Source organism: Lepus europaeus, chromosome 9 (genome assembly GCF_033115175.1).
Source record: "Lepus europaeus isolate LE1 chromosome 9, mLepTim1.pri, whole genome shotgun sequence".
In the NCBI taxonomy this organism is placed as follows: domain Eukaryota; kingdom Metazoa; phylum Chordata; class Mammalia; order Lagomorpha; family Leporidae; genus Lepus; species Lepus europaeus.
Window position 1 is genome coordinate 65,432,157 of NC_084835.1, and position 216,721 is coordinate 65,648,877.

Genomic DNA, 216,721 nt, shown 5'->3' on the forward strand with positions numbered 1-216,721 from the left:
AGAGCTCTTCCAAGCATGATCTTACCACCCCAGAAACCTTCACGTTGGTTCCCCCTTCAGAGAATAGCTGGAGTCACTCTTGACTATTCAAGGATACTTCATAAATTCGGAGAAAAACAGAATTAAAAGATGTTTATTTTGGAGCAAAAATAATTTTGAAATCCCTGTTTTTTCATAATAGACTTCACAACTTTTTAAAGACCCTCATATGCATGGATTTCAATTTTCTGCACCAAAATAAATTTAACTCAATTCCATTTTCTGTTAACTTCTTGAAGTACCCCTGCCCTTTAACTGTGATCTCTGTATCTAAGTTTCTAGAAGTGTGCTATCCAACACAATAGGCACTAACTGCATGTGGCTTAATTGTAAAACTTCAGTTCCTCGGTTGGGTTAGATAGTCTCATATGCTCAGAGCCACATGTGGCTAATGTCATTACTTTACAGCACAGAGCACTTCCATCATCACGGAAAGCTCTACTGGAGAGCACAATTCTAAAGAATTTTTTTTTTTTTTTAATTTTTTTGACAGGCAGAGTGGACAGTGAGAGAGAGAGAGAGACAGAGAGAAAGGTCTTCCTTTGCCGTTGGTTCACCCTCTAATAAGGTATATTGTTTTCTCTGTACTCAAAAGCTGTAAAACGCTGGATATCTAAATATCCAATGTTTGGAAGTGAAATTATGGTACATCTATGTCAAAGATAATTGTGGTCATTAAAAAGAATGGCTGAAAAAGTAATATACTCAAAAGTAGCTATGCTAAAACATGAAAAAATGGTTTAAGAAATATTAAACGAAAAATACTATTAATTCATTTTAACTAAAATGCATATAGTTAAATATTAGAAAAAAGGCATGACTTACTATTTGAGCAGGCATAGAGATATTAAGAATAAAAGGGTACGGGTACTTGGAAGTTGGAAGAGCAAATAGAAATGGGATAAACAGCATGGGGAAAATCAAACTTTCTTCAACATGAGATAAGCTCCAACAATCCCTTAAGAGCAGGAAAGATAACCAGGTTGCAGAATTGTACACTTAAGGGAGAACTAATCAGACACACATTGGAGCTGCTCAGAAAATTGGAAGTCAACTATTTGAGCATCTGCTAGGTACCAGGTAAACTGACAGGCATTTCTATGGACCTTTCTCCCAACCCGAGCCTTTTATTTAACCACTTACTGCAAAACTATTTCCATGTATCCTTCCGGTAGTATGCGTCTTTATTTATTTATTTTTTTTTGACAGGCAGAGTGGATAGTGAGAGAGAAAGACAGAGAGAAAGGTTTTCCTTTTGCCGTTGGTTCACCCTCCAATGGCTGCTGCGGCCGGCGCATCGCGCCGATCCAAAGCCAGGAGCCAGGCGCTTCTCCTGGTCTCCCATGCGGGTGCAGGGCCCAAGGACTTGGGCCATCCTCCACTGCCTTCCCGGGCCATAGCAGAGAGCTGGCCTGGAAGAGGAGCAACCGGGACAGAATCCGGCGCCCCAACCGGGACTAGAACCCGGTGTGCCGGCGCCGCAAGGCGGAGGATTAGCCTGTTAAGCCACGGCGCCGGCAGCGTCTTTATTTTTTTAATAACCCTAAATGGGCTCTAAATTCTATCCAACCTTCCTATCTCCTAGATATCCATTTTGTTTCATTTTCCTTCTAGTTTGTCTTGTCCCCCTTTTAAAGACTGGCCTTTGACCTTGCCTTCCCTTCAGGATTCTTTTCATTAGCCTCCTGGTAAGCAGAATAACTACAATTTGTACACCTAACATGTGCTGTATCATTTTGTTATTGTCCCTGCCTGCCCAAAGACACAAAGGTACTCAAGGTGGAATTCTCTCAACCAAATCTTACTGCAAACCCATGCTTCTCTTAATCATGAAAATGCTGCTTAATACATTAGTATGTTTCTGGGGTACGCATTTGGCATACAGTTAAGATGCTGCTTGGGACGTCCACATCCCATATTACAGTGCCTGGTTTTGTGTCTTTGCTCCCAATTCCAGGTTCCTGCTTATATACACCCTGGGAGGCAGCAGGTGATGGCTCAAGTATTTAGATCAGAGCCACCCATGTGGGAGGCCTGGACTGAATTCCTGGCTCCTGGCTCTGGCTCTGGCCCTGGCCCAGCCTGGGCCACTGTGGACATTTGGGAGAGTGAACTCTGCATCTCTAAAAATTAAAAAATTGTTTTGGGGCCGGCGCCGTGGTGCACTGGGTTAATCCTCTGCCTGCGGTGCCAGCATCTCATATGGGCGCCGGTTCTAGTCCCCGTTGCTCCTCTTTCAGTCCAGCTCTCTGCTGTGGACTGGGAAAGCAGTGGAGGATGGCCAGGATGCTTGGCCCACTGCACCTGCGTGGGAGACCAGGAAGAGGCACCTGGCTCCTGGCTTCGGATTGGCGCAGCTCCGTCCATTGCAGCCATTTGGGGAGTGAACCAGCGAAGGGAAGACCTTTCTCTCTCTCTTTCTCTGTCTATAACTCTACCTCTCAAATAAATAAAAATCTTAAAGTTTTGTTTCTATTATGAACCAGCATTACATTCGTTTTATAAATAGGTCAAGGGACATTAAGCAAACCTAAACATTATACACTATGCTGTTTTACACTGTGGCTTCTGCAATCAAAATTCTACCTAATAGCTCAACCAAAAGTGCCCAAGGATTTGCCAAATATAGTGGCCTCATAAACATTACCCGATTTGACTTTTCTGTGGCTGACAAAACTGATAACCTCTTCACTCTCAAAATTAACTTGATTTCATTAATACTGTTTTCGAGGTTCTATTTAACTTCCCAAACCTTTATCTTCTGATTGTTAATGTAGGTTTTAGGCCTTGTGCTGTCCTTCCTCTCTCCGTATAACCTTTCCCTTCTCAGATTTTGCTTTACTTGTCTCTAACAGCCCATCATTCCTTCTTTTGTTCCCTGGTAGCACTGAATTCCTGCTCTCTATATTAGGTCCTTTGATAAAATAAAAAGTGGGCCCTGGAATCCAAATAAATACAACCATAAGCAAGTGGATCTGGTGCTGCCTCACTGGGCTGGTTTCATCAGAACTTTAGAAACACTTTGTTTCAAGTATGACTTTCACCATGGAGACTTTTAGAGACTGGCTTTTCAATCAAACTCACTGAGCAAAGGGACTTCAGCTATTTATTGGTAGTCAACCTTGCTGAAACAAAGCCCAGTTACTAAGCCGAGAATTCTATTACTAAATTAAGGGGACTTATATTTCATTTATGGTAGACCACCCACTGTTCTTAATGCAGGGTGGTTCTTTAAGCAGTTACTTAAAATGGAAATAGGTGTACGGCAGAATTAATTTCAGTAGTACATTTTTTTTTTTCTGTAGTGGAAACAATGCTGTTATTCGTTCCTCATGGGGTTTCTTAATAAAACAGAAGTGATAAGCTTTTCAACTGAAATGAAAATTCATCAAAGTATTTTAGCAAAATAGCCACAGCTTGAAAAAAATATTTTGCTTAAACCACTGAGTGAAATTAAGGACAGGAAAAAGGCAAAGAATTAAGCAGATTCTACTCTTGAAGGGGGTAAGGACTAGTTACTTCATTCCTGTTCGACACAGCTAGACTTTCCAGGTTAAAGGATGTAGCTCACTCATCCTACTGAGCATAAAGGCCAGCTTCCAGAAGGCATTCAGTAATTGCTTACTGAATGAGGTCATGGTTTTGTCAAAGGATAGGCTTGTTAGTAGAAGCATAAAACTTGAAGTTATTAAAGTAATTGTCAGTTACTCATCTTGGTAGGTTAATTGGCATTCTTTTTGACCAACTTTTTGTTTCAAATAGTTTACAGCTCATGAAGCTTTAACAGTTAAATTTTTGAAGCTCAAAGAGAATATAACTATCTACCACTCCCTGATTAACTGCATTTCTGCAAACAGCAGAAGTTATTTTTAGGACTGAAATAATGACCTCACTTTCCCTGGCATGCAGCTGCAGCTGTTTTGACTATGGGCAGGTCAGGAATGTCCAAAATTCTTACATGGACTTAGGATGACTCTCTTCATAACAAGTATGGTCTTTTAATAGTAAGTATTGTATTTAAAAAAAAAACACTATTTACAATAAAAAAAGCTGCATTATATCTCCAACAGTTTGAAATCAAACACCAAAATCTATCTTTTTGGTAAAAGCAGAACCTTTGGGACTAAAACAGTTTTAAAAGGCTTCAAACAGATACATCAGGAATGTTGGCAAACTCAAGGACTTAAAGCTATTAAAACTACCATGTATATTCAAATTCCAGAGGAAATTTTTTTTTAATTTTTTAAAATTTAACACACTTAAAAATAGATTTCTTTGGAACAGGCAGTAGAGGAGACAGTATTGTTAGGAAAACTGGACTGAATTTGGGAGAGGTCTAACAGCCATATCATTTTCTAGGATTTACCTCATCTACCTTTCTTTGAAAGATGCAACTATAACAAAAGCCAATTCTGACAAATAAAAAGTTTAAACAAATAGGTATTTTATCATAAAGTTTAATGATGGTTCAGAAAAAATTCAATGGATAACTTTCTCTGAAAAAATATATCAACTCTGTATAGACTACAGTTATGGGAGGGGTGGTAAGTTAAATTACCCTATTTTCTAATCTGAAAATGACAAAAAGTCCCATTTCCAGTCTGATTATAAAGATACATGTGCCCCAAATGGCTGAGAATAAATACAACAAGAAAGGCAAAAGCTGTAAAGCTAACGGCATGCAACAGGCTCTAAGAGAAAAATCTCAGAAATACCCAAAGTGGCAACAAGGAACATTTGGCTGGAATATGAAGTTCTCTCAGTCATCCTTGTCTTTCGCTCCATGTTTAAGGATGCGTGTGAACTCAATGTAATTGAAGTTCCCCTTTTTGTCAATGGGAGCTTCTCTGTACAGCTCGTCCACCTCCTCGTCTGTAAACCGGTCTCCCATGGTTGTCAGCAGCTCTCTCAGGTAGTCCTCCTGAATGGTGCCTGGTGAATGAAAAATGAGATCAGAATACATACCACCCTGAGGATTAATTACGGCCACCATCTACACTTCACGAAGCATGTACTATGCGTTTAACACGAATTTATGAAGTGTAGGGTTTCTACCTGCTTACGACAGCTTCAGCAAAGAATGCAAAATGCCCAGCTGCTCAGTGGTATTACTTTGCTCCACCAACTAATCTGCGCCACCCCTAGCTTCTGATGACAGGGACTAAACCTAGGCCCAAACAAAAGTAATGTAGTGTGACCGAGGAACCCAAGCCTCAGGGTTCCTTAAAGTAGCATGAATGGTTACACCTATTTTCAGAGCAAGTATTACATCCTGCCACACTACAGCCGATACCATATCACAAACATCAATAAAATGCTACAGGGGAGAATACTAGTCCTCAGGCTCACTTCCTTTTTTTTTTTTTGACAGGCAGAGTAGACAGAGAGAGAGAGAGACAGAGACAAAGGTCTTCCTTTTGCTGTTGGTTCACCCTCCAATGGTCGCCATGGCCAGCGCATCGCGCTGATCCGAAGCCAGGAGCTAGGTGCTTCCCCTGGTCTCCCATGCGGGTGCAGGGCCCAAGGACTTGGGCCATCTTCTACTGCACTCCCGGGCCATAGCAGAGAGCTGGCCTGGAAGAGGGGCAACCGGGACAGAATCTGGCACCCCTACCGGGACTAGAACCCGGTGTGCCGGCGCCTTAGGCGGAGGATTAGCCCAGTGAGCCGCAGCGCCAGCCCTCAGGCTCACTTCTAAAAAGCTGTTATTTCATCTATTTCACTTCACCTCCAACTTTGGTTTTTTCACACATAATGGGAGATTTTTAATGTTTACAAATCTAACATATATATGCCAAGCAGAACCAGGCTCAACATCAGCTATTGCACAGACACTATGCTAGGCAGCAGGAACTTTTGGTGGTGAGCCAAAAGGCTTGTTTTTCTTCTGACTTTTCATTCCAGCGTTCTCATTAAACCTGCCTAAGAATCAACTTAGAGCACAAAAACAAAAAAACCTCGGGGAAGACGTCTGGCCTAGCTCTAAAAACACTAGTGTCTCACACAGAAGTGCCTAGCTTCAAAACCTGCCTCTCGCTCCCAACTCCAGCTTCCTGCTAATGCGTTCCCTGGGTGGCAGTAGGTAAAAGCTCAAGCAGTTGGATCACTTCCACCTACATGGGAAACCTGGATTGAGTTCCCAGATCTCAGCTTTGGCTCTAGCCTTGGCTCAGCCTAGTCCACTGTGGGTATCTGAGAAGTGAGCCAGCCCAGGGGAGCACTCTATCTCTCAAACAAAACAAAACTAGGGAGCTGGCACTGTGGCACAGCGGGGTAAAGACCCAGCCTGCAGCACCTGCATCACATATGGGCGCCGGTTGGAGTTCCAGCTGCTCCATGTAAAGCTGCTACCTGCAAGAGGTATTCCACATAGGCACCAGCTTGTCTTAGCTGCTCCCTGCTAATGTACCTGAGAGGGCAGTGGATGATGGCCCAAGTGCTAGAGCTCTTGCATCCATGTGGGAGGCCCAGAAGCAGCTTCTGGCTCCTGGCTTCGACCTGGCCCAGCCACAGCCATTGTGGCCATTTAGGGAGTGAACCAGTGGATGGAAGATCTTTCTCTCTCTCTCTCGTTCCCTCTCTCTGTAATCCTGCCTTTTAAATATATATATATTATTTATTATTATATTTATTTATATTTAAATATATATTTTAAAATATATATATATTTAAGAAAAACCTATTATACTGGGGCCAGCACTGTGGTTTAGCGGTAGACTGCTGCCTGCACTGCCAGCATCCCATATGGGCGCCAATTCGAGTCCTGGCTGCTCCACTTCCGATCCAGCTGTCTGCTATGGCCTAGGAAAGCAGTAGAAGGTGGCCCAAGTGCTTGGGCCCCTGCACCTGATAGGCCCAGCTCCAGCCATTGCGGTCATCTGGGGAGTGAACCAGTGGATGGAAGATTCTCCCTCTCTCTCTGCCTCTGCCTCTCTGTAACTCTGCCTTTCAAATAAATAAATAAATCTTTAAAAAATAAATTAAAAAATTTTTAAAAACCTAATATACTGATAATGAGGTGACTGGCAAAGCAGAAGATAGCCCAAGAAGATGGCTTGGGCTCCTGCCACACAATTGGATGCAGTTCCAGGCTCCTGGCTTCTGTTGGCCTAGCCCTAGCCATTGCAGTTGTTTGAGGAATGACCCAGAGGATGGAAGATCATTCTCTGTCTCTCCCTCTGTCTTTCTCTAATTCTGCCTTTCAAGTAAATAACTTTTTAAAAAAAACCACAAACAAGGTTTACTAATGGGTATGACTACTGAGATGAGTTTGTGGCTATAACAGTTTGTTTTTTTCAGTTTTACTCTTTTCTATCAAAAAATGCTCATGGTAAAACAGTCAAGCAATACAGAAGTGTCTTCAGGGGAGAAAAAAGCCAGTCTCCTCTGCCTTTTCCTCCATCCTACCCCTTATGGAAATAACCGTTAAGACTTTTGATTATAAAAGGCTCAGTGGAGAAATGGTGTGATGAGAAAGGCAGAGAAGAAGAAATGGTGGAGGTTAAGTTAGCACAATAATGCATTGTGCAGTCTGTAACGAAGGTATGAAATGACACAAGAGTAGAGGGCGGTCTACTTGAAAGTCAGGCCATATTATGGAGAGCACTGAAACCCAGAGTGAGGAGACTATGGTTACCTCAGCAATCTGGTTACCCCAGGCCCTGACAACCACCCAGTCTTTAATAAAAATAGTCCAAGAGGGGCTGGCGCTGTGGCATAGTGGGTAAAGCCACTGCCTGCAGTGCCAGCATCCCATATGGGCATCAGTTCAAGTCCTGGCAGCTCCACTTCTGATCCAGCTCTCTGCTATGGTCTGGAAAATCAATAGAAGATGGCCTAAGTCCTTGGGTCCCTGCACCTGTGTGGGAGATTGGGAAGAAGCTCCTGGCTCCTGGCGTAGGATCGGCGCGGTTCCGGCCATTGTGGCCATGTGGGGAGTGAACCAGCGGATGGAAGACCTCTCTGTCTCTCTCTCTCTGCCTATCAAATAAATAGTCTTTAAAAAAAAAAAAAACTCCAAGAAATGCATATAACCAAAAGGTATGCCTTCCTTGTCCACAAACACATGGCCACACTATGTGTGTTAGGAATCCTAGAAAATATTCCCTTATATGTTGTCCATTGAAAACATTGAGCATTTAAGTAGTTAACATTTTGTTTTTGAGAGTTAACTCTGTCAGACAGTATCTTAAGCACTTTATATACTTTACCTCATTTCTTCATTTAATTTCCACAACCCTAAGAGGTAGGTAATACTATTGCGTATTTTACAAATCCCAAAGGTCCAGAGAAGTAGCTTGTCCAAAATTATACAGCTATTAAGTAGCCGAAGAGGAATTTGAAACAGGCAGTCTGATTACAGAGCCCAAGGTCTGCTGGGTTTATTTTAAAACAGAGATTAGATATCAGATTTAAGTAATTTTACAGCTGAGAGATTCCTTGTTGACACATGATTGTGCTGGTGCCACAATCTAGAGCATTGTACACTTCACCCAATGATATAGGTTTTTCATTCATCACAAATTTACTGAGCCTAAACGCTCGTGAAATTAGCATTCTAATAAAATATAGTCCCCAAAATGTTCAAATGCAATTTATTAAATTGGAAACTATTAATATTTAAGAGAGGAGGCACCAAAGTAAATTATAAATAAGCTAAAATAGGGGTGATATGATGTGAGGGTGTTATCATATTTTAAAAGTTATTGTATATTTTAGTTATGAAAACTAAAAATTAAATCACTTTGTAACTAAAGGTTATCTCTGACTTACCAGTTGCCTCTTCATCAAAGCAAGCAAAAGCATTTCTGATGACATCTTCTGGATCTGTGCCATTCAACTTCTCACCAAACATGGTGAGAAACATGGTGAAATTGATGGGGCCTGGAGCCTCATTCATCATGGCATCCAGATACTCATCAGTTGGATTTTTCCCTATAAGAAGGCAGGAAACATAAGTACATTATAAAAATATCAACTATTAAGTGTTGTAAACATTTTAGAGAAATTATTCATACAGTTTGCTGTTTGCATTTATGACAGCAAAAAGATTTTGGAAAAAAGTCTTATCAATGAATATAGCCTTATATTAAAAGTCTGAAGATTGTATATTTCATTGCAATGTTACAGAAATAATATTTCTTTTACAACCAAAATCAGCATTGTTACACACACACACGGCCCCTGAAGGTAGTCCAAACGGAAAACATTGCTCTAGACTGATTCTTAGTAGACTCATCAGACTAGAGTCAGAGAGCTTTAAGACTCACGACATAAACATGGAAAGTATTATAGAAATTCTATCCAATATGTTCAGATAAGCATTACCCAGTGAAGCAAGCATATCATGCAAATCCTCCTTGTCGATGAAACCGTCTCGGTTCTGATCAATCATGTTGAAGGCCTCTTTGAACTCCTGAATCTGTGACTGGTCAAACATAGCAAACACATTGGACGTGGCGCGCTGAGGGCGCTTCTTGGTGGTCTTGGTCTTTGCCCTTTTGCTCGACATGGTGGTGGTTAAGTCCTAATTAGGAAAGGAAATGCAAGGGGAAAAAAGTCAACATCTAAAATTACTTAAGGTTGAGTCAAAGCAATGACTGACAATCAGTCCTCCTGATAGGTTTGAACTGGAAAGTGATGTCTCTTTAGCAGAATAATATCACTTGCTAACAACCTCTCAACTAAGCAAAACCATCTAGACTGATGCTTTCAGTTTACACACCATGTAAGTTGTGAAGTTTTATAAATGACCCATCACTAATTTCATATTCCAAACTACAACCATGATTAACTCAAAGCTCACAGCATATCAATAGGATTACAATCCCCAGTACTACCGTCTAACCTAACATAGGATAACCAAATCTACTCTTTTAGTAAAAAAAAAAATACAAGAGTTCAGAAGTTAGGCACCTGCGAAACAGTACCAGTTTTATACCAATGTTACAGGGGTGTCGAGAAATACTAACTCATTTTCATTAGGACCATCCTTCTGTAGCCTTCTCAATGAGCTGACTATTCTATGGGAAGGAAAAAGGCAAGGATGCAGGAAAGAGGACTAAATAATGGAACAGGGCTTTATCTCCTAACCTCTAATGCCAAACATCATTCTTCCCCTTTCAACTTTCTCATTGTACCCTGTCTTCTAGACTCCAAGTAGCTCAGGAAACTTATCTGTTGAAAGACTAATGGCAAGGTATAGAAAAATGAAGTTAACTCATCTATAATTAAGTTTTATAGACACTGCACTCTATCCAAACACAAACCAGTTTCTCACATTAGAGCCACACTAAATCATTTGAAATAACTAAGACCTCTAAACAGAAATCAAAGAACAAGTTTTAAAAGCAATTTAGCTTTAGAAAAGCTTTAGACAACATCTTTGCTCCCTAAGTGTCTAAACTCGTTCCTTTAAAATTTAAGTTGACAAATACAGCATCTAATAATATCTAAAATAAAAGACAATCTCTCTTTCATCTCTCAATTTTTAGGCTATAAAAATCTGTTTGAAGTTTAAAATCCCATAGTCATTGGATAATAAAATTCTACCATACCATCCTTTAGAGCTGAGGTGGAGAAGATAGTCTGCAAAATCTCTGACCAGCAAGAGTAAGGCAAGTATTGAGTTATATTCTTCCACACTGGTCTAAAATAGGCACCACTGATATCACTCTTTGACCAGGACAACAATTTTAAAGCTTACGTTCTGAAAACAACATTTAGCTATGATGTGGCAAAACACTATGCCCTTGCTCTAAAAATAAAGCCTATGGACTGCAAAGAATGAACTACCTAGAACTCAGCACTCCAGAGTGATCCATAGAATATAAGGTTTCCTATGAATTTTAAAAAATTGAATATACAAGACTCAGACTAAAATTCAATTATGGCAATAAACTGAAAACTCTGCCTTAAATTTTTTAAGCTATCAGTCTTCAGATTTTAGCAGGAAATTCCACAGGGTAGTCACAAATTCCAGTCCATCCAATATAGCACTCTTGGCAACACACTGGAATGTGTTGTTGGAAAGATATACCATCTACTACACAGAAATGATTATGTATATCCCCCTGGATTTCCTTGTTTCCTTTACATATTTTTAGGTGGATGCCTTTCATGACTTATCTAAAGCACTCAAGAACATGTATTTTCATTCTCTACACTTTTGGAAGCCAATAAGTCCCATTATCATCTAAACTATGTAGAGCTACCGTTTTTCCTCTCAATTCAAAGTGCTGTTTTTAAAAACTACAAGGAGTTATGAAGTATTATTCCTCCATCTCTGAAATGCACTCAAGGCCTTAGGGTAAGTGGCTGAGGCCCAATAAGTGGTACATATTTACCAGCTTATAACTCTTGAATATTTTAGACATGGCTTGCCTTTGCTTGTCTTTAAAAATACTCTGTTTTGTTTGACAACACTGTCTTTCCCTGATAATGCAGAAATGTCAGTTACTTTAAGAACAAAGAAACTTAATAATAAGAGCTCAACTCAAATGGTTAACAGACCAATTTTTAAAATTAATTAATTAATTTATTTTATTTTTGACAGGCAGAGTGAACAGTGAGAGAGAAAGACAGAGAGAAAGGTCTTCCCTTGCCGTTGGTTCACCCTCCAATGGCAGCTGCACCGCGCTGATCCGAAGCCAGGAGCCAGGTGCTTCTCCTGGTCTCCCATGCAGGTGCAGGGCCAAGCACTTGGGCCATCCTCCACTGCCTTCCCGGGCCATAGCAGAGAGCTGGCCTCGAAGAGGGGCAACCGGGACAGAATCCGGCACCCCGACCGGGACTAGAACCCGGTGTGCCGGCGCCACTAGACAGAGGATTAGCCAAGTGAGCCGCAGCGCTGGCCAACAGACCAATTTTTTAATCTACAAAATCTCAGGTTACTACAGGGTCCTCTAGATTCCTTTTTAAAAATGTATTTACAGTTTTGACTGTAAAGTTTTATGTTCATTGTATGGTTTTGAATTTTGTATTCTTTCAATCATGCTTTTTTTTTTTATTTTTATTTTTTATTTTTTTACAGGCAGAGTGGACAGTAGAGAGAGACAGAGAGAAAGGTCTTCCTTTTGCCGTTGGTTCACCCTCCAATGGCCGCCGCGGTTGGCGCGCTGCGACCAGCGCACCGCGCTGATCCGAAGCCAGGAGCCAGGTGCTTCTCCTGGTCTCCCATGGGGTGCAGGGCCCAAGGACTTGGGCCATCCTCCACTGCACTCCCTGGCCACAGCAGAGAGCTGGCCTGGAAGAGGGGCAACCGGGACAGGATCGGTGCCCCAACCGGGACTAGAACCCGGTGTGCCAGCGCCGCAAGGCGGAGGATTAGCCTAGTGAGCCGCGGCGCCGGCCCAATCATGCTTTTTTTAAAATTTATAAATGCACTAGACATTTTTCAAAGTTAAAAAGTAGGTTTTTTTTCCATCAGAACTGACTGGTCTCACACAGAACTTTTCTTTAACTCATTCAATACTTAATCTTATCAACTTTACTAAGCCCAGTTAATTATGCTAAAGTGTATCAAATGTCATTACTGCTGAATACTAGTTAAAAATTAAGAAATTTAAGACATGTTTCTGATCTTCAAGAAGCTTAAAATATAGTTGAGGAGACAACTATAAAGAAATGTGGTCATTGGTTCAACTTAGGAAATGAGTCCCATAGTTTTCATTCCAACGGTATGACTCTAAAGCCAAAACAATGTGTGGCAATAATGAAAAATACCTCATAAGGTGGCACATGATTTTCAAATACTCTGCATGCAGAAAAGATCTTCATGGGTTTCTTTAAGACTGGGATAGGAGGAGAGACTTTAAATATATATATATATATATATATATCATCTGAAAAGTACATGATATGTTTGGAATTAAAAGATTCAGGTTTTTGGCTTAGTGCTAACAAATTAAGGTAGTTAATTATATCAAAAACCAATAGTGTAATGTTAGGGAAGTGACTATCTGAGCCTTTTTCAAAAAGGCTGGTTTCTGACCTTTCTGGTTTCAAAATGGCCTTTTAGCAGAGAAAGTCCAGCTTCACAGTTATTCTAAAATAAGTATCCTGTAGTGGGATTATTTTCTACCAAACTCAAAGAATGAGTAGAATAAACATGGGTAGGATTCAAATCAGGATCACAAGGAGTAAATCATTTCTGGTATGGTCAGTGTCCTCTTTGCCATGACTGGTTTGCTACGAATTTTACTTTCTCCCCAACTGTTCATATAACAGACTTCAACAAATGCACAACTCTCATGTAAGTCTAAAAAAATGATGAAATAAGATTGGAAATATTTCATAATCAATTAAGTATTCTTTGAGATGTATAGGAAGATGGTCAGGTAAGCATCTGAGATTTCCAAATTATAAGATTTTCACTCAAAGTTGAGTATTTTTGAAGGATTGAATGAAAGATCTTTGATGAGGAGGGATATTTGTCTTGTGAAAACTGACAGCAATGGGGCCGGTGTTGTGGCACAGCAGGTTAAAGCCCGAGCCTGAGACACTGGCATTCCACATGGGCACCAGCTGGAGTCCCAGCTGCTCCACTTCCCATCTAGCTCCCTGCTACTGTGCCTGGAAAGCAGAAGATGGCCCTGCACTCAGGTAGGAGACCAGGAAGAGGCTCCTGGTTCCTAGCTGTGGATCGGCTCAGCTCCAGCTTTGCTGCCGTTTGGAGAGTGAACTAGTGGATAGAAAATCTGTCTCTACCTCTCCCTGTAACTCAAATAAATCAACTAAATCATTAAAAAAAAAAAAAATTTGAGAGCAGGGCGAGTTGCAAAACAGGGTTCTACAAAACATATGAGGACTTCAGTCACGGACTGAGGAGGAAATCCAGTTTACAGACCTAAAGGAGCACAACTTTCTAAGTCATGGGAGGGGAATGCTGGTAGCAAAGAATGTATGATTTTTTTTTCTTTGCTTGACAGGCTAAATGAATCATTATGGGCTAAAACAAAAGGAGAGACGCAAACCAAGGAAGATCTCAGACTAGATTAAGAGGTGGGAGAAACACAAGACAGAGAGACATCCTCAAAAATGCTCTCTCTCCACACACCAAGGGCAACCAGAAGACTTTTCAGGGCTAGGAACCCAGAAAGAGATTTTGAAAAACCTACATAATCCATAAAAGAGGGATAATCCATGCTAATATATACTTTCGATTGCTTTACTTAAAAATCCCAGAGTCCACCATTTGTAAAATGGTAATAAATATAAAATAATCTAGTTTTTGACAGAAAAAACGATAACATTCCAGGAAATATGATATATTCGTTAATAAAAAACTCCCATTTTAGCAAGCACTGCATGTGGCAGCACCCAGAATTTGGTCGGCTTTCCAAATCCGGACCAAATCTACCATCTCAATCAATTCATTTTTTTTTTTAAGCTAAGTAATTTTTTAGCACTAACCACAATTTTTTAAAGTTAGTTTTCAGGTTGGTGCTTCCGGTCTAACCAAACCAAGTTTTCACATCTTATTCAAACTTCCGGTTGGGAGCAGGACCAGTTCTCTAAGACTGCCACACCCTAAAGTTCTTACCACTAGACAAAGTAACTCCTACCAAAGTGCTTCCAGACCACAAAACAAATAACAGCAATTTTAAGAACTATTCGCCTTCTTCATGTTTACATATGAAACCTTTTGCATTTAAAAAGCTAATATCTAATCTGAACGCGTACTTCTCTTCCAGTTCGCTGGAACGGACACACGCTTTCATATACGACACTTCTTTGGAGAACTGACTTAGCCCCGAGTCTACACCCAAGGCATGGTATTGTATTTTGGAGTTTTTGCTCGAGCCGCAAACTAAACCCCAAGCCCCTGTTTGTCCATATATCACTTAGAAAAGTCCCGATTACGGGTGCCGAAATCCAAGTTGAGCTCCAGACGCACTTGCACAGCTGCAGCTCGGGGAACACTGGGCTACGTTTTTTGCGCAAACGCTCTGGAATCGGGCAAGTTTACGTTAGAAGCTAAACATAGTCCCGGAGTCAGCGCCCTGGGTCTCGGGTTTCGCGGGCTCGGCAGTCGCCCAAGCTCAAGGCGCCAGCGAGCTAAGCCACATTTCCCGAGCTCCAAGTTTGGGCACAGGAGCGAAGTGAGAGTCGGGGCCACTTCCGCCTGCGGCCTCCATCCCGAAGCTAGCCCCCAGCTCGTAACCGGGAGTCCGGCTGGTACACCTGTCCAGGTGCCCTGCCGGAGCCGGAGGACCACGGCGGACGGCCGCTGCTGTCGCAGCCGCCCCGCAGAGACGAGCGCACGGGCTGGGCCTCCCGCGCCCTCCCGCGAGCACCACTCACCCTACACAGGCGCGAGAACCAGAGAGCCTCGGGGAAGCGCTCGCTGCGGCCACCACCACCTTGCCACACGGAGAGCAGCTACAAGCCAACACTTCCGGCCTTTGCTTTGCAAACCGGAAGGAAGCCCAGTCACCATTCCTGGCCGACAGAATGGGCCTGACTTAACGCAAGGGTAACCGGGAGGGAGGTGGCCGGTGTGATTGATAGCAGGCGCAGTATTGCCCGAGTGCGCGGGAAGCAAGTATAAAGCGAGCGACTTAGAAAATAGAGGGTGTGTTCCGGCTCGTTGGATCTAATTCCTGAGTTTTCTCGTTTTCTGTAATTCTTCTTGCAATGGAACTCTCCGTCCCCCCCTCCTGTCGGCGGATGGTTGCGTCTGTCCTGTGGCTTGGCCTCTCGGCACATTCCAGGGCGCGGCGAAGGGCGGGGCCCGCTAGCCCAAGTCCTTGTAGGGAAGTCGCCGAGCGGCCCGCGGAGCCCACGTGACCAGCCTTGCCACGCCTCCGGGCGCTAGTGCGTCTGCGCAGCGACGCCCCGCGGGGCGTCTGGGAGCCCGCCTGGCCGGCTTGGAAGTTTGCTGGAAGCCGGGGAAGGGCGGCTTTGCGCGAGCAGGTTCATCTATGTGGGGTTGCTTTAGGAAGAATCCCACCCGTTCCACACAGAAGACATTGTGACGTGTCGGGGGCCATCTGTGTGGCCTGGGCGGACTTGATAGGTCACGAGTGCCTGAAGACTGACTTCCTCTTCGGAAACTCGCTGGTGTTTTTGTCCTACCCAAGCCGCTTGACCCTGATTAACCAGGAGAGGCTGACTTGGATCCGGCTAGGCAGATGGGCAGCTCCTGCCCTACCTCTCACTACGACGAAGCCTAGCGGCTTGGGCGAAAATAGGGGTAAATGTCGGGCCCGTTTTTCCTCAGCTCTCCTTGCCTAGGACGGCTTTCCGGCTTCCAGAAAAGCCTCCCCCGGTTCTGTCATTTTCCGCGCAGGGTCGGTGTGGACTGCACAGCTGCGTGCCCGCCTCACCTGGGAGCAGAGGGACCCGGGTCCGGAGCGTGCAGATCGTCAGCCTAGCCCCGGGTCCAGTGACATAGTTGGGCCCGCGTTGCCAGAACGGTTCTGAAGTTTGGGGTGCCCTGTAGCCTTCTCCCTCAAACCCGGCCCTCCCTTGAATCATGCTCCTGAGAAGGGAACGCTGCTCTAAAGGTTGCCGAGTAGGATACTCTAGATATTCGTCAGATCCAGTTTCTTTCTTGGAGGAAGGTAATTATTCCGAATTCTGTAAGCGACTGAAACAGAGGTGATTAGTATACTTCCTTGACAGCACCTTGGGGTACAAGTGAAAACCACAAATAATTGAGTCGTTCATCCCCAACCCATTGAACCAGAGCCTGAAGGGCAGGTCCTGGGAAGTCCTCGATGTAATAGGAGTCCCAGGTGGCCGACTCGTCCGGGAAGGTAGGGACAGCCCGAGGAAGGGCGGCCGCCTGCAGTGCGTAAACATGTCCACAGGGTGGCGGCCTGCCACCAGCGAGAGTGCGAGCCTTCCCCGGCCCTGCTGGCCTACGGGAAAACAACTTGAGCCCGGAGTGGAGAAAAGTCGGTTTGGTTTTCCCCTCAGCTTGAAAGCAATGTTCTATATGGCTTCTTTACAATTATTAAACGGCAGCTGCTGTACCGAGCACGGTGGTGGGGACTGTGGTTTGTGCTTTTTGAAACGGAACGTCGTGGTAGTTGCTGCCTCTGGGATGCGGTGGAGGGGTGGGGGCGTAAAATAGACAAATTGATGGGTATTGGAACACTACAGTGCAATTAGGTCAGGCCTACTGAGGGAGCACAGAGGAGGAAAGACGTCTGGGGACTTGCGGAAGGTGTCCCCTGAAGGACAATTAGACAATTAATCCTAGAAGTCGGTGGGGAGGCAGAGGAGAGAGTTATTGCAGGCAAAGCAAGCAGCGGGCCGGGCTGTCTGGAGGTGGGCAGAGAGCTGGGTAGCTGAAGAGTAACGGGAACTGTGCACCGTGTGATCGCTGATTTATTCATTGCTCAGGTAACTTCGGCTATACAAAGGGCAGAAAGCCAATATGGAATAATAAAATCCTCTTAGCATGCCATCTGTTTTCATATTAGATGTGCATGGGCAGACTCCTCTGGCTCCTTCTGGTATATCTATCCTTTTGGACCCAAAGATCTTTGCCCTCTGATGAGAATCTCCTTTCCACGTTTTTACCCACAGTTTGGAAACTTGGTTCCATTTCTGATCCTTCCCTGAGGGCAAGGCAGCCAGCTGATCTGAGGCTCAGTTTTCTGATGTAGGAAATGGGACTAACATCTGTCCTGCCTACCTTACAGGATTTTCTAATTCAATTAGTTTTATATGAAAGGTTTTTTTTTTTTTAAGATTTATTTATTTATTTGAAAGTCAGAGTTACACAGAGAGAGAAGGAGAGGCGGAGAGAGAGGTCTTCCATCCGCTGGTTCACTCCCCAGATGGCCGCAACGGCTGGAGCTGCGCTGATCCGAAGTCAGGAGCCAGGAGCTTCTTCCGGGTCTCCCATGCGGGTGCAGGAGCCCAAGGACCTGGGCCATCTTCTACTACTTTCTCAGGCCATAGCAGAGAACTGGATTGGAAGTGGAGCAGCCGGGACTAGAACCAGCACCCATATGGGATGCCAGCGCTTCAGGCCAGGGCGTTAACCCACTGTGCCACAGTGCCGGCCCCTTTCTGAAGGTTTTAAGGGGAAAAGGATTTTTTTTTTTTTTTTTTGACAGGCAGAGTGGACAGTGAGAGAGACAGAGAGAAAGGTCTTCCTTTTGCCATTGGTTCACCCTCCAATGGCCGCCGCGGCCAGCGCGCTGCGGCCGGCACACCGCGCTGATCCGAAGGCAGGAGTCAGGTACTTCTCCTGGTCTCCCATGCGGATGCAGGGCCCAAGCACTTGGGCCATCCTCCACTGCACTCCCTGGCCACAGCAGAGAGCTGGCCTGGAAGAGGGGCAACCGGGACAGAATCCGGCGCCCCGACCGGGACTAGAACCTGGGGTGCCGGCGCCACTAGGCGGAGGATTAGCCTATTGAACCACAGCGCCGGCCAAGGGGTAAAGGATTTAATGTACACAGCTTGTTCAGGTCCATGGCTGCAGCCCTGATTCTGCCGTGTGGTGCCTGGGTAACTGTAGCGCATTGTAGTCTTCACCGAGGCTTTCTCAGACAGTGCGCCTTCAGTGCTGAAGAATGAATGAATGGATCACAACTTTGTATAGGTCTTTGGAAAAATCCCTTCTAATGTATCCACTAGGGTTAAGAACAGAATCATGATTTGGAATTTTTCCTCTACTTTGGTTCTACTTCCCGTTGTTAATGCCATTGTGTGAAATTACTAATAGGGCCATCTGTCTTCTCAAAATGCAGGATTCTGAAATGTTTTCATGTTTCTGTAAATTCAAATGCATCATTTACTGACAAGCCATTAGTGAATAATTGAAAGGGCAGTATTTCAGTCCAAGATAAAGATTTTGGCAAACCACAGCCATGTAAAAAATTGACTAGCTTTGGCTGCCTAACTGATTTTTTGTCCTTAGCCATAACATAGAATGTAGACAACCCTTCATTACCAGAGTAGTGGGCAGGAGGGCAGGGTGAGGGGACGAGGCATGTGAGGCAAATGCACATGCGCCTGCATGGGAGACCAGGAGAAGCACCTGGCTCCTGGCTTCGGATCGGTGCAGCTCCGGCCTTAGCGGCCATTTGGGGGGTGAAACAACCGAAGGAAGACCTTTCTCTCTGTCTCTCTGTCTCACTGTCTGTAACTTTACCTGTCAAATAAATAAATAAAATCTCTAAAAAAAAAAAAGAGATAACCACAAACTTCTCCTTATCTTGAGCTTTGCTAAAGGTGCGTAAGGCTCACTTGGGACTTTGGACATGTTTAATGTTTATGATTTGCCTATTCACGTTGAGCTCTGCCCTCCTTCACCTCTTAAAGGTGTTGTCTAGGAAGAGGAGTGCCAAACCTTCGTTCTGGATGGAGGCCAAGGTCACTCCTGCACCTCTGCCCCCAGGAGAGCTTCAACAGGGACTGCTACCTCCACTCTTCCCTCTCTAAGGAAGTATCTTATCAGCCTTTGCCCAGTTATCCTGAGGCTGAGTACATCATAACAACTAAAGGCTTCCCTCCCTTCTCCTGCAAATAAGGAGGGTTTGGATACAGTGAAGGTTTTGTGAAGGAGAAAGGAACTAAGGATAGAAGAATGAAGGACGGGCCACTGGAAAGGAGCAGAAGGCAAGTCCTTTTTCATAGCTAATTGTAGAATTCCCCAGAAAACCAAGGCCACTGTGGAATTATGTTTGTGTTTCCTAGTGGCCCGAAGGCTAGTCTAGGGAGCAGCTCAGTGGGCAAGGATCTGAGTAGGGGCTGGGATCCTCTTCTGCCACTTACCTGCCAGTGCTGCACCATTGTAGGCGTGCCCTTTTCCAGAGTCAGCTGTTGGCCCAGCAGTGTTCCTCATTCCCAACCAAGGAGGAAGCTCATATGGGCCCTTTCCAGCCTGTAGATCCTGATGTAAGACATTGACTGCATTGGCAAATTTTGTCATTTTCCAAATACGGGCAACATTAACACTAGATCTAATTTTAGGTCTAGATCTAGTTCATCTAATTTAGAACTAGTTCATTTAATAACTAGGTAAAATTTAGCTTCTAATGGGAGACCTTGGCCACATCCTGTAGACCTATCTCAGCCTTTTTCTACTCTCTCCCTGCTTCCTTCCCCCTCAACTGTTGGTAATACATTAAGACTTAAAGAAATTACAACATGCTGAAACATCTTAATGGATTATTTTCAGTACAGTAAGGATTAAAGCCATAAAATGACACTCTTGGGAAGAAAATATTTCAGACACGAGCTCTGAAGCAGAAGTAGACTTTTTGGATCACAGAGGATTTATTTTATCTACCTCCTATACCTGCTGTCCCTATACACTTCACCCCAACCCCAACTGCTCCACTTAGGATGTTGCTAATCAGCTTATGAGTAAGACAAGAATAGTTACTTTTTGGATTGTCAGCACAGGTTTTTAAAGCTGAAAATCACCTTAGAGATAATCTAGCCCCAATTTTTTATAGTTGAGAAAATGAAGCTTCAGAGAAGTGAAATTATTTTTCTAGTCATTCAGTGAACAGCAAGATTAGATGTCAGATGCTCCCTCCTCACCCAAAAATACATATTTTAAATTTGGTAACTCCGAGATAAGGAGGGTTTAACAAGTTCATAGCTTTCAAAGGAGCTCACTGAACAATCAAATTTATCCTTCTGTTGAAAGCACCTTCATTGGAGCAATACTGATTAGAATTTGGAAACCCTTGAACACAGAGCCTGTGTCAGTGTAATCGTTTTAGCTTTCCTGTACCTAGCATAGTGCTTTGCATAATAGGTGGACAGTGGGTGATATCATTAGATTTCTTCCTTTGAGCCCTACATTTTAAAGGAGAAGGGTTCTTTCTGGTTTTGCTTTTTCAAATGTAACAGCTATTCACATCTTTCTTCTGTGGTATATCCATCATTTCATCACTTCACCTATCACATTATAACATAATTCTTAAGGAATCTGTCTACCTAATTGCATAGTGGTTACTTCGAGGGCATGAATTAGTCACCCTAGAACCTAGCCCAATGACTGACACATTAGTAAATGTTTTAAGTAAATGGTTTAAGAAATGAAATGAGTAAATGCAGGCTTTTCTTTTTTCCATATTGTTGCTGCGTGAGCTTTGAAAAGTACATTTACTGGGGCTATCATTGTGGCATGGTGGTAAAGTCACCATCTGTGACACAGGCATCCCATATAGGCACTGGTTCATATCCTGGCTGCTCCACTCCAGTCCAGCTCCCTGCTAATGCCTGGGAAAATCAGCGGAAGATGGTCCAAATGTTTAGGCCCCTGCTACCCATGTGGGAGACCCAGATGAAGTTCCTGGCTCCTGGCTTTGTTGTGACCCAGCCATGGCCGTTGTCACCATCTGGGGAGTGAACCAGCAGATGTAAAATCTTTCTCTCTCTCTCTGTAACTCTGACTTCCAAATAAATAAATAATTCTTAAAAGGGGGGATACAGGCATCATGACATAACAGGTTAAGCTGCCGCCTGCAGTGCCAGCATCCCATATGAGCACTGGTTTGAGTCTCAGCTGCTCTACTTCCAATCCAGCTTCCTGCTAATGTGCCTGGGAAAACAGCAGGAGATGGCTCAGGTCCGTGGGTCCCAGGGAGACCTGGATGAAGCTCTTGGCTTCTGCTTTCTGCCTGGCCAAGCCCTGGCCATTGTGGCCATTTGGGGGGTTAACCAGTGGATGGAAGATATATATATATATATATATATATATATATATATATATATATATATATATCTTCCTCTCTCTATAACTCTGCCTTTTGAATAAATGAAATAAATACTTATTTTTAAAAAAGAAAAAAAAATATTTACTTTCATTTTATTTGAAAGGAAGAGAGAGACAGACACACAGATGAAGAGAGATCTTCCATCTACTGGTTCATTCCTCAAATACTTTCAATACCCAGGACTGAGTCACGCTGCAGCTGGGAGTCAGGAACTCAATCCAGGTATCCCATGTGGATGGCAGGGATCCAGACACTTGAGCCTTCGCCTGCTGCCTTCCACAGTGTGCATCAGCAGGAAGATTGGAAGCCAAACTGAGACTTGAACTAGGTACTCCGACCCGGGATGCAGGCATCCCAAGTGGCTTTTTAACTGCTGCATCAAGCACTCATCCCAACAGATGGATTTTATTTGTTAACTAGAGTCAGAAACTTAAGAAAAAACATGATTTCAGTTGGAGTTCAATTTTCTTTATACTTAATTTTAAAGTATTTCTTATTTTATACATAGAATAATGATTTGTTACTAACTACTTCATCTGTTACTGTAAAATGAAAATGAGCTGACAGATTTCTAGGTGAATAAATATAATTTATGCATTTATTTTGGCTTTTAGGATTTACTTCTGTTAATTAAGTTTGTTCTTTCACATAAATTATTAATACCCTTAGAGTTAGTCTGAAGACAGAACATATCTACTTTAAGACTACTTTTTAAAAAACAAACTATAATTCTGTGAGCAATTATCCTTTGAAATTTCAAGACTTTTATAGTTATATGATTTTACAAAAACAGATTTTGTTGTGGTATATATATACAATGGAATGTTATTTAACCACAAAAAAGAATGAAATCCTGTCATTTGTGGCAAAATGGATGGAGCTAAAGGACATGATATTAAATGAAATAAACTAAATGCAGAAAAGCAGATAGTACATGTTCTCACTCATATGTGGGAACCACAAATATTGAAATTAAACAAGATTGGGGCCAGTGCTGCGGTGCAGTGGATTAAAGCCCCAGCATGCAGCGCCAGCATCCCATATGGGCTCTGGTTCGTGTCCTATCTGTTCCACTTCTGATCCAGCTCTCTTGTTGGTCTGGAAGAGAAGTAGAAGATAGCCCAAGTGTTTGGGCCCCTGCATCTGCGTGGGAGACCCGGAAAAAGCTCCTGGCTCCTGGCTTCTGATTGGCTCAGCTCCGGCCATTGCAGTCAGTTGGAGAGGAAGACCTCTCTCTCTCTCTGCCTCTCCTCTCTCTGTGTAACTCTGACTTTCAAATAAATAAATAAATATTTATAAAAAAAAAAAAAGAAGAAGAAGAGGCCGGCGCCATGGCTTAACAGGCTAATCCTCCGCCTTGCGGCGCCGGCATACCGGGTTCTAGTCCCGGTTGGGGTGCCGGATTCTATCCCGGTTGCCCCTCTTCCAGGCCAGCTCTCTGCTGTGGCCAGGGAGTGCAGTGGAGGATGGCCCAGGTGCTTGGGCCCTGCACCTGCATGGGAGACCAGGAGAAGCACCTGGCTCCTGGCTTCGGATCGGCGAGATGCACTGGCCACAGCGGCCATTGGAGGGTGAACCAACGGCAAAAAGGAAGACATTTCTCTCTGTCTCTCTCTCTCACTATCCACTCTGCCTGTCACAAAAAAAAAAAGAAGAAGAAGAAGAAGAAGAAGAAGAAGAAGAAGAAGAAGAAGAAGAAGAAAGTAAGAGTAATCATTGCTACAGGCTAGGAAGGTGAGAATAGGATAGTAGAGGAAGATTGAATAACTAGTACCAAAATACTCAGGTAGGAGGAATAAGTTCTACACCATAATAGGATGATTATAGTTTGTAACAAATTATTGTATGTTTTATGAAGAGCTAGAAGAGAGGAATTCATAGACTCTAGACAAAAATAAATATATAAGATATAAATACTAATTATTCTGATCATTACACATTGTATACATGTATTGAATTATCACACTGAAACCCACAAATATATATGTTACTTGAAAACAAAAGATGGAAAGTGTTTGCATTAGATGGTTTTATAGAAAATTTAAATTAACAAATAACTAGCATTCCATTGTTTTTAAAAATAATTACATATCTATAAAGGCACTGTGAGTAAATCAGAGTGATTGACAGAATGATTACACCTACAAGGTCATTGTGATACGATTATAATAGTTTATTTGTGTGAGCCCAACTAGAATTTTCTTCTTTTAGTTTAATTATGGAGCATAGCACTGTATGTAATTTACCATCTGTGATGGTTGTATTTTGAATAAATACATTATTAGAAAAGGCTGAGGGGGCCAGTGCGTGGTGTAGCGGGTAAAGTTGCCACCTGCAATGCTGGCATCCCATACGGACGCTGGTTCGAGTCCCGGCTGCTCCACTTCTGATCCAGTTCTCTGCTATGGCCTGGGAAAGCGGGAGAAGATGGCCCAAGTTCTTAGGCCCCTGCAACTGTGTGGAAGACCCAGAAGAAGCTGCTGGCTCCTGGCTTCAGATCAGCTCAGATCTGGCTATTGCAGCCAATTGGGGAGTGAACCAGCAGATGGAAGACCTCTCTCTCTCTGCCTTCCTTCTCTCTCTGTGTAACCCTGACTTTCAAATAAATAAATAAATCTTAAAAAGAAAAGGCTGAATCCAAATGATGCTACAGCAGAAAGATCACATAGGACAGTAGGTTGAGTCTCTCATACTTCTTTAAAAAATCTATTTTTATTTATTTATTTTCACTTTATTTGAAAGGGAGAGTGAGATAGAGAAGAGAGATTTGGAACACTCCTTCCCAAATACCCACAATAGCTGAGGCTGTGCCAGGTTGATAACGCAATCTGGGTCTCCTGCTTGGGACCAAATACTTGAACCATCATTTGCTGCCTCCCAGAATGTGTGGTAGCAAGAAGCTAGAATAGCAGGTTGAGGTGGGATCCAGGCTGTCTGATGTGGGCATCCCAAGGAGCATCTTAACCACTGTGCCAAACACCCACCCCTCTTAATGCTTCATTTGTCCAGTTTTTTTGTGTGTGTATTTGTTTGAAATAAACATGGCTTCTTTGGGATGCTGAATGTCAAGGAATAAAGATAATGATAATACTTAGTTTTCCTACAGTATATGTGGACTTTTCTCATTTTGTGTTCATAAATGGGATCAAAGTTCAGTAAATATTTCAATGTGTTATAACAAATATATTTTACCTAATAAAATATAAACTATATAATAAATATATAATATATAAACTAGATAAAATTTTATCTAATAAAATATAAAAAATTCTTCTCTAACAGTTCTTCCTTCTAATAGACATTATTGATACATGGTGCTCTCTACGAATCCATTTTGCATGTGTGTGCACATGCACACAGACACACATGCAGTTAAATGGTTGAAGGTTGTCACAGTATGATATATATACACATATACTTACATATACATATATATACATGTATATATATATGGCTGGTCTCTGTATAGAACAGATCTCAATTTAAATTCTCTGGCATGAGGCCGGCGCTGTGGTGCAGTGGCCTGAAGCACCGACATCCCATAAGGGTGCTGGTTCAAGACCTAGCTGCTCCACTTCCGTTTCAGCTCTCTGCTATGGCCTGGGAAAGCAGTAGAAGATGGTCCAAGTCCTTGAGCTCCTGCACCCACATGGGAGAGCCAGAAGAAGCTCTTGGCTCCTGGCTTCAGATCGGCTCAGCTCCAGCCGTTGCGGCCAATTGGGGAGTGAACCAGCAGATGAAAGACCTCTCTCTCTCCCTGCCTCTCCTTTCTCTGTGTAGCTCTGACTTTCAAATAAATAAATACATCTTTTAAAAAAAAAAATTCTCTGTCACATTCTATTTGTGTGACTTTAAGAATATTAACTTCGGGGGCCAGCACTGTGGAATAGTAGGTAAAACCCCCACCTGCAATGCTGGCATCCCATATGGGTATCAGTTCAAGTCCCAGCTGCTACACTTCCAATCCAGCTCTCTGCTATGGCCTGGGAAAGTAGTACAAGATGGCCTAAGTCCTTGGGCCCTTGCACCCATATGGGAGATCTGGAAGAAGCTCCTGGCTCCTGGCTTCAGATCCACACAGTTCCGGCCATTGTGGCCATCTGAGGAATGAACCAGCGATGGAAGACTTCTTTCTCTCTCTCTCTGCCTCTGCCTCTCTGTAACTACCTTTTAAGTAAATAAATAAATCTTTAAAAAAAAAAAGAAAGAAATTATGTTTGACATTTACTGAATCTTTGTTATGTGGCAGTAACTGGGTTAAGTGCTTTATCTGTATGATTACATTTGATCTCTACTACCTACCATCCTATTGTGAGGAGTCAGATGAGTCGATAGGTTGGTCCTGGTGGAAAATGAGGAGAGTCCTCCTAGGAAAGTGCAAAATGCTTGCTTTCCCCAAAAAATTTTTACCAAGATCAAGGTGCCAAATCCCACTGCATGTTTCACCCCAAAAGCTTCCTTTAGCAAAACAAAAGTTTTGCCTGTCACACCCCTTGGGAGCTTCCAATTTTACATTGAAAATAATGAGGGAGTATAGTGATTCCATACTTCTGAGCTCCCAGTTACCTATCCCACCCATCCGATGGTTCTTTTATCAAGAGCTGGCAATGCCAGACAAATAAGATTACAGATCAGACCTTTTAATGGGTTTGGGCCCTACCTTGTAGCTGTTAGCTAATTGTCAGGGTTCCCCCCTACACAAATTGTGCTTAAAAACCCCACTGCCACCAGCCCCTCCAGTTTTACCTCTCTTGAAGCCACCCCCCACCCCCCCCCTTACAGGTCACTTTGGCAGAAGGTTTCTGATTTAAATAAATCTTACTTTCCTCTCTGCCTTGTCTGTTGAAATTCTTTCAAGCCAAGACAAAGAACCAAAGTAATCTTTCTCCACCATCGTTTCACCCATGACACTATAATTTAAATATTATTATCCCTATTTTATAAAGAAAAAAAAATGAGGCTCAAAAGGGAGAAATGAATTGCTTGAAGTTACATGGCTATTCAGTGCCAGCAGTGGACATGGAATCTAGGTGTAGTCTGAGGCCACAGTGCAGGCTGGGTAAGGAGAGACAGAGAATGGAGTTGTTGCCCAAAGGCTTTACTAAATGAGCAGGTAATGAAATATTCAGTCTGGATCCAGTGACTGACTTTGTAAATTTTCCTGAAATGAGAAAAAACAATGACTATGTATTTTCAGGTCAAAACTGTGACCACATTGGTTACTTGTTTTGCCTCTAGTTCTTTTTTTGTTGTTGTTGTACCAAAATGTATTGTACATGTGTTACTAGCAGCATGCCCAGAACCATATCTTGGCATTAAAATTCCATGAAGTCCATCTGAGGATCAAATTACTACACCTATTTTTAGCTCTTAACACGTTACTCTTTCCATCACACTTTTAAATATGCAGTGATAAAGTGATATTGAAGATAGCTCTTATAGCGAAATAAAAACCTTATGTTTGGATAATCATGCCAGACTCATTCTTTGGCATTAATATGATTACACTTTGGAGGCAGCTACCTAGCTCTGCCTCTCTCCTCCTCCTGGTTTGGGACTACCCTCCCCATTTGCTGCTATATTTATCTGCCTCCTTGGCCATAAAAGGCTAGCTGTGTGGCTCTGACATTCTGCTGCCTGACCACATGCATTATTTTTGAACTGGCCCCAGGGTCCTGTCTTTAGCCCTGCCTCTGAACTTTTTCTTGGATTCATTAGGTGGGGTTTCATTCTATCTCCCTGCTCCTCCACTGCTTCAGAACATTTCCACCTCTATCACACTTTGGAAACTGGTAAGTGTGATCCTGGGGCTGAGAATGCACTTGGTAGTTTATGAGCACAACAGCACGCATGTGTGGTTTCTTTCTATCTTCTGAGTCAGCAGTTTTCTCAAAGAGATGTCAGAATAACAGAGAAACAGGAAAGTGAAGCCCCAGGGAGGGAAACCAGAGCAGCAGGGTGCCAGTTGGGACTGGCAAAGCTATTCTGTCATATCACTGTATTCTTTTGAAATTAAAGTGCTGTTCCTGGAACTATAAGATCATATTTATCTCACATTGAAATGTGATTTACTTGAAATCTGGAATACACAAGGGACAGGAAATACTATGTACCTACATTGTACTCTGTGTACCTACATTGTTCTCTGATTACAAATTAGACCAAAAGAGGCAAATTAACTCCGAAGTCACTAGTTTAGTGACTTTTGCCATGACAATGCAGTGTAGATAAACATTAAGGATGCATTATGATATTCCTATCCTAAAAATGTTTATGTAATTTTTCAGAGGTAATATAGATCCTCATCTAATGATCTGAAAGTTAATAATTTTCATCAGCTTTTGGCCTGTAATGACCATATAAAAGTTTCATGTCAGAATTATGACTACAGAGTTTGTATTTCTTTCTAAGGTCCCAAAGTGTTTTCAGAAAGAAAATTTAGGTCTTAAAGGAACAGAAGACAAGACCAGCTTTCTTCCCAACAGACTCTCCCTCTCTTGTACTGTGGATAATCCTTGCTTACTTGACAAAGAGGAGATCAGTTTACCTTTGTTCCAGAGGACAGAGCTACAACTCTGTTGACTGAAAGTCAAACCCTGTTTACTTATTTTATGAGAGGACTTCAAAAGTTTGTGGGGAAAATGGAATTGAAAGATAAATTTATTTTGATGCAGAAGTTTTTGAAATCCATGCATAGTTTTTTGTAATATGCATTTTCCATGAACATTCTGAAGACTTCCTGTTATGTGAGTGGAATATTAAATATTATTAACATAAATATATATGGGAAAAATAAGAGAGAATGGAATATAGAATTGAGGCTTAGATTTTGTTTTGTGAAAAAATAGCCTTTCAAATAATCTGGGTGTGACTTTATCTTATAATATATAAGAAGACCTTTATTATTTATCTTAAAGTCATTTAAATAACATTTTCCAGACTACAATGTAGTATGTATCATTACTGAAACTTATCTCTTTATAACTGCCTAACACACTATATTAATATAATATAATCTTTTGTATTATCAAAATGTACCTAATAATTATTCATTGCATGTGATAATTATTCTTTTATATTTATATTATTCAGTAACAGAAAATAGCAGTCTATTTAAAGGTCGAAGCCAAGTTGCTTGCTAGTAGCTATTTTTTTCCTCTTAGGAAATGTCAGGTAGACTGATACCTTCCATGAGCCCTAAAGTAAATATTTCTGGAGTGAAGTTTACTAGATTTTCTCTTCTAAGGAATACATGCTGACTCTTAAAATAGCTTAAATAAAAAGTAATTTTGAACTTAAATAGGGCAAGTTTAGAAAGGATTCAGTCCTCATTTGGAATTTAAAAAAAGTTTGGAAAAAGTTGATTACTTCAACACTGATTTTACTTACAAAATTTAAAAATAACATTTCAGAACATGTACAAAAGCATTAAACATTTGGGGAGGAGGACTTTCAAAAAACTATTGCTTTGACCAAGATTATATATGTGGCTGTTAAGCCTCCTGTCAGTGGACAGTCTATTCAAGAAAGCTAGTGCAATATGAAGTCTCCCCTCCCTTAATAAGCAAACCTATCTTTCAGTAGAGCTGTTAGCTTGAGCTCACAATGCCAACCACCATACTGGAGACTGCACTCTCACGAAGATTAGAAGCCTTCAAATTTCTGGTGGAACAATTTTTTCCCCCTGTTTTGAGACTATTCCTTTTTTGAAGTGTTTATGAGATTTGAGAGAACTTTTATATAACATTAGGTTCAGTTCTAGGACTTTCTTTTCCACTGATAATCGTTCCCATTGTGGGTGGCTTTTACTACCACCTACCTGCTGTTGACTTCCAAACGTAGTGCCTCTGAACCATCCTTCCCCCCACCCCCAGCCTCTCCCAGGTACTCCAGAGTCGCATATTCAGCTTCTCATTTAGCATCTCCACCTGAAGGTCTGTCTGGCATCTCATACCATTCAAAACCTTTGCAGAGTCTGACCACTTCTCATACCTTCCCTGCTGTCCTTTCCACCCTGGACTGTTGCCATGGCCTTTGCCTTAGTCTGATAGGGTCGCCATAACAAAGTACCACAGGCTGGGTGGCTTAAACAAGAGAAATGCATTTCCTTACAATTCTGAAGAAACTGAGATCAAAGTGTCAGTAGGGTTGGTTTTTCTGAGGCTTCTTCTTAACTTGTAGATGCTTTATACGTCTTCACGTTCTTACAGATCTGTGTGCTACCTTTCTTATAGAGACACCAGTCACATTGAATCAGGGTCTACCCTAACAACTTTGCTTTAGCTTAATTTCCTCATTAAGGACACTATCTCCAAATTTTCATGCAGTTGCCATCTGAGGTCCTGGAGGTTAGGGCTTCAGCATATAAATTGCAGTTGGGTGGCGGGGTGGGGGGTGGGGAATAGCCCATCCATAACAGTCCTCTACTTGGTCTCCTGGTTTTTCCTCTCGCCCCTCAGTAATCTATTCCTCAGCCATCAGTGAGAGTGATTCTCAGCTCAGAGCCTTTGCATGGCATGTCTTCCCTTTTAGAATAAAAGCCCTACTCTCACCTGTAGGACTCTACACTGTCTTCCCTGTGTTCCTTACCTCTCTGACGTCATCTCCTTCCTCACTTCCTACAACCCCCAGCAGCCTCCCTCACCTGTTTACTATTCCTGAAGTACGGTAGGTATGCTCATTCCCCAGTGCCTTTGCACTGATCTTCCAACTGGAACACTGTCCCACCAGATATTCTCATGCTCAGATGTCACTTTGCAGTGCAGACAGCCCTGATAAGGCTGTTTAAAATTACAACCATCTGGGGCAGGCGCTGTGGCGCAGCGGGTTAACTCCCTAGCCTGAAGCACCGACATCCCATATGGGCACCAGTTCTAGTCCCGGCTGCTCCTCTTCTAATCAGGCTCTCTGCTATGGCCTAGGAAAACGGTACAAGATGGCCCAGGTCCTTGGGCCCCTGCACCCACGTGGGAGACCCGGGGGGAAGCTCCTGGCTCCTGGCTTCTCGGCACTGCTGTGGCCGTTGCAGCCATCTGGGAGGTGAACCATCTAATGGAAGACCTCTCTCTCTGCCTCTCCTCTCTCTGTGTAACTCTGACTTTAAAATAAATAAATAAATAAATAAATAAATCTTTTAAAAAAATAAAATTACAATCATCTTTCTTTCCTGCTTCATTAGTTTTCTCAATAGCATTTAGCACATCATAGTATATCTTTTACTTTATTTACTTGTTTTCTCTATTGTCTATCTCCTGTAATAGAATATAAGTCCTATATAAAGCCATTAGAGCAGGAATTTTGTTTGTTTTGTTTACCATTGTATTTCTTGTGCTGGAATAGTTACAGGTTCATGGTCAGGGCTCACTAATTTGTTGAACAAACATCATACTTCTCCCTCCCATTATATATTCTCCCAGGTGAAGCCCCTGTCAGAATGAAATGCCATAATACTAAGGGCTTTAGGGAAGAAAGCACAATAGTCAGGATAGGGAAACGTTGTCAAGGCCTCCTAGATATGAAGAAAAAAGGAGTCACAGTGATAAGGTGGGCACATCTGTGCTGTGAAGCAGAGAGCTGATTGAATTAGCAGTTAAGCAAAACTTTGCATCCTTTTCCATCCACTCTTTGGAAAACATAAGATTATTACTTTTTACACATTGGTTTAGATGATGTTTTCTGTAGAATTTGCTCCTTGATGAGTCACTCAAAAATTCTTGTCTTCCTGTAGGTGGCCTGCTTCCATCCAGGGGCACATGATGTCTTTGCCATTTTATCAGCGGTCCCATGCGCACTATGATCACAGCTACCGCCACAAGGACCTACGCACCACTACAAGCCAGTACCAGCAGGAGAAGAAGCGTTCTGCCATCTATACCCATGGTTCCACAGCCTACAGCAGCCGCTCCTCTGCTGCACACCGCCAGGAAGCAGAGGCCTTCAGTCAGGCGTCTGCCGCCTACCAGCAGCAGGCCTCTCAGGCCTACAGTCTTGGAGCTGAACAGTACTCCCTTGCATCTCAAGTCAGTCGCAAGGCGGCCTCAGCCTACGACTATGGCTACTCCCATGGGTACGTGAAAAGCAGCTTGCCAACCTCAAGGAAGAGTGGTGTGCTCTGAATAACCCTCCCATATCACTTTTTCCTTTTTTAAATATGACAGCCTTTTGTTTAAACCGGGTGTGGAGAGAGACCATGATTTGGGAGACCTGAGACCTTTGTGGACATAATTCCCTTGTCTCCAAGATTGGCACAGAGCCTCGTAGTCACACTGAGAGTTTTGCTTGAGTGGCCAGTGGTGATATTTCTAGAAGCAGGGAAGTTCTGCCATAGGGAACTTTAGCAGCAGTAGAGCCAGATAATATCATTTCAACACTCACAGCAGGTTTCCTGGCTCTCAGAATGTTTCTGCTTAGACAGGAAGCCAGCATAGAATTTAAAATTCACAGGTCACAGGGGATTAAACTGCAGCAGAAATATATTCTGTTTTTCACTATCTGAAAGCCAGTACCCCAAATTCTGAGCTATCATTCAAGCAGCAGCATCTTCTTTAGCTGGCGTATTCTGTAAAAGCATGGCTCTGTCCCAGTCAGCCTAAAAATATTAGGAACAAACCTGTACTGCAACAAAGGCAGATTTCTCAGCACAAGGCAACGAGGGACCCAACATACTAGGGAATGGGAAAGTTATTTTGGGATTCTAGGAATAGTGAAGTTTATATGCAGGTCTGGTCTGCAAAGTAAACTCAGGGGCCCATTTTTTGGGGAATAATAAAGTTAAGATAAATGTAGGCTGTTGTATCCAGAAACTCCTTTCTGTAACTCTTCACCTAGGGTAGGTATTGAGGCTGCTTCTCTGTGTCAACAAGCAGCTAAAGCCCTCCAGGCAAGGGCAAGATGTTTCTACTAGAAAAAAGTTTCTCAGTGAGTCTGTAATCCCTCAAAGAAGGTTACCGTGACCCTTCCCAGCAACAGTGTCCCTGGGAGAAGTGTCTCTCCCTGTGAATGTGGTAGTTGGTTTATCTGTTCTGTTGTCCCACCCTAATGCATGTTGGGCAGATAGTTGCTTTATCAGACCAAGCAAATTTGTATTTTCTCAATATTCAGAATGCAATGTTTCATGGGGATTTAAGAAACACTTGCATGATACATATGATTTTTGTTACAAATCTATCTGTAGTCCATAGAGAGAAGAGAATTGCTGATTTTCAAAATGTAGATATTTCAGGGCTATGCGGCAAATAGACACCTGCTGCCTCTAATCCTCTCCAAAGCATCTGGTATAAGTTGCATTTTTTGTTATAAACATAATTTTAAGCCTTATATAATTTAAGTCCATAAAATACCTGAAAGGATAATTGGAGAAAGTGTTTATCTTTGGAAATCTAAAAAGTTGAGGAAATAATAGGGTAGTTTGTATGAGTAAAACTGAAGAAGGTTTTGGAGAGCAGAGATTTCTAAATCCCTGTTGGGTTTGACCGGTACCTGATGTACGCTGTCATTTTGTCAGTGACTGTGACCTCTTGGGACTTCTGCTAGGTTCAGTAACAGAGCTAGTATTTGCTGGGGTTTACCTGGAATGTATGATGGCAACGTTCTGAAATTCCACTTAAATGGAATGGGATCATTTTGCAATCTCACTTTCATAGGTCATACTCTGCCATGGGATATTCATAAGCCTCTTATGTTGGCTGCAAATATGGAAATATTGTCACTAGGGTAAAATTATTTCTTTTAACACTTGCCTCAAATCAAATGCCTTCATAAGAAAAACTGGAAGGAATGAACACCATGTGAATGTGACAGCGTCATTTTGTTCCCCTGAAAAATGTTCCACAGACATGCTTAAGAACCTCATTTAGGAAAGCAGCTGTTGTGTAATAGAGGAGGACTGCAGTTGAAATATCCATTTTCCTGGACTCTTTGTGCTAAGTCTATACAAGATGGGTAGTTTCATTACCATGCAGTTGTTAACATAGCTCCTTATGTAGTTATTTCATTTCCCTGATGCTGTAGAAACTCTGTAGAGTTTTATGAGCTTATTTTTTTAAATGGGCTTTTTTTCTCCAGTTCTGTTGTTAACTTTTATGTTAAAATTATTTTAATTTTATACAAATATTTCTTTTAAATGAATAATTTTATTCATTCATAATCTGATATATCAAATATTAATAATTGAATCCTTGAGCATATGTGAATCCTTGAACATTTTTTATTTAGAAAACATTTGTTCTATATAATCTTTAGAAGACTTAACCATTTTTGCTGTAGTCTTCAATAATAAACTTCTATTGGAAATAGAACCATAATTATTTTTCTATAACCAACCTCACATTTTGTTCCTTCTTACTATGTATGCACTTATGTGGTTAGGTTGGTAGTTAATGGCTTGTTATGTTCGAACAACTCAAACTTCTTGGTAGAAACATGTTGACCTAGAAACAAGAAGGGGAAGAAAATGCCAATAATAGCTTTTTTTACCTTGTACAATGAAATTTCAAAGACAAAGAAAGCCAACCTAATCCCAGAGGCATTTTAGTCTGTCTTTTTTTAGTCCTAGAACTAACAGGTGCAGATAATATGCTTTGAACACTTCAAAGTCTTCGTAATTCCTTTAGGTTGTATTTTAGCTTATTCAAAATAAAATGACTTTCTCCTACTAAATGAAAAATCTCTCCTGGGGTTATGAGCAGGATTGTTGATTAAGACTCCTGGAGTTGGAAATGTACCTCTGTGGAGTGTATGCAAGCACTAGAATTGGTCTATTTTTAGTCTCTGCTTTGTAGGTAGGTGTCAAGTGTTACAGTGGAAACGGTGGAGATTTATGCTCCCATGTACTCAGGGCTTGGCTGACCTTAGTGAGTCTTAGGAACAATGGACTATTCAGTGTCAATGTGGTTTCAGCACAGATTGGTTATCAATTATATTCTGAGCCATGGGTTATAACTTAAATTCTGGAAGGCCTATTCTAAATGCCCTTAATCCTGGTCATAGTAAGAAAAAAAGTGTAAAATTGAAACATACAGAACTTCTCAGAATGACAAGATCAGTATTTTATACTAATTGTCAACAAATATTAGGAATTAAAGGGAAAAAGGTACTCATGACCAGTATGCCACCATTAGGGAAGATTTTTTTCTTTTTCTTTTTTGTTTTTTATTTTGAAAGGCAGATTGTCAGAGAAAGATAACACTTTTTTTTTTTTTTTTTTTTTTTGTGACAGGCAGAGTGGATAGTGAGATAGAGAGAGACAGAGAGAAAGGTCTTCCTTTTTGCCTTTGGTTCACCCTCCAATGGCCGCCGCGCTGTGGCTGGTGCATCGCGCTGATCCAAAGCCAGGAGCCAGGTGCTTCTCCTGGTCTCCCATGCGGGTGCAGGGCCCAAGCACTTGGGCCATCCTCCACTGCCTTCCCGGGCCATAGCAGAGAGCTGGCCTGGAAGAGGGGCGACCGGGACAGAATCCGGTGCCCCAACTGGGACTAGAACCCGGTGTGCCGGCGCCGCAAGGCGGAGGATTAGCCTGTTAAGCCACGGCACCAGCTAAGATAACACTTTTATCTGTTGGTTCACTCCCCAAATACCCACAATAGCTAGGGGTAAAACCAGAAGTCCAGAAGTCCTTTCAGGTCTCCTACATGGGTGGCAGGGACATAAGTACTCGAGCCATCTAATGCTGTCTCCAGATGCATTAACAGGAAGCTGGATTGGAAGTGGAGTAGCCAGGGCTTGAACTGGCACTCACTTATGGGATATAGGCATCCAAAGCAGTGGTTTAATCTGCTGTGCCATAGCACCCACTCCAGGCAAGTATTTTTAATCTCTGCCCATGAATGATTTTCAGCAGAGTAATGATTTGAACTCCCATCTTACCCAAGTCCCTGCCCTTTCCATGGGTACCTGATGCCAGTTGTAGTCAGAAACTTCCCTTGACTATACTGCAACAAGATTTTTCTTGAAACATCAAGGTAAACTTTTGAATTGTGCTTCCTTTTTATTTACCCTTTTTGAGGAGAAGCTATTGAGCACAAAAATAACTAAGTTTTCAAGCAGGGAACAATAGGTGGAAGGAACAAATTCTAGGAGAGAAAAATCTGAAGGTATTCATAAATGCCAAACAGGTCCCTAATAGACTCTAATTAACCATATAGAATCAGACATAGAGGGGCTGTTGTTGTGGCACAGTGGGTTAAACCACTGCTTGCAGTGCCAGTATCCCATATAAAAAAGCAGTTTAAGACCTGTCCTCTCCATTTCCAATCCAGCTACCTGCTAATTAGCCTGGGAAGGCAGCAGATAATGGGCCAAGTACTTGGGACACTGCTACCTACGTGGGAGACCTGAATGAAGTTTCAGGTTCCTGGTTTCAGCTTGGACCAGCCCTGGCTGTTGCAGCTATTTAGAAAGTGAATCTGTGGATAGAAGCAAAGTGTGTTCTCCCTTTCTCTGCCCCCCCTCCCCAATCACCCTGCTTGTCAAATAAATAAATCTTTTCAAAAAATGAATCAGAGATTTCCAAGGGACTCTAAGTGATACCTAGAGTAGGAACTAAGGGGATTTTAAAAACTTGTTTCATATTCCACCAAGTATGATTTCAAAAGAAGCTATGAAAGAAATCTACTTCCTTGTGTCCCAGCCTCCTTTATTGGCATGAAATTAGTGTTGACCTGCGTATCCATTTCTGATTGTTCTAACATAATGGGATGAGTGTGGTTTCAGGGGTCAGTCTTTGCTTACTTGCAGTTAGGCTTGTGACTTCAAATAAACTAGTTAGCCAGTCAAGTTTCTTCACCTATAAAATCAGAAAAGTGATCATTCTTCAAGCTGTGACATTGAGAAGAGATAATTATGTAAGATGTTTACTTAGTGGCTGTCTTATGGCAAACAATTTCACAAATATTTACTAAGTGCCTTTTGGGTGCTGAGCCCTGCTCTAGGTGCTTTGGGGAAATTACTGATTATATCATATTGAATTAAATTGAACTATGTATTATGCTAGAAGAGTTGTGAAAGCCATAAAAGATTGAGGAGGGGAGATGGCAGTGTGGCACAGCAGGTTAAGCCACTACCTGCAACACCAGCATCCCATATGAGTACTGGTTCCAGTCCTAGCTGCTCTACTTCCAATCAAGCTCCCTGCTAATGTGTGTGGGAAAGCAGCAGAAGATGGCCCAAGTACTTGGGCCCCTGCCACCCACTTGGGGGACCTGGCTGTGTTGCAGGCTCCTGCCTTCAGCCTGGCCCATCCTGGTCTGTTGCAGCTCTCTGGGGAGTGAACCAGCACATGGAAGATTTCTCTCTCTCTCTCTCTCTCTCTCTCTCTCTCAATCTCTCTCTCTCTCTCTTTCTCTCTTTCTCTAACTCTGCCTTTCAAATAAATAAAATTAATTTTTAAAACAAGAAAAAAATAGGATAAGAGAGTTAATTATGCAGCATGGGGGTGCAGGTTGTAATTTTAAATAGGGCAGTCTAGCTTCATTCAGAAGATAAAACCTGAGCAAAGACCTGAAGTAGCCGAGGGAGCTACTGTTAAAATTATCTGGGTGATAGGTACAGTAGATGTCAGAATCAGCCACTATAGGCCTTACATCAAGGAACAGCATTGAGACCCATGTGAGAGAATGGGGAAATGACAGAGACAATAGGCAAAGAATATGTAAGAAAGATAATTCATAAGGTAGGACAGATGCTGAGGGGCCTGTGGGTCACTGAAATGAGCTTCTTTTCAGAGTTAAATGGTGGACTTGTGATAGTTCTTTGAGCTGGGAAGTGACATGATCTGATCCCAGGTTGTACCAGGATCATGGTGGCTATTGTGTGGAGAATGGACTAATCCAGGTCTCCAACTTAGGTGGTAGGAATCCAGCTACTTGAGCCATCACCACTGCCTCTCAGGGTCCACATTAGCAGGGAACTGGAATTAGGAGCTAAAGCAGAAAATCAAACCCAGGTACTCTGATGTGGGTCATGGGTCTTAACCACTAGGCCACATACTCACCCCTGAATTCTTAATTCCATCACATTTCTCACAGATATCCTCAGCATTCTAAGCCATGAACTTTTGAGACCATGGGGGGGAAAAATCCATGTGATTTTATGTATACAGTGAATCTTCTGAGACTATCAGTTGGTGATTTTATGGTAGTAAAACCATTTACTTATTATCCATTCTCAGAGATTCCACATCATGTTTAAGATACCTTACTCTATTTTTAGTGTCTTTCTGATATTTAATGAGAAAAGCACCTTGAAAAAACCATAGTTTAGTGGAGATGTAAGCCCATTGGTAGACTCAAATGGCTGAATCTGAATTACAAAAACTCTTGAGCCAATGGACTGGTGTATTTGTGCTTTTCTCACTAAATGTTAGCTTTGCCCCTACACAGTGTGGCCTCTTGATGTCAACACCTTCCTGCTGGCCATGCCAGGGGTGCAAATGAGCTTGCCCACAGAGATCTCTGGACTCCAGGAGCTCAAGGGAGCCATTACAATAGGCTTGATCTTTTCCACAGAAGTGTTCCTGGATGAAATAAAGCAGGAACAACTCAATGAGTAGGTTTGTGCTATGTCTAGTCAAACCAGTGACCATCTCCAAAGTATAATGGGAGTAGTTGTCTAGGCTGTTTTTAAATAATAAGATCAGCTTTTGCAAACTCTAGAAAATTCAGTCTATAAAGAAACAGACAGACTCCATAATACATCACCAGATACTATTGTCAAGTATCTTGTATAACACGATTTCTAAAACATGTGGAGTAAACTCACCCATGCTTTAAAATGGGCCCTAGAGTGGACATTTAGTATAGCAGTTAAGTTGCCAACTGGGACACCTGTATCCCATATCAGAGTTCTTGGGTTTGCGTCCCAGCTCTGCTTCTGATCCAGCTTCCTGCAGTTATGCACCCTGGGAGGCAGCAGATAATGGATCAAGTTCTTGGGTCCCTCCTCGTGGGAGACCTGCATTGAATTCCAGCCTCCTGGCTTTGGCCTGGCCCCAGTCTTGGCTGTTGTGAGCATTTGGGAAGTGAATCAGCAGATGGAAGCTCTGTATGTGTGTGTGCACGTGCATATGTGTGTGTTTCAGATAAAAATAAATAAGTTAATTTTAAAAAAAGATTCCTAAGCTGGTGTTATGCCCACCACTTGCAATGCCAGCATCCCATATTGGAGTACCATTTTGAGTCCTGGCTGTTCTGCTTGCGACCCAGCTTTATGCTAATGCACCTGTGAAGGCAGCAGGAGATGGCCCAAGTGCTTGGGCTCCCGCTACCCCGGTAGGAGACCTGGATGGAGCTCCAGCCTCCTGGCTTCAGCCAGCCCCCATTGCAGCCATCTGGACAATGAACCAGCAGATGGAAGATCTCACATTCTTGTTCTCTGTCAGTCTACCTTTCAATTGGAAAAAATAAATAAATCCCTTTAAAAAAAATAGAATCTACTGAAAGCTTTAAAACATGCTATCATTGGGGCCATCACTGTGGCATAGCAGGTAAAGCCACCGCCTGCAGTGCTGGCATCCTATATGGATGCTGGTTCGGGACCCAGCTGCTCCACTTCTGATCCAGCTCCCTGCTAATTCATCTGGGAAAGCAGCGAAAGATGGCCCAAATCCTTGGGCCCCTGCATCCATGTGGGAGACCTAAAAGAAGTTCCTGGCTCCTGGCTTCTGATAGATCCAGCTCTGGCCATTGTGACCATTTGGGAAGTGAATCAGTGGATGGAAGATTCTCTTTCTCTCTCTCTCTCTCTCTCTCTCTCTCTCTCTCTCTCTGCCTCTCTGTAACTCTGCCTTTCAAATAGATAAACAAATCTTTAAAAAAAAAAAAGAAAAGAAAAGAAAAATTGCTATCATTAAAAATGGGCCAACGGGGCCGGCGCTGTGACGCGGTAGGTTAATCCTTCATCCGTGGCTCCGGCATCCCATATGGGCGCTGGTTCTAGTCCCGGCTGCTCCTCTTCCAATCCAGCTCTCTGCTATGGCCTGGGAAAGCAGTAGAAGATGGCCCAAGTGCTTGGGCCCCTGCACCCACATGGCAGACCCGGAGAGAAGACCTCTCTCTCTGTCTCTCCCTCTCACTGTCTATAATTCTACCTCTCAAATAAATAAATAAAATCTTTAAAAAAAAAAATGGGCCACCATCTAATCTGATTAAATTAATTCCTGAAATGAAAATGCATAAAAACTGATGTATGAATACAGATAGGCAGCATAAGAGATTTAAATTTCTCAGTGTCTTACCCATCTACTCTTTGTAGAATACATGACTGTTCCACATTTTTTTTTTTAAGATTTATTTATTTACTTGAAAGTCAGAGTTATACAGAGAGAGGAGAGGCAGGGAGGGAGGGGGGAGAGAGAGAGAGAGAGAGAGAGAAAGGCCCTTCATCCGATGGTTCACTCCCCAATTGGCCACAATGGCCGGAGCTGTGCCGATCCGAAGCCAGGAACCAGGAGCTTCCTCCGAGCCTCCCATGCAGGTACCGGGGCCCAAGGATTTGGGCCATCTTCTACTGCTTTCCCAGGCCATAGCAGAGAGCTGGATGGGAAGGGGAGCAGCCAGAACTCAAACCAGCACCCTTATGGGAAGCTGGCCCTGCAGGTGTCAGCCCTACCCGCTTCACCACAGTGTCAGCCCCTCCACATTCATGTTGAGAGAGTTCAGGCCCTCATGATATTTGCTTTTAGATCATGGCTGTATATTATCTGTGGAAATTTACTGAAAAGATCACCAAGATATTACTTGCCAGTAGATATTTAAATAGTGGAAAAGATAAAGCTGTAAGTAGAAGAAAAAAAAAAGTCATATTCCCATTCAAGTAGTTATTTATCTACTTATTTGAATGGCACAAAACAGAGAGAGAGATTTCCTATCCACTGATTCGCTCCCCAAATGCCCACAATGGCCTGCAGCCAGAGCTGGGAGTTGGGAACTCAATCCAGGCAGGAGTCCAATCATCTGAGAACCCCGGACACTCTGATGTGCAACTCAGGCATTTTATCTGGCAGCTTAACTGCTAGGCCCAACACCCGCCCCTAAGTACTTTAAAAGAAATTAAAAGTGAGCTATATTTATGGCTGAGAGAGTGAAATAGAAAAAAAGATATGTCTAAGAAAAATTGCAAAAAACAAAACAAAACAAAATCCAAATCCATAGGATTTTTAAAAAATTATGAATCTATAAATTTCAAGGGTGATGTTGATCCAACTAAATTCATGTTTGTATCTTATAAGAAACTTTTTCTTATAAAGAATATTAGCCCAAAAAAGTGCTCTTTTTCTCCCTCCGACTTGTTCACTAACTTTGGTGTTCTCTGAAACCTCCATTCATGTCAAGATTAGGCAACAGATACCAGAAGTCCTGTGGGGGCATGGCTAAGTGAACAATGCTGTGAAGAGAGAGCTGACCCACAGCTCACTAACACCAATGCCTCTTTATCTCTCTGGTAAACAGCTGGACTTTTTGTGTATGTGCAGCAGCATCTTGTTATCAATATATATATTGCAGTTTTAAAGGAAAAGTGTCACAATAACAATGAGTTCAGCTCTTTTGTGGTCACTCAGTAAAGTTCCTTGACAATATATACATAAGTTTGCAATAAATATAGTTTTTATTTTTAAGCCTTTGCATATACCTCTTTCTCATCCTGGCTTTATACCCGATATTTCAATGCTGAGTTCTTCTGCAAAGGATTCCCTGATAACTGTAGATAAAAATTCCTTCCCAAGCCTGAGAATTCAACTTTTGTTTGATCTGGTCTTTCTGCTTATCTCTCTTCTTTCCTATCCTGCCTTGATTGATATAACACATGTATTCCCCTACTAGACTGTAAAGCTCTCAGAAAACAAAGATTTTTAATTTATCTTTGCTTTAGTCCATTTTGTGCTGCTATGACAGAATACCACAGCCTGGGTAGTTTATAAACAATAGAAGTGTATTTGGCTCATGGTTCTAGAGGCTGAGAAATCCAAGATGAAAGGATGCATGTGGTGAGGGCATCATCAGGTGTTAGGAGAGTGCACGTGCAAGAAAGAGAGCAAGAGGTGACTGAACTGTTGTAATCCATCAATGCCTGCAGAACATTATTCATATCCCACTCCCAGCATCAAGCACAGGAATTTGCACACAGTGATGCTTGGTTAATTTTATGTAAAATAAATGAAGTTGGTACAGAAAGTTACTAAATAAACCTGTGAAAATTTCAGGGGTCCTGAAAGGCAGTTGTTCAATAATGTTTAAAGTCCACTTCGTCCTGCACTTTTTTTTTTTTTTAAGATCTATTTATTTATTTGAAAGGCAGAAATAGAGAGAGGGAGAGATCTTCCACCTACTGGTTCACTCTCCAAATGGCTGCAATGGCTAGGGCTGGGCCAGGCCAAAGCTAGACGCCAGGAACACCATCCTAATCTCCCACGCAGGTGGTAGGGGCCCATCTTCCACTGCTTTCCCAGGCACATTAGGGTGAAGTTGGATCAGAAGTGGAGCAGCCAAGATTCAAACAGGTGCTCATATAGGATAACAGTGTTGCAGGCAGTGGCTTAACTGGATGAGCCACAATGCCAACCCCTCTCCTGCACTTTGTAAAACATTAGCTGCATTGTATGCTACATTTGCATTTAACATAAGAAACTACCCAAGTGTTTTCCAAAGTGGCTGTATCATTTTATACTAACACAGCAGTGAGGATTCCAGTTTATCTACATCCTTACCAACATTTATCATTTTCTGTCTTATTAATTATAGCCATTATAGTGATGAGGTCTCTTGTGGTTTTGATTTTCATTTGTTTACTGACTAATGATAAATATTTGGAGAGCTGGCATTATGGCACAATGGGTAAGGACTGTGATATTGACATCAGATATGGGCTCTGGTTCATGTCCCAGCTGCTCCACTTCCGATCCAGCTCCCTGCTAATGGTCTGGGAAAAGCAGCAGAAGATGATTCAAGTGTTTGGGCCCATGCTACCATATGGAAGACCTGAATGGAGCTCCTGGCTTCTGGCTTTGGCTTGGCCTGGCTCTGGCTGTTGTGGCCATCTGGGGAATGAATCAGCAGATAGGAGATCGATCTCTCTCTCTCTCTCTCTGTCTCCCCCTTCCCCCTCTGTAACTCTGACTTTCAAATTAATAAATAAACCTTTTTTTTAAATGATAAATATTTGGATGCAAGTCCTTCATTGGATACATTTGCAAATATTTTCTCTAATTCTGTGCCTTGTGTTTTTATTCTCTTTATAATGAATTCAAAGACCAGAAATTAAAAATTTTTGAAGTTAAAACATCAATTTCTTCATTTTGAATCATGCTTTCAGTGTTATATCTAAGAACTGTTTGACTAAGTCAACATCATAGAACATTTCTCTTTTCTTCTAAGAGTTTTATCATTTTAGCCATAGATATTTAAAGCTACAAAATTCCCTCTAAGCACTGCTTTAGCTGTATCCCATAAATGTCAATATGTTGTGTTTTTGTTATCAGTTCAAAATATATCTTCTAATTTCCCTAGTGATTTCTTTTTTGATTATAAATCTATTTAGAAGTATGGTGTTAATTTTGTGATATTTGAGAATTCTCTTCTATTGTAAATTTTTTTTTTAAAAAAGATTTATTTATTTATTTGAAAGGCAAACTTACAGAGAGAGGGGGAGAGACAGAGAGAAGGAGATCTTCCATCCACTGGTTCACTCCCCAAATGGCTGCAACAGCTGGAACTGAGCAGATCTGAAGCCAGGAACCAAGAGCTTCTTCCGGGTCTCCCATGTGGGTGGAGGGGTCCAAGAACTTGGGCCATCTTCAACTGCTTTCCCAGGCCATAGCAGAGAGCTGGATCAGAAGTAGAGCAGCCAGGACTCAAATCAGTGCCCATTTGGGATGCCAGCACTAGAGGTGTCTTTACCTGGTATGCCACAGTGCCAGTCCCCTGTTGTAGATTCTTATTTAATTCTTCCATTATCAAGGAATATATTTTCTACTATTTAATTCTTTTTAAATCAATTGAGGTTTTGGTGGACTAGCATATGAACTATACTTGAGAAGGTTGAGAATAGGAATTCTGTTCTCTTTGGGTGAAGTATTCTACAAAGGTCAGTTAGGTCAAGTTGATTGACATTGTTATTTAAGTCTCTTATACGCTTGATTTTTTTTGTATAGTTGTTTTATCAATTATTGAGGATGAATTGTTGAAGTTTCCAACTATTATTTTTTACTTTTCTATTTATTCTTTTAATTCTGCCATTTTGGGACTCTGTTAGGTGTATGTGCATATATAATTATTATGCTTTCCTGAGGAATTGACCCTTTTATCATTATGAATCTCTCTCTCTTTTTTTTTTTTTTTTTTTTGACAGGCAGAGTTAGACAGTGAGAGAGAGAGAGAGAGAGAAAGAGAGAAAGGTCTTCCTTTTTCTGTTGGTTCACACCCCAAATGGCCGCTACAGCTGGTGCACTGTGGCCAGCGTGCTGCGCCAATCCAAAGCCAGGAGCCAGGTGCTTCCTCCTGGTCTCCCATGCAGGTGCAGGGCCCAAGCACTTGGGCCATCCTCCACTGCCTTCCCAGGCCACAGCAGAGAGCTGGACTGGAAGAAGAGCAACCGGGACAAAATCCGGCGCCCCAACCGGGACTAGAACCTGGGGTGCTGGCACTGCAGGCGGAGGATTAGCCTCGTGAGCCATGGCACTGGCCTCTCTTTGTTTCTAATATTTCTTGATTTTACAGTGCATTTTGTTTGACATTAATAAATCCACTGTAGCCCCTTATGGTTACCATTTACATTTTTTCTTTTTTCATTCTTTTACTTTAACACAGATATGTGTTTACTTTTAGAGTGGGCTTTCTTTCCAGTCTAATATCCTCTGCCTACTCCCTGACATCATTTTTAATAAAATTATTGAAATGGTTGGATTTATGTCTGCCACCTTGTTATTTTTTCCAGTATATTTCTTGTCTCTTTTGTTCCATTCTTTTTCCTTTACAGTTCTAGTTTATGTTAAATAGATACATTTGGTATACCACTTTAATTCCTTTCTTTTTTTTTTTTTTTTGAAGATTTATGTTATTTATTTGTAAGGCAGAGTTAGAGAGAGAGGGAGAGAGAGAGAGAGACAGACAGAAGACAGACAAAAGATCTTCCATCTTCTGGTTCACTCCCCAGATGGAACAGTCAGGGATGGGACAGGCTGAAGCTAGGAGCCAGGATTTCCATCGGGGTCTCCCACATGGTGCCAGGGACCCAAATATTTGGGTCATCATCTGCTTTCCTTCCCAGGTGCATTAGCAGGGAAATGGATTGGAAGTAGAACAGCCAGGACTCGAACCAGTGCTTTTGTGGAATCTGATGTCACAGGCAGTGGCTTAACCTACTACATTGCAATGCTAGATCTCCTTTCATTCTTTACTACAGTCTTTGAGTTATTTTCTTGGGAGTTGCTTTAGGAATTACAATACAGAACTTATCACTATCTATTTCAGATTTATACTAACAATACCAGTAATACATAGAAACTCTGATAGTTCTGTTTCCCCCTCCTTTGTTCCATTGTCATAAATATTACAACTATGTATGTTATAAACTCAACAATACAGTGTGATAAGTAGTTTATGCATCTTGTATCTTTTAGAGGATTTAACAAAAGAGAGAAAAAGAAAAGTATATATGTATAAATCCATTTCTGTTTCCTAAATTCTTTAAATATATGTAATACATCTATCTACATTTATGTGTGGGTATATGCATAATCTTTTTTTTTTTTTTTTTTTTGACAGGCAGAGTAGACAGTGAGAGAGAGACAGAGAGAAAGGTCTTCCTTTTGCCGTTGGTTCACCCTCCAATGGCCGCCGCGGTAGGCGCGCTGCGGCCGGCGCACCGTGCTGATCCGATGGCAGGAGCCAGGTGCTTCTCCTGGTCTCCCATGGGGTGCAGAGCCCAAGGACTTGGGCCATCCTCCACTGCACTCCCTGGCCACAGCAGAGAGCTGTGGAAGAGGGGGCAACCGGGACAGGATCGGTGCCCCGACCGGGACTAGAACCTGGTGTGCCGGCGCCGCAAGGCGGAGGATTAGCCTAGTGAGCCGCGGCGCCGGCTTATATGCATAATCTTTTGGATTTACCCAGTTATTTACTTTCTGGTGCTCTTTTTTTTTTTTTTTTTTTGGCATGGACTCAAATTATTACCTGCTATTGTTTCCTTTAAACCTAAAGGGTTTCTTAGCATTTCTTATAAGACAGGTGTGCTAGCAATGAATCCTCTCCCTTTTTCTGTCTGGGAATGTTTTTATAATGTTTATTGTTGGATGTAGAATTTTTGAGTGACATTTTTTCCTAGCATTAACTATATCATGTCAATGTGTTCTTGGATTCAATTTTTAAAAAATATTTATTTATTTATTTGAAAGTCAGAGTTACACAGGAGAGGCATATATATATATATATATATAGAGAGAGAGAGAGAGAGAGAGAGAAAGGTCTTCCATCTGATGGTTCACTTCCCAATTGGCCGTAACAGCCGGAGCTGCACTGATCCGAAGCCAGGAGCCAGGAGCCAGGAGCCAGGAGCCTCTTCCAGGTCTTCTACGTGGGTGCAGAGGCCCAAGGACCAGGGCCATCTTTTACTGCTTTCCCAGGCCATAGTAGAGAGCTGGATCGGAAGTGGAGCAGCCAGGCCTAGAACTGGCGCCCGTATGGGATGCCGGCACTTCAGGCCAGGGCTATAACCATCTGCGCCACAGCACCAGCCCCCATTTTTTTTTTAAGTCATTAACAGTATTATCATTCCCTTGTGTGTAATAAATCATTTTACTCTTGCTGATGTGAAAGTTTCCCTCTGGCTTTGGTTTTCCACAGTTTGAATATGATATATCCAGGGATAGGTATCACTTTGTGTAAAGATTATTTGGGTTTATTTAGCATCTTAGATTCATAGATTAATATTTTTCATCAAATTTGAAAAGTTTTAGGCTATTATTTCTTCAAATATATTTTCCTGCCCTCTCTTTGCTCTCTTCCTATATATTGGTGCAATTGGCCCAGAGGCTCTTATAATTTTTCATTCTTTTATCACTCGGTTTTTTTAGATTGTATAATTTCTATCTTCAAGTTCATTTATTCTTTCTTTCTTTATCTAAAATCTTTTGTTAAGTCCTCTAATAAATTTTCATTTAAGCTATTGTAATTTAAGCTCCAGAATGTCCATTTGATTCTATTTTATAATTTGTCTCTTTGTTGATGTCCTCTATTTGTTGAGTGAGATTTGCAATACATCCTTTAAACATGATTTCCTTTAGTCTTTGAACATATTTATAATTATGGCTTTAAAGTCTTTGATAAATACATCATCCAGGACCACCCAGATATAATTTTTATTTACTGTTTTCCTGGTAGTATGGTTCACACTTTCCTAAGACACATATCTTCCTAAGACACGTATCTTAGCATGTGTCATAATTTTTGTTATTATTGAAAATGTGACATGTCAGATAATATATTTTCACAATTATAGATTATGAATTTCCCCTCAAGTGTGTTGTTACTATATTTTAACTTTGTTTAGGAACTTGCCTGGGCAAATTTGTAGCATCTCTACCCAGCATGACTCTGCTCAGTTTACTTTGTCTTCTAAATTCCTATTCACATTTGTAAACAGGATTTCCTGGGGATCACACTATGCAATCTATGTTTCCATGAAACATAGGTTTTCCTGAAAACCCCTTGTAGGTGGCATGACTAATATTTTTCGGTTGAGAGTACTCAGTCATAAAAGTTGGAAACCTCTGGTATAGTAGAAAGAACACTAACCTGACCATCAAGACGAGATTTGGTAGTTGGTGCTAGTCCCAATTCAACTAGCAACTTGCTGTGTGACCATGGTGAGTGACAAATACATTCTAGGCTTCAGTCTTCACATCTGTAAAATGAGAGCCCAGCATAAATATTCCTGTCATCCCGCTCTGAGCTTTTATAAGTTTTAAAAAAGATATATTTATTTGAAAGGCAGAGTGACAGGGCAGGGTGGGAAACCTTCCATCTGCTGATTCACTCCCCAAATGCCCAAAACAGCTGGAGCTGGGCCAGGCCAAAGGGGTCAGAGCCAGGAGCCAGGAACTCCATCTGGGTCTCCCACATGGGTGGCAGGAGCCCAGATACTTGAGTCCTCCTCCCAGGAGCATTAACAGGAAGCTGCATCAGAAACACAGAGTGGCCAGAGCTCGAACCTGGCACTCTGATATGGATGCAAGCATTCCAAGTGGCAGCCCAACCTTCTGTGCACAGTGTACACCCCTGCAAATAGTGCTGTTCTTTCTTTTCCTGTCAAGAATTATTATAAAGTTCTATGAGCACAGGGTTTTTTTTTCTGTTCAGTATGTGAATTATATGTTGGTATAAGCCAATTTCTGAGTTAATATTTCCAGAGAGGCTTTCTGTGCCTTGGCTATCCCTTCTCTGTGCTGCTGGTCATAGACGTGATAATGTCTTCACTAGAAGATGTTTATTTTAAGTGTGCTAACTGTAGACATATTAACATGGGGCATGGTACAATTAGTAGCAGAATATAAAAAGATGTACCTAGATACAAACACAGACATGTAGCTGCTTGCATGCACACAGTCAATCCTTACCTCAATTACACTGATGTACTTCATCAGTCAAAATTCATGAAGCTTCAATATGTAAGCTCAGTACATAAAAGACCTGCACAGATTCAAATGTATCATGTTTAGTATCTACTCAGAAGCTGAGTAACTAAAAGATGATTTTCAACAGTTAGATACAACTAAAAGCTCAAGAGATCAGTAAGCCTCAATTTAAATTAAAAGAAATTTAAAAATCTACATATTTTATTTAAATCCTTTAAAACACTTTCCAACTTTAAGATTTAATAGAATATGTTAGACTTAAGTATACGTGGATCATATCAAAATAGACTACTGATGGTTGTTCTTCAAATCATTATACTGATCATTACATAGGTGATTTCTTAAATTTTCTCTGATTTAGATTTGTTTACCAGCTTCAATAAATGACTGAATGTTACTAAATCATCTATTTGCATGGTATTGTAATGTTTAGTCCTTCGTGAATTCTTTTTTATCAAAAAAATCAAAAGGTTGAGGATTTATGTCCCTCTCCAGGTACCCACCTCCCCCAAAAAAGCTTATAAAAAATCTTCAGAGGGCACAACACAGGGGGAGATCTTGTATTTTCTAAATACTATATAATACATGTCATAGTGCTTTTTATTGCCTCTTTTGTTCCAGATGAAACATGAAATGAAAGCTGGTGATTGTACCTTGACTCATTAGCATCAAGTTCAACTATTTTCAGATGCTCTGATTTACCTATAAGAACGGAATAATTACATCTGGCACAATCTTTTTAATAGATGCATTATTTTAATGATTCACCTTACAGGAAAGAAATAACAGAAAAAGAAGCAACAGAACAACTAAAATGACAAATCATAACTATGTTGATATGAATTAATATGAGCTCATGAGAATATGACTGTAGATACTAGAATGGATGTAAAGAGAAAAGAGCAAAGCAGAAAAGTAGTAGAGAAATTTGAAAATCTGTTCTAGAAATAGAAAGAAATGAAATATATAAGCCTCATAGTTAATTTGATTTTATATAGTAATAAAGGGTGAAAGGAAATACATACCTCTGTAAGCTTAGGCCTGTATAAGCACAGCCTGTACTTTGTGAACTGTAGTCATTTTGCTACTGCCTGGAGCAGCCAGCCAGGAACAAATTTCACTCTGGCTTCCAATTGGTAACCAATCCACAAGCTCGAATTCAAGGTGCTAACCTTTAATTTTAATGCTGATTATAGAAAAAGAGCTAGCTATTCCCTCTGGGAAAAGGGGCAGCATGGTAGGGGGAAGAAAAATTTGGCCACTCCAGGTGACAACTCCAGAGAATGAAAGGCACTGGCCCACCCTGCATCCCCAGACGTGGAGCCACTGTGCCCTCTGCACTTCCTTGAAGCCCTTACAGTTCTGTGCTACTTGTTTTCTTGCACTATTATATGTACATTTTGTACTGTTCACATGTTGGTTCTCCCCAGAGAGAAGATCTGGGGTTCTGCCTCAGAATCACCTGGGTTCTCACTCCAAAAAAGAGTACATTTTTAGTAATTCCCTTTCAAATGGATTTGGATACACAATATCAATTTTATATAAACTGCCTAAATTTCAAACATTACCTTAACAGCAGAGGTAATTGGATTTATTATAAAAGCATTGCTCTTTTCCCTGAAACTTTAAGGAGGGAAAAGCCAGGTAATCACTGTTAGACTGTTTTTCCTTTGTAGTCCATATAATGTACATTATTTGAGGTCCAGATCTTAGATTTTTTGGATTAGGAATGATTAGCCAGTAAAGTCAGTATAAATATTCTGAAATCACCAAAACTTCAAAATCTAAAACATTATGGTCCCAGGTGTTTCTAATAAAGGATATTCAACTAAGATTCTGTGAAAACTCTCCCAAGTTAAAATTTTCTTTTAGGGGCCAGCATTGTAGTGCAGTGGGTTAACTCTCCGTCTGCAACACTGGATCCCATGTGTACACTGGTTTTAGTCTCAGCTGCTCCACTTCCAGTCCAGTTCCCTGCTAATGCACACAGGAAAGCAACAGAAGGTGGCCTAAGTACTTGGGCCCCTGCACCCATGTGGAAGAACCGGATGCAATTCTAGGCTGGTGGCTTTGGCCTGGCCCAGCCCCAGCCATTGTGGCCATCTGGGGAGTGAACCAGCTGATGGACAATCTCTCTCCATGTCTCTCCTTTCTGTCTGTAACTCTGCCCTTTGAATAAATAAATAAATCTTTAAAAAAAAAAAACCCACAGATTTTATTATCAGTATTTTGAATATCTTAAGTGCATTTTCTTCATTTGTCTAATGTTAGGGGTTTTATTTCAGTCTTACAGATTCTAGTCTGCTGTTAGAAGATTATTCATCTAAGTTGAGCCCCAAAACAAAGAGAGCCAGGCACAGCCTTCTGTCTGGAGAAGAAAAAGAGAACCTACCAAGTGACTACATGGTGCCCATTTTCTCAGGACGGTGCGTGTGCTTTCTCTTCGGGCCTTGATTGTTAGAAAGTGGGGGTAAATGTTGTCAAGATGATAACAACAACAATGTTAGCAGCTAACGTTTATCGAACATCCGCTATATGTACACACACAGACAGACAGACATTTTCTTTCTCAGTACTTGAGAAAGTTCTAAAGAAGTTTGGACCTTGTACTGAGAGGTATGGGAAGTTTTTTAAAAGCTTGCTGAAAATGCATTTTACAAAAACTGTGCATGGATTTGAATTTTTTTGTACCAAAATAAACTTACATTTTAACTCGATTTTTTACACAGGCTTTTTGAAGTACCCTCATATGTATTAACGGTTAAAAAGAATTTCCTTTTCAGAAATCTTTACCATTACATAGAATGACTATAGAACAAAAGAGACTAGTTAGAACTTAGTACTACATATGAAATTAATTGAAAAGAAAAGTAGAGCCTTGAATGCTAGTGATTGAACACTATACGTAGTCATGAGAGATATATCACTATAAAAAGAAAAAGATTCAAAACAGTAAAATACTGGGTATGTTTACGAAGGTGGAAAAGATCTTAGTTGTCAGTGTGGTTACAATTATTGTTAATTAGAGAAAAAAATCTAATCAGAATTTGAATGTGTCTCCTATATTTGTTCAATGGAAAATAGACTATTGTAATTACTAAATTACAAGTGTATGTAATACTAGTTTTTTTATCTTCATTTTATAAACATTTATTTTCGTTTGAAAAGACAGATTTTTCCATAGCTAAGGGGCATTCAAGTTGAGGTCATCCTTTCAGGGCATAAGTCATGGAAAAGAGATCCTCACTGAAAGTCAGGAAATTGTTCGTTTGTGATCTTTGGTGACTTAATTCTGTTGCCTAAGTTTTTCTTTCCATTGCTAAAAGGCATAATTACTCTGAAGGCTATAAATAATATTTTATTTTTAGCTTTTCATCTGCTGTCTTTGATATGCCTGACTTTTTAAAGGAATTTTCCAGAGAAACTTGCTTATATTGTTAAATATATTTGTGCAGACTTAGCCTCTTCACAATAGTGCAATATAGATTTATATTCATTCATAAGACTTGGCTAAGCTAAATAAGTAAAATATTTTGTCTTTTGCTTTTATTCCCCACTCTGTTTAGAAAAATAATTTTAAAAACACCAGTTAAGCGTCAGCTTGCACACCATGCCTCTCTACCTGCGTGGGCACAAAATAAAACTCCAAGTTCTAAATGTCTTCTACCTACTCTTTCCCCACCAAACTGTCTTATCTTTTCTGGGCCAATCTCAAGGAATGATAATTTACAAAATAAACTGTGAAAAGAAGAAAAAGATGTAACTGGGACTGTGTATAAAAATTGATGTTTGAAGTGTTTTTTTTTTTTTTTTCAGATTCTCTTTTGGGTTTAATATGGCTACTTCTCTTATATTCTATTCCTATGTTGAAAATAACATTTCACAATGATGTTGACATTATTCACAATCTGAGAAAAAATGGGAAAGAAATGAACATTTGTTGAGTACCTGTTATTTTCTGAGACTCAAACTAGCTGGTTTGTCTAAACAGTTGCAAAATTTTCCATACTACCCTGGAGAGGTATTGGTACATCAAGTTTTCTATAAGGAAAACAAGGCTGAATGATTTGTGAGAGTCACATAGCTAGCAATGAAAAAGCTGGAAGTCCCATTTAGGACTGGCCAATGCAGTGTATATGTCCTTTGCAATTATATTGTTACAAAGAATACCATTTATTCTGCATGACACCTGAAGATCTCACTTCTTAAACTCCCATATGCTGAGTTAACTTTGTGTCAGCAACAGGTTTCAAGTTGAGACTGTCAGAGATAGGCAGAGTATTGGGAAGTTTTAAATTTATATTTACTTGGTAATAACATGTTAGTATTGTATTCTTGCCCTTGTGTCCAGATTTTAGATGTTATTGTCACCTTAACAAATAACAATAATAATAATGATGACAATAGCAATATGTATTAAGGCCCTAGTACTTTTCACATATATTCACTTCATCCTCACAAAAAAATCCTTATATTTACATAAAAGAAAATATCCTTATTGTCGTGGGTCCAGAATATTTTTAAGTGTATTTCAGTTCTCATGTGAAATAATTATTGTTTTACAAGATTTAGTTCATTTGCTTCTTTATTTTGCTATCTGAGCTATGCCAACATGTCTACTGTTAGAGATAATGAAAGCTTAAAGTTCACTCATCTAGAGTTGTTGTCTTAGCCAGGACCAAAGTATCCTTTATTATACAGATTGAATCATGTTACAAAACTCATTTCAAACATTCTATTGTATATTAATTTATATGGAGAGTTCTAGCAAATTATCCTGATGGTTTGTTTTGTATTTGCTTTTTAATTAATTTACTTTCTGTCTCATTTTTAAAAGATGAGAGGATTTATGTTAGGATCCTAAGCTAAAAATATTCTATCTCCCCCCCACTGCCACCCCATCAAATTAGAGTGTATAAATTAGTATCACTAACTTTCATAGTATATGCTACCTTATAAATATTTGGAGATACAGAGAAAAAGTTATAATTCAATAAGTTTAGTCAGAAACAAAATCTTGTCTACAGATGTTAGTATTCCATAGAAATTTTAAACCTAGGCAGATGTGGAATTCTATTCCTTAGAAAACTGTATAGATTCAGGTGGTAGTAACTTGCAAACAAAATGACAGTATTTTCTTAAATTTTGAAAAATCAAGTATGCAATTCTGACTTAGATCTAAGGAGACTCAATTTAAAGGAATCTTCAGTATTGTAAATATACTCTCTCACTGAACTTCCAGCATAATTTCTTTTTATTTTTTATAAAGATTTTTTAATTCGAAAGGCATAGTTACAGAGAGGCAGAGGCAGAGAGAGAGAGATTCTCCATCCGATGGTTCACTCCCCAAATGGCTGCAATGGCCGGAGCTGAGCAGATCCAAAACCAGGAGCCAGGAGCCAGGAGCCTCCTCCAGGTCTCCATGCAGGTGCAAGGACCCAAGAACTTGGGCCAAATTCCACTGCTTTCCCAGGCCATAGCAGAGCGTGGATCAGAAGTGGAACAACTAGGACCTGAACCAGTGCCCATATGGGATGCTGGCAATGCGGGCAGCAGCCCCAACCACTATACCACAGCGCTGGCCCCCTAGCATGATTTCAAACAAAGGCATTGAAAGAAGTTAAATAATCCAAGTATTTTATCAACATTAATGAATCACCACAAAGATTCTTTCATAAATTACTATGCTAGGCACAGCACTTTTGGATATTACGATTCACTTGCCATCTTCAGAGATGAAGAATAGAAACAAGTCACTTCTATAAATATCACCACTTCAATTGCAAGTTTGATCATTTCTTCTCATCAGAGCAGTGGGCAAATATGAATGAAAATTATTATAATGAATATAGTGACCCATATTATATTTACACACAGCCTTTACTATCCTAAAAAGTAACACAGGAGACATAAAGATTTCATCTAAATTTAGAACATATTTATACATGAACAGCTCTGGGCAATGAATTCCATCAGCTGTGTCATAGAATCCATATCCAGCACATAACTGTGTGTCAGCATCACAGGCACACAAACTATATTTCATTTTATGTCCTCTTTCCCGAAAAAGGAAGGCAAAATTTCATCTTTTATTTTCAACTAAATCACACTTAAACACACTAAGGCAACCATTGTAACAAACTTGGGCAAGTTATCTGGCTACTCTGAGCCTTAGGCTTCTCTGGCTTCTCTGACCATCTATTTAAAACACAAACATTTTGTTTACCTCGTAAGGTTTTTTGTGAGGATAAAAAGAATGTATGTGAAAAGCACCAGGGCCTTAACAGGTTTTATCATTGTCATTATCATTATTTGTTAAGGGACTGATCGACTTCTGTATGTATTCTGATTTACCAGGTTTTCTTTGGGCACAGGACAGTATCTGGGGTCTAGTACTTCGAATTTAGTAAAGTTAGGAGTGTTATCACTGCCCATCCAAATATCCACATTTTCTATCATTGTGTTTTAGTCAAATGCACGTTAGTGGAATCGCGGATACAGAAGAAGAAAGAATTAAAGAAGCTGCAGCTTATATAGCCCAGAGGAATCTTCTTGCCAGTGAGGAAAGAACCACATCATCCAAACAGTCTGCAGCGTCCAAACAGTCCGTGATATCCAAACAGTCCACCTCCACGCTTCAAGAAGAAGAAACTTTTCAAAAAAAGTCAAGAAAAGTTGCAATACGAGAAAAAGCAGAACGCCTGTCGCTGAGAAAAACAGTAAGAAAAGACTATGAGTATAACTTACAGAAGCGGAAATGCATAGAGAAGCTCTGTGTGGATAGATATAGATTGATTTATTTAAAATGAAGAAGTAGGTGGCCTTGTGGAGAAACAAAACTAAAGCAAGGAGAAAAACATTAAAATGCATAAGTCAGGGTGGGCATTTATTTAGCTTAGAGTTATGATGCTAATTAGGATGCCCCTGTAATCACATCAGAGCACCTGCCCTGGCTCCTGACTCCAGCTTTCTGCTAATTCAGACTCTGGGAGACAGCGGTGATGCTTCAAGTCATTGGGTCCCTGACACTCACAATGGAAGACTTGAACTGTTTGACTCCTTGGCTTCAGCCTAATCCAGCCCTGGCTGTTATGGATTGTGGATGGTAAATGATGTCTGTCAGTCTCTCTTTTTCTTCTTCTGTCTCTCTTTTTCAAATAAAAAATAAACAAATACAAATTTTAAATAAAATTTTAAAATATTTATTTATGTATTTGCAAGGCAGAGTCAGAAAGAGAAAGAGACACAGAGAGAGAGCTTCCATCCACTGGTCCACCCCACAAATGGCTGTGGCTGGAGCTGGGTCAATCAGGAGCCAGGAGCTCTCTCCAAGTCTCCCACGTGGGTGCAGGGGCCCAAGCACCCGGTCCATCTTCCATGTTTTCCCAGGCCATAGCAGAGAGCTGGATCAGAAATGGAGCAGCTGGGACTCGAACTGGCACCATATGGGATGCTGGCACTGTAGGTGGCAGCCTTACCCACTACACCACAGTGTTGGCCCCATATAGGTCAAAGAAAGGCAAACAATTTTAAACTCCATGAAATTTTAAAATTTAAAGAAATTAAGATTCTAGAGAACCTTAAGAAACCCACCGTAGGGGGGTAAATTTTTTGTTGTTAAAGCTTAGAATGTTAAATGTTAAATTATTACATCTTTATAAAGGGCAAGATGAATGCATTTTATCTAAAGGTAAAAGTTTCCAAATAAAAAATATTTTTGGCTTATCTCATTATTTTAGCACAGAATTTACTTTCATTACCAGTATTTTGCTAATGTGTTTGTTTGTTTATTCAGTTAGAAGAAACTGAGGCCTATCATGGAAAGTTGAATGAAGACCATCTTCTCCATGCTCCTGACTTTACCATTAAGCCACGTTCCCACACCGTTTGGGAGAAAGAGAATGTAAAATTACACTGCTCTGTAATAGGCTGGCCAGAACCGCATCTCACATGGTATGGTATCTTTATGGAAACTAATGGAATCAGTTACACAAAGTTAAGTGAAATCATATGCTGGTATCTTTATATGAGAGTCAAGGAAAGTATCAACAAGTTTGTGTTAGCTTTTGAAAGAGTGAGGAAAGGATTCTGGGATGAATTTTTATGTATGGGAAGAAAAGACTCTCATATACAGATGACACATTATATTCTTTTATAATCCTGTTATACAAATGGTTCTTTGTTTTATATAAAGTATTAAATTTTAGTCACTAAATATTTATTAACTATTATTTTGGACTATTAAAAACTAAATAAAAATTTGCTTCCATTGATACACTTTTTAATATAGTACAACTTTGTGATCAGAAGCAATTCTGCCTTTGAAAACTAAAACTAAAGGGCCCACATCTCTACCCATCCTGTGAGCTGAAGCTTCAAAGTGCTTTCTAACATGAAACAAGAGAGAACTGGGGGCAAGCATTTAGTCTAGCACTTAAGACACACATATGCCACATCAGATAACCTGGGTTCAAAACCTGGCTCTATTAATGCAGACCCTGAGAAACAGTGATGGTGGCACAAGTGACTGGGTTTATGTCACTCACATGGGGGACCTGAATTGATTTCTAGACTCCTGGCTTTTTTTTTTTTAAGATTTATTTATTTATTCATTTGAAAGATAGTTACAGAAAGGCAGAGAGAGAGAGAGAGAGAGAGGTCTTCTATCCACTGGTTCACTCCCCAAAGGGGCACCAATGGTTGGAGCTGTAACAATCCAAAATCAGGAGCCAAGAGCCTCTTCCAGCTCTCCCATGCAGGTGCAGGGGCCCAAAGATTTGGGCCAACTTCTACTGCTTTCCTAGGCCATAGCAGAGAGCTGGATGGGAAGTAGAGCAGCTGGGACTTAAACCAGTGCCCAAATGGGATGCCAACACTGCAGGCGGGGGCTTTACTTGTTATGCCACAGTGGTCACCCTTAGACTCTTGGCTTTTCCATCCTCCAGACTTGGTTGCTGCTGGCATTTGAGAAGTGAACCAGAGTATGAGAGCAGACTCTCTTTTTCTTTGCCTCTCAAATACATTAAAAAATGAATGAATGAATGAATGAATTCCACTAAGTAAATATTAACATGTTTTTTAAAAGAGAGAAAATTAGGAGATATTATCTAATATGAGGCCATAAGAAGTTTTCCTTCCATAAAGAATAAGTACTTCTTGTCTCCTTCTACTGTGTATCCTATTGCAATTGTGAATGCCCTTGTGATCATAAAACTCAGTATCTTCCCATCTTATGTCATCAGTATCTGCCACAGAGAGCAAAGAATGAGACTACAGTGACTGATGCATATATTTCATATGTTGTTTCCTTTTGCATGAGAGGATGAAAATGTGCCCTACATCACAGTATGAACACTACATGAATGTCACAGTCACCAGCAGAATGGTTACCTCCTTCTCCTTTCTTTTCTGTTATTTTTCACAATGATCAGAGCCTGACTCGCCTCAAAGGAGGTAGAAGTTACTACCGTATTGTCTTGGGGAACAGTTTATACTTAAAATAGTCAATAAAAATTATTTACAATTTAGAATTATTTCCCAACATAAGGATGTGAGGTTTTATTTTAGATTTTTCTTATTTATTGAAGTCTAAAAATCTGTCATAAGGGATATATCTCTGTCAGATTATTGACTTTTAAAGTCCTTAATAGCTATTCATTTAAAACATAAGGTTGAGTTCTAATCAGCAGTCCAATTTGTGATGAGACTCAACATGTGACACATCATTTGACAAGCACTATTTGTTGACAGTAAAAATATTGTAGAATTTTTGGGGGGACTTGGCCATATTTTAGGCACCAACGAGCTTTTACTATAACCCCTTTTTGTCAAAATCAGCACATCTAAACTGACACTTCTATGGAAGATTTGAGTGTACATTTTATACACAGAAATGAAAAGTCACTGGGTGGCAGAATGTTGTTCTAGAAATGATGGAATGCTCAAAGCTCATTAGCTAAAAGTTCATGGACTTAATGAAGGGTCTTTAAAAGTTTTGTGGAAAGTGAGTATTAAGAAAAAACTGCTGGATTTCAAAAAAAATGTTTTGCACCAAGATAAACTTAACTTTTAATTCTATTTTCCATGAAACTTTTGATATATCCTCATACATGAAAATGGTAAAGGGAATGAAACACCTCTAAGTATTCACAAGGGTTTAAGAAATCCTTTGACAAATAATCCCAGGGTATAGATTACACTCCAAAATTAGCTGATGACTGGCCAGTTTGGAATTTCACTTTCCAGAAATGACAAGCTGTGAAATGTATGCAGAGCAAATCAGAAATGCTTCTTTTCTTCTGTGATATAAAATTACTGAGAAAATTACAGAGAGCAGCCAATCTTAAGTGACCCCCCAACCCCAAATCTCAATGCCTTACTAGGTGAAATTCCTTGGAGAATAGAATTAAATCACTTTCCAGCTTAATCCTGTCCACTGCTTCAAACAGGAATTTCTGACACTGACATCTGAAGTTCCAGAGGAAAGACTAGAAACTCCACAGTTGAAGTGTTGTGTATTGTAAGCTGGTTTCCTTTGCCAGGAGGTCATATTAGAGAAGTCTTGCATCGTTAGCTGGAGGAAAGGCATCAAGGTGCTAAGTTGGTAGTACTGGAAGGCAGGCAGCATGAAGCTGCAGATACTGTTTTAACTCAAACTTTATAGGGATATGAACAACATTTTTGATCACAAGCCAAATGGAATTGCACTGAGTGGTTTGGAGAAGCAGCACAAGCCATATTCTTTAGTATAATCTTGGCTCTTCTTATATTAAGAGAACTGCTGAAAACTCTCTAGCACATGAAACACAGAGCAAGAGGGAGCTTCTAGGTGTGAAATGATCTAAATCAATTACTAAGAAGAACTTGCCAATGAACAAATTCTATCCTACTATTTATCAAAATGGGGACTGTTCAGGCTTAGGAGGGGCCAGCAGATTTCTTTTCACAGGCTGTGTGGGATCAAATAGTACTGTCTGCCTAGAGCCCTGGTTTGCGACAGCTGATTGAGTCCACTTGTGGCTTGGCAACAGACAAGATTGTATCAACTAGCAGTGTCTTCTGGGTGGTGGGGTGGAGTGGGGGAGTAATGACACTATGCCTACCACACAGCTGTGATTCTTGAGCTAATCCAACCCTCTTCACATTTACTTATTGCTTTTCCTGTCCCGCTTCCGCCCCAGCTGCCTCTCCTGTCCTGAGGGCTGGGCTGCAGCAACAGAATCGGCCCCATCCCCCAGTTGGAGGCAGCCAGGAGGAAACTGTCAAAACTGGCGGTGCCCAGCCGCGGTGCCGGCTCCTCAGCAGGGTAGTGAGAGCCCCGTCTCTGGAGGTATACAAGTCTTGACTGGCCAGCCAGCTCGGAGCTACTATGGAGGCCCTTCTGCACCCATGGGAGATGGGACTGGGTGACTAGAAAAAGCCCCACTGTAACCCCCTGCGCTGCACACTAAATGTGTGTCCTCACTTAAAAAAAAAAAAAAAAAAGCTTTCCTTGAGGGAATCAAGAAGCAAAGACTCTCAACTTGCTTTTATGTGTGCACTTAATTGGATAGTACATTTTATGAACTATATGTTTGCCAGAACTTCTTTCCTTCAGTTAAAAAAATTATGAATCTATAGTTCATCTATGGCACTAGACAATAAAATACTGTTCAAATTTAATCAACACTGAGTGCCTCGTATTTGTTCATGATTCATCTTTCATGAATGGTAGTAGAAGTAATATGGATCAGACACCATCCCCGTCTTCAAGGGACTAGAAACTTAGTAGAAGAGATACCATTCCAACTGTAAATTGATAAATGTGTTTTATTTAGCTATTTTAACCAAGTAACCATATGCAAAGAGGTAGGAACAATTCATATTTGGTGAGCTTTTAGGGAAGAGTTTATTGAAGATATGGTATTTGATCTGAATCTTGAAGGATGTATTAATTTTGTCAGGTGAATAAGGAGACTGATGCATTTAAAAAAAAAAAGGTGTAGAGAATGAATAACTTGCTTTTTAAAAAAAGATTTATTTTGGGACTGATGCTGTGGCGTAGCCAGTAAAGCCGTTACCTGTAGTGCCAGCATCTCCCTCTCCCTCCCCTATCCCTCTCCCTCTTCCCCTCCCCCCCTCCTGCCTCTCTGTGACTGTGCTTTTCAAATAAATAAAATAAATCATTTTTTAAAAAAAGATTTATTTATTTATTTGAGAGAGAGAGAGAGAGGATCATCTGTCCACTGGTTCAATCCTCAAGTGGTCTCAATAGACAGGGGCTAGACCAACCCAAAGCCAGGGTCCTAGAACTCCATCTGCGCCTCCCAGATGGATGTCAATGGCCCAAGTACTTGGGCCATCCTCCAGCGCTTTCCCAGGCATGATTAGCAAGGAGCTGGATCAGAAGAGAGCAGCCAGGACTCCAACCAGAACTCCAATATGGGTTGCCGGCATTATAAGCAGTGGCTTAACCCACTGTACCACACCACTAGCCCCAAATAAGGTGTGTGTGTGTGTGTGTGTGTGTGTGTGTGTGTGTGAGAGAGAGAGAGAGAGAGAGAGAGAGAAAGAGAGAGAACATGAAAGAAAGAGATGGGACAGAAATCTCTCCTTTACTAACACTTCCCCCTGCTTCTATACCTTCTAATAATTTCCAAACATCTAAAGGAATGAAATGCAGCTACATAGAGAACAACTGGAAAATGGAAGCATCACATGGATCAGAAGTCAGACTATTTGGATTCAGCTGCAAGTTCTGCTCTTTTCAGACCTGTGTAGATCTGTGCAGGTTCTTTAACTGTTCCATGCTTTGGTTTCTTCATTTGGCAATGGGGTTTAAAGGGAATCCAACCACATAGGGAGATTGTGAGGATTGAGTGTACCGAGATATACATAGAGCAGAACATTGCCGGGCACATGGGGAATTCTTTGTATCGTTATGGCTGTGTTATTTTTGTTATCTGTGGGTACAAAGTGGAGTGTCTGCAAGGGAAACAAGCGAAACTCGGCTCCTCGTTGGAGCAGAAAATGGTTTAAGTAGAAAAGTCTGGGCTGGTGTGGTAACCTCTGGCTATTGAGAACATGAGGATGTGGGACGAAACCAGATGTGGAAGCTGGGTCTCAGGGAGTGGCCCTCCATGTTCTCACCCTCTGAGAAGAAGCTTTTAAATTTGCCACAAGCTTTATTCTTCTCCTTTTATGCTTTTCAAATTCTCCCAAGCTAAGAGCCATTTTCTTAGGACAGAGAATAAAACACTGAAACAAAATTATCTTTCAGTAAAATGCCATTATTGTTAGCAATCTACAAGAAAATTAACAGGAAGAATGTTTTGCTTTCATTCTGTACAGCTAGCGATAGCCTCCCCCACAAAGACTTCTTCTCTGTCATGGCAACCCATGACCAGCACTTTTTTGTTTGTTTATTGAAGTATAATATCGACACAAAAAGGTACATATTAAATATATACGTAGGACTTTGATGATTCTCATAGACTGTGTACATCCATGTAACTGGCACCCAAATCAAGAAACCAAACAGCATCATTGCCCAAGAAACCTCCTTATGCCTTCCCCACCCTACTCCAAGAAATTGCTATCCTGACTTCTAGCAGTACTAATTAGTCTTTCTATTTTTGTACTTCATATAAAAGCAATCATACTATGTACTCTTTTAAAACTGGCTTTTCTTTTTCCCTAACAGATTCATCCATATTGCTGTGGATGGTGAACTTTTCTATGTATATTTTACAGAGGAGGACAAAGCACTTCATCAGGGAGCTTTATATTGCTGGTGCATTTAATAACTTAAGCTCATCTAATTTGCATTTACTTGATAGGTGCTGCTACTGACCCTTAATGCCTGTTTATAGAAGGTGTTCCTGCAAGATCAAGAATTTTGTGGGTATATATTTAATCACGAAGTTATTTCCACTCCAGTCTGCTTCATCTTGTTTTCATTGTCTTCTAGGTATAAAAACCAAGTGCCAATAGATGTCCATGCCAACCCTGGGAAGTATATTATTGAAAGTCGATATGGAATGCACACTCTGGTGATTAACGAGTAAGAGAGTATCAATGTTCCTGAGTTGCCCAGCATTTGATCAGGGAGATCCTTCACCTCTCCGGTTAATGGCTACTAACTTGATTAGTCCCAAGGCAGCATGATCATAATGAACAGCGTTTGTACACGTTTATTCTCTTGGAGCACTTGGTGCACACCTACAAGTAATATTCATGGCTGATCCTTAACATGTGCATACTGTTTCCCAAAGTGATTTCATATTTGAATTTAATCAAAGATGATGAGAAAAATTAATCTGTACCTTTTTACTTGCCCTTTTATATACTTGAGAAATTTTCTTGGGCATTAGTAAGAAAATAAGTTCCATAAATAGGAATTTCTATTCAGGTAGATCAGAGTGGGCAGCCTTGGAAGCAGACTAGACTTGGAGATATGGTTCTCTACAGCTCACTAAGAACTAATGAAAACTAGGTGCCTTGTCAATCTGTATGTGTATACAAGGCAGGGATGGAGAGTGGGATGTTTTAGGGTAGAGCAAAATACAAAGCAAAATTTGAAAAGGGAACCCACGTCATCATTTTCAAGTCCTCAAAGGTTTAGCCTGTCTCCCAAGATTGTTTTGAAACGCAGACCTAGTTATGTGGATGAAAAACTAAACACGCTCCCTCCATTTTCAGTTCAAGTCACACATAGGCAGGCTGAAATATCAGAAAGAAATTTACATCATTCCATTCTCTTAAAGTTTATAAGCTTCTGTACAGATAGGAGGTGTTGGCACAAGAGACAGGAGGCTTCAAACGGAACCCTGGTTCCTGCGACATTCACTAAGCCCTGAGCCTGACCTTCAGTCACAGCACTTCTGCCAATGGGTGGTTCTACTGAGGCAGCCATGGGCTGTGTAATTGCTTTCAAAGCCAAACAGGTATGAGAAAGGCAACAGAATTTGCCTTCTTGGGGTTCTAATGATGTCTGTAAATTTTCAGCAAGAAAAAAAATTATAACAAATGAAACAAAACCATGAGGAGCCATGAACATAGGGAACTGGTATGATAAGACACAAAACAACCTGCTTTGAAATCTTAGCCTGTTCATCTCTCTGTGAGAGCATTCTCTCCCTAGTTCTATTTTTATGACATTGCATATTTTTGTATTACAACTTAGAGGAACATCCAAGTAGCTCTTCTTATAGAGTCCTATGGGCTGAAACTGCAAATGCAGCCTGAATCTTAGTAGAACTGAAACATGAGTAACTTATTTGTGCTGTGAAATGAGAACACAGAACCATCAACCATACATAAGACAAGTGTGGCTCAGGGCGGGCTGTCCCACACTTGCTTCTTTTGCTTCCCTGTCACCCCATTGCCCCTGGACTGAGACCCATCTTCAAGGGCAGAGATGTGATGTACACTCCAGTGTGCCTGCAGATAGTTACCTGCTCAAAGGAACATGACTAGGCATTTGCTCCTCCCAATCATCTTTAGACATGCTTATCATAACATTTACTCTGTAATTCGTGTGCTTAGCACTATGTAGACTTTTTCTTTTTTGACATAAAAAAGGTTAGAGTCACAAGGGCCTACCATGCCTGTGCTGCTGGCATGAACTTGTGGTAGATCACTTTGACTATATTTGTAGTTCAGGTAGCTGGATCTGAGACAGTAGCTTCATTGAGAGACCCTAAGAGCCATGTGTTAGGCACTGATTTGCAAAGAGTTCCCTGCTAGAATTGCTAGGAGTACAAGGTCCATCACTGCCATGGCCATCTATTTCTGTATGTTCTTTCAGATGCGATTTTGAGGACACAGCTCAGTACCGGGCCTCGGCGATGAATGTTAAAGGAGAGCTCTCAGCATATGCATCTGTTGTGGTAAAGAGTACGTTTGCTGGATTCGTTTCATTCGAAGTGTTGTTTTAAAATTTCTTCCCATTGCTAAAAAGCCAATTTACCATGAATCAGTTCACATACATTTCTGTTTTCTTTTCTAGGATATAAGGGGGACTTTGACGATACTCGCTTCCACAGTGGAGCTTCCTCCATGCCTCTCAGCTGTAAGTTCAAAAATATAAAGGGTCTTCTGAAAGTTCATGGAAAATGCATATTATGAAAAAACCATGTGTGTATCTCAACATTTTTAACAAAATAAACTTACCTTTTAATCCTGTTTTCCATGATCTTTCAGAAGTACCCCTATCTATTTGCTAAATGTCATCTCTATGCAACATAATAAGCTATTCTGTAATGCTGAAATAAATGTTTACTATAACATTGTATGTGCTAGGATGGACATAGTAGGTATCTGTGGTTAGTTTTAGTTTTTTAGATTCTGTGGTTACTGAAGGAGAGGTTGACACAGAGTAGGTACTGCATAATGAATGAATAAATACATTAATTTATAAAATATTATGTAAGAAAAGTCAAAATGTAGTAAAAGAATAAACTATTAAAATATTCTGGTCAGTGGTAATTTGTGGATTTTTGAACTTCAATCATTTCATTTATATCAGAACTCCTTTTCATGAGAGATAATAAAAGTAAAATTTTTATAGTTGTTGAAGGAATTATGTACATACAATGACTAGACTGAAAAAGATAGTTAAACCCCAATTTATTTTCCAAAAATTAATAAGATACAGTTTAGAGACTTTTGGTGAAGATACTTTCTCAAGGGCAAGTTTTTCACTTACCTAGTTAGTTAGATGTCTTTAAGTGACCTAACTCCATTGACCCCATGAATGCTTCCCAACTTTGATATTCCAAAGATTGGAATCATTGGTATTAATTCCATGGGCAGGAGCAGTTGACAGGTGAAAGCAAGGAAGAGCACACCCCAAGCCATCTCTTTCTCCCATCACTTGATTCATACTGAGATAGAACATCAGAAATTCTGAGACTATAACTTATATCCCAATGTCCCCAAGACTGACCTATTGATTATTTCTCAACCCTCTGAATGTTCCCAGTTAATTTGCGTGGTTGTATCCATATCCATTATCTCCTTTTTCTTCCTTCAAGCTAGATTCTGAAAGCCCACCTCAACCTGACCTCTCTTACTGCTCAACCTTACCAAGCCTCCTCTGGCCTGAATTAAGTCCAGTTGTTCCTAACAGAAAACAGAAAGCTTATATTTACATATCCAACTAATATTTTTTCAGCACCTACAGTGTGCTAGGTGTGGGTTTAGGCTCTGAGAGTATGCTAGTAAACATCACACACAAAGCTCTTGTCCTTGGTTCTGTTTTTTTTTTCTAACAAAAATTTTTTTTAACAATTTTGGCAACAGTTTAACCAAGGCTTGTTGCGTGGTTACATGTGTGATCCCTATTGTCAGTCACCTTTTTTTTTTTTTTTAAAGATTTATTTATTATCATTTGAAAGGCAGAGTTACAGAGAGGAAGAAGCAGAGAGAGAGAGAGAGAGAGAGGCCTTCCATCTGCTGGTTCACTCCCCAAATGACCACAACAGTTGGAGCTGGGCTGATCCAAAGCCAGGAGCCAGGAGCCTGGAATGCTGGCACTGCAAGTGGCAGCTTTACCTGCTATGCCACAGCATGGACCCCTTGGTTCTGTTCTAATGGTTAACATTTACTAGTCAGTTATGCCAGATACTGTACCAAAACATTTTTCACATACATTAATTCATTTAATGTTACTCAAAAGCTTATGAAGTATGTGCATTCTTATCTGTAATTTGCAGGAAAGAAAAGAGTTTAGAGAGTTTAAGTAGTGGTATAGGACCATACATAGTGATAGAACAGGGTCTTGTAATCTGGTCTTTATAATTTTAAACCACATTTTATTTAATTTTGTTATTTTTTTTAAAGTTTTTTTATTTAATTGAAAGGTAGAGTTACACAGAGAGAGGAGAGACAGAGAGAGAGGTCTTCTATCCAATGGTTCACTCCCCAATTGGCTGTAACGGCCAGAGCTGCGCCAATCCGAAGCCAGGAGCCAGGAGCCAGGAGCTCCTTCCAGGTCTTCCATGCAGTTGCGGGGGCCCAAAGACTTGAGCCACCTTCTACTGCTTTCCCAGGCCACAGCAGAGAGCTGGATCAAAAGAGGAGCAGCCGGGATTAGAACCGGCACCCATATGGGATGCCAGCACTGCAGGCAGCAGCTTTACCCGCTATGCTACAGTGCCAGCCCCTTAAACCACATTTTAAACTGGGGAATGACAAATATTTTCTGTAGGAGGCTAGATTGTAAATATTTTAGGCTTTGTAGGTCATAGTCTCTGTCACAGTTACCCAATTCTGCCATCGTAACCCGACAGTAGCCATTGACAGTATGTAGATGGGTGAGTGTGGTTGCGTTCTAATAAAATCTTATTTGTGAACATTAAAATTTGAATTTCTATGACTTTTTAGGTATCACAAAATGTTTTTCTTTTGATTATTTTCAACTACTAAAAAATTTTAGAAACTATTCTTTTTTTAAAAAAAAATATTTTTTGTATTTGAAAGACAGAGATACAGAGAGAGGTAGAGACAGAGAGAGAGAGAGAGAGAGAGAGAGATCTTCCATCCGCTGGTTCACTCCCCAGATGGCTGCATCTGCCAGAGTTGCGCCGATCCGAAGCCAGGAGCCAGGAGCTTCCTCTGAGTCTCCCACACTGGTGCAGAGGCCCAAAGAGTTGGGCCATCTTCTACTGCCTTCCCAGGCCATTGCAGAGAGTTGAATCAGAAGAGAAGCAGTTGGGATTAGAACAGGTGCCCAATATGGGATGCCGGCGCTTCAGGCCAGGGCCTCAACCTGCTGTGCCACAGTGCCAGCCCCTAAAAACCATTTTTAATGGAACTAAACAGGAGGCAGTCCATGTCTGGCCCACAAATTTGCTAACCCCTGTCCTAACCCAATTTTTCCAGAATAGAAAGTACACATGATAAAGAGTTGAGAAAGTGATAATGGCATGATATTTTGTCTTCTGGTTGGTTAAGCTTGGTGACTTCCTACTGAACCCCAAAGTTCCCTTAGCAGTCTGGCCCAACATCAAATATAGCGAGAACCCAGAGTCAGAGTCTGTTTCTTGGTGGGCTACTTGGGTATCTAGTTGAGTCTGGAGCTGCTGGGTCACTGTAGGGCATCCTCATGACCCTGACCTCTACTCCTGAAGATAGCCTTGGAGCCAATCCAGGCCTCCAAGTGCCATGAAAAATCTGACCAAGTTGTTTCTTTCCTTGGTCTTAGTGAAATATCATCATATAGATGTGGACAGATGGTAGATATGGTTTGAAGAGAAATGATCTCATTATTGGTTAGTGTTTCCTGGGAACACCCAAGTTCAAGGCAGTACAGTGTCTGGGTTGAGCAGCTTCTGAAAACAGTGAGGGTGAGCAATTATGAGGCCCTGTGTATATCCATTTCTTTTTCTATCAAACAGAGATAATAATGGTACTAACCCACTGAGATTATTGTGGAGTGAAATTGAGTTAATAGCTATTAAATACTTGGAACAATAGTTGGCAAAAATTGAACTTAATAAATTTAAATTTGCATTTTCTAGTTAATACTGAGAGGTATAAGGAAAAAGACAAAATATGATAGGAAAAAACATAAATTTTGGAGTTGGGAAGAAATGGTTTTGAATTTCAATTTTATACATGTTATCTGTGAAATTTTGGCATTAGCTGTGTATTACCTTTGTAAACTTCCATGTTTCCATCTAAAAGAGAAAAATATCTGTGATGTGGAGTCATTGCCACACAGTAGTTGACATATCAGATGTGAAGTGCCTGGCATATAATAACAATGTATTGGGCTGGTGCTGTGGCATAGCAGGTTAAAGTCCTGGCTTGAAATGCCAGCATCCCCTATGGGTGCCGGTTCTAGTCCCAGCTGCTCCACTTCCAATTCAGCTCTCTGCTGTGGCCTGGGAAAGCAGTAGAAGGTGGCTCACATCCTTGGGTCCCTGCATCCATGTGGGAGACCTGGAAGAAGCTAATCTAAAATTTTAAATTTTAATCTAAAATCTAAAAAAATCTATTTTTTTTAAGTAGACAGGCAGAGTTAGACAGTGAAAGAGAGAGACAGAGAGAAAGGTCTTCCTTCCGTTGGTTCACCCCCCAAATGGCCGCAATGGCTGGAGCTGGGCCAATCCAAAGCCAGGAGCCAGGAGCTTCCTCCAGGTCCCCCACACAGGTGCAGCGGCCCAAGCACTTGGGCCATCCTCCACTACCCTCCCAGGCCACAGCAGAGAGCTGGACTGGAAGAGGAGCAACTGGGACTAGAACCGGCGCCCATAGGGGATGCTGGCATTTCAGGCCAGGACTTTAACCTGCTATGCTACAGCACCAGCCCCAATATATCCCACATGGGATGCCGGCGCCTCAGAGAGGATTAATCAAGTAAACCATGGTGCCGGCCCCAAAAATCTAAAATTTTAATTTAAAAATTCATATATTTTAATAGCTTATTTAAGTCTAGGCTAAATGTAATATCAGTTTATACTTATGATATTAATTGTGACCCTTTAGATTCTATTCATTAGAGTAATAAAAAGCAATTCGCTTCTATGACTAATGAAGCAAAAAGTCCCATATAAATGAGATATGTGTATGTTTTATGAACTTTTAAAATAGGACTTGATTTTTACCCAAATAAATAATTGGATCACTCTTTGTTGCAGCTGCTTTCTGCCTGTATTTATTAAAATGCTGATGTCTCTTTGATGAGAAAAAAAATTAAATAACTGCTACTTGGTTTTATTTTGCTTTGTTTGTTTTGTACCTAGTTGCTGTAACCCCTTATGGTTATTTATCGAAGTTTGAGATCCACTTTGATGACAAGTTTGATGTGTCTTTTGGGAGAGAGGGAGAGACGATGAGTCTGGGATGCCGTGTAGTTATTACACCTGAAATCAAACATTTCCAGCCGGAGATCCAGTGGTACAGAAATGGTGAGTCTTCATAATGGATTCTCATTGGATTCTTTTTCTCAGAAGGTTATAGAATAGATTATAGATATGTTCATCAGAGCAGACAGAATCTAGAAATTAAAGAGGGGCCTCCTACTGTCTTTTTTAAAGAGTTTTTACATATTTATCAAAGTGGCAACACTGTGGCAGAATAAAAGAAAATCTTTACTGTCAGTTCTTCCGACTCTGGCTTTAAATCACATTTTACCTTACTTTGTTTCAAAAGGGTCTAGAGTCATGATAACTTTGCTATGAGAAATAAATAAGGATTTTATTTCCCTTTTTCCATCCTATTTGGGATAAAGTCTATTTAAAGTCTAGGTAGTGCTCCAAAACAAATGAAACAAAGAAGCTGTCAAAGTAATGTGATCAGCTGAAGCAATAGACTTAAGAAATAATGATATTTCTAAAATAACAATCAATCTTATATTCAAATATACCCTTTCTATGCCAGATTATCTCATCCAATAGATGATTACATTAAAACTCTGATGAGAAAGGGAGTTGTCCCAACTCACATAGCGAAATTCTGGCCAGGTGACACTTCTAGACCCTGTGGTTTACATTCTAAGCCCAGAATCCTTTTCTTTCTTCCTTCCTTCCTTCCTTCCTTTCTTTCTTTCTTTCTTTCTTTCTTTCTTTCTTTCTTTCTTTCTTTCTTTCTTTCTTTCTCCTTTCCTTTTCTTTTCTTTTCTTATTTATTGGAAAGGCAAAGTGACAGAGAGAAGGAGAGATGAGAGAGAGAGAGAAAGAGATCTTCCATATACTGGTTCACTCAACAAATGCTCTCAACAGCTGGGGCTGGGCCAGAACAGTCAGGAGCCAGGAAGTCCAACTGGGTCTGTCTTGCAGGTGGCAGAACTTCCACCCAGGTACATATTCATCTGCAAATTCCATGCTAGATCCTAGCTGATAGAAGATATGTTGGCAAGAGAGCCACGAATAGACCTGAAGCTTCCCATCTCCCTTTTAATTTGTCTTAAAGTCTTCAACAGGTTGATTTCTAGAGAGGATTAGATTTTAAAGTTTTTAAATTTTTTTTTAAATTTCAGACATATTTAGCTACTCTGTATAAATAAGGTTGTCATAAATTTTTCTGTTTAACTGGTTTTTAAAAAAAACTTTTCAAATTTATTTTTCCATCTACTGGTTCATTTCCCAAATGGTCACAGTGGCTAGGGCTGGGCCAAGCCAAATCCAGGATCCTGGAACTCCACCCTGGTCTCCCATGTGGGTGACAGGGACCCAAGACCTTTGGACCATCTTTGGGTGCTTTCCAGGTGCATTAGCAGGGGGCTAGATCAGAAGCAGAACAGCCAGGACTTGAACCAGCATTCACAATGGCTTAACCTGCTGTACCACCACATCAGCCCCTGTGTAACTGTTTTATAAAGTAAACTGTGGGGACTAGTGTTGTGGTGTGGCAGGTTGAGCCACCATTTGCAACACTCAGCATCTATATAAGAGTGCTCAGATGATTGAAGTCCAGGCTTTTCCTCTTTTTATCCAATTTCCTGCTGATATACCTGGGAAAACAGCGGAGCATGGCCCAAGTACATGGTCCCCTGCCACCTACATGGGAGACTCAGATGGCAGGCTAGGTTCAGTGATTTCCCAAACTTGGATGATTAGTTAATGAAAGAGGCTTGACTACTAAGGCTTACTTTTTGGGCATGCAAACTGGGCATGTTCCAAACTGGGCAGATCCCACTCTCAATGGGATCTGGGCTTGGTTTGATGTTCTGCTATCACTGTCTTGAAATTCATAGTCATTTTATCTTTGAACCAGTGTTTTATTAAGACCAATGGGACTATGGCACGTGCCTATTATCAGAGAAGATATGCCAAATGGCAGTGCAGCATGTATAGGCATAGGTTACCCGACACAGCGGTTGGTGGACTCAGTGCTCACCAAACAGCAGACCTGGCCTACAGGTGTGGATATGAGCACCTGGAGCATGCTGGGACATAGGTGGTTCAAAGTGGTGGGTGGAACCAGGACCTGAGCCTAGATCAGGGTTAGCAACAGCAAGGGCACAAGCAGAAGCAGCAGCTGCCACCACTGCCATGATGCCGTGGGCTATGGCCCCAGAGGAGAATTGAGGGCAGGCCCACAGTGGGAGGCCAGCTTGCCAACCATTCCCAAGATACCATAGATCTGACAGCTAAGTATTAATTCTCCAGCCTGAGTTCTGGCACAGGAACTGCTAACAACCAGGCAGCAAACTTTGCCCATAAAATATTACAAGATAATAACAGACATACACATGTTGCAAATTGGTTATTGAGGCTTAGAAATGGAAATTACATTTAAAAATTTTTGAATTTGATGGAAAAGAGCATGATTTCACATGAAACTTCGGATAAATCAGTTCTTAACAAAGACAGATTTAAAATGATTTTCTCCATGTAATTGGAGATACAGTGATAGATACACAAACAGCATTCTGCATTATATACCAATCACAGTCATCTTTGATTTCTAGTATGACCTCTATAGGTTAGAGGAAATGTCAGAGGGAAGGCTAAAAAAATGCAAATCTGTAAGTTTACACTTAAAGTTAAATTCAGATTTACCTGAAATGAGATTTGTATGGAGTTAAACCTTTTTTTAATTTTAATATTATCAATTTATTTTTTAGTTTGAGAAACAGAAAGAGAGAGAGATAGAGAGAACAAGCACATTATCTGCTGGTTCAGAGTTAAATCTTCTGTAAAAAATTGTTCCTAAAGAATCATTACCTCTAGATTGCTAAACTTTATATTTTAAAATAATTTATCAGAGAGTTAACCCAATGTTGCTATACCATATTTAACAAGTATAGCTCCAAAAACAGGTATATTAAACAAAACAGCTCTCTCTAAATAAAAAAAATTATCAAAATTCATTTGTGAGCTTGCATTTGAAGAGTGACCATTATTTACTTTTTAACTTTATTTAATAAATATAAATTTCCAAAGTACAGCTTTTGGATTACAGTGGTTTTTTTCCCCCCATAACCTCCCTCCCACCTGCAACCATCCCATCTCCTGCTCCCTCTCCCATCCCATTCACATCAAGATTCATTTTCAATTATCTTTATATACAGAAGATCAATTTAGTATATACTAAGTAAAGATTTCAACAGTTTGCACCCATACAGAAACACAAAGTGTAAAATACTATTTGAGCACTAGTTATGCCGTTAATTCACATAGTATAACACATTAAGGACAGAGATCCTACATGGGGAGTAAGTGCACAGTGACTCCTGTTGTTGATTTAACAATTGACATTCTTGTTTATGGCATCAGTAATCACCCGAGGCTCTTGTCATGAGTTGCCAAGGCTATGGAAACCTCTTGAGTTCGCCAATTCTGATCTTATTTAGACACTGTCATAGTCAAAGTGGAAGTTCTCTCCTCCCTTCAGAGAAAGGTACCTTCTTCTTTGATGGCCTGTTCTTTCTGCTGGGATCTCACTCACAGAGATCTTTCATTTAGGTCATTTTTTTTTTTTTTTTTTTTTTTTTTTTGCCAGAGTGTCTTGGCTTTCCATGCCTAAAATACTCTCATGGGCTTTTTAGCCAGATCTGAATGCCTTAAGGGCTGATTCTGAGGCCAGAGTGCTGTTTAGGACATCTGCCATTCTATGAGTCTGCTGTGTATCCCACTTCCCATGTTGGAGCATTCTCTCCTTTTTAATCCTATCAGTTAGTATTAGCAGACACTAGTCTTGTTTATGTGATCCCTTTGACACTTAATCCTATCATTATGATCAATTATGAACTGAAACTGATCACTTTGACTAGTGAGATGGCATTGGTACATGCCACCTTGATGGGATTGAATTGGAATTCCCTGGCACGTTTCTAACTCTACCATTAGGGGTAAGTCCAATTGAGCATGTGCCGAACTGTACTCTCCTCCCTCTCTTTTTCCACTCTTAAATTTAACAGGGATCACTTTTCAGTTAAATTTAAACACCTAAGAATAATTGTGTATTAATTACAGAGTTCAACCAATAGTATTAAGTAGAACAAAAAAAATACTAAAAGGGATAAAGTAGTAAGTTGTTCCTCGACAGTCAGGACAAGGGCTGATCAATTCATTGTTTCTCATAGTGTCCATTTCACTTCAACAGATTTCCTTTTTGGTGCTCGGTTATCTGGTGACCATTACTTTTAACACTGATGGAACATAAAGTTGCTAAAAGTATAAGTTTTAATGACCTAATAGATATATTTGCAGAAAAATGTGCCAGAAATATCTTAACAATCAGGATATCACATTAGTAAAGTATTATTTATTTTATATAAAATTATAGCTTCAAAATACTATTTTTACAGCTTATATTATCCCTATTATGTTTTTTAAAAGATTTATTTTATTTATTTGAAAGACAGAGCTATAAAGATAGGTAGAGAGAGAGAGAGAGAGGTCTCCCATCTGCTGGTTCACTCCCCAAATGTCCTCAATAGCCGGAGCTGAGCCGATCAGTAACCAGGAGTCAGTCAGGAGCTTCTTCTGAGTCTCCCATGTGGGTGCAGGGGCCCAAAGACTTGGGCCATCCTCTGCTGCCTTCCCAGGTGCATTAACAGAGAGCTGGATTGGAAGAAAAGCAGCCTAGACTTGAACCAGAGGCCATATGGGATGCCGGCACTGCAGGCCGGGGCTTTAACCTGCTGCACTGCAGTGCCAGCCCCCCCCCCCCCGTTATGTTTTATAAGCAATAAAATATTTTTAAAGGAAAAATCCTTATAATTTAGCACCTTTATGCTTTTTTCTGTGTTTTGAACAAGGTACTTTGCAATTTAATTTTTGCACTGATTCCTACAAATTATGTAACTGGCTCTGGTTCTCTCATTTCTGGTCTAGAATTTTTACTAATATAAACATGGCAGAATGACTTAAAGCTCTAGAAACCTCTAGAAGTCTCATTATAGAAAAGGAAGAAGAAAGAGAGTGGGAGAAGAATGGAGGGGAGGGAAGAAGAAAGCAATGGAGGTAAAACATCAGTTAATTTGCGTTATTTAATTTTTTGTAGGGGCGCCTGTTTCTCCATCAAAATGGGTGCAACCACACTGGAGTGGAGAGCGGGCTACACTGACATTTTCTCATCTCAACAAAGAAGATGAAGGCCTCTATACAATTCGTGTACGAATGGGCGAATATTATGAAGACTATAGCGCTTATGTCTTTGTTCGAGGTAAGACTTAGCTAAAAGCAGAATTTTCAACAATGTTTAAAACACCAGGGCCAAATCAGTCTAGTCAAACATGTTTTTATAATGATGTGTCATTTGAAAACTCTTCCAGACTACCTAGAATAGACATATCAATTTCCAGTGAAATTAGACCTAGTATTCAAAGCAAACCCTGAATGCATCAATACTGTCACTAATATCAGTTCTTCCCTCTTCTTCCGTGAGCCGCTAGCACAGTTCTCTGTGGGTGTCTGAGTGGAGTTGCTAAATCCTAACACCACATAAAGCCATCTCAGTTTATGAAAGCTGCCATAAAAGATGCTGTATCATTTTGGGACTTACTCTTTAATACGTGTTTCAAGGAGCAACTTTATTATTTCTTTCCAGGTCCTTCTTTATAGTTCCAAGGAGCAACTTTATTATTTCTTTCCAGGTCCTTCTTTCTAGTTCAGTTTTGTTGAGCTATGAAGCAAAGAACTACAACTTAATTCTTAAGACAAAATCAAAATGTTGATTTTGGAATCTTTTTTTTTCAGTGATGTCTTAAATACATTACATATGCACAAGTGGATGTTGTTTCCACGTGGGAGCCTAGCATTTTGGAAGAACTAATTAACACCCTCAGGGTGGTCTTCTCTGTTCCTTTATGTGATGTCAATCAGGTGCAGCCCAAGAGGAGACAGAGGAGAGGACCAAGAAAACAAAGTTTATTAAAGTCACGGGTCCTAGAGACAGGAGGCACACAAGGGTTACTTGGGGAGGTAAGAGGGTAGGTCAGGAGGCAGAAGGGGCAGTGGTAAGGGCAGAGCCTAGACCGTGGCCTTTATTGGAGTTTCTGTAGGGAAAATAAACAGTTTAGGATTACTAGCTTGAATCATCTGGTGGGCTCTAAATTGTAAGTGTGGTCTCTGGTTGCCTGGTTCCCTGCCCATGGATAATTTATGAAGAGGAATGTTGCCTTGTGGGTAATATGGGTCAAATAGAGGAGAGGTCTGGCTCTGGATCATTAGTATGCACACTTCTTTTTTTTTTTTAAGATTTATTTATTTGTTTGTTTATTTGAAAGGCAGAGTTACAGAGAGGCAGATGGAGAAAGAGAGAGAGAGAGGTCTTCCATCCCATGGTTCACTCCCCAAATGGCTGCAATGGCTGGAGCTGGGCTGATACGAAGCCAGGAGCCAGAAGCTTCCTCTGGGTTTCCCACATGGGGGCAAAGGCCCAAGAACTTGGGCCATCTTCTACTGCTTTCTCAGGCCACAGCAGAGAGCTGGATCAGAAGTGAAGCAGCTGGGTCTCGAACTGGCACCCATATTGGATGCCAGCACTGCAGGCAGCAGCTTTACCTGCTGCGTCACAGCGCTGGCCCCAGTATGCATACTTCTGTGGGGGCCCTTTGTTGTCTGGTGAGCCTCAGGAGGAGCAGTCTCTCCCAAGCCAGAAAGATTAAGATATCAAAATATAATATACAGAAAATTAAAAACATAAGTGCAGGTCAACTCCTCAATTTCTATCTCTCATGCCCTAAAGAGAACCAAAACTCACAGGCGTTTGGATCAGGATGGAACTTTAGCGGCCATCCAGGTTCTTACCTGGGATCTACAGCCTCTCAAAGTGTTCACGATTAATATATTGCAGCATACTTGGCTTCTTTTGTAATCTCATGGACTTCAAAAATCTGTGGAAAATTGAACTAAAGGATAAGTTTATTTGGGTGCAAAAAGATTTTACTGCAAAAGCTTTTAAATCTGTGCATATGAGGGGTGTTAAAAAAGTTCATGAAAAAGGCCGGAGCCGTGGCTCAACAGGCTAATCCTCCGCCTTGCGGCGCCGGCACACCGGGTTCTAGTCCCGGTCGGGGCACCGATCCTGTCCCGGTTGCCCCTCTTCCAGGCCAGCTCTCTGCTGTGGCCAGGGAGTGCAGTGGAGGATGGCCCAAGTGCTTGGGCTCTGCACCCCATGGGAGACCAGGATAAGCACCTGGCTCCTGCCATCGGAACAGCACGGTGCGCTGGCCGCAGCGCGCTACCGCGGCGGCCATTAGAGGGTGAACCAACGGCAAAAGGAAGACCTTTCTCTCTGTCTCTCTCTCACTGTCCACTCTGCCTGTCAAAAAAAAAAAAAAAAAAAAAAAAAAAAAAAAGTTCATGAAAAAGACATATTATGAAAAAACTGTGCACGGACTTAATTTTTTTTATACCAAAATAAACTTATCTTTTAAGTCCACTTTCCATGAACATTTTGAAGTTTCCTTGCGTTTAATTTTATTTATTTTTTAAGATTTAAAAAAAATTTTTTTTGAAAGATAAAGTTACAGAGAGAGAGAGGGAGAGCCATGGAGAGATCATCTATCCACTGATTCATTCCCCAAATGGCCACAACGTCCAGAGCTTTGCCAGGCCAAAGGCAGGAGCCCAGAGTTTTTCCAGGTCTACCACATGGGTGCAGGGGCCCAAGCACTTGGACCATATTCCATTGCCTTCTCCAGGCACATTAGCAGGGAGCTGGATCAGAAGTAGAGCATCCAGGACTCAAATGGGCACCCATATGGGATGCTGGTGTCTCAGGAGCATATTAACCAGTTATGCCACAATACTGACCTCCTCCTGCTAGTATTTTATTTTATGCATTTAAAAGTCATATTCTCAGCTGGCACCGTGGCTCACTTGGCTAATCCTCCGCCTGTGGTGCTGGCACCCCGGGTTCTAGTCCTGGTTGGTGCGCTGGATTCTGTCCCGGTTGCTCCTCTTCCAGTCCAGCTCTCTGCTGTGGCCCAGAAGTGCAGTGGAGGATGGCCCAAGTGCTTGGGCCCTGCACCCGCATGGCAGTCCAGGAAGAAGCACCTGGCTCCTGGCTTCAGATCGGTGCAGCGCGCCGTCCGTAGCAGCCATTTGGGGGGTGAACCAACGGAAGGAAGACCTTTCTGTCTCTCGCTCACTGTCTAACTCTGCCTGTCAAAAAAAAAAAAAAAGTCATATTCTCAGTTTTTCAAAGTCGCCTATGGCACACCAAAAGTAAGGATTGCCATTCTAATCCAACCCCTAATTTTAAGATGCAGAAATTAAGGCCTAAAGTAGTACAGTAGTTTTACAAAAGCCTCACCTTATACAAGCAGAAATGAAACTAAGAAATAGGCAATTTTTTAAAAGATTTATTTATTTATTTATTGGAAAGGAAGAGTTAACAGAGAAAGGTAGAAACAGAGAGAGAAGGGTTGGGGGTGGGTAGAGACAGAGGGTGAAAGAGAGAGAGATTCTTCCCTTCACTGGTTCACTCTCCAAATGGCCAACATGGCTAGGACTGGGCCAGGCAGAGAGAACAGAAGGCTGAAACTCCATCCTGGTCTCCCATGTGGATGGCAGGGACCCAAGTACTTAGGTTTCTTCGGCTGCTTTCCCAGGAGGATTAGCAAGGAGCTGGATCAGAAGTAGAGCACCAGGGCCTGAGCTCTGGTGCAACCAGTTAAGCTGCCATCTTGCTGTGCTGGCATCCCATATGGGCACCAGTTTGTGTCCCAGCCACTCCACTTCTAATCCAACTCCCTGTTAATGTCCTGGAAAAGCAGCAGAGGATGGCCAAGTCCTTGGTTCCCTGCACCCGTGTGAGAGACCTGAAGGAAGCTCCTGGCTCCTGCCTTTGGCCTGGCCCAGCCCCAGCCATTGTAGCCATTTGGGGAATGAACCAGCAGATGGAAGATTCTCTCTCTCTCTCTAACTCTTTCAAATAAATAAATAAATCTTAAAAAAAAAAGTAGAGCACCCAGGATTTGAACCATTGGTCAAATGGGATGTTGGCATTGCTGGCGTCAGCTTAACCCACTGTGGGAAAACACTGGTCCCTAGGCAAATTTTTAAATCCCTCAGCCACAATTTAAATTTGGGTATGGGCTAAGCTGCTGAAATGAAACAACAAAAAGTTTATATCTCTCTTATGTCAACCCGGAAGTAGGCAGTGGTCCAGATGGTTCTGCTTAATACAGTCATTCAATGTCCCAAGTCCCATTATTCCACTATGACCTACCTGACTGCTCTAGGCATTTCAGCCATTTCCAGGCAGGCACACATACCTCATCCATGCAGGAAGGTGGGTTGGGTAGTCTCTAGGTGGCCAGCCACGTTCCCTGCCCTCTCAGGGGTTCTTGTACCAAAAGAAAAAGAAAACAGGAAGAATGGACACTGGGGGAACTTTACAGTTTATACTATATCAATGTTGAATAACAAATGACCAGCACCTGACAAAGGTGTATGAAAATCTGTGACATGGAGAATGTGTCAGGCTTCTTCCTCTACAGAAGATGGTGTGAAAAATTAGATATTGTTGGGGACAAAGAGGAGCCACCTTCTGCATACATTGCCATGAATACTAACACAGGAGCCCATCAGCAAGTTGATTTTTTTGGCCAAACCATCTTGTTAGGCCCGGCTAGATGAGGACTGAATAAGCCAGGCCCTTGCCTCTGCTCTCAGTTGTCTTGGCTGAACCAGAGTGCATCTTAAGCTCTCCCAAAAAACCTTTGTTATCTTGTGGGGCTTTCTTCATGGACTTGTTCTGGGAGCTCTGTTCCTGGCACTGTGTAGGGTTCCTCAACATTCCTCAGGGTCCATACCCAGATGGGACCCCTCTGCTGGGTTAAGGCCAGCCCTTCATGTGACTAACGACAGGCAGGGGGAAGATATGGATATTTGAAATTTAGACTTATCCCCATTTTCAAATCCATAACTTAAGGAAATGGACAGATTCTAAAATTTATTAGATGTGAAAGAATGGAAAAGATAAAACTAGAAAGATAAAGTTCAGCAAATGTGTTGTGAATTTCACAACTTTTAGGAAAACATTTCACTGACAAATTTAAATGATATATTTTAAATTTTTCAAAAAAAGTCTAATTTACATAAGATTGATTCATGTTATGTGTACAATTCAATACTATTTAGTATATTTGCAGATTTGTGCAACTTTCACCTACAATTCACTTTGAGAACATTTCAGTCACCCAAAATTTCATGCCTGTTTCTCCCTTCCACACCCAGTATATCCTATGGCCACCACTAATTTACTTTCTCTCTGTATATTAGCCTTTCTGAACATTTCTAGATATATGTGTATTTTACATATGTCATCTTTCACTTAGCACGTTTTCTGTTTTTTTTGTTTTTTTTTTTTTTTTTTAAATTTTTGACAGGCAGAGTGGACAGTAGAGGGAGAAAGAGAGAAAGGTCTTCCTTTTTGCCGTTGGTTCACCCTCCAATGGCCGCCGCGGCCAGCGTGCTGCGGCCAGCGCATCGCGCTGCTCCGATGGCAGGAGCCAGGTGCTTATCCTGGTCTCCCATGGGGTGCAGGGCCCAAGCACTTGGGCCATCCTCCACTGCACTCCCTGGCCACAGCAGAGAGCTGGCCTGGAAGAGGGGCAACCGGGACAGAATCGGTGCCCCGAGCGGGACTAGAACCCGGTGTGCCGGCGCCACAAGGCGGAGGATTAGCCTGTTAAGCCACGGCGCCGGCCCACTTAGCACGTTTTCTGTTCATTCACATATTAGTACACAGTAGTAGTGTGTTATCATTCCTGGGCAGTATTCTAATGTATGGATAGGCTTGACAGTGGATGAACAGTTGGCTTGTTCCTACTCTTTGGCTATTATGAATGATGCTTCGATGAACATATCTATTCATCACGAGACTGTTCACATTTCTCTTAGATATGGACATACGAATGAAAATGCTGGGTCATATAAGGAGAGGAGACAGGAGGGGTTGCAGTTAGGCAGGCAGAAAGGATACTGGCCCCTGCTTGCAGAAAGAGAAACTAAGTGTGTAAAAACTGTGTACAAGGTTGATTCTTGGAAAACCCACCAGGCAGCCACAGGAAGCTGGGTTCTCCAAATGTTAACTGAGGCACCCACAGAGGAGCATGTTTTCAGGATGAGCCTAAGTGTCTAGCTGCAAATTCTGAGTGGGGGAGCTCAGAAAAGCCCTTAGCCACAAAAGTGCCTGAGAACCCTTGTGAAAACAAGTTGGCTGACAACGGCTAATTGGCTGATACTCTGCTGGTATCTTACTTTCAGGATTGACATCTTAGCCAGTTGAAAGAAGTCCCCATTTACCGAGATATAAACTATGCCCCAAAGCAAGCCAGACGGTTTCTTCTTCTAGAACCTTCTCTTGGTGCCAAGAATCTTTTCTGCCTTTTCTTTTATCAATAAACCTGCTTTTGCTCACTCCTTCCTGTCTGTGTCTTTCATTCTTTGCATGAGTCAAGAACTTGGTCAGAACCTGGTCAGGTAGTAACACCAGAATTTCTGCATTTTATGTTTGTTTGTTCGAGAAACTTCCAAAGTGTTTGAAAAATTTATTTATTTACTTATTTTGAAAGTCAGAGTCACAGAGAGGGAGAGACAGAGACAGAGATCTTCCATCCACTAGTTCACTCCCCAGATGACCACAATGGCCAGGGCAGGGCAAGGCCGAGGCCAAGGGCTTCATTCAAGTCTCCCATATAGGTGCAGGGGCCCATACACTTGGGCTGTCTTCTGCTGCTTTGCCTGGGCCATTAGCAGGAAGCTGGATTTGAAGTAAAGCAACCTGGACACAAACCAGTGCCATATCAGATGCTGATGTCACAGGTGACGGCTTTACCTGTTGCGCCACACCCAGCCCATGCCCCAGTGTTTTAAAATATACTTCATGTATTTTCAAAACTTTTTATCCTTTGAGCTGCAGGAAGCCAATTCAATGCATTGTTGTAGAGCTCTGGTATTTTCAGTGCTTAGAAAATAGCTTCTGGGGCCAGTGCAGTAGCGCAGTGGGTAAAGCTGCCACCTGCAATGCCAGCATCCCATATGGGTACTGGTTTGAGTCCCAGCTGCTCCACTTCCAATCCAGCTCTCTGCTATGGCCTCAGAAAGCAGTAGAAGATGGCTCAAGTCCTTGGGCACCTGCATCCACATGGTAGACCCGGAAGAAGCTCCTGGCTTTGGGTAAGCCCAGCTCCGGCCATTGTGGCCATCTGGGGAGTAAATCACTAGAGGGAAGACCTCTCCCTCTCTCTCTACCTCTGCCTCTTTGTAGCTCTGCCTTTCAAATAAATAAGTCTTTAAAAAGAAGAAAATAGAAAATAGCTTCTGTACCAGAATAATCAGTATATAAAGCAACACGTGTCTGTAGAAACGTATTGCAAAGCTGTATAAATTTTGTCAAGATTTTTATTTTTTATTTATTAATTTATTTTTAAAGATTTGTTTTACTTATTTGAAAGACAGAATTACAGAGAGAGGTAGACACACACACACACACACACAGAGAGAGAGAGAGAGAGAGAGAGAGAGAGAGAGAGAATTCTTCCATCCACTGGTTCACTCCCCAGATGGCCACAACAGCTGCACTGATCCAAAGCCAGGAGCCAGGAGCTTCTTCCGGGTCTCCTACATAGGGGCAGGGATCCAAGGACTTGGGCCACCTTCTACTGCTTTCCCAGGCCACAGCAGAGAGCTGAATCGGAAGAGGAGCAGCCGGGACTAGAACCAGCGCGCATATGGGATGCTGGCACTTTAGGCCAGGGCTTTAACCCGCTGCCCCACAGTACTGGCCCCCATTGTCAAGATTTTTATTTCATAGATAGTATGTGATTATTGTAATATATAATATAAATAAGCAAAAAAGTAAAAAAAGTCATATTATCTGTAATTCATTATGTGGAGATACCCAATCTTCTTTATTTTTTTTACATGTTCTTCTAAGCTTTTCTATATAAGGGTACTTCAAAAATTTAATGGAAAACAAAAGATTATTTTGCTACAAAAAATTTTTGGAATCTATGCTCTTCAAAAAGTTCATGGAATATACATATTATGAAAAAATTATAGGTGAGGGCACACATTTGGCCTAGTGGTTAAGATGCTAGTTTATATGCTTGTGTCTCATATCATAGTACATGAGTTCAATACTTACCTCCGGCTACTGACCCCAGCTTCTTACTAATGTAGACCCTAGGAGGCAGCAGTTTTTATGACTCAAGTCGTTAAGTCCCTGTCACCTATGCGGAAGACCTCAATTAAGTTCCTGGCTTCTGGCTTCAGCCTGCCCCTGTCCTAATTGTTGTAGGCATTTAGGAAGTGAACCAGGCAACGGGCACTCTCTCTGTCTGTCTTTCCTTGTCTCTGTCAAAAAAATAATTTTTAAAAATAGTTTTTAAGAACTAGATGTGGATTTCAATTTTTTTGTACCAAAATAAACTTACCTTTTAATTCCATTTTAATGAATTTCTTTAAATAATTGTGAAGGCTCTCTCTCCTTCTCTCACACTCTCACACACACTACACACACAGACACAGAGAATGATAAAGGAAGATGGGAGAGAACTGTCACAGAAGAAGAATTGCAAATGGCAAATAAGTGGAAAAATTTTCATTAGTAATCAAGCGTTGAAAATTGAAATGAGATATTTTTAACCATCATTGAAAAGATGAAAAGATTTTTAAAAAGCCCCTGGGGTAAAGAAATGGAGGAACTGGCATAGCTATTTCTGGCTGCTGAGTGTAAATTGGTTTAACTTTTCTCAGGGTGTTTTTGCACTGTGTATTGAAAGCAGTCATTTCTAATCATTCCAGTTCTAGGAACTTCAGTGGATAAAGATGACAAAATGTTTGTGCTTAGGAAAAAAGGAAGAAAGCTAGACACCTGCCAATATAGGGGTTATACAGTAAAGCCTAACAGATATTCCTTATAAATAATATTTATAATATTATATAATAATAAGATATTCCTTATAAATAATAGAACACCACACAGCAATAATGATGTATACCTATGTTTATTGATACAGAAATATATCAAGAAAATCGGTTTAGAGGACCAGCATTGTGGTGTAGCAGGATAAGCCACCACTTGTAACACTGGCTTTCCATATGGGTCCCAGTTCGAACATTTGCTGTTCCACTTCTGATCCCTCTCACTGCTAACGCAGCTGGGAAAGCAGCAGAAGATGGCCCAAGTGCTTGAGCCCCTGCACCCAAGTGGGAGACCTGAAAGAAACTCTTGGCTCCTGGCTTCAGTCTAGCCAAGCTCCAGCCATTGCAGTCATTTAGGAAGTGAACCAGTGGATGGAAGATATCTCTTTCTCTCTTTCTCCTTCTCTCTCTCTGTAACTCCACCTCTCAAGTAAATAAGTATATCTTTTTTTTTTTTTGAAATATTTTATTTATTTATTTGAGAGATGGAGTTACAGACAGAGAGAGGGAGAGACAGAGAGAAAGGTCTTCCATCTGCTGGTTCACTCCCCAAATGGCTGCAATGACTAGAGCTGAGCTGAACCAAAATCAGGAGTCAGGAGCTTCCTCTTGGTCTCCCACGTGGGTGTAGGGGCCCAAGCACTTGGGCTGTCTTTCACTGGTTTTCCAGGCCATCAGCAGAGAGCTGGATTGGAAAAGGAGCAGCCAGGACACGAACTGGTGCCCATATGGGATGCCACCACTGCCAGCTGAGGCCTAGCCTACTACACCATAGGGCTGGCCCCAGTAAATAAATCTTTAAAACAGACAAAGGAAATCTGGTTTACATGAAGCTATGTAGTATAATTTCCTTTATTTAAAGAATAATTATTTTTGAGTTTATATTGAAAAAACTTTGAAAGCATTTTGGCCATGTTAGTTATCTCTGAATTAATTATCTAATGAGAGAGATTTTAAAATTTTTGATTAGCATATATCTTATAGGCATGCACTACTTTTATAATAAAAACAAACAATAGAATTACTTATATTCTGAAAACAGTTTCTTATAGTCTGGGCAAGAGGTCAGAATATCAAGAATATCAGGCTAATTTTTGACCCAGTTCAGGAAACCACAAAAAGTCTGGCTATTTGGAGGGTTAGGAGAGGGCAGGGCAGAGAGAAGGGAAGAGGATGAATGGTGGCAGTGGGCCTGACACTGCCCAGCAGCTGCTGCAGCCACTTGCTCTGTGGCCTTGCTCCACAGTTGTGCTCTTGTCATTCCAACTAGATTTTGTTCCCCGCATTATGGTGTAACTTCTTGAAAGACATTATTTTGTAATTTCTGCATCTAGCACCCAGAAGAGTATTGAGTAAATGAATGCTTAAGTAACCTGAATGATTGTCGCCCTTAACAAGCCTGTGCCAAGCAATGTTGTAAAAATACTGAAAAATGGCTCCCTGAACGCCTAGTCTCTGCCAGGCCCCGTTCAGCATATCCCTGCTACGGACCTGTGCAATGTGTGCTCTGCCAACAGAACTCCACTCTGTCACTGTGGGAGTTGCTGGTTGTTACAGCAGGGGCCTTTGGCAGAAGGGCATGGCTGGAGGTTGCCCACTGCACCCCTCAGGCTTGTCGGCCTCAGCCCCCTACTTCCCTAGCTCTGTGCTCCCTTCACCTCCCCCAGCACCATCCTCCCCACCCAGCGCTCTCCAAGTCTGGAAGGAGAGACATTTCTCTGCAACTAAACATTCATTTCCTGTGGTGTGATGTGCAGGGACCCCACACTCAGTGTTAAGCTGACGATTTAGTTATATTTTCCTATAGCCTTCTACAGAAGATACTTACCTACAGACACTTTCCTGCCAGTTCATGGGGCAAGAAACAAAATGTTCAGAACCCAAGTGACTTGAGTTCAACTGTCTTAGCCTCTCACGAGCATCACTGAAATGTAAATTATAGGAAAGCATAGCGTTTGTGCAGTCAACAGGAATGTTTTCCCCAGGGTGAGTGGCTCCTGCATGCCTCAGCTGCTTCTCCTACCAACTGGAATTATGAAAGTGTTGATCAGATGCCAGGAGGAATTAGCAAATGTGAACCTCCTCCCCTGGGGACTCTGCTTCTTATCTTAACAATTTTCTCTCTCTCTCTTGTTAAAGATTTACTTGAGAGGTAGAGTAACAGACAGTGAGAAGGAGAGACAGAGAAAGGTCTTCCTTCCGTTGGTTCACTCCCCAAATGGCCACCGTGGCCGGAGCTGCACCGATGTGAAGCCAGGAGCCAGGAGCTTCCTCCTGGTCTCCCAGAAGCGTACAGGAGCCCAAACACTTGGGCCATCTTCCGCTGCTTTCCCAGGCCACAGCAGAGAGCTGGATTGGAAGAGAAGCAGCCTGGACTAGAAATGGCATCCATATGGGATGCCTGCACTGCAGGCGGAGGATTAACCTACTGCACCATGGCACCAGCCCCCTCTCTCTTTTTTTTTAAGATTTCTTTTATTTATTTGAAATCCACAGTTACAGAAGATATAGATATAGATATAGATATAGATAGAATCTTCCACCCACTGGTTCACTCCCAAATGGCCACAAGGACCGGGTCTGGGACATACCAAAGCCGGGAGCCAGCAGTTTCCTCCAAGTCACCCACATGTGTGCAGGGTTCAAGGACTTGGGTCATCTTTCACTGTTTTCCCAGGCACATTAGCAGGGAGCTGGATCAGAAATGGAGCAGCTGGGACTCGAACCAGTGCCCATATGGGATGCTGGTGCTGCAGGTGGCAGCTTTACCCGCTATGTCATAACACTGGCCCCAGTGATTTTTTTTAAAGGTTACTAACTGAATATTTTTATTCCCTTTCCACTCCTAAAAACAGCAGTGACTCACTAATTTAGCTGTGTCTGAGGGATTCTACCTCATCATCAGTCACTCTGTCCCCTGTTCTTATGTTGTCTTGATCTTTCCTAAACTCAGATAAATTAAGCTTAGATGTGGTTATTGTGTCTGAATCTTCTCCTAAGTATCTTCTACTTGGAAACAATCATTTGATTACAATGAATGTTTTCCTTTCTCTTTCAGAATGGTAGTGTCCAGCATAGAATTGGGCAAAGCTCATTCTATTGTAGATGCATCCAGAAGGGGACAGAAGGGCCATTTGTCCCCTGTTGGAGGCTTTCATAGTTTCTTGTGTAACATTGCACAATCAATGTCTTCAAAACAGAATTGCTGGCACAAACAACTTGTCTGATAGCAATCTCCAGTATCTTCATGTTTTCTTTTGGAATATTTTGGACTTCAGGGGCCATGAGGCAAAAGTCATGGGTTCTTTCCAGAGTCCTTTCTATTTTCTAACATATAATATTCTTACTACTGAGAGTGAAAAGCATACACTGTTTTGTTGGTAATCAGATTACAAGATCTGAAGCTTGCTCTATTGGGGCCGAGATGTGGCCACCATTGTATAATGATAACAAATGTGGACACTGACCTCGCCTACCTCGCTAACAGCATGTCTGCGAGGGCTAATGGTTCCTTCTGTCTCCACAGATGCTGATGCAGAGATTGAAGGAGCCCCAGCTGCGCCCTTGGATGTGGTGTGCTTGGATGCCAACAAAGATTATATCATCATCTCCTGGAAGCAGCCAGCTGTGGATGGAGGGAGTCCTATCCTGGGATATTTTATTGATAAGTTAGTGCTTAGTCTAACGTCAGTTAATGTTGCTTGCCCTTAGAGGCGCATACTTGATTTCTGTCATTTCTTTAGTATTTTCTTGTCTGGTCTCCTCCTTTCATCCTTCTCTTTGTGTCTCTGCCTGTCTCTTTGACTCTCTTTATCTCTCTCTTTCTACAAGTATATACTTATATACACATAGACACACTCATAGCTGTCTCTATATTCATATCTACCTACTTATCCATTTACCTAAATTCCAAAGACCAATCCTTTGAATCTGACTCCCAGCACAAGTTACTAGTTTTCCAAGAAAGCTAAGAATTTGTAGACCTAATAGAGGCCACTTTTGAAGTGAAATAGTTGGTATTCCCTGTATTTGGTAATTTAAGGATGTTGATGTTAGGAATATTAACACAATCTTGTTTACATTTCAAGATATAGTTTCAAGTTTTTTAAGCTATATAAGAAATGACAAAACCCAGTGGTATTAAATTATGCCCTACCAGTTCTTGTGGTTTACAGTCTCTAAAACTTAGAGACTCTGATATTTACTGGAACTGGGTTTTACATGTTATTATTCAGTGAGTTTAGACAATGTGAATATGGAGTACAGATAACAAATTTAGGCTATTGGCCTACATACATTTTTCTCTGACTTAGTTTCTATTCACATAGTTGCTCGAATTCTCTTTTCAATTTTGGGTAATGAAATCTGATTGTAGAAATCACCCAGAACAGTTAATCTGTGTCACTGTAGTATAATGGGTTTACATCAAGGTATCTTAAGTCTCATATTTATAGCAATTAGTAAATATTACCCCTTAGGATTAATGCCATCAGAGAAATAGCTATGATAAATTATATACAGTTTAACAATATACATGAAATCATACTTCCTCATTATCTCATCATTTAGTAATGATGAATTATGAAGGTTTAGAAAGATTGTTTTTCATACTTTCAGTGTCTGTCTTATTGTCTTTGGCACATTCCCAAGGTATTTTCAAACTTAGATCGTGAAAGGCTAGAAATAATCAGTACATTTTGTTCTCCTCTTGCCTGAGTCATAATAAAAACAACTACATTCTGGCTAATATTTATTAACCATGTACTACGCGCATGCATTGTTCTAAACACTTTGCATATGTGAACTGCTAACTGGCACTATTATTATACACAGGAAAGGTGGTCCGAGACCACATACCAGTGAGGAAATACTCACTCACCTAAGGTCACACACATAGGAAGTAGCAGAACTAGAATCCATTTATCAGTCTGGCTATAGTTTTGTACACTTTCTGCTGCAATATGCTGAAGAAGCTTCTAGAGAAGTGACTCCTCCTTTATCTCTGTCCACATGAGGCTAGGAAGGGTGATCACCGATCACTGGGTCAAAATGACAGTGTCTGCACAGGGAAGAGAATGTCTGTGAGTCCTGGCAGAGTCTCTGGAGACAAGGGTAGTAGAAGAATTGTCCTAGTCCTCTCAGCCTTATGCCATTCTGCAACCACAGTGGTTCCAGAATTTCTACAAAGGAAGGATTTATGGGAAATGGATGGAAGGAGGAATTGAAGTTATATTGACAGCACTTGACATAATACTGAAGAAAACATGTACTGTTTTTTCAAAGATGCAAAGTGGTAGCAAGAAAGGGAAGATACACCCCTGACCCACACAAACTGTGGACACCATTGGCACACGCTACCCCTGTGAGAATCATTTGAGAATTGTAGACTCTAGACACAGCCATGTTAGGGAACTGATATCAATTAAAAGTGGACTGCTCTGCTTGCCAAAAATGGTAAAAACTTCCTTAATACTAATGCTGTGTAACTAAGTCATATTGAGTCCCTCAAGCTCTGTTGGTCAGGCCAGTAACACAACATATGTCCCTTGAGGAGTGACCCTTTATTTTTCCAGTACTGCTGTAGAAGTATTCAGTTAGAAAGTAGCATTTCCAGCTATGTGATCTTTCTCTGTCAGGCCTGCGAATCCCCTAGCCTCTTATCAATCTCACTTATTAAAGAAACAAACATATAGCATTAACCCCATCACCCTTCTACATAACCACATGGAATGTGGTGACCTCAAGTGAGAAAATGTGGTGAGCTATCTTCCAAATAGTGTAAAATATCTTTTAAGGTGATGAGTTTCTCAATAATGCTTCCATTTTAAAGAAAAATACCTGAAGAAATCAAAGAAAGAAGTCACTAATGGTATAATTGATGGCATGAGCCAGAGAGATGGTTGGGGCATCCTCCCCCTAAACTTGTCCAGTGTAAAGAAACAGATACCTGCTGGCTTCTTGTTTTCCCCAGCTTCCTCCACTTAGCATACAAGGCCCCTCGTTGATTTCTTTGAATGAGGTAAGGAATGATATGAGGCTTCTTTGGACTTACTAAGGAAGGCACATTGCTTTTGAATGAAACTCTGTGCCTGCAGTTGGCTAACCAGGGAGCCACACCTGAGCTGGATGTTTCACACCAAGAAGATCTGAAGCAACTGGGTGATTCTGCATCCTTATGGTTATCAATGAACCATACTTCTTCCAATATTGTGAATCTCTCTCCCTCTTAGATGTGAAGTGGGCACAGACAGCTGGTCTCAGTGCAATGACACACCTGTGAAGTTTGCTCGTTTTCCTGTCACTGGATTGATAGAAGGTCGTTCCTATATCTTCCGAGTTCGAGCTGTGAATAAAACCGGAATAGGTCTGCCTTCTCGAGTTTCTGAGCCTGTGGCCGCTCTGGATCCCGCTGAGAAAGCTAGATTGAAAAGTAAGCGTTTTTCATTTTTCATGGGCTTAATGGCAAGACTATTCCTCTCCCTTCCACTAGAGGGAGTTGAAAACAAGAAATTTTTGATGAGTATATCCTTAGGGGGAGAGGAAACCCAAAAACAAAATAAGTATTTGATTTTTACTCAAACATTCTCTTAAGAGCTTTATTTTATTTTACTTTTCAGAAAAATTTACCCTGTTAAACTGAGTTCCAGGCATTGTGTGTGGAATGAAATACAAAAACAAAAACAAAAAAATAGTGCATTCCAAATGTAGTTTTATTTTTGGCTCAAAGCGAAGTATTGAACCTTAAAGTCTGCCTTTAGAGCATTAATATCTCAGCATAATCATTTTCATATACAGAAAGCAAATCAGATGCAAACATTATAAGGGTACTTTAAAAAGTTCATGAAAAATGGAATTAAAACAAATTTATTTTTATGCAAAAAATGTTAAAATCCATGCATAGATTTTTCATAATACTAACTTCAAGGAACTTTTTGAAGACTGCTCATATGTCTCATATTTGAGCTCCCATCTTGGTCAAAAACAATTTTTTCATGTATTTAGGCTCTAGGCCCTAATTTCACCATGATATGTGAATTATGCCCTGTTTGTTCCATGGGCGCCCATATGGCATCCCTGATGGTAGGGCCATAAAATGATAGTACAAGAACTGTTGGGTAGGAACATTTTGATCTGTGACCAGACTTCCCAGTCTTGGCTCTGTATTATTTTGAGGGGGAGTGACTATTCATTGTAGGCTGCCTTGCAGCCTCCCTGCCCTCTACCCACAGATGCCTGTAGCACACACCACCTCCCAGCTGTGACAGTCAAAACTCCCCAGACACTGCCACATGTGCCCTGGGAGACAAAATCACCCTAGTTGGGGACTGCTTGTCCATGACGTATTTACAGTGCTATTCTTTATTTTTAACACTTCTCATGGCAACATAAAATCAAAGTAAAATGCTGCCACTTTTTCCCTGGTGACTGTGCCTTGTCCAGCTCCTTGCTTGCTTCCAATCACTTTTCACAAACCATCCGACTTCCCTCCATCTTTCTTAAAACTAGCAAATTCCATCTCATACTGTCATTTATGCCTTTTTTATAAATTCCAATCAAAATAAGATTTGTTTGAATTGGAAATGTTATCTTCTCTGTCATTGTTCTATTTTTGCACAAACTCTTGTGAAAAATATCCTATGATTAAAGCAAGAGTTGAACCATTCCCTCTTTTTGATGTTTATAGGATCACAGAAATGAATATCCTCTTTAACTTTATGCCTGTCTCATCCATTTTTCTGACTTAAGATCTAAACTGATTTCCTTTATAGATAACACTTTCCAAAATGTATGGGGAAAAAATTGCTTTCACCAAGCTTTGCTGCCAGATCAGCACCCTTTCTCCTCTTTCATCTTCCTTGTTGCAGATAAATAACTGTTGTACCTCCCAAACTTACATTACTCTCTTAAAAAGGGATGCAAAAGCTTACATATTTCAGGAGATCCATATTTAGTTGTTCCATGAACACAGGTTATTTACCTAACTTGTAGAAGTGCAATTAAAAAAAGGTTGATTCTATCAGTCCAGACAGACTCTAAGTTCTAGTAGATTGAAGACAGGGGCTATGTACCCCCCACCCCCACAATACCACAAACATGTTTGATTAAACTCATGGGAAAATACACTAAGTAAATTATTAACAGAATCATTGGTGTCTGGTATGGGCAGTTTATCAATTGATCAGTGCAGATGAGACTGCCTATAAGAATGTCCGTGATTTTCATATTTGTCTCTGTTCAGGTCGCCCATCAGCACCCTGGACTGGACAGATAATTGTCACTGAAGAAGAACCTACAGGTAAAACCTGGTTTCACCAGATACAATTGCTGACCTTTTGTTATACAGTTTAGTTTTTGCATTAAGGGTAGTGTATATTATTTGAGATCTTCTGGGAAGAACATTCTAAATCATCTGAGAATGATAAAGTAACATATTACCCAAGAATGACATTTTATTTTTAAAGTTTTATTGAGGTGTAATTGTCATACAATATATTGCACATATATAAAATATATAATTCCATCAGTTTTACACACCCATGATATCCTCACCATGATCAAAATAATGAATATAATGAACAAACCCATCATCCCTAAAGTTTCCTCGCGCTTCCTTCCATCCCCATCACCAGGCTATCACTGATCTGCTTTCTGTTACTATGCTTTGCTTTATTCAACATTTTAGATAAATAGAATCTTGCTCATTTTTGTCTAGTTTTCTTCAATCAGCATAATTATCTATATTGATATATGTATCAATTCATTCCAACTTATTTATCCATTCACTGTTGAAAGCTTCTATGAACATTCATAAATGTTTGTGCAGACATATGCTTTCATTTTTCTAGGATAAGACTAGCAGTTGAATGAGTGGATTATGTGGTAGGAGTGTGGTCAATTTTTAAAGGAATTTCCACCTGTTTTCCAAAATGATTGTACCACTTTACATTCCCACAAGCATTATATGAGAGTTCTAGTCAGTCCACATTGTCACTACTACTTGGTATGGTCAGTGTTTTTCATTTTGTCATTCTAGTAGGTTTATGGTTTTTGTGTGTGTGTGTGTGTGTGATTTCTACGTGCTTTTCTCTAATAATCGTGAGCATCTTTTGATGTGCTTACTTGCCATTTTTGTGCAGTTTGATATCTTTGCAAATATTTTTGCAAAGTATTTTTATACTTTTGCAAATATTTTTCTTTTTTTTTTTTCTTAAAGATATATTTTATTGGAGCTGGTGCTGTAGCGCAGCAGGATAATGCCCTAGCCTGAAGCACTGGCATCCCATATGGGCACCGGTTCTAGTCCTGGCTGCTCTGCTTCCAGTCCAGCTCTCTGCTATGGCCTGGGAAAGCAGAAGATGGCCCAAGTCCTTGGGCCCCTACTCCCACGTGGGAGACCTGGAAGAAACTCCCAGCTCTTGGCTTCAGATCGGTGCAGCTCCGGCCATTGCAGCCAATTGGGGAGTGAACCAGCTGATGGAAGACTTTTCTCTCTTTCTCTGTCTCTCTCTGTCTTTCTCTCTCTCTCTCTGTCTCTCTCTCTGCCTCTCCTCTCTCTGTGTAACTCTGACTTTCAAATGAATAAATACATCTTTAAAACAAGATTTATTTTATTTATTTGAGAGACAGAGTTACAGAGAGAGGTAGAGACAGAGAGAGAGGTCTTCCATCTGATGGTTCACTCCCCAGATAGCCACAACGGCCGGAGCTGCACCGATCTAAAGCCAGGAGCCAGGAGCTTCTTCTGGGTCTCCCACACAGGTGCAGGGGCCCCAGGACTTGGGCCATCTTCTACTGCTATCCCAGGCCATAGCAGAGAGCTGGATCAGAAGAGGAGCAGCCAGGACTCGAACCAGCGCCCATATGGGATACCGGTGCTTCAGGCCAGGGCTTTAACCTGCTGTGCCACAACACCGGCCCCAATTAAGTATTTTTCTGTAGTTTTTCCTAGAAACGTTATAGAAAAGCTCTTATATTTCGATCTGTGATTCATCTCAAGTTGATATTTCCTATATTGTGTGTGAAGTAAGGATCTCCATTAATGTTATTTGTGTGTGACTTTTTTAGCAACATATGTTAAAAATATTATCCTTTTCCCATTGAATTTGCCTTGGCACCACTGTCTCAGTTAATTATATCGTTGTGGATCTATGTCTGGAATTTGTATTGGTCAATTTTATTTTGTCTAGATTAAGACCATGCTGCCTTCACCACTGCAGCTTTTATAGGTTTCTTTCTCTTTCTCTCTCCCCCTCTCTCTGTCATATATAAGCTTGGTAATTTTAAAATTGGGTGGTGCAAATTTTCTAGTCTTGGTTTTATTGTTTTCCCAAAATGGTTTTGACTGCCCTAAGTCTTTACATTTCCATATACATTTTTAAATCAGCTTTATCAGTTTCTACAAAAAATCCTGTTGGGATTTCAATTGATATTCTACTGAATCCAAATAGACATTTTAACCACATCAAGTTCTCCATTTCGTAAACATGGCATACATCTCCATTTATTTAGGTTTTTAAAAATTTCTCTCAGTTTAGTATATTGGTGTGCAATTCCTGTACATTTTCATCAGATTTATTCTTAAGCATTTCATATTCCAGATGATATTATAAATGGTAGTGCTTTTCAACTTCTTATTTTTGGTGCTAATTATAAAAAAAAGCTGTCTTTTGTAGATTGATCTTGTATATTAAAAACTTGCTGAACTAATTGATTAATTCTCACAACCATAGCCTTTTTTGGACTTTTTGTGAATTTCTTGGGACTTTCTAACACAAGTTTATGTCATTTGTGAATAAAGATAAATTAACTTCTTCTTTTCCAACCTGGATGCATTTAATTTCTTCAACTTCCCTTTTTGCTCCAGATAGTACCTCTAGTACAATGTTGAATAAAAGTGATGAGCTATATTATTTCATTTCAGAGAAAAAGCATTCAATTTGTCACCATGAAGTCTAACATTAAGTATAGTTTTGTTGTTGTTTTTTATAAACACCCTTTATCAGCTTAAGCGAGATCTCTTTTAATCCTAGATTGCTGAGAACTTACAATAGGAATGGATATTAGGTTTTGTCAAACACTTTTTCTATACTTACTGAGGTAATCAGGCTTTTTTCCCCATTAATCCGGTGAATTATATCGTGTTATTTAAATCAGTGTTTCAGTGTTGCATTCCTGGGATGAACTTAACTGATTATGCTGTGTATCTTTATATTGTTATATTTTGTATACTGAAATTGTGTTAGTATGTCTTGCACTTATTCATAAAGGATATTAGTCTGTAGTTTTCTCTAGTAAAGCCTTTGGTTTTGATTTCAGGGTAATACTGGCCTCATTGAATGAGATGTATTCTCTGTATTTGAATTTTCTGAGTTTATATGAATTTTTCTTATTTCTTAAACATTTGGTAGACTTTACCCGTAGTGCCATCTAGATCTGAAGGGTTTTTGTGGGAAGATTTTATGCTACAAACTCAATTTTTAAAATAAATTTAGGGCTGTTAAGCTAATTTACTTCTTTAGTAGGCTTTGGTGATATTCATCTTTCAAGGAATTCATTCATTTATAAAATTGTTCATATTGCATTATTATCCTTTTAGTATCTGCAGCATTTATAGAAATGTTACCTCCCTGATTTCTGATACTTGTATCTTACCTCTTTATGACCTGACTGATCTCACTTGAGTTTTACCTATTTTATTGATGTCCTCAATGACAATATTTTGTATTTATTTGTATGTATTTGTATTTATTTGAAGGACAGAGTAACAGAGAGTGTGTGTGCTCCTATCTGCTGTTTCACTCCCTAAATGTGTGGGGGGGGGAGGGTGCGGAGGGGGGCGGTGTGCTGGTCCAGGTTGAAGCCAAGAGTCAGGAACTCCCACCAAGTCTCCCCATGTAGATGGCGGGAACTCAAATAGTTGAGCCATCATCGGCTGCCTGGCAGGGAACTAGATCTGGCACTCTGGTATAGCATGCAGATACGGCAAGGCACAGCTTAACCCTCAGAGCCACAACACCTGCCCCTTCACCTTTTTGAAATGTATTTTCATTGAGTACAGAGGTCTAAGTTGACAGTTTTTCTTTCAGTACTTTAAAGAGCTGGGTTTGTTATAGTGCAGATCTGCAATACAAGAATGACTACTGTCATTCCTACTTTTGTTCTTCAACATGCAATGTGTAATCTTTTATTTTATCTGCTCATAAGTTATTATCTTTATCACTGGTCTTAGAAATAACAATAATTATGCATAATCAGTGATGTGCATTTGTGTAGTTTTATTTATGTATCTTTTTCTTAAAGTTGTAAGTTTTTAAAATCTGTAGGATTATAGTTTTCATCAGATTTTGGACCATTATTTCTTTAAATTTTTCTCTTTGTACTGCCTCTCTCTTCTCAGGAATCCCAATTACATACCACTTGAAACCACTTGAAATTGTCCCATAGCTCATTGATGCTGTGTCCATTTTCCTTTCAATAGTTTCTTCCAGTGTTTTGTTTTGCATCATTTCTATTGCTTTGTCACTAAGTTTACTAACCTATTCTTCAGTCTTTCCTGATATGAATTCCGGCTAAAGTATTTTCGTCTTAGACTCTGTGAGCTTCATTTCCAGAAGTTCAGTTTGGATCATTTTTATATTTCCCATGTCTTTAATCAACATATTTAATCTTCATCCACTTGAACATTTAGAATACATATGTAATAATTGTTCTTATCTAGTAATTCTGTAAATCGCAGGTGACACTAATTCTATCATCTGTATCATTTCTGGTTTCGTTTATCTTGATTAGCTTTTCTCCTCGATATGATTGTATTTCTTCTTCACAAACATGTAATTTTTATTAGGTGTCCAGCACTTTGAGTTTGCATTGTTTGATGCTGGATATTTTTGTATTTCTCAAAATACTCTTTTTAAAATATATATATAGCTTGAAGAGTTCTCTTTTTTTTTTTTAGGATTTATTCATTTACTTGAAAGAGTTACACAGAAAGAGAAGGAGAGGCAGAGAGAGAGAGAGAGAGAGAGAGAGAGAGAGAGAGAGAGAGAGAGAGAGATAGGTCTTCCATCCACTGGTTTACTCCCCAATTGGCTGCAACAGCCAGAGCTGTGCCGATCCAAAGCCAGAAGCTAGGAGCTTCTTCTGGGTCTCCCACATGGGTGCAGGGGCCCAAGGACTTGGGCCATCTTCTACTGCTTTCCCAGGCCATAGCAGAGAGCTGGATCAGAAGTGGAGCAGCCGGGACTCGAACTGTTGTTCATTTAGGATGCCAGCACTGCAGGCAGCGGCTTTATCTGCTACGCCACAGCACCGGCCCCCAAAATACTCTTTTAAGTGTTGTTCTGGGAACAATTTGATCCTTTCCAGGCATACTTTCGTTATGGAGAAAGACATTCAACAAGTGGGTGGAGGGAGGGAGGGAGGGAGAGAGAGAGAGAAAGAAAGACCTGTGAGACTAAGTAAGTCTTCTGAAGTCCATGGATGGTATGCTTAGGCCTTCTCATGGGAGTTTAAATTAGTTTAACAAAAACACACGACTAAGGTATTGGCCATCAGACTTCATTATGATTAGCGCCTGTAGGATGTGCTAAGTTTTGAGTCAGTGGAATAAGGAACAAGCAAGCTAGATGGCAAACAACCCCACAGCAAAGGGAAGTCTTAACTAGGCCAAAGGTGACTGGGTACAGTTGGGCATCAGACAAATTATGGATGCTGAGACAGCGACTATATTAAACAAATTTGTGACACAGATTTTGCAAGTAAAAATATAGGACATACTCTAATTTACCTAGCATGGACTAGAATGGAGTTTTAGTTCCAGGAACTGGCTTGGCTCTAGCGCATAGAGGGGACAAATCCAGCAGACATCATAGGTAGTAAGGGTGAAGCATTAAGGTGCCTGCCCAAGGGGTAAACCCTCTCATGATGAGCATCACAGACCACAGCAGTTTTGAGGCAACATGCCAGGATCAGGGTTGAGAATGAGTTTTTAAATTTTATTATTTATTTATTTGAGAGGCAGAGTTACAGACAGAGAAAGGAGGGAGAGAGACAGAGCAGTCTTCCATTCACTGGTTCACTCCCCAAATGGCTGCAATGGCTCGTGTTGACCTATCTGAAGCCAGGAGCCAGGAGCTTTTTCTGGGTCTCCCACAGGGGTGCAGGGCCCCAAGCACTTGGGCCATCTTCTACTGCTTTCCCAGGCCATAGCAGAGAGCTGGATCAGAAGAGGAGCAGCTAGGATACAAACTGGCACCCATATGAGATGCCCATGTTGCAGATGGAGGTTTGGCTTGCTACACCACATCGCTGGCCCCTAACAATGAGTTTTATAAGCTTTCTCCAATAAAATTTAAATCACTGTTTCTTTTACTGTGTCCACTGTCAATCTCCCATCCAAGGCAGAGGACCAGACAGTAAGAAGAAGTGGGAGGAAATGCCAAGGCCAGGGAGCTGGGCAGCAGCTGAATTTAGATTCATCCCTACTCACCTCCACCTGCACTCATTCTATAGAACACAATCTATGTTGGGATGAGGGCAGCATCAAGGCAAAGGGAGGGAGAATGCTCACCATATTCTTCCTCCTGCTTTGATCTGCAGTGTAGCCACAGCAAAGGGCCCGGAAGCTGAGGAAGAAAGCAAAGGGTTGGAGCACGGGACTATAATCCAGCCTGGAAAGGAGAGAACTTCTCTTGCCCTGCATCCAATATTCTGAGAGCTTCACTCTCGGAGCTGCAAAAAACAGGCAGAAAGAGCAGGAAGTGTTTAGGGAGGGCTCGGGGAGACCATTACAGATGAGGCGAAGATTTAAGGATCCCTTGTGATCTCTGAGATGACCTGAGAGCATCACTTGGCAGACTGGACGAGAAGTCCAGCAGACATGCAGGTTTTTGAGGAGTAAAGAACCAGAAACACTGAGGTCTTCACTGAGTGGCCCTTGATCTGTTCTCTGGTTGCCCAGCGTCTGAGCCATGGTCTGCTCTGTAACAGGAACATCTTCACTCCTTGATGCCACCCAGTCTGCCATTTGCCGGGACCACTCTCCAGGCAACCCCTCCCTCTGCAGTGCCACCTGCAGCCAAGAGAAGCCCCTCGGTGAACTCCGACAGCTCACTTTTCTACATTCCTCCCATGCATCTGGCTCATGAGTGGAACAGGCCATTCGGAACATCCATAAGCATCAGCTCATTTTCCCAGGAGCTGCCAGGCAGGCAAAACTGCAGAGCAGTGCTGCTGTTGGCAGTTCCACTGTCAGTCTGACGGACCTTGTTGAAATGTGCTTCCCAAAGTCCCTTTGCTCCTTGACACTGGGCTAGATGCCCTCATAGTATTTGGCAAAAAGTGGATCGCCATCATTGTTCAGAATCAGAATGGCTTTGACAATATACAGGGAGGGTTCCAAAATCAGTGTCTCTATCTTGCCCCTCAGCTGGTGCCGACTTTAAACTTATCTTTAATTCCACCTTTTCCACAATATTTTTTGAAGTACTTAATGTTTTCCTACTAAGATTTGAATAAACCATGATGTAGAGCCAGGTAGACCAACCTTATCTCACCACATCTGGTAGACCTTGACACGGTAGACCCACCACCTTCTGACACTCTCTTGACTACAGTCTGCTCTTTGTGTCCTTTAGCACATGAGCACACCCTGGCCTGTGCTGTTCAACTGCTCTTTTCACCAGCTCATTTGTAAACTCTTCCAAGACAGGAACAGTTTCCAGATTCTGTAACTCTGTGCACTAAATGCTCAATGGCCTTTGAATAATGAGTGAAATAATGAATGAATGAAATTTTAGAGACAAGGAATTTCTTTATATGAGAAGCCATAATTAACTCTTCCTTGATGGGGAAAGAAGCGTCTTACAGCCCTCTGAGTATCCTGGGATACCTAGAATTTGTGCCTCTCACTTTTTCTTATTGTTTTTCAGAGGGCATTATTCCTGGGCCCCCCACAGAGCTCTCTGTCACAGAGGCCACGAGGAGCTATGTGGTGCTAAGCTGGAAGCCCCCTGGCCAGCGTGGCCATGAGGGCATTATGTACTTCGTGGAAAAGGTAAGACGCCAGAATCAACATTATCTCACAATACTTTCTAAAGATTTCCTTAAAGAAATAGGGATTAAATTTTTGGGGACAGTGGAGTGAGGGAGGAGTGTGGGGGGTGTCCTGAAGGAGGAGGGTGGGAAGGCCCTGACCCCTTTAAAACCTTGTCAACTATGAAATCTTTCTATAAGAAAAATAAATATCACACAGCACTTTGCCTGAAAGTTCAGGGAGGTCTATGGATCCCCAAAACTAACCCACAGATGCCTAAGAGGTCCAAAGATGCAAAATCATAACCCCCATAAGAATGGGATTGTGTCTGAAACTGTAGATTGCCTATAAGACAGTATATTCTACAGACTTTCTGTGTCTCCTTGCTCTGGTCATGGCTTTTCATCTTTCTGCCACTTGTCTTTCTGTAGTAGAAAATGAACACTGATGAGAGTAGGTGGGAGAGAGAGCTGGAGAACTTGGGATATTTCAAATGGCTTGAAGAGTTGAAGACAACAAGCTCTCACATGGTTAGCTCCACTTTAAGTACAGGTAGTATAGTGGGATCAGGGAATGAGAAAATGAGGTAAGATATTAGCTGGTTCTTCCCCCAAATATCTTACAATTATGTTGGGGATTAGAACATTGGAGAGTACAGGATATAATGAAGACCTAGGATGCATGGAAAGAATGAAAATGATGTGAGTCAATCACACCTATAGTTGAAGGAAGTCCTGATGGGCATGCATGCCCAACTCCTGGACATGAATCAAGACCTGGCCAGGATATTCAGGCGAGTTGACCCAGCTGCCTGAGTAGACACACAGGAGCACCTGCAAGACAAGGCACAGGTCTAAGGGGAACAAGAAGTCCTTGGTAAAAAGGCCAGGGCCCATGGAAAAGGATATTTCAAGAGAATTTAAAATCAAGTTAATAATCTATTTGTTGAAGTTTTTATTAGGTTATAATTGAGAAAATGAAGCAAAGTAAGTATGCCATGTAAGAGCATTAGCACTTTCATTGGTAGTTATTTGCTATTTTTTTTTCAGAATAAAGAAACAACTGTTCAAATGCTTGTACTTCAAAGTTTTACTTTTATAAATGTAAATGATAGCATTACTTTCATAATAAAATTATAGAAAGTTTTTTTGTGAAAATATATGGAATTTAATTAATTCCCTAAAAGCCTCTCTATTTTATCTCTATTCCTTATGGCCTTTTAATTACTTCAAACCCATGGCTCTTGAGAAAATTATACTGGAGCTAATCGTGCTAGGATCTGTGATTTTCCTTATTAATTGCTTTTAATATGCAGGTTTAGTTCATGTCTTTGAGCTTCATGCCTCCTCACTTCCTGATTATCCCTAGCACACTAGTAACAATAAACATATCATCTCTTCCACATGCAATATGTACATCTTCCTAGAGAGTATGATTTAATAAAAATACTATTAAAAGTTTATATTTACTTTGTCTAGGTATTCGCCTCAGTTAATTGTAACTTGAGTAGCATTCCAAGCTTTTTCTATTAATAGAGGGCAAGAATAAAGTGTTAGATAAATGTTCCTTTTCTGATGTGTTTAATACAACCCCCCACTGAATCTCTTTGAAATGCTCCATGGGGAGAGTTCTGAATAGCCCCTGTGACAGTAATTACCATCTTTCCTATTATAATGACACATAACAACCTGTTTTGGAAACATTTTCTTAGCTTAAGCCAACGTTGGCTTTGGTGGAACATTTTCTCTATTCACATAAACTCTTATTTTGCCACAAAAATCTGTAACTTCCCTAGACCCAAATACATATAAATCTCTGGTTGAAATTTAAATACTCTCCCATCTGCACACCTATTTGAATGTAATAGAAGGGGACGTTTGTGAGCACAACATCGAGTAGAGAAGCTATACATTGCACAGTCCACACTTACTGAGCACACCGGATGCTGAAGTACTGGGGGTGCAGAACATGTCGAGAGACCTGGTGCACAATTTTTATGTAACTATCCAAATGTCACACTCTTCCAGGCTAAGTCTAAGATTATTCCTGATGAGCCACTTCTGGTAGGCTGATCTTTCTGAAGGGAAATGGCTCGCTCGCTCATAACCTATGGCATATTTCCATCCCAAGAATGTTCATGCACTGGGAAAGCTGCCTCATGGGTCATCCCTGTACTGCTCACACTTCTGCACAGAACTTCGTACCCGAGATTTGCAGGCATATAAAGCATGAAATTTCCTGTTATAATTGCAGGCTTTCAACTAGTTGTGCTCTGTCCATGAGCCTAGAAATGGTTGATATATAGGAGTTTATTATCCAGGGAATCTGATGAATTAGTCTCCAACACTCCTAGATTTCTTGTTCCACTGTGTCTTCTCAGCTCTAAACCTTTCCCTATCTTGTGCTCTCTCTCATATCATAGAGGAGCACTTTGTCTCTTGGCAGGTGAATTTCTATCAGCAAGAATGAAAATAGCTACTGTTTTGTTTGTTGATTTATTTGAAAGTCAGAGTTACACAGAGAGAGGAGAGGCATTCCAAAAAGGTATCATCCTTGACAGCCAATCAATCTGTCAATAATTTGGATTTCTGGAAAAAGCTTTTGAAACTGTTAAAAAGTTCTATAACAAAATCAGGTTTTGGCCGGCGCCGCGGCTCAATAGGCTAATCCTCCGCCTGTGGCGCCGGCACACCGGGTTCTAGTCCCGGTCAGGGCGCTGGATTCTGTCCTGGTTGCCCCTCTTCCAGGCCAGCTCTCTGCTGTGGCCAGGGAGTGCAGTGGAGGATGGCCCAAGTGCTTGGGCCCTGTACCCCATGGGAGACCAGGGGGAGGCACCTGGCTCCTGGCTTCGGATCAGCGCGGTGCGCCAGCCACAGAGGCCATTGGAAGGTGAACCAATGGAAAAGGAAGACCTTTCTCTCTTTCTCTCTCTCTCACTGTCCACTCTGCCTTTAAAAAAAAAAAAAAATCAGGCAAGAATCTGAATTTCTGCTTCTGCTGACCCTGGGCAGAGTTGAAACTTAGAAGAAGAATGAGAAAGGATTATTCTTCAGTTATTCTGAAGAATACGCTTCTGACAGTGTTCTTACTAAATCCCCTACCAAAGTTCAGTTATAACCAGATCCTTCATTCAAGATTTTCCAAGTAACTCGAGATCATTTTGATTTTAAGAACAGAGTCTCTCTCTCTCTCTCTCTCTCTCTCTCTCTCTCTCTCTCTCTCCCACTTCTCTCTCTCTCACTCATTTATTTATTTACTTGAAAGGCAGAGTTACAGAGAGGCAGACGCAGAGAGAGAGAGAGGTCTTCCATCCACTGGTTCACTCCCCAGATGGCTGCAACCGCCAGAGCTGCACTGATCAGAAGCCAGGAGCCAGGAGCTTCTTCTGGGTCTCCCACGTGGGTGCAGGGACTCAAGCACTTGGGCCATCCTCCACTGCTTTCCCAGGCCACAGCAGAGAGCTGGACTGGAAGAGGAGCAGCTGGGACTAGAACTGGCGCCCATATGGGATGCTGGCGCCGCAGGCGGAGGATTAACCTAGTGCGCCACGGCGCCAGCCCCAGAGAGGGTTTCAATCTATGGTTTGTTCACCAAATACCTGTACAGTGAGAACTGAGTCAAGCTGAAGCTGGGAACTCCATTCGGGTCTCTCATGTGGGTGACAGGAACCCAATAATTTAAGCCATCACTTGCCCTCCAGGGTGTACAGGAGCAGGAAGCTGGAGTCAGGAGGTGGAGCCTGATATGGAATCCAGCACTCCAGTGAAGGACGCAGGCACCTTCACCGTTAAATGTCCAACCCAAAAGAACATATTCTTTGTCTTTCACTGACTTCATTCATTCAGTGAAAAAATGAGTTGATTACTACGTGTCAGATACAATTCTAGGCTCTAGCAGTGAACAGGACAGCTCCCTAAACTCAGAATTTTCTTTCCAGTAGAGGAAACAACAAATAAATTATTTCAATCCCAAGGATGATAAGTGTTCTGAAGAAAAACAAGGCAGGGTAAGGGATAGACAAGGATAAGAGCAAAGCACTCCTTTAAACTGGTTATGAGGAAGAGGAGATCGAGACCTTTCTGAGGAGGTGGGATTTGAGCACAGAACTGAATGATGTTGCGTCATTAAATAGCACTCAATTAAAACAATACAGTTTGGGGCAGGCATTTGCCCCAGTGGTTAAAGCACGTGTTAAAATGTCCGCATCCCATAGAGGAATGCCTGCGTTTGGGTTCCGGCTCCAGATCATGATTCCAGGTTCCTACTAATGCACACCTGGGAAGCAGTAGGGGATGGCTCAAGGACCTGGGTCCCTGCCACCCACCTGACAGATCTGGACTGAATTTTTCCTTCCCACCATCAACCCCAGACCCAGGACCATTTTGAGCATTTAGAGAGTGAATCAGCAGTGGGGAACTCTTTCTCTGTCTGTGTCTGTCTCTTTGCCTCTCAAGTTTAAAGGATTAAATAAAAAAAAAATTTTTTATAACAATTCAACAAAAATGAAAGTATCAAACACGGCATATTAAATTTAATTACCTGCCCTAAGAATCAGCAAGACATCCCAAACTATACTCAAAATAAATGACTTAAGTAGATTGATGATCATATTTAGTTAATAACGAAAACGAAGTAGTAAAGTAGTGTATGTGTCAAACAGTACAAAAGCTTAGAGTTAGAAGTTCTGTGGACTTCAGAAACCTCCTTTGGCATTCCTCCAAATCTCTCATCCAGTCCAGCTGCATAAAGGCAGCAGTGTGTTGGCAGAGAAATAAAACATGGACGCCTGGCTTCGTGTTCCCCTGTCTCAGTGGTTGTCTCTGCTCCTGCTGCAGTGTGAAGCAGGAACGGAAAACTGGCAGCGGGTGAACACGGAGCTGCCCGTGAAGTCTCCCCGCTTTGCTCTGTTCGACCTGGCCGAGGGGAAATCCTACTGCTTCCGCGTGCGCTGTTCTAATTCAGCAGGAGTCGGTGAGCCCTCAGAGGCCACAGAAGTGACCGTGGTAGGGGACAAACTTGGTAAGTGGAGTTAGGCTAACTGTGAACTTAGTTACCTCAAGAGAAAATTCTAAGGCAAGAATCTAATTATCAGACATACACTTACACACACCCACATGCACACAGGGATCACAAAAGCTCATGGAAACGTATATTTGAAAAAACTATGCATGCATTTCATTTTTGTGTATGCTAAAATAATCTTGTCTTTGAATTTCATTTCCAACAAACTGTTAAAGTAGTCTTGTATATACAGAAGCGTATAGTCACAGGTTAAAATGGTGACATCTTTCTTTCCAATTTATTGAGAGCTATGCATGCTCTACTAAACAAAACATCATTAGTTTTGCTTGTGAAAAGTAAACTTGCCCAGGAATTTGGAGTTTTAACAGTAGGTGCTGATGTGTTTTTTCCTGGAGTTCAGAGACACTTTATCATAACTATCAGAGATAGTTTATCACTATGTTCTCAACCTAACCTTTTAAAAAATTGTCTATGTTAGCAGATAACATATTTGACTTGATTTCTTTGTGTAAAACTTCGATGAGTGTGTATTTCTGCATTGGTGATAAGTATAAATTTTTTAAGCCACACTGAGTTGATCACCATTTTCCTCTTTTCTCAGATATCCCTCAGCCTCCTGGCAAAATCATCCCAAGCAGGAACACGGATACCTCTGTAGTGGTTACTTGGGAGGAGTCCAAAGATGCTAAAGAGTTGGTCGGATACTACATCGAGGCAAGCGTGGTTGGCTCTGGCGAGTGGGCGCCTTGCAACAACAACCCTGTGAAGGGCTCACGGTAACTCACTGGAGGCACTATGGACCCAAACATCAGCAAAAACATCAAAGGAGGGGGAGGTTTTTTTGGTTTTTGTTTTTTTTTTAAAAAAAGTTATACCTTAAATATCCCAATGGATTTAAAATTGAGCATGTCTAACGAATTACTCTTGGGCAAAAAAAAAAAAAAAAAAAGGTTTCCTTGTGAGGTTAAACGCTTAAAAACACATAATGCTAGCTATTCTAAGAGTTCATTTTATCTCTCTTTCTGATTCTTTTCCTATTTGCTATTTCTTGTGGTTTTACCCCTCTGTTCTGTTTAATATGAAATGTGATACTCGATTCCAAGAGTCTAATAGTCTCTACTTAATCTAAATTACCTATGCATTTAAAAAAAAAAACAGAAAAATGTCTCCACATTTTTTCAAATTCTGAGCATTAAAACCAGTACTAAGCAGATATATATGACCACACCAGGATATTCAGAACACTTTGATGCCTTTTTGTATCTGTGGCTTTTTTTTTTTTTTTTTTAGGCGGAGTTAGAGAGAGAGGGGAGAGACAGAAGTTTGTTTTTTTTTTTTTTTTTTTTTGACAGGCAGAGTGGATACTGAGAGAGAGACAGAGAGAAAGGTCTTCCTTTTTGCTGTTGGTTCACCCTCCAATGGCCGCTGCGGCTGGCGCACTGTACCGATCCAAAGCCAGGAGCCAGGTGCTTCTCCTGGTCTCCCATGCGGGTGCAGGGCCCAAGCACTTGGGCCATCCTCCATTGCACTCCCGGGCCACAGCAGAGAGCTGGCCTGGAAGAGGGGCAACCAGGATAGAATCCGGTGCCCCAACCGGGACTAGAACCCAGTGTGCCAGCGCCACAAGGCGGAGGATTAGCCTGTTAAGCCACGGCGCCAGCTGTATCTGTTTTTTTTTTTTTTTTAAGATTTATTTTATTTATTTGAAAGGCAGAGTTACAGAGCAAGGTAGAGACAGAGAGAGAGAGGTCTTCCATCTGCTGGTTCACTCCCCAAATGGCCATAACAGCCAGAGCCAAGAGCCAGGAGCTTCCTCCCTGTCTCCCAGGTGGAGCCACCTTCTGCTGCTTTCCCAGGCACATTAGCAGGGTGCTGGATCAGAAGTGGAGCAGCCAGGACACGAACCAGCACCCAGGCTTTAACCTGCTGCGCCACAGTGCTGGCCTCTGTATCTGTTTCTAATGTCGGGAGAATTTTTTTTCTTGTTTTCAACTATTTTGTCAAGAAGTGTTGCACCTGATGTTGAGTTCTGACCTGCACTCACACTCTGCCTCCTTTGACTTAGGACCAGTCTGAGAGGAGAATTCCCCTAAAATTGTCAAACAGGCTATGTAGTTAGCTTCTGGCTTGAGTCACTTGTAAGTCCAAGGACCCACATAAGACAAGTTAGTTCTTTTGCAGAACATGAGAGAATAGAGAAACTTATTAATGGGAGAATGAAGTATGTTTTGTGAGAGATTCCTTAGCTTGCCTGTGTACTTCATTTTTACTGAGTTTTCCAACATCTTCCTTGGATCACTTAGAAAAACATTCTTGAGTGTGGGCAGAATCTGCTTCTCCACAAATAGTCAGGAGCTGCTGAAAGGCAGGCACCACCTTTTATTTGTGTCTGCAATGTCTAGCTCAGGATCTGGAACACCAGAAAGCTCAGTAAATGTTTGTGGAACCGAGATAGCTCCAAAACTAAGGGATTATACTTGTCTTTGTTATATATTTGGTTGTGCTAATAGTCATAGAGTCATTAGCAAATCTGTTATTTCCTCTGAGTACAGTCCTTAAGATGGATTTAAATGTACAGTGTTTCATGAAATGCTCTTTATAGCCATAATAGCTATTAAAGTATGAGGTTGCTTTTTCTAGGAAACTGCTCATGGATTCATGCTTGATTGTGGGGTCCTTTAATTAGCAATTCTAGAATCCATTTTTCATTTTATTCTCAGTTTTTAGTGTAATGTAATTTCTTGAGTAATTATACCTTCTCTGAAATTCAGAGAGACAATAGTTAGGTCTCTGTGACAAGAAGCAGTCAGTGCCTTGCAGCCATAAATATATAACCAAAATAGCCATCAGTGATATTATTTGGGGAAGCATTTGACGTAGCAGGTAACATGCCACTTGGGAGAACTGCATTCCATATTGGAGGAGTGTCTTGGCTATGCTTCCAATTGCAGCTTCTTGATAATGTACCCTGGGAGTTGGCAGGTGATGGCTCAAGTAACTAGGTCCCTGTCACCATGTGAGAGACTTGGGAGAAATTCCAGACTCCTGGCTTTGACCTGGCTGAACCCCAGCTATTGCAAGCACTGGGGGAGTGAGCCAGTGAATGGAAGATCTCTTTCTGTCTACCTCTTGCCCTCTGTTTCTCTGTCTTTCAAAAAAACAAAAATTTAAAAATAATAGTGTTGATGCTCCATTACTTATTAAATGAGTTTTATATGTCAGGCCCTATAATAGGTACTTTACAACTTTATAGCTAATACATGAACATTATTATGTAGGTATTATTGTCTCCATTTTACTGTGAGCATCAGGGAAAAACCATTTTTTAACAGAATTTACAAAATTGCCTCATTTGCCTTCTTAAGCACATAAGATATTTTAATCTCTCTACATCTTTTTATTCTTTTTGAAAAATGAATCATTTTGATAAAACCAAATCATTTAGTTGAGCTAATAATCATCTTCCCTGACTTCCTTCCTAGAATTTTTAAAAAATTTTCTTTCCTTTTAGATTTACTTGTCATGGATTGGTGACTGGTCAGAGTTATATTTTCCGGGTCAGAGCCGTTAATGCTGCTGGGCTTAGTGAATATTCCCAGGATTCGGAAGCCATTGAGGTCAAAGCTGCTATTGGTAAGTTCATTATGCATTACTTTGTCAGGGGAAATGAGTTTTTCTAAGTTAAAAAGGAACATATCTTCCTCTCCAGAAATCATCTGAAGCTTGTAGTACTGCTCCATGGTTGCATCCTGAGATGGTCATTTTCTTTGACTCTTGGTGACATCTAACTTTCCATAGCTGTCATTTTACAGATCTTCGTCACTTGTCCTGATTCTTGGCATCTAAAACCTTTCCATCTTCACAAGCCCGTTTCCTCGTATTTCCCATTGTGTGAAACTCCATTCTAACTTCACACTCATCCTGGGACTGTGAAGGGCCATCCTGGTTCCATGAAGTGGGACATCACCTGTAACACAGATCATCTAAAAGCCATTTCATCTGCGACAAAGCCAGGCTTGTTTTCACTAACAGCACATTAACCTGCTTTTTGTAAACTCCTCTAAAACTCATGCAAAACACATGTCATTGCTTAATCACGTGTTTACATATGTGTGTGTGATGTACCTCTTAAGCTTGGAAAGTAGAGAGAGAACTCAGGTAGTTCAGAGGGACAAAAATAAAATCTGTGAAATGATAACGCATTAAAAAGAATATCACTTGTATTCAGTTATCATCCCATATTACCTTTGAACATTCCTTATGCGGACAATAGTGGTCATGTGGCTTTTGAGATTGGGAGGTACAGATCACTATAGTAGTAATGGGCATATTTCTGTTATAAAATTAGGATTAGGACTTTTAATATGTCTCTTGTGCACTTTATGATCACTCTTTAAAGTTCTGTTGAATAATAAGGCTTATATCTCAAGAAATGTCTTAGACATGTCTTTTCCTATGTAAAGACGCATTTGGTTCTGCATATAGAAACAGTTCCTGTTCTGTCTATGGTTTTTTGCTTTTGTTGTTGCTCTTGTTTCTTCTTTTCCCAGAATATGGAGAAGTTGAAATGTATTCTGGTGTAAATTATGTGAAATGTACGCTTTCCGTATTTCTTGCAAATTCAACTGACTTCCGTTAAGCTATGATTGTTTTTCTTCTGCTTGTGGTCCTAATGTTTTCTACTTATTCTCTTACCTAAGAGCAATGTGTGCTGTGTCCAGGCTTACCGCATTTCTGTTGTTATTTGGAAATTGTAGGGGGAGAAGTATCTCCAGATGTGTGGCCTGAGCCGAGTGCTGCGCCCGGTGGACTAACAGACTCCAGGGGGTTTGTGCATGAGGCCTCCCCGCCAACCTTTCAGAAAGATGCTTTGCTCTATAGCAAACTTAACAAACCTTCACCACCCAGTAGCTCCCACAACCTGGGCCAAACAGAAGTGAGTAAAGTAAGTGAAACAGTTCAGGAAGAGCTGACCCCATCACCAGAGAAGGCAGCTCCTAAGGGGAAAAGTAAGTCTGAGCCCCCGAAAACGAAGAAGGACCTAGGTGAGAGTTGAAAAAATCGAACTGTCTCATCTGTCTCCATCCTGTCCTCATCTCATTGTCCAGATCCCATCTCTCATCTCTGTTTGCTCTCATCAATGTTGTTTCTTAATTTTTTGTGTTCTCAGCTCGCCACTTGAAATACTTTCATCTAACGACTTGCAAAAGTAATTGGGTAGGGGTTTGGGGCTGAATAATGGCAGAAGGTCTAGAGTAATTTGGTTACAGAACTTTTTTGTTGTTGTTTGTCAGGAAGGCACACCTGTGGTCTCATTTTTCCAAGAGAATTAAACATGAGGGCAGAAAGAACCTAAAAGTTGTAGCCTGTGTGAGATCCTTTAGGACATTCATGTTCAATACATGTAGCAGAAAAATATTTCACAAACAAGTAACATTGAGGCAGGGCCATGGTTGTTAACTTCTGTTGGTCTTCCTCAGCTTTCAAATAATTTACTTCAAATAACTATAAATAACTGTTCTGAGTTGCTATGATATGCAATCCACATTCCCAGAGAGATTTACTTTAGACTATCAGTAAGCTAAGATTATCCAATTAGGATATTTGATGTATGTGGTATATAAGTGTGTGTGTGTATAAAATTTTTCAGTAAGTAAGTGGATAAATGGTGGTACATGCAGACAATAGAATATTATTCACAGAAATGAGCTATCAAGCCATTTATCACACATATTTACACACACACAGACACACACACACATACATATATATATCCTAGGGTAGAATGTTTTTCTAATCAAATAAGAAAGGAAATGATGAACACATGGTGATAAATTTCTAAATGCCTCTCATCCATCCCCTATTTCTACCCACCTCCAACCTCTGAAACAACCTATGTTTTTTGACACTTTTATTTGTCCCTCATCTCAAAATGAGATGAGATATTCATTTGAGGTTCATGTCCAAACAGTACTCTGAACTCTTTTTTTTTTTCAGATGTAAAGAATAAAGGAGGTTGGTGAGTGCGGAAGAAAAGAATAAGATAGTTTATTCTCTATAATCCAAATAAATATTTATAAAATTCCTTCTGATGTCATTGCATATTTAGATGGATTTCTTTCCATCACTCCATACTTTTTCTCGTCATTGAAAACTGTAATGTAAATAGTAGATTGAAAAGTTGATTAGCAAAGCCACAAAATGAAGGAAGACTTTTGAAATATTCTCCAAATATTATTCCAAGTAGGCATTAACAAACGCAGTGCCAGCAGTATAAGTAATATTCCAATGTCAGATTAAAAATAATGCAGCAAAAATATTATATACTAAGAGAAAATCGCAGGGTACATTGTGCCTGTTGTTTTTTTTTTAAGATTTATTTATTTTGGCCAGCGCCGCAGCTCACTTGGCTCATCTTCTGCCTGCGGCGCCGGCACCCCGGGTTCTAGTCCCGGTTGGGGTGCTGGATTCTGTCCCAGTTACTCCTCTTCCAGTCCAGCTCTCTGCTGTGGCCTGGGAGGGCAGTGGAGGATGGCCCAAGTACTTGGGCCCTGCACCCACATGGGAGACCAGGGGGAGGCACCTGGCTCCTGGCTTCAGATCGGTGCAGTGCCGGCCGTGGCGGCCATTTGGGGAGTGAACCAACAGAAAAAGGAAGACCTTTCTCTCTGTCTCTCTCTCTCTCTCACTGTCTAACTCTGCCTGTCAAAAAAAAAAAAAAGATTTATTTATTTTACTTGAAAGTCAGAGTTACAGAGAGACAGAAGCAGAGAGAGAGAGGGCGATCTATCCGCTGGTTCACTCCCAAATGGCTGCAATGGCTGGAGCTGGGCCAATCCAAAGCCAAGAGCCAGGAGCTTCCTCCAGGTCCCCCACACAGGTGCAGGGGCCCAAGCACTTGGGCCATCCTCCACTGCTTTCCCAGGCCATAGCAGAGAGCTGGATCAGAAGTGGACCAGCTGGGACTCAAACCGGTGCCCATAGAGGATGCCAGCACTGCAGGCAGTGGCTTCACCTGCTGAGCCACAGTGCTAGCCCCAATACCTGCTTTTTAAAAATGTTTTTGAAAGCTGAGTTCCAGAATAAGATTTCTCCTGTTTGCAAGGTCTCTGCAAGAATAAGAGAGCCTGAATAGTGAGATCTAATCATTTGGAAATTCTAAATAAGGGAATTGAAGCAGAAACTGATAATGCACATTCCACTTTCTTCAGGAAGCAAATAAAAACAAAACCACATAAAAAAACAAAAATACATACCTTGGAAAAAATATTTCTTATTGTGGAAAAAAAGAGTCATTCTTTTCAGGATATTGTACCATCTTGCTGCAGCAGATTCTTTTTATCTTTGGCATTATAATTGCAGTGTACTTTTGATCCCATGTCCATCATTTTCTCTACATCAAGTCAGAGGTCAAGTTACTAATAAGTCTCATGTTTTAATTTTACACTGCAAGATCTAGTGCCTTCATACATGGCATCAGTTAAGCAAGTTTGATACATAGGGAGTCATTAATGCATTTCTGTTTTACTCACAAGCTATTCTTATTGCAACAGCGGCACCATCTCCACCCTATGATATCAAATGTCTTGAAAGTTTTCGTGACTCAATGGTTCTTGGGTGGAAGCAACCAGATAAGAATGGAGGGACAGAAATTACTGGCTATTATGTGAATTATCGCGAGGTAATTGGTGGAGTACCTGGAAAATGGAGAGAAGCCAACATCAAGGCTGTCAGTGACGAGGCATACAAGGTAAGTCTGTGACTTCTGTCCTAGGTATGAGGCTCTGCTTGCACGCACACACATGCGCACCCTCAGCACCTTGTAAAGGATGCCTGCCATTTCTCCAGTGTCCATTGTCTGCTGTATCACGAGTTTGTGAAAAACATGCCTAGGTAAATACAAGAAGTTTAGTTAACCGGGTAACATTTATGTTTTCTGATTATACATAATACTTTCTTAGAATATTTACCACGAAATGTATACTGATTGGGAAAACTAATGTTTCTTGCAAAATTTACAAAACCTCCACATCCAGTGTGCCACTAGCTTCAAGAGTCCCTGGATCCAAATGACTCTAGAGTTTTAACTCTCAGTGCCTAAATCTCAGAGGACAAAGGGATAAGGCCTTGATGACTCAGTCTTCCACTAAGTGTCCCTGCATAGTGGCTCTGTTGGCAGAGAGGAGTGCTCCGTGTGTACTCCTCTACACAGAGGCCTCCACTATTCAGCCCACCTCAGGCACCTGAGGTCTCACTGTTGCCTTCACTGATGGCTCCCCACAATACTGTCATCTCCCAACACTCACAGAACCTCATGCTTTGAGGGTCCATAGCAGGGTGAGGCCAGGGCAATGCAGCTTTCCCAATTCAATGCAACATTCTAATTTAACATTTGAAAATTATGGAATGTCATATGCATATTTAGAGTGTACAAGTGAAATTACATGTTCAAGATTCTTTCACATCTATGTGTGTAGCAATAATGCAATCTTTTTCATTACTGTATGGTATTTCATCATTTGACTGTATCACAGTATACTCTTCCATTCCATTACTGAATGCTATTTGGGTACTTTCACATGATGCAGATATGAACATTTTTTAAAAAAAGATTTATTTATTTGAAAGACAGAGTTACAGAGAGGGAGAGGCAGAGGCAGAGAGAAAGCTCTTCAATCCTGTGGTTCACTCCCCAAATAACCACAATGGCCAGGGCTGGGCCAGGCTGAAGTCAGGAGCCAGGAACTTCTTCCAGGTCTCCCACATGGGTTCAGAGACCCAAGCATTTGGGTCATCCTCTGCTGCTCTTTCAGGCACACCAGCAGGGAGCCAGATTGGAAGTGGAGCAGTCTGGACAATTTCCTATATAGGATGCTGACACGGCAGGCGGTAGCTTAACCCATTATGCCACAATGATAGCCCCTGCTAAGTTTTCTTAATAGCTAAGTTAATAAGTTACCTAAAAGTTCTGTTGGACAGTAGGCCAGGATGTTGACCTCTTATGAAATGATCTAGAGAGGAAAAAAATTCAATCCTTTGGAAAGTATCTATTGGAAGATTTTTTAAAAAGGGATTTATTTTATTTGTTTGAAAGGCAGAGTTACGGAGAGAAAGAGGGAAAGACACACAGAGAGAGAAAGACACAGAGAGAGGTCTTCCATCTCCCCCAAATGACTGCAACACCTCGGGGCTAGACTAGGCCAAAGCCAAGAGCCAGGAGCTTCTTCCAGGTCTCCCACATGGGTGCAAGGACACAAGCATTTGGGCCACCTTCTGCTGCTCTCTCAGGTGCATTAGCAGGGAACTGGATGGGAAATGGAACAGCTGGGACTGGAACCGGTGCCCATATGGGATGCCAGTGCTGCAGGCAGCAGCTTTATCCACTAAGCCAAAGGACCAGCCCCAGCTGTGAAGGTTTTTGTACACATGTGCTTGTTCATATGTGCATTTAATTTCTGTAGCTTATTCACAGAGTGGATTAGCTAGACCAGGGTAATTTATCTTCCACTCTAGTAGAGAATTCCATACTGTTTTCTGAAGAATATGAGAATTCCTGTTGCTTTACAAACTTGAAATTGGTGTATTCACACAATTTCAGTTTTGGCAATCTGAGTATCAAATGAGTGTGAACATATTTTTCTTTGTAAGTGGTCCATTCTGATATATTTTTAAAGATTTATTTATATATTTGAAAAGCAGAGTTACAGAGAGACAAGAAGAGACAGAGAGATCTTCCATCCACTGGTTCACTCCCCAAATGGCCACAACCGCTGGGGCTGGGCTGATCCAAAGCCAGGAACCAGGAGCTTCTTCCTGTTCTCCCACGTGGGTGCAGGGGCCCAAGGACTTATGCCATCCTCTGCTTCTTTCCCAGGCACATTAGCAGGGAGCTGGATTAGAAGTAGAGCAGCCAGAATTTGAATTGGTGCCCAGGTGGTGGTTTTACCTGCTGTGCCACAGCACTGTTCCCTTAACATTTTTTAATGATATGCCTGTTAAGGCTTCTATCCATTTTTCTAATGGTTTTTTTTATTGACTCATAACATTCTTTATATATTACTAATATAAATAATGAACTGTAAATTGTGTTATCTTCTACCACCAGTGGCATGTTTTTCCTCTTTATAGTGACCACATTAATTTTTTTAAATTTAAAATTTTAATTTTAATTAATTTTAACAGATTCAATATAATTTTTAGATACAAATCTAAAAAACATGATATTCCTACCTTCCCTCCCCCCACTTTCATTCCTTCTACTCTTTTTTCTGCCTTTTTTTTTAGTTTTTGAGATAACATATTTTAAATTTAGATTACAGTACAAAGGCTTTATCCTTCACCAATTAAGAAGTTTTACAAGTGGTTTTACAAGTACAGAGACCCTAGTTTAGTGAGAATATAGACAAAGGCTAAAAAAAAATTGAATGTATAAATGACCATTTCACCCATATATGGTTTTTTTTTGGTCAATTAGTCATTCAGAATTTCTTTCAATTAAATAGAACCAGTGGCAATTCAATATCTAAATATTTCCTGAACCACATTCATTTTAATCTCAAATTAATGGTAGTCAGATGTACCAATATTTCCTTTGTCATTAGTGATTTTGTGCTTTTTTGAAGAAATACTTTCATAGATTACATTCTAGAAGCTTTATGGTTTTCCCACTTACTTTTTTTTTTTTTTTAAGTGGGAGGTAAAATAGCAAGGTTTATTAGGGAAGGAACATCTGTAAGGATGGATGGGCACCTCTCCCGACAGAGCCTAAAGATTTATTTTATTTTTATTTGAAAGACAGAGTTACAGAGAGGTCTTCCATCCAATGGTTCACTCCCCAGATGGCTGCAACGGCCAGAGCTGTGCCAATCCAAATCCAGGAGCCAGGAGCTTCTTCCGGGTCTCCCAAGTGGGTGTAGGAGTCCAAGGACTTGGGCCATCTTCTACTGCTTTCCCAGGCCATAGCAGAGAGCTGGATCGGAAGTGGAGCAGCCAGGTCTCAAACCGGCACCCATATGGGATGCTGACACTTCAGGCCAGGGTGTTAACTCACTGCGCCATAGCGCTGGCCCCTCCCACTTACATTTCAGTCATTAACTCACCTTTAATTTTTGTATACACTGTGAGGTAAGGGTCAGATTAATCCTACCCCACCTCCAGTGGAGACAGTTCCCCAGTATTGTCTGTTGAAGTTTGTCCTTTTCTGCACTTCTGCTAGGCTGCCTGTATCATATATCAATTTTCTTATAGGCACAAGACCATTCTGGTGATCTCTATTCTGTGCTTCTGGTGTGTTTGTCTACCCTGGGCCAAACTACACTGATTCAATTATTATGGCTTTACAGTAAACTTGATAACTGATAGACCAAGTTCTGCCAGTTCCTTCTTCTACCAGAGCTATTCTTAACTATTTGTACTTTGATATAAGTTGTAGAATTACATTGCCAAGTTTTACCAAAAACCAAGACACACAAGACAAAAAAACTGACCACAATAAAAGAAATAATCTAAACTAAAGTCCATTGGAATTCAAATTGGGGCTACATTGAATCTAGGAGTAAATTAAGGAATGATTGATACTTTTAAAAATATTAGGTAAAGAATAATTGCCTTTTAAAAAATAAGTGTGCTAATTCATGAACATGATATTTCTCTTCATTTATTTTGCTCTTCTTTAAAGTTTTTCTCCTTGTTTTTAAAAAAGATTTTATTTATTTATTTGAGAGGGAAAGTTGCAGGCAGAGAGGGAGAGACATCTGCTGGTTCACTGGCCCAAATGGCCACAACGGCTGAACTGAGTCAGGAGCCAGAAGCCAGGAGCTTCTTCTGGGTCTCCAACCCGGGTGCAGAGGCCCAAGGACTTGAGCTATCTTCTGGCTGCTTTCCCAGACCACAAGTAGGGAGCTGGATTGGAAGTAGAGCAGCTGGGACTCGAATCGGTGCCCATATGGGATGTCGGCACTGCAGGCAGAGGCTTAGCCTACTGTGCCACAGCACTGGCCCCTAAAGTTTTTCTTTAAAATTTTGTAATTCTCTGCAGAGATTTGCACATCACTTATTTATAGATACTATATATTTTCAGTGTTGTCAATAGTATATTTTTAGGCCGGCGCCGTGGCTCAACAGGCTAATCCTCCACCTTGCGGCGCCGGCACACCGGGTTCTAGTCCCGGTTGGAGCGCCGGATTCTGTCCTGGTTGCCCCTCTTCCAGGCCAGCTCTCTGCTGTGGCCCGGGAGTGCAGTGGAGGATGGCCCAAGTGCTTGGACCCTGCACCCCATGGGAGACCAGGGGAAGCACCTGGCTCCTGCCTTCAGATCAGCGTGGTGCGCCGGCCACAGTGCGCCAGCTGCGGCGGCCATTGGAGGGTGAACCAACGGCAAAAGGAAGACCTTTCTCTCTGTCTCTCTCTCTCTCTCTCTCACTGTCCACTCTGCCTGTCAAAAATTTAAAAAAAGTATATTTTTATATAGTTTTGTTGCTGTATAGAGAACTATATTTTTTATATATTGATTTTGAATACTGTTAAATGTAGTTTTTTGCTGTTTTCTTTTCTAAAATTTTTTAAAGATTTATTTATTTATTTGAAATGCAGAGTTACAGAGAGAGAGAGGGAGTGGGAGAGACAGAGAGCTCGCTCCCTAAATGGCTGCCTTTAGGGCCAGGGCTGGGCCAGGCGGAAGTGAGGAGCTTCATCCATGTCTCACACATGGGCACAGGAGCTGGAGTACTTAGAGTCATCCTACACTGCTCTCCCAGGCAGACCAGCAAGGAGCTGAATTGGAAGTAGAGCAATCTGGACTCAAACTGGTACCCATATGGGATGCTGGCGTTGCAGGTGGTGGTTTAACCTGTTGCACCACAATGCCAGCCCCTGCTAAGTGTTCTTAATGACTTTAATAAGTTACCTATAATTTCTGTTATATTCTCTCTCTTTTTTTAAAGATTTTATTTATTTGAGAGGTAGAGTTACAGACAATGAGAGGGAGAGACAGAGAAAAAGGTCTTCCGTCTGCTGGTTCACTCTCCAAATGGCCACAATGGCCAGAGGTTCGCCGATCCGAAGCCAGGAGCCAGGTGCTGCTTCCCAGTGTCCCATGTGGGTGCCAGATGCCTGTGCCATAGGCAGAGGATTAACCTACTGTGCCACAGCGCCAGCCCCTGTATTCCCTCTTATATAGTCAGGTCATCTGTAAATATTGATAGTTTACTTCTTCTTTCCAAATTTTATATTTTTTACTTTATTTTCTTACCTAGCTTTGTGCCTAGACTCTTTCACACAATGTTCAATAGAAGTGGTAATGTTGGTCCTTCTAGACCTGATCCTTATCTTAAAAGGAAAATTCACAGCATTTCACCTTTAACTATTATGTTTGCTATAGGTGCTTTGTAGATAACTTTTATCAATTAAAGAAAATTTCTTTAGTTCTAGCTTATTGAGAGTTAATTAAATTATCAGTTTTTTCCCTGAGTCTATTGAAATGATTATGTGATTTACTCCTTGAATTTAATGTGGTGCATTCTAGTAACTGTCTAATGTTAAAGCAACCTTACATTCCTGGGAGAAACCCAATTTGGACTCTATGCGTATCTTGTTTACATATTTGTGGATTTTCTTGCTGATTACCATTTAGGATTTTTGCTTCTATGTTTATGAATGAGATTATATTGAGGCTAGAATTAATTTGTACCGATTTACTTTTTTTTCAGATTTATTTTATTTATTTGAAAGTCAAAGTTACAGAGAGAGAGAAGGAGAGGCAGAGAGAGAGAGAGGTCTCCCATTCCAATGGTTCACTCCCCAAATGACAGTAACGGCCAGAGCTGAGCTGATCCAAAGCCAGGAGCCAGGAGCTTCCTCCAGGTCTCCCAAGCGGGTGCAGGGGCCCAAGCACTTGGGCCATCCTCCACTGCTTTCCCAAGCCATAGCAGAGAGCGGGATCGGAAGAGGAGCAAGCCGGGACTCAAACTGGCACCCATATGGGATGCCAACGCTGCAGGCTAGGGCTTTGACCCGCTGTGCCACAGCCCCGGCCCCTGTACCAATTTCTTACAAGAACAGTACAGGAAGGAAAAATTACAGGATGACCTCACTTTATTTAGAGTTAATTTACCTACCATAAAATTCACTCATTTAAAATCTTACTTTATAAATTTTGAAGTGGGGCCTGTGCTGTGGTGTTGAAGGTTATGCCATAGCCCGCAGTGCCAGCGTCCCATATGGGCACTGGTTTGAATCCCAGCTGCTGCACTTTCAATCCAGTTCCCTGCTAATGACCTGGGAAAGCAGCAGAAGATGGCCCACGTGCTTGGGCCCATGCACCTGTGTAGGAGACCTAGAAGAAGATCCTGGTTCCTGGCTTCAGCCTGGCCCAGCCCCGGCCGTTGCGGAGTGAACCAGCCAGTAAAAGATCTCTCTCCTTCTCTGTATCTCTGCCTTTCAAGTAGATAAGTAAACCTTTAAAAAAAATTCTTTTTGAAGTTATGTTATTAGATATACAAGGTGTCTGTTTATTGCTAACAATATGTCTTGCCTTAAAGTCCATATTGTCCCAAAATATTTTAAAAAGGTCCATATTGTCTGTTAATAATACGGAAACATTGGTTTTCTTTTTATCGGTGTTTGCATGATGTGTAGCTTTTTATCCTGTAACTTTCAGTCTTTTTTGTAACTTTCTGCTGTATATATGTCTCTTAAAAATAGCATCAAGTTGCGTTTTGTTTAGTTCCACATGATAATCTTTGTCACTTAAGAATGTTTAATGTTATTATTGACTATTTTTTAAAAACTCAGTCATCTCATTTTGTCTTCTCTTTTTTGTGCTTTCTGTTTTATGTTACATTTTCTGCCCTTCTTCGACCACTTTTGAATAGTTTTAAAAATGTCATTTAATTAACCCCCTATAATATATTAGAAGGTATAGATTCTTGGTTTTTGTTTGTTTCTTCATTTGTTTTTCACAGTCAAGCAAACTTCCATTGATTTTACCTTTCACTTAGAAACATAAGGGCCTTATCTCAATTTATGTGGAATCTTCAAAAAGATGTATGGAAACTGCCCATTATGAAGAAACTATTTCAAATTTTTTTCACATGAAAATAAACTTAGTTTTAAATTTCATTTTCCCATAACTTTTTGAAGTGTCCTCATATATACTGTTGTGTGTTTTTCTGTGTTCTCTTTAAATTCAAATAGCATTATGATTGCTTGCTGTTTTGTAGAGTCCAAATTTGTTTAGATTTACCTATATATTAACTATTTTATTTGCTTTTGATTCCTCATCTTTGACCTTCTGTCAAAGGTTATTTCCTTTTGTCTTAAGTAGACATTTTGGGATTTCCTTCAGTGAAGATAATCTGAGAACAAATTCATTTTAATTTGTCTTAAAATATCTTTATTTTTTTCTTCATTGTCCAAAAATATTTTTTCTGGGTAAAATATTCTACATTGGTAGTTGTTTTCTTTCAGCAATTTAAAGATATACTCCCACTGTCTCTGGTTCACTGTTTGCTCATTTGAGGGTAATTTTTTTTAGATAGCTTTTAATATTTTCACTTTATCTTTGGTGTGAGATAGTTAAAATATTATATGTCAAGTTTATAGATTTTTTTTAAAAGTTTCTGCCTCAGATTTCAGGGGAGGATTTTTCCATTTGTGAGTTGGACTTGTCAGGAAGGTGTTTCTAGAAAATTCTTTATCTCCTAAAATATTACAACCTCATTGTCTCTCCTCTCTTCTCCTGAAATTTTAATTAAGCATTCTCACTCTTCTTCCATGTCTATTGATCTTTCAGTTTCCCATCACTCTGTTGTTTTGTGTGCTGTATAATGTCTGACTTTCTATCAATTGAAAAATCTTCTCTTCTTTTGCATCTGATTTACTGTTAAACACATCCAGTGTCTTTTCTTGCCATATTTTCCATTTCTTGGAGGTTATATTTTACACATCTTATAGCTTGCTGTCTCCTGCAAACTTTTTTCAAACTAATAATATGTTCCACCATTTTTATTTTGCAGATGTTTTGCATTCATTATTTCATCACATATATTTAATCACAACCCAAATCTTACTGAAGGACATAGAAAATACTTGGTCACTCAGAAAAGAGCAGAAATATTGTAAGAATTGGGATATTTTAACTCCTAGCTTAAAACTCATTTAATTTCTATTTGTACATGCATTAAATATATACATGTACTGCTGTATAACAAATTACTACAAATCATGTGACTTAAAACAACTCACATTTGTTTTGTTACAAGTTCGTGGGTTTGGAGCCCGGAACAGTGTAGTTGAGTCCTGGGCTCAGGGTCACACAGGCTACTGTCTGGGTGTCAGCTGGGCTGTCTTCTCCTCTGAGCTTGAGTTCTTCTCCCCAGCTCATTCACACTGTGACAGAATGCGGTTCCTTGCAGCTGGAAGGTTGTTAATCTTCTCCAGATGTGAATAGCTGGGCAGTTCACAGCATGGTATTCACTTCTGCCAGGCCCTCAGGACAATGTTTCTCTTCAGGAAAGGTCCAAGCCCCATTTTGAGAGTTCTTACCAGGATTCTTATTACTTATCTAGGATAATTTCCTTTTAGGTGAACTGGAATCAGCTGATTAGGGACCTTAATTATAATTATCACTTCTCCATTGGCACATCACACATAGCACAATCACAGAACTTGTTTTCCAATACATTTACCATATTCTATTGACTGTAGGCAGTTCAGTTTCACCCACACTCAGGGAAGAGATTACAAAAGGTTATGATTTATTGAGGATCGCCCTGGGGTGCATCCCGCATAGGAGGTCAACAAATGAAATGTTCAACAACTAGAGTAAAACAAGGTCACCCTAGGTGTGCGCAACATAGAAGGTAAATAAAATATCAAACAACTAGGAAAAGCAAAGCTCAAACATTCTGTCTGTGATGTTTTCAATGTTGCAGATCAGTAACTTGAAGGAAAACATGGTTTATCAATTCCAAGTGGCGGCCATGAACATCGCTGGGTTGGGAGCGCCGTCAGCAGTGAGTGAATGCTTCACCTGTGAAGAGTGGACCATTGCTGTCCCAGGTAAGTGGTGGAAACCACACCCCAGCCCTGAAGCCCTGGAGTTTCTTCCAAAACACTTAGAACATAGAACTGCACTAAATTACTATATGGACAACCTTTAAAGGAAAAGAATTCTCTTGGCCCCGCATGTTCACCTAAAATATTTTAATGATAATATTAGATAATAACAACATTAAACAATATAAATACCTTATGCTTGTATTCCAGCTGAATCCTGCAGCCTCCATAGCTCAGCCTCTGCTTGGAATAGGATTGATAGAAACACACAATTTGAGTGCCAAAAGAGCACACTGATCTTTGCTTTTGCTTCTTGAAGGCCAGTAAAAGGCACCCAAAACTTTCCTGCACGCCCTCATTCTCATGCATTCTCCCTCTGCTCTGAAATGTCTCACCCCACTCCCCCAAATTTTCTCTAGACCAAACCCATGTGGATTCTGTTCCTTGTTTTCTTTCCTCCTCCCTCCCTTTCCCAGCTTCTCATTGTACCACATGTATGGATTTAACATGTCTACCTACGACTCAAGTACAGCTTCTCTGCACTGACTTCTGTTCTTTCTCTCCCCACATTTTCCAAACTCTGCATCCCTAAAAATATTCTTAAACCTGGCTGGCGGGGCCAGCGCCATGGCTCACTTGGTTAATCCTCCACCTGCGGTGCCAGCATCCCATATGGGCGCCAGGTTCTAGTCCCGGTTGCTCCTCTCCAGTCCAGCTCTCTGATGTGGCCCAGAAAGGCAATGGAGGATGGCCCAAGTGCTTGGGCACCTGCACCCGCATGGGAGACCAGGAGGAAGCACCTGGCTCCTGGATTCACATTGGTGCAGCGCCGGTCTTAGTGGCCATTTGGGGAGTGAACCAACGAAAGGAAGACCTTTCTCTCTGTCTCTCTCTCTCTCACTGTCTAACTCTTTCTGTCAAATAAAAAATTTTAAAAAAATCTGGCTGGCAAATAATCTCCTTCAAAGATTGTCTGACAAGAAACTGTTATAGAGTATAAAACCGAGGATATAAACAAATTTACTAAACTATGAAAATTCAAGCTAGCCGCATTAATGTATGGTACTGACTTCAGAGACCCAAACACTTTAAGTGCCACAGGATGAGTAAATTCTTCCACCTGGGTTTATTATCCAACATTTTTACAACTGGAGAATCCCTGGCCCCAGTGCCACTCCCTTCCTGTTTTTGAAACCGTTGAAAAGCCTTCATTTTGTCATCACCTAAGGAGTGTCCATTTGCATCACTTCTCTGCCAAGTGTGAATAGAAAAATTATAAGAGGAACTCAAGAGAAGTTCAAGTGCTCGAAGAGGCAAACACACTGTTTTTTCTTGCACCTCCTTGAAGCCAGTTGGTTCTTAAGTTCTGCCACCTGCACAAATGTAGGTCTGTTTACAAATTCTTGCAATTCCTGAATGAAGATAAATGCAAGTGACCATAGGCTAAGAAATTCTGAGCAGGCCTATAGAAAATATTTCAATAGGAAATGAGGTAGTTAACAGAGTAGATTGCAGGGTGAAAAAAAGTCGAAGGGGCAGCCCTCTACCCCACCATGTGGCTCCTCTGTCCCATCTTTGACTTAGACTGTTGTGCAAGACATACATCAGGAGAGTTCCTGAAGGAGAGAGCAGTTAGAATGTCTTGTCATCCTTTCACTTTACAGATGAAGAAATTGAGACTCAAGTTAAAAGAAAGGTCACACAGGCAGCAAGTGGCAGAATTAGATTGGAAATAAGTCTTACTGCTCCAGACTAGAGGTGCTAGGAAGCAGTAGAAACTAGTTCCTCCTCTGTAAGGCAGGGTCAGTGATCACCACTGGGATGCTTCACTGGGTTCTAAGGATTATGCAAAATCATGGTCATAAAAGCCCTTTGCAATTAGGTATCTGCTGTTAGTTAAATGTATTTCCATATAAAACATTAGAAAAACGAGGATGACATATTTGTAACTGTTAAGCCAAGGTAAAGAGCCAAACAAATATTGAATTATCAATTGCAAAATGCCAAAATGTAGCACGTTTGAGGCTATGGCTTTCAGGCCACTATGAGTCATTTTAAGAAATTTCAGTTGGTTAGCCAGAAATCAGTCATTATTTTTAAAAGTAAGGCAAGAAAAAGAAAAAACTAAAATAAATAGCTATATCATCTGCAGATCAGCTGGGGGTCATTCAGATATACAGGCAGCCCTAGTGGTTTGGACCTCCCTTCTCAATAATGCAAAAAGCATTCATACGGAGCACAGAAGCACATTCTGGCTTCTTACATGAGAGGGTTATCCAGTTACTTGGCTTCTCTCAGAGTATTGTTGATTGTCTTAAGGATAAAGAAAATAAATAAATGTAAAATACCTGGCAGTATTTAGCACAGATTCAGAACCCAGTGGACAGATTGTATTTATTTTACTAAAAATTTTGTGTAAACCATGAACTCTCATTTTTTTTATCTATTTGTGGAATATGTGCTTTAGAGGAATATTTCCTTCCTCCTGGGGATAGTTCCTTTTTCTTTTGAATTATTGAAGTATTATTACCTATATTCACATGCCATCATATAGAATTGCTTTCTTCAAACTATTTGAGATTGAGGGAGATTTTTAGACTATCACTGAAAGGTCATTTGAAATAATTTGCTTCTAAAACTTGAGACTTGAGGGCAGCATGAAGGGAAGTTTTGATACAGCCTCTGACAGGTACCTTGAAGTGACCTTACCCACCGACTATCATCAGGGAACTTAATGGGTTGAGGTATGTAGAGCAGTCAGGGAAAGATGACAAAATACCCACTTTCATGCTAATGCTAGATTTGAAAAAGAACACCGGCATCAGGCTCAATTTAAAGACGTTAAAGATGGCTGTAAACTCACACATTCTGTGTTTTCTTATCTACATCATGGTTTCTGTCCATTGGCTCCTCCCTCAGGACCACCGCACAGCCTCAAGTACAGTGAAGTGAGGAAGACCTCCCTGGTTCTCCAGTGGAAGCCTCCAGTCCACTGTGGGCGGACACCGGTCACTGGTTACTTCGTGGACTTGAAAGAGGCCCATGCCAAGGAAGACCAGTGGCGAGGACTCAATGAGGCAGCGATTCCAAACAAGTACCTGAAGGTAAGGGGCACGCGGAGTTTAACAGGAGATCACTGATCTGGTCTGTTTTGTGTAACAGGCTCCTGGTAAAATTCCATTTAGCATTGGCTGAGTTCGGGGAAAAGTTCTGATGCTTGAAGCAGTTGATTGTATTTAACCTGAATTCCTCTGCTGAGTTTTGAAAACCATTCACCAGCTCCCTCCTTGCCTCCACTTAACCCACCTCACAGTTCAGTTACTCTGTCTTAAAACAATACTGCTGGGAACGGCACTGTGGAACAGCAGGTTAAGCTGCTGCCTGCAGTGCCAGCATCCCATGTGGGTGTCCAAGTGTGTGGATTGTCCAAGTGTGTGGGCTCTTGATGAAGCTCCTGGCTCCTGACTTCAGCCTGGACCAGCCCTGGCTTTTGAGCCATTTGGGGAGTAAGCCAGGGGATGGAAGACCTCTCTCTCTCTGCCTCTCCCTTTCTGTAACTCTACTTTTCTTTTCTTCTTTTTTTTTTATTTGACAGATAGAGTTAGACAGTGAGAGAGAGAGACAGAGAGAAAGGTCTTCCTTCCGTTGGTTCACCCCCCCAAATGGCCGCTACCACCAGCACTGTGCCAATCCGAAGCCAGGAGCCAGGTGCCTTTTCCTGGTCTCCCACGTGGGTGCAGGTATCCAAGCACTTGGGCCATCCTCCACTGCCTTCCCAGGCCACAGCAGAGAGCTGCACTGGAAGAGGAGCAACTAGGACTAGAACCCAGTGCCCATATGGGATACTGGCACTGCAGGTGGAGGATTAACCAAGTGAGCCATGGCGCCGGCCCCTGTAACTCTACTTTTCAAATAAATAAACAAAGCTTTTCTAAAAAAAATACTGCTTACCATCCCCAAAAAGTGACTTTTTAATTCTTACCTCTGATTTTTTTTTGAGGGTGGTTTTGGATTTTAGAGTGGATTTTAGAGGTTGAACCAGGACACCTGTAGCTGCTGGTTCTTTGAGTCACGCCCTGTCTCACTTCATTTGCTCCCTCCTGCTTGTGCTCATGTGAGCTCTCAGAGACTAGCATAATGGGTTCACTCAACTCTTGACCTTAGCCTCAAGCTTATCCATATTATCGCCTTCCGGATTCCTCTAGAATGTGCCGGCTGAGCCAGTTGCTAACTCAGTCTACCAAACCCTGCTCTGCTTTAGCCACTGAATCTCTCACTTGTACCAAGTGGAATCTCAAAAGCATGTTTTCTCCCATTGTTAGCAACGGCACTTGGAGAAACTGAATCCACAGTAGGGCCTCAGAAGCTGTGAGGAATATAATTCCATTGGTTAGTACTTAGAACGAAGTGTAACTTCACCACAGTCATTCAGAAAGTTGCTCACTGCATTCACACAGCCCCATCTGTTGGCAGAATAGGTTACTCCTAAAGGGTGGGCCTTGGAAGATCTTCAAGCTATATACCTAGTCTAAAAGATCTTTCCCATTGGCCTGCTATCCTAGGTGAAGTCTGTACCATCTGTCAGTCATTCTCTGGGGTAAAGGCTTTATAGTTGCTATAATGTAAATATCTCCTCTAGGAGAGATGATGGCGCATAAACCATTACACCTAATATGCCATTAACTCATCCTAGCATGTGCCAATCTGCCCTCTCATCCCCTTTACGAAACTCTGAGGAAATAAGGAAAGACATCTTTTTATGGAAGAATAAAGATCAAGGAAGAACTGGAACCCGGGATGCTATCTGGATGTCCAGATGAGTCAAGAAGCCTCTAGATTAAAAACAAACTCCTTTAGGATAATGTAAAATAAAGGTCAAAAACATCCTCGGTGGTGGTGGTGGTGGATACGCATGGCTACAGTGAAGATTTCCAGATCCTCAATCTACCAAGTTTAGGATACCAAGAGCCTGACATTGGACTTGACTCCAGTGAAGCAAAGCAAGGGTGAGAAGCCATGCAGAAGTGACCAGTAGCCCAGAAAAAATTGGACAGGAAGGAAAAAATAACAGGGTTTAAACATACCATAGAGTAGTAAAAGTCATTTAATTCACCTAAATGTCATTTAGTTAATTTGAAAAACAAAAAATAAAGACAAATTTTTAAGAGAGATATTGAGGTTGAGTGTGCCTCACAAACCTGTGGGTGAACCTCTGACTTTATTGTTTATGAGCAGTTTTTAAAGTCAAAATAGAATTTTTTATTTTTCTGACTATAAAACTAACACATGCTCTTGATGAAAACGTAAACAATAAAGGCATAAAGAAAGTAAAAATGCCTTTTAATCTCCATAGCCAGTTTGATATGTATTCATTTTTCCAGTTCTTTTCTGTTCAAACAAAGTTCAGGCCTATTATAGACAATAAATTTACATATTAAAAAGTGCAATCTGATAAACCTAAGTGAAAACAGGAGAGAGTGTTCCATGAATGGGAGAATTTAACACTGTTGCAACTGGAACATAGTGGGTTTATTTCTGTAAGAGCACCCACAGTCATTCCAGCTTCTAGTGTCAGGGGTTCCTAGAAAGAGTTAAAGATTCATTTCTTTCAATAAAAAGGGTTGATTTGTATTGCGTTTTTGACAACAGAATTCTACTATTTATTTAATGATAGCTTTTCCTTGGAGCTAATGGGTTTTTTAAATGAATTTTAAACTGGAAATGGATTTGAATTTAGACTCAGGCTAAATTCACAGATCCTCAATTGATTTTCTGGTTGATAATTATAACCTGGTGAGATAGGAATACAGGAAGGGGTAGAGAACATGGATGGAGAAGGCAAGGGAAGTTATAGGGAAGAGAAAAAAATCTGAGAAAAGGAAAATAGATTTGTATAGATTATATGGATTACATATTTATGGTGCAGTTGAGTCCATGCCCCTGGGAAGATGGAACAGTGGAGGTGTGTTCCTGTCATCCTGGTGACTAAACACCTGTTGCAGAAATCTGACTCAGCCACACATCATGTAAGTGTCAGGTGCAGATGTGTCAGGCACCTGGCAATTGGTCTGTTGTTGTCACAACAGGGACATGTTTCTGTTCACTCTGGAAACTAGTTACATGACATTCTCTGTTTGTTTAATATTTTTGCTTATTTATTTGAAAGGCAGAGGTACAGAGAGGCAGAGAGAGAGAGAAGTCCTCCATCTGCTGTTCACTCCCCAGATGACTGCAATGGCTGGAGCTACACTGATCCGAAGCCAGGAGCCAGGAGCTCCTTCCAGGTTTCCTATGGATTCAGGGGCCCAAGGAGTTGGGCCATCTTCTACCGCTTTCCCATGCCATTGCAGAAAACTGGATCGGAAGTGGAGCAGCCAGGACTCAAACCGGCACTCATATGGGATGCGGACACTACAGGCGATGGCTTTACCTGCTACACCACAGCTCCAGCCCCATGGCATTGTTTCTAAATGTAGAATTTAAACCCTGGGGCCGGTGTTGTGGTATAATGGGTTAAGCTGAGTCCTGCTGCTCCAATTTCGACCCAGCTCTCTGCTGATGCTCCCGGGAATGCAGTAGAGGACAGTACAAGTGCTTGGGCACCTGCACCCATGTGGAAGACCTGGAAGAAGCTCCAGACTCCTGGTTTTTGCCTGTCACAGCCCTGGCTGTTGCAGCCATTTGTAGAATGAACCAGCAGATGGAAGACCTTTCTCTCTCTCTTTCGTTCTGTCTGTAACTCTACCTCTCAAATAAATAAATAAAAAATCTTTTTTTTTTTAAAAAAAGGATCAATTAGCTGTAGTGGACACTACTACTATATAAATGGTGGAATTCTGTCTCATAGCAATATAATAAATAGATTAAAATTCTAACAACTTAATATGTAATTCACATAAATATGTAATTCACATGGTTACAAGCACTTCACTTAATTGAATAAATATATTCCACCATTGTTTGGTTTAAATCACATTTTGGTCACTGATCTTCATCACAAAACTATGGGGAAAAATTATCACCTCTGGGTATAATAGATTCTTTCTTAAAACATACTTTGGGAGCTGGCATTGTGATGCAGCAGGTTAAGCCACCGCCTGCACCAGCATCCCATATGGATAATGGTTCATCAAGTCCTGATCCAACTTTCTGTTAATACATCTGGGAAAAGCAGCGGAAGATGGCTCTAGTGTTTGTGCCCCTGCTATTCATGTAGGTGATCCAGATGTAGTTCTGGCTCTTGGCTTTAGCCTGGCCCAGCCAGCTGTTGTAGCCATTTGGGGACTAAAACAGCAGATGGAAGATTTCCTTCTGTCTGTTTCTCCCTCTCTCTCATAACTCTGCCTTTCAAATAAATAAAATAAATCTTTAAACATATATCTATATATAAGACATATAGATACATGTGTATATTTAAACATATATTTATATATATAAACATATATAACCTACCTTTTAAATGTCACCTGTTTTAAAAGTAGAAAGCTAATTTTTGATGAAGTATTAACAGTATTTATAATGGTAATGGGATGGTACAGAACCCCACAAACTCACAGGAAAATTATGAAGTTGGACTGTCATATGAAAATGCATTATAAATATTTTTTGCAACTCTTTGTAACTCTTAAGCATGGCACACATATAACTGATTCTCCACAGATATCTTCTTGGTTATTAAAAACTGGAAGAATTAGAATTTTAATACATTTTGAAAATTAACAAATTATTTAAATTATGTTATGTTACATTTTTGTCTATTTAGTGAGAAGTAGCTATATTAAATTTATAGGAACAATTTTTGTTTGTTTTTGTTCTCATGCTTTCACATACTTTTAAACAAATGGAAAGTGTGTGTGTTTTGTGCTTTTAATTCTCTCTTGCCAAGAATTTCATTTGAAATTATTCATGGAATGTTTCAAACATATCAGGGGGGAAAAAACCAATATATGTTATTGTGAGCACTTTGTATTTTGTCTTTTTAAGCAAAAAAAAAAAAGGTAGCTAATTCATTTAAAGCATATGCATATTTGTCTCTGTTTCTGATGTTGGTGGCCATTAAACCATCTTTTAAAAAGAGTCCCTCAGAGTTGAAAGGGATCTACTTACAGATTCTAGTCCAGAGCAAAGAAGGCTTAAGTCACGCACTTAGACTTAGTCAGAATCAGGCCTAGAACACAAGTTCTATACCTTTGGTGCCATGTGACTCAATCTTTATTATAGAGGAAGCATACAGATTTTTAAATGACATAAAGCACCCATTGCTTCATAAAATGTCCATTGCTTCTGTGCCTGCTGATTTCAGGTTCAAGGCCTCACGGAGGGTGTCAGCTACGTGTTCCGTGTCCGAGCCATTAACCAGGCTGGAGTTGGGAAGCCATCCGACCTTGCAGGCCCTGTTGTGGCAGAAACCCGTCCAGGTGGGCTTTTACCTCCTAATTAAGATGAACCCCATCCCTGTAAAACACTGAATGAACATTCAACCTAACTTCTGTGCCTTTGTAAATTTTCAAAACCATCAACGCGTGCTATCTGACTAATTGGAAAGCAGGATCTTAACATGCGATCATCATTTATTCCTTCACAGGCACCCCAGGATACGGATGAGCAAGGTTTGAAGTGGTCGTAGGGTTACCTGGTTCGTACTTAAAAATAGGGAAGTTCTCAATTAAGTTACACTTCCTGGACCAACTGTTCCAAGCAAACATTCTTGGGACATTTTCCTATTATACCCTGGCCATTAATTCCCACAAAGTATTTTTCCAGTCACTGGGGAAGCTGGAACAGCCCTGTTAGCAGGCACAATCCTGAAACTAATGTAGGATCTATGTAATTGTAGCTATTAAGTTATATCAAGGGTCAACAAATGTTTTCAGTACTGGATTAAATAGCCAATAGTTTTGACTCTGCTGCCCTGTGGGTCTTGTCACAGCTACTCCACTCTGCTCTGGTACAAAGCAGCCAAAGATAATATGTAAATTAATAAGCATGACTATGCTCTAATAAACCATTTTGCACATAATATGCACTATACACATTATAAAATTTGAATTCTATCTAATTTCACATGCCCTAAAATATTAATCATCTTTTGATTTTTTCCAACTGTTTAAAAATATAAAAACTGTTCTTAGCTTGTGGGCCACACAAAAAGAGGCAACAATCCAGATTAGCCCACAGCCCATAGTTTGCTGACCCGTGGGTTAAACTAACAGCCGTTCTAACTGAATGGTCTGTGGAGCTGAGGCACTACCCACATTCCATGGCTGGGCTGGAGAAGACAGTCTTCCCCTTTATTATGAGAACAAAGTTTATGGTGTTCATTGCCTCCATGGTTTCAGATCATTATGTAATAATACTTATTTTTTTTATCATTCAATCTGTATCATTTTTAAAGTTATCACATATTTCATCTTTTGAAGTTAAAGCACTGGAAGCAAGAGAGGATAAAATGTTACCTAGCTATTTTTTAAATTTTTTAAAAAGTTATTTGGGCCGGCGCCGCAGCTCAATAGGCTAATCCTCTGCCTTGCGGCGCTGGCACACTGGGTTCTAGTCCCGGTCGGGGCACCGATCCTGTCCCGGTTGCCCCTCTTCCAGGCCAGCTCTCTGCTGTGGCCAGGGAGTGCAGTGGAGGATGGCCCAAGTGTTTGGGCCCTGCACCCCATGGGAGACCAGGAGAGGCACCTGGTTCCTGCCATCGGATCAGCGTGGTGCACCGGCCGCAGCGCGCCAACCACGGCGGCATTGGAGGGTGGACCAATGGCAAAAAGGAAGACCTTTCTCTCTGTCTCTCTCTCACTGTCCACTCTGCCTGTCAAAAAAAAAAATTAAAAAAAAAAAGTTATTTGAAAGACAGAGAACTGTCAGCTCTTGGTTCACTCCCCAAATACCCACAATAGCCAGGACTGGGCCCAGGCCAAAGCCAGAAGCCAGGAACTCAATCCAGGTCTCGCATGTAGGTGGCAGGAACCCAATTACTTAAGCCATCGCGGCTGCCTCCCAGGATGTACATTATTAGGAAGCTGGAGTTAAGAGTCAGAACAGTATATTGAACTCAGGTAGCTGCCCCCACATATTAGACACAGACATCTTAACTGCTAGGCCAAACACCTCTTCCTAGCCAGTTATTTGAAGCTTATATTAATTCTAGTCCAAATGTTTTCACTTTCTTCTGCCTCTATTTTTAATGTGAAATAAACAAAGAGCAGCTACATAATGTAACATGTGTATTTATTTTCCTTATGAGATAAGAATATACACAGAAAACTCTGCTTTCACAGCATGTTATTGCAAAATGTATACAGCGTGCCCTTTGGGGAAATGTCTGTGCCTTCCATCCTATTTCTTCATAACCTATTTTGAGCTACTCTTACAACTACTTTGTAGACACGGGCCTGACAAAATTGACCTTCTTATACAAGAGTGGCAGGTGTCTGTAGGGAGAGCCATATTTCATACAAGTAACCTTTGCAAAATTCCATGAGAAGGCAGAAAAGTACTGGAAACTTCTACACCAGGAAAACCCACAAAGACACTAGCACATATACTGTGTAGAAATTGGATTCTTCAGTTTATAACCGTGTAGAAACTAAGGATGTCAAATGGACATGTGCAAGACTCCCAAGTACAGCATCTACTCTCATAAAAGCAACATTTAGGCTGCTGTACAATCTTAATCTAGACATGAACAAACCAAAAGCACTCTCTAAGACATATATTCCAATTCTGATTGAAAAAAGCTTAAATCAATCTCTCATCACTAGCTTCAAAGTGGCAGATAGCTAGGCATGACATTAATGGAGCCACCACCAGGAGAATTTTGCCACCAGAAAAGGATGTGCTGGTGACCTCCTGGGTGAGAGTTTTGTTTCGTTTATCTGGAATAAGCCATCAAAAGTGACTCTTGTGGCCATTCCATTCCCAGTATGTAACTGCGAATACTAGCTACAGATATTGATACACTAAATGGTTCCCTATTAACCCATTAAGGAACCCCTGGCTCAGAGCCTAGGAAAAAACCTTAGGATACACAGAGTCAAAAAGAAGCACCAAAACTCTAGTGACTTCTGGCTTGTTTTATATGCAACAATCCATTTTTTGAATTGTATTTCTTGAATTCCTACTGCATAGCAGGTGCTGTGTGGGCCCTGGGAGTAGAGTCATGTGACGTCATCACTGCACACTGGGCTTACAATTTAGTGGAGAAACCAGAGCTTACAACCTGGTATGATGAGAGCTAGGATAGTCATAAAACATTCCCCATAGTGAATAAGCTATAAAATAGCTATCAAAGTAAATCCCTGTAAAAAAGTATATGTAGCCTAGAATTATCTGTATTTATTAATAATTATATTAAACATAAATAAATTAATTTTGTCCATATGGTTATTTTATATTGGAATAAGTGGAGTATATCAATTTCAGGATTTGGGTTGTGAAAATTGGATCACTATTTCAGAAGAACAATTTGTTTTGGGGATATATGGTTAAAATTTCAGTTAGAAGATAAAGTTTATCATGTAATAGCAAACCACAAATAACAGCTAACAGGATACCTCATGAGTAATTTGAATTCTAGTTAAAAGTTAACTTTATCCGGCAGGGTCAGTAGGATCACTGGTCTCCCTTTAAAGTCAAAGAATATTGAAGCAGATAGGGCCCAGCGACTACTGCAAAGTCTAACTGTTCTGGTAATAAGGATCCAAGGAATAGACTAAGTGTGCCATGCTTTACCAAGAAATCCATTAGTTAAATAAGCCTATAAAAAGAAAGGGCTAAAAATACTTAGTGTAGATTTGTTGGTGCATAAAACAATATTCTCTTCTTGCTATTTGGTATTTTTAAAGCAGTATCTGTGGTTGGTTGCATCAGACCTGGGGTGGAGGTGGAGGCCAAGTAAACCAGATCAGACGGGAGATAAGAGACACCTACCAAGGCAAGGTGATGAGGTGGAAGGCTGAGAGCTGGAAGTACAGGCTGCAGGTATTCCTCCCTGAGAAACAGAGCTGCAAGCAGGAGAATCTGGTGATGGGCAGAACCCACACATCAACCAGAGACCAAAGCAGGAACTGGGGGTAAGGCAGGTTAGGAGCGTGCACTACCAGAAGTAATAATGAGCTGGGATTGAGTGACAGTCTCCTGGCTAGTGCTCATTATATCCCAGTGTGTAAAAGTCGGTTGACTCAGACCCTGGTGGCTGAGAGGGCAGAGGGTGTTTTGTCACCACATGGTGGAGCCTGGGAGGATTCTGAAGCCGGAAGCCAGGCTGCTTATCAAAGATGAGCTCAACTGACCAATTTGGAAAGCTGAGCTTACTAACTGGTCTCTTTCACCCACTGGGGCAGTAGTTCTCAACCTTGGTTGTACATTAGAATCATGTCAGGAATTATTTTTAAAAAGTTAAATTATCTCTAGGGCTAAGCCTGGACATAGGTTTATTGTTGCGTTAGACTATGGGCTTCTTCTAAATAAGAGCTGTGTGCCCCCCCGCTCCTCCCCTCCCCACCCCGTGTGTGTGTGTGTGTGTGTGTGTATTCTATATATGCCGAGAGCCCACCATAGTACCTGGTATATAGTAGTTAATCTACTAAATGGAAAAATAACAAATGACTGTCTTGTGTTTGGGCCAGCAAGTGTGACTGTTTTGTGGCCTCAGGGTGTTCACTTGATCCTAGGTATCTTGAACAGGATGCCCTGGTTATGAAGAATAAGCTGGGAAAGTTTCTCCACTGGAAGCTGCGATGTGGGTGGCAGGGGCTTCCGTATATCCTGTCTCACATCACACACATACTCTATGGAGGAGGACAAATAACTTAAGCTTATTAAGGTGATATAGTAGTGCAGATATAAAAGGCTTTCTATGAGAATGAATTCTCATATTATGAAAAGTATGGTAAGGTAAATACCTTACTGTGATTTTATTTCAACTTTTACATTTTATCTTTTTTTTTTTTTTTTTGAGGTGGGGATAAGAAAAGTAGAACAGAGTGAGTTAATTTCCAAATAGCTCATTTTAACCCTGGGCTACACCTTAACCATTCATATGCTGCAGGTTTATGGCACTTAGAAGGACCATTGAAATCCCATCTTTACAACCAGGTATCTCTCTGTACCTACAGTAAGGATATGTTTGAGGAGATTTCTGACAACTCTTACAAATCCTTTTCAAAGCAAAATAGTCTCTTTTATTTTCTATTCCCAAATCTTCTGAGATCTTAACTGAATTCTGATGTTTTTGAGCAAATATAAAGGTTGTTTTTTTTAAAAAAGATTTATTTTGTTTACTTGAAAGACAGAGTTACAGAGAGAGGTAGACACACACACACACACACACACAGAGAGAGAGAGAGAGAGAGAGAGAGAGAGAGAGAGATCTTCCATCCTCTAGTTCACTTCCCAAATGGCCTCAATGACTGGAGTTGAGCTGATCTGAAGTCAGGAGCCTGGGCTTCTTCCGGGTCTACCATGTAGGTGCCAGGGCCCAAGGATTTGGGCCATCCTCTGCTGCTTCCCCAGGCACATGGAAGTAGAACAGCCAGAACTCGAACCAGCTTCCATAGGGGATGCCAGTGCTTCAGGCCAGGGCTTTAACCCACTGTGCCACAGCACCAGCCCCAAGGTTGTGTTTTAGAAAGCCTAAATCATGACAAATTTTGGTTTACTTTTCCAGCCTAATGTTATGGGATAATGGGATGGCTATCCAGGTAGATGAGAATGTCCTTACTTTGACAGCAGGACATCAAACTTCCTTTAACATAAAGTAATTGATAGTACCTCAGCACCTGACAAAAGCTCATTCAAGCTAAGAATTATTTTATTTTTTAAAGATTTATTTATTTATTTGAAAGGCAGGATGACTAAGAGAGAGAAACAAAGAGATCTTCAATCTGCTAGTTCATTCCAGGTCCAAGCCAGCAGCCTGAAATGCCATCTAGATCTCCCACATGGAGAGGACAACTCTGAAATACCAGTTGACTTCACAACTTATCCCTACCATTTACTTATCTCTCTTCTAGCAGTTACTTAATTTTAAATTATAAATTTTGATCTAAGACTTTAAAAAATTATTTTCTGCAAGTAAAAATTGTCACATTTCTTAGGTTAGAATTCAGTTATAAGATAATAACATAAGACTGATAGTTTGAGGTAGACACACATGTATTGCTTGGAACTTAAAAATAACATCTTTTATTTTAAAAAGGAAAACAACATTTTTTGTTTTACTTCATATTTTCACAAAATATCTCCAAGTGCTTTATAAAAATTAATTTTCCCAGAGTTATTTAATGAGATAGCTCTATAGTCTGTCAGTAACTGAGAAGGCAATTAAACAGGGCTTTCCTGTTTTGTTGTTGTTGTTGTTTATTTGTTTTAGACTTAATTTATTTATTTGAAAGGCAAAGTTACAGAGAGAGAGAGAGAGAGAGGAGAGAAAGATTCCATCCACTGTTTCACTCCCCGAATGGCCGTTATGGCCAGGGCTAGACCAGGTCAAAACCAGGAGCCTTGAACTCCATCTGGGTTTGCCACATGGATGGCAGGGGCCCAAGCACTTGGGTCACCTTCTGCTGCCTTCCCAGGCACATTAACATGGAGCTGGATTGGAAGTGGGGCACAACGGCAGCCACAGGTCTTTCCTATTCTATAAGTTGCATGGGCTTGGGACCAAATTTGGCTATTCAGAAACTGAGCAAGCTGTTATTTTAAATGCCCAGTTGCTCCATTTACCTGAGTGTTTACTGCCACACTTTAAACTTTGATTTTAAGACTCTCTGATGAAATTCTTTTAAAATAGATTACACATTTCAGTAAGTACTTTTCAGTCTTCTTGGATGCAGTGTACTGAATATTATTTGTCTTTCACTGTGTGGCTCAGAGCCATAACATCGACATTAGTTACTGTGCAGTGCTATGACACAGTAATGTCACTATGGGGGAGGAGCTCTTTACCCAGGTACTAAATAATGTGTATGTGCCTACATTTTAGTTTTGCTGCTTCTCTTCCTGTCATTTTCTTTATTCTCAGTGTGCCTATAGATAGGAACTTCTTACTTCCCTCTCTTTTTTAGTCTGACCTACTGGGGAAAACCAGCCATGTAGGCTTTTTAGAATTGTCTCAAGGCTGGCACCATGGCTCAATAGGCTAATCCTCCACCTGCAGCGCCGGCACACCGGGTTCTAGTCCCAGTTAGGGCACCGGATTCTGTCCCAGTTGCCCCTCTTCCAGTCCAGCTCTCTGCTGTGGCCTGGGAGTGCAGTGGAGGATGGCCCAAGTGCTCGGGCCCCGCACCCACATGGGAGACCAGGAAAAGCACCTGGCTCCTGGCTTCGGATCAGCATGGTGCGCCAGCTGTGGTGGCCATTGGGGGGTGAACCAATGGAAAAGGAAAACTTTTCTCTCTGTCTCTCTCTCTCACTGTCCACTCTGCCTGTCAAAAAAAAAAAAATTGTCTCAAGCAAAGTATAAATAGATTCCAAGTGATGATCTATGGAATTCTCCAGTGTGTGTGCAGGACACTTGTGAGTGGACTTTGTCACATCAGCACTGGCTCATAGAGACATGTTTTCTCTGCTTTTTGCTTCTGGGCAAGGTTCCAAATGGGTGAGGTGTTACAGTCCAGAGGTTATCCATAGAACTGAGAGAAAAGCAAAGCTAATGCAATTGTCCGTATGTTTTCAGTTTTGTAGCTCCTTTGTTTGCATAAAAGTCAAATGTTTTGTGCTAGTGAAATCAACATCCTTAACTAAGAAATATTGTTCTGTTGTCAACTGAAGTCATACCTCTAATAGAATAAAGAGCACGTGGGTGGATACTTCACTTCCTTTTAGAAAAGGATTACAGGTAAAACAGTGAATGACTAATATGAGCAATCAATCATGCTTCCAAAATAGATATTATGCAAAAAGCAAGACATGTTTGATCACAATTTATCACCTTTCCTTTCCTCTTTCTAACAAAACAGATATACAGAACATTTTCCATTTATATTCTCTTGGTGACTTAGCCATGCAAACTATGTATTATAACACTGTCTAAGGATTAGCCTCTTATTACGTTTTAATAAGAGCAACACTTATAAGGGTTAGCCTCTTCTTACGTTTTAATAAGAGCACTTGTTCAGTGTTTATTGTACAACAGTGTTGTATGGGAATTAGTCATGTGTTATCAGGAATAGGAATAAAACATGGTCAGCAACTTCCAATGGAGTAGACACAGCCTTTGTTTTCCCTTAACATCTATTTATTTGAGAGGTACAGAAACAGAGAATGAGGGAGAGACTGAGAGAGGTCTTCCATCCACTAGCTCAGTCCCCAAATGCTCACAACAGCTGGGGATAGGCCAGGCTAATGCTAGGGGCCAAGAGCTCAATCATGCACTCCCATGTGGGTGGTAGGAATCCAATTATTTGGGTCATCATCTGCTGTGCCCTAGGTGCACTAGCAGGAAGCTGGGTCATGGAATCTTACTTAAGCAACAATTAAATATTTAACTGATCATCACTTTAGTTTACAGCCAAATATGAAAATAACCCTTCATTTATTTTTGTTTTTAACTCTTCTAGAACTATTCTTCCCTGAGCTTTACATGAACTAACAATTACTTTTGGAGGTTTGTCCTTGAAGCACACACTGACAGCAAGGACACAGCTTAGATCAATTGTCAGGCCTGGGAACCAAGATCATCTGCCATGCACTGGGCACGGCTCTCCTCTCAGGCTTCCCCTAGGAGGACTTCCACATGTTTTCTTCACTGAAAATGTTGTTGAACAGTAGGCCAGGATGTTGACTTCTTATGAAACAATCTAGAGAGAAAAAATTTAATCCTTTGGAAAGTATCCATTGGAAATTAAAAAAAAAAAAAGATTTACTTTATTTATTTGTAAGTCAGAGTTACAGAGAGAGAGGGAGAGACAGAGAAAGTCTTCCATCCATGGGTTCACTCCCCAAATGGCTGCAATGGCCAGGGCTGGGCCAGGCCAAAGCCAGGAGACAAGAGCTTCCTCTGGGTCTTCCATGTGGGTACAGAAGCCCAGGCACTTGGGCCCTCCTCCACTGCTTTCCCAAGTGCATTATAAAGGAGCTAGATTGGAAATGGAGCAGCCAGGACTCGTGTGGGTAGTGATGTTGTGGGCCATGACTTTGCCCACAATGCCACAACACTGACTCCCTTGCCTCAAGCATCTCTTTAATGTACTTATGTTATTTCTTCCAGATAATATTCCCAGAAATGAGCATTCTGGGTTATACAGTAAATCTAATTTTAGTTGTTTAAGGAGCCTTCATACTATTCTCCATAATGGCTGTACTAATTTGCACTCCCACCAGCAATGTATTAGGGCTCCCTTTTCTCCACATCCTCATCAGTGTTTCTTGTTTTTTTGTCTTTTTGATAATAGTCATTCTAACTAGAGTGAGATGAGACCTCATTATGGTTTTGTTTGCATTTTCCTGATGGCTAGTGATACTGATCATTTTTTCATTTATTTGATGGATTTTTGTATTTCTTTTTTTGAAAAAGTCTACTTAGATTCTTTGCCAGTTTCTTCAGTGGGTGTTTTGATTTCGTGTTGTTGATTTTTGGGGTTCCTTATCAATTCTGAGTATTAATCCTTTATCAGATGCATAGTTTGTGAGCATTTTCTCCCATTCTGTTGGTTGTTTCTTCACTCTGTTGGTTGTCTCCTTTGCTCTGCAGAAGCTGCTTAGTTTGATGTATTTTTATCTATTTTTGTTTTTATTGACTGTACTTTTGGAGGCCTAAACAAAAAAATCATTGCCTGAACCAATATCTTAAAATGTTTCCCTTTGTTTTATTTTAGTTGTTTTATAGTTTCAGGTCTTACAGTTCAGCCTTTGATCCATTTTGAGTTGATTTTTGTATAAGGCAAGAGGTAGGGTTCTTGTTTCAAACTTCTGCATGTGGAAATCCTGTTTTCTCAGCTCCATTTATTGAAGAGGCTGTCCTTTCTCCAATGAATGCTTTTGGCACCTGTGTCTAAGATACATTGGCTATTGATGCATGGATTCATTTCTATGTTGTTTATTTTATTTGTTTATTTCTGTGCCATTTCTATGTTGTTCCATTGATCTATGTGTCTATATTTATGCCAGTACCAAGCTGTTTTGGTTACAATAGCTCTGTAGGATGTCCAAAAATTTGGTTATTGTATTGTATTCAGCTTTGCCCCTGCTCAAGATTGCTTTAGCCATTTGGAGTACTGGAAGATTTTAAAACATAAATCTATGGCCCGGCATTGTGTTATAGTGGGTAAAGCTGCTACCTATGGCACCAGAATCCCATATAGGCACCACTTCATTTTTCAGCTGCTCCATTTCCAATCCAACTGCCTGCTAGTGTCCTGGGAAAGGAATGGAAGATGGTGTAAGTGTTTGGGTCCCTCCACCCACATGGGAGACCACAATGAAGCTCTTGGCTCCTGGCTTCGGCCTGGCCCAGTTCTAGCAATTGTAGCCATTTGAGAAGTGAACCAGTGAATGGAGGTTCTCTCTCTCTCTCTCTCTCTCTCTCTCTCTCTCTCTCTTCCTCTCTCTCTTTCTCTGTAACTCTGACTTTCAAATAAAATAAATACATGTTTATAAAAAAACAAATAAAGCTATACTTTACTTAAATATTTTTCCTAATGAACTAAAACAAACCAAGTTTAGATTGGCAATTAGTGAGTATAAATTTAGATAGAGCATCTTACTTCTTTCAGTTGGATTTAGGCATAGATGTGAATGTTTTATATGCAGTACAAACTCTCTTTGAATTGCTATATTTGATGCAGGTATACTTTATCATAATTCAAAATACTGACTGAATTATTTTCTTTTAAAATTCAAAAACCAATCTTCTTGATACATCTGAATCTCTTGAAACTCGTTTCCATTTAAATTTCCATAAAGTTCACTAGTAGTTGTTTCTAGTTTTCTATGATTCTAATCTAGAGGGGCAGCTTTAAATTGATTTGTGGTTCAGTGATCAGCAAAACAGGTTCCTATATATTTCTCAAATCTTAAATGACGTGCAAACATTGCAGTGAGTTTAGGCAATTCTTACTCCCTCTACTCTCCTTCAGTTTCTCCCGTGGGTTCTTTTCTTCTGTCCCTTTCTGATGACTGACTGCATGTGGGTGTTAAGGAAGAAAAAGTCAAGAATTAGGGCATGCTAAGAACCATTCAAATTTCTTTTTTCTCAAGGCTGCTGTGTCCCCTTCACCATACTGTCTCTCAGGTCAACCAATTTTTCTTCAGCCCTTGGCAAACAGTATTGTCCATGGTGTTAACTCTACCTAAGGCATGTGGCACATTCGTCTTACCATGTAACAGTAAAGGGTAAAGTGCATACCAAGACCATATTTCCACTGTGAGCGATTGTGGCTCTTACCTTCCCTGGCTAAGGGTCTTGCTTAAAGGTTAGAGTAAAGGATCCCAACATGATGTGAATTCTTCCTTGAATTCTACCACAGAGCATCAGTGTGTTCTTTTTGATGTCCTAGGAACCAAAGAGGTTGTTGTAAATGTGGATGATGATGGAGTCATTTCATTGAACTTTGAATGTGATCAGATGACTCCAAACTCAGAGTTCGTCTGGTCCAAAGATTATGTACCCACTGAGGACTCTCCACGACTGGAAGTTGAAAGCAAAGGCAGCAAGTAAGGACTGTGTCAATCATAATAATGGATTTACTTTTCACTATCAAAGCATGAAAGTAAGATCTGCTTTCTATGTGAATCTCTTTCAATAACAGGATGAAGTCACAAATATTTTATAGCTGATTTTGTAAAAGTCATAACCAATATAAGCTTTAAAAATAAGAATCCTGATAAAATACTTTTTGAAGTTCTGGAAGTAAAATACATTTGATCAAAAAAAGACAGTCAAATAGTTGTGCACTTAACATGTGAATGTTTGGTTGATATTAGCCACTGGCTAGTAAAACAGCTTGTCCAAGTTAGAAAATACAATGAACTAAATCATGAACTCATTGTTCATTCCATATATTATGTGACAAACAAGGTAGTGGATGCAGGCGATACAACAGGAAACAACACATCCTGTCCCTGCATGCACAGTGACTGTACAGTGGGGACAATACCAGTGTAGTATAATAAATTCAGAAAGGGGACATTGCCTGGGATGACCTAGGAGAAGCACCCAGAGCTACTCCTGCAAATTCTGTCCTATAGGGAAAAAAATCAGGCTCCCCAGGAAGGACTGACAAGTTAAATATCATCATGCAGCTGTTTATTAACATGAAATATAGGTTGGGGATGGAAGATTTTTAACAACCCCCTCCCATCACCTATCCTCTGAAAAAAGGTCAAGAAAATCTTTCCAGAGGAAATGACATTTAACCCGAGATATCAAGAATCAGCGGGCTTCTAACTTGTCCTCAAAGAAAGAGGACAAGTGCTGCAAACGAAGGGAGTAGCACATGCAGATGCCTAGAGACAGGGCAAAACACAGGTCTACAGACCCTGCCTAGCCTAGTATCTAAGGAAAATGCTTTGTTCCAAAGGACAAAAATGACCTTCAAAGACCTCGGGGAAGATGACTTGGGCATTTACTCTTGTGACGTAACAGACACTGATGGAATAGCATCGAGCTACGTAATTGACGAGGAAGGTAAGTTCAAAATTAGTTCATTCACAAGTCCAGTGTTGCCTTCACTTCTCAATAATTCTCAAGTGACTTTTGTTTTAGTAATTCAAGGTTTAATTGTGTTCTGCTTCCCTCTACAGAACTGAAACGTTTACTTGCTCTCAGTCATGATCACAAGTTCCCAAGTAAGTGTTATAATACCTCCACAGATTTTAGGAGCCTTAGCAAGGGGCAACTTCTAGAATGATCAGATGGCATCTCTGATGGGAATAAGAAGAGGCAGTAGCCACAGCTACTTTATTTTCACAGACTCTTCACTTTCTAGAAGTCAAGCTTCTGTCTTTGACATTGCTCTCCAGAGATACCGAGGATATCAACATAGAAAATATATTTCATGCTTCATAATATAGAGAAGTGTCAGGCTTACATGGGTGTAACAGCTGCATAATTACATTCTTCACTTCCTGCTTACATATTCTGAAATCATATAAACATCTTCTGGATATATTCATTTATATGTCTTTTGGCTATTTCTTAAGTAATGCTGGCTCTTGACTGGAGAATCATGTTTCTAAATAAAGACAACCAGTAGATGGTATCTACCATTTTAACCTCTTGGAAAATAAGATAAAGATGACTCGGTCAGAGAAAGAAACCCTCTCTACTATCTACAAACCCTTTAATAATGCACCTTCTACCTGAAAGATTAATTCCACAGTTGACACCTAAGAGAAGAGAAGGAAGTCTGAAATGAGACTCAGAAGGTTCCACTGGCCTGGCAGGATCTCTTGCCATTAGTGAAGCATCCGGAAAGTTACCCCCTATTTTACTGACAAAATACACTCATTCTTGCAAAGCAAAAATTTTTAAGAATTCCTTAATATTTAAACTATATTGACTTCACTAAAAACTATCTAGCCCTATCCCAGACTGTGGGGAAATCTTTGTATGTTTGTATGTGTGCATTTTTCTAGGGAGTGAATCCCAAGCCTTTCCTAAGTTCTGAAGGGAGACTATGATTAAAAAGTCAACGCTGCTCTAGAATCAGTTGCCTACCTTCTCTTACATTCTGGAGGAGTGATTCACTGGTGTTAAGGTCTAGTGTTGATGACAGCCTCAGCTGTAATGTTCTCAAAACTCACTGTGTTCAACAGCGTGGTGTGTCTATGGGGTGTGAATGTAGGGCATTGACTTTTGAATTCCGGGGGAGAGGTATTCCATGGCATTAAGACATTTCTCACCTAAATGCATATTCACCCTAAAATGGGTAAAGTAGTATCAGGAGTGATTTTTTAAAAGTTAATTTTGAAAAACTACATGGAAGGCAGAGGTTTGACTTAAATTTTGTTTGTTCTGTACTGAGCATCTTCAAAAAGTTCTCAGAAAATGCTTATCATGAAAACACTACATATAGGTTTCAAAACTTCTTGCACCAAAATAATCATATTTAAATTTTATTTTCCCATGAATTTTTTTAAGATTAATTTATTTATTTGAAAGTTAGAGTTCAACGAGAAAGGGAGACAGAAAGAAGAGAGATCTTCCATCCGCTGGTTCAGTCCCCAAATGACTGCAATGGCCAGGGCTGAGCCAGGCTGAAGCCAGGAGCCAGGAGTTTCATCTGAGCCTCCCACATGGGTGCAGGAGCTCAAGGACTTGGGCCATCCTCCACTGCTTTCCCAGGCACATTAGCAGGGAGCTGAATCATAAGTGGAGCAGTTGAGATGTAAATTGGTGCCCATATGGAATGCTGGCATTGCAGACATTGGCTTATCCCGCTGCACCACAGCACTGGCTCCCTTCCCATGAATTTGTGAAGTACCCTCATACTTCTGACTGACTGTGAAACTGAACAGGTCATTTCTGTTTCCCTGTGCCTTGGTTTCTTTTCTAGAAATGGCTATTGTCATAGTTTATAGCACCTACCACCTACAAATGCTATAAGAGGTAATAAATAAGGTTTTGGTAGATCCTTGAACTCTTCAGGAAACATCTAACATTGATTAAAATAGAATAGCAATCCCAGAAGAACCCACTACTCAGAAAAGAACTGTCTCCAAGCCACAAGGAGTCTTTCTGCTGGGATAAACAGAAACAACAGTGACTACGAACTGTTGTCTTCTGGTTAGATAATAAGCACTAGTTAAGTGTCTAGGCAACAGCTGGTTCAAATAACATTTACATTTAACTTAAAGTATGTAGATGAAAGAAAACAGGGTGTCACTGTTGAGCTCAAGTCGCCTGGGCCTCCCTGGAGTTCAATGATCTCATGGACTTGGAGATGGGATTAATTAAGGCAGTAGTGATTGCCTGATGCCACAATTATTTTCATGGAGATGTTCTGTTTTGCATAAATCTAAGGACTCTAATTGCTGGTCTTAGGCTGGGGATAGCAGCAATCAGCTCTTTCATGAGAGATCCACAGTAGCAGTTTGGTAGGCACTGAAGAAAATCCAAGAATAGATTCAAAATCCTGACGGGCAAATGTGGTATTTCCCAACCCAGTGCTGCCCATTGAAGTGGCATTTTAAAGATGACAGTTCTAGTACTTTTCTTTCCCCTACCACTATCAGACTAACGAGCTCAGTACATGAATGTTTTCCAAGATCTTATAAGGTCAAAGCAGCTTAACTAACTTCTCAATTTTTACCCACTTTCTCTTAGTAAATGTTGCCTTACTAAGTCATTTTCCTGAGATTCATATAAGCTTTTAAACTGTCCCATTTCTTCAGAATGCAGTAAAGAATCTGGTGTTCCCTTATCCTTTGGCATGATAAGTTCTCCCATGATAAGATGTTTTCAAAAATATTTAAAAAGCCACTAACAAATCCATAAACCTACAATTAACGTTTTCCTAGAGCAAAGTGACTGCCAAAAGGAGAGTCTAAGGAAATTTACAGCTGAGAAAAAGGGAGAAAAACAGTAGGAAGCTAAAAATAGAAAATAACATAGTATATTTCCAGTATTATATTAAATTGCAGTGTGGAGAGGCAGCCTATTGGAGAGCAGTACTTCCATGTTGTCAACATCCTGCATCATCTCTCTGCATTTGTAGTCGTTGGTTATTAGCTTGCTTGTGTATATATACTATACATGCACAAATATATACAAGAACACAAAAACAAATATAGCTGTATTTGTATTTGCCCTTGTTTGTCGATGTATTATATTTTACAGTTGGAGGTTGTAGGATGTTGTTATAGCAACTGGAGGAAAAAAGAGATGCCAAATTATTAATAGCCAACATTTGTTATAGGCCAGCATCTTTATAGGACATTTAAATGGATGTATCATTTGAACTCCACAATGGCCTTTAAATGGTCAGTCCTATGGTGATTCAATTTTAGAGATGAAGAAACTGAGGCCCAGAAAGGTTAAGAAAGTAGACCAAAGCACACAGCTGGTGAAGCCCAGGTGGTTTGATTCTGGAGCCTGTTGCCTTACCCACATCATGGGCTGGCTGTCTCTGCATGCACCTGCCATGTCTGTTCTGTGTCCTCTGCGTGATTCATAGAGGCCAGCATTCTCCAGATGATGTTTTCATGACTTAAGAAGGACAGTGAGTATTAAGGACGCTTCCAGAAGGGCCCACCCCTCCCTTTCCATCACCTCTCCAGACCTGTCAGGTAACCACATCATTCATACATTAGGTTCTCCAGAATGGGATCTCCAGACTTTTCTAGAAGAGATTGTACTGTCCACTCTCCTCAAGAGCTGCTCGTAATAAGCATGAATGTCCTGTTGGGAGAAAGCTTAGCCTCTGCTGGTGGCACCTGGGGATCTGCCCTTTGGCCACTTTACTCACCCTGGAAAACCATCAGTGTTCTGCAGAGTGCACAGTCAGGACCAACAGGAATACAGAATGCAGGGAAGACCCCTCATTTCAGCTCTGCTCCCCGCAGGGGCCTCTCTGCAGGGAAATTAGGGGAAGAGAACCAACCTTGAGTCCTGGTCACTGCAGAGGAGCCAAATGTGTCCTGCCCCATACTGACTCTTCTGGCTAGTCCTGTGAGACCTGTAATAGCCATGTTAGCAGGTGGGGAGCCCAAGGGTTAAGGGGCAGATTAACTCTTCAAGATTGTGGTGTATTACCAAGCATGTCCTCAGTAGCTGGTGTCTGAGTCTCCTCTCAGTTCTGAACTGCAACGAATCTATAACTGAATGTTCCAGTAAGTAAGGAATAAAGCAAAGGCAAGGCACTCCTTGGAACTTGAATAGGCTAGTTTTAGGGTAAATACAAAGAAATAGTAATGCACATTTGGTACAAGCTCAGAAACTTGTAGTGTAAAATATAGCACATGCTAAAATTTTGAAAAGTTTAAGAACAATTCAGAAAAAGTAAAGGGTGATAATTTCTCCTAAAGGAAGGCAGGACTGGTTTTGAGAGATGTCAACCAACATTTTAAATTTTACTGGCTTAAGTGATACAGGCATATATCAGATACAATATGGTTCCTTCACTTGCTGTGTGTAGAAAGGCCTGCTGTATTTTAAGATAGCTTCTTGATAGTGATTCCTTTATTTGCCTCTGAAAATTTTTCCTTGGTCCTGGAACTAAAGTGAACTGATACATTGTTGGATTAAGTAGGATTTAAATGACTAGACAGTTTGTCTTGTATATACATACAGTCATCCCTCAGGACCTGTGAAGAATTTGTTTCAGGACCTCCCAACAAGATACCAAAGTCAGTGGATACCCAGGTCCCTTATGTAAAATGGTGTGGTATTTGTATATCATCTATGTGTGTCCTCCTGTATACTTTAAATCATCTCCAGATGACTTATAATACCCAGTACAGTGCAAATGCAGTGTAAATTGGTGCAAATTTTGGAAATACTGACAAGAGAAAGAAATTTGTACATGTCTGGTACAACTGCAAATCTTTTTCTAATATTTTCAAACCATGAGGTGTTGATCTGGAGATATGCAAACTATAGACATGGAGGGCCAATTGCTTCATCAAAATTCTTATGTAAAATTTTTAAAGAACCCTCAAAGAGAGGTAAATTATTTGGAAAAAATCTAGTTTAACTCCTTTCTAAATATTTTGAAGTAATTAAGTTATTAAATCCTAGAATATTAGAACTGTAAAGTCATTTAATTTTATTTAATTCTGTTCACTTACAGATAAGTCAAGTGAGGCCCAAGCAACACAAAGTGACCTGCCTGATATCATAGTTTGTCTCTAGCAGACACTGGGCTAGAATCTAGCTCTCACGGTACCAGCTCAGGATTCTATTTTGCCCCTGAAGAACATTGGTTAGGTAACCAAAGTCACAGTAGAGAGTTACAGATTTGAGTTAGAAGTATCCCTAGTGGCAAATTCATCCTCCTCATTTTTTTTTTTTTTTTTTTTTTGGACAGGCAGTTAGTGAGAGAGAGAGACAAAGAGAAGGGTCTTCCTGCTGTTGGTTCACCCCCAAAATGGCCGCTACGGCCAGTGTGCTGCGCCAATCTGAAGCCAGGAGCCAGGTGCTTCCTCCTGGTCTCCCATGTGGGTGCAGGGCCCAAGCACTTGGGCCATCCTCCACTGACCTCCCGGGCCACAGCAGAGAGCTGGACTGGAAGAGGAGCAACCAGGACAGAATCTGGCGCCCTGACCGGTACTAGAACCCGGGGTGCCGGCACCGCAGGCAGAGGATTAGCCTAGTGAGCTGCGGTGCTGGCCCCTCCTCATTTTTACAATTCAGGCATCCGTAATTCAGATCAACAACTTGTCTGAATGCCAGTCTCACCATGAGAGTCCATGTCTTCTGTTCCTTAACCTGAGCTCAGCCTTTCCAACAACGCTATCACTGCCACTAGGGCTTGCAAGAAGCAGGGTGCTACATCGCCATTTCCATCGACTATTTTCATTTGTTGGAAAATGTGTATCAATATAATGGTTATCAAGGTAATTACTTACTATGTTTATTTTTATTTTTTTCATAGCTGTTCCAGCCAAATCAGAGTTGGCAGTTGAAATCTTGGAGAAAGGGCAGGTCCGGTTTTGGATGCAGGCTGAAAAGCTATCTGGCAATGCCAAAGTCAACTACATATTTAATGACAAGGAAATTTTCGAAGGACCGGTAGGTGTTACATTTTAGATTTTTAAATATATCATCATGCAACACACTGTTCTTCAGCCTTATCAGGATGCCAAGAAATTATCATGAAAAGCACTCAGCAGTGGGGTGGGGAAGTTGAACTCATTCTCACATGTTAAAAAGTGTGAATTGGGGCAGGCACTTAGTGCAGCAGTTAAGATGCCATTTTGGGATGCCCACATCCCATATCAGAGTGCCTGGGTTTGAATCCTGGCTCCTCTGCTTCCAATTCCACCTTCTAGCTAATGTGCACCCTGGGAGGCAGCAAGTGATGATTTAAGTAGCTGGGTCCCTGCCACCTACATTGGAGACACAGATAGAGTTCCTGGCTCCTGGCTTCAGCCTTACCTAGCCCTGGCTGTTGCAAGTATTTAAGGAGTGAACCAACAGGTGGAAGATCTCTCTCTCTCTCTCTCTCTCTCTCTCTCTCTCTCTTCCCCTTCCTCCCTCTCTCTTTTCCTCCCTCAATCCCTCTCTCGTTCCCTCTATCTTCTGTCCCTTTCTTTCAAATGAATTTTAAATACTTAAAAAATATTTCAATGTGAAAGGAAAATACAAATTTACTGTATCCTATTATTAAAACTGGGACACTTGTGAGAATGAAAGGGGATTCTATTAATAATTTTCCCAGGACAACAGTCGTGAACCAAACAAGCAAATTAAGATGCATGAGGTACTTCAAAAAGTTTGTGGAAAATGGAATTAAAAGATAGTTTGGGCAGGCATCTGGTGAAGTGATTAATATGACACTTGAGACGCCTGCATCCCAGGTCAGAGTACCTGGGTTCGAAGAGTGTGGGCCTGGGCCCTCCCAGGGCCCTGCTGCAGCCCCCAGCCGCTCCCCAGGCTCTGAGAGTGCCTGCGTTCAAGACCACTCGTTGCTGCAGCTTCCTGCCAATGCCCTGAGAGGAACAGGTTATGAGTCAAATAGCTGAGTCAGTGCCACCCATGTGAAAGACCTGATTGAGTTCCGAGTTTTGACTTTGCCATGGTCCATTTTGAATCCCCTTTCTTCTGGTCACCTGTAATAGAATCGCTCTCCTAGGGAGGCAAAGGAGCCAATATCCTTTACTTGTATTCACATCATACGCCTACGGCCCAATAAACAACATCAGCTACTATCAGTCCTCTCAAAAGCCAGACTTTAATATGTTTTTAATAAATTGTTAAAAAGTTGCAGTTTATTGACATCAGAAATCCCAGTAGAAACTTGACATAGTATGTGAAAAAAAGTGGCCTCTTGTTCCTAAGGCTCAGAAAAATATAATATGAATATATTTCAATGCTTTCCTGATTGAAAATGCAATGCATTGGGGGGCCAGCGCTGTGGTATAGTAGGTTAAGCCTCTGCCTGCAGTGCTGGCATCCCAAATGGGTGCCAACTAGAGTCCCGGCTGCTCCATTTCCGATCCAGCTTCCTGCTAATGGCCTAGGAAAGCAGTGCAAGATGGCTGAAGTACAAAGGCCTCTGCACCCACGTGGGCGACCTGGAATAAGCTCCTGGATCCTGGGTTTGGATCAGTCCAGCTGTGGTGATTGTAGCAATTTGGGGAGTGAACCAGCAGCTGGAAGACCTCTCTGTCTCTCCCCTTCTCTGTCTGTAACTCTGCCTCTCAAATAAATAATCTTTTTTAAAAATAAAATAAAATAAAGAGATAAAGGGACTGAGGAACAGAGAGGCTGAGTGACTCACCCAAGGTCACACAGCAGGGCAGAGGAAGAGTGGGTACTCAGACCAGGCAGTCTGAAAACAGAGCCTTCCCTCTGTGTCCCAGTCCCACCCCAGGTATCATCACTCTGCTTGGCTCTTCCTGTGCCTAGAAAAAAGAATGTAATATATTGTACTGCAAAAATTATAAAGATACAGAAATGACAAATCACACATTTTATACATATGTTGGCATATGACATTTGGACTTCACACTTTTATGGGTGTCCACATATATCAGCATCTTATTTACATAGATGATTATACATATGTAAAATATTTCCTTTGTCTTTGACATAAACAACTATTTATAGATAGAGTTACAACATCTGAACTGTTTGTCCTCTACAAAGACATCATTAGGGTCACAATCAGGCCAGCATCCAGTGGTACTGAAGGGCTTGGGTTGAGGGGCTCTGGCCCTCCCCTGTGCTATCATAGACATAAATGAGAAGCTGAAAGATGGACGAGGTATGGTTTATTATTGTTTATGGATATTATCAGCAACTCTTTCTTTTTATTGAGAAATATGTACACATATTATAATTATGTGTTTATATAACATATGATATATATTTCTCATATATATGATATATAATGTATTTTTTACATTTGAGAGGCAGAGAGAGACAAACAGACAAGGAGCTCCCATCTGCTGGTTCATTCCCCAAGTGCCTACAAGGGTCAGGGCTAGGCTGGGCTGAAGCAGGAGCTAGGAATTCAGTCCCAGGTCCCCACATGGGTGGTTGAGCTCCAATGACTTGAACCATCACCTGCTGTCTCCCAGGGTGTACATTAGCAGGGAGCCGAAATGGGCAGCAGAGTCAGCACTCAAACCCAGGGACTCCAGCATGTGAAGCAGGTGTTCCTAACTGGGTGTCTTAACTGCTAGGCCAAATGCCCACCCCAAGATATATTTTTAAAACATTTGAGGATTAATTTGTAAGGAGGGATATGAGCAACATAAAAAGAAGAAGAGTGTACAGTTGTTCCTTTTCAATACATACAAGGGACTTTAAGAAGTTCATGGAAAAGTAGAATTAAAAGATAAGCTCATTTTGGGATGGGAGAGGGAGTAGGAGGTGAGACGGTTTGGGGTTGGGAGGGCGGGTATGGGGGGAAGAACCGCTACAATCCAAAAGTTGTACCTATGAAAATTATATTTATTAAATAAAAGCTTTCTATAAAAAGATAAGCTCATTTTTATGTAAAACATTTTGAAATACTTGCACATTTTAAAATAATACATATTTGCATTGAACTTTTTGAAGACACACCTCCCTCATCCCAGAGTAGAAACTTTGTGTAGAGCCTGAACAAGTCACTCATGCACCCACTGTAGCCCATCTCCTCCCTCCATTCAAGAAGTTCTCATCAGTTGCTATGATCACCACCTGGCCAGGGGAGAGGAAGAAAATGTATGTTGGCATCCCTCTCTGTCCCCACAGCCACTGCATGAACATCACACACTCTCCCCGCCACGTGTTCAAGTATGCAGTATCCCACCTTCTGTCCTATGGTAGGTTCCCTAGATGGAGGGTTTGAAATAGTTTCTCATTCTCGTGGCTTACTGGGGAGTACTTTCAGGGGAAAAATGGGTAATGGAAGCAGGCTGGGGTAGGGCGAAGCTAAGCGAAAATGAGGTCTCAGTTGGAGATCGGCTTCCTGTAGGGGAGGCTCTAGAGCCCAAATTAATACACAGAGTTGGTTCCAGGCTTGAATTTCCATTCTGTCACGTTGTATAGAAAAACTTCATCAACTCAGATCCATTATGGAATTTGTGTTTCTATGCTCAGCTACAAAAATTTACCTTTACACTCTGAAAAAATGTTGCCTAAACTGTGGATAAAATAAGCACAGTCTACCAGGGCCATTGCAGTTCCTTAAAAGCAAATGGATTTCCAATGCTTCAGAAGCATTTTTCTATCCACATATTAATTCAGTAGGTATTTATTAATTGCTTACTGTTTATTGTGCATGTGCTAGATGCTAAGAGTATAGCAATGAGTAAGACAGACACATCCTTCCTTCTTCCTATAGTTTTATATTATTGTGCTAATTAAAAATAAATAATTTGGGGCAGGTATTTGGTACAGTGGTTAAGAAACCTCTTGGGTTCCTTATGTTCCATAGCAGAGTTCCTGGTTTAAGTTCCAGCTCCTCCACTCTGATTCAGCTTCCTGCTACTGCAGCCGAAGGAGGCAGCAAATGATGACTTTTATACATTTTAGCCATCAGTATATACAAATATTCCACATAGCATTTTCCTTTTCCCAAGTACAAGAAATTAAAGAACTTTCTCAGTTGTCAAGAAATTTGATTAAAATTACAATTCTTTGAGGTTTGTTTCATTAGGCTTATTAACATGAATGTAAAATGTCTGCCTCTTGGTCTTTTCCTTTTCACATTGAAGAAATACAAAATGCATATTGACCGAAACACTGGCATAATTGAAATGTTCATGGAAAAGCTACTGGATGAGGATGAGGGAACGTATACTTTCCAGATTCAAGATGGAAAAGCAACTGGCCACTCTACTCTTGTTCTCCTTGGAGATGGTGAGAATTCAATAGATCATTAGCTGGAAGACTTTGCTACTGCCTTCACTGCAAATATCCCGTGACATAAAAAAGGTCATGTAAAGGATAGTAGAAATTGTTTCTTAATTGAATTCTAATGTTCAAGATACAGTTTTACAGTTAATGCTTTTCATAGAAATAAAAGTTAACTTAAAAAAAAAAACATAAGATTTACCCCTGGCAAGACTGCATATAGATAGTTTCATATACAAATTAATATTATTAAAATTCTCCAGTGAGGAAGATTGCAATACAACCAACACTACATATATCTCAGAAATGAGCCATGATACTGGTTTATAGTGTGTGCTTGCTTTAAATTACTTAAATTGAGAAGAAAAATGTGCAGAAGTAGTACGTGCTGAATCTATTAATCATATATTATAACTAGATTATAGTAATTCAACTGCCATTAAAACCATCAACATTTAAAATATGGTATTTGACTAGCTGTGCAAAGGCTGACCAGGCCTTTGCATTCACAATCTCCAAAATCATTTCACTATTTCCTATCTTTATGACCTTGTTTGAGTTACTTAACCTTCCCAGGCCTATTTCGTCATTTGTCAAGATGAAAATGAGTAGGGTCATCCCAATGTATGAGTATTATCTTAATGAACAGAAATCACTGAGCACAGTGGCTGACACCTGCATCTCTGCTGCTCAACTCAGAATCATAATTCCTTGTTTTTCAATTTCTAGTCTATAAAAAGCTCCAGAAAGAAGCTGAATTCCAGCGGCAAGAATGGATTAGGAAACAAGGTAAGAATAGGCAGTGAGTAAAGAGGAAAACTTCAGTTTTTAGTACAAAATATTCCAAGATCACTTACACAGTAAATTAAAATGAGCATTACCATGTTAACAATATCTAGTAAATAAAAATAATTGAAAATATTTCATATTAAATATGTGGATTTTAAAAGCATTTAAAAACTAAATCAAGAATTTTAAAAATTTGACTTATAAATCACCTATGGACTTAAAAATGAGCTTTGATTTTGCATTGATTAACAAATTAATTGCCGGTATGATTTAAAATTTTATAGGTCCACATTTTGCTGAGTATTTGAGCTGGGAAGTGACTAATGAATGTAATGTACTATTGAAATGCAAGGTAAGAGATGGTTAAATCTTTAATGCAAATGAAATAAAGATAAAATATAATGTAGTGATGAGGAAGATGGAATTTTCAGCTCCTGCATTTGAACCAAAATGATCAGCAACACATTCTTACTGTTGAATGTTACTGTAACCATTGGTTGGCAAGAAATATTTAAAATAAAATAACATAAAAATATTGGAACACATGATGATTGTTCATATTTGTTACCCATGATCTAGTTACTAAGGTCATGGACTGTTATTTAATTATAGGTTGAATATTCCTTATCTGAAAAGATTAGGACCAAAAGTATTCCAAAGTTTGGATTTATTCATATTTTGGAATTTTTCCATATACATGAGATAGGTTGGGAATGGGACCCACATCTAAACACAAAATTCATTTATGTTTCATAATATATATATATTGAAGGTAATTTATATAATATTTTAAATAATTTTGAATATTAAGCAATATTCCTTGGTGTAGAATTTTCCTCTGGTGGTGTCATGCCAGCGCTTATAAAGTTTCAGATTTTGGATTTCAGATTAGGGATGCTTGACCTACATTAACCTCTAACACTCTGACACTGATTTTGTTTTAGGCCAAATACGCATTCTAAGTGGTAGGTCTATTCCAGAATCATTCCATCTACAGTGTTCTCCTGTGGAATTTTCTATCTAAATTGTGCAACTGGCGCAGCAATCCCTTTGTGCACTGGCAGGGTGTGCTGCTATTCTGAACCATTGTGCTGCCTGCAGGGGAGAGGCTTGGTAATGAGTTTGCAGCTCACAGCCAATTGTCTTATTCAGTCCTTCAGAAGTTTTTAGAAAAAAAAATTCAGTGTAAGCATTCTAAACCTATTTTGTATCTTAGTGTATGGTGCTTAGCTGAGTGATTCATCAAAAATGTTTTGGATAAGGAATGGGTGGACGAGGTTGCAGTATGGAGGTCACGGTGGCTGACAGTGACTCAAAAGCAGAAGCATGGACTTGGCTTTGGCCATGTAATTATCCTTAGAAACCCAAGTGTTTCAGTCTCTACCAAGTGTGGTAAATTCAAAGAAACTGTACTTTATCAAAAATGTATAAGAAAGCTCAATTTTAGATTTTAGCTTGTCAGGAAATGACAGAGCCTCTTGAAAGTCTGTTCTCAGAGGAAAACTACCACCCTCACTGTCTGTCAGTCTGGCTGCCCACTGCCATGGCACTCCCACTCTCTGCTCCACACTGCCCCTCCCCATGACTGTCCCTTTCCCAGAAGACTGCAGGTCCCTGCGCCTCCTACACCGCCTGTTAGCTTCTGGGAGGTGAACTCTGGTATCCTGTTTCCATGGATTTCCTAAACCAACCCCTTCTCCAGAGTCTGAAAGCCAAGAGCAGCCTAAAATGGGTTATGAATATCTGCCCAGAATGTACTCATTCTGCTGTTCAGGGCCTGAAATGATCTTCTTTCAGCTTCTCTGACAAAATCCTTCTTCAAGGCCTGGCTCAACCGTCTCCATCAGGACTACCCCTTCTCAGTCAGGTAGAAAGAGCCTTCCTTTGTCCTCCCGTGGCCATTTGTTACCTATTATAGCAGCTGTGTACACTTAGCAGTTTCCTTACCAGATTATAGCTCATGGAGTATGTGCAGCTAAACATCCAGACTTACAGGACTGTCACGGACCCCACCTGGCACTAGTATACTCAAAAGGATATAAGAAGGGTAGGTGTCATGGCACAGCAGGGCAAGCCACTGCACAGGATGCCTGCATCCCATAAGGGAGTGCCTGGGTTTGAGTCTCAGCTCCACTTCCCATCCAGCCTCTGGCTAATGTACCCTGGGAGGCAGCAGGGGATGGTCCCTGCAACCCACATGGGAGACCTGGAGGGAATTACAGGCTCCTGGCTTTGGCCTGTCCCAAACACAACTTTTATGGGCATTTGGAGAGTGAACCAAGTAGATGGACGATCTGCCTGTCTCTCCCTCCCTCCTTGTCACTCTGCCTTTCAAATCGATCAATCAATAAGTAAAACTTAAAAAAAAAAAAAAAAGGATAGAAGAGCTAGGCATTCCTCTCCTGCAGGTGCCCACCTAGGCAGCTATTCCCTTTGTCACCTACAATGACAGTTCAGGTACAAGGAGACAAGAACTGCATTGGGCATGCGGCATTGTGACTTAAAACAACCTCATGTCTGGAGGATCCACTACTTATTTTTTTTTTAAATATTTATTTGTTTATTTGAAAAGCAGAGTTACAGAGAGACAGAGGCAGAGAGAGAGAGAGGGAGATCTTCCATTCACTGGTTCACTCCCCAAAGGCCACAACAGCTAGAGCTGTGCTGATCCGAAGCCAGGAACCAGGAGCCTTTCCAAGTCTCCCAAGTGGCTGCAGGGTCCCAAAGACTTGGGCCATCCTCTTTGGCTTTCCCAGGCCATATCAGAGAGCCGGATCAGAAGTGGAGTATCCAGGACTGGAACCAGCACCCATATGGGATGCTGGCACTGTAGGCAGCAGTTTTGCCTGCTATGTCACAGAGCCAGCCGCAGGATCCACTACTTTTAACAGTTCCCTAAGGAGAGCTTCCAGGATCCACACAAGGGACATGTCCAAATTATAAGCGTTAATGTACTTCTCAAAGTCCAAAGCATTTCCTGTTCTTCCCAGTCCAGATGTAGCTTTCCAATCAGGTCAATTTTTTTTTATCATAAACAATGTCCCCTAGTAACCCAATTACTTTCTATAATCCAGGACCCAGTTAATGGGGCCATGAGGAACACTTGTGTGTAATGATTTCACTAAATTTACCAGTGTTGCTTCTTTTTTTTTTTTTTTTTTTTTTTTTTTGGACAGGCAGAGTGGACAGTGAGAGAGAGAGAGAGAGAAAGGTCTTTCTTTGCCGTTGGTTCACCCTCCAATGGCCGCTGCGGCCGGCGCGCTGCGGCCAGAGCACAGTGCTGATCCGAAGGCAGGAGCCAGGTGCTTCTCCTGGTCTCCCATGGGGTGCAGGGCCCAAGCACTTGGGCCATCCTCCACTGCACTCCCGGGCCACAGCAGAGAGCTGGACTGGAAGAGGGGCAACCGGGACAGAATCCGGCGCCCCAACTGGGACTAGAACCCGGTGTGCCGGCGCTACAGGTGGAGGATTAGCCTATTGAGCCGCGGCACCGGCCCAGTGTTGCTTCTTATGTTTGTTTATTAGCTGATATTTTTTAACATTTTAATACTTGAATATTCTTCTTTATGAGGAGGTGAAACATTTTCTTCATCTATGTGTTTTATAACAATTTCTTCTTGAAGAATTTTATTTACATTTCACCAATTGTTTAGTGGAGAATTTGGGATTGCTTTCTTGATTTTGCCTATGAGAAACAAATGAATATATTCTCCTTTGTAAAAAAATTTTAAACATTATAGATATTACTCAAGATTCTGTTAACTATCGAGGTCATTTACTTCACTTGAAATTTATGATATGATATATATGAATTCACATCTAAATAAATCCCAATATTGTTAAGCAATTAATTTTGTTCAATTTTTATATATTTATTTGAAAGTCAGAGTTACACAGAGAGAGAGGGAGAGGCAGAGAGAGAGAGAGAGAGAGAGGTCTTGCATTCCCTGGTTCACTCTCCAGGTGGCCACAATGGCCGGAACTGCGCCAATCTAAAGCCAGGAACTGGGTCTCCCACGTAGGTGCAGAGGCCTGAAGACTTGGGCCGTCTTCTATTGCTTTCCCAGACCACAGCAGAGAGCTGGATAGGAAGTGGAGCAGCTGGGACTTGAACCAGCGCCTATTTGGGATGCCTGCACTGTAGGTGGCGGCTTTACTCACTATACCATAGCGCCAGCCTAGCAATTAATTTATTAAACCATATTTTTCCATGCCTCATTTATGTTTGATTAAATTTCTAGGATATAGACAAGGGGCTTACTCATCCTGTTCCTTTAATGAAGCCATATGTTTTTGTGGCACCAACTGTATTTTAATCTGATGGGATTCGTATCCCTTTGGTTTTAAGATTTTTATTTAAATGGATAGGTTTAAATTTAAATGTATAGGTTAGTATGTATATATCTATTCTTTCTTTTCTCATTTATTGCTATAAATAGAGATGCAATTGATTTAGGTTTATTCATTGGTATCTACTTTATTCTAAACTCTTTTGATTAAAATAGCTTTCAATTGATTCTTTCCCAAATCTGAGCTCAGGGTTTTTTCTTGTATACCTTGCTGCAGTTAGAATTATCTAGTTTCATAAGAGTAACATTTTCTTATTTCAACAAGGACAATTATGGTTTTTTTATAGGTAGCGAATATTAAGAAAGAGACTCACATTGTGTGGTACAAGGATGAGAGAGAGATATCAGTGGATGAAAAGCATGACTTTAAGGATGGTATATGTACGCTGCTTATAACAGAGGTAGGTAATTATAAATATGAAATGTGACTTATTAGCTCTACAGCCTACATTCTCCTCCAGAGACTAGATTCTGTATTCTTTTCATGCTCAGGGGATTGGTAGTAGCTTACTTCCAACTGCTACAGGAACACAAAAGCTTTCCTCATCTTGCATTACGCATGGGTTTGTCAGATAGCCAGTCAATGCCAGATGCCATAACTTGCTTTTATGAGCTCCTTTTTTCATATATGAGTAGTTACATGAATCCTTTGTTTGTCATTAAACCTTGTTATAACTTACTCCCTAAACTACAGACATAGTATTCACTTAAGTATAGATTTTTATCTACTTTTTATCTTAAAGAACCAGCTTTTAAATATATGTGCTCATTATTTCTTAATAAATAACAGCAGCCTAAAAGGCCTTAAGCTTCAAATCAATTATAGCTTTAGAGGGTAAAATTATTACAGATAGCCTGTCAAATAATTAAGGGGAGGTGCATTTGTGATCTGTTCATCACTGGCAGTTTCATAAATCAAGAGCCTTTTATATAAGCTACTCTAAGCTGCAATATGGTGTATCTTTCTCCCCCTCAGTTTTCCAAGAAAGATGCTGGGATTTATGAAGTTATCCTGAAAGATGACCGAGGAAAAGATAAGAGCAGATTGAAGCTTGTGGATGAAGGTCAGTCCACCAGCTGCTGGGATCCATTTTCCACGTTCTGTGTACAGGCTAACAGAACAGTGTTTGAGGCTAGGCTGCTTTTTGTCCACAGATTTTGTTGAAATTCCAACAGAGTGAACTACTGTTTTATTCAAAAACACTTACTTTTATGCCTCCTATTTTTCCAGAAGTGTACTTTTGATCCTCAGAGCATTTATAGACCATAGCCCCGAAGGAGTCTGTTTGTAATTTAAATAATCATTTTTGTTCCAACCCTATAAAAATGTCCCAGAATCAAAAACTTCTGTGAGAAGCACGTGGAAACATAGTCCACTCATAAAGGTGGCGAGAGAGATTTCTATATGAAATCTGAAGCCTCACAGGGCAGGAAAGCAATTTCCTTATCTCAGAGACTACTGAGAAGAAATGCATCATGATAATGAGAACCTACATGTGATGCCCACACTTCTAATTTTGTTCAAGAGCAAGGTCTTTTAAAGTACTGCTATCAAACAGCAGGAGTCCGACTTCGATTGCCCTTTTTCTGTTGGTGGAGGTGGAGCTAACTGCTTATGACCAGAAGCCTTCGTAGGCTCAGGAGGACCAGGGACCCTGAGGGTTAATTTCTATGAGCTCATGAGACACACAAGAAAACCTCCTCTATTGTAAACTAAGGTTCCCTGGGGCTTAACAAGAAGAGAATCCAAAGCCAAGAACTTTCCTGGAAATCTCATTTTGGCTCTTTTTCTAGAATGTGAACAGAGTGATAGGTAAAAAGAATTCAAGAGAGAAAATACCAAAATAAGAAGAGATCTTTTTAAACCTGGTAAAAATTGAGTCATTTCTCAAAGAGCAGTTGCTGTCAATTTGTCAACACTGTTACTTGTGTCTAATTACTCTCATCACAAAGGGAATTTCTGAGACTGGCAATTTCAGATTTGACCTTACATTGACTTCTAATGCTGAAATTTTGGCTCTGAACCTCTGCCCACAGCCTTCCAAGAACTGATGTCTGAAGTATGCAAAACAATAGGTAAGTTGACATTTTTTTCACAACAGTGCTTCATTATCCTCCTGCCAGGATGGGCTCACAGCTGCATGAAATATTCTATTTTCTTCTTTCAGCTCTATCTGCCTCAGACCTGAAAATCCAGAGCACAGCTGAGGGCATCCGGCTGTACTCCTTCGTGACTTACTACGTGGACGACTTGAAAGTGAACTGGTCGCACAAGTAAGTAGGCGGGACCCTACACGCTATGTGGAAATGCCTTTTCTACTGGGGGTGGGAAGAGTGGGGGAATAAGTCGTCTGTTCCTCTCAGGTAAGGAAGCTTCTTAATTCTCAGGTCTGACACTGACCAGCACAGGACACTAACAACTGGGCCATTCCCTTACTGTGAGGCTCACTCTTTCCCTCAACACATGCATGGTGAGGCCAGTGATGGCTGTAGCATATTGTTGTGATCTAAAAAGTATCATAATTCATTAAACATCTCTATAGTGTAACATTCATTTGGCTAATTCATGCTATGGTCCAACACAATACTGAAGCAGTGTACACCAGCAGATACTAAATTGCCCACTGTATGAATGAATGATCATTCACCATGATTCTTCCCCCAGAGAAGTACTCAGATTTTTTTTAAGTACTCAGATTGATGTTGTTTATACCCATTGGCATAGTTGAGCATTAGCATGTTTTCTCTCTACCCTCAGAAGGTTCCAGAGATCTCAAGATGATGCTGGAGATAATGTATTTGAACAGAATTGAGCCTAAAGATCTATTCTTATCCCAGGCTACGTTTGTGGAGTTGCAAAGGGGATTCCATTCAGGTTCATGTCTAGGATTCCAAGAGCCAGAATAGTTTCTATGTCAAACCAGTCCACCCCTTTACAATCCTTAGTCTGTCCATAACCTCTGTGCTTCCTTGAAGCATCCTGAGCTGAGGAGAACAGACACCTGGTATGGATAATCTCTTAGAACACAGTCTTTGTCAGTGCACTCTTAGGAGGCAGCAGGCACTCCTTCGGAACTACCAAATGTTCCTAAGAGCGCAACTGAGAAGTTGGTCCTGTGGCATCCTAGGGAGATACAGATAAAATGTTTCTTTCTGTGACACATTCAATGGGCACGGGACAAAAACTGAGCACTTCCCCAAGGTAAGAAGGTAAGAGAACTGAATACAGGACTAGATCCTATGCATTCATTCATATTCACAGCTCTAGGTGGTAGGTCCCCCTCACTTTAGTGATGAAGAAGCTCAGGCTCAAGACAGAGAGTCAGTGTGTGTGTACCCTTCGGTCTCTCTCACTTCTTATAAATCCACCGGTATTCAGTCATGAGTGCTCCACCCTGATGAGTTCATCTATTCCTCCTCACCTCCAAACACCATAGTCAGACTCACATTCTACTTCTTACTACCTCTCAGTGGCCAGAAGGGACAAGCCCTATTCAAACTATATCAAAGGTTGAACCCAGGCAGCCTCACACCAGAGCCCAGCTCACGATGGTAGTACCCACTCCATGTTCAAGTTGCATTAAACATCTATATACAACAGTGCACCAGAGCTGCATCCCCAAAGCAGTCATTTGCATTTTCTTCAAAATGGCTTTACTGTTATATTGGACAGTGTTTTTTTTATTATTATTGTTAATCATTTCCCAAGTTCTAAAAATGAGAAGTCATAGAATTCCAGTGAAGAACACTTAGTTCTTCACTTGTTCTGTTTCTTTCAGAATATATTTTAGGAAAGTAATTATAAATTAAAATGGATCAAATTTGAGGAAATTCCTCTGTGACATCTAGGACATTCTAATGTACCAATATGAAGAATGAGAGGAGTAAAATTAGTTGAATCATGAATCAAAAAAGCTTTGTATCATCCCAGAAAACATTACTTGTTCCAAAAATAAAGACATTGAAAATATGTTTAGAGGAAACTGCTATTAGACTAGCAAGTCATAAACTTCTTACGTTATTTGGTCTAGCCTGCTCCACAAGTTTTGTGTGTTTGTGGACTTATGAATGATTCCAGAATCAAGGATTGTCTTTGCTGTCTATGTGTAGCTATGTGGCGTATAGGACAAAAACCTAGAAGTGGATTTTAGTCTTGACTTTGCTCCTGCTTTCCCTTGTGATCTGTGACAAGTCATTTAATTTTCTGAGTCTTCATATTCTCTTATATAAAATTGGAACAATAAAGCTTATTTTATCTGAAGTGCTTTATAAACATAAGGCATTATTTTGCACATTGGCCAGAGATTAAAGAATTCAAACAGATTATTATAGTAAGGCAAGAAACTATCTTTCTGTCTAACTCTTTAAGACATATCTATTGCTCAGGCTAAACTCTGTGGCATTCTGATGGAGTCCTTTATTTTAATGACATTTTAATCTTTAATTTTTTTTCAGGCAAAGAAATACTCTTTAAAGAAGGTAGTGGTATAAAAATATTAAATATTTGAAATTTTTTGTTGGAAAATTTTATTTTTTAAGGTACATGTTGATTATTGCAACTACAAAGGTAACATACTTTTAGAAATCACATTTATAATCCTATACTACAGATTAGAAAGAATCCATGATGTGGTATCATTCATAACTCCACTAGCCATAAGTATGGACATTGAGGGTGCCACTTTCCAGTCTGTTCTCTAGAAATCATTGTTACTGTAAGGGTGCTGTATGTTGTTTTTTTCTTACCACATCACATTTTTACAAACTCTTCATAAAGTTTCTTTTAACATTATTGAGCATATATTCTCTTGCTTCATCTATAAGAGTTATCACTCTTTCATTATCTTGTACAGAATACAATGCATGGGTCTATTCATGACCCTACTGTAGAATACTAAGAAATTCACATCTAGGGATGGAGAACATGTCTCATTCATTTTGGCAGAAATTCTACTTTTCATTCACTTTCAGCTCTACTACCAAGTTCATATTTACATATTTGAAATAGCTTTATAACAACACATGTCAATAGATTTCAGGCATAGGTGAGCCTCCACGTGTGTTTTTAACTAGTTTATAGAATCTGACTTATAGCCATAGATCATCTACATGAAATATGCAATAAAATCATATATAGTTTGGTCTCTTAGCTATAGGGATTCCCTTATTCCTATAAATAAATCTAAGCAAAAACAAATAATTAGTACCACTGGTAAGTCTAAGTGTTGCAATCTCCCCTGCCCAACTGTATTGGAAATTAAATAAATGTTCAGATTGTTAGATCTAGGGCCTTGAAATCTAACTTCTGTGCTTTAGGACTTGCAACATGCATGAAGCAGAAGAATGACAGATGTAACTGTCATGTTTTTTGAAATCCTCTAAGCCATGAAGTTAAAACTTACAATAAGAGACAAAGTAGAGATCAACTAGAGATGCAAGCAAATAGTAATGATGGGGTTTTTTGGTTTGTTTTAACAGTGGGACTGGTATTAAGTACTCAGACAGAGTTAAGAGTGGGGTCACCGGTGAACAGATCTGGCTACAAATCAATGAGCCCACTCCTAATGACAAAGGGAAATATATAATGGAACTCTTTGATGGCAAAACTGGACACCAAAAGACAGTGGATCTTTCTGGACAAGGTAAATGGATATTCTACAGGATTGGATTTACCATAGTGGGGTGGGACTTTTAAAAAGAATAAAATGATGATGTCAAAAGAACAAAATTCCAACAAATTAAAGATCTAATTGGTGTTATTAGTGATTTATGAATCAGGTAGCGTCTCATCTATGAGGTAGACAGGTGCTCTGCCAGGTATGGTGGAACAGTGGGTTTTTGTAAGGAAGTTTGAACAGGAGCAAGGAAACAGGATAGTACAAAACACAGATTGGCATCAGGTTACTCTCCTTACAGTGTTAAAGCAGAGAGGGGTCCCTTATGCTGGCTCAGGTTGACTGGACCCCTTCTGATTGGTTGCTGTGAATCTCCCATTTCAAAATTTCATTATACAGCACCCAGCACAAGTGACTCTATTCTGATTTAGTCTGGTCTGGTGGGCATAGTGCAGGAGCTTAGTCTAAAACAATGACCTCCCATGAATTTTACCTAGCAGTAATTTTAATAAAGCAGTTTTAATTATCTGTGATGGTAGCAGCAGTAAGTCCGTGGGTAGAGAATTGGTGAAAAGTGAGGTGGAGACAGTGAACTTGGAGAGAAAGCACTGCTGTCTCAGAAAGATGTTTGCAAAGAAAGGCAGGTTGATTCAGTCACTTCCACCAAAACAAACTCTGAAAAAGATCATTTCATGGTTATTGAAATCTGTGCACATTCAGAATCCAACAAACCAGCTGTGTTGGAAGGACTGAAAATGTGAATGGAGAAGAATTGACATATCCAAGTTTTGAAGAATGGAAGGTCTGAGACCCAGGGCAGAGGTGAAGGCACTGACTTTGGGAAGGAGGAAGGAGAACTCTTCTTCCAAAACTAGAGGAAATGAGTGTGAATTACAAAGACAAGTCTTGAGGAGAATATAAGGAAGTTGAAGAGACTGGGTCCCGATGGCTTCAGATTTTCTTGGCATCCGCTGAGACAATGGTGACAGTAGGGAAGAGGAGAAAGTAGTGAGCGATGCGTACCAAAGGTCTCCAAAGGGACAGACATTTGATGCAGTGGTTAAGACACTAAGACACTGCTTGTCACACCAGCATCCAGTATCAGAATGCCTGGGTTCGAGTCCTGACGCTGCTTCTGAGGCCAGCTTCCTGATAGTGCTTACCCTGGATGGCAGCAGTGATGGCTCAAGTATTGGGTTCCTGGCAGCTCCATGGATGACCTAGGTTGAGTTCCAGGATCCTTGCTTCAGCCTAGTCTATCTCTATCTGTTGTGGGTATTTGGGGAGTAAATTAGTGGAAGAAAGATCTCCCTCTGTCTTTCTGCCTCTCTCTCTCTCTCCCTCTGTCTCTCTTGCCTTTCAAATAAAAATGATTAAAAAAGAAGAAGAAGAAATAAAGGAATTTCAAAAGAGCAAAGATCAAAGGTGATGCACAATTATCAATTAAAATTTTAAAATTAAAAGGTTAAAAGATGAACAATTACAAATAAAAATTTAAAATACATGTCTGCCTGCCCTGGCACTATACTCTTTATCCTATTCTTTCCTATAGAAATAAAAAAATAGTCTATATTAAAGTAACTAAAGGAGGCTGTGGACTGACCTTTTCCTCCACTTCTTCTTATATTAAAATGCATCTAAATACTCAGCAATTCTTGGTTGTTGTTTTTTTTTTTCATATTCTGAGTAAAGAGAGCAGACTTTCAACCCTGAGTCCTTTTAGGGGCTGAGTCCCCTCATCCTCACTTCACCCACCCACTGCAGCTGCGGAGATTCACTGAAAGATTTGCAGTAAGAGGGGCACCTGCTCACAAGGAAGCTGCGCTTTCTGGACCACACCTCGGGTCTGTTAGAAAAGCACAGTGATGGGGATTTTTTTTCCCATACTGCGTCTGCCCATCTGAAACACAATAAATAGAAATGGAAGCAATAAGTAGGTGGATAAGCTTAAAGCTTTGCAAAAGCTCATTTTCTTAGATTTATTTATGTATTTATTTGAATGCCAGAATGATAGAGAGTGGGAGAAAGGCAGAGAGAGAGAGATCTTCCATCAGCTGGTTCACTCCCCAAATGGCTGCAATAGCTGGGACTGGGTCAAACTGAAGCCAGGAGCTAGGAATTCCATCCTGGTCTGCCACATAGGTGGCAGAAGCCCAGACTCCAGGCCACCTTCCATGCCTTCCCAGGTGCATTGGCAGAGAGCTGGATGGGAGCGGAGCAGCAGGGACTCAAAGCAGCACTCCAATCTGGAATGCTGGTGTTGCAAGCCAGGGCTTAACTTGCTGCACCACAATGCTGGCTCCTAAAAATTTACTTTCTGGCCCACCAAAGTTTTTTTTTGTTTTGTTTTGTTTTGTTTTTTTTTTTTTTTTTTTAACGACCAGACTCTTGAATCCCCCTTAAAAAAAAGCTATAGGTTGTCTTAGCATTGCCACTGCCACCAGACAAGGTCAGCTGTGCCACTCTCCTCCTCAGTGTGGTATGTAGACAAGGAAGAGCCCTGAACTCTAACCTAGGTTAGCCCAGCTTGTCTCCCCTTTACTTTACAGAGAAGGAAAAATAAGGACCAGCGACTTTCGGCTGGTCTTTATACTGATTCTTTTTCCCTTCTGGAAGATGAGGGAGGTAAACTAGTGTTATCCAAGGATTCTCTAGACTTCAAATGTTATGGTTCATAGACCACAGAGGAGCTTAAAGGTGGAGTGAGAGGGATTTCAACTGAAGCTGCTGCTTTAACTGAAGTCTTCAAAGTAGCTTACTCTGTAGGCTCGGGAGGGGTGTGTGTGATGATTTTAGAACGATGCAGTTCTCATTTCCTTGTCTCACTTGCCTTTCATCTCATTTCTATCATAGCATAAGAGGCATTGCTTCTGGCAATCTTGGTACATGCTATGATTTCAGGGACTCTCTGTGCTCTTTTGCCTGAAGAGTTAGACCAGACAACATAACACAAAAACATTTAACTGTCTAGCAAAGAGGCTATGGTGTCAGGGACAACTTAATAAGAGAAAGCTTTACTGATGCTTAGGATGCTTCTTAGGCAATAAGCATTCAATTTTATTTGAAATAGACTTTTATTCCCATTTTTTCTTGGGTATAGCTCATCACTGCCTCTCTGCTCCAAGGGTTGAAGGTCTCTTGCTGAGTTGAAAGCTTCTAAAATCTCCTATTTCATATTTTCTGCCTAGAAAGTCTTTGCTTGTCTTGTTAAGTACTTTAAGCTGTAGCATGAATACACAGGCACAGGCTTATTCATAGTCAGCTTAGCTGTATCTGTACTGGTCACAAGGACCTCGCATTGCGAATTCTAATCAGCCCCTGTGTGTCATCAGTTCTGGGGAAGAAAATTCTAACATTTCTTTTTTTCTCTTAAAGCATATGATGAAGCCTTTGCTGAATTCCAGAGGTTAAAGTAAGTCCCTTTTCCTAACGAATGCCACTTCCCTGTGCGAAGTGCTCTGAAACTCCTTAAGTCCCCAGCCCAGCTGAGTTCTAGAAAGAATGCTTTGTTTCAGCAAGTGCTTAGTCAAAGCAGGGCTTCCTGCTGTTACCCCAGCAGCAAAATGCTTCTGAGTGCAGTCAAGGTTAAGCCACTCTGAAGTAACACTAAAACAAAATTCTTCTTTGTGTGTGTGTTTGTTCGTTTCTCTCAACCACAGACAAGCTGCCATTGCTGAGAAAAGTAAGTAAACCACCTTCATGTTTACTCCTGGTGTAGATTCAAAATATAATTTTATTTTGCCACTGTGATTACAGGTGGAGGAGAAAAAGTGGGTTTTGTTTTTTTTTCCTTTTTCGGAAAATCTTGGTGTTCTACATATGTTTTCATTTTAGTCTTTGGAGTAAAATGTCTATAAAAAGAAAGTCGCAGGTTACATCATAAAGAATGTCACCCAGTTCTAGACTTGAGCTCCTAGCCAGACAGACATCTTAAGAAATCTTTTGGCTGCAATTCACATAAAAAATAGGTTGTTAGTCACTTGCAGGCATAGTCTGTCAGAAAAATTTATGTACATTAAAGAGAAGAAGCATTGTAAATTTGACATGGGGTAAATCACTGACACTTATCCCCAAAAAGTACTGAGCATTTTCCTGAGATCCTGTAAGATAAAAGATGCTGACTAAAGTCTTCCTTAAGTCACTGAACTAGACACAGTCCACGTGAACAGACTAGGCCATGAACCCAGACGTTTCTGTCAACTGTTTCATACACAGATGTTTTAGATAGCTCTAATGGTCTCACAGAATCCCTCATACTGCTGCAGTTTCTTTCTCAATGTGGGAAACAGAATTTTAAAGGTGTTAAAACTGTCGAGTCGACCCCAAGTTGGAATTTGAGGGGACCAAGGTGAAGACTGAGAAGGGAAATCATCCTTCACTTCCCAGTGGCCCCAGATCCTTCTTGCTGGAACTTGGAACTTTTTGCTTGCCCTGTTGCCTTCCCCATCCCAATCCTCTTCTCTCCTCCTCTTTTTTCTAGCTCAGGCCCTGCACTTGTGAGGCTGTAGCTAGTAGTAAAAAGGCATATGCTACCCCTGGGGCTTGGAAGCTTGATCAGTAGGGTGTCAGAGCAAGAGGGGACATTTCTTATCTGCTATTAAATATGTCCCTCCCACCCCTGGATACACCAGGAAAAGTCCATGTCCACATACAGTCTTCCTCAATTCTTGAACTTTTTTGTGGGCAAGGAGCCTGATCCTCCAGTTCATGAACTCTAGCCCTGGAAGAAACCTTAGTTTTTCCATCTCTCTGTTTCCACACTCTTGTAAGCCATGAAACACGTATTTCAATAAAGTCTTCCCTACAGCCAAAGCTGACTTACTTCTAATTGAACTTGGGATGGGTCTACCTTCTATACCTCCTCCTCACAGGCCCCCTGGAGGAATCTCACTGATGCCATGGAGCAGAGTCTGCAAATTTAATACCTACAGGTCGCATTAATATAACACCTACCCCTCAACACCATTCTACAGATTAGGAAACGGAGGCCCGTGCAGTGAAGTGACTGGGTTCACATCATGCAGCAAGTCACACAAGGAAACATCTGGTGGGCCAGGCTTACAGCTGGTGTGCTGGGATCAGCAGCAAAGTACTATCAAGTTTCACTCAAAGCTTTAGAATGACTTACTAGAAAAGGGGATTGTAGAAATGAGGACAAAGAGTCAAGAAATAATTGAAGGAGGTCTAAAAATGAAAGCATGACAGCCACCAGGTATGTTGCCGGAGAAGACGCCATTGAGTGTGTTTCAGGAAGGCTCACTTCCCAGAGATCAGGGCAGTCACACCAGAGGATGTGGCCCCAGCCCTGAATTTCAGCGCCTCATCAGCCCACACAGCACCAACAAGACTACCAGGAGACAAAAAAAAAAAAAAAAAAAAAAAAAAAGAAGCACTCTAGGGAAGGCCTCAAAGGCCACTTGGGCACAAGCATCCAGATCTCCCTTGTGTAAAGCCCTCCCTGAAGTACAGGAGGGTACTGTACTGGTCGGCCAGAAAAGTGAGAACATATGTTTGCTTAAAAATCTGTACACAGGTGTTCAGAGGAGCTTTACTCATGATAGTTCCAAGCTGAAAACAGCCACGTGACCCTTATGGACAAATGTGAGAGTACTTCACAAGGTTCACAGAAAATGAAATTAAAAGAGAATGCACATTTTCCTTGAACCTTTTGAAGTACCCTCCTGTACTTTAGGGAAACCCACACAGTGTCCACACCAGGCTTCAAGGTTCTCCATAGAGATCCGTTCTGCCTCCTCAAGCTTAGCCCCACAAGGCAACACAAAGGCCAGGGCTGACAATAGCCATGCAAGTTCCACAGCGATCCTTGATATGAACAAAATGACCTCAAGCTGGTATTTTAGGTAGAGATTTAGGCACTTGCCTGCACACAGTGTGTGTGAGTGGAGAAGGATTAGAACCCAGAACCACTAGATCATCTTCTTGTTTTGCACATTGAACACAGGATGAGATAATGTCAGGAGAGGGAGGTCATATTGGAAAATCTGTGCCCTGGGGTGGTTTTGTGAGCATGCTCTCTGGTCCTCATCATTGCAGTGAATAACGAGGAATGCCTCTGCTTGCAGATCGTGCCCGGGTGCTGGGCGGTCTCCCTGACGTGGTCACCATCCAGGAGGGCAAGGTGAGTGGGAGCATTCCTGTCCCTGCTTCCACCCCAGAAGCAGGTCACAGCACCCCGGACTTCCTTCTTTGCAGATACCACTTTCAGATACTTACCATACTACCTCATCTTATTCTGTGGCTGCTTATCCTTAATCAGAAAGGCCTAATGCAAGTTTAAAAATGCAGTGGGTTTTCCAATTTTAATCTCTTGTAGGCCAAGTATCAGGATAAAAGTTTGTCTTGCATGGAAATATATAGGCCACTTAGTATGTTCCCAGTGTCACCCTTTAAATCCACAGGAAACCAAGTGTTCAATCCTCACTCTATGACAGATGCTATTAAACAACCTCTAACATGCCATAGGAAATGGATGGTCCCAGCAGACAGCTCATCTTTGAAGGAAGCAGCTGCTGTGTGCATTTCTGTAGGCTCTGTCTCTCTACCGAAAATGGATTTCTTTCCATTTGCTTTCAAACTGGTATTTCCTGGCTCCACAATAACCTCAACAAGAGGGAATGAACACAATTGCTATCCTAGATTAACTTTCTTCATCCTTGTGTTTCATTAAAACAACCTTGATATACCAGTCTGAGGGGTGGAGATATTTGCAGGGGAACAAAATCTTTTTCCAATTCAGAGCAGTGAAGACAAACAGCAGGTAGACAGAGCACAGGTAACAAAGCAAAGGCCATGGAAGAGCTTTAGTGACAGGTAGGTTTCATCCAACTGCATTTTTTGTTGATTTTAAGCTCAGCTGTGGCAGGATTGCTTTTGTTCTCAAGCTTTCTTTTCTATTTTCTTCATCCTGTGAGGCTAAAAATATCCAGCTTACTGGATTGTAGTGAGAATTAAGAGAGACAATGTACATGAAAGCACTTTTAATCAAAACTTAAACCTAAAGGATGGATAAGAGTTTATCATGATGCTTAAGGCGTTTGGGAGTGTTTGTTTGATTTTGTTAAAAGTTTGAACCCCTAGTAATCACAGTTGCTAAAATTATATACCTGGTATGCTTGGATAAGTTTAATGACAGCAATTTGACTCGTATTTTCTTGCTGAAATGTACTGGTAGAATAAATCAATAAGAAATACTAGTTAAGGGTAGGAGGAAAACAGATTTCTTAATCCACCCAATTTTAAATGATACTCTTACAGAAAAGGTGACAAGTGATCATAAAAGACCCTTAGAAGGATATCCTTTTCCTGTGAATGTACTGAGTCCTGGTTCTTTCCTTGCGTGCCCCAGATTTCAATAAGCAACAAATACAAGAACAGAATTAAAAATGTGAAGTAAAATCAACATCATAAGCCATCAGGGAAATGAAAATTAAAACCACAGGAAATATCATGACACACCTTTCAGAATTGCTAAAATAAATATAGTACACAGCAACAAAGATTTTAAAAATGCTAGTGAAGGTGTGGAAACACTGAGTCACTTATATATTGCTGGTGAGAATGTAAACCAAAATTACACAGCCACTCAGAAAAACAGTTTAGCAATTTCTGGGAAAAAAAAATGAAACATTCATTTACCACACAACCCAATAATTGTGGCCCTGGTATCCCAGAAAAATGAGAACATATGTTTGCTTAAAAATCTGTATACAAATGTTCATATGAGCTTTATTCATAATAGTTACAAACTGAAAACAGCCCACATGACCCTTAGGGACACATGCAAGAGTACTTCAAAAGGTTTGTGGAAAGTAGGATTAAAAGCGAATGCACATTTTTTCTGAACCCTTTGAAGTACCCTCCTGTACACCATGGCTCACTATTCCGCAGTAGTGGATACATGCAACTACTTGGATGAATCTGGGAGGAATTAAGCCCAATGGAAAAGAAAATCCTGAAAGGTTATATGCTGTATGATTGCTTCTGAAGTGACAAAATTCTAGAAACAAAATACAGTAATGGCTGCCAAGGATTAGGAAAAGGGTTGGGAATTTGGAGGGAGGGATTGTTGTGGTTGTGAAAGGGCAACAAAAAGTTCCTTGTGGAGATGGAAATATTCTGTCCCTTGACTGTGGTGGTGGACACACATGCCTATCCAGGTGATAAAATTGAATAGAATGAAGCACACACAAACCCAAATGAGTCTAAGTCAAATGGGGGACAGCCAAATAAAACCAGTGGATTGTATCAATTTCAATGTACACGTTGTGATATTGTTTAGTAGTTTTATGAAATGTTCCATTGCAAGAAACTAGGTAGGAGTATACAGGATGGTTCTATTATTTCTTCCAACTGCATGTGAATCTACAGTTATCTATTTTTTTTTTAATTGAAAAAGACAAAAGGAAAACTGTAGCTTTAGCACTGATCTTTTGGAATAGGAGAGTTCCAGCACAGATGGGCATGTTACTTAGGAGTGCATTTTGGTAGAGCAACTGCGACAGATTGGACGGCCTTTGGGGAGAGAAGTAAAATGGAGAGGGATGGAATTTGAAAATGAGTTACATTATCTGAAACAGCTGTTCAGACGCCACTGCTGGGTTTTGTGATGCAAGTGAAAGGCAAAAGTGAGCAGACAGTGAGATTTCTCTACTAAGACAGAGCTCAAAATGCCACATTAGAGCAAAAGGCATGTGTTTGTGCGAGAAAGTGGAAATGGGAAATGGAGCAAACCCCCTTGTGTATCTTTGATGATAAGCATTCCAGAACCTAGAAAGTGCTTGCCCTAACTAGGCCTGCCCAGAGGTGATTCCCCCGGGGGCATACACGTAACTCCTTTAAACTATGCTCTGGGAGATTTGTATTTATCCTCCATCTGGTCACGCTAAACCACCAGCCAGCAGGTATCTTGGAGCTGGATCATGTCTGACATATATCCTTTTCTTCCATAAAACCTGCCTTGCAGGCCCTTAACCTCACTTGCACTGTGTGGGGCGACCCAACCCCAGAGGTCTCCTGGCTGAAGAACGAGAAGCTGCTGGCCTCAGACGAGCACTGCAACCTCAGGTTCGAGGCCGGGAAGATCGCCTACTTCACCATCAATGGTGTGAGCACCGCCGACTCGGGCAAGTACGGGCTGGTTGTGAAGAACAAGTATGGGACGGAGACCAGCGACTTCACGGTCAGCGTGTTCATCCCGGAGGAGGAGGCCAGGAAGGCCCTATCGGAGTCGCAGAAGTCCAAGTGACCGAAGACTGGGCGGAGGGGTGCGAGGAGAGCCAAGACCGGCTGAGCCAACTTGCACTGCTTGTATGTGAATGGTTTAGGTTAAGGATAAGGAATGCTTTGCGCTTCCTCCTCCCTGTTGTGTGCTGGGTTAGGGATAGGATTGTCAAATCTTTCATTCATATGTTTTTTAAAAGTGCCAACTAACAACACTTTAAAGGTTTTTCTTTATAAACAAATTATATGTTAAGGAAATAGCATTAGTAGCACAAACATTAGGAAATGGTTTTAAGGAAAAGTCCAGAATAAAATTGGAGGGATATTGAATGATGGTCGGAGAGCAGAAGAAGGTGTTGTGCAGAGTCTGGAGTGGATGAGGATTTGGTGGTAAATTCTCATGGTTGGCAGCCATGCTCGAACATCCCATCAAAGAGACATGCTGCTGAGGCCATGGGTGTGGTCCAGGTGTTGTTGCCATGGTGATGTGCAGCCTTGTGACTTGGAGCCTCCTCCGTATGAATAAATGGTTCTCACACCTTTCCAGTGCCTCATCTGTGTCTCTGATTCTCACCTGGGTAGCCTCTGCTGCATCTGCGGTGACAGTCCCACCATACAGCATAGCGGCCTGGATCCGTTCACGAGGCAGAGCCCTCTGCCTCTGCTCAACCCTGTTGCTCTGGGGATTGAGTTTCCCACACACGAATCCTGGGAGATGTTTAAGCCACAGCAATAAAGTGCAGAGAAGAAAACTCCCTTATGCTGTTGGGAGGGGCTCCTCTCCGTCCTCTCCTCTACAAAGTTGGAGGCTGGAAATTGCCTCTCACCTGACTGTTGCCAATTCACCTGTCCAGCAGGTGCACTGTGCGCTGCGACACCGAGTGCCAGGCAGGGGCTAGATGCTCTGTTCTCACTCTTGAGCATGACAAGTTAAATGCGTTTTGAGGGTCCAGTGGCTCTTGTGGGAGGGGGCTGGCCAGGAGCAGACTGCAGTTCTCCCTGCCTCAGCAAGAGGCTGACCCCTGGACATGTGGGCCCAGAAGGAAAGGGTTGCCAAGTGGACACCTGCAGGGAAGCCAGATAAAGGAGAAGAGGGGTAGAGTGGCAGTTCTCGGTGCTCAGGGACTGTGCAGGCGAGGGGCCGTAAGACTCTCCAGGGAAGCCAGACTTCTTAAGAGCCAGCAGCAGAGCTCCCAGTGTTGGGAAAAATTGGGAGTAGGCAAGCAAAGCCTGCTGCCCGTTCCTGCGGTTCCTCCCCCTGGAGCCCAGATGGGAGAAAACAAAGATTGGGAATCGGATGAAAGCAAGATTTCCCAACAGTGTGTTGTAAATTCTGAACGTGTGTGAACACATGAAGTCAAAGCATGTTCTCTCAAAGACCCCTGCCCTCCAGCAGAGGGACGTGATGGGACATGCTGCAGAGAGGGAGAGAGATGGTGTCTGTATTCAGAGATCTTTACAGCGAGACTTCACAATAAAATGGGCATACGGACTATTTCAGCTTCTGTAGTTACCGAATTAAGTCTGTTCCATCGTGATTTGATAGCTTAGGTAACAAGCTGCTGTTTCTACAGGGGAAAGTATAACCAAAACTATGCATCCATCAGTTTAACAACCCTGAGGGAACTTTCTCACACATAAGAATTTATGAGCCTGTGACCTGCTAAATGTAAGCTATTGTCATGCAAAGGAGCATAACGGAACACAAGAAAGGCTATTTAGAGTTTAGATTAATAAAATTAATATATAACAGAGTCAAGTGACAAATTTTAAAACCTGCATCTTCCTAAATCCTTGAAGTTCAGCTTTACACTTTTAACTTTCTATTTAAAAATCTAGCCCTTGAAAAAAAATGAGGGCTGCTTTTTAGAGTATAACTAAGTTCTCTTTAATTTGTTAAACTACATTTATCAATTCGTGTATTTCCTTTCCATTTTAAGTATTATCATCTGACTTAAACAAAAACGTCTCAATAACTTTACCTACTAAACATAGCATAAGAATATTGGAAATTGTGTGTTTTCCTAAATGTCAATTATATATCAACTTAGTAAGACCAACATAATATCACAATTAAACATTCTAATCCAGAATCAAAAAGCTCAAGTTAGACTAAACTATCTAAATTATTCCAAGTACTTAATAATAAAATATTATTATTAAATATTATAATAAAATGTTATTATTAAAATAATAAAATTCCACATTGGAAAAAAAAAAAAACCTACAAGCTTTACCAAGCTATAGGTCTCAGGGCCTGGGAATGGAGTTTAACACCCACACCAGAATAAGAGACATGAGCTCGGGTGGTTGAAGGTGTACAAGATCCCTGTATAAAGCTGGCATTCATTCAGAGAAGGGGCCTAGTCAAAAGAGAAATAGGAATAATAAAAACATCACCTACTGACCTCGAGAGGCTGCAGGGAAGCTTTCTGTCTGCCTAGAGGTAGTTCTGAGTAGAAAAAAGACTAATGGATTCCTGATGTCAGTTACTGCATGCATGTGGGGCCCACATTTACCACGCCACATGGTACAGGAATCTCAAGCCAAGAGTTTCCATTAAAAATGGGTAATGTCTGGGACCCTAGAGAAGCAAATGTAAAATCACACTACAAAGGGCTTTTGTATCAACCCACAAAGAGTTACTGTTATGGAAACTGTTCTCCCACTGTAAACAAGTAGAAAATCAAGCCAGAAAATATATATACATGTTTGATATATATATATATATATATATATGTGTGTGTGTGTGTGTGTGTGAAATTTTGTATTTTCCTAAATGTTTTAATGTTTTATATATATACATATATATATATATGTAGTAGTAGGATGTAGTGTAGGATGATACATATACATATATATACATATATATGTATATATGTATATATGTATACATATAGGATGATACATATATATATGTAGGATGATATATATATATATATGTATATATATATAAACTTGTCTGAGGCGTTAGCTAGCAGCAACCATGTGGGACTGTGACCCCCGAGAGAAGGGGAAAATTGATGAGACATCTGTGGCTGCTCCAGCTTCTTGCCTGGATGGAGTGTTTGGGTTGCAGTTCTGCTTGGGGGGGAACCTGTCAGTCATATTGAATTAAGGAGATAAAAATTGAAGTTCAAAGATGCTGAGATACCTAGCATTTGGGAGAAAGAATATTAGAAGAGAGTTGCTCAGAGACAGGGTGACGGAGAGCTGCATGTGGTCTTTGGCTGAGCACTGCTCTGTAGATGCATGGGAGAGAGCCACTGGAAAGTCATGGACCAAACAATTCTTGGCACTTGCACAGGCTGGAGATGGTTCTCATTTCCACCAGTGGAAATGAAAAGGCTGTAACACATGGAATATTGGGTAGAGTCTTCAGAAGTCTCTCACCTGAGTAGCAAGGCTAAATTAATCCTAGATTAAAAGTTCCTCTGGACCCACTCTAACAAAGCTTAAAAGCCAGCTTCAAAGGGATTGACTATCTATAACATAATAGTGTATCAGAGCCAAATGCTACACATTTTCATACATTATTGAATAGTGTAAAATTAACAACAGCCTGTATCCAATCAAAACTTAGCAGGCATTCAAAGAAGCAAGAATATATGACTAATAATCAGAAGAAAAATACGTTAATAAAACAAGCCCAGAAGTGACACAGATGATAGACATCCATTGTAACCACATTCTCTATGTTCAAGAACTTAGCAGAAAGACTGACCACACAGAGACATGGGAGAATCATATGAAGGCATATCATAATGTTTTTCTGAAAAACATTAATAAGGAACAATACCTTAAAAGCAGAGAGAAAAAAGACAAATGCTATATAGAGGAACAAGAGTAAGAATGACACAAGATTTCTCATGAGAAACCAAAGAAGCCAGAGGACAATGAAGCAAGGCCTTTAAAATACCAAAAGCAAAACAAAAGCAGTCAATCTAACATTCTCTACCTGCTGAAGAGACTACACAGAAATTAAGAGAAAAAGAAGACTTTTATGGCAAACTAAAGCTTAGAGATCTACTACCAACAGATCTATGTTGCAAGAATGTTATAGGAGGCTGGCTCCATGGCTTAGAGGGTTAAGCCGCAGTCTGCAGTGCCGGCATCCCTTATGGGCACCTTATTGAGTCCCAGCTGCTCCACTTCTGATCCAGCTCCCTGCTAATACACCTGGGAAAGCAGTGTAGGATGATACAAGTGCTTGGACACTGGGAGAGGATGTGGATGTGACATTATGCCCAAATTGGTAAGCTTATTTAAAACATAGGTAAGAAATGATGGCTTTCAGAAACTGTCAGCTACAAAGAGCCCTGACTATAAGAGAAGAAGGCAATGCGAGATAATGTGACCAGAACACATGATCGCTGGGGTTTTGAATTTGAAGAACAAATAAAACAGAAATCATGCATTGAAGCACAGGTTCTGAATTCTTACACTGCATTTTACAAAGCTGAAAACAGAGCCCCTCCCATGTCTGAGGGGCAGTCATAAAGTCTATGTTACGACAGCAAATGTTTTATGATCTGAAGTCAGTTCTCCCAGGCGTTGAATCAGGAATTTTCCTTACTGCTTGGAGAGTTAGCTTACCTCTTCCAGGTGCTGTGCAGCATGTATGGCACAAACTAACCCTGTATTGTTCTTTCAACCACACTGTATGTTCTGGTTACTTCCAAGTATCCACTACTATCAACTGGAAAAGTGATTTATGGGCTAAGAACACCATGGGCACAACCTCAGATGTGTGCCTGACCTTGTTCCTGCTCCTGCTGCATGTGCTTCCTGCAGAACACCAAGCGCCTGCCCCAGGCCAACTTTCTAATGCCACCTGTTGCCCAGAGACCCTTTCCCACTGGCTTCCCTTTGAGCATGCGGAGTTTCTTCCGTTCCTCTCAGATCTGTCTGACCGCCTGTCCATCTCCTTGCCAGCTTCCCAGCCAGGCATGGGGCCTGCCCACCCTGCTCCCACACTTTTTATTTTTTTTATTTTTTATTTTTTTAAATTTTATTTAACGAACATAAATTTCCAAAGTACAGCTTATGGATTACAATAGCTTCCCCCCCATAACTTCCCTCCCACCCACAACACTCCCCTCTCCCTCTCCCCTTCCATTCACATCAAGATTCATTTTCAATTCTCTTTATATACAGAAGATCAATTTAGCATATATTAAGTAAAGATTTCAACAGTTTGCACCCACAGAGAAACACAAAGTGTAAAATACTATTTGAGCACTAGTTATAGCATTAATTAAACACCTAAGAATAATTGTGTATTAATTACAGAGTTCAACCAGTAGTTTTAAGTAGAACATAAAAAAATACTAAAAGGGTACAGTATTAAGTTCTTTTTTTTTTTTGTTTGTTATATAGTTTTTTTTTATTTAATAAATGTGAATTTACAAAGTGCAACTTTTGTATTGTTGTGGCTTCCCCCCCACAACCTCCCTCCCTCCCACGGCCCTCCCCTCTCCCACTCCCTCTCTCATCCCGTCCATCGAGTTTCATTTTCAATTACCTACATATACTGAAGATCAACTTAGTATATACTAAGCAAGGATTTCAACAGACTGCACTCACACAACCGCACAAGGTATACGGTATTGTTCGACTAGTAGTGTTGTTTTTAAGTTTCATAGTAAAACACATTAAGGACAGAGATCCTACGTGGGGAGCATGTACCCAGTGACTCCCGTTGTTGATTTAACAATTGGCAATCTTATTTACGACGTCAGCAATCACCCGAGACTCTTGCTATGAGCTGTCTAGGCTATGGAAGCCCCTTGAGTTCACCGACTCTGAACTTGTTTAGTCAAGGCCGTGTCACAGTGGAGGTTCCTTCCTCCCTTCGGAGAAAGGCGCCTCTCTCCTTGATGGCCTGCTCCTTCTGCTGGGGTCTTGTTCACCAGAATCTTTCATTTAGATTGTTTTTTGCCACCATGTCATGGCTTTCCATGCCTTCCCACACTTTTTAAAAAGCACACTTTAACTGTAGTCCAGTGTCAAGACAGTATAATAATACTTGGCACAAAGCTCATACAAGCTACGTGGGTCCCCAGAGATGGTACATACACTCCCGCAATCCAATTCTGAAAACAAATATTTACATTCTGGAAAGAAGGAGAGAGCACTATGCAACGAATTCATTTAGAGCACTTTGGAAGCCAAACAGCCCCGCTTTGAATAAATTATAAAAGTAGTGTTTCCCTCCCCTGGTCTTGAGTTTCTCTGGTTTCCCTTCTATGGTTTCTTCCCTCTCTATTTTTAAAAGGGTGAAGGTATTACCTATGGGGATGGGACTTCAGCCCAAGGAGTGACTGGTGTTCTCAATACCACAGGAACACCACCACCCTGCTGGCCAAGACCCGGTGTTTAGCCAGAAGAGAAGGTCTCATGGCTGGGACAAGCAGAAGTAAAGAATTTGCTTTCAGAGACCAGAGGTGTGTTCCAGAATCACAGAGTGTTTCCTTACCCGAGCTATTTTGGTTGCCCCCAGGGCTGATCTGAGTTATCTGATGGCCCCTCCCACTGAGTGTGCCCAGGGGCTGCCGGTGGAGAAGCGGCTCTCTGAGACCTCTCAGGCACCTGCAGCACAGGCCAAGGGGCTTCGAAAAGTGGGAAATGTGTATTACGAAAAACCACACCCAGATTGCAATTTTTTGCACTAAAACAATACCATTTTCCTTGACCCCTAGTATGTTCCATCTCTTCCTTCTATTCCCTTTGGTTCTCCTTTTGTGTTTTTTTAAAGATTTATTTATTTGAAAGTCAGAGTTACAGAGAAGGAGAGGCAAAGAGAGAGAAAGAGAGAGAGAGAGAGAGAGAGTGTCTTCCAGCCACTGGTTCACTCCCCAATTAGCCACAACGGCCAGAGCTGCACCAGTTCGAAGCCAGGAGCCAGGAGCTTCTTCCCGGTCTCCATGCAGGTGCAGGGGCCCAAGGACTTGGGCCTTCTTCTACTGCTTTCCCAGACCATAGCAGAGCTGGATGGGAAGTGGAGCAGCCGGGACTCGAACCAGTGGCTCACTTGGTTAATCCTCCGCCTGCAGCACTGGCATCCCATATGGGCACTAGGTTCTAGTCCCGTTTGCTCCTCTTCCAGTCCAGCTCTCTGCTGTGGCCCGGGAAGGCAGTGGAGGATGGCCCAAGTGCTTGGGTCCCTGCACCTGCATGGAGACCAGGAGGAAGCACCTGGCTCCTGGCTTCAGCAGCCAGCCGTAGCAGCCATTTTGGGGGTGAACCAGCGGAAGGAAGACCTTTCTCGCTGTCTCTCTCTCTTTCTCACTGTCTAACTCTGCCTGTAAAAAAAAAAAAAAAAAAAAAAAAAAAACCTGGTAAAAAATGGAATTAAAAGGTAAATATATTTTCATGCTAGAAAGTTTTGAAATCCATGCACAGTTTTTTTTTTATTTTTCTAATATTCACTTTGAGCTTTTTGAAGACACTTCATTCAAGTCATTTTTTCTGTTGTTCATTCATTCAACAAATATTTACTTAGATCCAGGTCTGGCTCAGGCCCCCAGTGTGACAGGCTGACCTGAGTCATAAAACGAAAGCCTTCAGTCCCTAAAATTCCTGTCTTCTCGCCAGGTTTATGTCCAATGTGAGTGGAAAATCACTGACAGCTTCGACCCCTGCCCAGGCACTGCCGGAAGTCGTGGAAGTGAACTGACGTGAAAAATTGGATTTTTCTGTCTCACTCCAGTGTGGCAGGACAGAGCTGCCCTGGCAGACCGGCAGCTCGGAAGTGAAGGCAGGAGGGGGAAGGGGCAGAAAACGTGCATTTCTGTGTTTCTGTGCGTAAGTCCCTTATCTAGAAGGAATTAGACTGCACATTAATTGGAAGTGTCTCAGTTGGCTATTTCTTCAGGCTCCCCAGGATTAATCTGGTTTCTCATCCAGGCCACATTATTGTCATTAATATTTCAAAAACTTGTTGAGCACTTCTAAAGCTGAATTAAAGAAGGCTGTTGCTGGGGTTCTTGCGCTGTGGTGTAGTAGATGAAGCCGCCATCCGCAGTGCCAGCATCCCATATGGGTGCCTTTTTGGAGTCCCAGCTGCTTCACTTCCGATCCAGCTCCCTGCTAATGTGCATGTGAAACCAGCAGAGGGTGGACCGACTGACTGCTTGGGCCCCTGCACCTACATGGGTGAAGAGGCTTCTGGCTTCAACCTGGCCCAGCTCTGGCCATTGAGGCCATTTGGGGAGTAAACCAGTGGTTAGAAGGCTTCTCTCTCTCTCTCTCTCTCTCTCTCTCTCCCACTCCCTCTCCCTCTTTTCCTCTGTAAGTCTACCTTTCAAATAAATAAAATAAATTTTTTAAAAAAGGTGTTGCCTTTAAACATAAGGCAACAAAAAACAGGAAAGCTGTAATAACATTATGATAGGCCATTTTAGCAAGAGTAATAGAAAAGTGTATATGCACTGTAAAATAAGCTAAAAATCACCATAGCTTATAAAAAGAGACATTTTTATGTCCCTCGTTCTTCTACAAGGACCTGAGTTATGAAGGAGAAGCAAAGTGATCTCCTGCATAGCCCAGAAACAGATCCCATTACCACTCTTTTTCCCATTACCAGATCCCAAGCAGATTGCCATTACCACTCTACTTTGATAATACAAAACTGATGAATCAATTTATCGCCAGAGGGCTGAAGAGAGTCAGTACATGTTCCAACTTTCATTGATGAATGATTTAAAGCAAAACAAATGAAGAGACTAGGGAAAGTTTAAAAACACATACACATTACTTAAAATGTTTATTGTAATGGTATAATATTATTGAATAGAGATATTTTTTCATATATTATATGGAGATGACATAAAAAGATAGTTATATATTAATGTTATAGCAGTATTTTATTTACTATAGTTGTACATTATAGAACTATAAACATGATAAAATTACATAACTTAAAAATCTTAAAAATTGTATAAAAACATTAAAATAGTAAGACATTGGGACTGTTGCTCATTTTTTTAAAAATATTTATTTATTTATTTGAAAGGCAGAGTGACAGAGAGAGAGAGATTTTCCACCTGCTGGTTCACTCCTTAAATGGCCACAATGGCCATGGCTGGGCCAGGCAGAAGTCTGGAGCCAGGAGTTTCATCTGGGTCTCCCACATGGGTGGCAGGGGTCCAAGCACTTGGGCCTTATTCTTCTGCTTTCCCCAGGCCATTAGCAGGGAGCTGGATCAGAAGTGGAGCAGCCAGGACTCTAACCGGCACTCCTACATGGGATGCCAGTGTCTTACACAGAGGCTCAGCCTGCTGCACCGCATTGCCAGCCCTGTTGCTCCTTTCTATGGTACCACAGTTGCAGAAATGAGTGTGTTTCTTGTCAGCATAGGAAGTTGGTTACAAAGACATCATTCAAAACAACAAACTCTAGAAACTCCCTTTGAATTGAAATGATAGAAACTTCAGAACAAATTTATTTCTATAACCTTTAAAATACTGTGTGTAGGTCAGCGCCACAGCTCACTAGGCTAATCCTCTGCCTGCGGTGCCGGCACCCCAGGTTCTAGTCCTGGTCGGGGTGCCGGATTTTGTCCTGGTCGCTCCTCTTCTTGTCCAGCTCTCTGCTGTGGCCCAGGAGTGCAGTGGAGGATGGCTCAGGTCCTTGGGCCCTGCACCCACATGGGAGACCAGGAGGAAGCACCTGGCTCCTGGCTTCAGATTGGCGCAGGGCTGGCCGTTGTGGCCACTTGGGGAGTGAATCAATGGAAGGAAGACCTTTCTCTCTGTCTCTCTCTCTCACTGTCTAACTCTGCCTGTCCAAAAAAAAAAAAAAAAAAATACTGTGTGTAGAGATCAGGCAAGTCATTGCAAATGACAACAAATTCTATCCCAACCCACTCGCGCTTTGGCCATCTTGTATGAACGTTTGAGAATCCCATGGCAATGTAGCTTGCTAGCTCCTCTTGCTGAAGGTACTCACTTGCCTGTATAGAAAAGTCCACGTTAATTACAAGCCTTCTCTGCCCATTCATGGAGCAGACTTTCCAAGCACACAGAAGCTCTAAGCATGTAATATCTTTAAGCTAATTGTTAATTGGAGTTTGGGATCTTCCTGATCCTTGACCTCAGGAGTAACATATAGGTCAGTTTTCTTGTTGTGATTATTTATTCCCTCAACAAGCATTTACTGGGCAAAGATGTGAGGACACACAGGTGAATGAGATGGAGATTTACTCTCAGGATGCTGACTGCTAAAGGAGGCGACCACTGGAAGACAAACCACCACCACACAAGCGATGCTCTCCTAAGGAAGATGCACACACGCTATTGTCCGAGTGCTTAGGACTCTGCACCTGTGGTTCCTCACTGGTGGAGTAAACCAAGCACAGGTCAACAAGATTTTTCCTAGCATCCATGCTGAGCTTCTTTCCTCGTCATTATTCCCTAAACAGTACAGTGTAACAACAATTGACATAGCATTTACCTCGTGCTAGATATTGTAAGTCATCTGGAGATGATTTACGGCATATGGGCTAAATCATCTCTAGATGACTTACAATATCTAATACAAGTGCTTGGGCCCCTGCATCCATGTGGGAGACCTGGAAGAAGCTCCTGGCTCCTGGCTTCAGATTGGCCCAGCTCCGACCATTGCAACCAATTGGGGAGTGAAACCATTAACTCTGCCTTTCAAATAAATAAAATACATCTTAAAAAAAAAAAAAACAAATACCACACGTGAAAAATAATGTTAACCAGAATCTTGAAAAACTGAATGAGACAGGTTAAGTTATTGGCTAGAGAGAGAATAAACTGTGAAAGAGATTAGAGGGAGTACGTCCGAAACCAAGCTAGAGATACACGAAAAAAGCCACAAACGGTCATTTAAGCGATCTGGAGAAAATTAGAAACACCAGCGTATATCTAACTAGAGTTCCAGAGAAGACAGGAAGAGGAATACAAAACAGCAGTATGGAGAGAAGGATGGAAATCTTCCCCATAATCGGAAATATGTGCCGAAGCTCCCTGTCTCATGTGTGAAATGAGTAAACTTAAATCCAGACCTAGACCCATCAGAATAAATGCAGAATGCCAAAGAGAAAACCATTAGGTCCATGTGTGATTAAGACTGCGGCCGGCACCACGGCTCACTAGGCTAATCCTCCGCCTTGCGGCGCCGGCACACAGGGTTCTAGTCCCGGTCGGGGAGCCGGATTCTATCCCGGTTGCCCCTCTTCCAGGCCAGCTCTCTGCTGTGGCCCAGGAGTGCAGTGCAGTGGAGGATGGCCCAAGTGCTTGGGCCCTGCACCCCATGGGAGACCAGGAGAAGCACCTGGCTCCTGCCTTCGGATCAGCACGGTGTGCCGGCCGCAGCGCACCGGCCGCAGCAGCCATTGGAGGGTGAACCAACAGCAAAGGAAGACCTTTCTCTCTCTCTCTCACTGTCCACTCTGCCTGTCTAAAAAATAAAATAAATAAAAAAATTAATAATAAAAAAAGACTGCACCTGTGGAGCTGCAGCAGGTGTAGACAGTGGCCAGTCTGCCCTACATCCTTCACAAATTTTGGCTTCAGAGATCCAGGAGAGCACTGTTTTGCCAAGAGAATCAGAGCTCTTTCCCATCAGCAATGGGTGGATTGGGGTGGGTGCAGAGCTAGATTCTCATTTTTTTAGGAACTATTTTTATTTATTTGAAAGGCAGAGTTATAGAGAAAGGAGAGACTGAGAGAGAGAGAGGGATCTTCCATCAGCTGGTTCACTCCCAAATGACCGCAATGACCAAGGCTGGCCCCGGCCAAAGCCAGGAGCTTCTTCTGGGCCTCCCACGTGGGAGAAGAGGCCCAAACACCTGAGCCATCTTCTGCTGCTTTCACAGGGGCATTAGCATGGGGCTGGATTAGAAGTGGAGCAGCCAGGAGTGGAACCGGTGCCCATATGGGATGCCAGCACTGCAGGCCGGGCTTTAACCTGTTGTGTCACAGCACCAGCCCCTAGATTCTCATTTTATTACAGTCTCAGGAACTATATCAAATACAGATTTAAAGGGCTGAATCTGCAGTGGTGCCAACATATCATTTGTAATTCTATTCTCATGTCTCTCACCTTTAATCCTGCTTCAGTTTTGGACAAATTCCCAAGCATGCTCTTTACTCAAAATAATGTTAACATGAATGAACAAGTTTCATCAAACAGCGGCATTTTTTTTTATTAAAAAACATTGATTATCTCCGAAGAGTATGGTAGTTGAAAATTTTCGAGTTAAGAGCTCTAACGTCATGTGACAAGACAACAAGTAGCAGGTTTTTAACTGGTTCAGATAGGGTGGATGCTCAGTCAGGGTACAACAAGAGCAAAGACCCTGGGGCAGGTCTGCACTGAACATGTTTGACTAACAGAAAGCAGATCAGTGTGCCTGGAAGGTAGATACAAGATCTGGAAGTGAAACAGGGGTCATGGAGAGTTGGGTAAGGAATTTGACTTTGCTCTAAATCCAGTGGGAAGCTACTAGAGAGTTTAAATACAGGAAAGATACTAGGTGATTAACTTTTCTAAAAAGATTATTCAAGTCTCAACTCCACTCCCAATTCCAGCTGCCTGCTACTGTACACACTGGGAGGCCATAGTGATGCCTCAAGTACTTGGGTCTCTGCCACCCGGGGGGGACACCTGAATGGGGTTCCCAACTCCCGACGGGCCTGGCCAGACTCAGCGCTTGCAGGCATTTGGGGAATGAGTCAGATTCTCTATCTCTATATCCACACTGCCTTTCAAATAAATATAAAAATAAGTAAACAAAATTCAAATAAATTTTAAATAAGAATAAACAAATTTAAAAATTTGTTTTAAAAAAAAATTATTTATTTGAAAGGCAGAATTACACAGAGGGAGGAGGAGGGAGAGTGAGATCCTCCATCTGCTGGTTCACTCCCCAGATGGCCCCAATGGCCAGGCTGGGCCAAGACAAAGCCAGGAGCCAGGAGCCAGGAGCCAGGTCTCCCATGTAGGTGCAGGGGCTCAAGCACTTGGGCCATCCTTTGCTGACTTCCCAAGCACATCAGCAGGGAACTAGATTAGAAGCGAAGTAGAGGCCGGCACTGTAGTGTAGTGGGTAAAGCTGCCACCTGCAGTCCGGGCATCCTATTTGGGTGCTGGTTCCAATCCCAGCTGCTCCACTTCCAATCCAGCTTTCTACTATGGCCTGGGGAAGCAGTAGAAAAAGGCCCAAGTGCTTCGACCCCTGCAAGGAGCGGCAAGGAGGCAGGAGAGTGTATCTTCCCAGGCCGAGGGGGAAAATGGAGTTGTCACTGGGTTCTGTGGCTGGAGCCTTCAGTGCATTTGAAAGAAAATGGAGCTGGAAAGTGTGGGGACACAGATCATCATTGCAGGGATGGCTTCTGAATGGGGAGTACAGACATGAGATGGTAGCTGACGGGGCTTGGAGGAGCAACCGGGGTTCTTTAGAATGATGGGCGATTGATGAAAAGGTATCAATGAGACTGAGTAGCCAGGAAGACAGCGGCAATGCGGACCGAAGCCAAGAACAGGTGACACTGGCAGACAGGTGGAGATTTGGCTGTGCATGGACAGGGAAACACGGGCAGAAAACAGCAAGTATGAGCACACATGTAAATAATTAAGGGTAAGGGCCTGGCACTGTGGTGCAATAGGTTAATCCTTTGCCTGCAGCGCCGGCATCCCATATGGGTGCTAGTTCTAGTCCCAGCTGCTCCTTTTCCCATCCAGCTCTCTGCTGTGGCCTGGGAAAGCAGTAGAAGATAGCCCAAATCCTTGGGCCCCTGCACCTGTGTGGGAGACCCAGAAGCTCTTGGCTTCTGGCTTTGGATCGGCACAGCTCTGGCCGTTGTGGCCATCTGGGGAGCGAACCAGCGGACGGAAGACCTCTCTCTCTGTCTCTCCCTCTCACCATCTGCAACTCTACCTCTCAAATAAAAAAAATAATAATAACAATAATTAAGGGCGAGATGCTGAGGAAGTTCCTCTCGAACTGTTTCCAGTTTCTTACCGAATTACACAGCCATGTCACCAGTTCAGAGTGAAGGAGTCAGGGAGAGGACGGAAGATCAGGTTCTTAGCAGAAAATGGGTCTGATACAAACATCTCAGAGGGCAGGGGACAGGGCGGGGTTCCCAGGAAGGGTCAGGGCCCACTGGAAGTCTGTGTGTCACTGATCTAGGACACGTCTCATGGGCACGGTACTGCCACTGCCTGCACCACATTCAGCTGCCCGAGTGTGGTTGTGATGAAGGCCCAGGGCCTCGCTGGCTGAGCCGTGGAGAGAGAGTGGAGAAATGGAGTGAAGGGCGGTTTCCCAGGAAGTGACTCCAGGGTTGGACCACGGAGTCCAAGGCTGGGTGAGGAGAGTGAGAACGCCTGATCGATGGTGTCCAACGGACCGGCAGCTGCGAGGAGACAGGGCCTTTTGGAATTGAAGACTTTTAGTGATCATGCTGGAGGATAAAGTCAGGGGCAGGGACCAGAATGCTTACACTTGAAGTCTCAGAGAGAGATTTTTCCCCTTCACTCCCCATCATGAATGCGTGAGCCCAGAAATAGCAAGAAAGCTGTATTGTCCTCAGTTTACCCAAAGCCCGTCCCCTAACTTCCTCCCACTCGGCTGAGATCATCGTGAGAAAGCCGTTCGTTCGCCATCAAGTTAGTTCCTATTACAGGGATAACCCTCTGCGCGAGATGACTGCCGCGGACTCCCGCAGGGACGGCGCGTCCAGCCCTCTCTTCAGCCAGTAGGACTAGAGCCCTCTCACCAAAAGCCCCGGGTGGCCAACCCACTGGGGCGTGCCACGGGGCAAGACCATCCGCACCCAACTCGACGCAGGCAGCACTCTTCCAACGTCCCCCTTCAGTGAGAATTCACTTATCAGACTCGTTACTGGGAACAGGTGTTTGTGCCGGGAAGAGCAGAGATACTGAACACCTGAAACTGAAGGTGTGCGCCTTCACATTTTGCTTGGTCAAGTTTAGTAAAACTACAAGTTTACTAAAAAGGAATAAAAAGCAGAAATATGTATTGAAAATATTCAGGGGCCGGCACCGTGGTTCACTTGGTTTATCCTCTGCCTGTGGCCTAGGCATCCCATATGGGCACCGGGTTCTAGTCCTGGCTGCTCCTCTTCCAGTCCAGCTCTCTGCTGTGGCCAGGGAGGGCAGTGGAGGATGGTCCAAGTGCTTGGGCCCCTGCACCCACATGGGAGACCAGGAGGAAGCACCTGGCTCCTGGCTTCGGATTGGCATAGCTCTGGCCATAGTAACCATTTGGGGGGTGAACCAACGGAAGGAAGACCTTTCAGTCTCTCTCTCTCTCTCACTGTCTAACTATCTGTCAAATAAAAAAGAAAAGAAAAGAAAAGAATCAAAATGTGTAGCCTTTGGCACAGAAATTCTTCACTGAACAGTTTATCATAAAGAAATAGAGATGGGGGCCAGCACTGTGGCACAGCAGGTTAAGCTGCTGCTTGGAATATGTTCATCCCATTCCAGAGAGCCAGTTGGATTCCTGGCTGCTCTGCTTCCAATCCAGCTCCCTGCTACTGTGCTTGGGAAGGTAGTGGATGATGGCCCAAGTGCTTGTGCCTCTGCACCCATGTGGGAGACCAGGATGGAGTTCCAGGCTCCTGACTTTGTCCTGGCCCAGAGCTGGCCATTATGGCCATTTGGAGAGTGAAAGAGCAGATTGAAGATCTCATTCTCTCCCTCTGTCATTATGCCTTGCAAATAAATAGTGAATAAATCTGCTTTTTTTAAAAAAAAAAAGAAAAATATAGATTTTGTACTAAGACGTTTGAATAAGAAAGCTTATTACAATGTCATTTAAAATATCAAAACAAGAAAAATTTTAATGTTAAAAATTAGATTAGTCCAAAAAACTATAATAATCCACATGGGAACACTATTCAGGCATCAAAATATTAATTGATATATTGCCTAAATGGTAAAGTAAATTCATTTTCTTTTTTAAAAAATTTAAAATTATATAATTAAATGCAGAGAAAAAAAGTGTAAAGGGCATATACCATTATATTAACAATGGCTATAGCTGTAGGGTGAGATTATGGATGATTTTAGGGGTTTTTTGTTTCATTTTGCTTTTTTCTTTATGCTGAACTACGTTTTTGAATAAAAGTGAAACTAAATATGAGTGTATTTATTCATCAAGGAAAATATGTAATTTAGTTTTATTTCCTAGCTGTGCAAAATGTATTCATCAGCAGCCTCAAAAGTCTACCAAGAGACATAATTAACTTTAACAAATAAAGCTTTTCATTCACCATATTTATTCTGACAGCATTTATCACAAAGAAGCAGTTGATTCAAACTGAATTACTTGATTATATAAAGAAATTATTCTTGCCAGAAAATAATGATGTGCATGAACAAACAAGAAGGTGCAGTGTTCTTTTTCTAATACATGATTTCTCTGCAAACTAAATTATCCGACTTTGGAAAATGTGTTAATGCAGTAGCTTGAGCTCAATGACACGCTGCATTGTAAAGCCAGGTAAAAATAGCTGAGTGGCTTCCTGGAGTCAGAGGGGGAACAGGTAGGGGATGGCAGGTGACGACCCAGCGCCTGTCATGAGTCTTGCTGCACGCAGGAGAAATCAGCAGAGAATGTGTCACCTGCCATCCCATTGCCCATGGCTCTCCTCAGGCTGCAAAGTCTAAGCAAACAGACCAAGAAAGGAAAAGAGGGAAAGAAATGCGGGCGTTGAGTGTGAAGATGGAAAAGCAGAGAAGAAAACATGGGAGGTAGAGAGAAGAGAACCATGTCATGCAGTGTATTCCCATTGGACTGAAAGAGGGAGAACAGCCGCATTTATTGCAAAGAAGACAATCACTCATTCATTCATTCACTCAACAAACACAGACCAGGCCCCTCCATTGGCCCAGCCCTTTGAAAGAAAATCCTCTTTCCCTTCAGGGTGACACAACTAGATCAGGCTTGCAGGATGCACTTTGTTGTTCCTCCACTCAAAACGCCGTGACCTTGCTTCATGATCTTGTGCAATGATCTTGGCTCAAGACTCTCCAGCACCTGGAATCACTTTTTCCTCCACATTTCCCAGGCAAATGTCGATTGTTCTTTGCTGCTTCTCGGTTCCACGAAGTCATCTTTTACTTTTCCCTCCTGGCCATGTGGCTATTGCCTCTTTGAACTCATCTTCCACTTATACTGAGTACTGCAGCTGAAGTTAGAATCAAACTCTTCTCTATCTGTGTGCATTTCCCAACTCAGTTTTGAAGGTGGGTCTTGCGGCTTCCTCACACTAAGACATAAATTGACAGTCAATACTGATTGACGAGTGCATCACTGTGGTTGGCATTTGGCTTACCCTTTGATAACAAACAAGTAATATAAGCAGATGAGAATAACTTGGTTATACTCATAGCAAGGACTCATAGAAGCTTGGTTATATCATTTATTTATTCACTCATTTAATGACTGTTTATTAAAGATTTGATCACTAGGAAGATACATTCCCTTGCTTTCTAGTTGTTTTGCTTTTAACCAAAATAAGAAAGAAAATTCTGAATGGAATACAAAAAGATTAAGCAAATAAGCAAACTTTACTAAAGCTACCTTAGACTGTTAATGTCTGCTTCTACACAAAACCAAATATGTTGGGTATGCATTTACTTGGACAAATTCCAAGAAATATCTTTGTGGAATAACACTTGGTGAAACAGGAAAAACTCCTATCTGTGCTGATATTTGGAAACCAAAGCTAATCATCCTCAGGATAATTAATATCAACAATGCCAAACACTTAGCATCTCTATGAACTACAAATCAGGCAATATCTACAGAATAAAGTTATTAATAAAACGGACCCTATGAGGTCAGCACTGTGGCAGCAGGTAAAGCCACCACCTGCAGTCCTGGCACCAATACGGGCGTCAGTTAGAGTCCTGGCTGCTCCACTTCCAATCCAGCTCTCTGCTATGGCCTGGGAAAGCAGTGGAAGAGGCCCAAGTCCTTGGATCCTTGCACCTGCGTGGGAGACCTGGAAGAAGCTCCTGGCTCCTGGCTTTGGATCAGCACAGCTCTGGTCGTTGCAGCCAACTGGGGAGTGAACCAGCGGATGGAAGACCTCTCTTTCTTTCTCTTTCTCCCCCCCCCCCCCCCGTCTCTGAGTAACTCTGACTTTCAAATAAATAAATAAATCTTAAAAAAAAAAAAAACCGGACCATGCTCACAAGAGGCTCAACTGGTTCAATGGAGGGAGATAAGGATGTCACCTGTAAACTCTGCTGCTGGTATCTGGAGGGCTGTGTTGTCACCTGCGAGAACACAGTCTCAGCAGAAACTCGAGCCAAGCTTGGTCTAGAGAATCTAGAAACAAGCCTTAATTTTCCCATCAAGTTCACATAGCTCAGTCCATTCAGATGCTTGCTATAAATTCCCACAATTTCTAGTCCCCTACTTCTTCTCTTGTTCCATTACCTTCCAAGGGACCCTTTCTATCCCCTGCCCTTCTACCTGGCATTGTTCCAGGCTCCACCATGCCAGGGCAGCTGTAGGCCTCCCCTGGGCCTGCATCTGTTACATTCTTAAAAAAAAAAAAAAAAAAAGATTTATTTATTTATTTGAAAGGCAGAGTTTCAGATAGGCAGAGAGGGAGAGAAGTCTCCAAACCAATGGTTCACTCCCCAAGTGGCCACAACGGTTGCAGCTGCGCCTATCCGAAGCCAGGAGCTTCTTCTGGGTCTCCCACATGGGTGCAGGCGTCAAGGACTTGGGCCATCTTCTACTGCTTTCCCAGGCCATAGCAGAGAGGTGGATTGGAAGTGGAGCAGCCAGGACTTGAACCAGAGCCCACATGGGATGCTGGCACTGCAGGCGGCAGCTTTACCCACTATGCCACAGCACTGGCCCCATGTTACATTCTTCAGACTGGACAATCTACAGGGTGAACAAATCTTTCTCTTGCTCATGTTGATACCATCTTTTTAATCTGCGAGCAAAATAGGAAGGGGAGGGCCAAGGAGAAGACACATCCTGTCCTGATGTGTATCCACAAGTAAATAGAATTCACATAAATGTTGTTGAAAAAAAAATGTGTATTTGTTAGGAATCATTTTGGCTGTGGGCATTAAAAACCGAAAATAACAGTGACTTAAACAAGGTCGAGGCACATTTCCTTCTGGTGTAAAATTTTGCAGCTAAGTGTGCAGTCCAGGATTGGTGCAGTGGATCAACCCTGTGAAATCCCCAGGACTCAGCTCCTTCCAGCTCACTGCTTGGGATCCATGGTGCAAGATAGCAGCTAGCACTCCTGCCATCATGCCTTCATTCCAGACAGCCAGGAAAAGGCAGCGAGAAGAGACAAAGCATAAGGGTTGTCTTTGAGGATTCCTAGAAGTTGCCATAGACAGTTCTACTTACATCTCATTGGTGAGAACTTCACCACCTGGCCACCTAAGCCGTAAGCAATCCTAGGAAATGGAATTGTTTCCACAGGGCCATGAGCTTAGCTGAAAACTGGGGATTTGTTTAAGTGGAAGAAGGGGAGAATGGGTGTTACAGGAAAACTAGCTTGTCAGCCACAAAGGCAAATGAAATTTTTAAAGAAGTGGAGAAAAATCAACTTAGAATTAGAGTTGCAGGTGGTTTCATGGGGAAGAGACAGGTCGTGAGAGTCGGATAATTCGGACTGGTGGAAAAGGAAAGGACTGAAGAGGTGGAGTGAACATAATAAACGGGTGCATGCAAGAAGGTGGATGCTATACATGCTTACCTATACACTCCTTCATTTTTTATTCACTACATTTTAAAGGATTTTTTATTATAGAACTTTTTAATCACACACAAATAGAGAATAACCAAATGAACCTTCAGGGCTTGTAGATAGTTGACTCATTTTGAAAACTATCCACAAACCAATATTAAGCAGAATTTCAACTAATAATAAAGAAATCACTGCAATATAATGGCCCCAGGGAGTTTAGGTTATGGGAGTACTCCCAAGGGGGTAACCTTTGTTGACGTTGGCTGGACCTATAGAAGCAGCTGTACCTGAAATGCATGTGTTAATTCTCTGCTGTGTTCCAGTCATTGGCTGGGGAAGCGCAGACACAAAGCAGCGTCTCAGTCCTGCGGATGTTTGCAGTCCTATGTAGGCGTGCGTCTCCTGGAAATGAATGGCTGCAAAGTCGGGGAAGCCTGGACTCGGGCCAAGGGCTATGACCTTTGTTCAGGCAATAGGGAGTTGGTTGCTGGAAGCGGTTGGCCAGCAAAGTGGCAGCAGAGTATATCTGGGTTTTAGGAAGATCCTTGGAGCTGGGCTGTGAGGTATGGATGCAAAGGAGAAAAGAATAGGAAGAGGCGTAGTAACTAAAAGTGCATCTCAAAGCAATCTGAGGAAAGAGAACTCACATCCAAGAGATCTTCAATAAGTTCATGAAAAAGCTATGTGTGGATTTCAATGTTTTTGTACCAGAATAAACTTATCTTTAAATCTCTATTTTCCATGAACTTTTGCAAGTACACTTGTGTTTTGATGTCCATATGGTGCCAGACATTGTCCTCTGCATTTAACCTGTATTACACAATTACCCCCCACAACAGCCCCGAGGGGAGAGTACTACCTTGATTTTTTAGAGGAGGAAGTGGAAATGGATAAGGTTACTCACCTGGGCTTTCCCAGGGGACTTTAAAAAGTTTATGGGAAAATAGAATTAAAAATTAGTATGACTCTTCCACAAAATTTTTGAAGGCCCCCTTTTTATAAAAAATAAAATGTATTTATTTGAAAGTCAGAGTTTTACACAGAAAGAGAAAAAGAGAGAGAGAGAGAGGTCTCCCATCTGCTGGCTCACAGATCTGCACTGACCCGAAGCCAGGAGCTCCTTCCAGGTTTCCCACCTGGGCTCAGGGGCCCAAGGATTTGGGCCATCCTCCACAGCTTTCCCAGGCCACAGCAGAGAGCTGGACCGGAAGTGGAACAGCTGGGACTCAAACCGGCACCCATATGGGACGCCGGCACTGCAGGCAGCGGCTTTACCCACTACACCACAGAGCCGGTGAAGGCCCCTTTTGCTACTTGGCCACTCTGAAGTCAGAATCCAAATCTGTCCTGCTGGTCCCCAAGGCCTCCTTACACCCAGCTGTGCCACCTGCCCTACAGGAGCAGCGGAAGGAATAGGAAAGATGGCACAGGTGTGAGGGATGCCCCTGAGAAACAGAATATGGTGATTAAAGAGACTGAGGTCACGTGAGTGGTGAAGAGGGGCGGGAGGGGAAGGGGCAAGGTGGCTGAAGCTTCAAGCCTGGCCGACGGGAAGATAGTGATGTGCTTCCCTGAGACTTATCAAGCTGAAGAAGCAGAGTTCTGGGAACAGAGCATGCACTTGAATTTGGATGAGTTGAACCAGAACTGATGTCTGGTGAGCAATTGCAGACTTGGGTCCGAAACAGTCCTGGCGAGTGCCCGCTATTCCCCGGGTGGTAAGAAGAGGAGCCAGGTCAGGGCCCGGGAAAGCTCTGTCTGAAGATGAAAGGAGAAAGAGAAACTGGAGGGGGCGACCGCGTCCAGGTTCCGGAGCGGTTGATCAGTCTCACGTGGGGCGCCAGCAGTGCGCTCTTCCAGGGCAGAGCTGGTGGGAGGTCGGGTGGCAGCTGGATGCCAGTGGGCCAGGAGAGGATGTTGGTGAACGGCTGGGGGCGGGCCACATGGAAACATCCAGTGACAACTTAGCACTGAAAAGAAGGATGAGGAGAGGCAAGAGCAAGGTGGGAGATGCATGTTGGGGGGAGCTTTTCTTTTCAGGATGAAGGGGATCAGTGAGCGGGGAGGGAGGCGCTGTGGAGAAGCAGGACTAAGACAGGATAGGAGGAGAGGAAGGAGGTCAGAGGGGGGAGAGAGAAACTGTGATGTTGAGAAGACACCTGCACAACCAGCTTTTACTATGCCCTTATTATCCATTATAATAGTGCTAGAAAATATTATCATTATTTTAATGTAACCTAAAGTGTAATCACATTAGCTTATTAGGCAACTAGTAGTAATAATAAGCAATGTTAAGTGTCTTTGACTTTATATATGTATTATGTTAGATGTTGAGCTAAGTAATCCAGTAACTACGTTAAGTTGATTATTGTACGACCCGCAACACTGCCCGTTCTTGGCACTCGCTATCGTACACTCTCCCTTCCCTCCACCTGGCCAGATGTGACGCTACCCTGACCCAGGTCCAGGAATGTAAAAGGGAGGTTTAAAGCTTGAGATAACAACCAGCCCCTACCCTGGAGTCAGCAGCGATGTTGGGACTTATCAGAAGGTCAACTTGATCTATAGCATTCCCCTAAAGCCTGCTTGTACATGATAATAAAAGCTCTGTAAGAATTGGGCTCTGGGCTTCTCAGGGGCTTCCTCTCCTGGAGGCACTGAGAGGCCCGGGTTTGAACTCGTAATAAAAACGACCCTGCTAATTGGCTTCAACTTCGGTCTCTGGTGGTGTGATTTTCGGGGGACCATGGACTGCGGGCATAACAATGTGAAGAGAAATTCATCTCCCCATGTCCTCCGTCAGGTCTCGGGGAATGAGAGCCGAAAGCTGGTGTTGGGAAGGCTCAGGCAAGCGTGGGCTGGTGGCCTGGAGGAGCCCCGGGAGAGGCAGGAGGGACCGACCACGTGGCTGACAGGTGCACTGCAGGGGCTCTGCTCTGTGTGCAGTGTGCAGTTCTCTCCTGCAACCTACAGCAGCTCAGGGAGACAGGAGCACTGGCAATGGGGTGTGACGCGGGACTGAGGGCTCAGCAGCGCTGGCTGCCATGGTGCTGAGAGCTTGGTTGAAAAGAACCATCCTTGGCTCCACACCACGCAGGTGAGCCAGTGGAGCCAGGGAAAGGAAGAAAGCAAACACTGCCTCTGATGCCTCGTTCTGTCTCCCAGCTCCCCGGCACATAGCAGCTTCCCCTTAGATATTTCATTGTTTAGCTTGTCCTCTCTTCTCTGCTGGGGGATACCTTCCAAGACCCCCAGGTTGTGCCTGAAACTGCAGATAGCACCAAACCCTATGCATACTAACAATACCATGTTTTTTCCTATGCATTCAAACCTCTGATAAAATTTATTTTTAAATTAGGCACAGGAAGAGATGGACAACACCAGTAATAAAATAGAACTAATAAGCCAATATGCTGAAATAGAAGTTATTTAGGACTTAAAATTGTTGATTTCTAGAATTCTCCATGAAATATTTTGGGGCTGTGTGGTTGACTGCAGGTAACTGAAACCTTGGAAAGCATGTTGGTAAATAAGGGGACTGCTGAGGAGGTAGGAAACGCCGCGAAAGTGCCTCCCGGGAAGTACAGACAGGTGCGGGGCAGAGGCGTGGCCTCAGGCAGAGGCGGTTTGTTCAGTGGAAGAGAAGGCTGTGCAGAGGCTTCCTCTTGGTTTATTTCCTGCAGTGGTGGTGTTTGCCTTTCTGTCCTTTCTTTGCTTTGTTTATTAGATTTATTTAACTCCTCTTGTTAGAGTTTATTTGAAGGGTAGAAAGAGATAGAGATCTTCCATCCACTGATTCACTCTCAAAATGCCCACAACAGCCAGGGCTGGGCCAGGCAGAACCCAAGAGCCTAGAACTCCATCAGGGTCTCCCTCATTGGTAGCAAGGACTCAACCACTTGATCGATCACCTGCTGCCTCCCAGGTTCACATTAGCATGAAGCTGGATCAGAATTGCAGAGTAGCCGGGAATGAAACGTGGCGCTCATGGGATGTGGGTGTCCTGATTGGCAGCTTATCCTGCTGTGCCACCATGCCTGCCCTGTAACTATTCTCATGTGCATCTAGCAGTGTCTTGCATGGAGTAAACTTTTTCAAAAATGATCTTATTTATCAATTTGAAACAGTTACAGAGACAGAGAGACAGATCTTCCATCTGCTGGTTCATGCCCCAGATGGCTACAATGGCCTGGGCTGGGCCAGGCTGAAGCCAGGAGCCAGAAGCTTCATCTAGATCTCCCACGTGAGTGGCAGGGGCCTAAGCACGTGGGCCATTTTCTGCTACTTTTCCCATGCCATTATCAGGGAGCTGGACTTGAAGTGGGACAGCCAGGACACAAAATCTAGTGCTCCATATGGGATGCTGGCTTCGCAGGTGGTGGCTTTACTTGCTATGCCACAATGCCCATCCTCAGAGCAGAGTTTTAATTCATCTTTACAGAACTTATTTTTTCTTAATGTTTTACTTATTTTTTTTTAATTTGAAAGGCAGAGAGCAAGCTCCCATTTGCTAGCTTACACTCATCTGTGGGAGGCCCATCTGCACAGTTCACCCATTGCTGCAAGCAGGAACTAGACCAGACCTGTTGATAACCCACAGACCCTTTAAATCTGTACTTTTAGAATTCACAGACTACTTTTCCCTTGCGGAGATCTTTATAAGAGGCCAGTTTGGGGGCAGGAGAAGGCCTAGGGGAAGCTAGGAGGGCAATGACTGCCGAGGAAGGGAAGACAGAACCGGGCCAGGCCAAAATCAGAAGACAGGAACTCCCTCGTGGTCTCCCAGATGGGTGGCAGGGACCCACCTCCGGAGTCACCAGCTGCCTCCCTGAGGGCACATCAGCAGGAAGCTGGAATCAGGAGTGGAGGTGGGACTGGATCCCAGGCACTCTGGTGTAGGCATGCAGGTGTCCCAAGTGGCATCTTATCTGCTATGCCAATCACCCATCCTTGTTTACAGATCTTAATTCAAACCACAATGTGACAGGTATTTGTCTGCCTTCTGTTTGTTTGATTGTTCATCTATTGGGGACATAAAGCCTGCTGCAAAGAGGAATTGCATTTTCTGCTTCCTGTTGCCCTCCCTTGGCCTCACCACGTAATCTGTCTCGTTCATTTGGTAACTACCCCAGCAACCTCAGTGCTATCACCTTTTAGTTGCCACACCTCCTACTCACACCTGGACGTAAAATCGGTGCGCAAAAGCACGTACCGGCACAGGTGCAGCTCAGCCCCATCTTGCCTGTTTCCCCCTTTGTGTCCTCACAGAAGAGGTTGGCCCTTCTCCCAGGGCACTCAGTATAGCCTGTCTGGATCTTGGCTTCAGTCCACCAGGATATGGTTCTTGCTCAGACAAGCTTGTGCAAACACCCATCTGCGGGTAGCCCATCTGCACAGTTCACCCACTGCTGCAAGCAGGAACTAGACCAGACCTGTTGATAACCCACAGACCCTTTAAATCTGTACTTTTAGAATTCACAGACTACTTTTCCCTTGTGGAGATCTTTATAAGAGGCCAGTTTGGGGGCAGGAGAAGGCCTGGGGGAAGCTAGGAGGGCAATGACTGCCAAGGAAGGGACGACAGGACAGAGGCCCTGGCCTCTATGCTATTATTTCCTCTATGGAAATATTTCAAAACTTTCCGAGAAAGATGAACAGGGACATAACTCCCTTTCCTAAGTAGGAATCCTTTCTCTTGCCAATGAGCAAAGTTCAGCACAGAAAATAATTTATAGTTTTCAGGCTGGATTGAAAGCTCCTAAGTGTAACAGAGGTGACCCATAGGACTTCTGACATCAGGGTGTACTTTATATTTTACATGTTGCAATGTCGATGGAAATTTACTCAGGCCATTAAAGCTGAACCTATTCAAAGCGAGTCTCGCTATACACACAATCAAAAGTTCTTTATCTTCTGCTAAAGGGTGATTGAGTAAAAGCCATTTGGGTGGAGAAAAAAGTAAGTCTTTGGTGTGTGTCGGCTTTGCTCCCCTGGTGTTGCTGTTACCACTGTTCCCTTGTAGGCCAGCAAGCATGCTAGACACGCTGTGGTGGCAGAATCATGGAGCGCTTCAAATCCACCACTTTCTGACAGTGGGAAAGTTAGAGTTGCCCCCTAGGCCACCTGTAAGATGGGCACAGCACACTGCAGTGTCTCCCACAGGAAGATTTCGCAAGGATTCGATGAGTTCATTTAGGTTTATAAGTGCCCGGGGCTTTCCCTGCCCATTCCCCTGCCCTGGACTTCCTCCCTCGTTTTCCCAAGAACAACTTTTCAAAGGGCAAATAAAAACCTGCTCTGGTCCCCTCGGTAGTCCAGAAATCATTGAGAGTATATGGAATCAGGAATTCATATTTGTGGAATTCATCTTTCTTGAGTTGCCTGAACTTTTTTTTTACCAAAACTATTTCATTTTGGCAGGACTATGTCGTCAAGTGCTTTCTAGCTGCACAAGTTGCTTTCTAGGTGTTCTGTGTTTACAGAATTCATACAGCTCCGTGAGGCAATTCACGCTTGGGTTATTGTCCCCAGTGACTAGGGGAGCAAAGGTTACTTACAGAGATGAAGTCAATCGTGCAAGCAAGGCCATGTGACAAGTGAGGGAAGAACGGAGCCCACGTATCTCCACACAGGCACCGGCGCTGTGTTTGCCCCCAGCTGCATGGAGGTACTTACTGCTCTCTGAGAGTCCAGGGGCCAAAAGGTACGGGTCTGCCTGTGTTAGAGGAATTCGTGGCTCGCTGCTAGTGTGATAAGACAGAAGTGGCTTTTGTCTACGTCGTTGGCTGGTGAAAACAACAGCTGTCCTGAACACTGGAGGATTTCTTCTGCTGGACTGCTTTGGGAAACACTCAAATGCCCATTGCCCTGCCCTAAGGATCTAGAGCTTTCTGTCAGCCCCATCACTGGAGCTGAGGAAAGGCTTCACCGCAGAAAGGCCAGATGAAAAGCGGGAAAGGATAAGAATCAGGACAGTGGCCTTGTTCCTGAGGTTTACTGGAGCCTGGAGACAGCTGTAGCTGTCTAAAACTATGCCTGAGAGGCTCTCGTCATTGTTCAGGTTTGTTGTGATGACGGAAGTTTTAAGGCAAAAAAATACATAGAATCACATGTTCATTCCGAGCACTGGGTTGGTTAAAGCAATGGGATGCCTCACGCCTTTCTCTACCTACTCTACAATAAGAGAACTTTCTACAAAGTGAGTTTGCTCTACCTTTCTGGGTCTGATGGGCAGGCAGGTGGCAAAGGTTGTAACCGTTTCTCCAGTAATGACAGTGAAACCAATACCTAATACCTTTCGTGTAGACTTTATCTAGGCCCCTGTCTCCTTGAGTTTGCAGCCCCTCTGTCTTCACCACATTGATTACAAGTCAGCTCCTCCCTAAAGATGAACTCCCTGAATTAAGGGAGTCGTACAAGAGTCGTGCTGGTCCTGCAGGGCTCCAGATGGCAATACTCATAATTCAATTATCATCTTTCTGGCTAATGTCCTACAAGACTTTATTTCGAGATGTTTTGCAGGAACTTCAAGCCCTAATCAAAGAAAGTAATCATCAGTCCACTATAGACCCATGTAGGCCAGAGCCCACTTTGCCACCACAGTATCTCAGAGGAACATCCCAGCCTCCTGTTGCTGACCAATCCAAGGAAGGCCATGAGTGCTATGGACCAATCAGAGGCTTGCACCTCAGCTGACCATGCACTGCTCAACCCTTGCTTTTTTTTTTTTTTTTTTTTGACAGGCAGAGTGGATAGTGAGAGAGAGAGACAGAGAGAAAGGTCTTCCTTTTTGCCGTTGGTTCACCCTCCAATGGCCACTGCGGCCGGCGCATCTCGCTGATCTGAAGCCAGGAGCCAGGTGCTTCTCCTGGTCTCCCATGCGGGTGCAGGGCCCAAGCACTTGGGCCATCCTCCACTGCCTTCCTGGGCCACAGCAGAGAGCTGGCCTGGAAGAGGGGCAACCGGGATAGAATCCGGTGCCCCAACCGGGACTAGAACCTGGTGTGCCGCGCCGCAAGGCGGAGGATTAGCCTGTTAAGCCATGGCACCGGCCAACCCTTGCTTTCTAAGATGCATTGCCCTTAGCATTTCAGGAATTAAGCCATAGCTGTCTGACTCCTTGATCTGCACCTTGAAGAATCGGCTCCTGTTTGTTTCACTACCCCAGTGTCAGTAACTGGCTTGCCGTACACTGGGCAAGCAGACCCAGTTTGGGGGGGTTCTCCAGCAATTCCTCCAACCATTGTGGAGGTGCCCTATAACAATAGCTCCTAATGTTCATAACTAGATAGAATTAGTGGAGAATTTTCCTCGCTCTTCCTCCATTATGTTTGAGGACTGCACACCTTCTTTTTGCACATTCTGCCTAGCATCCATGAACCTGATCCTAGTTGATCAAAGCCTGGGCCTCTTGGCTCTGATGCTCCCTTCTGGCTTGCCTGCCATGACAGCGCCTAGCCCGACAACCAGCCTCCTGGAGATGTTCCTGTCTTGGGCCCCGCCCCTCAGTGTCCTCGAGGCTGATTGAGGGAATCACTAGTGTAAAACCCGAATCCCTTGTGAAAAACACATTTTAACAAAGACCCCCCAAACTCAATTCTGGCAACATGTTTTAGAGAAACACTATGCTTCAGGAGTCCAGCCCTGATGCCCCTGTGGAGCCAGCTGATTGCTGGGGAACGGAGCTGAGGACAAAACCCACAGAATCTGGCAAGGCAGCTGCCTCTCTGCCGGTTGTCAAGAAAGAACACCTTTCCCTAACTCAGACCAGAACTTCTGGGGGCTGGGGGGAGGGGGACGCTGCCCATCACGAATGACTGAAATTCAATGAAGCGAGAAATGACTGGCCAAGGTCTGAAGACGATGAAGTGAAAGGTTACGGAAGGGATCTCTAAGGACAAATAACAAGAGATTACATGGAAAGTGCAGAAGTACAGTTCGTGGAAGGAAACTGGACAACGAATGTCAGGGGAAATTAAAAGCAAGAAGGAAATAAATAAAATGAGATGCTTCGGAGGGTTGTTGGAGGGTGTGATGAGCATAATTTGACCTGCTCTGCCTTTCGGGCGCTTCTGATTTACGTAATGCAGGAATAAGGGCCATCTAGCTAATGTTTACCTTTGGAAAACCCTGTGCTTTTTGTGTCTTATTTGAAATTCAGATTTGGTGAGTCCTTTCATGGTTTTTGGTTTTTTTGGTTTGTTTCTCCACAGTATTGCATTGTGAAACGTTGAAAACAGACAAGAAACCGCTCTAGAAGCAAGTAACAAAATCCAACAAGACTACCACCTCCCAAGACATTAAAAATTATCTTTATGGCTGAAAGGCAGGGGGCATTGGCTTTAGGTTTAAAAAGGCTTTTTTTTTTTTTTTCACTCTTGTGCCTTTTTCACGATTTCTTCTGTGTACACTGACTAGTACAGATATTAAGAGTTTGAGTTTCAGTAGTCCTAGTGATTGAGCTTACATGGGTTAAATAAACTTGTGGGGCCTTTGTTAAATTTTGGACTGGGCACCTGAACTGGGCCCATCTGCCCATAGCGGCGCAGAGTTTACTCACATTGACTGAGCTACAGCTGCTTACAGGAAGCCCTGTAGCCAATTAACTGATTAAGCTGTAAACAACTAGTTAAGCTGAAACCAATTGATTGGTTGATTGACTAAGCAATAGACAATTAAATTGTTCTTTATGCCTTCCGTCTGTCTGTGTGTGCATGTGCGCATGTGTGTACACTTGTGCGTGTGTTTTTTTTTTGTCTTTGTTGTTTTTCTGTAAATGCTGTCAGAGTACCTTGTTGGTTGAAGTTAACCTGCTCTGATTCTGGTAGCTGCCCAATATGCAAATCGGTTTTGTTGTTTTCCTACCAATCAGCCTAATGCATTTTACTTTTAAAACTGCTTGATGGGCCGGCACCGCGGCTCTAATCCTCCGCCTTGTGGCGCCGGCACACCGGGTTCTAGTCCCGGTCAGGGCACCGGATTCTGTCCCGGTTGCCCCTCTTCCAGGCCAGCTCTCTGCTGTGGCCAGGGAGTGCAGTGGAGGATGGCCCAAGTGCTTGGGCCCTGCACCCCATGGGAGACCAGGAGAAGCACCTGGCTCCTGCCATCAGATCAGCGCGGTGCGCCGGCCACAGCGCGCCAGCCGCGGCGGCCATTGGAGGGTGGACCAACGGCAAAAAGGAAGACCTTTCTCTCTGTCTCTCTCTCTCACTATCCACTCTGTCTGTCCAAAAAAAAAAAAAAAAAAAAACTGCTTGATAACATTTTTTAAGACTTTATATGAGAGGTAGAGTTATAGACAGAAGGGGAGAGAGAGAGAGGCAGGCCTTCCATCTGATGGTTCACTCACCAACTGGCCGAAACAGCAGGAGCTTGGCTGATCAGGAGCCAGGAGCTTCTTCTGGGTCTCCCACGTGGGTGCAGGGGCCCAAGGACTTGGGCCATCTTCTGCTGCTTTCCCTGTCCATAGCAGAGAGCTGGATCAGAAGAGGAGCAGCCAGAACTCGAATGGGTGCCCATATTGGATGCTGGCACTATAGGCGGGGGCTTAGCCCACTACACCACAATGCTGGCCCCTGAGAAAAAAAAATCTTTTAGGTAAAAGATAATATATATTAAACTGCTCTTTGTTCCTATGTAAAACAATCAATTACTTTTGTAAGTGTCTTTAGTCCATTTTCTATTGCTATAACACAAACACTGAATCTGGGAACTTAATAAAGAAAAAGATTTACTTACCTCACAGTTCCAGAGATTTAAGAGCATGGTAACAGCATCTGCTGGGCTCTGGTAAGAGTTTTCTGGGTATATCACAGAATGGCTGATGACATCATGGTGGGAGCGTGCCAGAGGACAAGACCACAGGGTGATACCCAGTCAGGAAGCCAGAGAGATTCAGGGGATCAGGCTTGGTCTTTTTATAACAACTTACACTCTCGAGAACTAGTGCTACGGGGAACCAGCCTTAAGCCCTTCTGAGTGTGCTGCTCCCATGACCTGATTACCTCCTGCTAGACATTCTACCACCAAAACATCACCACACTGGGGCCCAAGCCTCCAACATAGGAACCTCTGGTGGGTACACTCAATCATATCCAAACCATATAATGAAATGCTAAACAACGTGGTTACAGACACCATAATTAGCTTAGTTTATAGCTAGAACTATCATATTTAGTACCAGCTCCTAAAAAAGAGTTACTTAAAAAATTTACTTATGTATTTGAGAGGGAGAGAAACAGATAAAAAGGTAAAGTACCCCTCTGCTGGTTTACTCCCCAGATGCTGGCAACAACTGGGGTTGGACCAGGCCGAAGGCAGGAACCTGGAACTCAGTCCAGGCTTCCCATGTGGATGGCAGACACCCGATCACCTGAGCCTTCACTGCTGCCTCCCAGGGTCTCCATTAGTAAGAAGCTGAAGTCAGGATCCAGAGCTGAGTATCAAACACACACTTCAAAATGGGATGTAGTCTTCTTAACTGTTAGGCTAAATGCCTCCTTCAAGAAGAATCTTTAAGAAGCAAAATGTTTTCCTTCACTTAGTTTCAGCTCTGTGGTGGGCATTTGTCATTTGGTGATTGCCCCCCAGTGCCCAAAGCCCTTTCTTGTGTTCAGGGAAGATCCCACTCTATGAGTGTTGGTAGGGAAAGCTAACAAAAGCCCCTGCACCCTGCTAGGTGCACCATATATGTTGGTTAAACTGAAAATGTAAACAGGAAGAAGAACGTTTTCACAACCAGGAAAGGCTACGCAGTGAGTCAGGGCTTTATGCTCTATTCCCAGTGAGCTCCACCAAGATTAGCTGACTGTCTTCAGACAAGGCACACAACTTGCTCAGCTAGTTGCTATTTTCTGCAGCTGGATATATCAAAAGGAAATGAGGCTGCTGACTTAGTTGGAGTGATGTAAGGATTAATCAATGAATGCAAATTAACTGGGTGGGAGGTGCTGGTGCTGTGGTGCAGTGGGTTAAAGCCATGGCCTGAAGCACCAACATCCCATATGGGCGCCAGTTCTAGTCCCTGCTGCTCCTCTTCCGATCCAGTTCTCTGCTATGGCCTGGGAAAGCAGTGGAAGATGGTCCAAGTCCTTGGGCCCCTGCACCCATGTGGGAGACCGGGAAGAAGCTCCTGGCTCCTGGCTTCGGATCAGCATAGTTCTGGCCGTTGTGGCCACCTGGGGAGTGAACCAGCAGATGGAAGACCTCTCTCTCCGTCTCTACCTCTCTCTGTAACTCTTTCAGATAAATAAAATAAATCTTTAAAAAAGAAAAAAAAAGAATTAACTGGGGATATCTGTATGAAATTTTATTTCTGTTTTATACTAAAAAGATAAAAATGTTTAACTCACATATACTACCAATTATAAATGATTTTAGATTGATTTAGTTGAACTCCTAGACATTTCTGTACTATTTATTATAGCTATTTTATTCCTCATGTAATTATAAAAGTAAAATATGTTTTTATCATGTGTACAAAATCTAAAATTCCAGTTTCTGGACATTTGGGAAATCTTTCTTCCGCAATCTTCTCTTTTATCAAATTTGGAATTTACTAAATAGTTACAACCCTTTTAGCATTAATAAATTGTACAAATATTTCCTACTCTATCCCCGTTCTTTAATCCTACTTCTTTTACCAGGCTTTGATAAATTCAGTCCCATGTGTGTGTTTAAATAGATGCACTGCTTACCCCCTTGAGAAATGCAAATTAAAATCTTCCCAACTCCTTTAATGACTATTTCAGTCTCCTCCAAATGTTTCGACTTGGTTCTCCTGATAGATGTGACCCAAGGTTGAATAAACCAACTCATCTTTCAATACATGAGTGCCTACCCAATTCAGAACACAGATCTAAGTGGACACTTTTTGCTTTAGGCTTTCTCTGCCACTTTCATTAACCTCTGAGATTTTTGCAAACAGTAAATCATAGCCACAAAATACAACAGACCAACTATCCCATATATGTATGGTCTCTAAAGTTGACATGATTTGGGATGCTAAATTTAAAAGAAATATCACTGCTGCTTATTGATATGCCCCAATGAAATGACAGGAAAACACTTAATTAGAAGTACACATGATTCAAAAAGACACATCGTCTTTAACAATTTTTGTCTTCCGTGCTGCCGTGCTGTGGGAGAGATACAGATGTACTTCCTTTCATGTAACAGTGCCATGCTCTTGAAAATGTGAACATAAAAGGAATGTATGGAAGTGAAGATTCTTTATCTTGTTTAATTAGCATAGACTTTAGCCTAGAACTAACACTGCATTTGGGCTTTTAGAAGTTTGGTTACTGAGTTAACAAACATTTATTGAACACCTACTAAGTGCCAGGCACTATGCTTCATGTCTGGGGTATAGTGTAGAACAAAATAGGCAAGATGCTGCTCTAATGAAGTGTTCAGCTTTGCAGATGAAACAAATTGCACTCAAATAAACAAATGAGACAAATAAACAAATAAACAAAAGAGAAAAATAGGAAGGTGAGATGGAGAGTACAGGGGAAGCCATGCTCTAAAAGGTTGTCAGGAGGGCCTGTGCCATGGCTCAATAGGCTAATCCTCCGCCTTGCAGCACCAGCACACCAGGTTCTAGTCCCGGTCGGGGCGCCGAATTCTGTCCTGGTTGCCCCTCTTCCAGGCCAGCTCTCTGCTGTGGCCAGGGAGTGCAGTGGAGGATGGCCCAAGTGCTTGGGCCCTGCACCCCATGGGAGACCAGGAGAAGCACCTGGCTCCTGACATCGGATCAGCGTGGTGCGCTGGCCGCGGTGGCCATTGGAGGGTGAACCAATGGCAAAGGAAGACCTTTCTCTCTGTCTCTCTCTCTCACTGTCCACTCTGCCTGTCAAAAAAAAATAATAATAATAAAATAAAGGTTGTCAGGGAAGCAGGCGTGTGAGCTGAGTCTTGAAGGCTGACAATGAACTGGCCTGGGAGTACCTGGGGAAGACAGTCAGGTTTGACATGGAGCAAGTCTGTAAGTGCAGGGGCAAAGTAAGGCCCTGGGGAGGGCTTTTGTGAGGCCCAGTTCTGTCTAATGGCAGGTAGAATGGAAGATGGCCAAAGGGAGGCCAGCATCTCCACTCAGTGTTCTAGTTATTTTGCTTTTTGAAAAGATGTTGCCCGTGATGGTACCTTTAAAATATAGTTGCCCTTGTATGGCCTCAGCAATTCATAGGTTGATGAAAATAAAAGATAATTAGAACCTACATTTCTTCCCTTCTGAAGTTCAGGTGCTGTAGGATGGTGGCCAAGGAAAGGAAGTGGTCATGGAGGCATACTTTAATATTAGAGCAACCTTCTGAGGATGTCTTACTACCGGAGATGCTAAGTGCTTTATGTGATCTCATTTACCCTCACAACAAGCCTGTGTAATGGTGTATCTGTTCGATTTGGAGATGCACTCAGTTGTAAGGAAAAGAAAACTTCAATGTCAGCTAAATCAATGGAGACTGAGAATATTTTCCCCATATAACACAAAGTTCCAAGTCACACAAGTATAGCCCAGGGCTAGAACAGCTGTTCAATGATATCGGCAAAGACCTAGGATCTGGCTGTCTCTGCTCCACCAGCCTTAGCATGTTGATTTTCATCTTCTATTTGTCCCCTCATAGTCCCAAAATAGCTGTTATTGCTCTCGCCATCATATATGTGTTACAGGCATGATACAGGAACATATAAAAGAGAAGAAGCAACAATATGCACAGATTTCCATTTACGTCTTACTGGTGTAACTGCCATATTGCAAATTTTAGCTGCCTCATTCTACTTTGTTAAGCCTAGAGTAGTGATAGACAAGGGGAAGAAAGAAATGAAGATCAAGTAGTACTTGCCAATAAGTTTATCGTCCTCATAGAAAACTCAAGAAAACTGAGTTTTAACGAGTCACACTAAGGCTGCAAGTTGTGAGCAATTAAGAGGCAGATCTCATGGTTTTAACCACTCAGCACTGCCTGTGTCAGTAGATCATGCTTCCGTTTCTGATAATGTTTCAAAAATACAAAAAGAGTTTGTGGCAGCAACAAAGAGCTCCTCAAAGCCCTATCTGGGAAAATAGCACAGGCATTCATAATGATGTGCTAGTATTATTACCGAAAACATTCATTACAAAAGCGAATACCCTAAATGACAGGACTGCAAATAATTAAAACACATATTTTTGGTCCTTGAGGGAGTTACAAATGAGTTGGGGATCTGGTGTTGTGCACAGCAGGTTAAGCTACTGATTGTGAAGCTGGAATCCCATATTAGAATGCCAATTCAAGCCCTGGCTGCTCTGCTTCTGATCCAGCTCCCTGCTAATGCATCTGGAAAGGCAGTGGAAGATGGTCCAAGGGCTTGGGCCATTGCCACCCACGTCGGAGACTTGGATAGAGTTCCTGGCTCCTGACTTTGGCCTGACCCAGACCTGCTGTTGCAGTCATTTTAATAGTCAACCAGGGGCCAGCGCTGCTTGCAGTGCCGGCATCTATATGGATGCCAGTTTGAGTCCCGGCTGCCCCACTTCTGATCCAGCTCTCTGTTATGGTCTGGGAAAGCAGTGGAAGATGGCCCAAGTGCTTGGGCCCTTGCACCCACTTGGGAGACCTGGAAGAAGCTCCTGGCTCCTGGTTCCTGGCTCCTAGCTTCTGGCTTCGGATCAGCTCAATTCTGGCCATCTGGGAAGTGAACCAGTGGATAGAAGCTCTCTCTCTCTTTCTCTGCCTCTGCCTCTCCATAACTCTGCCTTTCAATAAATAAATAAATCTTTTTTTATTTATTTATTTTGACAGGCAGAGTTAGACAGTGAGAGAGAGAGAGAGACAGAGAGAAAGGTCTTCCTTTTCCGTTGGTTCACCCCCCCAAATGGCTGCTATCGCCGGCACTGTGCCCATCTGAAGCCAGGAGCCAGGTGCTTCCTCCTGGTCTCCCATGCAGGTGCAGGGCCCAAGCACTTGGGCCATCCTCCACTGCCTCCCTGGGCCACAGCAGAGAGCTGGACTGAAAGAGGAGCAACCGGGACAGAATCCGGCGTCCCAACCAGGACTAGAACAGGGGTGCGGGCGCCACAGGCAGAGGATTAACCAAGTGAGCCCCGCCGCTGGCCAAATAAATAAATCTTAAAAAAAAAAAAAAAGTGAACCAGTAGATGGAAGATCCCTCTCTCTCTGACTCTCTCTCTCTCTCTCTCTCTCTCTCCACCTCTCGGAATAAATAAGTAAATCATTTTTTAAAAATGAGTTGAATGAACCAGACAGGTATATAAAAAAGATAAATAACAAGGTAGGTTAACATAGATTTGGTACCACAGGAATGGATACAATATATACACTAGAAGCTCCAAGACTGGAGAGATTAGCATTGGAGAATGTATTAACCATTAAGGGCATGAGGACCAGCTAATTCAAGAACTCATTTTATAGATGAGAAATCAGGTCAAGAGAGATGAATCAGATTGCCCAGCTATGGCTAAGAAGACGTTAGAATCCAGAGATTGTGAATCTTAATCCATTGCCCTTTCTTCAGGGCCTGTTGCTGATTAAACCGGTCAAGGAAGGCTTCTTGGGGCTGGCAGTGGCGGGGGGTTGGGGGGAGACTTTCAATTGAGGCTTGAAGGGAGGATAAGACTTAGGCCACTAAAAACAGAAAAGTAGGGCACTTCAGGAAGGAGGAATAGCACCATAAAAGGGGTAGACCTGGGGACAAGCAAGATAGTTTTAAAATTACTTACTTATTTATTTTTATTAGCAAGAGAAGGAGAGAGAGAGAGAGAGAGAGAGAGAGAGAGAGAGAAACCTAGACCTCCCCTTCTCTGGTCCTTTCCCTAAATGGCCACAACAGCCAGGTCTGAGTCGGAACAGAGACAGGAGCCAGAAACTCAATCCAGGTCCCCACATAATGGGTTGCAGGGACTAAACTATTTGAGCCACCATGTGCTGCCTACTGGGGTGCACGTTAATAGGAAACTGGAATTGAGAGCAGAGGAGCCAGGACTCAAACCACATGGGATGAGAGTATACCAAGAGGCAGTTTCACCTGCTGTGCCACACCAGTCCCTGGATTTTCTCTTACGACTAGCCCAGGCATTCAAAGCCCTGGAGCACTGATCTCTATTGAGAGTTTAAATGTGGGAATAGTTGGCTCTAACTACTAGTGCATTGGATACACCAAGCAATCATCCTTCAGGTCCCCTTTCTAGCAGTGAGTGAGATGGAAAAGAGCTTTAGCAAACATTATTGTGAGATGTCACTGCATCCTGCTCAGACGTGAGTTGACAAGACTCTGAAGCTAGGGCTCTGGCTTTCAGGAGCTTTCTATCTCTAAAACAAAAACAAATAACAAAGAGTTTCCTCTAGGAGGCTAAAAATGGAAAAGGGAAAGAGATCTCAGCCCTGCAGGAAAAGCTTTGGGGGCCTGTGCTCGCTCTTCTATAGGCGATCTAAATTTAGATTCCATTCTGCAAACAGAGCGGCAGGCTGCTTCCGTTGCAAATTCCACATTCCCAGTTTGCATTTCTTTTAGAATCCTATAAGATCATTTCAAAGGTTCCCAGCCCAGGCTGCATCTGCTTGCAGACTGTAGACACTCAGAACTTTGCTTTCTGGCACAGGCTCAAAGGAAAATTTCAGAAAATTCCACAGAAACTGGGGAGACATGACTTCTGGAAAGGATGGTGGTTTTTTGATGTTGTTAGCATCAGCTATCGGGAAGATTTCCTCTGTGATCTCTGTACCTGCTGCTCCCCCTGCCCTTGTGTTCACCCCCAGCAGACCCCAGTCCCCACCACAAACTCTTCTTTCTTGGGCTCAGAGCTGTTTCTTGATTGCATACAGGGGGCCTTTCCTATCATTTTCCTCCTTGCCACTCCTCTGTTTGTACTTTTCCATTATCTTGTCCCTTCCTGGCCCAAACAGAAAGTTCTAGAAGTATATGTGTTAGGTATTCAAGGAGATGATGGGCCAAGGGTGGGATGTGTTGGCTGAAGGTGAGGGAAGGTTGGGGACAGTGTATGTTCCAACCAGCACACATTGGAAAATCACCTTCTGGTTGTTATTTTTTCAATCTTTCTGTCATGTTTGAGACAAATGATGCATTCTCCATCTAGAAGTTAGTACTCACAAGCTGAGCTATTGTCTCTGGTTCCAGATGTTTCTCTTTCCTCATAAAACCGGCTCTAGGGGAGGCTCCGCAGATTAGCTAATTAGTAAGTACACAGCACTCTAAAATGACAGCAAATCTACTTCAAAAATTCTGGAAATTTTTAATGATAAAAGAATCCCTTACCAAGAGCCTGAAATTCTAGTTCCAACACAGTGGAAAATCATCTACCAAGTCGTGTACTTTTCCCCTTTGGTTTTTCTAACCTTGGAAAAAAATTGTTTAATAATAGTAAATCATTTAGAGAAAGACGAAAGAGTAAGAAACAAAGAAAAACATTGTGCTGCAAGAGGACTGATTTAGTTAGGAGAGCTTTCGTGAGAGGTAAAAGGTGAGAGAAAGCCACTCAGGCTTTGCTGAAATGAAATCACCTCCCTCCTAGGAGTCAGCTTTCCTGATGCGAAGCCTCCATCCCTCACCAAGGATCATTATGTAGAATAAACTCCCAAAAGCCGAGGCGGAAGAAAAGATGACTTTTGAAATTTTTTTAAGAGTTTAATGAGACCAGATGTACCCTGGAAACACATTCTTAAGAACAACCTACAACGGTCCAGACATTCTGTTCAAATTAGTGATTTATTCTAAGAAGAAACTAAGACAGTGGCTGCTGAAATGAGCATTCTGGAAGCATGAGAAAGTTAATATTCACAGACAGGTCTCAGAACCGCTGCCACATGACAGTTGCATTGCCGAGGGCTTCCAAACACACTGTGGGCAGAGTCCTCATTAGGTGAGTGCCTTTTGAAATCTCTCCTCCCCTATCTCGCTTCTAAAACTCTTATCATTTGTTGTTTCTTTTTCATGATGAATGCTTAGTGCTGCAAAGGACAAAACAAATCTCAAATGCTTCCTATACAGAATGTGCAGAAATACATTTTCTCTAAACTACCCAGTCCAGGAAGCAGCGGGCACTCCAGTGAGTAACGATTTTCGGAGAGATTCCATCTCCTAGTTGACAGTGAGCATTGAGTGGCCTTAGGAAGTCTTGTAGCTAGGTTCTGCCTACTGAGCAAGGTGACAGTTCTACCTGCCTGATCACGGACTGACTTGTCCCCAGCATGATGAATGCCCCTCACCCAAAGGATTCCAACAGTCTTCCAGAGGCAATTTCTACTCCAGCTGCACTTCAGACGCACTGACCTCCCGAGTCTCTGGTTTTGTGACCTAGCAGCACATTATCAGTGTAGAGAAGAAAGTCCAAGGAACAGCTGGAAGCATCTTCATTCCCAGGACTATGACTTATAACCAAAGAAAGTAAGCAAACCTAAATGGAATGAGCCGGAGATATGTATATGGTGAGTGACTTGTTAGAAGACAAACCATGCTATACCTAGTTCCTTTTGTGTTTCTGATCCATTTTATGTAACTTTTTCTTCCTCATCATTTAGAAGGATTTAGTACAAAACAAATTGTGCAATGCCCCACTGAAAAGAAACCATTCCTTGCAGTGTATTAGGGAAGTTCTAAAACATACTGTTTTACATATGGTACAGGGAATCTTAAAAAGCTTATGAGCACACAATAGCATTTCAAAGGTAGAGTTACAGAGAGAGAAGGGGGAAAAGAGAGAGACACAGAGAGATTTTCCATCTGCTGTGTTATTGCCCAAATGACTGCAATGGCCTGGGCTGGGTCAGGCTAAAGACAGGAACTTTGTCCAGGTCTCCCACATGAGTCCAGGGGGCCAAAGACTTGGCTCATCTTCCTCTGCTTTCCCAGGAGCATAAACATGGAGCTAGATCCAAAGTGGAGCAGCCAGGACTCAAACCAGTGCTAACACGGGATGCCAGCATCACAGGCTTTACCCACCACGTCACAGTGTCAGACAACCAAACACTTAATTTTTTTTTTTTTTTGACAGGCAGAGTGGACAGTGAGAGAGAGAGACAGAGAGAAAGGTCTTCCTTTACCGTTGGTTAACCCTCCAATGGCCGCCGCGGCCGGCGTGCTGCGGCCGGTGCACCGCGCTGATCCGATGGCAGGAGCCAGGTGCTTCTCCTGGTCTCCCATGCAGGTGCAGGGTCCAAGCACTTGGGCCATCCTCCACTGCACTCCCTGGCCACAGCAGAGAGCTGGCCTGGAAGAGGGGCAACCAGGACAGAATTCGGCGCCCCGACCGGGACTAGAACCCGGTGTGCCGGCGCCGCAAGGTGGAGGATTAGCCTAGTGAGCCGCGGCGCCGGCTCCAAACACTTAATTTTTGTGGTGAGAATTTCTGTGGGGTTTGGTCTAGTTAACACCTATGCCAGGGCCCGGTGCTGTGGCATAGTGGGTAAAGCTGCCACCTGTAGTGCTGGCATTCCATATGGGCGCTGGTTCAGGTCCCAGCTGCTTTACTTCCAATCCAGCTCTCTGCTGTGGCCTGGGAAAGCAGTGGAAAATGGCCCAGGTCCTTGGGCCCCTGCACCCACATGGAGACCTGGAATAAGCTCCTGGCTCCTGGCTTCAGATCGGTGCAGCTCCAGCTGTTGTGGCGAATTGGGGAGTGAACCAGCAGATGGAAGATCTCTCTCTCTCTCTGCCTCTCCTCTCTCTGTGTAACTAGGACTTTCAAATAAATAAATACATCTTAAAAAAACACATAAGCTAATACTACCTGCCTTTGTATTAAAGTTTGGTACATAAGAGAGTAATTATTATACGTTCTTCTTCAAGAACTATTATTTCAAATAGAATTGCATTGACTGTGTATATCAAATAGTGAAGAATTAATATTTTGATAAGATTCGGGCCTTTCATCCATAAATACAGTATTTCTCTAATTAGATCTTTTTCATAGTCTTTCAAGAAGTTTCACAATACCCTTTACAAAAGTCTTGTGGGGGCAACATTGCAGCATAGTGAGTAAAGCTACCACCTGCAATGCCAATATCCCATATGGTCTCTAGCTCATGTCTCAGATGCTCCACTTCTGATCCAGCCCCCTGCTAATGGCCTGGGAAAAGGATCAGAAGATGAAAGTACTTGGGCCTCTGCCACCCACATGGGAGACCCAGATGAAGCTGTTGGCTTCTTGCTTTGGCGTGGTCCAGCTTGGCCATTGTGGTCATCTGGTGGAGTGGACCGACAGATGGAAGATCTCTCTCTGTCTCTTCCTCTCTCTCTGTAAGTCTGACTTTCAAAACAAATAAATAAATCTTTAAAATAAATAAATAAAAGTCTTACATATATTTTGTTAGACTCAATCCTTAATGCCTTGTTTTTTCGTCATTCTAAACGGATCTTTCAAATAACTTCATTCCTAATTGTTCATTGCTAGTGTGTATATATGCTAACAATTTGGTAAATTGGCTCTAGTATCCAGCAATGTTACTAACCACACACAAATCAATAGGTTATATACATTATTTTGAATTTTCCACATGTGTAATCATGTTTTTGTGGCTTCTCCCTTTTCAATATGTTTATATTTTATGTCTTTTTCTTGCTTTCACATTTTAGGATCTCTAGCATAATACTGAATAGAAGTGGAGATGGCAGCACACTTATCTTGTTCCTCATTTTTATTTTAAAGATTTGAAAAAAATTGTTTTAACTTTTTCAAAAAAGGTTTCTTTTATTTATTTGAAAGGTAATGTTATAGAGGGAGAGACAGTGAGAGAGAAAGAGAGGTCATTCATCTGCTGGTTCACTCCCCAAATGCCTGCAACAGTGGGAGCTGGGGACTCCAGCTGGATCTCCCATATGGGTGGCAGGGACCCCAGCACTTGAGCCATCATCATCTGCTGCCTTGCAGGGTACACATTAGCAGGAAGTTGGATCAGAAGTCGAGGCAGTCATTGAACTCAATCACTCTGATATGGAATGTGGACGTCCCAACTGGCAGCTTAACCCACCACACTATGACACCCACCCCAGCTGTAGGTTTTTGCAAACATCTTTTTCCAAGGAAAATATTGTAGTTTTTTATGAATTTTATCTGGATGCATATTGAATTTTATCAAAGGGTTTTCTGTACCTTCTTAAATCATCATATGATCTTTCACTTTAAATTTTTATTGTGGTGAATTCTATCAACTGACTTTTCCCCCTCATCTTAAAATAACCTTTTATTCTTAGATAAGCCAATTAGGTTATGACGAATTACCTTGTCAGATTTAAGTTGCTGAAATTTTATGAGGGGTTTTTGTTTCTATATTTATGGGTGAGATTGGCCTGAAATTTTTATTTTTCAGACCTTCTGGTCAAGTTCTGTTCGAAGGTTATGTTAGCCTCATAAAATGAGTTGAGGAATACCCTTTCTGTGCTCTGGAAGATCTTGTAGGGAATGGAATTACTATTACTTGAATATTAGGTAGAAGTCACTGGGAAAACTGTTCTAGCTTAGATTTTTCTTTGTAGAAAATATTTAACAACTGATTCAAGTTCTTGACTTTTAGACTGCCCTTTCTAGCTCAACTTTATTAACATTTCTTGGAACTTTTCCATTTCATCTAAGTTTTCAAATTTATTAGCATAAAATATTCACAAAGTTCATCTAATTTGCGTCATATGTGATTATGGCATTTCCATTATTCCTCTCCATCTTCGCTGTATCTCTCTTTTTTCTTTGGTTTTCACTAGAGGTTTGTAAAATGTTTGAGTCACAAATGCAGTGTATAACTTACTTGGTTCTTTCTATTGTGTGTTTGTAATTTGATTATTTTGTCTTTACTGTTTCCTTTCTTCTGTTTGACTTTATTGATCTTCTTTTGTAACTTTTTCTCCCTTTCCATTTCAAATTGTTTTCTCTTGTTATAAAAGCTTTTAAGTCTATAAATTCCCTTTAACCACTGGCTTAGTTTATCGCTCTATCTTTGATACATGGTACCAAGTATTTGCTATATCACATTTAAATATTCTCATATTTCCATAATGATTTGTTCAATGACCCATGAATTTCCCATAGTTATTTTTAAAAACTTATTCTTGCCTTAATTGTGTTATGATCAGAAAATATGGTCTGTTGGATACAAAATTTTCTAAATGTGTTGAGATTTGTTTTATTGATTATATGTGTTCAAGTTTAGTTTTTGGGTGGGCTTGAGAAGAATTGATATTTTTTCTCATTCTATTATTTTTCTTTTGGTGTTTTACCTTTACTGGATCTTCTATTAAATTCACTACTCTTTTATTTTTGCCACTTAAAACTATCAAGGTGAGGGCACACATTTGATATAGGAATGGAGATGCAAACCATCCTGGAGTGCCTGGATTCTAATCCTAGCTCTGCTCTCAATTCCAGCCTCAGCTACTGTGCTCCCTGGGAGGAAGCAGGTGATGGCCCAAGTATTTGGGTTCTTCCCTTCCATGTAGGAAACCGGGATTGAGCTCCTGGATCCTGACTTCAGCCTGGCCCAGCCCTGGGTGTTGTGGGCATTTGGGGAGTGAACCAGAGAAGGGGAGGTCTCTGTCCATCTCTGTCTCTTTCTCTCTTTTTCTCTCTTTCTCCCTATCTAGCCCCCCGCCCTCAGACAAAACAAAAGCTCCTAAGGCTGCAAAAACCAGTATTCAGATTCACTAGATTCAGCAGACACCCTCCAAGAAACTGCTGACTTTAGGCTGTGCTTCTCTGGGTTCTGGCCTTCACCTTGTACTGGTGAAATTTCTTAATTTCTTGCCAGTTTAGAGGTGCCTTTTACTATTTTACTCAGTATTTTTGGTGCTGTTTTCAGTGGGTGAGTTGGTGTGGATACCTAGTTTAGTTTTGACCAGTACTTATTGACATCCTACTATGTGTATAGTAAATGGTGTAATGGTGACCTGTTCAAGGGGAACTAGAAGCATGAGGGAAAGAAGCACTGGGGGTAGGGCACCATAGGGACCTGAGGGAAGCTGATAGGAACTGGGTGTTAAAAGTACAGGTGTGGGGACTGGCATTTTGTGTATCATTAATAATATTTCTTGGGAGGTCCATATCCTGTATCAGAACACCTGAGTTCAAGTCCAAGTTCTGTTCCCATTCCCAGCTTCCTGCTACTGGAAACCTTGGGAGACAGCGGGTGATGACTCAAGTACTTGGATCATGCTACCAATTTGGGAGACCTGGATTGAGTTCCCACCTCTCAGCTTTGGCCCAGCCTCAGCTGTTGCAGGCATCTGGGGCAGTGAACCAACATGTGGGAGCCTGTTTCTCCTTGGGTCCCCTCCATCCCTGCTCAAGCAAAATAAATAAATCAATAAAACATTTTAAAAAGTACAGACTTGGGAGTCAAGAACATATTCCAGCATCATTGCTTAGAAGTTTTGAGATCTGAGGCAAGTACTCAATGTTTCTGTGCCTCAGTTTCTTCATCTACAAAGTCAATGTTAATGAGAGCAGAATTCCTAGCAGGGTTGAGCGCACAGTGACGGGACAGAGACTTCTGGCTGTTCTTTGTCCACTCAGAGGATGAGATGCTGAAGCTGGGAACAGCAAGGCTGGGGCACCACAGTTTAATCACCTCCCAGACAGGAGGGCACAGAATCACCCCCTTCCAACTCCAGCCTGGGACACTCAATCCTTACTCTGGAAAATCTTCCCCCCTTTCAGGATTTCCTCAAAGAAATGCTTTCCCCATGGCCTTCTCCTTCCTGACTTAAGTTCCTCAATGAGTTTAGAGCTTTAGAAATAAAATACACAAAGGAAAT

The 216,721-nt window shown here is 41.7% G+C and overlaps 2 protein-coding genes across 4 annotated transcripts; one reads left to right on the forward strand and one right to left on the reverse strand.

The window, feature by feature from the left end:
* Nucleotides 1-4,480: 4,480 nt before the first annotated feature.
* LOC133767160 (myosin regulatory light polypeptide 9) lies at nt 4,481-15,463 on the reverse strand. Its single transcript, XM_062201411.1, has 4 exons — nt 15,343-15,463; nt 9,367-9,565; nt 8,812-8,973; nt 4,481-4,971 (listed from the first exon to the last, which is right to left on the reverse strand). Exons 2-4 carry the CDS (start codon nt 9,548-9,550, stop codon nt 4,799-4,801), a joined length of 519 nt encoding a protein of 172 aa, XP_062057395.1. The 5' UTR covers nt 9,551-9,565; nt 15,343-15,463; the 3' UTR covers nt 4,481-4,798.
* Nucleotides 15,464-15,879: 416 nt separating this feature from the next.
* On the forward strand, nt 15,880-172,773 carry MYOM1 (myomesin 1). Of its 3 annotated transcripts, XM_062201415.1 has the most exons (38): nt 27,388-27,529; nt 31,465-31,803; nt 50,643-50,783; nt 54,827-55,076; nt 56,153-56,310; nt 62,306-62,398; nt 64,145-64,233; nt 64,346-64,408; nt 69,087-69,251; nt 74,296-74,457; nt 86,701-86,842; nt 89,405-89,604; nt 91,414-91,470; nt 99,104-99,228; nt 104,043-104,226; nt 104,831-105,005; nt 107,741-107,862; nt 108,987-109,274; nt 111,783-111,979; nt 121,161-121,287; nt 124,204-124,388; nt 129,587-129,701; nt 140,784-140,940; nt 141,807-141,913; nt 142,030-142,074; nt 147,822-147,958; nt 152,098-152,242; nt 152,966-153,025; nt 153,310-153,377; nt 157,662-157,775; nt 158,351-158,438; nt 159,412-159,450; nt 159,543-159,648; nt 162,853-163,016; nt 166,365-166,401; nt 166,649-166,671; nt 169,073-169,128; nt 171,973-172,773. In XM_062201415.1, the coding sequence occupies exons 2-38, from the start codon at nt 31,490-31,492 to the stop codon at nt 172,252-172,254; spliced, it is 4,980 nt and encodes a 1,659-aa protein (XP_062057399.1). In that variant the 5' UTR covers nt 27,388-27,529; nt 31,465-31,489; the 3' UTR covers nt 172,255-172,773. The 3 variants fall into 3 exon arrangements, with proteins under 3 accessions (XP_062057398.1, XP_062057399.1, XP_062057397.1); XM_062201414.1 differs by lacking the exons at nt 27,388-27,529; nt 108,987-109,274 and adding an exon at nt 15,880-16,604; XM_062201413.1 differs by lacking the exon at nt 108,987-109,274 and having other exon boundaries at nt 27,389-27,529.
* The last annotated feature ends 43,948 nt before the right edge of the window (nt 172,774-216,721 follow it).

What these genes read in the sequence shown, in the direction of transcription:
- LOC133767160 (XM_062201411.1), bottom strand. Translation starts at nt 9,550, where the DNA reads ATGTCGAGCAAAAGGGCAAAGACCAAGACCACCAAGAAGCGCCCTCAG. An exon ending in TGATATGCTTGCTTCACTGG is followed by an intron (nt 8,974 to 9,366) that starts GTAATGCTTATC and finishes GCCTTCTTATAG; the next exon opens with GGAAAAATCCAACTGATGAG. An exon ending in CTTTGATGAAGAGGCAACTG is followed by an intron (nt 4,972 to 8,811) that starts GTAAGTCAGAGA and finishes TTCATTCACCAG; the next exon opens with GCACCATTCAGGAGGACTAC.
- MYOM1 (XM_062201415.1), top strand. Translation starts at nt 31,490, where the DNA reads ATGATGTCTTTGCCATTTTATCAGCGGTCCCATGCGCACTATGATCAC. An exon ending in TGCATCTGTTGTGGTAAAGA is followed by an intron (nt 64,234 to 64,345) that starts GTACGTTTGCTG and finishes TTTCTTTTCTAG; the next exon opens with GATATAAGGGGGACTTTGAC. An exon ending in TGTGGCAGAAACCCGTCCAG is followed by an intron (nt 129,702 to 140,783) that starts GTGGGCTTTTAC and finishes TTGATGTCCTAG; the next exon opens with GAACCAAAGAGGTTGTTGTA.